General features: G+C 38.6%; 5 protein-coding genes across 22 annotated transcripts; 3 read left to right on the top strand and 2 right to left on the bottom strand.

Annotated features, from left to right (window-relative positions):
* Nucleotides 1-8,824: 8,824 nt before the first annotated feature.
* Nucleotides 8,825-32,300, bottom strand: wdr27 (WD repeat domain 27). 3 transcript variants are annotated; one of them, XM_088385676.1, is made up of 24 exons: nucleotides 31,671-32,292; nucleotides 30,913-31,054; nucleotides 30,580-30,704; nucleotides 30,353-30,466; nucleotides 30,229-30,280; nucleotides 30,083-30,153; nucleotides 29,901-29,988; nucleotides 29,715-29,811; nucleotides 29,525-29,616; nucleotides 29,234-29,298; nucleotides 28,543-28,655; nucleotides 28,075-28,148; nucleotides 26,177-26,246; nucleotides 25,930-25,995; nucleotides 25,749-25,852; nucleotides 25,551-25,640; nucleotides 24,918-25,039; nucleotides 24,580-24,713; nucleotides 24,231-24,328; nucleotides 23,782-23,903; nucleotides 21,676-21,773; nucleotides 18,015-18,117; nucleotides 14,952-15,050; nucleotides 8,825-9,566 (listed from the first exon to the last, which is right to left on the bottom strand). In XM_088385676.1, the coding sequence occupies exons 1-24, from the start codon at nucleotides 31,806-31,808 to the stop codon at nucleotides 9,453-9,455; spliced, it is 2,391 nt and encodes a 796-aa protein (XP_088241802.1). In that variant the 5' UTR covers nucleotides 31,809-32,292; the 3' UTR covers nucleotides 8,825-9,452. The 3 variants fall into 3 exon arrangements, with proteins under 3 accessions (XP_088241802.1, XP_088241803.1, XP_088241804.1); XM_088385677.1 differs by lacking the exons at nucleotides 8,825-9,566; nucleotides 14,952-15,050; nucleotides 18,015-18,117; nucleotides 21,676-21,773 and adding an exon at nucleotides 22,133-22,507 and having other exon boundaries at nucleotides 31,671-32,300; XM_088385678.1 differs by lacking the exons at nucleotides 8,825-9,566; nucleotides 14,952-15,050; nucleotides 18,015-18,117; nucleotides 21,676-21,773 and adding an exon at nucleotides 22,133-22,447 and having other exon boundaries at nucleotides 31,671-32,298.
* Nucleotides 32,301-32,732: 432 nt separating this feature from the next.
* psme4a (proteasome activator subunit 4a) lies at nucleotides 32,733-51,547 on the top strand. The gene is made up of 47 exons (XM_088384950.1): nucleotides 32,733-33,335; nucleotides 34,221-34,361; nucleotides 34,434-34,550; nucleotides 37,320-37,364; nucleotides 38,373-38,522; nucleotides 38,884-38,947; nucleotides 39,035-39,109; nucleotides 39,408-39,530; nucleotides 39,616-39,708; nucleotides 40,485-40,750; nucleotides 40,893-41,079; nucleotides 41,212-41,301; nucleotides 41,389-41,453; nucleotides 41,761-41,911; nucleotides 41,987-42,085; nucleotides 42,254-42,323; nucleotides 42,407-42,474; nucleotides 42,546-42,761; nucleotides 43,315-43,472; nucleotides 43,567-43,662; nucleotides 43,849-43,904; nucleotides 44,011-44,067; nucleotides 44,144-44,199; nucleotides 44,440-44,538; nucleotides 44,641-44,703; nucleotides 44,771-44,866; nucleotides 44,977-45,108; nucleotides 45,211-45,420; nucleotides 45,536-45,672; nucleotides 45,763-45,816; nucleotides 45,887-46,016; nucleotides 46,102-46,183; nucleotides 46,284-46,440; nucleotides 46,532-46,601; nucleotides 46,696-46,821; nucleotides 46,896-47,048; nucleotides 47,146-47,250; nucleotides 47,330-47,421; nucleotides 47,502-47,633; nucleotides 47,907-48,115; nucleotides 48,188-48,273; nucleotides 48,354-48,482; nucleotides 49,050-49,205; nucleotides 49,833-49,995; nucleotides 50,100-50,233; nucleotides 50,300-50,440; nucleotides 50,610-51,547. Exons 1-46 carry the CDS (start codon nucleotides 33,139-33,141, stop codon nucleotides 50,432-50,434), a joined length of 5,490 nt encoding a protein of 1,829 aa, XP_088241076.1. The 5' UTR covers nucleotides 32,733-33,138; the 3' UTR covers nucleotides 50,435-50,440; nucleotides 50,610-51,547.
* Nucleotides 51,548-51,908: 361 nt separating this feature from the next.
* Nucleotides 51,909-54,839, top strand: gpr75 (G protein-coupled receptor 75). Its single transcript, XM_088384951.1, has 2 exons — nucleotides 51,909-52,206; nucleotides 52,372-54,839. The coding sequence occupies exon 2, from the start codon at nucleotides 52,449-52,451 to the stop codon at nucleotides 54,084-54,086; it is 1,638 nt and encodes a 545-aa protein (XP_088241077.1). The 5' UTR covers nucleotides 51,909-52,206; nucleotides 52,372-52,448; the 3' UTR covers nucleotides 54,087-54,839.
* A 425-nt stretch (nucleotides 54,840-55,264) lies between these two features.
* Nucleotides 55,265-59,896, bottom strand: erlec1 (endoplasmic reticulum lectin 1). Of its 6 annotated transcripts, none has more exons than XM_088385607.1 (15): nucleotides 59,625-59,896; nucleotides 58,531-58,767; nucleotides 58,342-58,446; nucleotides 58,152-58,232; nucleotides 57,963-58,040; nucleotides 57,806-57,869; nucleotides 57,472-57,518; nucleotides 57,172-57,395; nucleotides 56,941-57,082; nucleotides 56,688-56,807; nucleotides 56,558-56,617; nucleotides 56,350-56,474; nucleotides 56,189-56,266; nucleotides 56,029-56,104; nucleotides 55,265-55,824 (listed from the first exon to the last, which is right to left on the bottom strand). In XM_088385607.1, the coding sequence occupies exons 2-15, from the start codon at nucleotides 58,669-58,671 to the stop codon at nucleotides 55,753-55,755; spliced, it is 1,413 nt and encodes a 470-aa protein (XP_088241733.1). In that variant the 5' UTR covers nucleotides 58,672-58,767; nucleotides 59,625-59,896; the 3' UTR covers nucleotides 55,265-55,752. The 6 variants fall into 6 exon arrangements, with proteins under 6 accessions (XP_088241733.1, XP_088241732.1, XP_088241734.1 ...); XM_088385606.1 differs by lacking the exon at nucleotides 59,625-59,896 and adding an exon at nucleotides 58,865-59,192; XM_088385608.1 differs by lacking the exon at nucleotides 59,625-59,896 and adding an exon at nucleotides 58,869-59,192.
* Nucleotides 59,897-87,097: 27,201 nt separating this feature from the next.
* Nucleotides 87,098-268,228, top strand: LOC148393348 (neurexin-1a-like). Of its 11 annotated transcripts, none has more exons than XM_088384603.1 (24): nucleotides 87,098-87,171; nucleotides 113,767-113,969; nucleotides 124,403-125,642; nucleotides 133,992-134,009; nucleotides 135,199-135,228; nucleotides 136,107-136,154; nucleotides 174,273-174,574; nucleotides 176,866-177,027; nucleotides 179,877-180,318; nucleotides 184,993-185,376; nucleotides 191,514-191,717; nucleotides 193,231-193,257; nucleotides 197,015-197,137; nucleotides 197,385-197,766; nucleotides 198,947-199,137; nucleotides 199,391-199,564; nucleotides 201,734-201,853; nucleotides 219,776-219,957; nucleotides 244,490-244,661; nucleotides 249,504-249,593; nucleotides 250,738-251,057; nucleotides 260,065-260,143; nucleotides 260,215-260,286; nucleotides 266,553-266,675. In XM_088384603.1, the coding sequence occupies exons 3-23, from the start codon at nucleotides 124,931-124,933 to the stop codon at nucleotides 260,241-260,243; spliced, it is 4,191 nt and encodes a 1,396-aa protein (XP_088240729.1). In that variant the 5' UTR covers nucleotides 87,098-87,171; nucleotides 113,767-113,969; nucleotides 124,403-124,930; the 3' UTR covers nucleotides 260,244-260,286; nucleotides 266,553-266,675. The 11 variants fall into 11 exon arrangements, with proteins under 11 accessions (XP_088240729.1, XP_088240730.1, XP_088240724.1 ...); XM_088384604.1 differs by having other exon boundaries at nucleotides 260,215-260,249; nucleotides 266,553-266,661; XM_088384598.1 differs by lacking the exon at nucleotides 260,215-260,286 and having other exon boundaries at nucleotides 266,553-268,228.
* Nucleotides 268,229-288,358: the final 20,130 nt, after the last annotated feature.

Genomic DNA, 288,358 nt, shown 5'->3' with positions numbered 1-288,358 from the left:
AGCCAAAGTTACATAATTACCTTCCGATCGCATCATGTGCTTTACGCACACGCGTGCGCGCTACCCACGCACAGAAATGGGCACGCCGGCACGTGATGCCTTCCCCATGCCCATCCGCCCCATGGCATCCACTCCCCCATTCATTTGAACTCACTTTTACGAGGAAAAAGTGTTTCACTATTTGTCTAGCTGCACTTTCTGATCAGTGTCTCACTCTGTTTGATTAGAATCTAGAGTTATTTATTGTGATGTGAGTCTAATAGGGCTGACTTGGGGCAAGAAGTGGGGTGATTGATATTTTAAGAATTTAAAGCATTAAAAAACAGGGACAGTCAAAGTACGTCAACCAGTACTGTAATGCCAAAGTACGTAAACCTGCGAGGAGTAACAACGATGACGGAACAGATTCCGAGAAACAAGATATTCCCCATTCATGGCTTATTTGATCAAATTGACATATTCCCCATTCGTGGCTTATTTAATCAAACACAGTGATCCCTCGCTACGTCGCGTTTCATTTATCGCGGCTTCACTACATCGCAGATATTGCTCCAAATGTTCGTTTACATTCGTTTAGAAGTCAGTTTTCGCGTGTTAGCACGATCACGAATTAGTATCTTTCCGCTAACTCGTTAACCTACCCAGTACTTTTTGTTGGTGACCGTACTTCGCGGATTTCACTTATCACGGGTGGTTTTTGGAACCAATTATCCGGGATAAACGAGCGATTACTATAGTTTGATGTCGTCAACTACTTGCTGTTTCACTGCAAATGAATATTCTCCAGGCTTACATTGAATATTGGAGAAGAATAGAAGAACATGGCGTCTTTGATGAGAGTGCACTTGAAGATGTTCCAATTCCAAAGCTATTGGAAGCCTATAAATCCCCCCCAAAAGAATTCTTGCTATTTCTGCAATGTGAGACTTGACAAAAGAAAAAAATCTAATACAATAGCTACTTTGGATGTTTCCACTTTGCTTGCAAGAAGCATGTAGCGTCTGGAGATCGTCAAGGTTTTGCCAAGGCTTCCCTCTGTGGTGTCAGAGAAATAAAAGCTGATATTGCATCTCATTCTTGGAGTCCTGCAGAGGGGCTACAAGGAATGGACATGGATCTACGCAACGGGTTAAATCTCAAGAGCATCAAACGCCACTGCCAATTTACATTCCATTTCAGGAACAAAAGAAAGTACGGACAGTTTCTTATTTGTCTTTAAAGCAATAGTGAATAATTAGATGTAGAACGGGTATGCATGATGAAAAACGTCCCACAACAAAGGGTGGGAAAGCTTCAAAAAGGGATTGGAAGAAGAAAAAGTGGCGTCACAACTGTCAATTATACTCTTAAGGCCTGAAATCTTAGAAGCATTTCAGTAAAGTATAAATGCATCATAAGCGGAACGGCGGGTTAGTTGTTGGCACGTCTGCCTCATAGTTCTGAGGTCAGTTCGAATCTTGCTTTCGTGGATTTTCTCATGTACCCGGGCTTCCTCTTACACATACATGGTAGGTTAATTGAAGGTTCCAAATTTTCCATTTCAATCCAGGCTTTACAACAGAAATAATTGTCCCTTGCCAAACCTAAAGATATGAGTAAAAACAACTCGTTTTGGAGCAAATAAATTGCTTCTTTTGTTGTGTGCTAACAAACACTATGGCCATAAATGTTAAAAATTTATATTTAAAAGTTGTCCTTACTTAAAGGACTTTTTTAACCGCTAAAAACACTTTTTTTTTTTTTTCCGTGTACATGATGGATTGCTAATCAGTCAATCCCAAGCCACATAGACAGATTTTAATAATTGCAAAGAAGAACCAGGGTATCATTAGCACTATAGTTCCATTGAAAAGATCATAAAAATGGATAGTTAATCTTAAACAAAATAATACTTCATATAACACTTTTAAACTGTTTCCATATGATTTCATTTCGCAAATGTTGACTGTGAATCACCAAGATCAACGGGCACTCGCTCTAGAGATGCAAACTGGTGTCACTTAAGGCTGATAAACAACTGCAGATTCCATTTGTCTTCTCCAAACTGTGACCTCACCGTTGAGGTTTTTAAGTATTTTTAACATTAAAAAAACACAAACACAGAACATTCGGGTACGACTTGAGAACACGCGTCTGGCTTCTGAGAACTTTGAAATACTGCAAGCAGGTGAGACACACACACACGTGTGACGAGAAAGTCGAAAATATAATCGTTTGGGGAATGATGAGAATCATTTATTTCATGAGGATTTACTTCAAACAGACTTTAGGCGAAGATCCTGCCAAAAAAGTGAGCAATACCAATGAACCACATTTGGCTTCAAGAACTGGCATTATAAAATATTCTTGCACAATCTCCCAAATGGATTTTCGGTTCTTTGTGCATTTGAAGTCAAATGTTAAATATGTAAACATGAGGAAAAGCAGTCGTCAACGTAAAGACTTTAGTCACGGAAGCTCAGAGTAACTGCTCGTGAGGTCATGTGTCAAAAAAACGTTTTCACAATTAGCCTGTAATGAGTGGCATACTCTTAACATTTAGGGGTCTTGGTTATTTTATTATTTGTTATCTTTTCCTTTTCTTGCATGTGCAAACCATGGGTGTAACAGAACACAGTGAGGGTGTGGTTGTACTGTTTTAAAAGTGACAAAATATTGGATCATTTCTGTCCAAATAGTGATGATTCATTTCACTGTCTAATATGCTTTTTTGTTTCTTGCCTCACTTTAAACACTTGGTTTTTTTTTCAGATAACGCTGGTCAGGATTTATTCTCCTCCCATGATCCCCGCCTTTGACCTGATGACACAGTTTATTGTTCAGACATGGGAACCGCACTAGCCTGACAACCAATCAAAGCCTCAGAGACTAAGAAAGTACACAATCAGCAAAATCGTAACAAGACTTTGAGCGCAAACTGTTCCAGATTTCAAGACAAGCCACTGAATGTGTTTATCTTCTGGCTCGATTCAAAACAAATTACATATGGACCAAACATCTTGGCTCTCTGAAAAAAACAACACTTGAATGTTCATCCTACAACTGACTGACAAAATAAGCTTCAATTTACCAAATTTAGAAAGTTGTTATAACATTACAACATTCGCATTTATACCAATGTATAACGACGAGTCCACATTTAACCAAACACGCACTTTTCGGGAAAGTAGGCTGCTGTACCATTTGGTGTTTGGATTCAAACACAGAACCTCATGGCAATGATACACTCCAATGAGAAACTTCATTGAGAAATCTATACTGCAATGTCTTTCCCACCCTCTAATCCATATTGCAAATGCAGGATGCGTATTGTTGTCATAGTAACCTTGCAGCACTGTCCCTAATACGGTTACGGTCCATGTAAAATGGGGGGGGGTCAATGCATAATTTTCTAATTTCAGGTTTACATACAGTATATGTGGGAGAACAACCACCATTTCACTTCTTCTATTCACCCCCACCCCAATTGCATTTTCATTTGTGAGATGCAATCATCCCATAATGACTTCCAGACTTCACATTTCCCTGCTTCCCTACTGTAAGGCAGAGCAGTCAGATAAAAGTTTATAAGAGCTTACCAACTTGGAGAAGTTTGGTGTCATTCTACACGTGAAATCTGGAAAAGAACTTTCATCAACAATTATTATTATGTGTGGACAAGACGAGGCTGTACCTTGATGTGTGTATTATGTGAGAGAGAAGAAAGTAAGAGTGATCTACTTATGCGGCAGAGGAGGTGGATGAAGAGGAGGAGGAGCTTTGGCCTTGGGTCCCTGGGCACAGGAGGTGCTGCAGCCTCGCTCAGATCCTTCATAATATCGTCATACTCTATGTGGTCACGGTGCATGGAGGTGAATAATAAAGCTGTGTGTTCACTTACAATCCTTAAACTGACTACCTTGGTTACAGCATTACAACTGTATTCAACTGCATTACAACTTAAAGCAACAATGTCTTCTTTATTGACCTTAAAAATCCAACCTATCACCATTTGGATGAAACATGGTCACACGTAATGAAATATTAATACATTATTTCACACAAGAGCTTCGATTAATATTTACAATGAACATACATTGTTATATTATTGAGAAAATTGTGTTTTTTGCAAATGTAGGGATTTACTCTGACTTGTGTACATATGCAGCTCGACTTCAGTTTCCACTCTTTTTTTTTTTTATTTTATGGACCCTGTGATTGACTAGCGACCAGTCTAGGGTGTAGATGAAATAGGCTGTAGCTCTCTGACACTAAAAAGGATAAGGTGTCCAAAGAATAATTGAATGGCTGCAAAATAGTTTTTCCATCAACCGCAAATGTGTGGAGGTTCCTGTGTAATCTTTTGGAATACAAAAAGTCTAGCCTAACCCCACTGTTCGGGCCAAAGAATCCAAAAATCATAAGAGTTGATAATATTAATCAATATTGACAGAATGATGTCAAATTAGTTAATCCATTATCCACAGATTTGACTTTTTTTCCATTGCAGTTTTAATCACTCATCTCCTACACCAAGGTTCATTTAAGTTCACTTAGGACAAATCATAGATCGAATACAGAATGTTCTAAGTGAAGAATTTCCTGCTTATTATTAACTCCAGGTTTTGTAGTTGGCTTCTGTGGATTCACTGAACCTTTTAAACATTCAAGGTAAATGAGCGTGTGAGTCACATTTGTCATTTGGAGAAATGAGCACAGTGGGAGCTGAAGAAGATTTTCCTTACTTGGAGCTAATTTGAGGGGATTTAAAAGCTGGCGCCAAAAAGAAATAGAGCATCAAGCTGAACTTGTCAAGCAGGTGATAGTAACCACGCGACCGGAAAAGAGAAGTTCAAGGACAGAATATGAGACTGAGAAATGCTACTCAATAAGATTCAATTACACCTTCACTTCGAGGTGGTCCGCCAATTAAATCAGAAGATATTTTGTGTCCCAATTCTGGAGATGCGACCGTCGGAACCTGGAATCCGGACCAAGTGCGTCATCAAGTTGTTAAAAAGTCGTCCCATTTTGCAGACTGATGGAAGAGCTTCTTCTTTCTCGAGCCAAAGTATCTTAACACGTTTTTTTTTTCCCTTCCCAAAAAGTAAATATGTCAGTATTTTAAAGACGCAATCAAATACCAAAGGATAGAACTAATCAAAAACGTAACCTTTTATTAATAGGCTTCGCCGCCTGATGCTAACCATCATCAACTATGGCTGTCAAGGTTTCCCGGTAACAGTAGTTGTAAACACACATGCAATTAATCCTTCCAAATACATGCTGAGGAAGCGTTTGGCAAGAACGGGAAGGAATAACTAATAGTCGTACGAGCAAACGTTCATGGAACACATGATTGGAATGAGAGTTGGAAAAGGAGAAATTTTAAATTTGACTGTGTTGAATATTTAATTATTCAAATATGATTGAAGGGGAAAAAAATAATCAACTTGGAGTTTGCGTGGGTTTTCACTCACATTCCAGTAAGATAGTAATTATAAAAAAATTAATCTTAAGGCTCAATTTTTTGAGACCTCAGTTCATTCAGTGAAGCTTTGAACAACCAATTAATTTAGTGTTTTGGTTTTTTCTTTGGCTTTTTGTAAGACTCATTTAAAAAAAAAAAAGGCCTGGGTTTCAATAGGGCTGTTAGGAGATGAATGTGAGAAGACAAGTTACACAAAGCAGGAAGATTCACATCCACAACCATCATTCCATTCATCACATGCTATTAAAGTTAGGAAAGACTATTTTAGTTTTAGGGGTTAACTTGCTTTTTACAATTAAGAATACAATTTACCTTCTCATTCATTAGTGACAATAAGATGGCCGGGGTCACGTAAATTCATCGGGGTGGCACACCAAATCTAAATTGTGACTAACTGGGTGGATTGGATTTGGAATCTGTTTTTTTTTTTCTTTTTACACAGTGGTGACAATTAGACATCTCCCTTTGCTGGTTTGGACTATTATGTCATATCAAATTGCTGAAAGATAGTATCATGCTATTTGACAGCGGTTAGTATGATCAGAAACAAATTGTGGGTGCAGTCACAAGCCAGTAAAGTCTCGTAAAATAACACAAGAGTAGATGAGATAGCTTGGATGGACCCACTCTCAATTTTAAAATGGACCTTTTGAACAAGAGACTCCCAAGAAACGTGACAAGCTTTGTTGTGGGACAATGTGACACATCCCAACCGAATAAACATGTAATCAAAGTTGATACTTGTTAAATTTGTTCATGAATTTATACGACAATTGGAAAGCTTTGTGTGAGAACAGAATGAGTCACAGTTGTATGACACCGTCTGCAAATATTCCCCCACCCTTCATTTTGACTTCAACTCAAACACTTAAAGAGAATAATCTGAGTTTGAATGGGGACAATGCTACACTCATTTTGTATTCATGGTATGGAAGGGCAGCAGAACTTCTCAAGTCAAATTACCATATTTTCCGCACTATAAGGCGCACCTAAAAAAACTTCAATTTCCCCCCAAGCCGACAGTGCGCTTTATAATCCGGTGCGCCTTATATATGGACCAATCTGGATTCATGGACGAGGACAAATTTATTAAAGTAAGCTTTATGTGTTTATTTTGTGTGTTGTGTGATATTAAGGTTTGAGCAACGTTGAGTTATTGATATATTGTTATTGTTTTCACGTTTGAGCAACGTTAAGTTATTTATTCTATGCCCTTTATAATCCAGTGCGCCTTATATATGGACAAAGTTTTAAAATGGGCCATTCATGGAAGGTGCGCTTTATAATCCGGTGCGCCTTATAGTGTGGAAAATACGGTCACTGTTCCTATGGTCTTACAAACTTATAATTTGACAAATCATTACATGTGATGAACTTATCTTTAGACTTGGCAGAGGATTCAAATATTCAACATTGTATGTTCAATTTTTATGAAGATACCAATTTAACACACCGTATTTGTATTGTTTCCTAAGAAAAACACAAATTTGAATTTCAGAGTTCAACATTGGAGGTGCAAGGTCCTAATCAGAGTGGTAGCAAACAAACCAAAAGCATCACCGCACAGGATTTATTGCGTCTCAAAATGTGACCGCCCTGTTGTCTTTATCTGTCATACATTAAATCTGTGTCCCATTACTTGGAAAACTGGAGTCAAACAAGAATTTTTCTCATTTCATTGAAAACATTGCAGGAGATCGCACTTTAGACCAGATGTTAGAATGTTAGGGTGTGGCGGAAGGATAAACACATGCTGTTTTTTGATGACATCAATGGCGAAAGTGCACCCATGATGACATCACACGGACAAAGAATTCTCTTGTGCGTTGTAATGTAAATATCCCGCACAAGCTCACTGAGTCGCCATCCTACAACTTTAATTCATACAGTAAAAATAGAGTAGGCCTACAATCGCATACACTGACGCACATTCCAACACAATGAAATGGAGAAAAGACCTGGCCACATAAATGGAGACAATTTATGAGTGTTTGTCCCGGCAGAAAGCTGCTGCTGTATGCAGGAACAGTAAAGCTCACTATGACAGGGCAAAGTCAACTTTGCCAGTTCATCTTGTGGCATACACACACGCGCGGAATACGCACGCACGCACACACGGTATTAGACAAAACCAAGCGACCTAGTCACCCAATAAATCTTATGCGTCTTCAGATCTACTCTCTTATTTTGGTTACTTACTCAAATAGCACAACATCTGCATGCATTGCTATTAATTATGCACATACTGCTCGACGGGAGCACTTCTCTCAAAGCGAGACAAGTGAATGACTTATCACTGTGTTTAGCCTCAAGATCAGATAAAGAGCCAAATAAAATAGAGTATGTCTAATTTATAGACAGTCGATGAGGGTTGCATGATTTTTGGTTGAGAGCCTGATTGTCTCTTTGGTAACTATAAATAGCTTATAACTGGGGTTTAGCGTAGTAAGACACCACTTAATCCTACTTGAAATAAAATTATATAATCAATAAACTGTCATTAAAATGAATATTAATTATGAGTGTTGGGTTTTCTTTTTGTGGTTGTTAAAAGTAGAGCATGGTCACAGACATTTTTGAAAGGGCTCATTGATTGGCATTCAAAAGTCAAGTAGCAACACATTACGTGGCATTTGTTATTCCATGTTGGACGTTTCTTAAATTCAACTTTACTCTTACTTTGGAATAAAACAATAACCCAAGTTTTGGGAAATTGGGTTTATAAGCCCCCTGAATAGACGATGAAGCAATTGACGATGTCATAATCTAGTTATCTGTCTACTTGTGTTTTGTTTTTCGAGTTGCTTGGGTGAATGTGGGTGGGAGGAGTCTTCTGCGTACACCTGTATTTAATAATAGTCAGCTTCTTGGCGCAGAAGATGCAGAAAACACCAGGCTATTGTTTATTTGCTACCAACGCCTGTTCTCGGAACCTTTCATAGTTTATCCCCATTGACGTTAGTTGAACTATTTGTTCTTGTTTCCCTCGTTCATTCTTAACTTTTGTAGTTAAGAACATTTTTCCCAAGGCATTAGTTTTTAATCTTCTCAATTTAAGATTTTATTTGTTGTTTAGTGGTGTTTTCCTATCACTGTGGGTCTATTCAGTTACTTTTGCCTTTGTACTGTTCATGATGAAATAAGTCACTGTTGGGTCTGTTTGTTTGCTTCTCAGGATTACATTCTGTGTTCAATAAAATTGTGACTGGTTTAAGGTCTGACAAAATGTCTTGACAGATTTCATCTGTTTACATGGTATAAAACAATAATCAATGCAAATTTAAAACAAAAAAAGTTTGAATGACAATTGTTATAAGTCATTGCAAGAACTGTAAAATGTTTGAGGCAAAAAAGTAATAATGGGCAGGCAATGTTTTATTTATATCCATCAGAAACCATGGCAACACGCTAACTTACATTGTGAACCCTTGCAGGCAGGTGTGACATTTTGGTTTGGCCTGAGAGAAAAAAAGTTCGAGCCCAATGCGACAAGCAGTAGTAGCAGCATCTGTGGGCCTGGCAGCCTCACAGGTTGCACCCAGTTGACGTCATGGACCTCGTGTGCTAAGTGGTGATCACAGCCAGCCATGCACTACTACATCTGTTCTACATCATTTTGATCCTTGACCTGCCCCAATGCTCATTGTGGGTAAATGGATGAGAGCAACTTGATGGGATTGTCTTTGGCTAATAGAGCTATAATTATGTCTAATTGGAGAAATATTATAGCAAGACATTGTAGTTAAATAAGGCTGGTGAGAACCTCAAATCGTCAGTCAAACTGAGGATTTACAAAAATACAAATTGGGGCAATTTTGGTGGATATTTTTGATCAACCTGACCACTCCACAAGATCTATCTTTTTATAGGCTATGCACTGTACAAGGCACCACATTAAAATGACCGTAACAATACATCATAATGCTTGAAATAAATATTAAACAGGTTGGTCTTCAATGGCCTTTGCAGAAGCATCTTGTGTTTACAAGGACATTCTGGAGATGTTATGTGCAGCAGAGCTGGTGTCATGAGACAGACAGAGCCCGCCGCTGGGATCAAACAGGCTTATCTTCCCATCCAGAGTCCCGGTCAGCAGCTACAGAACAAAACACCAGAATATATCATTCCATTGATTTCTAGCAATAGCAGTTTGCATAGTATATGGCATATGAGACAACGACACACCCTTGGATAGTTTTGACTGTGACCATTTGAATCATACAATTTTCAGTCCCTTAAAGCACAAACTACTGCAACATACCACTGTAAAACAGCCATTTTGTATTCACAATCGTAGTGAAAATGGCTGGGAAATTAATGGCCATTAATTATAACGCTTTAGATAGGAAAAAAAAATTGGGTGGGGCATCATTTTTCATTTGCTTATTGACTAGATTTAGAGTACATTGGAATAAGATATTAGTTGAAAATTTGACATTTTCCTAGAAGCTTGCACACGTGTAAACAGGCACACCATACGCACGCACGCACATGTTTATGCAATCACTGCAATATTTCTTAGGAATAGGAAGCATTACCTCATTTCTAACAGTCGGCTCTCATCTCAGCACTGAGTGAAAGCAGCACTTTAACATTACTGTTATAATACATACAGTCTATAGAATTTACTTATACAAGCCAGTAGGGAATAAAAGCAAATGGTCTGTACTTATGTAATATTTCAAAAAGGAATACCTTGATATGAGTGTTTATTACTATTGTAGCACACTGATTAAAATTCCTGGAAATTTGCCTTTCACAAAATAATCATTGTAGACAATCATGATATTTATTTTCTAATTCTCACCACAATATTTCATCATAATACAGCATAGCGATATTTGTGGGGCCATTATGAATACCAATATCGCTGCCTAATATTATTCATCCAATTAAGGATTAAAGTCTCCAGTTAGCTAGACATCAATATCTGCTGTGGAGGATCTTTTTAAAACATACGAACAGCAGGAATGTGCGTGTGAGGGGGGAACTACAGTATCTGCCAATTAGTGATATGAAACACATTTAGCTCAACAACAGACCACCATATTTCTCATGCACGGCCAAATACTTTTTGATGCACACAAATCTTCAGTGAGCAAAGCAGATGCTTTCGCCAGCAGCAGTCTGAGGAGGATTCGAAACATTTGACCCTACTGTAATTCGCTGCTAACCACACAACCATGTTGTCGTCCAGTTTCTGAACAGCAAGGACATGCAGTCATGTCCACAAGTATTGGGACACTATTCTCATCTTTTTAAACACCACCACATTGGATTTATAAAACAAAACACCAATATTGCTATACCTGCCACCGTTCAGCTTTAATTGAAGACTATTTACATTTAAATCAGGTGATTTTTTTTTCAGGAATTGAAAGTAAAGAGATGAATAAACAATTCCAAATTTAACTTTTTATTCCGTTCTAATAACAGTCTGTGGTGCTCTGTCAGGCCTTGACTGCTACTGTATTGAGTCCCCACTTCTTTTGGAGTCATTTTCTTTTCAGTTTTGTCTTCAACGATTAATTCGACCATTACAAAAACGAAATCCACTTATTTGTCTTAATAAGTCTTTGGTTGCTTTCTCTGTATGCTTTAGGTCATTGTCCGACAGCACTGTGAAGCATCTGATAAGTTCTGAAGCATCTGGCTAAATATGAGCAAATTATACTGTATTGCGCAAAACACTTTCATTCATGCTGACCTATGCACACTTATTTTTCAGACTTCTCAGAGCCTTCTTTTGACAATAAACTCCAGTTCATTTACCTTAATCCTGAATCTCTTCTATGGCTTGTGGTTTCGAGTTTAAAGGGTCAACGAGCAACTATATTACTGAGAACAGCAATAGGCCTGACATACGACTCATTGCATTGAAGCACACATTACGGTGTTGAGATAATTTTTCTAATGTACACTCTCAGCAAGAGTCTGTAATCCGACGCATTCCACCTAAGCGACCTCTAACCTTTGTTCACTGAGGATAACTCAAGCGAAGCTGATGATGACTGGCTTTGGAGGGTCACGGAACAAAGATTTTTTTTTTAGCACTGGTATAATGTAAATGCAGGGATCATGCCCTCGGCTGCGGGACTTCCCTGGATTTTGAATTTTGAAAAAAAAAAAAAAAAAACCCAGCAAGGTCAGAAATACTTATGCAATAGGTTAAGCCAGATTCATAAATTCTCAAAATGATAGAATCTTATGAAATTTGCTTTTCCCATATGAATGTTTTACAAGACACTGTCTTTTATATTGTCAAGACATACATGCATCTGGGAAGTCGCAACGTTTTTAATAGTTATGCTGAAGTCTCCCTCCAAGTCATAAATCAAAGTGAAAAGTTGCATGACGTGTCATCTATATTACACAATCGAAGTTATTGTTGGGTAAGCTTCCTGGATACCACAAAAAAAAAACCTACATGCGCATAGTTCAAAGTAGGAAATAAAATGTGGGTTTAATTTTCTGATGAGTGCGATCCAAATATTGCCAAACGTGTCAGCAAATAGTGTTAAATGCTGTCAGTGTGAATCAAACAAAATATCCATCAAGGGGGTCTTCGAATGAACAGCATGCAATGTTGACCCTCACAAATGATTTAAATGCTCACATTGAGACCACAGACTATGACCAAAATAACAGAATGTTCTGTACAGACGGAAAGCAACATGCACATGAGAGATGGAAGACGGCGCCATAAGTCAGCTATGAGACATGCACTACATCACAGAAAGACATAAGAGCAACTATACATCCGACCACATATACTTACATAGGTTACGCAAAACCAGTCGTTGAATGTCTGTATTTTAATGGCAAATTATTGGAAAACAAAGTATAATGATTGTATTTGATCAACACATACTACTAAGAGTAGAGCACTTTTAGGCTATATTCATAAAGTAGGTCAAATCAGATTCTTTTGCCCTTATCTGATTTTTTTTTTTATGTCAACAGTACAATTTTTTTTCCCAAGCACAACCCAAGCCTCTTTTGTATACGGATATAAATCGGATATGTATCCAACGTGACTAAAACTCAGGTTGCCCTCATCCAACTAATAAGTACCTTAAATCACATAGTTTATGTACTTAGAGAGATTCATGGCTTCCTGTTTAATTCAGTTCTATCTCTATGAACACATGCCTGCATCTCTCAGAGGAGTTCTGTCTCGGCTCCGTCTGAGTCTCACTCGGATGTGACATTCTGAAGCAGGCGGCATTTGTGTTTGCTGTCTGACCATCCAATGGAGTGCTTCTTAAGGGCAGGAAAATAATAAAAAAAAAAAATAGGGACAAAGTAAAGAGGAAGTGTTCCAAATGCCAATTCACCACAAATGAAAAAAAATACAATGAAAAAAGCTGACTGGGACGCCAGCTGCATTTTTTTTCCAGGCTGGAAAGAGCAACGATGATACATGTGGACCCTTGGAGACAAGAGCCAATGGGATGATTCACTTGGTCTTCCAAGTTGGGGGAGGCTGACAGAACAGCTGCGAGTGTCAGGAAGCGGCCACAGCTCTACAGTTTTTCAGCTAAAACTACGTACAAATATTAACTGAATAAGCCAAAACATTCTCATTTAATCAAAAATTCAATCAACACTTTTAGTATGGCTGTTGTGTTGATGCATCGAACAACTACCATCAATCCTGGACTATTGAGCGCTCTTGAACATAAGCATCACCCACGAAATTAAAAATAAGTGAAAAAAAGCATATTTACTGTGTATATAGTCCGAATTTGCTTATAAGCTGCAGTGTGTGAAAAATTTAGCAACATATGTCCAGGCTTGTATTATTTGTTGGCTGTATCGAATATCTGACTTGTAAATGTAACCAGTGCATCATCTAGTCTAGTTCTGGGAACTTTCGTGAATATTACAATCCATGTATGAGACATGTCTACTGAAGTCTGCCAATGCATAAAAAACACATTTCATTATGTAGCCCTCATTTTTTTTACATTATGTAGCTGATATAAAAACAGATTACCACATTGGCTCTTTATGTGCATTTATCTCACACTCCGATGTGTTAACCTTTTTATTTAACCAATTTTTTTCCTTCTTTGTATCTGGGAATGGATGAAAAAAGCTCTTTTGCTTCCAATAAGGAGGCAGCAAATTATGAAATGAAGTGTCATTTGACAAGTGCGTTAGCATGATTGAAAGCTTGGAGCTCGGACTGGCTCGGGCTTGTCCGGAATCATCCCTTAGTAATGCCGCTGGAGGCCTAGAATGTCTGCGATTTTTTTTTATAATGCTCTGAGCTCTACTGCTCTGTTCACATTCATTATTATCATTATTATTATTTGACAGTCCAAACATAGCATCTTGCGACAAAAGAAGTTTTCTGCTTCATCTATTCCATACAGTGGTATTTTGAAGTCATGTTAATTCATATCGCCACAGATTTTCACGCATGCATTTTTGAGATTTTATTCATGAATATATTCATATTTAATCATGCACTGGAAAAGACAAACCATTTAATGTGTATTCTAAAGCACTAATCCATTGGAAAAAAGAAATCACAATCCATACCAAGTCTTTACTGTCAAAGTAAAAAATTTGGGACACTGCACAAAGATGAATAAAACCAGACGGTAATGATTTGCACACTTTTCTAACCTATGATATAGATTTCTAATATGATGATGTTTTCCATCTCTGGTGTGGAACATTGTGAGAGGAGCTATCAAATTAGAAAACACAGCTACGTATCACAGTAACCTAAATTAAGCACAGACTCCCTGATCCTCTTTCCCTCTTTTGACCCAGTAACCTGTTTCTCAGCGCTGGCTGTTGATTTGCCTCGGGCTAGCTAGAACATTTTTTCTTAGCTTTATATGATACTGAAGCAGGTAAATTCCATACGAGGGAGTGAGTGCAGGCGCAGCATTATAACTGCTTATATAGTAAACCGCGCTCATGCAAAAAAAAAAAAAAAAAAACGGGAAAAAAGACATACAAAAGAAGCTTAAATAATTAACATAACATTTAATTTACAGTTGTATGACACCTGAAGTACTGCAGTTAAATTGTAAAGGACAAGTGAACAGGGTCAACCTGCGGTAATGAACCACAGACTTTGATGGTCTTTTGAGTATTAGGGTGGAAAACACGAGTGGTAAATGAGTGGAAAATACGCATTGCATTATCTGTCTGGGCCTTGCGGTGGAGAATTCTCGTAGCAATAAATATAGACATCTGGCCTCGAGATATGGCAACAAAAAAAAAGCAAGATGAGAACAGGTTGGGCATATAAACAATTTGACTTGATGGTAAAATATTGCGCAAGTTCCTCTGCAATAAATCTTATTCATGCTATTTCTGTAGTGATCTTTACATACTTTGCAGTTTGACACTATGGTTGCCACTAGAAGAATAATGCAATTGTGCTAGTGATGGCCTCAAATATATTATGCTGTATGAGCCACAGGGTTATTTAAATCTAAATCACCTTATCTCTTACCTGTGGAGTAGCAGGGTTAAAGGTCACACTTAGCACCGTCTCAGAGTGTCTCTGAAGCTTGTGAAGGTAGCTGCTGCTTCTTATGTCATAAACATAAGCCTGAAATGAAGATGATGGACTAAATGAACACACAAGACATACTATTGATCAAAGAATATAAAAATAATATCACAGATAGTATGTGGAAGAGAATATGAATTTGTATCAGAACTTGGACTACCAACCTGGCTGGCCCAGCAAATGCTTATGATTCAAAACAAACTGTATTATCACTCAGTATTTTTTAAACAGTAGCCGAAATTGCGTGGTAATATCAGTAAAGCTGATTTAGACACGGATGTTATGAGGTTCATTTCTTTCTATCTGTCATGATTTCACGTATGAATTCTGTGAAAGAATATAAAAGACTGGTTCTCAAATCTGTTATGAAAAAAAAAAAGTATAATAGAATAAGAATATTTTGGCTAAATATTGAAATACTCATATTTAAAGTCAAATCAGTTCAATCATCATCATCATCGGTTTAAAGTCGGTTTTCCAGGGGTCGCTTGGTTGGACTGGGTTCTTGATATGGCTTTCTTCCACCGGGAACGGTCCATGGCCATCTCGTGGTTGATGCCGAGTGCCTTCATGTCGGCTGACACGGTCGCCTGCCAGGTCTTTTTAGGTCGGCCACTGGGTCTTGTTCCCTCTACATTATAAGACATAACTTTCTTCACCCAGTCGTTCTCGTCCTTCCTCACTACATGTCCGAACCATCGCAGTCTGCCTCTCCTCACCACATCCACTATGGCCTCCACTCCCATCTTCTTTCTCAGCGCTGCACTGGTCTTTTCCTCCCTCATTGACACACCACACATCCATCTGCTCATCCTCATTTCTGCTCTGTTTAGTTTGTCTTCGTGTTCTGTTTTCAGGGCCCATGTCTCACTTCCGTACGTCATACTACTTCTGACGCAGGCTGAGTACACTTGGCCTCTCATCTTCAGGGAGGGGGCCTTAGATGTTAAGAAGGGCATGAGTTCCCTGAATTTCTTCCACCTGCTTCTCACCCTTGTGGTCACTGCTAGGTCCACCCCCCCCATCAGCGTTAAGCATGTCTCCAAGGTAGCAGAAGCTGTCCACCATCTCGTACATCTCCCCATCTACTATGAGCCCCTCTTGCTCAGCTGGGTCTGCTTGGGCGACTTCTCCCCTGCACCGCTTGCATTTGAAGGTCTCACTTGCAGCTCGTAGGCTGCCTTTTACTCCACTGCATCTCCGGTGTACCCATCTCTGACAACCCTTGCACCGGATAGAGTTAGCTTGCACTCCCTTCCCGCAAACTCCACATGGCCATGCTCCTGAATGCGATACCACTCCCAGGCCAGTACCACCGACCATGACCTTTGACTTTGCCGTTCAATGCATATTGATTAATTCATGTCTATATTATGGTCAGACACTGGTTTAGTGAGTTTGCATCCTTGGGGAAGAATTATATTTCTAGAGAGTCCTGGTATTAGGTAAGAGATGAAAATACCACAATCTTTCCTTATTGTTGCGGTGTGACTTCAGAGTACAAATTGCCTCAAAGGTTAAGGACAGCTCGTTCGGAACTCTTATATTGAAAATGTGATGATGACTCTCAGAGATGTCAACGTGCGTTATCAGTTACACAATTTTTCCTCTCTGGCTGCAATCAAGCTTCAAGAGGCATTTGTTTGCTTCAGTGCCACAAGCAGATAAAAACAGATGTGGAGATAGATGTTCGTTACCAGACGACGACTCATCAGATTCCTGCAGCTGTTTTACATTGGGATTCTCCGAAAAAGGCTCAAGGAAAACTGTCCATGGGTAGAGTGTTTCCTCTCCAAGGCATTTGATGTGTGTGGTGTCTAACAGGGCATTACTTGGCTGGGGGGACATTTTGTCAATTCCATGTAACATAAAACCTCAGATGTCTCCATTTACAAGACATATAGTATAGCAGCAATTCGGCTTTGTTATTTATATTATTTGGATTTTTTTGTTTCCTATTTTTTTCCCCCATTGCCTGTGCCGCTTATCCTCACTAGGATCGCTGACTTTGGACGAGAGACAGAGTACATTGTGAACTGGTCACCAGCCTGACTTACAAATTGTTATTACTGTGGGTGTTTGGAAAAAACGTAAATGTATGAATTCTGCTTAGCTTTGTTTTAGTATAAGTATGCACTTTGAGATTTTTTTTTCTTAATTTCACGCTCTATATATTATATTCCTAGCAGCACTGCACACTTGGCCACAGTATTCTCATCTTTGTATTGTCCAAATAAATGTTAATAAGTGCATATTTCCTTCCACTGCTTTTTACTCATACAAACAGTGAAAGAAGAAACAGGACATTTTCCAAGACACTTTGAAGGCAAATAAAATTCACTGTCTGGAAAAGCAATTTAAAAACACTATTTCAAAATGATGTTGAGTTGGACTTTGGAAAAAGGTCTGAGTTGAATTAAAAGTGTCTGAGTTAAAGTGCAAAAAAAGAAAGGAATCCTTGCTGTTAAAATGACCCCTGAACACGTGAAACAGTACAATCTTGTGATTTTTCTCAGGCAATCAGTGAAAAATTAAAATACGAAAAACTGAAAAAAAAAATGAAATAGAACTATACAAATAAAATGGACAAAAATAAAAGCAACTTTTATAACATTTTGAAATTTGGGTTTTTAGTTTCCAAGTATTTTAATGATCACACATGTAAAGTTTGAATGTTTTTCTCGCTATGCAATCCTGAATTCATATTAACTATCGCAAATAATAAAAATGTCCTATATACATCCACATAACTCAAATTTCGTTTGACTTGATACAGTACATTAACCATGATTCAGATCTAATTATGCATTAAATTATATGTTGTCAAATTCATAACCACACACTGATGTAAATCAACTTGTTGATCCAGAAGCTGCAGTGACTTCATTCAGTGGAACTCTTGTGGTTTTGGATTTTTTTTTCACTTTGTTAGCTTATTTTCACGCACAATTCATTTGTCACTTTGAAGGGCGCACGGAAAACTTCATGTAACAACAAACTTACACATTTGTCCTCTGAGCCGCACGCTATGAATCGACCACACGGCGAAATGGCGGAAGAGCATGAATGGCAGCGGTTCACATGATTATCGTAACGGCGTACACACCTGCAAAGATGCAGACAAAGGTTAGAAATATCCAGAATCAAATACAAAATATACTAAATGTTTGCCTGAGAATATTATTCTTGCTTCCTGTCGAGTAAAATAACAAAAATGTGAAAAAATGTGAAATTTTACAAATAGAGCTTTGCTTTGCTAATTTTTATTTTCTACTTATTTCACATCCAACATTAATTGTCCAATATATCAAAACAGATATTTTACGAAGTGTAATGTGTTCTTTTACGCTTTTCATGGCTGTCATTTAAAAAAAGATATTTACAATACACTGTTCTTTGTGCACTACACTAGTCTAATGAATGACGAAGTATTCCCACGTCATGACAGTGCACAACAGAAATCTGCCCCTGGCCCATATTTTCTTTACATTTTACAAAAATCTGAATCGGTGGTGAAGAATTTGGCCCAGGCTAACATAAAACACAGGAAAGAGGAGGTAGTAGATGACAAATGGCTGCTTCTCGCCTCATGCTGGGCTCTCCGTTTGCTTTGCAACAGCATGAAATGTCTTTACAATGCCACTGACAGCTAGCTGAGCAAAGGTCTTGCTATATGAGCTGAAATGTTGGCAGATCCAAGCCTTAACCTGATGTGGTGAGAACATGCCTTTCACGTTCCTGTTGTAGTAATCGAACTGAGTTAGTTGAAAGTAGGTCAAAGACATAGGCTACCGTATTTCCAGTTTGAAAGTGAAGGGGGGGGGGTTGGGGGTTGGGTAATAATAACACAATAATAATGCATACTCTCAGAATCATAGTGCTGATTTTGTCCTGTCCTTGTGGTTGTTTCAAAGATATGTCATGTTTGCATCTCGGAGGTCATAGGTTACAATGTCACTTTGCCAGGAACGACTTATGAAGAACTCAATTGATACCAGCATCGAGCTGCTCCAAGATAATTAACTACTACTGATTGACTAGGATTACATTTCAATCAACAGATAATGGGAACAAAAATAATAAATAAAATAATAACATGGAATGACTTCAAAGTTGTTGGCTCACTGCCACCAAATAATTACTATTACCACTGATTGACTAGGATTACATTTCAATCAACAGATAATGGGAAGCAAAATGATAAATAAAATAATAATGTGGAATGACTTCGAAGTCGTTGGCTCACTGCCACCAAATAATTACTATTAAAAATGAAGCTCTAACTCCATGACACACTAAGAATAAGCATTAATCTGAAGATAACTACAAAATATAAAAGTCAACATTGCATTTTAATCATTTGAAATATCAATTAAAATGGCCTCACCTATAGATGTAGGGATGGATGGATGGATGCAGAGATGCTCAACAGCCAGTTCAATATAATTGTATTTGCTTAATACTTATATATATATAAATAAATAAGCCCATTTATAAACGTATAATGTGGAACCATTTGACGGCTGCCAAAAAAAGAGGTTAACTGAAAAACCATCACTTCAGGGATCTCCCAAGGAACATCAATAGCACCGTCAACTCTGCTGGAATGTGGTCAAGCCCAGTTAGAGAAAGGTATTTCCCAGCACTACGACCCGGTTAAAAACAGTAAATAGGGAAAACAGACATTTAAAGATAAAAATGAGAAGTACAGTGACATATTATAGCGGTGACAACATGTCAAGTAATTGGCAGCTAGTAAAACCTGATGATATAGGAAAAACAGGAGGAGAGCAGAACTATTGGGAGTAAAAAAAATCTAAATTCTGAATCAATCTCGTCTTTGACCTCATTGAATAGCTTTCCCATTTGGTAAGAGACCATTGCTAATCTTTATTCTTCACATATCGAATGTCAAATGTGGCGCAGCTCTTTTAATATCGTCCAATATTAATGATATTATTACAAAGTAATATTGGACTACTAAATGGAAAGCATGTGGAGATGTGGTGAAAGTTCTAACACAAGCTGCCAACACAACACTGACAATAAGCAGTGTAACCAGTTCAAGTGTAAACACTGCTTTGGTTTTCTAGGTCAGAATCAGAGACCGACCGAGGCTATACCGAGGCTAGGGAGTGCTGTAGCCCCATCAGAAATCTGTGTCGCACCAGATAAGGCCCTCCAGCACTGTATTCGATATCTTATAGTAAAGTATATGTATTTATTATTTTTCTCATCCCCCTCTACATATCAGTCAAGTCCCTTTTTAGAACCTGGAGGAAAAAATTCCTGGAGCTGTGCCTGGTCAGAATGTGGATTGAATATTTTGCCTGAAGAAGATAACACACACACACGCACGCACACACTCAGCATTGTGCGTGTAGTAACTGTTCAGTATTTGAACGATGACTAAAAGACTCTGATCCTTTTTGAAGAGTGACCCTGAGGGTTCTTTCATGCACCTGAGTATTCAGTGTCAGACTGTGCTGAACACTTGATTTAAGATGGCTTTTAACAACATTCACACAAACCCTGGCCTGCGCAACTATTAGATAATTATTGTAGTGATTAATAACTGAAAACATGTTATTCCTAACTGATCCTGCGAATAGCGAATTACCCCCCCACCCTAAAAAAAAAAAAACATGTCAAAAACACCGAAGCAGACTGCTGAAACTTGGGTTAGAAATTGGGCTAGAATTGTTAAATGAATTATTCAGTAGTGGTGAACCATAATTTTCTGAGAAAACGTGTGGTTGGAAAATAATCTTGAGAGATAATCTTATGTGTAGTGAGATCAGATGGTACAAAGTCAAGATCTATTGTAATAGAGAAAGGAAGCGCATAACACAATAAGAATTTAAGGGATTTTGTGCTAAACAACTGTGTTATCTTAAGAAAACAACATATTGATGCAAATGGGGGAAATGGCTCAATTTGCTATTGGGAGAAGAAAGATTGGACTTTGTTTCGTGGTCTAATGGTTGCAGTTTTGGCCTTGTTACATAGTGATGGGTGCAACCTATAAGTGCAACTGCATACTATGGCAAACATAAAACACTGCATAGCTCCATTAGGAATAAATCATCTGAATGCATGACGTCTTTCTTTTTTAGGAAATTCTGCTGAACATTCAGATATAAACTAAAACTGGGGTGTGTCTTACTATGCTGCAAGAAAAACAGTATTTTCTAAAAAATGTGGGTCACTGCAGCGCTTTAAACTCGAGCCACGTGAGTTCATCAGATAGAACATAAAATTAACTCGAGTAGAAAAAGGGCTCCACTTGTGCTAAATCTTGATGGAACTTTATTTGATGAGTGTATTATGCCAGCCAGATATTAAAAAACAGAAATTGGGAGGCAAGCCCACATGCTCATCAGATAGCAAAAGGATTTTAACTCAGTTTGGGACAAAATGGACACAAAGGTTACACAGGAATTCCTTTAGCAAGGCCAAAACAAATATTTTTTATGATCCGCTTTCTACGAACAATATATCCTCTAAGATGACGACTATTATGGCTTCATATGTTTAGACATGATAAATAATAAGTTGGGGAAACTTTGAGAAAGCATGTTTAGTTGGAATAAAGAAATTGGAGGTAAAGTATTTTTGTAGTTTTCTATGGTTTTTGTTTTGAGTTAAAAAATAGTCCACTAACCTAAGTGTGCGAAGGTCCCACATCTTCAAGCCATCCGTGATTGCACTCGTGACGAAGAGGTTATACGATTCTGGTGCCTGTGTGCTGAACATTGAGCCCTGTGAAATATACACAAATGGACGAAAATGCTTCGTCGGGACACGCATGACTCAAATAGTTTGCAACTTAGCTTCTCAGAAAATCAAGTGCATGGAAAATACTTTTGCAATATAGCCTGTATAAGCAAACGGCTTCCAAATATTTCATTCCACCTCGCACAACAGTGTGCGGCGAGGTAGAATTAAAGCCAATGGTAGTGAAGCTGGAATGTGAGATGTTTTCTTTTCAACAATTTATTTTCCATCCTTGATCCACCACAGTGAGATAGCACTCGGTTATATATACAGTTTCCACAGCACACATATGCCAATTCCACATGACATCTCTACCAACCTATCAGATGATGCATAAAAGTGTGTCTGAAATAGGGAGTTTTTATTTGGATTTCCATTAAGAGTGTGAGAATGGGAGTCTGAGAGGGCATTTCCAGTTCAGTTTTCCGAGAAGTCCACCGCTGTGATGAGTTCCAGGTGAGTTTGTACTGAAGAGGCGATGGAAACTTCAATTGGGAAACGTTGCTTCCCATGCTGCAGTTCTCCAGATTTGTCATATTTGAGACGGGATAGCAAGGTAAAACTATGTGTCCAGGCTGAGGCAATCCCTGTGATCCTTCCTGGTATTATCCCGCCTGTGCTCTGCGGGCCCTCGGGCACCCATTGACGCACTATCTCAGCTGAAACAACACAGTCAACATTGATGGCGCACAATAGCTGGTGTGACAGTAGAGAGGCACCTGTGAGGGCGAGCCATGAAGTGAGTTGACGCAATCAAGTGTGATCCATGCCATCCCACCTAATCCAGGCTACCAAACTCACATAGAACAACGTACCCAAGTGAGGGGACGTTAAGCATGGGTCACTAGTTATGGGAAAATTCAAATTTGTTTTATGAACAAGTTGTTTTTTTATTAACTCCTCATGATGGCGCACTTTGTTCAACATTAGGCTAGAAATATAAAGCCTTGCCAACCTCTTTATTTGACCCAACAGTGCCTTTGAGAGGAGTCAAAAAATACAATAATTAGTTCATGAAGTTTGAAGCTTCATTTTCACAAAGCGAAGCTTTATTTTCACCTAGTGACTCACTAGGTACACGGGCTCACAAGTTCACAAGTTTTGGTCAAGATCTTGATCAGTATATTAAATGTCACATTTTCACTTGACAATGCAGAGGACTCATTGTTATGCTTAAGACGCTTGCTCCAATGAGTGTAAATCCTCATCAGACATTGCCAGTTGAAATCCATCAATGGTATTTATAGTTTTCATTCTGAGTGATTCACAATTGTATTCTTCAGAGCACAAAAATGGCTATGGATGCAGGCCCAAGCTGTCTACTTGTTAGACAACAGCAAATTGGCCCCATGCTGGTCCAAGACAGTGATGTGGGAGTAAGGATGCAGAAACCAAAAATTGAACCATGGAACAGTTTCGTTCCAAGGCTATCATTGTGTGGAATCTCCTCCTGTCTTCCCATATGGCACTTATAATCCCAATAAACCAGGGATTCAAACGCAGATAGATGGATGATAATGACCATGAGCTTTTAGCCACTGACTTACCTCATTCACACCACAAGCTAACACGTTTGCTACTTCACAGATAATGTGCTCCTTATGTAACCAGCCTGACGCTCATGGATGTCTTACGCAACATCATAACATCTGCCAAATAGTCGATCCTTCTCGATGAAGATGGAACTCGCTCTACCCATTGATGCCAAATCAAATAAATTTTCCTTTGTGGGGGTCTGAGCTACACGCTGGCTTTGCTTTGTCTTTTTCCAATAACAAAGCCAATTATCAACATTGCTATATGCATTTTTTTTTTCTTCAAATACAGATGAGAACACTGCGTGCTAAACATTGTATTAACAGTTGGATGACTTTTGGAGAATTTAAATGGGGTACATATTAAACAGTGGAAACAGTGGGATATAAATTAGATATGGGGGATTAGATGGAACCATAACTTTCAAATAGGAATTGCAACATTTTGAAATGAGTACCTTGTTTTGTGTTATACAGTGGACGGCTCTGCTGTGAGCATCAGGCACCTCTGCGGCGACTATGCCTTTGTTCATGTCAAACACTTGAATGGAACGATTGGAAGTACATGCCAGAACAATGTCTGAGCCAGGAAAGTTATGGGAACTATATGGTGGAGTCAAAACAAGTATGGAATTAGATTGAATTTGAGGGGAAAAGGTCTATAAGATTTAAAAAAACAGTAAGCGTTATCTGTATTTTACTTTGCCTGTACAGACATTCCTGAAAAATGAAAAACAAAATAATCCCAATTAAAACCAGCAGTGGTAGCTACAGAGGCAACTATTTACATGGCTCAGATTCAAGGGGCCAGCTAACAAGATGAGCGGCTTGATTCAATTTGTCCATCAAAACATGTTATAGTCTGCACTTCCTGTTATAAGAATAAAAAAGAGAAATGAAAGGATACATGCGAAGAAATCATTGATAGCAGACAAGTCTGTAATATCAGCACCTGCGGATGTTGAAAAGCAGCTTGACAATTTGACAAAACTCCGCTGTTGATATCTGAAATTAAAAACAAAAACAAATGAATACACATCAAAGTTGGGGTATTATTCATTTGTTGTTGTTGCTGTCATTACAGCTCGAATAATTAATAATCAACTCAAAAGTTCCCGTATAATAATGCTATAAATCGATGTAGCACAATCCATTCATTGATATAATAGAACAAAAAAAAAAAATCATGATCGGCATCGTTCATTTTTGTGCAATATTGGGAGAAAATTATCGATGCCCACCAAAACCCACATTACCTTTTGATGTCATCATGCGTGACATCCACATGATACAAATACAGGTGCAGTGAGTCTCCCAATGCAAGTAGCAAAAACTTGTCCAGGTAATAAAACTGGGCAGCTTTGATATGTTTAGAGGACATATTTTTCCTCTGAAAGAAAAAAATAGACATGAGATATTCACAATCTCAAAATATTCACAGAGTTCTAAAAAAGGGTTGTTTTAATTACATCATTTGACTATTCATTCTGTTTGCATTACATTTGAATAGAAAGTGAGTGGTCAAGTCTACATAAAGGTGACATTTGAGAGGAATGACACAACTACCAGTGTAGGATGGGAATGCAACATTTACCATGATAACGGCAGGCTCCGGGACGTCATGAGTCCAAAGTCGCAGAGTCTGGTCATGTGATGCACTTAACCAGTACTGCCTGTTGAGGCTCCAGCTCACACTGCTCACTGGCTTGTCGTGCCCTGCAAACAAAGAGAGCCTTTCATAATCGCCTGGGAACACAGTGTGTATTTGCAACATTTACTTTTATGGAACTCTTCTGAGAAGTGGACAGAGTGAGAATTACAGCATCCCTTTGTCACCTGACAGTGGTCATTGTATCTGTGCTGCCCCCTTTTGGTGCGTTTGATATAGGACAGATTGTGCCTAAATCCCACTTAATAGCTTTAGCATTAAACATCTGCAGTAAAAAAATCTTCACCTATACGTTTGACAGTTATAGTTGAGGCAGTAAATATCAGTGCAGTGTTTCATCTCATGCCAAAGATCCATTTCAAAGTTATTTACAGTAGCCCAAATAAGGCTCGACTCTTGATTTGTTTCGTAACAAATCAAATTCTTCAGTCTCTTTTTTCTCATAAAATGATTGCAACTGAGAGAATAGGGATACACTGAACTACAAAGGAATGTGTGCACTGTTTTCAAATCAAGTTAGCAAACTACTAAAAACTAAAAAGGACCCTGCCCACATACCTGTATAGACAGCTGGATTGCCAGAAAGGGACGACTTGTACATAAACACAGAGTTGTCACCTAGGCCACACAGGATTTGCTTTCCATCGCCTTGGAGAAATGAAATACTCATTATCAACATGTATATTTTACATTTAACAATTGTTATAAAAGCGGTGTACATTATTGAAATTTTAGATAACAGAATTTGATACTCACCTGAGTACTGCAGGCAATACACTGGCTTGCTTGAAATACTTAAATTGACACGAAGAACCGTAGGTGCGGCAGTGTCTTCTGGGTAATCTTTGAGGAATAAACCTCTGATTGAAAATGAATATGATTTCAAACAAATCCAAGAAGAACTGTAATTTCAATTGGGATAATAAATCACACTTACTTCTTATTAGTCTTCACTGAGGACTTACTTTTCGGAGCAGTTGTTTTGGGTGAAAAAAGAAGCTTTCTGTAACAGAAGGAGAAATGTTGTTGCTCTAATGGTAGTAGTAGTGGAAGGACATGCCACAAAATTTGAGGTGGGATTTGCCGTTGTGAACCACTAACAAATGTTTCCAATTCAAAGCGGTGCAGTTCAATTTAAACTAAGAAGAATATATATCTTTTTTATATAATATCTATGATGCTACCTTGGAGAGCTTGTGTATCCAGATGATTTCACCTTTGAGTGAAAGACAAGCGGCTGTTCCTTTAAACCACCTGGAGAAAAAACACCCCAAACAAACATTGTGAAGTATATTAGACAAATGCGTCTGTGTTCATTTGTCGTGTATGAGACACACGCACACAGTTATATAGAGTTACTATAGAGTCTACAAGACCACCATTAGCCACAACAACAGTCTTTAAATTTACAAGGCTTATATGGAGGACTGGAAACAAAAATAAATAAATCCATCAGTGTTATTTCAAAGACAGTTCTTTCCTGGAAAACGCACTCAGTTGCCCCAACAATCATCTGTGGGACTAAAAGTCACGAGTCATTAAGCTCTTTGAACCCACATAAGTACATTAAATTGTGGGATTTTTTTTAAGAAGTGACAATGATTGGTTTAACAGTGACTCTGTCTATCTCAGGATACATTTTCTTAGACAAAGCCCAGGAGGAAAATTACATGGTAAAAGAAGTCCAACAAAAATACACAGATAATAATTCAGGCTTCTAAAAAATTTGAAAATACTACATCTATATGTCTTAAGTGTCCAATGTTTAGCAAAACTAATAGGCGTAACAGAGACTGAAAGTTGGGGATCACGGTATATACAATAGAGTACAAATTCAATTATGAAACTTATTATATGATGAATGCATGAGCCATTAACTGGGGTAATTTCTTTAGCATGTATGATAGCATCTGTCTGTCTTTTTTTTTTGCAGTATGAAGCAACAGAGTCATCTGTCCCCATTTCTCAATGAGGGAAAGGAAATAACATCATAAACTAATTAAACAATTATGACATTTAATATAGAATGACATTGTCACTAGCAGTAGGAAGAATAAAATGGAATTTGAGCTGTTCCTCCAGAAAACCATCTTTTTGAAACAAAATGGTTAACATCATAACTGTGAAATGAGTTGTCACATCCTTTCTCACTCAGCTCTTTAAAAAGAACTCCTGTAGACATGTTCCAGACTTACAATGGAATAATGTTTTCTTTTCCAAGAGCCTGAGAGGTTTATGGTTTAACATGTTTAAATTCTGCACATAGTGTACACTTAATAACACAGCTTGATTATGGCCGAATTAGTCAGTAAATGCTTGTGGCTTTGGGTCTGACATAGCAGTGGTGCAGTACATCTCGACGACATCACCACCGTGTGGCTCAGCAGCTTTCCTCAATACAACTGTGGGGAGTCGGGATAATGTTGCCCTTTTCCACCGCTACCTCTCCGTGAGAGCAACATGAAAACCGCAGCAAACCACTGACCTCCCTTGAGAAGAGAAGTAAGCTGCTGCCAGAGCCTAATTATACACCCGGGTCACAAATAGGCTTATTTGACCACGGAACCCATGACTGCACAAAGCAACCCCATTTGGATAATTAACACCCACATATTGCCTGCGATGTGTTTGTGTCTGCGATTAGATTTCTAGTACCTGTTAAAATGCTGAACGCGCTCAAATTGAAGGGAGTTAAATAAGTAATTACCAGTCCCGGGCTGTGTGAAGGAAATAATGATTTCCATTCTCTCACATTTAATGTGGACGTTTTGTCAAATAGACTTCCAACAATTCTTTTCTTTTAAAGCAGAAATGCTTCTGTGTTTTGTTTTTCCTCAGGGATTTTCCTATAGATTTGTGAAATATAATTCAGTTTTAGTGTAAGTATACATTCAGAGTGGAAAATATTTTGTCAGAAGCTTATGAGTTTAACATCATGGACAGGATAGCATCAATTATCCATTCTTATTAATGTTCAGGTCTAATCAATTGGGAGTGTAACAATAACATCAAGATTGTCATAAATTGTTTCTTTAACAACATGCAATCATTTTGTAACTGCAAGATGGCAACACATCCTGACCTTTTTTCTTCAAATGATTGGGCTCCTTCTTCTTCAACTCAGCATTGAGAGGTGACTCCAGCAGTGGGGGGGAACTGGAAACAAGAGAGGGGTGAGTCGGAGAAAAAGAGTAACTGGAATTGAATGCTCATAAACGTTTCCATTGCTGGATTATTAGTCGCTCTAACGTTGTTGACTCATCAAAAATCAAATCCCGCAGCCGCAATCAAGGCTGCAGCTTGCCCATTATAATTTTCCACTGCGTCAAAATTTCAGGGGTTAAACACAGATCGTTCCATTTTCAACTCTTTAACACTATACTTTGCCTCAATAAACAACCATTAACACTCACATTCACAACCTACGTTTAGATTTTAAATTGGACTGAATGAGTGTGAAGAGTTGTTTGTCTCACTCTCCCTCTGTATATATTTTATACGTATATTATATGAAACGTAAAATGACTTGCGTGTTAAATTTCAAGATTACCTTGGAAATATTGAAAAGCCTTGACTTCCCGCCTGGATTCTTTTTACGTCACCCAAACAGAACTCCAACAGGGCCACACATGGAGTAAACAAAGAGCTCACTAAAAACAGCATCTGTGTGGCAAGAATTCAACAATTGTCAAGGTAATGGTTTTCATCTGCTGTATATGTAGAATGTGAAATTTGTTTGAGGACTTCAGACATCATTACATACTATATGGCAAAGAGTCCAACAGCGGGTTGTAAACATAACGCTCTTCTTGCAAAGTTGCCAAAATGCCATTTTTAAGTGGAATGGCCATTAACACATTAAAATGTATCAGAAAAAAATGGATGAAAACATCCCTTATTCCATTTACCAGCGATAGACTTTAAGTAGTAAAGCAAAAAAGCACATACTTAATGTTTATAGTAGATGTGCGCAGTGTGTAGTCGACACAATTACCCTAATAATGACCTAGGAAAGGTTTTGACAATAGGACAGTGTGGATATAACAAATATGAACCACCTGAAGTAGAGAGAAATCCAACACAAGCTTTACATGCAAACGCCACACAGGAAAGCGTAAATTGTAGCTCTAGTACTCCACATCTAATCTAATTTTAATTTGCCCTGTCACCGAGGAAAGCAAAGTTCAAAGGTTATTAATCAAGATGAGGAAAAATGTCTAGTTTCTTTGAGGTATACTCACAGAGTTGTTATGTTTGTCAGAGAAGACCCAAGACCCAGCCATCGAGATGCTCAAATTGGGGTAATCTAGAATCAGTTGAAATGCAATTGGCCAATAGCATCACAGTCATACTAAAGGGGATATTTTTGCAATTGTTTGATGTATAATTGTTGACGGTTACCACGATGCATCAAAAGCAACAATTTTTGCCCTATTTTTAACACCATGTTTTCTACAAAATACAGAGTTATCGTTTTTTTTTGCCCATTGGGCTTTTTAGGCAGCACAACAGGAGCAACATGAGTACCATACCTCTGAAATGTAAAACAGTTACTAGCTCTGATGTAGCCAGGTTGACTACATACAGACCATCAGTGCTTCCAACACATAACCAGCTCCCGTCCCTAGAAAGGTAAGCAAACTATAACGCAACTTACAAAAGTGCATCTAGTTATTTGAGAGAACAACTTAGCATAGTTGGTTCGATAATTGTTCCACTTACGTTTTCTCTGCATCTGTGTTGCCATTACATGAGCCAAAAGAAACAATTTTGAGGACAGGTACTAAAATTTCTACTTCTGATGACTTTTCCCCAACACCTAAAAGAAGTCATGAGAAGCAATATTAAAGTAAATTAGCTCATCAAAGTACAAATGCAAGAACCCGTACTCCATGTCTCGGTTGTCACCTGCTTGATGTCGTTGGTCATTTTTGTGAAGGTCTATTTTGGTCACGAGCTGACAAGAAAAGTCAGCCTGCAGAGAAAAGCACCAAACCTACAGCAAACAGAAAATAATTGCTTGACCACAGCAAGGATTTTTTTTTTCTTTTAGTAAAGGTCATTTTGCTGCTAAGACTGAATGTAGCAACCTGTCCATTTGTGGAGCCGGTGATTATGTGTCCATTTTCCTTCATGAAGAACACACTGAGCAGAGGAGAAGCTAAAAAATAGAGTTTTGGTAAATGTATTAAACTATTAAAAATAATCAGATCTGTTTTATTCTTAGATGTCACACCTGACAGGACAAAAGACTGGTAGAAAACTGATTCGGTTTGTAGATCCCATACCTGCAAGATAGTTATGTACAGTTCTTTTCCAATATGTTTAATAATACATCAATCAGAATGCTAACTCAGTACCTTAAATGTACGGTCCTCTGATGTGGTGACAAGAATGTTTTCATCCCACGAGCAAAACTCTGCTGACGTTACAGGCCCCAAATGGCCAGTTAACGTTGAGATTGTTTCCTGTTTCTGATGAGAAAAACAATCATAATGGCTTACCATCTGTATCTACAGTGTATTAGCATTTGCATCTCCGGGTCAGAGTTCAAATATTAAAAATGCATTTGAAGTTATCAGAATACCTGTGAGCTGAAAACATATGCAGTGGCTCCAGAGCATGCAGCCACTCTTTCATCAGACGAACAGAAGGAAATATGGACCACTTCACCTGGTAGGCTTCCAATAATTGTCCCGGCTGCAATTTGACCTTTGGTAAAAATTCAGTGAATTAAAGAAGACCATTATGCAAACTCAATGAGAAAAACAATACGTGAGCTGTTAAATGAAATACCTTTCTGGAAGTATTGTTCAGAGTTTAAGATTATTATTGTTATAAAAGCACATTAATTCATTTCACTTGTCACTTAATGCCCGGTTTGTGCAGATTTGCACGAAGCAACTTTCTCTTTCCGTACCTTGGCTCACTCTTCTCTGGCACACTTCTACATTCCAGACGATTATATAATCAGCAGATGCAGAACAGAAAAGGACAGGTGAGTTCTTTTTCCCAAAAGTCATAGAGGTGATTTCACCATGATGGCCAGTGAGCAGCAAGGCCTGTATAGATGCAATAAACATTAGCGATCTTCATGCCAGTGTCTTTACTGTACCATCCTTCCATTTTTCCCCCCTTTGTGCAACATCCCGTCTTCAAAATGCCATTTCATCCCCCTCTCCTTATGGAAAGGACCAGCCTGCAGAACATGGCCGAGCAGTAGTAAATAGAAAGCTAAAAATAAGTTGTGATAAAGGCAGCTCAATGATCTGCCAAACAGTTGTGTGGTTTTGCGTTGCAGTTTTGGTTCCCAACCAAATGTCCAAAAACGTGCATGTTAAGTTTCAATTTATTTGGGGCAAAAATACAGACGATCACTTCTGACATACAAAACTGACAGATTGCTCACACTATTCCACTTGTGTTATGGCAGTAATGAACAAGAGTGTGACAACTAGCAAGCAAATAAATTACAAAGCCATTTCCCAATGTAAATAAAAACATCGCTTTCAGCATCATGTTTCCAAGGTTTCACAAAAAACAAGAACATACAAATAAACTCACATTAATAAAAATATTACTTAATACTTGCACAATTGTCAAGATGCTATCCGAAGATATGAATTATATTCCATTCTGGACATAGAACCTTACTAAAATAAACATTGGATGACTAACCTTTTGCTCCACGTCCACATTACTGTAAATGAGAATGTCCTTGCTATTCAGAGGGATACCAGTGTAATCGCAACTACAAGCCAGCCGCTGGTACGATACAAGTCTGTCACAAGTCAATTTGAACCTTTCAACTATCATTTTCCTTCTCCACGGAAAACCACAAACCCACCTGATCCTTAACCTATTAGCAAAACATGATAGCAATTCAAACAATAGCCACTAAGTATCTAGCATTCGTTACTCCACGTTTTCTTAAAAGAACACATTTGATTAAACTTAATGAGTAATTTAAACATTACAAGTGATAGTGCGGGCAAACGTTTGCGGTTGCTAGGAGATCTGTGGGTACGCTTAGCAAAAGATTGTCTATTAAACACGATTTTGTTATCCTTCACTATGACGAAGGCAGCGCTGAATCTCGTTTCAGAGTGGGACGTCTGTAATGATGAAAGAGTATTTGTACTACCACCTATAGCCACCAGATGACAGGCAATTACATATTTGTGATTGCAAACCACTCAATTGTGATCAAGGTACATACAAATTGCGAAATAAAAGAATTAGAAATCAAAGAACGAGGTTGTAATGATACTCAGATAATTTGTACGATATTCACAGTAAATAACTAGAGCCACAGTAAACAACGGCAGCCCTTATGCTGGTTTTTAATATGATACTTATGATGATAGAGCTTTTTAGGTGGTGTATTGCTGTGGTATAAAAGGAAATTTAAAAAAAATATTGATTTCAATTGCCCAAAACGACAGAGGTGACGTTGGAATTACAAAACCAGACAAACGTTTCTTTACAGTACATTTTGAATTAACACAGTTAAAATGGAGAAAGAAAATAAAGAAAGCCCATTTAATCCCACAAAGCGCAATCGAAATGCTGCGACATTAGAGTTGAGAATACGCGTTGCTTTTCAAAAAATATTTCAAGTCAGCTCAAGGATGAACGCCTAAAAATACAAATCTGCCTGGTGAAATCTTGGGAAATGTAGTCTTTATGATGGTAACCGGATATGACGACAGAAATGCGTCGGTCGGCTGGGTGTCGTCTGCCCTTGTGCTGCACCGTAGTTGGATGAATCAGTCGACGTTGAACAGTCTTTGGGAAAGAACTGAGCCTTTGTAATAGAACGCTAACTTTAGCTAGGCTGCTAGCTGCTTGTCATATTTAACGATTCCGTTTTCCGAAGAGAATTATTCGAGTGCCAACGCTTTATTCCCCGGCCTTAACATATTAAGATCGGTTCATGCTAGCGTTTCTTTGAATAGAGGCGATCTTAACTTGGGATAAATGGCTCCTGAGCCTGTCATCAACTTGTGACTCTTATTTAGTCACATCGTGGTCCAACAACTGGACAAGCTAGCGCAGAAATCGTTTTATTTATTTATTGATGTCTTATAGCTACCACAACAACTAAGTAATATCCATTTAAACTTGTCGTTTTGTATTTGATAATATGAACGAGGCACAGCTGGATGGATTGGGATTTCTTCCTCAAAAGGACATCGTATATAACAAACTTCTGCCTTATGCGGATAGGCTCGATGAAGAATCTAATGATATTTTGAGTAAAATTAAGGGGAATTTGGCCCGGGCTGTTCAGTTCAGAGAAATATGGCCCGGTGTGCTCTTTTGGACGAGGAAACTTTCCACGTGAGTATTTAAAAAAAATGATGATCTCTGATTATCTTTTTCCCCAATAGTGAGACCAAGATGTGAGCTAGAAACAGTTGCTAACCTTGTCCCCCCTCAATACGTCAACAAGTTCAGTTACGAAAGTTATGCTAATACCTTGAGGTTCTTAGAATACAGATTCGCCTGATATTGTGTAACAAGTATCGGGAAAGAAAAGTTTTGAAATGAGTGGATGCGTAGTTATGTGTCAATATGATCGTTTTGGTTTGTGTTTGCTCCAGCTGCATAATTTATCCGATTTTATATGAAATTATTTATTGGAGCATTGAAGAATTTCATTGATTTTAATTTTTGTGCCAAAAGTTGGAAAATTACAGAACCTACAACTCAAGAAATCGAAATATATTATTGTTTATTATCTATGTGCGTTATTAACACGACACTAATATTAATTGTGATGTCGGGTCTCCACTTTTTCAACATGTGTTATTTGTTTACTTAGTAATGAATCACATTATACTGGCATCTTTCAACATGACATTGGATTATTTAGAGTGCTGTTTCAATTGGTACTTTGTTGCTGGGCTGATTAATCCGTTTCTGTCCCCATGTTGGCACATTGCTCTAGCCCAGAGTGAGGCACTACCGGCTCAGAGAGATGGAAAGTTCACAATGGGGTTTGACCCAGATTCTGCTCGCTGTTATTAAGGCATACAAGTGGTGACACAACCATTTCAAAACAGTCAATTTCACAGCTCCGCAGGCATTTTATGGGACTCAAAGTCACATTTATGAAACAAGCGATTCAAAAAAATAGATGAATGGGCTATCTGTGCAATGTGTCATGACTTGTTTTTGTTACACTGAAAATCATAATAATATAATGTTTGTTATCCAATGTAGGTATTTACGACTATATGGCCGGAAGTTCAGCAAAGAAGACCACGTGCTATTTATTAAATTGCTCTATGAGCTAGTTACCATCCCTCGCCTAGAGATCAGCATGATGCAAGGCCTGGCGCGTCTCCTCATCAACCTGCTCAAGTAAGAGTTACATGGTCTGAAGAAGCAAACCTGTTTACACATGAGCCTGACTCTGTGTCTTGTCCTTCTAAGGAAAAAGGAGCTTCTCTCAAGGGAGGACCTGGAATTGCCTTGGAGACCTCTGTATGAACTGCATTACAGGATTCTATTCTCCAAGACGGAGCATCTGGGACTCAATTGGTTTCCCAAGTAGGCTTTTGTTACTGCTTATGCTGTGACGTGAACTAAAACACATTGCCAACTGACTTCACCTTTATTTGACACATTTCAGGATCTCCATTTGCTTTTGCAGATACCACTTATGGCTATAGCTCACCTGCCAACTATTGCCTGACTGATAGTATAACCTCAAAACTTGAACACTCAATTTTTTTGGACTAAGCTATTTTCTACTGAACACTGCAGCTTGGACTGAAATGCATATGCAAAAAAAGTAAACAGTTGTCTACCGTTCACTAAACCGGTGTCAATAGATTCACTGATGCTGGTTTGACCTCTCATGTTTTTGTCATACTTAGGCTGGTTAGTTTGAGCAAATACTTTGGGCGCTTCCAAATTGAATGACCTTTGTTTGGGGTGTTCATGTTTGGAGGTAGTGACGCCATTGTACTGTATGTGCTTTCTCTCTGTACGTCTGCCTACATTCCCCAAAACTGTCTTGCTATGTAGCCTTTTCCAAGTCACACCATACTGCTATGCACAATTCTTATTTCTAAACTCACTTGTGTTCTGATCCAGCTTGATTTGTAAAAGTTGGCATGCGCAAAAACGAGCACAAACTTGATTGGGTCTGGAAAATTATCAGTATTGTTGCGTGCTCAGGACAGTTATGTGCAAATAGATTAAGTGAATTGAGAGGGGGGCCACTGGGGAGAATTTGTAAACTTTTTGGGATTGCCAGAAACAAACAATGTTTCAACATCATCTACTGAGCGATGCAATTTTATAGCTTCTGATCGATCTAAGCTTTCGACTAAATTTAAGGGCTGACTTGGAGCCAATCACAAGTAGTCATCATGCCATATTGCCAGTGATAAGAAGTAATTTAAACTGTACATTTTTTACTGTCATGTCATTTCACCATACTGTTTCAATTGGGGCTGCCCTCTTCCAGAGCAGTTTGTGTTGTTGTGCTGTGACCTATCCCAAGTTTTAAATGCAGTGTTACGCAGAATGTGCAGATACGTCCAGTGCACATGCATTTGGGGCAAGTGAAACAAACAAAATGTGGCTTTTTTGGGGTAGTTAGCTTCCCTCAAAGGACGTATTGTCAAACTTATTTCACTCATACAGAGCTCTTCCAAAAGTTCCACGATGAAAACCATTAAAGTTACCCTAAGTGCAAAACCCTCTTAAATATTTAATAATCCAGATGCATGAGTGAGCACACACCTCAGTGCCCACTTTTTGGAATCTTCATAAAAGATCCCAATTGTTCAAGGCCATGCACAGTAATTCGACCAACAGCATGTGCAATCTGTTGAAATCAAACCAGACGTTTAAGTCATTATATTACATTATATTTGATTGCTTTTACAATGACATGCACATCTCACGCAACGTTTGGGAGGCATTACAATGTCTCTCATCCATTGTGTTCTTAACGCAAGGTGCTCTTGTATAGTGCTGAGGGAACGTTGTGTGTTTCTGACGCTTTGCAAGCATATCTGTTATCACCGCCGATGTGAACTAGCTGCTTTGGCTGACAAGCCAGCTCACCTTTTTCAAACTGACACGCATTCAAAATGCACGAATATACGAGTCATATACAGTATTCATATTCTGCGTGATTGACTCTTTGCCTGGTGCTGAGTGTGTTCTTTGTCCCCTTTTCACATTCAGTTCTCCAAGGCCCCGTTCATCCGCTAAACTCATTATGATAAAATTGGTTCAGAGGTGGTAAGGACAACATCGTTCCTCTTTTGTGTTTTACTTTTGAATTCAACCCCCCACCCCCACATTGCATGTGTCAACTGGACAGACCATGTGTAACTTGGTATCAGAAGATAAATCAATGTTAACATTTCAATCATACGCATTCGAATACTGTCACACCGCAGCTAACATGGTTTCCCCTTCCACCATTCTCATTGAGATCATTCTTAAAATTCCTCTTCCTTCCAAAACCTGTAATGACGGCTTATCCTACTGGCATATGGACAGCATTGTCATACTAGTAAAAGGCAACACTGCTCAGTAGTTCAACTGGAATTAGAGAAACTTGAACTCCTGTCGCGTTTCTTCCCGACCTGGAATGCGTCCGGGGAAACGTGAAGGTTCATTCCTAACCTATTAGGGAATCGGGTTCTCCTTCCTCTAGGGCCACTAAATATTCCCCTTATTACTGGCTCATGATTGGCTGATTTAAGACACATATCTATTTATTTTGTTAGCTTAAAGTGCTATACATTTAGGGAAGACTACTACCGTACAAGTGTGAAAGCTCTAAAAAAATCATTGAGCGATCGAAATTGAGATGTGTTGTGCAGTTGGTGATTGGGTTTGGCAGGCCATTTCCAACAAGGCATGGCTTCAGCGCGCATGTGAGCACAGTTGTAGGATTGTGGGCGAGGCCACTCCAAAGCTCTGGTTATATTGGTCTAGAGCTTACAACACTCTTATATGACTCAGTATTCTTGTTTTTACATTGAATGCCAACGTTATCATGCCAGGAATGTGTAAAGTTATTCATACAAATACTAATGCAAATACAGTACCACATCTTATAAACAAGTGATATGATTTGTGTGTGTGGTTATTATTATTATTATTTTTTTAGATGATTACAGCCACAATAGCATTCTCATAGTGTTAATAAATATTCAAACCTATGCAAGGCTTCTGTATGCATGGGGTCCGATTCAAACGGCATTGCTGTGAAGGAATTCTTTTTACATATATCATTCTGCAACTTAGACATAATCATGATACCATTTTTTGTGTTTTTATTTGTTACAGCTCCGTAGAAGGTGTGCTGAAGACACTAGTGAGAAACTGCAGGCCGTAAGTATACCTTGATATCCCCATGCAGTCAATATATTAAAAAAAAAGACGATGCAGCAATGGTAAAATCCAAAGGTTTCTAAATCCAAACAATTTTAGATAACTGTTTTTATGAATGTGGCATTTGTATCTTGATAGGAGGCCTTTTTGTAATTTACAGATGTCATATGCTTACACTACTACAGTTTCAAAATGTGAAAGAAAGGTAATGAACATAAATCATTAAATCACTTTAGGGATTTTAATGAAATGGAAACTGCTAGAAAGGGTCTTGAAGCTGATAGAACAATTGTGCTAGCTGGATCAACAGTGGTGAAAAGGCTTCCTTAATGCCCTGGCATATTGCAAAAGACAAGCAGTATGATCCCGGTGTCCATAAATAAGTTGCTCCTTGACTTTGTGCACCACAGTTATATGTGCACCCAACTTAGGCAAGCAGTAGGATGTCCCTCACTTCGCACTTAGTCAGATAATCCTATTATCTCATCTAATTCCATCTTGTGTGAGAGTTGCCTGTCACTGGGACGTGAGTGTAATTTGTGGTCAGATGGTACAGCAGTAGGAGGCAGGGCCAAGTGGCCTTTGGCGGCACGTAGCTGTGTTTGCCGTTCCCCAAAGGAGGCTAGTGGCCTGACATAACCTGCCGAGTTTACACGCGTTTAATGAACCATAGCAAAACCCCCGGTGGGATTATGGGTCCATTAGAACCACTGGATTGATGCTAACAGCCAGAATGTGCCAGGTGTGTGATTTATCATCTCCTCACTCATAGATTTTAGTGCTGCAGGTTCTGGGGTCAGTTATTGCAATCGTTTGCCAATACAGTACGTGTTCCAAACATGCTGGTTTGTAAAAAAAAAAAAAATATTTAATCTCCAATTATGTTTCTCTAATACAGTGGTATGTAAGAGAATGTTTTTTTCCTCCAGATGAGGCTAAAATGCTTTTTTTTTTTTTTTTTATTATACAAAATGACATCTATATGTGACTCTCTGTTCTTTTATACAGTTATTTCCCAGAGTCAGCAACCCAGGAGATGCTGGATGAGTGGAGACCACTATTTTGTCCGTTTGATGTCACCATGCAGAGAGCAGTCTGCTACTTTGAACTCTTTCTACCCACAACTCTACCACCGGAGCTGCATCATAAGGGTTTTAAGTAAGTGTGCCTTAAATTGACACACATAACTTGCTTTCTCCATTGAGTTTGTAAGGTCAGTGAGTTTCCACCAGGCTCAGTGTTTTTTTTTTTTAGCACATAAAAACCAATTTGCGTCACAACTGACCGCTTTTATTCATGTGGGAACATTTGATATGCAGAGTAGTGTTGCCCGATGAGGCGTTTGTTTGAGAAAAAAAAAAAAGCAAACCTGCTGCAATCAGACATACTAACTGTATATTTTGTAAACTGCAAATGTTCAGTAATATCAATCTTACCTTCCCAATACTATAATTGCCAAGTATTCAAATGTTTTTCACCACATTCATTTTTTGTATGTACCAAATTGATTTTCTTACAGGTTGTGGTTTGAAGAGTTGATCAACTTGTGGGTATCGGTTCAGAATCTTCCAAGTTGGGAATTGGTGAGCACTGTAGATGTTTGTTTTTATGGCCCGTAACAACAATGTCTGATTTTGTCTTGCTTTTGTGTAAATGCACTCTTTTTGTAGAATCTGGTGAATCTCTTTGCTCGTTTGGCCAAAGACAACATCGGATACATTGACTGGGATCCTTATATTCCGAAGGTACGTGTTTTGCATGTTTAGGGGTTTATGAATGTGTTCTCTCGTGCATCATGACGACTGTGTTTGTGACTCAAGGTGTGTGTTTCACACCCACCGCTGCTTGTGGGAAACAAACTATCAAGTTTCTTTGTTGGTCCAGTTTGTCATAGATTTCAAGTAACGAGTTATGTTCCAAGTGATTGACTCTTCTCTGAAAAACACAAAAAATAAGCAAAGTTTACTTTCACTAAATCACAAGCAAATCGTTTTGTATGTATATAGTTGTTAATAAGTCAGCTTTACTCTTTCCACTTTTTAGATATTCACAAGAGTCCTGAGGAGCTTCAATCTTCCCGTGGGGACCAGCCAGATGATGTTCCCGCGATATTTGACCAATGCCTATGATATCGGCCATGTGGCGGTATGGATAGCATGTCTCCTGGTTAGTCCTTACTCCATTGATAGTGGTAACCTCAATCAAAATATCCAGAAGAAAAGACTGTGTCATCACTTACTGTCAATTTCAGGGTGGACCAAGTAAACAAGCTCAAGCCCAACTCACTGGCCTTTTCAACAGCATCACATCTTTCTTTCACCCATCAAATCATGGCCGCTGGTTGGTGAGTGCCTTTTTTTCATTTTTACTCATCCTTAAAGACTTTTTCAAAATATATGCGCGCTATTATTCCACATCATCTGGAAAGTCAGTAAATTATAGTTTTGTTTCAGAGACACTGTGCACTCGAGGTGTGTATCACCAACTTCCAGTCTTTGATGGACATGTTGATATTTTTGGCTATCATTCTTTCCAACTTGTGTCAGCAATATGAACTGCGTCAGACTGAAGGGCTAACACACTCGTCATTGCCTCTTTGAATCCCATTGGCTGTCTAGCATTGCGTGTCTAGTGCAGAAATAACAAGAAAACATGTGAGTGAGATTGCTGCAATAATATTAAATGTCCGCATGAGCAGGCGCACATACCATTCTGTTTGAGGAAGCCCCTCTTGCCGTCATGACACGTCACAAGCGGCGACGTGCTACTTTTATTTTTAGAGAAGGGGTGAGTTGTGTGGCACAGTGGGCCAGTGTGGAAGGATGTCGCAATAAGGTTCTTAGGTTCAAACTTGGCCCTTGGCTTTCACATGCACAATTATACTGATTGTTTTTTCATTTCAATGTTTTTATGTAATTTCAGCAATTTTTTCTTTTGTCGTCACTCCAAATTTTATGTGATATTAGAAATATGACAGAAAGTCTTCTGATATGAACTTTTATCACCTACTCATGCAGTAGTCGTACACATTTATGTACTGAATGAGAAGTGATCAAAGTGACCTCACATTTACAATTAGGTTCAACCTCCAGATAACCTGTACCATGTGTCTGTGTTCAGATGAAGCTCATGAAGTTGCTGCAGCGTCTTCCTGCCATTGTTGTTAGCCGGCTGCATGCAGAGCGCTACAGAAAGCCGTCGTGGCTAACACCCGTCCCTGACACGCACAAGCTCACTGAGGACGATATCACGCATTTTGTGGAGAGTATGATGCAGCCAGTTCTGCTGGCCATGTTCAGCAAAACAGGCAGTCTTGATGCCGCTCGGGCTCTGCAGAACCTCGCTCTGATGAGGCCTGAGTTGGTCATTCCTCCCGTTCTTGAGAGGTGAGTTTACAAATATTTTTTTCCAACTAAATGGGTGCATTTTCTAGCGTCTGTCAGATTGCTGCCAGTTTTCCACATTGATCCAGAAACAGGCACACTCTTTGGAATTAACATAAAAGGCTAATTGTTGTCTTTTCTGTAGAACATACCCCGCACTGGAAACTCTAACAGAGCCTCACCAGCTGACAGCCACCCTAAGTTGCATGATCGGTGTAGCACGGAGTTTAGTGTCTGGTGGGAAGTACCTTCCTGAGGGGCCTACTCACATGTTGCCCCTACTCATGAGGTCCTTGCCTGGAGTTGATCCAAATGACTTCAGCAAGTGCATGGTGGGATTCTTTCCTTCGCATTTTTTAATCATTTCTGATATTGTTATAAATGAATAAATGTTGACATATCGTTCCTTCATACATGATATTGTTATAAATGAATAAATGTTCATATATTGCTCCTTCATACAGATCACCTTCCAGTTTATTGCAACATTTGTGACTCTTGTGCCTTTGGTGGACTGTTCGTCTGCTCTACATGAAAGAACAGACCTGACAGAGGTGAATTACTGCTCACTCCGTTTTGTCAGTTTGAGTAATAGAGCATAAGTACTCGTATTGATTTGTTTTGAACTTTGCCTAACTAAGGTGGAAAGGGAAATGTGCTCAGCTTCTGCCGAATTTGAAGACTTTGTTCTTCAATTTATGGACAGGTACGCTAAAGAATGATGTTGAATGAATGTTTGAATTGTGATAGTGGCTAATAATGTTTGCTGACTAACATTGCTACATAAATATAAATATTGATCTAACATCAATTTATTTGTAAACCAATGTGCATTTTGCCTGATTACATTTTGGATTGAAGGAAGATCTTCTCTGTTGCTTTTTAGTTTGAAGTTACATGACTGCAAATGGAGTAAAGTGCAATATTTACATGTACACTATTTTGCTTCTCCGAGCAAGCTGCTTTGTTCCACCATTCTAAAAAGGTATTTGCATATTTGATCATATCTGCAGGTGCTTTGCTTTGATTGACAGCAGCACACTAGAACAAACGCGTGAGGAAACAGAAACTGAGAAAATGACCCACTTGGAGAGTTTGGTAGAGCTGGGCTTGTCTTCTACTTTCAGCACTATCCTCACTCAGTGCTCTCTGGACATCTTCATGGTACAAACAGGAGAAAATTTAGATGTCTGGAAACAAAGCTGTCACTCAATTACGATCATGTCTGCTATTGTACAGGTGGCTCTGGAAAAGGTTTTCAACTTTGCAACTACCAACATTTTTGAGACTCGTGTAGCTGGAAGGATGGTGGCGGACATGTGCCGGGCTGCTGCCAAGGTAACGCACAAATAATTAACAATAACAGTATGGTTTTCATAATCCTGTTAGCTTTATTATGACTGATATCCCCCCAAATAATCTATTAATTGATTGATCTCCCAATGCATGAGTTAAGTAGTTATGTTGTAGCTTGCTGCTGAATCCACACTTTTTTTTTTCTTTCAGTGTCACCCTGCAGAGTCTCTTAAAATGTTTGTGCCTCACTGCTGTAGTCAAATACAACAAATTGCTGCCAGTAAGTGCACCGCTGGCCCAATGAAGGAGTTCCTCGCAAGGTTTTATACTTGACTGATGTACACTTTGATTTCATTAAAACAGATGAGGAAGTGTTACATGAAGAGGAACTTGACAAGGAGTTTTTATGGAATCTTCAGCTTCTGTCTGAGGTGAACTAAGCTCCTTTTTTTTTTGCCGCCCTTCGCCATCATTGGCTCTTTTCTCCTTGTGCCCTCGACAGGTTACTCGAGTAGATGGTCAGAAGCTCCTGGCCTATTCCTCTGACTTGGTCCAGATTTTGCAGTTGACACTTCACCTCAAGTGTAAGCAGGGATACGTCCTAGCGTGCAACTTGCTGCATCACATCCTTCGCTCCACGGCCCTCATCTATCCGACGGAGTACTGCAGTGTGCCAAGTGGCTTCTGCCAACCAATCAAAGACTACCTACCCATCAAGGTGGTGACTCGTTGCTTAAAGCAGTTAAAGTTTTATATATATTTACGTACGCACGCACGCACGCACACAGACACGTGCGTGGAGATAGGCAATAGACAGAGCTATACATATGTATATATAGAGAAGCAAAAATGGTTTTCTGCAGTTTGAGCCCAATTGGATTTGTTGTGTTCCCCTCACCATGTAAAAGGCTCTGCTTTGATTCTTGTTGGACGGGTATTCAGTAGAAAGACGAAAGTCTCTCTTGCGGTTTTGACTCTTGTTGCCAGGGGCACTGCAGGTCTGAATGAGTGTTTTATGGCTGAGTCAGTCTTAAGTAAATCCAGTTTCTTTGAAATGCACTGCCCCACTCTTGTGTAAAGATAGCCTTATAAAATGCTAAATATGGGTATACCTGAAACATTGACTATGTTGACACATTGTTTTCTCCCAGTTTATTTGATTTGATCTTGTTGTTCACTATGACACATAAACTGTAATCAAAGGTGATGAAAATGTATCTTTTGTTGAAAACTTTTTGGAAACTTCTGTTGTTTTAAATTGGCCCATGCAGGATTGGGGTCGTCCAGGTGACTTGTGGAACTTGAACATCCGGTGGCATGTGCCCAATGCTGAAGAGACCACCTTTACCTTTTATTTACTGGACCTGATCCTTAAGCCAGAACTGAAGAGGCTTCAAAGTTTTGCAGAGGGACAGCAAGAAATGAGCAGGTAATGCCAGGTATACTGTGGAACAATTTTGGAATCAAAGTGCAACAGTGAAGTTAAGATTTCCTTCTTTCTTTTTGTTCTCTTCTCTGTACAGGGATGATGTCCTACAGAGTCTCACTATTCTTCAGCACTGCCTCTTGGGGGCTGGTGGTCTTATGCCTCCTTTGAAGGGAGAACCTATACCTGAATTGTGAGGAGTTTTTTTGTTGTTGTTGGAAAACATTTGGCATTGGTGTTTATTATGAAGTCATGATCTTGATGATTGCATTACATTTTCTTTGGGGGTTTCATCTTGTTGTAATTGTAGTTTTGTCATTGTTTTGCTTTCAGCTCATTTTGATACTTAAATGCTTCATAACCATGCTTTTTGAAACAGGGTCCATAGTATGGTGAATCTAGATGAAACCACTCTGTATACTGGAACGAAGTATGGTATGTGCAAAACTTTTATTTCAGATAGTATATCTTAAATGAGAAATAGTTTCAGATAAAAGTCAGTATCTCCTACAATGTAATTTCATTTGATTTTGTTTTGCAGATGAGTCCAAAGAGAACTACAGAGTATCAATTTGTGATGTGATGAGACAGTTGCTTCGTAAGTATTAAGCCCACACTATGTCACTATTTCTTAGTCTTATTTGTTAACGTTGTTTTAACTCCCCCCCCCCCAGATTATATACTGGAACACTCTGAGGATGACACAAAGTCACTCTTCTCCATCATAAAGGTACATAGACCAGCAATCATGTTGTTTAAACATTGCAAACATTTTGACAAATATTTGGGTGTCATAATTGGGCTCAACTTGTTGCACATCACCTGATTCCAAATCAAATAAGTGTAAATAATGTGATTTGTAGATAAAAAGGAGAGTATTAGGAATCATATGCAAGCATTTTGAATGAATTTGTCACATTTAAGTAACATTTTATCCAACACAAGATCGTTGTTGTCTCGATTCTTTCAGATTATCAGTGATTTGCTGCACTTTAAAGGTTCCCACAAGCATGAGTTTGACTCTCGCTGGAAGAGCTTCAACCTTGTGAAAAAATCAATGGAAAACAGGGTGAGACGCTTAAATTGTAATGACATCTGATTTGTACGGTTTAAATCCATGAAAATAAGGAACTCACTGTAAAACAATTTAAACTTTGTATTTTTTTTGCAGCTTAATGGCAGAAAACAGCATATTAGAGCTCTGCTCATAGACAGAGTCATGCTCCAGCATGAGGTAAGTTGGTCACATTTGCAAGTCATGTCATCGTGGTGGTGCATTTTATAACTTTGTGGATTATCAGATGCGCAAGCTGACGGTTGAAGGGTGCCAGTACAGGAGCATTCACCAAGAGTTAATGAGGGACCTCTTGCGGCTGTCCACAAGCACCTACAGCCAAGTGAGCACACTGCAAAGTCATTGTTTTATTTTCATTTGTCTGATTCACCATACTCTTGTCTAATGTTTTATATTATACTTTAGATCTGAAATATTTTGTTTACTTTGCAGGTACGTAGTAAAGCCCAAAGTGCATTGTTCACTGCACTTGGCACATACAATTTCTGCTGTAGAGATGTGATCCCCCATGTCCTTGAGTTTCTCAACCCCGACAACAGTAGCGTCACACAGCAGCAATTCAAAGTATGACATTCCTAAACTATTATGTTTCCCTATCATGTCTATTTTTGATTTGTATCAGAGTAGGTGTTAGATGCTGCCACATAATTGCCACTGCCTTTCCAGGGTGCCTTGTATTGTCTCCTCGGAAATCACAGTGGCGTGTGCCTGGCCAATTTGCATGACTGGGAGTGCATTGCCCTGACATGGCCTGCTATTGTTCGATCTGGCCTCAGTTCGGCCATGTCTTTGGAGAAGCCCTCCATAGTGCGGCTTTTTGACGACCTTGCTGACAAAATCCACAGACAGTATGAGACCATCGGCATCGACTTCTCTGTAAGAGTTACTCAATAAAAATCTGAATATATGTTTGATTTTGGTGTACAGAACAGAACCCGGCAAATAAAATTGAAGATATTTACTTTGACTATTGTTCCCTTTCATCATTCAGATTCCTGAAGAGATCTGTGGTGTGGCTAAACAACTTATGGTCACTGGAAATCCCCTTCCTAAAGAGCCTGTTCCTTCAGAAGAAGAAACATTAAGAGGTGTTAGGAAACAGGAAGACAAGAATTTGGAGTCTGGCGAGTAAGTTGCTTCTAATGATATATCTGCTATTTCTTTTGTATTATATTTTTGGGTGGTAGTATTAATTTGATCTATTTCTACTTGTTTTAGGAAGTACCAGCAACTCATTGGTGATTTATTGAGTTGCCTTGACAACAGAAACTTGTAGGTTACTTTGATATTCCCCACATTCCAGTTCAGTGTTCAATCTTTATTTAATTTTTGAACGTTACAGGCCTTGGAAATTTGAACATATCGCTATTGGCTTCTTGTCATTGCTCTTGAGAGATGACCACCAACTCCCGCCAGCAGCTGTTTTGTTCTTCGTCAAAACCCTCAACCACGACTCCCTCTACGTCCGCAAGGTAAGTGGGCCTTGTTCACGTCTCACGACCGCGCACGAATTATGGCCAGGCATTAATGAATGCATCTCTTTATTTCCTCCAATAGGTGGCGATATCAGCCGTGGCAGGCATCATGAAACAAATAAAACGGCCTCATAAAAAAGTCCCAGTCAGCCCATCTGAGCTTTGTAAGCAGCACTAAGTTTTGCCCATTCATATTGTTTGATTTTCCTAACTTATTTTTTTAAATCAAACACATTGGAAAATATTTTTTGGTGTTTGTAAAAGGCACACTAGATGAGATGAGTGGTGGTATAGTGGCCGGTGACCGCCCAGACAACAAGTGGCTGCAGTATAATAGCAAGAGCCTGCCAAGGACTCAGCAGGACTGGGATCTCTGTGTCTTTGTAGAAAAGACTCATTGGGGTTACTACAGTTGGCCAAGGTTCATTTTTAAAACTTTTCCTTCATTTTGTATTCTTCGTGGGGCTGGTTATGTTGTATTTAGTTTTATTTTTGGTCACATTATTTTCTAGGAAACTGATGATGTATGCTCCTGAGAAAGAGCAGCCCAAACAGAACCGAACAAGAGAAGAAATGACAGAGGTTTGTGTAGATCAATAAATATAATTAGTATATATTTATTTTATTAACCCTATTTTATTCATCTTTATCAAATGTTTTCTATTTTTTTTTCCAGCCGGAGCAGATCATCTACGACCATTTCTCAGACCCAGTATTTATCAATCAGTTCATTGAGTTTCTCTCTCTCGAGGATCGAAAGGGCAAAGACAAATTTAGTACGCGCAGATTCTGTTTGTTCAAGGTGAGCTCAATTGTTTGGCGCTTTCAGTTTTAAGAAAGAGATGATGAAACCCACTTTGTCCTTTTTTTTTCCAGGGTTTGTTCCGCAATTTTGGTGATACCTTCCTGCCTCTGCTGCAGCCTCACATGGAGCGCTTGGTAGCAGACACCCATGAGAGTAAGCAGCGTTGTGTTGCAGAGATCATATCTGGCCTAATCAGAGGATGCAAACACTGGAGTTACTCCAAGGTGCAGTTTCACTCAGGATCCATACTTTTCTGTCTCTTGAACTTCTGCTGCACAACATTGTTTGGATTGAACTTTAATTGAAATGCTAAATTTGTAGGTTGAAAGCCTTTGGGAAGTGTTGTGTCCACTCATTCGTACAGCCTTGTCCAACATCACTGTCGAAACATATGCAGACTGGGGCACCTGCATCGCAACAGCCTGCGTAAGAAATCCTACTCTGTGTTTATTACAACTTTTTTTAAATAAATCTGTAATTCATGTCTGATCTTTCCCATCGACAGGAGAGTAGAGACCCTCGCAAACTTCACTGGCTGTTTGAGATGCTCATGGAGTCTCCAGTCAATGGGGAGGGCGGCTCATTTGTTGATGCTTGGTCAGTAAAGAGATTGCCTACTCAAAACAAAATACAGATTTTTTTTTTTAATGTAGTAATGTATTTTACCTCCACTCCAGTCGACTCTACGTACTGCAGGGAGGCCTCGCTCAGCAGGAGTGGCGTGTGCCAGAGCTCCTCCACAGATTGTTGCAGTACCTGGAGCCCAAACTGACTCAGGTTTACAAGAATGTACGGGAGCGGATTGGAAGGTGAGCATGGATAGTTTATCATACCCTCTCTGTTATTTAATTTTTCACTTTATCAACGTATCAAATTATTGGCATAACCAGTGGCTGTCATCTTTTCTTCTCTGTTTTTTAATATATATTTCATGTCATTTTTTTAACCTGAAATAGTTATTTTGAAAGTAAGAATAAATATAATATTCTTGAAAGATTAAAAAAAACAAAATAAAACAATAACTTGGATTTGACCTTCGAAATGGTGCATTAACCGTACATTTTCTCTTCACTTCCCTTCAGCGTGCTGACCTACATCTTCATGATAGATGTCAACCTGCCTTACACTCAGCCAACCACCTCACCTCGCATCTCGGACTTCACCGATAGAATTTTGTTACAGTTAAAGCCACTCACCGAGGGTGATGAGGAGATCCAGAACCATGTGGTTGAGGAGAATGAAGTGGGGGAGCAGGATGAGAGAACACAAGCGATCAAACTCCTCAAAACAGGTGTGTGAAAGATTAGTGACCCATGTAAAACAATTTACATCGCTAACCTCCTCCCCATTCACTTGTTTGTAGTGTTAAAGTGGCTAATTGCAAGTGCCGGCCGCTCCTACTCTACTGCTGTCCCGGACCATCTGCGCTTGTTGCCTCTACTCTTCAAGGTCGCTTCTTCACTTATATGCTATATCCACCTAAATGAGCTCTGACTGACCAATTCTGACATTTCTGTGTGCGGTTTCAGATTGCTCCAGTTGAGAATGATGACAGTTATGATGAGCTGAAGAGGGATGCAAAGACCTGCTTGTCTCTCATGTCCCAGGGGCTTCTTTACACAGAGCAGATCCCCATGGTGCTCAATGCCCTGCAAGAGGTAACTAGATTTTCCTAATTTATTATTTTATTTTCCTAATATGCAAAATTTGTTTGAGGAATACTAGTGGTGGTATATTCATTGTACTATAGAAATTTTCATTTTTAAGAGGACACATTTATTTGTTCGGATTATTACAATGTAGCTGTTTGGTAGAAAATTTTATGTCCAAATGTGCTCAATTCATATTTTTCTGTCGTATCTTGATTTATTTTCCTGGGGATTCACGCTATGGTGCTGGTAGTATTTTGGAAATTCATTTGATTCGTTTTTCCCACCACCAGTACAAAGCTGTGCCTGAGTGGAAACACGGCTAAAGAAAACGACCTGGATAGTGAATGAAATGAAAAGTAGACAATAGACACAGCAATAGCTATAACTGAGGAATAATAGCCAGTACCATATTTAAAAGCATGGTATTAGATAACACCTATGAATACAGCTGTCGTCATTATATATCTATGTAGTATGTGTATAATAACAACCGCTAAATTGTGCTCTTTGTTCCACTAGTGCGACAAAAGCTCAGCCTATTATTGACGTGATGACGCCGTCGTGTGTTCACAGATTGCAGGCAGCAGCTCCTGGCACGCACGCTACACAGTGCTGACGTACCTCCAGATCATGGCCTTTTACAACCTCTTCACCTTCATGAGTGACCAGAAAGCAGTGAATGACGTACGGGCACTGGTTATAAGACTGCTGGAGGATGAGCAGCTGGAGGTAAAAAAAACCCCAAAACACTCATTCACACTACTTCAAGTAAAACAAAAAATGGTTCATGCTAGTCCGCCGTCATAAGACTGTCAGTCAGGACATTACATTAAATACACGCTTGTTTGTGTTGGTGGCCTCTTGTCATCTTTCAGCTCCACAGTAGTGATTCAGCAATCACCTCCTATCTCTCCACTCGCATCCCCCCGCATCCCCCCCTCTGTTCCTCTAACTGTTGCTATGGAAACCACAGGCTGCAGTAATCTGTTGCTATGGAGATAACTTTCAGATTGAAAGAGGAAGAGAGGAATAGAGTAGAGACAAAGAGTGGGGGGGTAGCTGGAAGTCATTTTTGTTAGTCTCCTGCATTATATGATATGATGGCTTTGTAGATTAGTCTGTCCAAATTGGTGATCAATAGTAATTGCATGTTTTTTTAATTGATCTTCATCACCGATTTAAGATTTACAAATATCATGAGTCCGATATGTTTACACTTAAGCGAAAAGCAAAAAGGTTGAGCGTGTCATTGGCCACTAACTGTTATTCATTGTATTTTTCTAAGTAAGCATCCATCTTGTTTCAAATTTAATTACATGGTGTAAGTGTACCAAAATATATCTACTTCCTCTCCAGGTGAGAGAAATGGCTGCCACCACACTCAGTGGCTTCCTCCAGTGCAATTTCTTGCACATGGATGCCCCCATGCAAGCTCACTTTGAGGCCCTGTGCAAAACCTGCCTGCCTAAAAAGAGAAAGAGGGGTGTCGAATCAATAGTGGACACTATACCCTCTGGAGGTGAGTCATGAATGTTTCTTGGGAGTGCCCCTCTCCTCACCCAAAACGTAAACCATGTCGATTTGAAATACAAATAAATTTGAGTTCCGAGCTTGTTTTCGCAGACCTGGTGCGGCGCCATGCTGGTGTTCTTGGGCTGAGCGCTTGCATTCTCTCCAGCCCTTATGATGTGCCCACCTGGATGCCCCAGCTATTAATGGACCTCAGTGCCCACCTCAATGATACCCAACCCATTGAAGTATGTCCTGTATGTCAATTTATTAAATGAACTGTAATGTTGCAACCTGGATGTGTTTGCCTCCAGATGACTGTGAAGAAAACCCTGTCTAACTTTCGGAGGACGCATCATGACAACTGGCAGGAGCATAAGCAGCAATTCACAGATGACCAGTTGTTGGTGCTTACTGACCTACTGGTGTCCCCTTGCTACTATGCCTAAAAGCTGGTAAAGCATTTTTGGGAAGCCCAATCAAAGCAAGATTCTATGTATTTTCAGACACTTAGATTAATATTTGTACAGGGATTTTCGGGAGACGAGTGACAATAATTTCACCCGTTTCTTTTGTATAATTCACATTTGTGTTTTTTTTTTCTCTTTTGTTTGGATTCCCCAGCCTGCATGGAGGAGGTGGCTGCAGTCCCAAGACATCCAGAAGTGGCACACAAAACTATTTGAAATGTTGTGTAATATCTATGTAGCTCATTTACATTTCTTCTATACTTAATATTTAAGGATCAATCATGGCAGGGATGAATGACCTGCAGTGTGTAACATTTCTGTACAGTTTTTTTTGGTTTTGTTTTGTTTGTTTTAGTTGTTTGATTGCGTTTGTGCACGCTTAAAAAGGTGTGGAGTGTCGGACACATTTCTCAGGATTACATCCCAAGAATCAACTCTGAGCCAACACGATGTCCGGGCGTAGGACATGTTGTTTTATCATTTCCCTCAATTGAAGCGTGTGTTTGGAAGTGTTTGTTGTGACCTGCAGAAAGTTGTCTACGGAACTCTTTGGATTAGGCTGTCACACAAGTTTGCTAAGAAAGTTAGGCATTGTGTGTTTGTGTGTACATCATGCTTCAGCAAATATGCACAGACATATTTATTTATTTATAAGTTCTTGAAGTGCTGCATTTATTATTTTCCCTAGCAAGTGTTTCTGCAGATTAAGTAGGTAGGCTTTATTATTTTTTATTTATATAATTTTGGGGGCAAGCACTAGAGCCTATTTTCATCAACTGGTACTCTTGCAAAGAAAAGGGAGAGAGTGCACTCCCCAATGCGGTGCTTTGTTTTGTGAAGACCTGAGCGATTCCAGGTTCTCCAGTGCATCACGCCATCCACTACACCAATCCATAATTTCAATTAATCATTTCCCCTGTTCTAGAACTTGCAGAAATATTTTGCTCATCATGTTTTCATTAGACGACTTGAAGAGTCCAAACATTGAAGCATTTAGTACCTCACCTTTGTATAGTGTAGTGCCAAAATTGCAATGACCCTATTGTATGATATTATGTATGAATAAATTGTTTATAAAACGGGTTAGCACAACTGTGTCATCTGCAGAATTTGCTTCAGACTTTAAATTGGCCAGAGGTGCGAAAGTAAGTAGGTATATTTTCTATACTCGTAGCTATTATGAGCTTTTCTAGAGCAGGTGATAAGTAAAATGTTTAGTATCGCTAATATTCCAAGATATGGTAGAGGTAGTGGGTTCCTACGGTCCAAAGACAACTAAAATATTATCATTATACATTAATATATTTATAAATTAATACAAGTAAAATTCAGCACGAATTTATTTTTCAATGCACTAGTAACTAGTGCATTGAAAAATAAATTATAGTGACTAGTTGAATGCAGCGCCTCAATTGCTCTGTTCGCATGCGTCGCTGTGACTTCATGCTCGTTTTTTTTTTTTTTTTTTTTTTAACCAGCTCACGTCCGGTAGTTCCTGGGTAAAAAGAACGGATACATCGCCAAGAGGAGGAATCCACCCGCGACAAATGCACAATAAACAAAGAGGCCTGTGCTCGCACACCTCAAATTGCAACGAGGAAGACGAGATGATGCGTTTATTGTCCGCTTCTCTAAAAGGCGTTTAAATGGAATTTTATATTTCGAAGCTCACGTACCAGAGAGCTGCTTGAAAACAAACGAATATGGGCTTTGTTAAATAATGATGGTCTGCGAAGGCTTGACGAATAACGGTAAGATTTATACATATTTTCGCTGTCTGGATAAAGTGACACGCTATGTGCACAAAAAAAAAAAGACTGCTGTGTGTGCATGCACATCGTCATTTTGGTGTACGTATTACTAATCAGCATAAAATATGATTTTCATGGCACAAACAATTGTTTTTTTAATTTCAGGTGGCAACAATGGTGACACGCGCGTCCTCCTTTTCAGAGGATAATGTTTGCTTTTTCATCGCTGGGTGGCTAATAATATGATGAACAGCACGGAGGCGCCATCAGAGCTGGCGGATTTGCACAAGCAAGTGAACTTCAATGGCACACAGGCGTCACACACCCCCCCTATTTGGGCAGTCGTCCACACGGCCACCTTGACCTTTTGCTCTCTCCTCCTCATCTTCATCTTCTGCCTGGGCTCCTATGGAAACCTTGTGGTGTTCCTGTCCTTCTTCGACCCGGCCTTCCGCAAGTTCCGTACCAACTTCGATTTCATGATCCTCAACTTGTCCTTCTGTGATTTGTTTATTTGCTGTGTGACGGCTCCCATGTTCGCGTTAGTGCTTTACCTGGATGCTGGTGGCGTGGATGGCGTGTCCAAGAGCTTCTGCTTCGTCTTCCACCTGACCAGCTCGGGCTTTATCATCATGTCGCTGGAGACGGTGGCGGTCATCGCCCTGCACCGGCTGCGCATGGTCCTGGGCCAGCAGCCCAACCGTACCGCCTCGTTCCCCTGCACCCTGGCGCTCACAGCCCTGTTGTGGACATCCAGCTTCACCATGGCGGCCCTGCTCACCATGCGGGTGTATCCACGCAGGGACGGTCCCTGCTTGCCCCACTTTGGTCTTGGAGGGGGTCAGGCCGGGTTGGTTCTGTATGCGTACCTTGCTGACTTTGCCTTTTGCGTGGCTGTTGTGTCTGTGTCTTATCTGATGATTGCCCAGACCTTGAGGAAAAACGCTCAAGTGAGGAAGTGTCCCATTATCACCGTTGCGGCCACATGCACTCCACCCCTGCCACCTCTGCCAGCCACAGGCTTTGAGGCGGTGCAGTGTAGTGCCCAAGGCCCCTTGTACCGTAATCAGATGTATAACAAGTTACAAAACGTTCAGACGCACTCTTATGCTACCAGGACCAAGCAACCAGTGGTCCCAGGGGCGGCCCAAGGAGCCACGTGTTGCCAGCTGGTCTCCACAGTCAACCTGGCCACAGCCAAGGACTCCAAAGCGGTTGTCACCTGTGTCGTTATCGTGTTCTCAGTACTACTGTGCTGTCTGCCAATGGCGATCTCCTTAGCGCAGGACGTTCTCACGCCAGAAAGCAGCTTCGCACATTACCAGTTTGAACTGTGCGGCTTTGTCCTCATCTTCCTCAAGTCGGGCATCAATCCCTTCGTGTATTCGCGTAACAGTGCCGGTCTACGGCGCCGTGTGCTCTGCTGCATGCACTGGGCCGCGCTTGGACTGCTGTGCTGCAAACACAAAACTCGCTTGCACGCCATGGGAAAGGGCAGCCTTGAAGTCAACCGGAATAAATCTTCACACCATGAGACCAACTCAGCGTACGTGCTCTCGCCCAAGGCACAGAGGAGGCTGGTGGACCAGGCGTGCGGGCCAAGTCAGTCCAGAGAGTGCGCCGCTAGTCCCAGGGGTGCACGGAGGCCTCGCCCCGCCAGCACCTCCACGCCCATCAACACGCGCATCGAGCCCTACTACAGTATATACAACAGCAGTCCCTCTGCCGGACCTAGCTCGCCCACCAGCCTCCAGCCTGCCGGGTCGCAGACGTTCGCCTTTGCCAAGTCATACGTAGCCATGCACTACCACACTCACCAGGACACCCTGCAGGACTTTGAGAGTACCTCTGTGCAACAGATTCCTGTCCCTTCTGTCTGAACCCATCTTGGATCAGTGTTATGTTCTGCAGTCAGAGTGCGCAAGGCTACAGTTGCAGGTCGGGGTCAAAGGTCAAACTGTCCCAAATTGTCAAAACTCCCAAATCTACAGAGCCAATTTGTGAGCTACGTACTTATTTCCAAAAATATGTCTGAATTTTGCTTATGGCAATGTGCCCACTGCATGCACCAGTAATTGACAACCTTAAGTGGACAGCTTGGTGTGGAAGGGCCATCTCTGAGGTAAAATGCAACACTTTTACTTTCATTATGGGGGCTCATTTTTTTTTTACTTCATACTCTGGGCTGATTGGGTGGAGGAGATAAGGCAGCCCACTGTTGAGCATTGCAAATGTGATCACTCCTACATCTGCTCCTACCAACAATATACTTTTTTTTAAATTGTATATCTAACAGAAACATTCATATTTGATTTGACTTTTTTCATTAATGTTATGAACCCCATAGGTCTGTGTCAACCCTGTGATTGACAGGTGGTCAGTCCAGATTCCTCACAAACGTATTTGATGAGTGGCATAGGAAATGGATGTTAAAAGACAGACTTATAATCGAAAGGTTTTTCCACTAATTATGACTTTTTGACTTCTTAGTAATGTTTCTATAAATCGACCTGCTCTGTTGCACATGCATGTGCTGCTACAACCTGGGACAGGTGACTGGCCCACTTAGTTTTCGAGGTTTAATATGTGAACACATGCACACTTTTTAACCCAATAAATGTTTGGCAAATGCTGTGCGTCTCTACTCTTTGATTTAAAACAATGTCATTGAATTTTTGTAAATAAGTATACTTATCTACAAAAATTCAATTACATTACAGTTAAACTAGTTTAACTACACTTTTTGTTGAATAACGAGCGTTTAATTTGTAATACAAAAAAATAGGGGCGTTAAAGAAGATTAAGCATTGTTTAGTATTTTTATAAATAACAACGTGCTGTCACGGTTCAAATTTGCATTACAAACCATTTCAGAAGACTTTTTCCATTCGCAGTATTAAAGCTGCAACAACAGCACCCCCTTGTGGTTCAGGTGTTACTGGATCACCGCAGAGATATAGTAAGATGAATTAGTATTAAGTAACTTTGTTCAATCCAAGCAATCCTAGAGTTGTGCATCTTAACAAAATACTCCTTGAACAAAATTCAGAATACTTCATAAAGTTAAAAACAAGTTTTAATCGATTGTATTAGCGACTTGAAAACACCCACCTTCTGCATAAGTTACACTCACCCTTTGTAACATTTATAAAGCACACCTCCTCACTATTGCAAAGTTTTTTAAGACTACAAGTGCAAAGTATCCGGCAACCATTTGCAATCCTTCCCACACAGTGAATCATGATCTTGTACATTATAAAATCATTCTGGTAGAGATATGTAATATGGAGAGTAAATCCGCATCGTCCTTGAGCAATTTATTTAAGCTACTTCCCAGTTGGGTGAGGCAGTGCTGTGGTTTGTTCCACCGCTCAGCCACCGCTCAGATCATGACATCTGGATTGTTTCTGGAGCTCCTCGGCAACCTCAAGTCCAGCTTCAAAATCACCACAGTTTGAACCTTTGTTGGTCTTAAGCGTTGCATTATGACCATTTGTACACTTGGCTCTTCTTTACTACTTGGCCTTCTCCTCCTCTTTGGACCGTTTAGCTGTAAATGGACAGAAGCCCGTGTTCATCTGCCGAGTCAAGAATACTGCATATGACTGAAGATTCAACCTGAGACAAGAAAATGAATTCAATGTGGCAAAGACAAACCATCAAACTGTTCAAACCATATCATATTGTCTGACAAATGTCCACTAGCTTAATGGCAGCATGCTAAGTAATGTTTGTTAAGTGAAAGTTCATAGAATATTTAAAAAAAAAAAATCTCTTGGCTGTCTGCACAAAAGCAATTAACTGTTTAACGAGCACAATTACCCCGAGGACGTATTGGCAAGTCTGAGGTTCCAGCATATAGACGGTGACTGCATGGGGAGACTCGGACTCTTTGCATCTGATGTAAGAACCAGAAGACGGAGTCAGTAAAGAAAAACCTGGTTCTAAGTCAACTCAGATAACTGTAACACTCTTCACATACTTTAATTTGACAATAACTTGACGGGGCTTTCCTGTCAGATCGCACACATCGCCATGGCCGTAGAAATGGGAGACCAGCCTGCAGAGAGGCATTAAAAAAAAAAAAAGTCAACATGGTCAAAAGGGCTTGATTTTGATTGAGGAGCAGTGTCGACTGCATACTTGACTTTCGGCATTCCACTGTCTTTTAGCTGGTAAGATCGAGCCACGTTCTTCTTGGACCACTCAATGTGTTCCTTGGCATTCCAGCTACCAACAACCACAATGTTCTTGGCTTGCTCTTTGTCCTGAAACCCCAGAGCAACAGGAACTCAATGCATGAACGATTTACATGCTTCCCCAACAGACACACAAGTAAAAGTAGTCTCACCTCATGGTACTGATGAACGTGTTTTCCATAGCAGAATTCATATTTCCACCATCCGACCCCCTGAAAAACACATCACCTTGACATCAGCGTCGTGACTGAATGGCCTCTGGCTCAACTGATGATGCCTCACCCCATGTAAACAGTAGGAGCCGCTAAGGAACTCCCTGACCAGCTGCTCGTCTGTCAGGCGCGATATGTGAGTGGGTTTGTGTGTGAAGGCTTTCTCTCTTGTTGGTGGCGCCACCGCCTCCTGTTATTAAGTAGAACAAATATAAGACTTTTACTTAAGTTTAACTTCTACACTGTCTTTTACACTGTGTTTCTTCCTATTAAGATACCTTTGCCCTTTCAGGCACTGTATACAAGACTGTCGGCTCACTGACCTCTCTGTGCTCTGCAGTGGTGCTGAAAGGAGGCTTAAGCTGCGCCTCCTGCTCCTTGTTCAGCTGGGCAAGACGCTGAGGCCGCAGCGGCGAGCCAGCCAGCGCCTGGCACAAGATGGCGTTAACCGGAGACGACTTAAACCTGCATGTCACATAAAAAGAGGAGTTGGTATGTTTAATCTGCTTTACCTGTGGTTTAAGAGCATGAATACCATTTTTAAGAGTTTCTACCTGTATTTAGGGTGCGCACAGAGCAAAGGGGTCAGCACCACCACCTCATACTCGCATGAGGTGACCTCAGCGATGGACAGAATCTCATGTTTGGCCTCCGGGTGACACACGTACAGCACGGACGTGGAGCGCGGCTTGTTCTCTTTCAGCACACAGGGTGTCCCGTTTCCCATTTCCAGTGAGTAATATGGAGTCAGCTGACCTTCGATGTTCTTAGACTGCACCTTCATGAGAACATAAACGATATATGTCACATTTATAGCGGCAAATATAGTGCGCTGTTCAATTTGTGAAGCTTACTTCTGTTTCGGGTGCTGACTGAGCCATGTCTGTCTCTTCTACTTTGGCTGACATAAGAAATGCATTGCATTATATTATCAGATTAAAAAAAAAAAAGATGCATTGATTAATAAGAATACACAGATAGTTCAGACTATTACCAAGGTTTAAACATTGGTGAGAGAGAGGTGAGTTACCCATCAGAAAAAGTAAAAATAGCACAAGTGAAATTTGATTAAGATACAGAATTTTGTCCGGTTGTATTTTCAAATTGCAGTAAATGCTAATGATCCAGGTTTTTTTTTTTCAATATACACATTTTCAAAGATTGTTGGAGGATGAAAATACAACATACCCATTTCTTTTCCTTTTCTCTTCCCTGATAAATTTCCCAAGAAGTACTCCTGAACATTTACTTTCTGTGGATACACACATTATGAGGATTATGATCAGTGTACTATCAAAACAGTGGTAGCTTTTAATTTCATCGAGGTTCTTCTCAGAACACCAACCTGTCCCATCTCCTTCTCTTCATGATACTGCCTGACATGTTTTCCGTGACATACTTCATACGTCCAGTAGGATTCGATCTGCCAGCCAATGAAGAAAAGTCTTTTAGTTACACTCCACCAAACAGCAGTAGTACACACTATGCGTGTGTAATCAGATGCAAGCAAAAGTGAGACGATCGGCAAGCTTACTCTGTATGAGCAGCTGCTTCGTTTGAACAGAGGCTCCAGAAGTTCAGATGGACTTGGCCCGCTGTATTCCTTCTCATCGTCCTGAAATTTAAAAACAAAAACCAAAAATGAGGTCACAAGAATATTAATGATCCTAACCGGGCAACACTCCACACAGGCAACCTAAACTGGGCTGAGGCTGTGCCATTACCTCTTCTCCAGAGGTCACCGAAGGTAGGAGGCATTTGTACTTCTCCTTCTCTATCGTGGTCATGATGACAAAGTTGTCTTCCTTGTAAAGTGCCCCCGACGTGGGCTGATGTACACAGACATTGATCTCTGGTTGAGCACATTTTTTAAGTTAACAGCGCTTTAAGAAGCGAAAGCAAATGATGCATACCGGTGTGATTTCAGCCCCGGGCCATGTGATTTTAAAAGGAATTTCATCGGTGAAGAAGGGCTGATCGTCACCGTGTGCGAAAGCGCTGAGGCACAGCTCCAGAAGCCCACCGATCATCACCAACACAAGCCTGGCCATCATCTCCGTCTCCGGCCACTGAGCGCCAATCAGGCGCTCCTTATGTACAACTTCCGCGTGTTCCTCACTTAGACTCCAACCTGCGAGATGAATTCAGAACTGGCCCCAAAAGATCCGGGTTGATATCCGTTTGGTAATGAATTAGATCATTTGTGATGTCAACACGCCAGCAAAACACAGGAAGTGAGCGCTTTACTTGCCACGTCCTTTTCCGGGTGTTTATTTCGTGATCAAATAACAACAGCGACACCCGCTGGTAGTATTCGGCCAAGACATTCACCCAGTGTGTCGCCTGATCACTTTATCAAAAATATATAGATAAATATCTGAAATTGGAGTATGGGCAATAACATTAGCCAAACTGACGCGTTGATAAAACGATACTCCTTTCAAAACTTTAATGCTGATGTTTGTTTGACGCGTTATAAAGGTGTTATTTCAACAATATTTGTTATTGTTAGTGAGATTTGTAGAATTAAATAAATAAATAAATAAATAAATAAACAAATAAATAAATAAATAAATAAATACATAAATAAATAAATATACATGACCTCATCTGCCTTGACATATGTATTTAGTTGTATTTAGTTGATAGTACTTTAGTTGTCTTACTCACTAGCAATAATAATACTCTATAAGGCAGTTATCATTGCATGGGAATCTCAAAGTGCAAAGTAATAGTAATTATTGTCTTAATTGAACATCATTTAGGGCGCATACGTACAGTTTTTTTTTTTTTTGAAGAGTTGGAAGTCTCCACAATATAATTTCGTTTCACCTGGTGGTGGAGCTGTTGATGTGGGAATGGATCGTGATAACACTGACTGCGATACAAAGAAAGAGGACTGGGAGGGGGAATTTTGGACTATAAGAGAAGATTCAAGCAAGACAAACGTCCCATAAGATCTTTCTTCCTCTAACACACCCACGTTTCCCTCATACCTCTGACTCACCTCTGTCGGCAGTGTCGATACTACGTATTGATTGATGTCTGCATGCAACTTTCATGGATGAATCGACGGCAAGATACTAGATGAATTCAGCTCGTTCCCATGGAAACTATTATATTATTGAAATAAGATATATCAGGGTCACATTTGACAATTAAGTATTGATGCACCAATAGACTCCGTAAACTACAGAATTTTGAAAGCGCCTTATGAACTGAAACATGAAGGCCTCGTTCCCCAAGGCGCAAGCCTTGGAAACTCGTTTATTTATTATATATATTTTATAATAACATGATTTATTACGTAATTGGCGGAAGGCGATTGCGCGGCGACGTCATTCTACGTGCGTGCGCTACGGCCGTTCTCACTATTGACGTTGAGTTCACGAAAATTAAAGAAATAAACAATATGTAATAAACAGTTTTGGTGTATTATTTAAACATCACAAACTATATAATACAACATCTCACTGGCGTCATGGTCCATCAACATGCCGAGCTAATATTGCCAAAACCGCTAAGTGCGTGTTTTGCGCTTATTATTATTATTTTTTTACCTTCAAGAGAATCAGTAAGGACGTTGTACGGTCGCACGCCACGCTCGTTGTTTTTCTACCCACAGAGAATGTTTTGTTGAGTTTTTGCCCCAAATTTCTTAAGTTTATAATTTGAGCAATTTCTTTTTAGGAGAACCAGCGAGGATGTCACAGTCGCACATTGTGCTCGTTTTTGCTCTATGCAACAAATTTGGGATAAAATATTTTTCTCCATGAATGTACGCAAATCCCTTTACAATATCGGATTGGAAACGTGCCATCAGTGTCATCCTGTGTGATTCCATACAACAGCCTGAACTAAATATTCTCAATGACGCCCTTCATGCATACCCCACTCTATGTATAATTGATACAATTGTCATTCCGCCAAGTGTATTACAGTAACATAAATCTGAGAGGAAAGGAGAGAAATGCATCTTGACACTTGATGTTCTGCAACAAGATTAAGAGATCTTGACCCGTCACCTAAAAATACACACCAACTGTGTCAGATGACGGATCAATATTGTCACTTTTTGTATGCTTTCTTAATGACATTTGGTATTGACCCATGTGCAGCTTCTCTGCATGTCGGGGTTTGTATTCTAATGTTTCCCTTGGCAAATATGACACTATTTAAATGTCATATTGATCATTCTTGATGGATCTGTCGATGTAGAATGCAGAAGCTAGAAAAGCTCCATATAAAAGAAGCCAATTTATGATTTATTGCAGAACTACAGCCTATCTGCTATTTCTCATTTTATGGCAACAATGTAAAAAGGTAAAACATTTTAGTTTGCAGTAAATAACTGAGTTTGTCGACAATCATTTTCATCATAGAAGTGCTATGGCTCTCTGCAGGGCATCCAAAAAGTCTTCCCAACATGTTTTTATGTCATAGCTTCATTCCAAAACACAATACATTTTCAGATTTACCTTGTGAACTACAAACGTCATACACTATTGTGGCTCATATTGAGTTAAAGTCCAACTTTATTGACACTGGCTAATTTTATTCAAAGAGAAGAAGCTTTATTTGTAAGCGTGGCTTCACCAATTAAACGCGTGTACTGCATGTACAATGAAGACTGGGTCAATGATGTAATGATGTCAAAACGGAATGCTACTATAGAGACAAGTCTGTATCAAAGAAACAGAACAGGCTTTTGGATCTTAAGAAAGATGAATGTTAAGCATGCCAGTAGTTTTCTAAGTCCCTACAGAGAAGATAATGAGAGAATATTGATGCATGCCCAAATCTGGATGGGCTCCACATATTAGCAGCTCGTACTTGCTGTAATAATATGAACAAAGAGATTAGAAGTGAAAGGCTCTGGATGCTGTGGGGCTGTCCTTGTGGAACTCGTGTACCTGCCTTATTATTTGCTGCTTTATAATGTCAAAAAGACTCTTATAGACATTTTTGTGAGTTAGTGGGGACTTTTGCACAAGACAGGAATTTGTGGTGTTGATGATGTTAAATTTAAATCTTCCACAGTACAGATCTGCTAAGGTAAACACCCAGATGTGCTGTTAGGAAGAACTAATTTGATCAGCATAGCTCTCCAATCTGCAGTAGAGCACCTGGCGTCTGGTCTCAAACCACTGCTGCAGCGTGCTAATGATATGGAGATGGCTCAAAGCAGCCCCACAACAGCTGACAGGATTGGTTCCTCAGATACGAGTCAACACACACACACACATGAAACCTTTGCTGGGATTTTCACACTGTCCTTTTAACAGCACAGCCTTGATGCCGGTCCGATGCATTTTGCTCCTCATATATTAAATTCAAGGAAGAAAAAAAAAATCACGTGGTGTATTATCATGTGAGCAAATGCGATTTGCACTGGCAGGAATCTTGAGATAGGGAAAACTACTTGGGAATACTTTGGGGTATTTTCCAAATTGGAAACAATTTCAAGTGATATTTCCTCATACATATTTATTTGCACAGCTACCTGAGAGACAGGATATTGCAATAAATGAATAAAAAATAAAAACAAGAACTAAGTCAGTCCGCTAAGGACTACCATTCAGGTAAATCAATAGAGAAACTGAAATTAATTGAACACATTTTTTACATTTTAGTTTATGGTAGGAATGTTGGTATGATGTCAGAGTAACATTGCTATGGAAACATGACTTTTGTATTAAAATTAAGCCTGTCTCATGCTAGATTTAAGTTCCACTGACTATTTGTACAGTTGTGTTACATGTGACAATATACTTACTATTTTAATAATGTTTATGTCTTTAGACTTGGTGAAGCAGCATGTGACTTATTGCCCAAGGTCATCAAAACAATGTCTTGACCTACTACTTTTGGAATGTTGGAGGAAGTTGAAGAAAACCCATGCAAGCAAATCTCGCATGCCAGAGATGAGATTGGATCCGACAACTCAGAAACTCAAGCAAACATGCTAACCAACACGTCTACCATGCTGCCCATCTTCTGGCATTGTATAACATGGCCACTGTGAACTTTTTGGCAAACAAAGTGTGGTTTTTACGCAGTGATGTAAAAGACAAGCAGGAAGTGTATTGGCAGCTTGGCATCACGTTGCCTCTTTTCCAAATGGCACAAGGAGTCTGACCTTTTGGTTATTTGGGCACTGTCAGCAGATGACCTTTGTGTACACGGGTCAGTGCGTTCACAGTTAGCACCTTTAGACAAGGTGCAAGGCAACGTACTTGTCAATCTGAAAATCGTGAGCAAAATAGAAACTAAAATGATCTGGGATAACTTGGCAAAAAATACATCATGTCAGGTCAATAAATAACGGGATGGTAAAACAAAACATATCATGCATACCACATATTGCTCTTTTCAATTCCCACTCCAACTTAAATGACGTCAAAAGCAGAATGCCAGTGAGCATGTCCAATTAAAAATTCAAGTTCTGCAAAACAGCTATGGTTCATGAAAACACTCATCAGAGGAACGACAGAGAGTTCATTTCAGTGAATATCAAAAGCATAGAAATTCGTTTCAAGGTCTGACACAAAATTGTGTCCTGGAATATATTGTGTTCCACCAGAGGTTACACTAGATGTAAAAGTATTTCAGCACGTCTTCACATATTTACGTTTTGGAACTCTGTATCATCAGTGATGGATGGTTAAACTTGTTTCAAGGTATGACCTGAGGTACCATGTGGCTTTCCCGCTGAGTCAAGGTGATTCCTATTGCCACCTGGACATTATCACAGAATGGCCCGCATATGCCACTTGGTTCTGTAGGAATTGCACGCCTTCATTACTGTGTTTTGTCTTTTGAATTACTTTTGCTATTCTATTCTCAAACTATCAGCTGTTTAGAGCCAAAGGGTGACACAAGGCAAAAAAAAAAAAAAAAATCCCTCCTTTTTGCCACTATTTAAACTTGCCCAAATTAATGATGCATCTGCAGTTTTGACCCGAGCTTCGCTCACAGCAGACTGTTTGGCCTCTTGCCCTCAGCGCTGCCGGGATGCTGACGTATGCTGCCAAACTACTGTGCTAATTTCATCGGGCACTTCATCCTCCCTCAGTGTCTCACTTTAGTTAGTTGCCTGTGTTTTTACTTGGAAACCGGTACTCGTTATTCTTCCACTTCTTATCTTGAGGGGGAAAAAAATAATAGTAGTTCAGAGAGCTTATTGAAGGGAAGCACAAAGTTAATTGTCAATTCTTCTATAAAGTGTCTCAGGGCAGGTAATTATCTTGGAGATTAGCCTCACTGTTAGAACACCCAATTGTCGCTCTTCAAGGTTCTGCATTTGGCCCTCAAACAAAGACAACAATTACTTTCCAATAGTCCTTACATCAGTTTGCTACTGGTAACCAAGATGTATAACGTGAATTCATGCTGTGTTCAAATCTACATATCTATTGGATTTATGATTTTTTTTGGAAATATTTACTGTAATTAAGATGATCATTGCATTAGCACAGGTTTGTGATACATATTATTACATTAATTGCTTTTTTGAGACTGTGTGTTCCCATTCATGAACAAACTCGGGTGAAGTAGGAACAGAACTGTCACCGAGTGGAGATTTTGTCATTTTTTTTCCCCAAATCCCCCATATAAGGTGGTTCATTTGATATTTCTATTATTATGGCCTCAAAATTAAAGTAATTTTGGCTTTACACAACAATGCCATCAATTAATCATACAATACCTCTTGAAATGTGATGCCCATTGGGATTGTTGTCGTTTGTAATTTCTGGTTTTGGCATTGAGTTTATAATATGCATTTTCAAAGAAAATTTTGTATTTTTTTCTCGAGTTTTCATGTTGCAAATTTTGGGCTTGGTTGCACTTGCACATATGGTGGATGATCATTTAGCGTGAGGAGGCTTAACAAATCTCTCATTGTTATGCCAAGAAGGGCTCAAACGCCGAGGCGTGACGAGAAAAGGGCCGCACGCAGTGACAAGAAAAGGGCCGTACGCTGCACGCAGTGACTAATTATCATCTGACTGTGGAGTTCCTCGTCTTTAGGCTCAATATTTTCATTTTACAGCCCGCAGTTTACTGTTTTGGTTCACTAGTCTCATCAACTTCATTCATAATTGAGCTAGAGGAGCTTGGATGAAGCCCATGTACACAACTCAGCAAGCAAGCTTGGCATTTGGAAGTTCCAAAGAGCTAAAAGCAGCTCTCACCAGGGATAATAAAAAATCTTAGTGTTACTACATTGCTTATTTTCTCAAACAAATGATTGTCTTGAGAAAACAGGAATCATTATCCTCTTCCTTCTGTTTTACCTCCTGTAACATATCGTGCTATGATAGTACTTGACCATCTTTAAATGACGTTTCTGATACTTCCTCCTTGACCCATTTTGAACCCGTGACCTCAGTCATGTTCGTAAATAGCTGCAATGGCAAACTGCTCCTCCCCTCCTTCTGTTGTTGTTTTTTTCCCATATTCTTGGATGCATTCTGCGATTCTTATGTTGTCCTGCAGGGCTAGCACAACACCACAAGAGGCTTGGCTCTATATCCAGTCCCTGTTCTAGAAAAGAGAACCATGACTGCGGGAGGCACACCCTCTAACCTGCCCGTACCCCTGGCAACCAAAACGGAGCAGCTGGTACTGTCAGCCGCTCTGACAGATGACCTGCTGCGTAGATACTTTTAGCTCGTGATTCACTTATCGTGAGACGTGCACAAATACGTATACAGTAATGTATTGAAACTCAGTTTCTTGTCACATTCTCTACATTTGCTCATCAAATTAAGACTGGTTGATTCTTTTAATAATGTTCTACACACAGTTGCAGGTTAATCAATGTAAACTACCTAAGCCGGACTTGATTTTAATGAATATTTTTTAAATGACTAATTATTTTGCCTTGTGGATGTGATGTGTTTATTTTTTTTGTATGTACATAGGAATTTATCTGGCTAACAGCAAGTAGATACATTTCATTCACAAAACTGAGGCAAAAATAACTGAACTAAAATAGAGTTACTTTTATGTAGAAGTGGATTTTTATTCATTTCACATTCAGATTTCCTCCATCAAGACTGAGTCTTAAACAGGAAACACCTGGACGGAGGAGTGAGTGGATCACAGCTGCTTCCTTCAAGGCTGCCAACAGTATTCTCAACTTCAGCCGCTTTAAGCCAAGTGGCACCCAGCCCTGTTCTTCTCAGCAAATGAACACATTTTTATAAATGAAAGAAACCCAAATTGCATTTGTGGCAGTGAACACTCTAACTGAATACTCTGTTAACTGAGAGCAATGAATGCACGTGGACTGTCTGAGGCTGTGCACTCAAAAGATTGTAATTTATCAAAATCGATGTCCTTTGGACAGATGCAACAAAAGTGAAGGATTTTAGCAAACGTTAGCTCTGTGTTTAAAAACCTAAAAAAAAATGAAACAACTGGAACAAAACGTACATCATCGAACAGTTAATTTACTGTGATATTTTTGTTTTGTGTTTTTAAATGTAAAATATTCTTAATGTCTTGCCTCAATACATATTGTGAAACTACATTATTTGAGGGCACACATATGCCAAAGACACTTGACTTTTGGGGCTCTAATTAAATTGACAGCGACTGTTTACACCCCCAACACCATTACCAGCTCAAATTAGTTACGCTCACTTGCCTGTGTCTACGAGCTTAAAAACACCAAGTCCAACCCGCTTCCACGTAGATTAACACAGTTGCACATTAGTAAAAAAAGCCCTCGGTGTCAACTGGGGCTGATGCACAAGCCTCGTGCGAGTATTCCGAATGTTGAGTGAGAATACCTTTAAAAATGTATTTTTTTGTAAAATGAATTTAATCTAAAGGCCCCACCAAAGAAACACGAAGACCTCCAAGAGCCGATTGACTTTATTCTGTGGAATACACACAGAAAGAAGTTACCTACTTTGAAAAGCGCAAAAATGGGAAACGGTTACCTTGAAAAACCGAAGCCAAGACTGGATAAGAGAATTATTAAACACAGTCAGGGATGGTTCTTTGAGCTTGCCAACACCCTGAGGAACATTTCTGAAGTGCTAATTTGATCACAGTTGTGCAGAACCCAAGTGAATGTCAGCAACATGAAAGCAACTGTAGGGGGAAAAGAAAGATAGCGCACCAAGGCTTGGGCATACAGTTTATCAATGTGGACGTACTTCTCTGTGTATCTACTACATGTGGAGGCACTTGTCTTTTAGGGCGTAGTGGTTTGACAATGTGCTCAGTGCAAATAAAAAAAAAAATTACACACTTAGCCCGACTCAAATATCAGATAATAAAGTTCATGTTGAATTATTGGCTTTAAAAATACAAAAACATACAAGCAAATGTGATATGCATAAACACATATTCTTTCAATGCAAATGACGCAATAAGTATACCAACAATGGTATATCAAATCCAAACCACGAGTCTATCAGTTGAGAAAAAGCAACAGACGGACGAAAAAAAGCTGAATGTCGGAAGAAATAATAAAAAGAAGGAACTTTGGAAATAAATGAGATATACCAGTGAAAAAATCACTGCTAAGAAACACACATCTTCTCATGGTGCTCCTTTCTGACATTAAAGGAAGAATAAATAATAAATCATATTTGCGAGGTTGTGTAAATTCTAGGAACATGGCTGCATTTGCCCTCAATGCTCCCTCTCTGTTGACAGTTGCTCTCCACTTTGCTAGTACAAAAAAAAATAATTTTGTGAGGAAACTCACGATCGTCTGTGGACATAAGCTTGTCAAGTGTGCTTCTTAACCACTCAATACAAGCTTACACATGCCCATTTTTTTCATCCTCTTGTGGAGTTTCCTGATTTAAAAAAAAAAACATATTAACATGTTCAAAATCTTTATGTGCACCCTTCTTAGGATACCTAGGTAATCGAAAATTTCAGACTCTGACACATCACTCAAATATTCATGATGCCTATCTCACAGTAATGTGCTTTGAACTCTATCCAAATTAATTTAGGGCAAAAAAAGAATAAAACATTTTGATGACAAGACAGTTGTGAGTGAAAATGCCACTTCACAAGGAAAAACAAATTCTACTGAATTAAATTCGCCACCCCTGTTGTTTGTTTATACAAATAAATGCATTGAGGTTGGACCTCATAGGCTCCAAGTCCATTTATTTCCCAATCGTCCTGAATCCAACAACACAGCCAGGGTGAAGAAAAATAAATACACTTTAGGAGTCCTATTAATATATTCAGTATTGACAGAATGTCAGGCTTCTAAATAAGTTACCATCATTAGAAATATAGGCCAAGACTTTAAAGTACTTTATTGGTTTACAAACAAAACAGACATCACATTATGTGTTTGTTAGGCAAAGATGAATAACTGGAACAGAATCTGACTAATATTGGTCAAAACATTCTGTAATTTGAGATTCATTTATCCTTCACAGGGCATGCAACCAACAACATGAGTTGGATAGTAAAATTCTAAGTAACAATTTCTGATGTGAAATGAAGAACGTTACATTGAGTGGAGCAGCAAACAGCTACAGATGCTTTGAATCTGTAAAAAGATGTTTACTAGTTCTTGCTGCAGGGCTGTTGCTGTGTAAAGAATATTGAATGACAATTTACATTTCTGGAGTTTAATCACCTTAAGCAGATTGAGTGATCTTATTTGATGTAGTTACAGTTCTGCTTAAAAAGCACGGTCACGAACAGCTTTAACAAGGTTCTGTCTCACCTATTTTTGGCCTGTTATGACTTTATGAGTAAAGTTAAGTAAAGCGCGTCTTTACACATGAATAAGCCAATGCTCTTCAGGCCTCTTTATTTTCCCCATGTTTCTCTTCCAATTGGCCAACTTCTGGAACCAGTGGCAGGAGCCAGCACACCACTTGGTCTTCTGTTAACATCACAAAAATGCAGCTGTGAAGGCCGTTTAATATACTTGACGGGAGTGAAAAGAGCATCCTCCTCACTGGTGCCTTTTTGAGTTGGCAGGTTGGATCCAGCCGAGTTGAAAGCCTAACAGATTTAATTGATGGAGACCCTCTAGAATCAATGAGGCTTGCAAAGCAGGGCAGCCCCTCTCTTTACAAAGCAGCAGGCCATCAGCAGGGGAGGCGGTCGAGGTCTGCGTGTGATGTTCATGCGTGACTGTGGAATGTCAAAGAAATGGTGTGTGTCTGCCCGGGTAGCACGCCACATAAACTTACAAGACACACCATCTAAAATGCTTATTTGTTACTGCATTAAGAAAACACCAGAAAAATGTACAGAAATATGTTAATGTGAGGTTATTATTCCTTGATAAATACAATAATTACCTTTTTGTGTTTTTGGCATGATGAGAAAGTGTGCTTGAGCAGGGCAGATCTGAAAACCAATCGAATGGATTGTTTGGACTTTATGGTTACCTACCTATTAATTTACCAACCAACCATTCAAACCAAACCAAACCAAACCAAACCAAACCAAACCAAACCAAACCAAACCAAATAACCCTATCCATGTCTCGTGCTGATAAAAAAAGAAATCAGATCCATCTCCTTCATTTCCATTCATTTGCTCATTTTTCAATCTGAATCACATTTCCATAAACCTGTAATGTCTGAAACCTTCCATGACCCCCGAGTGGGTAAACAAATATACAGTACCAAGCCTCTGGATTGCCAGAGGGGCTGCTCAGGTTGAGTTTAATGTATAAAGATGGGAAATGTGGACAGCATGTAGGATGAGACGTTCCTGTGCTGTACACAGCACATAAATAAGGGAGCAGCACAAAGCTATCCCCCAGGAGTGCTGTCAGTTGGCATTTTAACATGCAGGAGACTAATGAGAAACAGTGCGGCATCACGCACCTTATGCAACATGCAACACAAATGGATGAGATTTTTTTTTTTTAATTTTTACCGGATTACGTGATGATGAGGGTCTTCATGATGATTTCAACATGTTTGTAGATTGAGCAAAGCAATACAGAGGTGCATTCTTCACTAAGGCCAGCTCTATATCATGTGAAAATATGCAACCAGCACAACAACAAAAAAATCACATGCTCTGAATACATTTGCAATACAATCAGACATGTCCTTTGTTTACTCGTCAAATTATATTAGTTAACCCAAGAAACAGATTGCAGTGACAAAAGGAATCTGTGACATAAGGTACTGCATATGACTTTTTTTTTTTTTAACTCAGCACCCTTAATTGAGGTTCTGACAGAATAATACATACAAATATGACCACATAAGTACAGAGGTATTGTTACCACACAGTGTACTGAGAAAATTACGCTGATGCTGTTATGTAAAGGTCAAGCTGTCACATATTGTTGCGACAATATTTTAGTATCCAACTACACCCAGCAATATTAAAAATAGAGATTTGGCTTTTTTTGTAGATGTCACGGATGCAAGTGACCTATGTAGTGACCCCAGACTGACTCTGAGTATGTCTAATGCATCCACAATGATGAGGAATGTTTGCTCAGATCAGTAGCAGACAGCAGTGGCAGCAGACGCCCACTTAATAGGACTTTGTGGTGCCCGTCAAAGTGGTTTCCTGCAGTCTGCCAACTTGTACCAGTAAGTAAATGACACAGCAATTAGGATGGCACATGATTAAATAGAATGTCCCTCACCCTCAGTGATGAATTTAACTTATTCAAATGAGATATAAGCCATATTCAAATGAGATGCTCAACAAGAAGCCAAACACTAACTAAAGCCATTCTTACCTTGGCGTTCCCAACGGTAAAGAGGCGAATGACTAAAAAAAAAATTGGCATGTGTTTTGATCCTAGTAGTATTTTGGCTTCCAAAAGAATGTCAAAGACACAAGATACCTTGGAACTATTGTGAAAGCAAAAATGCAATTCATCATACATTTTGTAGGCAGCTCAGCTGCAGTTTAGCATAAAAAGTGGCAGACGGAGACCGTTTTCTTTGACAAGCTCTGATAACCTCAAACCCACAATGGGGAAAACCATTTGTTTCTAATGGTGGGAAAAATAAAAAAAACACTTGCGCTGTCCATGAATTTAGATGCCCAGGCATTCATAAAAGTTAACCAAATAGGTATGCAAAGGAAAATTTGGTTGGACACTTATAAAGTGCTAACCTTTATGTGTTTGAAAGCGTGGTTGCACACACAAAGATGGAGCCAGTGGCAAAGACCAGCCTGTGCAGATGGAGTGCTACGGCAGTGTGAGCTGCAGTGAGGGAGCACCAAGGCTACATGTGCGCTCGTGCGTAATAAAGACGTGTCAGAATAAATTATAAGTCACATCTGATCATGGGCCTCTGACACTAATGTAGTTTTACTAATTACAGATTTCCTTTCCAGCACGTTGGAGGCTTTGCAGGGTACACCAGACAGCCATTTGAATCTTACATCCATTTTGATGATCGATATCAGCTGTGATCATATGGACGAACCAGGAAAAGCTTTTTCAACCAGCTTTCCTGAATGTACGCACGTGCGTCTCCATATTCATTCAACACAATTTGCAAGGATGTGGAATCAACTACAATTATGTATGTGACCAGGTAAGATAACCGTAAACTTGTTTTTGTTTGTTTAAACCTTTTTCATTTCTGCTACTACTACCACAGTTTTTTTCCTGCAGTGTAGGATGATGCCCTTTGGCACCATGTTGCCTCTCAAAGGGTGGTCTTAGCAAAAATCTGCTTTAGGAAAGAAGACTAATGTTTCTCAGTGGAAATGTCATTATGTGTGTGGTGTGCTCTCTTGGTCATCTCGGGTACACAAAACACTGAAAGGACAGAACACACACCCTTGTGAAAGGTATGTTATCTAAAATTGCCTGTGTGTGAGAAAAGTCATAACTCAGTGTCTTTGAATGGATTGTGTTCAAACTTAGAGCCTCCACACTACAGGACCCAAGATATCAAATCACTGCCCTATGACAGAAAGGCGAGCAGAAATAGAATACAATATGATATTTATATATTCATACCCTGGGCTTAAACCCACACTGAAAGAATGTGCTCACCGTGCCAGAACAGAACTACATAAACCTGCCCTCAGTGCAGTGATCGGCGGTGTATTTTTTTTTTTAACCACGCTTTCTCATTTTAAATTCAATATAGATGTGCCATCAAGTAAGACAATTGTGAAATTCCATCACCTCAGTACCCCATTTTGATTTGACCAAGAGAAACATCAAGATTTGAATATCTTACAAGATACACTCACCCTGTTTATGCCGTGCAAACATACACTCTTCAACTGTATTTCAAACCGGAGTTTGAATCACCTCAACTCAACTATTTCAGTTCATTACTCATTCATTTATTCATGCAGGGAAATTTTCTTTGTCATGTATCAGGTCATTGAGTTTATTTTTAAGAATAAACCCAAACGATAGAAATCTAACCAATTGCAGAATACCATGGACAAAAAAAAGGACATTTCTTTATACTGTAGAAATGTCCCAAGCCACAAAAATCTGTATAAAATTACCAACTGAAACCAAGCAAGGTGTATTTTGTGAATAGACAAATAAGATGTTAAGACGTCAATAGACGCAAAGCAAAAATGAACAAAATATTTTGTGCTTCGGTAATAATTAGCAGTGCATAGGTATACTCCGAGCAGGTCTAACCAATATCAATAACCACTCAAATACAGGATTCCTTTATAATAATAATAATAATAATAATAATAATAATAATAATAATAATAATACATTTTATTTATAAGGCGCCTTTCAAGGCACTCAAGGTCGCCGTACAAATATAAAATCGAATACACAATTTGTACAGGAATCTCTAATACCAATGTCCTGATTTTGTACTTCAAGAGATTATGATGCAATATATTTTGTAACGTTTGTCCAACACTGTGATGGCAGTCCAATTCATTTTACACTTGGAATGTGAACCTTGCAGTATGATGATATCTTGGAAAATGATAAATCACAAAAGTCCAACATGTTAATCCAACACTGATGAAATAATCATGGCTTTTTCTGATCAGTAGTCAGAGTGTACCATCTCGCAAACGAAGATGTGACACCTGTCACTAGCGATGCTAGACCTGATGTCTTATGCGGGCAGCCGAACCGCTATGTTCCAGGGGTCTTTGATCAGTCCGCATACCCAGCAAGTCGGATGAGCGGACGCCAAGGCAGAACAGCCTTTGAAGACTTCAATCAAATGTTACTGATAAGATTATTATGTTTCTGCTCTTTGACTTCAAGGCCCTAATCAATTGTGACAGAGACTGGCCTGCTGCAGCACGGGCTGGCAATGAGGTGAAGCAATTTTAAATAGCTCATGGTAGGGACATCCACAGAATTATTACATCTTCTCATCTTGGTGGCAAAAATGGGGCAACTTGTGATAGTAGCCGTCAGCGTTCTCAGAGTCAGCAGGCAAAAAGAGCAAAACGTCAACACATAATATCTGAGTTAATCTACAATGAGAAGAATTGGTATCTACAATCTATGAGATCACGTGGAGACTGGAATGTATAGCAGAAGATTTAGAGTTGGATATCTATTACCCAATCCTGCGTAGTATTTTTTTTTTAATCTTACCCAGTAGAAACAACCAGCTGTATAGCATTTTAAGTAGAGCTGCATATCTGCTTACAATTCTGACGACATCATGCACCCACAGAGTGATATCACGATCAATCAGTGTCACGTGTTGTGCCTATAATGTGCAATGACTGATAAGTGAGGCTGTCAAATAATCACAGAAACAGTGACTGAAAAGCAAGAAGAAATAGTTGGGAGTAAGAATACTTGCTGGCATAAATGTTATCATGTTGTGAAAAAGTGTAGCCTGAAAAGGCAGATAAAAATAGGCATCACCCTAATAGTACTCGAGAAGCATTTCCACTCACCGTCATACTTATGGACCATTAGAGTCTTTGTTTAATACACATGTAAATTTTTTCAATATTTGTAGAGTGGAAGGAAGCTTGAAAAGAGGATCAGACAAACTCTGTTTCCTTCTTGTCCGTGATAGAATTTTATTAAAAGCATGAGTGAGTCAAAGAATTATCTCCATCTTTGAGGAAATTTCTTTCGGGCTATACTAAAGGATTTAGGAGGACGTCTTTATACAGTGATGCTGAATTATGTCTAAATAATGTGTGTGCTGTGAGTGTATGGTATTAAAATGTCACTCAAATGTGCTCAAAGTCAGCTTCCTAGTATTCAATTTCTGCCGCACTAAATTAACGTCAATCAACTGCTTGCCATTTTTTTGTCACCTGTTGCTTTCTCCTCCAAGCTTTGACATTTATTTCTCCCGATATGTGTCCTTCAAGAGAATGAGAACCGTCTGCGGAAAATATACCTTAAATAAATCATGAACTCCTGGTAATAAAAATGCCAGACAAGAGTTGGAAACCTTGCCCAATTTCCGACCTGCTGAGAGACAATGCTACTCCAGTCAAAGTTGTATCCAGAATGTAATGACTATTATTCTTAAAAATAAAATTTAACAAGAATTTGATTCATATATTGGGAAAATAATTTTATTTGGAGAATTTTGTCTTAACACAAGTAGCAAAAAATCCATAAAGGGTTGTGATAAGACATACACATATTCAACTTTTTTTTTTACAAAAAAATTCTACACATTTTCACTGCAGGCATAGCCAGTTGATTAAAATGCTTGCAAGATTATGACGTTCCAAGGCTTTTCTTTTTTTCTAAAAATTCTCCAATAAATTTATTGGAATCACTATTTTTCATCTCTTGCATCTCTTTTGCTGTGTCATAGCCAGAAGGTAATTCAGCCCATTCAAAAATATTGAAAGTCATTTGAACTTAAAATGTCTCTCGAATAAAGCATTTTACCTGCATTATGATTCTGACATCCCAGTGGTTTATGAGTCAAGAATATTAATCACGGGGAAGACTGAAAAAATTAAGAACCAGTTTTGCCACTAATCTTCTCAATCGCAGCCCTAAAATCCAATGGATTAGGCCCAGCTCATCTGAGCTCACGATTATAGTGGATAGTGGAGGCCATTGGGGCATGAACTATTACTTATCACCTTGATTTCATTTCTAACTCTCAGGGAAAGCTCACTTTGCCAGGGAAATGAATAAATCAATGCTTAAATAAAAATAAGAAATGGTAGAAACGGACAAAAAAACATCATAGCATGGCAATACATGAGCAGCAGGAATGAGAAAACAGCCTTCTGAGGTAGAGCAGAAGTTGACCAAACCACTGATCATCAGTCACGAGCCGGTTAATGGAAAAAGAAAAGACCAATAAAGCAAGGAATCAGTGGCAGTTGAAAAAGGGATTTAAGCCTGGTCTAATCAATTTTACTCACTAATGCTGCAATATCGAACAGGGCCAGTCGCCACCTTGCTTCAGTTACAACTAAAAGAAATACACATAAAAACTAAATACAAACAACTATATATACTTAAGATGTTCATCTGTCTTCAACATAGTCTAATGTAGTTATAATAATCATGGATTATTTATTCAAAGAAGTGCTGACGAACACAGATTTAGACACATTTGAGAACAATAATGGAGAAAAACAGGCCATACCCTGTACGTCGAAAAAAAGTGCTAGATCTTTGAGTTTGGTTCATGACAAATAGAAGCATAAGCAAAAGTGTTGCGTTTATATATTTGTTCATTATATTTCAGGCCTGTTTCTCTCCCTTTGTGTCTTACTGCTCCTGGAGGCAATGACCTTTGCTGTAATATTTCCATAGACATGCTGTTAATAGACAGCACTGACCTATAAGTGTGGTAACGGCTGACATCAAAAATTACATAACAACCACCATCACTGACCGTGAGCATGACAGAAAAACAACAGCAACTTTTTGTTCCTTTAACATATTTTTGTTCCAGGATAGTTGTTTATTTATATAAAGTGGATAAGGAGTAATTAGATGAGGTCATTCCAGTTAAGCATGGGAAAAGATACAGTGTTGGCCAATGGTTACACAAAAAATATATTTTCGCAGAGAAAAAAAACCCAAGAAAAAAAGTGATTTGCACATAACCTCCATAAATCTTGAAATTTTTTTTCCCCCCAGTACTCTTTCTCTTAGATTCCTAAAACTTGCATAACAAGCACCATCACTGACCGTGAGTAGGACAGAAAAACAACAGCAGCTTTTTGTTCCTTTAACATATTTTTGTTCCAGGATAGTTGTTTATTTATATAAAGTGGATAAGGAGTAATTAGATGAGGTCATTCCAGTTAAGCTTGGGAAGAAATACAGTGTTGGCCAATAGTTACGCAACACATATATTTTCGCAGAAAAAAAAGCAAGAAAAAAAGCGATTTGCACATAACCTCCATAGTTCTTGAAATGTTTTTTTTTCCCCAGTACTCTTTCTCTGAGATTCCTAAAACTTTCATAACAACCACCATCATTGACCATATGCATGACAGGAAAAAACAACTTTTTGCTCTTTTAACACATTTTTGTTCCAGGGCAGTTGTTTACTTATATAAAGTGGATAAGGGTTAGGGTCATTCCAGTTAAGCTTGGGAGGGAATTCAGTGTTGGCCGATAGCTACACAAAAACTATATTTCGCTGAGAAAAAAAAAAACAAGAAAAAATGTGATTTGCACATAACCTCCATAGTTCTTGCAATGTTTTTTTTTTCAGTACTCTTTCTCTATGATTCCTCAGACATGCATCTTAGGTTCATTGAAGACGCTCAGTTGTCAATAAGTGTGAATATAGTAAGTGTGAATCATTGTTTGTCTATATATATGTATGCCCCGTGATTGTCTGGCGACCAGTCCAGGGTGTACCAACACAAGCAGTATAGTAAGATGGCGATCTTGAGCTAGAAAGGAACCTGTCAATAAAAAAAAACCAAAGTTTTTTTGTTACTATCGTTTTTTTAAATAAAGTATATTTTCATGTATTCAATTAACTGGATTAATCAAAAGTTGCCACACACACACAGTGATTAATGGTTAATCAATATTTGCACCAACTGTTAATAAGGCACATTAACTGTAATCTCACATTGGTTTGGATGAAAGAGCAGCTTAAATTGCAGTTAGAGCATTTTCCACAATAATTCTGAACTGCTATTGTGCACCTTTAAAATTAATACTTGTTATATTCTTGTATATGTTGTTGTTATACAACTGCATCTGTTGGGATACGTCGTAAAATTTTGGCCATGAGGTGAAAAGATTAGTTTGGTTATAGGTTTGAATTTTTTATTTTGGCAAATGCACATTTGTTACAGTTCCATTTTACATTTGCTATAACTTGTCGAAAAGGGAAGCAGGTTGAAGCAATTTGCTTATCTAGTCCCGTTCCGACTTGAACCAGGGTTTCAATGTCTGACACACAATCTACAATGCTATAGTTTTATCTATGCTGATAATGTTAAACATGAGCATAAAAAAAAGAGAAAGAGTCACGCTTTTGGTGAAATGAAATGAATGAAAATTCTTAATGTATCCTCCATTAATGAAAAGTTAGTTATTGTTGAGTTCCAAAAGGTCTTCAACATCATTTCTATGAGGATGCATGATTTCCATTAGGCATGAAAGCCTGATTGCCAAAAAACATGGAAACTTAATGGTCCTCTACTCATTATTATGCACTGTCACTTCAGCCAACATGCTGCTGAATATCAAGAAGGTCCAGATGTGACCTAAATACTCAAAAGATAGCAAAGGAAATTTCTCAATGTCACACACCAAGGTTACTAAAATCTAAATCCCATTAAGCTCTAGGATGAGCTTAATTAAAACAAAATGAAAGTGGATTAATCAGATCACTGGAAATAGGAATTGGAAACTATTAGTTTCAAATGGTTAATTTTTGTGTATTTTTCTCCAAATTGCCTCAATACTAAAAATTAAAAAGTAACTTTTTCCCCAAATATGCATGATCTTAATTTTATCCAGACAGATAAGCGGTTCAGATATTGGATGGATCTTTAATCATGATAGCTTACCAAATTGGAACAATAAAAGTCAAACACAATCTCTCCTGGGATGCTAGCTGACCTACACTTTGTTTGGTTCGATTGAAGATTTGGAAAGATAACAATTTTCTGTGTAATGATAATAAAGATTCTAGATTTGAATATCATTGTATAGAGCAGATGTTTTAGCATTCCTACCTCACAGTTGAGAAGTTCTGGGTTAAAATTTTGCCTTTTCACTATGTCTAATCTTTTAACAATCTTACAACCCATCTCGTCCTATCATTCTACACACTTGACACACTCCACCAATTCCAACCTGCTTGCATCTATTTCTTCACTTCCTCCCCACACTCACCATTGCTCTGGACCAACCTCAAGTATTTAAAGTCCTCCATCCTTGCTATCTCATCCCCCTGTAGCATCATTCTCCGAAGCGTTCTCATTCATGCAGAGCTTCATTGCTCCTCTTTCCTGTGCATGCCTCCACCTTTGTAAATGTTCCTTCACCTTCTTCCTGCTGTCACTGTAGATCACAATATCATCTGCAAACATCATGGGCCATGGGATTTCCAGTCTAACCACATCTGTCAACCTATCCATCACCATTGCAAATAGGATGTTGCTCAGAGCTGATCTCTGATGCAGTCGGCCTTTACTCTAAAATGCTCCGTAAGACCCACAGTTTGTCTCTCCACTGTTTGGATCTCTGATACATGTTTTGTACTAATCTGACATACTTCTCTACCACTACAGACTCTCCTATACAGTGCAACAGTTCCTCTATGCTTACCAAGCCATGGTTTCTCTTGCAATACAAAGATATACAGTAAGTCACTTTTTCTGGCCTTGTCTTGACTTGACTCCAAAGTTCTACAGCCACCTTCTCTGGGTAATTGCATACTTGACAGGAATGCCAGCAGGAACAAGGATTTTTCTTTTTTCATCCTCTTCAGTGACTTCCTCCTCCCCCATTAATAATTGCTATTTCCTGGTCCACAATAGCAACTTCTCTTCCCTTTCTCTTATTCATTCATCAGTTCCTCAAAGTATTCTTTCCATATTCTCCATCACACTGCTGACACCAATCACACTACATCTCCATCCTTCTAATCCGATGCCTGGTGAACCTGCAGAAATCCTTCTCTATTTCTTTCTATATCCAAGTGATGCCATATGCATTATATAGCAAGTTTTTGTATTATTTTAAAGGCATATCTTTGTAAGCAACGTGATGCTGTATTTCGAAAGTACTTTTTCGACAAACAAATGTGAAATATTATTCGCGTTGTCCTTCCTACTCTGTGCCACTGCATAGTCCACTTGGGTGAGAATATATTGGGGATAATGCAGACCATGAGAGAAGCCGTTAGGTCTTCGGGCCAATGGTCCATGAGCTCTTTAATGAGGACTTTTCCCTCTGCAGCTCAAAGGGCCATCTGGCTAACAGCAGCTGCTCGCTATGGCTGCTGATAGCATGTGGCACTCCTAGCTCAGGGCAATTGTAAGTGTAGCACTACTTTATGGTTGCTATATGATTCAACTCTCCCAGGATATGCAATGTAGTTACATTAGGAAGTCTCAGCCCAATTCACCCAACTTTCTTCCTCTTCATCCCACACGGAAACTGTTTTGTTCCTCATGTTTTCATTATATACTATTGCTCGTTTTAAATGGGGGTGGAAATAATCAAATTACACAGAAGAAGTTCCATGGTTGGCTGTTATGAGATTTTCTCCCACTCGTTTTGCTTAAAACATGCAGCATATGGTCATCAGGTTTTTGATATATTTTCCAGTATGTTGTAACGGTTGTTAATGTTTCTTCCTGAACAACGGCACTCGAACAATAGACACGATATAAAGATGCTATCATGGAGCTATGACATTAAACCATGAGGTAAAGTGCAAATGTATGACATCATCGCAGCAAGAAAAAAAAGAAACAAGATACAGATGTTTAATATAGTGCATTCTATATTTTTAATTGTGTGATTTGTCTTAATATTGAAACCTCTACAGTTCAGTTTTATAATTTACCATTCTATCCACTGGACATAATAGAAGTAGAAAAAAAAATAGTTCTGGGGTCAAACTTGTCATCATAAAACATTTAAGGGGACACTGTAGAGTCAGTTTTTTATCGATATATCGAAATACGATTTTAGACTTAAGTACAAGTTGGTAAAGAAGTTAACAAGCTAAAAAGGAATCCTCAAAAATGTGTGTTGCAGATGCATCTTGCACATCTCACTTCTTATGTTTTGCATTTTGAATCATTTCATTTGTTTTTTGAAGTAATACATAAAAAACAATTAATTTAATACAATTTGAAACTTTAATAATGACACTTGGATACAGAAGTGGTGCAGCTTGCATTGTTGACTGTTTATTTGGACTCGTGATTTTGTTTTATGTGTTGTTTTTACTCATGTACTCAACTTGAGTCTACTTTATAGAGCACAAACAACCACAGATGCATACAAAGTGCTGCTGTACATAAAGAAAACAAATCAGACATAAAAATACAAATAGAGATAAAACAATGCATTCATAACATAAAAACAGCAAACTTAATAAAACACTAAAACGCTGCCGAGTCGATGGATATACGACACTTTGTATCAGCTGCGGTTTCTATTTCGAATAAATAAAGTGGAGTTGAGATGTGTTCAAAGTCATCAGAGCAAAACACAGAATCAATTCCAGGCACCATTCATCACTGTTATGATTGGAATGCCAATGATTGCGTGCAAAAACGTCACACATTAGGGTTACCTAACGTTTGTATCCTTCAAAACTTTTGACATCCTTTAGAACATTGACCTAAAATGAACTGTAGCGCTTCGTGAATGTCGCAATATATTCTTAAGCAGGGCAGTCTACTCTACTGTATAATAGGAGAATGTCAAGACAAAAAGAGCAAAGTGCCCCAGTTCCTTTCAACTCTGAAATAGCAAGATATGAAATGAAAAGCCCTGCATCAATATACTATAATTATGGCCGATAGACACGTTTCTCTTGCAACTCGGCGTTCCATACTTCTCTCAATTGCAATCAAACACTCAAAGGAGAGTGCGACATACTCACACAGACTTTGTGTGTTTAACGGGGCAAAACCACACAAATTCCATTTCAGGACAAGCAATCTTCACATTTTTTTTCATCATTTTTATTTCTCTATTATGGTAGAGAGGAAGTAGTGCGTAAAAAGTCTCCTCTTTTCACGCCTTTATAAAAACTAGACACCAGAGTGTGCTGAAGTTGAGACTTGATCAACTTTTGCCTGAGTGTGAAATGGAGCAGAGCTAAGCATCTGGAAAGAGCAAAGAATGGTTCCCTGAAGGTGGATCAGCAGAACCACTGGAAAGTTAAGCCAGTTTGCCCTTCGCCTCTCCGGCATCGTAACTGTGATTAATGTCCGCCATTTCAATAAGTGTTTGTTTACACACAAGAAGACACCAAAGCGACTGGACGCATCTTTTTTTAAAGACTATTTATTCATCTGGATATCTATACCTTTAACTTTCAGACACTTAATGTAGTATAACCTCAAAGTTTTCAACTCCATTCAGCAATGGAGAATTGATTAAGAACAATTATTTATTTAACTCAATGGTTTACCTGGGAAATCCAGTTGAAGACATTGATGTGGTACTCAGTGTCATCTATAAATGAACAATGATGTCAAGAGGTTCAATGTTTCACATAGCTTTGATTTCTCATGAATGGGAATGATAACAAGGCCTTCTTTCATCCTGAACTCCCTTAAATGTGACCCACGAACAAGATGGCTATCATTTTTTTGGATGCAATCATTCTTTTTAGATTTTAAAGACAGCAAATTTAGTCATTGTTCTTCATTGCTATTTAATGCTAGTTGGAATAGAGGAAAGCATTTGCTTCAAATATTGCTGCAGTCCCAAAGGGGATTTGTTTTCTTAAGCTTCCACATGTACAGCACATCAATTTTATTTCCTTCAAGATACTTTGGGTCGCTTTGGATTGTGGTAAGGCTGTCATTATAATGCAAGCACTTTAGAAACAAATATAATTTAGACACATTTGCATCGCTTGTCGTTTGTCGTGTATTCTTAACCCTCTTCATGCCACATACAGGGAAAATAACATTTGAGTTAAATGTTTTGTCATTTCTGAGCACTTATGACTTCTAGTGGCCAATTTGTATGAAAACACGTTTTTTTTTTCTGCAGCTAAGGAGTTAGTATTGCGAAACCAACAAAATATATTTTCTACATATACAATTTACTTTTGCATCAAATCTTCAAACAATTAGTTACAATAGTTACAATTACAATTTGAAAGTCTGCCATAGCTTCAAATCCCATTTTCAGGCAAGAAGAGCGTACTTCTGTCAGAATAGTTTGTTCTGTGGATGGCAAACCATGTGAATAAAAAAAAGAGGCAGCGTATTGAGGGTGAACTTTGCAAACAGTTGAAAGTAGGTCTGGTGTGAGACAAGTGTCTGGCAGCAGTAGTCAAGAACAGAATTGCCGCCTTAGAAACTGGGGGAAATGCCTGCAGATGATGAGATTGTGAGGTCACAGCACAAGTGCATTTAAGTGTTAATTATTCATTTTTCTTCTGACATGAATTTTAACTGCTAGTCTTTGTGATTAAGACAAAATATCTCCATTAGAATATCCTTTGGGAGTTGGCATCCTTTAAGCGCTTTAAAGAATTGTGAATAATGATGATGCTTTCATAAAAACAATCCCTAAAGGACTAGAGGATCTTGTCTATTTTTACCCTTGCCTGTTTCTCTCAGATGAGCTGTTGTGTTCTTAAGCGGAGGCCATTTGAGTCCAGAAAGAGCCAACAACAACAATGAGCAGCTGTGAGAAATAAACAGCCATAAAATATGTTACAACCTCCCGGAGCTATAATTGCCTGATGTTCAAGTTAATGTACATTATGCGCTCTTTATGAGGTGCTGGTGTATAGACAGGAGCTGATGGTTATTTACATCGACCGTTCTTTCACACGGCTCGTCTCGAAACATCCTGGATGACTCTCAATAAACGAGACTCAATCAAGGACAAAACATCATTATTCATATTCACTTGTTTATTTCATCTTCTTTTCATGGCAATGGTGCTCCAGTCATTGTGCTCCAGTTAGCAATGAACATGTGCTAACCGGACACACCAAGTAGTTTGTTTCAATAATCCATCTGGATACGAGCCGGAATGTTTATTTTGTTTAAAATTGCACCATCCTATTCGTCACATCTATTCACCAGCAGATGCCTGAAGACAGCATTAATTTGACAAGTGACATTATAGGAAAAGCCTTCTTTGCTATTCCTTTGATGAAGAAATTGTGACCTGCTCTGATAAAACTGTCTCGATAGAATAATCCATATTAATCCATTTAACGTATCTCGTTCGTTGGTGCCACATCAGTCATGTCAAAAGATGCTGATTGGTCGGTTCTGTTTTAAGATGAAAGTGATATTCACATAATAACTGTACTTGTCACATACTAGCGGCAGATGGATTAGTATTCCATCCAAGATATGACATTAAGTGTGATCAGGAAAAACTATTTGAAAAATTCTTATTCTCTGCGTTGGTGCCTCTGCTAAATTCTCAGCTGTGAGGCTCTGTATGGAATCTGCAATTTTCTTTACGTCTGTGTCATTTATCACATTATTCTAAACAGTAAGCGTATAGTTCCTTTATTTTCTGTTATGTAGTCCAACTAAAGCCATAAAGAGCAAGTTAAGCCAGCTTCAAGCCAAATTCCAAACTGGCAGACTCACATTTGAGTTTTGGCCAGTTTCAAGTGTCATTGGACCTCGTTACTCATGCAGTGTACTGGGAGGAACGGGAGGCAGTTGGCTGCTCCCGACAGGTCGTACAACCATCAGACAAATTTCTGGCACGTCAGAAATGTGGTTGTCCTCAACGCTAATTTATCAGAGTTTACGAGTTTTCCCTTTTCGCATCTGCGAAAAGTCGATAAACAGCCAGCTAGAAAAGAAATATGAACTTGCCTTGTGTGCTTAGTATGTATCCGTCTATCAATCCATCTTCTATACCAGTGGTCCTCAACCTGTTTTTTTTTTTTTACACAGATGGGGGGGGGGGGGTCCTATAAGTATGAAAAAAATGCATATGAACTGCCTACATTTGAGGAAGGCTTTACCAGATTTAGATGGAGGAATTGTAATATGCCTAAGAATACTTTCATGTGTCCTGTGTTTTCTTTCTGAATTCAGTTGCATGGCCCAAGGCATTACAATTGCACCTGGTAGTTTTTAACGATTGATGGAGAGGGTCATGGGTAGAAGGAAACACTGGTGTTTCTAGCTGATATTGTGCTCTCTCAAATATTAGAGGGGTAAGAAACCAGGCTTAAATATGTCATCCAGCAGCCGAGAGAGAATGGCCTGAAACTCTCACCGACCAAATGCAATTTCTTTCAAAGCTCAGTGCGGTATCTAGGTCACATTGTTTGAGCAGAGAAGTAGAGACTGACCTTGAAAAGATCAGTGCTCTCCCTACCTGGCCTCGACTCCAAACCTTTGGTGAGATTAAGTCCTTCTTAGGCTTTGCAGTGTCTTAACACCACTTTGTTTGAGACCTTTTCAAAAATAGTCAAACCCTTGAAAGATGTCATCAGAGGCCACCCAAGAAGGTCTGGCACTTCAATGAGTGATGGACGCCTGAATGCCAAGAGGAATTTGATGAGATGATTGAACGACTCATGTCGTCTGCGGATCCAAAATGTCCATGAACTACAGATCTTGGTTCTAGCTTTAAGCTATATGATTTCTCCGTTGCGCTGTCCCAAACAAAGCGAGGTAGATTCCAAAGCACTGAAGACCACTAATTATTGCTGAGCAATGAGGTGACGCCTTGTTGATGAGCCTTGAATGTGTAATTCTTGCCCAAAAGGATTTCAGTTGAGGCTGAACTGTGCTGAATTCCATTTGAACATTTCTGCTGCTTTTAGAACTTGGTCACATTTCCATAACTTTTATTTTCCATGCCTGTGCTTGGGTTTGCACTGACCCTGCACATCCTCTGGGATATTTGATTATGCGGCTGCTGAATGCAAAAACACCTTCTTTTTTGATTGAGCTCCCGCACAGAACGAGATTGGAGGTGATATTGGCAGTTTCAATGTCCGGTTTGCAGGAAGTTGTTGATGACCTCGACATCTATTCAGGAGATTCAGACGGATGCTGATGGCTTTGTGGATGCAACGACTGCTGGATAGAAGTCTCAAATATTTCAGTCATGACATGAATACATGCAGTGGTCTAGGGTGAAAAATTGTCTAAATACAGAACATTGTCATGTAGAGTGTGTGTCCTCGTTTGAAGGTCAAGCGGCATGCACAGCATACAGGGATGTGTCTTTGTGTGATGGAAAGAACCCAGCACATGCAAGACACATGATGGTAACCTCATTTTGATTTTCTGTTTTGTTCCTGGAGTCATTGTCAGGAACTTGTGACAAGGAGGACAAACATATTCAGAATATTTTAATCTAATAACTGTAACTCTGTGATTGTTTCATTTGTTTGTAGACAGGTTTTTGTTTATTTGCCTTGTATGCTTTTCAAAGTGTAGTCCTTTATAAGGCAAGCATTCATATTTGGTAACTTAATGTAAGTCAAAATGAACATGACACTCCTATTTATATAAGGAAGCAGAATTAAATTTCATAAATATGCAAAAATAATACTAATGGACATTTATATCTTGGTAAGATGAAGAATTAATATTGGGTTGAAGGGCCTTAGCCAGGCCTGATTTTATTTTTTGGTATACAATGCAAGTGTACTTGGTGATTCCACTGATTCCATAGCAGAGTGTCTAAGTACTTCTGCAGTACTTTTTAATTAAAAACTAAAGCATCTATTGATAAAAACAAACTAACTAGAAATTGATGTCGATGCTGACATCAAGGGGTTACGGTAGACACCTAAGTAAGGTTACCTACGTACTTGATAGTTCCTTCACACCATCTGAAAAGCTGCAATTATATTAGTCGAAAAAAACATATTTTCATGTGCACACCTGTCTTTGTTTCCTTTACTATGCCTGAATACCAATTAGTGGATTTTTGAAAGTCATTGAAGCACCAAGCACTTCCTTTCAACTCGTCTCGTCGCAGTGAGAGCTTTCCTGTGTAAGTCATGGGTTAGTAACGTTGTCGAGTATCTTTGAGTGCCATCAAATAAGTTATTTATTAAAAAACAAAAAAAATAGCTGGAGTGGTAGACTTGTCATATGTGCTCATTGAAATCATGCAAGCTGTCTCTGTTGTTTTTTTTTTTAATTGTTAATTCATGTTTGCACAGTTTGGCTCTGTATTGTAGTAGTTGTATGCCTCATGCTACATTTATTTTCTAGTATTTCTCTATTTCATCATTTCAGCTTGCATCACTGGCATCCTTTTTACCCTGAAAATGAAGTGAAACAACACCTGGTCTTAAAACAGAGCTGTCAGTCAGTTTGATACTTGTGAGTCTCTTAAAAACAGAGTTCATGAACTTGCGTGGCCCTTCAGGTCCCGCGGTGACAGTTTGTTCCAGAAGTGCACGACTAAAAGGTTTGGGGAGGCAGCTTTAAGCTTTTATGGTCAGCCGAGTCTGGATGAGCCCGCCTGAGGATCTTGGAGTGGTGTGAAATCTAAGGACATAAAGATTGAATCCCTGTTTTTATGACTGAACATAAAGTTAAAAACAAGCTTTCCATCTTGGCACCTGATTAACAATCATCCAGTGCCATTGTCTATTTGTAAACATTCATCCAACAAATCACACGTGACTATTGTTTTTGGTAAAACTTGATGTGGTGTGTTATTTTTACCTTGTCTTTTTATTCATATCAATATTTATATGAGATACTCTTATTATATTTGACAAATACACAAACATATTGCATAGGAGACATATACTGTATACAATTTGAGACTCAATTAAAGACAATTAGGACATTTTGTAATCTTCTGGATCTATGTCAGTCCCAAAGTATTGCTCATGCGTTTAAATTCTTATGCTATTAATCAGGCTATGCAGATAATGAATTATGACTTTATCAAATTACAGTTGTCTCTCTTTCACAGGTCTCCTGTATTTTCCATGATATAGCATTTTAAATTGACCTGAGTGAATAGTAAATGAACTCCATCCATCTTTATGACACTGCTCCGTACTACTTTCCTCCATATTCTTTTCTGGATGACCTTGCCATGTAAAGTTTTTCAACTGTTGTAAGTGAATTCATTTAATCACTTTATAATAAATCTAAAAAATATGATGATGCAATGTGAAGTGTCTAAACGTTTTGAAAGGAGATTTGGAATTGTATATCTTTAAACTTTCCATACATACTCATTTGCAAAATAAAGCAAACCTGAAAATGGATTAATATGCTTTAATAATCCTCACACTCATTTCCATGAAGTTGCATTTGGAACTTTGTTGGTATTCCTTTGCTCTATGCAGTACTTTTCCAGTACCTGGGCCAGGTGGATGGGCGGAGCCTCCAGCACACACCTGTTTAGCAGCCCAATTAGCTGGCTATTTAAGTGCTGTGGACCCTTGCTGCTGCTTTTTGCAAGTTGTCCTCATGAAGCCTGTGCCTGGTGTTTCTCAGTTATCCAAATTCTTGTAAGTAATTCTGTTTCTCTGCTTTTGCATGCAGTTAAATGTAATTTTTACTTTCTTGTGGAGTTAGGATTTATTTTTTAATTGTGTAGTTCTTTTTAACACATTTGAGGTTGAGTAATGTTTGCATTTTGCAATTGTTAGGTTTATTTTTGCATAAGTGTTTTGCTTTAATTAGGTTTTGGTTCATATTATTTTGTTAGTTCATGTCCTCTATTCTGTTATTGCATCAGCAGAGTGCTGGTATATCTCCTAAAGGGATGGTAAACCCTTGGAGTTGCTGAGGTTCAATTGGGAGTGCAATTATTTTCTAATAAACAGCTACAGTATGTATATGTATATACCACATACATATTCATGCTGTTGATAAGAAATATCCCCTTTTGAGCAGCTTGCAAATTATGAGTTATCTGCTAATTTCTAAAATGCCTTAAAGTGTTTTTGCTTATCCAGAAAATAAGAGTTTTCCACCAGCGATGCTTGTCCCGAAGGGCCCAAAAAAATCGCATTTCCCCCTCGATAATTGCTAAACTTGTCTTAGTTGAGTTTATCAGCTGCACAAATGCGGTCACGAGAAGGCATTTATTTTTTAAACATTTTTTTCCCTAAATTACTTTTTAAATGGGTTACATTGTTTGTAAAATCCAACACTAGTTGGGGAAATAAGCAGAGAGACAGAGTAAATATCAGGAAATTTGATTTAGATCTCACCAAATATTAGTAACCGCCAGTTCCGTATATTTATACATTTTTGGAAGCAATATTCATCTAGAGTCTTTCTTTACAGCACTTGTTCTCAAAGGAGTCCCAAAGAAGCTGAATAACTTGAACTTGAACTTGAACTTACTGCTGTCCGCGATAAACACTAAAACGCATTCCTAAACCAAAACCGTCCTCCATATTGCTCAGATGTTTTAAAGCATATTCAGCATCTGTTTTAATATTTGACATGGCACACAATGTATTCAAACCTACTTATTGCGTGCACGACATCATCCAGCCATGAATTAATTAAGGCGCTCTGCTCTGATAAGTGCCAGCCACGAAGAGAGTGTGCTTTGTTTCATCCTACTGCAGTGTGTACAGTTGTTAAATGAGCACTGAAGGGAATTTCACTCTTGGCAATGGCCTTCGCCCTCTCACTGGCTCTGGAATGCTGCTACACTTCACAAAATAAGCATACTTGAGTGTGAATTTGACCTTTGTTGTGTATGCATCAATAACGAACATGGTTTAACAAAATGGCAAAACTTTTTAGTAATGATTTCTATTATGCAGCTAGAAACAGTCTATAAAAAGATTGAAAAGAAATCCTCATATTTTAATGGAATTAGCAAAAATTTAGTTATCTTTTTTGAAAGCACACTTGTTTTTAATTCCTTGATAAAAATGTTTTTGTTTTTCAATTTAGTTTTTTGCTATTTCACTCTTTGTTAGCCATAATCACATTCCTTGGCACACGTAAATGCAAAATCCATAACTGTTCTTCACATATGATTGATCATAGCAGCCTCACTTTTCCAGCCAGCATTGTCTTGTGCACTGTGTTGGCATAAACATGATCTTATGTTTACTGGCACTGCTGTTTAACAATGGTGTTCATTGTATAGGCTTATTCACCGTGTAATTAATCATTCTTTTGTATAACAGGTGAGAACTTGTATTGTTTTTGTTTTTTGTAGAATGTGGAGGCATCTATTTTGTCAGATGGATCTGGCAGGCATACGAGACATGACCATTGGCACATTTATATTTTGCAAATTAAGAAGACCAGATTGGCCAGCAGCCAGTCTATGGCATGCGACTTTACTTTCTTTTTCCTTTGTCACCCTCAAAACACAAAAATCCACATTTTATCACCACAAACCTCTTTAGCCCTAACACTCAAATAATGATTTTCTAAGGGTGTATGTGAATTTGCTTGCATATTTAATAAAGGGAAGAGGTGAGGGTTTGTTACTTGGAGAGAAACTATTTTCAATCTTTGTCCTTGAGAATAAACTTGCCCGGTTTCACAATGATTCACTTTATCAACGTAGTGGCAGGCTGCCCCGCCTGGAGTCTGAAGGCGGCAACACCAGCAATGCTTTTCATTGCGTCAGGTGAAAGCAGACTTCACCTTCTTCTTGAAGGCCACAAGAGCACCAGAGAGATGTGCTCTTGCCCAAATGTGTACTTTCCTAGTCTTACTTAGCACTTCATCGATTCTCCTCAAAGGTGAGACATCAAGATGCTGATTAGACATCCTCTAATTTTTGCAGATTTTTTTTAAATCAAAGTTGAAAGTCAGGCAGTTAAAGTACAAAGACTAACTATTCTTTTGTAATTTGAATTTGTCATTTTTTTATTTATGGGTACAATAAAACAGTGAACTGCATGAATTTCAGTTTTTCCAAAAAGTTGGAAAAACTAGGATGTTCCAAAACTTCAGCCTGTTTGCGTGCATAAATATATTTAATAAACAAGCAGCTAGTCATTAAACTCATCATATCATTTTGTCTGTCCAGTGTAATGTATAAATTGTTTGAGGAGCACGCACTCGCAGAACCAGGTTTAAGAAGAGTGCAATGCGGCCTTTAAATCAGGTCACAGTGCCTTTGGAGTAGATGGGGCTCTGCTAGCCTTTATCCCATAACAAGCACATTTCAAAGATAAGTGAGCTCAGCATGGACATCCATGTGGTCACCCTTCATGTCCCCCTCGTGATGGTTAGGAAAAAAAAGTCTTCGATCAAGGCAGCTGCCTCCACCCCTTAACCTTGTGGTCAAATGGACACTGGCAGGCTTCTCCATGTCCAAAGGCTCCAGTTTGAAGACTGACCCAATTATAGAGCAGTGAAGCTGCAAAGATGGATAGCAGCTCCGCCTGAGATCAAATTGTTCTTGTTGAGCCTGATTGCAGCCAGGTTGGAGTGTGGAACATCAAGCAAACGATTTCTCCATGAAAACAGTGAATCCTTTACATAAAGGCAACTCCCTCAAGATAGGACCGAGCTGTTATTACAGTAAAATAATCCTAGCAATGTGCTTGCAATCAGTAAATGTCACATTGAATCTCAAATACCATCTAAAGACCAAAGAGGCTTCAGAGAGAACCAATTTGACATTCACCTGATGTTTGTTTTGCTGTTGCTCTCTGCTGCTTTCATACTTGTGTGTACATGCAGAAGAGCATCTGAGATCTGTTGTCAACCAATCTAAATGTTTGTGTTTCTGCACGCCAATGGGCCTCATTTACTAACGTACATTCCATAATCAGAATAAATCTGCCAACATGCAGGTGAAAGAAATGCAAAATAATCAAATTAACTCTTCTAAATTTTAATGTAAAACAATAAACAAAATACCCTTAAACTGTGGCGTATAGATTCAGATAATTGGAGTACCACCCCACCACCACCATCCCTCCCCCTTCACCTACACCATGCACAGTCCTTCACTCACTAACGGCATAAATAATCGGAAAAATCACAAGTGGTTCAACAAGTGACTCATTTCCAACACTTGAGCAAGCCAAGCGGCAAAACTAACGTGCACACCGGCTCCGCATTAAACGCTAATCAAGCTGTTTGCTCCCAGCTAAGAGCACTGCTCAGAGTGAGCCACATTCCTGGCACACTGTATTCTGTTAGAATATGCTAATAAGAGTGACAAACATTTTGTACCCTTGTAGGAGAAATTCTCACCTGCGAAATAATGAAGCTTTGTATTCCAATACATTATTCATCCATTAATCAGCACATTTCCATCTCTTTAGCTGAGAGTGTAAAGGTCACTGAGCTAGTTTGAGACAAAAGGATCATCTATATTTTGTCTGGCGCGATATTGTCACTTAGATTTTTAGAACAGCTTGCAGCTAGTTCGCAATATTGTTGCAGAAAAGCTATTTTGGAATAAAGAGTGCATGTTTTAAAAATATATATGAGCTGTGGTAAAGTGAGGGAATGAGGTCAAACCTTTGGCCCTCTTAAAGATGTCTCAAAAGCAGCAGTCATCAGTCCATTCCCCCCACTGCTCATGCTTATTTGAAATTTTGTGTGGAATTGTCATATTTTCTAGAGAGATTCATGTTACATCATACCCTGCATGATATTGGCAAAAAAAATGAATCTGTTTGCACCGTCAGTGGGTCTTAGCGAGCAGCGTGTCTCCTATACTAAAAGCTGAGCTTTTGTAAATGATGTGCAGCCAAGCAGGGTTATTTCCTCATACTGTATTTTATGTGCTCACACTTCAGCTTTGGCGAGAACATGACAGCTGAACCAATCAATTGGTAGCAATGTCTTCCATCTGTTCATTGTCTATACCGCTTTCTTTAATTGTTCATGAACCAGTATGTAGTAAGTAGTTACATTTAACACATCATGCTAAAACATTGATTGATTGATTTTTAAGATGTTCCCTTACCTTTATTTTCTTGCATCCATGAACAAAAAAAAAAAAAGAAAAAAAGAGGGTTGACTATAATGTTATCTTCATTTAGGACTCCTCAGAGAATCCAAGTACCGTATTTTCCGGACTATGAGGCGCACCGGACTATAAGGCGCACCTTCAATGAATGGCCTATTTTAAAACTTGGTCCTTATATAAGGCGCCCCCGACTATAAGGCGCACCATTAATGCATCATGTCAGATTTTTAATCCAAATCAAATCATTCTCCATTATCTTTTTTTATTTCAACTTCAGATGATGCAACAAATCACTTTATAATCACAAAATAATGATCCATAGTCTTTTTGATTCATGATTCATAGTCTTCAGTGGGCCACTTATGATTGATTTCATGACACAATGCTTCGGGCCAGTTTAAATTTAGGAATTTGGTCCATAAATAAGGCGCACCGGACTATAAGGTGCACTGTCGGCTTTTGAGAAAATTTTAGGTTTTTAGGTGAGCCTTATAGTCCGGAAAATACGGTAGGTCTTTTCAAACCAAACACATGCCCTCTTTCTATAGACAAAACAATTATACCAGTCTTGACTGTCAAACTCAAGTAGCAGCAGCAAAGAGGCCATGGCTATGACACAGCAGCTTGCTGCTGCCACTGCACACTTGTGGTACTTTTCTTGCTTGGATGATCAATGTCAAATGATCTGTAATGGAGCGCCCTGCACTTGAACAGTGGGAATAACATGGAATACAGGGCAGTCTCCAGAATTGAAGGATGGCATCAGACTTTGAATTCAGTCATATCTTATTTGCAAATGTTACCTTCTTAAAGCTGGAAAAACGCATCAAGTTTAATTTTGAACTTAATCTACAAAAGTCGAACAGGGGGCATGCAAGAAATGATGCCCTCTTACTCAAGACAAAGAGAAAGATTAGAAGTAATTAGCTTCCCCCTTCATCATTCACAATGTTTACAATGAGAAGGCCTCCACCAAAGCCCCAAGGGTGACACATGGGGAGAGGACGATGCAGATGCGCAAGGTCTGTGGGAACAATTAACCCCAATTCTCCGTAACACCATTATAATGCATTTAATCAGGGAAGTGATGGGTTGTAATTGTACTTACAGAAGCTACAGGAAGTACAAAAGTGCGATGAGGTGAAGAATTCGTTCTTGTGTACTACTTTTATTTCTCAGTCCCTTTACATTGCAGACTTCTGTCAATCAATCCAGTAGGGGGCAGGACTAGTGCTTTTCTATCTGGGTGAAAGGTTACATTTTGCCTTTTTTTTTTGTACTGTTCAATCCAGAGCATTATCTCATACCATATCCCTTCTGGCTGTCACCATGAATAATCACACTGCTTATCAAATATGAGATCTATCAGTTTTATTTTGGAGCAAGGCAAAGCAATAAAAATTCCGCTTTTTAATATGTGCATGCAATGAGGCTCGTTCGGGTGTTTTTGGCACTGTATATGTACATCTCAAGGACACTTGTCATCGCTGATTTATGATACAAACTTACACGCACGACTGTGTGAGTCAATTGTAATCATGTACAAAGCACATCTTTACCTATGTGCTATTGCCTTGCCACTGTCCTTTCATGCAGAGAACTGAACACTCTGACCTTTCATTTGCTCTGCTGTTGCCAGCCAACAAAGCCCTGCTAGCCTCCAAGGCCAACTTTCAACGTAGATAAGGCAGACCAATTAAAATGCAGGCAAATATCTGCTTTGACTGCCCTAGTGTTTCATCATCATCACATAATATGAAAAACTGATCACAGTACAGTGTAATTTGTCAAACTCAAGCCAGTTGTAGTGCAGTTGCTGTCCTAACTAATTTCATTGGAGTTTGTCCAAAACTTATTTTTCATCTGAGAACATTTTGTGTTAAGACAAATGACCAGTATCTCAAAAAAGTTTTAATTAGTCAAGAAGACAGAATATAGCCATTATGGATAAGAAGGAAAGTCAAAATTTGATTTGATATACACACAAGAACGATTATAACTGAAATGTGTAAGTAAATTTGAAATATGTTTTATGTGTGCAATATATGTTGTTGCTACCAATCTCCATTTGACCTCAACAGTCTTGTTGCTATCCCAAAATTAAACTAAGATCATCTGGTTGCATGTCATTTTGTGTAAGCGTAGAGAAAACATAAAGGCTATTTGTGTGCACGGGGTGAATTGACCCTTGAAATTCATTTATTCATGCATTTGTGAGCGAGAGGCTCATGTTTTCCAGTTACAAACCTCTCCAGTGTCATTCCTCGATTTCTGGCTCTTGGGGCTGTAATACGACTTTGAGCACACACCGGTTTTAACACTGGAGCTGGGCCAAATGAGCAAGGGCTGAACTAATAGCTGCCCTAGGTCTATTTCCATGTACAGTAGCCTCTCAAGGTCAAGCAGAAAGTGGCTGCTTATCTCCTCCTCGAGCATGACTGACTCCCTCCATTAATCAAGCAGTGTTAGTTACAGGGGCCCGGCTCAAGTCAAGGTTTGCGTTTGCATACAAACATATGCACATATATTTTAGCTCTTGAGACTTCAAGGTCTGCATATAGCGTTAGGTGAGTATTTAAAAGAAAAGATGTTGTGGCAATGCACAACAACCAGAAGGGCGCTTCAGCTTTAGAAATTCTCGATAACCTTAATGGCATCTAGCTTAAAGCTCACAATGACAAAACTATATAAAAAATCATAAGACAAATTGAGCATGGAGGAGAAGAATAAACAAGCATTTAGTTGGTGGCACAGTTACATTTTGGTGCATTTCAGAATAAAAACGGGGATGGTGAAATATCCCTGTGCCATTTGCTCTCAATTGAACCCTTAAAATTTCACGGTCTTCCTGTATCTTTTTTAGCTAGGGCAAAATGATCACTATCATAATTTGCCAGGGTTCGAGGTATGGCCAGATCTTTTTATTTTGTACAATTTAAATTTCATTGTACAGAGGATTGTTTGCGGGGTAAGGACCGGCCTACAAATGACAACAATTAGCATATAAAACAATTAAATATAATAACTAGTAATATTTATATTGATCAGTGTCTTTTTATGTTTGTCATGGATTGTTTTATTTAATGACTTCCTTGTCCTAGAATATGTGACGGCAGTCTAGGCCATCTAGTGTATGATAAATCAGCAGGATTTAGTATCCCCTGCTGTTGTGCGCTCTCACTGTAAAGTAGCAGTGAAGGTTTGCTGCTAGTATGGTGCACTGGAGCCTTGTGCAAACTCCTTTGATCGCATCTTCACAATGGCTGTCTTGTGATACTACTTTAAGCTGGCAGTGCAAATCTTGGGCTTGTGTCTGGATACAGAGAAAGAGGATGAGGTTTGAATCAGCATGGATTAGTGCAATGGCTGACTACAACGAAGGGGCATTCACTTGGACAGGGAATGTGATTCTGAATTATATATGTGACTTAGAGCTGCATGTGTGCTGCAGCTCTCGTGCACTGAAATATATGAAAAGCGGTGCACAGTGTAGAAATGAGACATTTTGTTTGGGAGGGAAGCCCAACTGACTGACCTTGGGTGTCCTTCAGGGATGTCATGGCCTTTCCTTAATGGAGTGGAGATGTCCCTGTAAAAGCTTTGCTCCACAGAGGGACAGATGGCTCATGCAGAGCAGTCACTGTTTCGTTGGTGATGCTCACTAAAGTGATGCCTTACACAAGGAAAACTTCGAGCTACACAAATCCATACATCAATCAACTACTGACTCATAATTTATCTCCAAAATACCCACAGTGTTGAGCATTTGTCATGTACACACATTAAGGAATAAACAGACTGTCAGCAAAGTGCACAATTGATTAGAAAAAAATAGTGAACATGTAGACATAGCTGGTTAAATTATTTTTTTGTGACTATCACAGGACAAAGTTCAATGTCAATTTTTTGGGGGGGGTTAGTCACTGTAATTGCGTTACTTTTGTGGTATGTTACTCCCAATGCTGCTTTCTCTTTAAAGTTTTGACCCTTTGTCCAATCATGCGTGGCCTTTTAGCTGCCTCTGAGAACAAAAAGCTGTGCATCAGGGCACATCCTCAGTTGAGAGGAAGAGACCAGCTAATCTGCTCTAACACACTCTTGAAGTGCCCATGATGGACTTAATGTCTTTTTGTTTACAACGCTTATGCACATTCAGGAAGCGAGAGTGCATGTAGCTTGAGATAGGATAGCGAGACTTCCTCTTTTCCACTTTCTAGGAAGGAGTCTGGTCAGGACCGGGATTTCCTTACCTCACTGAGCATGTATTCTCCCGTTGGTTTTCGGATTGGTTCTCTCGTTACATAACACCATTTTGCATGGGCTGACTGGCGTTCTAGTCGGTGTTTGAACAATCTTTGGGTAATCTCACATGTCAATCAGGCAGACGTATTCCACAGTCTCCGTACTGCCACGTATCAGTTTATAGCCTACAGTAGCTCTGAGGATTGAAACATTCAAACAGTAAACACGGCTCATAAATAAAAGCAGCTCACATATACACACACCAAATTTGTACCAACCCTTGCCATTTGTTTTATGCATGCTGTTCAAGGTTTGAAATTCAACAATATTGCAATATGCGATGATGGCAAATTTTAATCATCCATGCCACTAGGACAACGGTTTAACAATCAACCTTAGCCATCTGTTGGGAGTTATTGTCTGTTGCATAATGACCTCCCGTTTCTTGTGCACATTTTATTATTGTTTTGTTTGGTTTAGTTTCGTTTGGTCCCTCCCTTGCGTGATAATGGTCTTGGCTCTATTGTTGAGTTCAGCAAATAAGATCCCTGCTTGTCCTTGTTACTCAGCTCGCGCTTTTCATTCATTCAGTGCTCTCGGAACACTTTGGGTTCATCCTGTTGTGTTGTTGTCCTTGATTAATACCTTGCTCCTTTACTTTGGCCTTACTGTCTTTGTTTAGTTTGTTTTGTAACAGATTTCGTAATAAATTACAGTAAAAAAAAAAAAACCCAAACTTTTCAGAACATGTGGGCACTTCAAGGTTCAGTAAAACCTTCAAATTAGAAGACTATATATATATATATATATATATATATTTATTTATTTTTGCTCCATAGTTGTTGTAAAAATGTCACACTGTAGTAAACTTGTTAACACTTGAATACTTTATGATTATACGCTTCTTCAAACCATGCATGTACAATTGAGATTTTATTATGGTGACCTTACATTTTAATAGAAATAACACATTATATGAAAACATTTATTTTTAAAGGTCCTCATGTTGCACCAACATCAGCTCACCATATATATTGTATGCTCGCACTTATTAATCATAGTCATCAGAGTCCTGGAGGCTGGTGAAGGTCGAACTGCTGGTAACTTGCATTTATTCTCACCTCTTTTGTATTGATCTGTGTTTTACACTTCTCTTTGGCTCAGTTCATTAAATTATCCTGCATTTAGCCAGCGATGCCTTCCAGTCATTTTCTAAGTGGAGACTTGCGCAAAATTGTACCTATATGCTTTGCATTTGATTTAGTAGGACCAAACGAGAGTTACTCATGATTAAATTCACAGCGGGCAGTACTGCAATGCAATTTGTTTGTGAGTTCAGATGAAGAATCTCCAGGCAAATGTTTTGATATAAATGGCATCTAATTACACAAGCAATTGAATAAGTTACCCGTTGAACACAAATCAGAGCAATGCACTGAACCCTAGAGCTTGTGCTGAATGCTATTTACCACATTATGCATTAATGTAACGGTGCATTAAGAATCAATATATAATGTATTTTGCATTTCCTTCCTATATGCACGGTACCATATTTTAAAGAGAGATGGCATTTTGGAATGAAGCCACAGTTAGTTAAGCATTAGAACCGCAAATAGAATTTAGTATTTTGCCAAGCAAGGGCAATTATACTAAGTGTTTGTGTAATTTCTTTGTGTTTCCAATGAAGAAGTTAATTCCATTGTTCAGCAAGAATGTTTTCTTTGCGTGAAAGCACTTTTTAACACTTTCCTTGGGCTTGCCTTTTTGAACCTGCTGTAATTAGCAATACATAAATCAAAAAAACTCCCCGGCGACGTGAAACCTGATCACTGCATCGTTTAAATTCCCACTTTGTATCTTAAGCGACGATGTTTTTCCATGCACATATAAAGGCCAATAGCCTTTTTTGTTCGTGTTAATCTACTTTGTAGCGTACGTTTCAGTGCCCAGCAGCTGGAAATTTCCTGAGTTGCCGCCACTGCCGTGCAGGGAGGACATTTCTTTGTAGCAGCTGCCAGGGTAATTAGTTCCTCGATGAATTATGCAACAGCAAAAGTGTCAAGTAGTCTTAAAATCAGGCAGGTAGAGAGAAAGAGGATAGAAGAGAGCTGTCACACAAAGCTCATAAAACCTTGAAATACAGCAAACAATCCTGAAAAGCCTTGAATGGACCAACAGAGCAAGACAACATTAAATAGCCGTGTGTACCTTACAACCGACTTGCATGTGAGGATAGACAAATATATTTCTCCTTTTAAGATGTTCACAGTTAACCTTCAACACCTCAAAAGTGGCAAAAGTGTGATGAGAACCATAGAGCTGGCAATTCCTTAACAAGCAAGTGATACTTTTCCACACTGTAAGACAGGGCAGTTTATAGTACAGATTTATAATACAAACTTCTTGTTTATGGTGTTATTTGCCTTGTGTTTTATTTCAAAAATATTAAGAGTGACAGTTCCTCCAACGCTGCTTCTCTCAAGTGGATCTGATTCAATTTTTGGTTGCAACTGATACTGTTTGCACAGATAATTTGATATCACTTCAATGGCCACACAGGCGGTAAACCAGCTGGAAGTCCTGCTATAATCTTGTTATCGTCATCTAGACTGCCCTCACAAGGAAAACAACAGGATATCTCAACCTCTGGTTTGCCACAGCAGACTGTTGTTTGATTCCTGTGAGCATCTGCTGTCATTCGCAGCATGTAAATGTTTTTACAGACTCGCTTGGAAAGATGACAATTGTGAAACCCGAATGAAACCATGCCAACTCGTTCAACTCAATAATATATATTTTTTAACTTGTACAGGATCTGCAAAGTATTGAGACACACAAAAAGCAAAGCAATTTAGACTAATAAAAGTCACCAATAATAAAATGCAATGTTTTGGCTTACAAGCCTCAGTCTTTGGAGAGCGACCCTGATCATCGGTTTTAGATTATTTAATTTATATTTGAGTCGTAAATTTACTTGTTTGAATTCCAGTTGTATTGCATGAATCACTAAAGCATAATATCCCACAGAGTGGGGTCATGTCTTGTCTAAAGTAAGTGAAGGCTCTCCAAAACATGCTGCATTGTCACAGTGTGACTGTCAGTCCCCTTCAACGGGTACATGCTGGAAACTACTGCAGTGTGAAGGTCCACTGAGGAGATACTTCAACATTACTGCACTTCCCCTTTACATAACTATCTTTCCTGTCTTTTGGAAATGTCTCAACCAGTAAAACACACAAAAAAATGGTGGCTGTAAAATAGATTGACAGTTTTAATCAGAACTGAACAAGAATTATTATTGTATTTGCTTGAAATAATTAATATTTTCTGTCTTCTCCTCATCATAGCCAGAGACAGTTTCTTCTTTGTCAACCTAGCGCTATGTATCTAACTGGATTGATTCTAGATGCATTTGAGTTAAATATTAATGCAAGTTTCCAGCACACGGGTTTCCACAGAGTCAAGACAATAAGAAGCATGTAAACATGTTCCGGGAGCAAAGCATATAAAAACACATTACTTTGCGTATCAGAGTTTATATTTACACCATTTTAATATACATATGTCAGAGTGATGTGTGTTGTATGCGTTCTGCTTGAAATTAGTACGAAAACATTAAATATAAATAAACCTTTAATATCGTATCATTCATATTTTTATCTAAAAAAAGAGTGGGACCAAACTCCCCTTCCTTCGTTCCCACTGGATTACACTATAAGGTTAACAACATTCTAGTTCAAGATAAGTATATTCATGATTTCATTTCCATGCACGCTGCCAATTTGAACACATGAAATATTTACAAAATATATTCATCTAGCACATGGAAATGCCATTTGCATTACATACTGAACATCTCAATTGTTTGTCATACTTAATAGACAAATGTGAAACACTTACTTTTGCTTGTACAGCAAAATGGTATAAAAGTAGTTATTTTCACTGCGATATCAGCTTCTATGTGGTCAGTTGGAAGTCAGCCCAAATGTCAACCAATTTCAAGATAAATAATATATCATTTACTGCCAGCTTCACTAAGGTACATAGTCACATGTTCGAATATTGATCGTGATATACTGTACATGTATGATATAGTACATATCTCGTTAAAACCGTATCAGTCTTCTCGATCATCTTTAGAAAAAATATCCTTAAACGTTTGACTCCAAAGTCAAAATGGTTACTTTTAATTTGGTTTAAAGCTGTTGGGTCCTAAACATATTCAGCATTAAGCACACTTGAGAGAGTTGGCGGAATACTGAGATACACTTTGACCCAAAATGTATGCAATAGTTAAATGGACGGCTTTAACGGAAAAGGCATTTGAATTTTCCCATGGCTGAACTTGGGGGTAACAACATTTCCAATGCTCTATCATGTTTATTTTTGCCTTTTTAAATCGCATTTCTATTTCAGGACGGAGCTTCTGGTAACGAATTCGAACATAGGACTTAAATGCTTGTTCATGGCCATACTTCTACATTTTTATTAAAAGTCATAATCCATGTGAAACTGTGCGCAGCAAAGTTGTCAGGTCGAAACTACGACCATAACTTGAAGGGAAATTTAAACACCCTACTTATTTTGTTTTATTAACATACTATTTTCACGGCAGACAAAATAATTTACAAAGTGACTACCTTCAGCTCAACTTTATTTTGTCATTAAAGATTTTTAAAATCATTCAGGAACTTCACTCTTGTAATTGTTTAGTATTTTGGCTGTTTCTCTTTTGCTGCCAATGTCATCCATTTGTTGAATAAGCCTCACGGCGATTGACCTTAAAGTCACAAATACACAATAATAAGTTCCTTTAAAAACCTATTGGAAAAAGCCTCTGATGTAACCAGCTGCTGGGACTGAATGAAATAAAACCCAGGCCAAGAAAATATGTGGCAAAGCAGAGAGATTCAAGGTTTCAGCCTGACAGCGACAATATTTAAACTTTCATGGCCATTGTGTATTGGCGAGTTTGCTGAATGTAGTGCTGCCAAAAAACACCAACATCATTTACTGCAGTAGCATGGCTCAGGTAATGTATCTCAGGTCAGGGTGATATGGTCGATACCTCCACAGCCTCACCGTGCTAACCCCGCCCCACCGTTGAGATATGGCCTGACATTTTGGAATGGATCATTTTCTTGAGGTATATCCCCACACAGGAAAATTTGATGCATTTAAGCGGAAGTAATGCTGTTGATACTCTCGTTTGTCATTTTAGTTTCATGCAGTCTTTATCATTCTATGTCAACATTGAATATTTTAATAATATTGCAACTTATATTTCTGAATAGGCGAATTGTAGATATCAGTATTGCTGAAAAAAATTCCAGCGGTGAGAAAGGAAATCGTCTTCAGCAAAAGCAGCAAACAGCAGCAGACAATAGCTGATAGAAAAGCTTTAAAGGCTGCATTGTGATGGAATGATCACGACTAGGAACAGAGCTTGAAAAAACAATGTGGATAATCAAACAAATGACATATCTTTGAATGTTTTTCTTTTTTTCTTAAAGACCAAACCATTCTTAGGAATTGCAGATTATAAAAATGGATGCTTAGATATGCATGCATGTTGCATGTGCACAATAACATCTCATCCACATCGTGTTATATTTACATTCTATCCTCTGTTTGCTAAGCTGATTCGATTCATCTCCACAGTTCCTTGCTTTGAACATGGGTAAACCTTGGCTGCTCTCTTCCTCGAAACTCTCATTTAGCAATCGTGCAAAAAAAGATTACCTTCTCATTTAGTCTTTGTTGGACAGACTTCCAATGGTTCACACAGAGATCTCATTCGGAGAGAGAAATGAGATCCAGAAAAGGCCTGAATTGCAGTGTTCATCTAAGCTTGAGCATAATGATGCAAACTGGAGCTATACCAATCGGGTACATGGTAGGAGTGATGTTGTTCTCTGTAGTGTAAATTCTTTAACTACAGGTTAAAAGGTCTCAGGTCTCTGTTTTTTCATCTCTATGGTTAAGGTCTTTTTTAAAATCACTTCCTCCCTATAATCTTTCTCTGTATGTTCTGTTAGTCATTATCTCGGCACACATTCTTCGCACCATTAATTGCGTTCAGGGGTGAAGGGATCTGGATCTATCTTGCAGTAGACGAAAGGCAAACTACACCTCGTTAATTAATTACCTTGCACGTATGTACAGAGGCAGACAACCATTCACACTCGCATTCGCACAACTAAATGGGACAAAAACTGTCGATGCCTGCACTGAAGCAATGTAAAACACTGCTGCTTCAGTGACTAGTGCCAATACTGTGTTTTGTATTTACAGTGGAACCTTAAAGGGATTAGCACAATTCACTTCTGGAAAGAAAGCCATTCCAAACTGTTTAGTTAGGAATGCACTGACACTTTCTTCCATTGTTTGAAACCTTACCATTGCTTTACTCCTTGTCATTTATCATACTTTTCTTGATTTAACAGTTTTGATCTATCACAAGTGAGGTGTGTGTGAGTGTATATGTGTTTACATTATCACAAAGCATTTTTTTTCCCCAAATCTGAAGCATTTTTACCCATATTGTGTACTTCTGCACGTGAAACATGTCAAGAAAAATACTGTAAACAATTCCAAACCAAAGCTTCATAAGATTTCAACCTCTACTCAATAGCGCGTATGCATATGCCTTTGCCAGTGTGGTGCCACTAATCCAAGTGATCCATCCATTGGTGCAGCTGAATATACTGTAAAGCCAGAGGTCAAAGTGGCGTTACACTTTTTCACCTTTCTCATCAGACAAGGGATTTTCCATCATCAGCTGAGAGCCATTAAGGCTGCTCTTGCTTAATGGACTTGTCAGGGATCCATAGGCAGACTGAAGATAAATGGTAAATACTAAAAGTGATGATGCTTTGCTGTGTGAGAACTGGGAGGGGGAGGGTGTCTAGGAGATTGTCCTTAGACCACATTGGGTCCCCGGCCTTGTCAAATAGTGGATTCTATTCTCTACTCGAACAAATTACTTCCACATCAAAACGCCCAGCAAAACAAGTGAATGGCATATGCTGCACACTGCTCACTGAAGTAGTGTCAGTATTCATGCGATACGTGGAAATGTCTTTGACAAACTCGTGTTCTTAATTTAAAATAAAGATACATGCCTGCATGCGCACACTTAAACAGATGCACCCACTTGCGTATATAAGCTCAAGCTTAAGTATGCAAGTGATGTAATATAACGTCACTAACCACATACATCTCTGTCTAACAAATGAAATGATATGTTTCTGTAAATGGGAAAAACTGTTGGAATATGCAAAGGGCGGCAGTGAAATGGAATATCCTGGTAATTGAAAATATAAGTTATAGTCTTCTTGCCTCCTTTGGGAGCTCAGGTTGTTTTAATCAAAGGGATCTCATTTTGGGAGAAGGGGACAGTTCCAATCTAACAGATAAATTGGTTACTTCAACAACCTGCCAAGTTGATACTACCAATGGGCGGACACATGACATTCTATGTAAATAAAAAAGATATTTCTCCAACGTCATATTCTTCATACTTCATTCTGACATGCAGAAGGGTAGACCGAAGTTGCGAGATTAATATACCATAGTCTCACAGACTATCACATATATAAATGTACTATACTGAGAAAATAGCAAAGGTGGGGATTTTTTTCAAAAGTCATGTGGTTTATCACCTTAATGTGTCGTTTTAGAGAAATGGATTCGGTAATTCATTAGTGTCAGCATCATACCTTTGGATGATATTTTGATAAATGGCATTAAATTATCTAGTGTTTTATACATCATTTATCAAATCTGCCTTACATCGACATAATGGCACAGCATTACAAAGAATGTGAATTTTTTAGCAGCAAGCTAATTTTAGGATTTCTACTTGGGAATACAAACAATACAGTTCAATAAAATATTGTTCTAGTCTTTCCGATGTGTGAAAAGCAAAACTCACAAAATTCAGCAGCAAGATTGAAATATCTCTGAAATCTTTATTCCAGTTTGTGATGTTCAATCGACTAATTCATCATCAGCTTACGTTACAAACCACTGATTGAATCTAACCCAATATAACAAAATGGCTTTTTTTCCCCTCCATCATACTGAGGAGACAATACTACCCTCCATATTTACATAGTTGGAAATCAGTCAGTTTAAATCATTGTAAAAGCTATGATTACTTTTCTATCGGCTTGATAAAACTAATCAGTCTAGTCTGATGAAAGATGACAGTCATTTACTTCAGTTTCTATTATGTGTTCTGTGGAGCAATTCAACTTCAGGATGGAAATAAGATTTATAATATAAACCCCATCAAGCTGCCCGTTATTAACGTGCCTAAATTGACCATTATGTTGAGTGGCTTGATTTGTAGTTCAGCAACGCCAAGCTTGTTAGCTGACATAATTTGAGAGTTGCTTCAAGCTGGTAGAACCATAACGGACCTACTTTATTTAGTAGAAATCAATACGTAACTCCAAAATGGTTTCTGAGACAGCCATCCCTCCATTCTTTGTATGATTGGGGTCAAGGGTCAGCTGGGGCATATACCGGCTGAATCTGGGCAAGAGTCAATCGCAGAGCATAGGAAATATCACCTTTCACAATTAGAGAGAGAGGGCCGGGAGAATACGCAAAGTACACCTTATCTTTGTGACATAAAGTAGCCATATATTTTTTGTCTGCATCTCACCGGGTCTTTCCGGGGTAAGAGATTTTTCTGTTATCTGATCAGCCTTCATCATGTCTTTGCAACCTCGGATCCTGATCTCATCTGCAAGCATTAGCTAAATAACACGTAATTTTGCACTGCTGAATGTCACAAATCACACTAAAAAAAGTGCAACTCGGACAAAAATCTATCTTTGAACATAAAGAGAAATTAGAACTTTTGAAGACAACTTTCTCAAAATTTTTGTTTTTCGGACAATGCGTGCGATGCTGACTTTATTTAAAAAATCCAATAGTTTGTGAACTGACCAAGTATATAGTTTTAGGCCTATTATGAGATGAGCATGGAGTGCTGATGCATCAACATAAAGTCTTTAAATAAAAAAAACATGAGCAAATTTAAAAAGGTAAAATTATTTTAAAAATAATAATCCATTTGCCTATTTGATCCAATGAGGTGTACGATGAGTAATTATTACATAAATATTTCAAAACATCCAACTGGCAATATATTTACAAGTGGTAAAGCATATGGGATATGTGAAAAATGATTATTTTAATGTCTCCCAAATGCCTCAGTATCCATTTCCAGAGGCAACAAACTAATTTGTATCCATCTTTTCCACATTAAGTGATGCACCATGATAATAAAGCTGTCAGTTGTGCAACAAATAGCAGGGCCTAACTCGTTTAGGTGAGCAAGCACCGTCATATTAATCATTATTACAGCAGACGTGGAATGAGAGAGCTGAACAACGTAGCGGGCGGCGGCATCCTAATGACTCGATTAAAAATGCCATCGCAGGACAAAGCTTACACAACTGTCATATCAAGTGAACCCAACACTTTAAGTATGTTGTCACGTTTGCATAATAGCTATTCTTTCCGTTCACATTAATCTGTTCAATGAATTGAACAATCCCCAAATGTATTCAGAGCTGCCAATTGTTACGGATTGTCCATATTTTGTTAGGGAAATCACTGAACGCTAATTTGTCACCCCTGCAATACTGATTATGGATATACTCAAACATCCTGGGTCTTATCATTGTGCAATGCATGCTTGATGTAATATGCCAATCGCAGACGTGCCGGGAGTGAATACGCAATTCATTATAACAAGAATCATCTTTTATTGACATTAAATAATTTGAAGCCAGGTTTGATTTCTAACCCGTTTCTGTAATATAGTCCTTCAGATGCATATTTTCCTGTGTGATCTAGTTGACTCTTGTAATAAATCGAGATACTGTATCATCAAAGCCTGTTTGGATGGGATTCAAAGGGAAATGCAGACAATCTGCACCCCCTCCCTCTAACCCCAGGGAAGCAAAGTCATATGGGAGGGAATTTCGGCAGTGTCTTTGAAGCCCAAATAAATTAGGCTCTCTTGCTCATTTGGGAAATGCAAAAAAAAAAAAAAAAGAGTGGATACCTGCAGATTGATCATTTGGCAGCAAGGATATGTGCCAAATCACTGTAGAAGCCTCTTGATCCAATAGCTCATTTTAACATTCAAAGATGAGAGGTTAGATTATTAAGTGAGTGCTGAGTGTACAGTAGTGTCAACACTGGAGAAAGAAGTCATGTCAAGCCTTCTTCTAGTGTGTAGATGTGGCTGAAGTGTAGTCTGTTCTCAATCCAAAGATGGACACTTTTAAGCATTCACATTTACATCTGTACTTAATTACGACTGCTCTCGCACTAGCATGCTTCAGACTTGTTTTAATCAAACACAATTTTCTGTTCCGTCTTGCTGCGGTTATCAAACTTGAAGTCGTGTGGTCTGAAAAAACCTTCCGTAGATTTCCAGCAGAACGGTGCCTAGTATGGATGTTGGGAAAAGTGTGCAAACATCAAAGTTTTAGTTTTATTTTCATCTGATACGTTTTAGAAGAGCACCCATGTTGCTTGGACTAAACACATTTTTGGGGGGCATGTGATGCTTTTTTTCTTGCCTTGGCATTTGCTGTCTTGTTGCATTTATTTTTAGAACAATGGCTCGTGCTAAATGTCTCAACTCAAATTTAGATTTGGAATTTGCTTGTGAAGATGATCTTCTCACAAAGAGGTGTTACCAAAGAAAATCCGATAGTTTTCTGGTTCAATGAGCCATTGTACAAACATTGGTCATCACAAATCCAATGATTTGAACTATCTGGAAGAAGAAGAAACCACAGATGAGATGTAAGTTTTATGGATTGATGACATAAAAACAGCTTTTACCAATGTGATGAAAAAGCTAAATTGTTGTAGAGGGGGAAAAAACAGGATCTGCTCATGATTGGAAATATAAAAACTTATATGTGAAACCGGGTGTAATGTATCATACTTGTTTCTACTCCTCCATCATGCAATGAGCAAATCCGATTGTTTTCACAGTCAACAGAAAAACGAAAGGAACTGTTCTCGTGTTCCAATACCTTTGGATGTCAAGCAAAATAGCTTTTAGAAAACAATTCATTTGTCACTTTTGAAGATCTCATATTATTTAAATACATGCATCTCTATGATGTGATAAATAGTACTACTCTTTTCCCTGAAGCTTGAATAAGCGCTGTATTTCCCTCAACCTCCTATTTTGATTTTTCTTTTCCAGTGCGCCTAATTATCACTTTCACGTCATACCCAATAAGGCCAGTTATACACTTCCTAATCATCATCCATGTGACATTTGGTTTAATTACTTCTAAATGAACCTTCTCTATTTCTGGCAATGCTGTCTCTGATGACAGGTTTACCACTCCGCACTTATGTCTCCTGTTCAAATGCTGTGAAGTAACTTGAGAACAATTGGGAATTGGCTGTTAATTTTGACTTACAAAAAAAAAAATAGATCGTATCTGTTGAGACTGCATATAGATTTACTGTACCAACTCCCATTAAAGTTTACTTTTTACCTGGTAGTGTCCACAGTATGAGCCGATAAAAGATGTGCAGTTCAGGCCTTTGGTTAAACCTGACAAAAAAAACCACATTGTTTTATTGAACGTGTGCAATGCCAACAGCACATGACCAAACTGAAAATGGTTCTTCTTAATTAGGGTTAATTTCTCCAACTTACCCTTGCTACAGGGAACCCACAGGGCTTTCTCCCACACTAAAATACACCTACTACTCTTGAACTGTAGTCTCTATTTTAATAGGACAGCGCTTCCACAACCTGATAACGCTCATCCTTGGGTAGTTTCAAGGAAAAGTTAGGAAACATAATTAATTGGGGTTCTGACCTCATTTTCATTATCAGATATGCCCAAGAGAGGAAACAAAAACATTTAAATACAGTCAATGAAAGGCTACGCACCTCCACTGTCAACCCAGAATGAACATGTTACGGCTCTAGTAATAAGACCACATTACTGGTGGGAAAAACTCAAGCATGCACAGAAAGAGCATACAGATGTACTTCAAAAAATTAAAATATTATTCCCTTTTCCATATCATCCCATACTCAGTTATTGTACAATATCCAAATTGCTATTTAGAGAATAGTAATGTGTATACTATTTGACAAAATTTTGATATAACAAAAAATAGTTATCTGCTAGTGGTTCTTGCATATAGAAACATATTTCTTCTTATATTGTATATTGTATTCTTGTAACGTTTCACAAATTGAACAGTGCACTTTAATATGAGTGAATAAAGCTGTTGCCGGTCCTTGAGTGTCTCTTGAAATGGTTTTGTCAACAATTGTCAAATTACATGTGGCTGTGTCATATTTTCCAATGTGGGATATCATGTTGACAATAGTCATGATCCACTTATGTATGTCTATCTCAGGAAAATGCTTTTCCGAGGTTTTATTTAACAAAGAATAGAATTTCACCTTGACAAGTGCCTCTTCGAACATTCACCCAAGTATTGATCGAATGTAGTTATATCAAATGAACTGTCAGATAATCTTAACGGCCTGCCACACAGACATATTTTATAACACAAGAGCTCGTTTCTAATAGTGCAGATAGTCTACACATTTATAAAAGGAGAGGACAGGAAAGATGCAAGCGCAAGTCTCTGACTGATAGCTTCTGGTTATGAGGAGAGAGGAACATCAGTTACGTGGGGACTAAGTGACACGTACGCAATGCGGGCACAACTCAACGCCGAGTCTTAATCAGGATAGTTTTTCTGTCGTCATATGTGAATAATACAAACTCTGTACTTGCACATTCTGCCAATATATGTATGCTTGTTGTAGTCTTTGTAAATAATTTCATGATAAACCCTCCCCCCCAAAACTTTGCTCTTTGGCATAAAAACTCTTAATGCCGTTACGGTTATTTTTTTTAATAAGAAACAGAACAATATTATTCGCCATGACAATTTATGAGAGCTTTGTAAAGACAGTCTGATATTTTTCTTTGAAGAATTTGACTTCAGTGTGAATGTAATGTCAATAGGACACCTACACAACCAATAATAAATATATATATATATATGTATATATATATATATATATATATATATATTGCAAATGGAGAGAATAATAACTTGAAGTGTGATGGCCTGAAGAGTATAAAAGGCTCAATACTGCAATAGACCCATGAAGCATAACAGATACACTGGCTAGGAGCTACAAATTTGGTTTTTTCAATGGAGTCAATGTTCCTCTTACCTAATATAATTTTTTTCTTCAGTATTTTAAATGGGACATTTATATTTACTGTGATATCTTCTCAAAGCCAGCATCTTCCCAACAGCTATAGTACATAGCTGTGCGGCTGTGAGCTTGAATTGGGCTGTCAAGACCGACTTGAAGGAGCAGCGCTGGGCCTGGAGCCGTAATTATCAGACTGGCAGCTGCTGATAAGTGCCACCAGACAAAACCATGAAACATTTCCTCGCTCTGCTCACTTTCATTCCTTTTTCACATCTCCCTCTCTTTACACCTTCGTTAGCACTCCAGCATTGGTCTGATTCAGCCTGATCACACCAAAAGGCGTTTGTCTTTTCACATTGCTCAGTCTCCGCTGACTTGTGTGTCATTTCACATGGAAATCTCGAAGGCTTACGTATATAGCTGCAGTATTATTTTCCTCCTGAGAAATTTGAGTACATACAATAAGCTACACTTCTTTGTGCGTAGCTGATAATATAATTCCTGGTACTGTACTCAGTATATCATAATCACTAAGCTGTGTCGATGTTAACCAGGATTAGGAGCCCACATATTCTCTTGATCCTTCCCAACAGCAACTCGTGTTTTTAAACATAAATTATATGAACTGCTCATGTTTTATTTTCTTTTGATCAGGCATACAAAGGCTGGATATGTTTTTTTTTCCCCCCCAGTTTGATTCATGAAAAGATAGATGGAAGTACTTTGATAGCTGTACAACACATACACGCTCTTTCAAATGAAACCGCATCAATAATGGTTTGATGTATTCAATTAAGTATTCATTTGAAGGTGAAATCAGCTTTAAATCATCTATAAATTTTCTGTACTGTTTATCCTCATTAGAGCCATGATTGTTCTACTGAGCTGAGCCCCGTCCGCATCTGACTTTAATATTCAAGTCTATCGTTATTTTTCTATCTGGTTCATGTATATCGTTGTGTCACGGCTGTTAGTTTCAACTGTTGATTTTAGCGAGGCGTCCGTCCACCTAGTTGTCAATAAATATGATTGGCGATTAATAATCCTTAAGTGACTGTATAGCAGAGTGGTAAATTAAAACACGCAGATTAGTCTGCTGGACCGAAGTGTTTGAATCCCGAGCCTCAGAGCAATGTAGACATATATGAATCTAACATTCAGAGTTCACAGGCACAAGATATTAGAGGCAGAACATGCACTCGCCCCTTCATATCTGCAGTTATACCTTCTGGCTTACTAATAGATTCCCCAGTGAGTTCCTGGAGACATCAAATAGATTTTATCAAGACTTGTCTACGTGAGATAAATCATCCGTTATTGGTTTTACACCACTGCAATGAGTTTTGTCAGACTGCTATATGCAAAGCCACAACGCATTTTGCTTTAAATGTCTTTATACACTCATCAAATTTATTAAATTAGTTTTGAGATTGCACTTGCATGCCTCATAAACTCGGAGGTCGATCATTGAGACCAATCACAAAAGAAGACATACAAGGATATAGGGTATTTGAGGACAAATAACTATTCACACTCTCATTCACTCTACAACTCAGAGGTGTCAAATTAATCTATGCAAACTATCTTGGAAAATCTATGCAAACATGGAAAGAACATGTGCACTCCACACAAATACGGCCAAGCCCAAAATTCTAAGCACCATCTTCTGAATTGTGAAGCAGACATACTAAACACTAGGGCTATATTTTGCCAACCTAGTAGTAATATGTATTATGTCTCAGTGGCCTTTTATCTTAAATGCACATATTATAGCCATAAATGTCCAGAAACAGAAAAGATGCATCCCAACAGAAAAGGTCCTGCTACTGATTAGGCGCAATAAAAAACAAAATCCAAATGATTTCAATTAGAGACATTTCAGAGGCTAAACAATGAAGTGTAACCCTCCAATTTGGAATAACTCCCTCGCTGCATATAAGGACTTGTAGTTTAATTTGAATATCTCAGAATTATACCATTGTTGCATTTGGAGTGTTTATGAGTCAGTGACTCGTGTTCTAACAAGCATCAAGTGAAGGGAAATGAATTTATGGGTGTCAAAATGATTTGTAATGCGACTGAATCAGAATGACTCAGAAGCCAGAAGTAGCTAATCCACCCCCCCCCCCTTTTTTTTTTTATTTAAATGATGAATTCAGCTCTACTCTAATTCTATTTTCATGACTGAGTCATTCTATGACTGACACATTTTATGAGGGCTGGAAGTAAACGTAGTTATCTGTTGTTTTTACTTAATTGGTTTGCTTTAATTTATATTTTCCCAACCTTTATCTCTTTGTTTCCCAGCGTACCTCAGTATAAAATTAATACATTTCAACTAATGATAGGTCAAAATAATTAAATACATCTAGACAACATCTACCGTATTTATCTGACAAAGTGCTCACATAGATAGACAGCATAGACAAAAGAATTGTGAGACCTGGATTACACCTGCAGGAACTGAAGATGAAAAACGATTTGACTTGATTCATTGAGACTGTGTCTGTAGGAATTTGCGTCCATTCATCTAGAAAGCATTTGTGGCATTGCCAAAGAGAGCACCCGATTAACTCTTTACTGCGACAATAATAGGAATGTACCTGTATGCTATCATCCTAAGTAAAAATGCACAATCATTTAGAGATTGCTGTGTATGGGTTTGATATAAAATAATTAAAAATAAAGTAAACCACAACTCGTTTTCCGATGCTAGTAGAATCATCATTAATTTAAACCAAACTTGACAAATGTGAACACCTTGGTCTGCTTAAGGCTTAGAAACTAACATCATTTTCTGATGCTCACAATTCAAGACTTGAAATGGCCAAAAAGGCAAATGATATTTAAATATTATAGCGAACTGGCCATCAATTTAGTCTGCTTTTCTTTCTTGCGTTTATCGACGCAACATAAAAACAATTCTCCGTGCATCAGACGAGTCCTCGTCTCGTCCTTTCCTCTCCTGCTCACTTTCACCAAGGCCTAATTACGCGATGGACAGAGAAATCGATACAGAAGAGAGTGAAAGTCCCCAGCAGGCAGCTTGAGGACCCTTTTACCTCTCTTCAGTCGACCCCTCTTATACTTACACTTGCCCAACAGTAAGTCATCTTGAGTTTTTCCAGACATTAGACCCGGGCTTGCCTATTCCCACAGCTTACTCCACGCCTCATCAACAGAGGAAATGCATTTTTGCTTTGCGTCCAGACATAGACAGTTTCTTGGCAGGCAAAAAGTTGAACATGATGAAATCTCTGTGTATGGTTAAACATGAGCATTCTGACAGAAAATGTTTTTTTGTTGTATTGGACAACATGCTGGTTTTTGCTTTGGTGTCAAAAACAAGATCCTGAATATGTCAAACATAAGTTTCCATTGCCAAGCATTGGTAGAGTATTTTATTTTTCAGTCCGATGCAGTGTTTTTACCAAATCAATTGGTAATTTATGCAAGGTCTCATTGTGAACCTACAATATTAAACTAAAAATTAGTCAGCAGAGGTTTTTAATTCATGAAGCATCTTGTTCTTATCCAGGACTCCTCAGACTAGACGTGTAAATATTTTGACCAAACAGTCAACAGATTAAATGTTTTTTTCTGAATGATTCGTTACAAAATCACTACAAACTATCTGGCCCTGAAAACCCACTCTTGCTGTGCCCACCTGTATAACTCAGTCAGTCCTTTAAAAATGATGGTACAAAATTCAGGGTTTCGAGACGTTTCAGCTTGGGTTCCTCTTGGAGGGTACCATCAATCTGTGTCTGTGGCTGACTTACTTACTAAACCCTCAAATCCCTCGAGTGGCTTGACTGCAGGTGCGTTTAACTGTCAAACATCTCCAATGAGACGAGACTTAATTCCGCAGGCATGGCAGTGTTGATCTCTGCCTGTAAGTGGTTTCATCTTCCTTTAAACCCAAGTTCCTATGAAAGCATTAGAGTCTTTCAAGAAAGCATGTCTTAGCTTTAATTCCTGGAACCCAATTTACAGTAAGATTGAATGTAACTGTGCAAGGAAACTTTGTCAGTACTCTTCTCTTGTCTTTATTCCTACAAGTATGCACATGATTTTATTACAAAATGAGTCGGTCATTTAGCTAGATTGGAAATTTGTTTGGGTGCCATCCCTGTCTCCTTTCTTTTGTCCTACATACCGAAATGATTATTTCTCAATGGGTCTGCACAATAATAGGAATTCTGGTTTCCTACCTAACAGGTGAAAGTAGATCAAGTGGGTAAGCCCCAGTTCACCATTCTGCGAAGCCAACCGTACCACTGAGAAAGTAACTTTCATTATATAGCTGTGACAAATATCTGACCTTTTCTCGGCATTTCCTGCTCTTGTTCCTGGCAGTCATTTGATGAAAATAAGATTAAGAGTCCGGTGAAGCATTCTTTCTCACCAGCATCATACGACCCAGGGGATTTGGATGTCGCAATTTCAAATCTTCTCAACTGACCCGACTTGTCATTCATTAACTTGCAAATGCATGCCTAAATTATTTTCTCGATTCTAACAATGCATTTGATTCAGTGAAAGGTGTAACTCCCCCGTGGCTGTCAAACATCATGACAATGCTGTTAACACTTTCATATTGAGTTTTAACATTCGCTGAATATATTTCTGGCTTGAGCAAAGGGAATCTTTGCTTATAATGACCACTCTTTTCATTTGGCTTCCTCGCAGGACCATTCTTGTTCAGGCCACATCTTGAAGGGTGAACATGGTTCTAGCAGCGCTACAGGATGAGACAGGAGCACAAAGCCGGCGCTAATTAAAGGAAGCTGAGTTGAGCGGCCTTGTCTCACTCTCATTGACCTTTCTCAAAACACTGGCATTTTTGTCAGTCAAATCCTGGCAGATTCTACTGAGAACAGGCGTACCAAAAGGTAAACAAACACGGCCTCATTAGATTGCACCAGACACTTTTCTATCATTCAGGTAATCTTGTGATATTCAACCATTGCACACAGGCTTCCTCATGTGAGATCCAAGATTAAGAAAGGTTAATTGTGGTATAACTGCGGCCAATAAATAGCTAATCAAGTTTAATTCAGAGATACACCATTAATATACTATATCATTCTATGATCTTCATAAATGAAGACCCAATGCGCAAGACATATTATACTGTGGTGTAGAATCTCAGTAAAGGCCTGGAAAAGGCTTCCATGACTCATGTTTGGAAAACCCAGTATAATTCGTATTTATAGTTATATCTCTACTGGTTGTGTCTTTGGATAGAGAATGGTATACATTATTCGGAATGTTTGTCCAGGGTCAAAGAAATGTAACAGAACAATCTCAGCAACTTTGCAGACAGTCTGCACAGTGGGTGTCGACTGAGTTTATTTTCAACTTTTAAAAGCCAAATGCAAAACACATCAATAAAATGACTCAACATTGGATACATTATTCACTTGAATTTGTGTACTTTAGTGTTCGGGGCCGTACTGGGAGAAATGGTGTTTTATTATTATCGTTGCTGTTGTTCTTAATCATGCAGTCCAAGCATCTTAGAGAATGGATTACCAAAAAGGCTTTCGCCTCAAGTGTTTCCTTTAGCACTTGAGCCTTGACAAAATTCTGACCACAACCGTCCGCCGTTTAAGATTAGCCACTGAACAGATAACTCCCACTGTCAAAACGCAGAAGTGTCAGAGAGAGATTGAGTCATTCTCTACAAGCTCAAGAAGCAAAAAGCCTCCAGCAGACGCTCACTTTTCAACTTGGCCTCCTGGTCAATGCATGATTCAGTGCATATATTTTTATTAATATAACATAGAAATCTCTTCACCTGTATTCACCACAACTCTATTTTATCTGTAAAGCAATTTTAAAAACAAATTAGCAGAAAGAAAAAGATGGATGAAGAAAATTAATATATAATATTATATGATACATAATATTTGTTCAATAATGTCCATTATTTCCAAAAGAGAAGCCCCTGAAATTGGACTAGTCGGAACAACCTCAAAGGATATTGCTCATACGTTGCATTCTGTAAGTGCTGAAATAGTTTAAGTGAGCTTTTAGACAAATCTGACATATCTTTGTGTATTTTATGTCCAGTTGACAGTAACTCAATAATTCCGGGATCTCATTAAGAGTCTGCAATGCAGCCGCTGGAACATGTCAGCAGCACATCTGCAGTGAGAGCCTCTTTCGTCTGGAGTGCAGCACAATCCACAGCGGCACCAGACGTTATTGTTCATGCAGCACCTTACTCCGGTGCCCAGTGCTTCACCATTCTTATTCAGAAAGAGGCCTTCTCCCAGCTAACGCACCTCCCATCTTTTTGCTTTGCCACTGACACGCACACCCTCTACACACACACACACACACAAGGACGCATGCACACACAAACTCGATCTCTCTTTCTCACAAAGGGAAGAAATCAATAAAACCGAGGATCAATAGGACTCCTCCACTGCCAAGCCCATCGTCTCCTTTTTAAAGATGATGCTGTTCGATAGTGAAATAGCTGCAGTCTGACATCAATAGTTCCCACCAATTGGCAAAATACTTTATTAGCCCACCTCCACTGACTCTGCTAAACCTATTTTTTTTAATCGTTTTCATGATGTGGTTGGGAAGTATTAATACTAAAATCAGTTCAACAATGATTTTTCCATTTCTACAAGTCAATTTACTTTTGTCATTGTATTAAAAGAACCTCACCCTAAAGCCCAATGATAAAGCGCTGTGATAAAAATCTACTGTGGTAACCTTTAAAAGTTTTGAGAAAACATTGATTCTCCATTTTACCTTGAAATAGATTAAGCATTTTTAATGTAATTAATATACTCAATGCACATTAAAAGGAATAGCGAGTAGTAAATAAAAAAAAGATGAATCTGCTCATTTACAACACAAATTATGTTGAAAACTGGATGAAACGTTATCAGAATTATAAATGGTAAAATAAAAACACTTTAAACCTTAAAGTATTTCGGTGAGCCACCGTATCTATTTACTTTCTGCCTTTTTCCCATAAAGTGCCCACTACCACTACTATCTCCTATGACAAGTGTAAAGATATAGATAGCAAGTGATTGATGCCACCTTTATCACAGCCGCTCTTTTATCTCACCTAATTTCATCAATCCATCCAGCAAATATGCCTACCTACTACCTGATGTGCTACTCTTAGACAATGCTGACATTTCTTCACTCAAGCTTCTTGTTGGGTTAGTGTTAGGTGTTTTATGTTTCCCACAAGACTTGCTGAATTTTCAAGCATTAATCACTCTTGTGTTTGCCTCTAATTTTGATATATTGACATGTATAGTTTTATATTAATCTCAAGGTGTTGGCCTTGTCTTTCATTGTAGCCTTGTATGTAATTGTCTTTATATGCATAGGAAAAAAGGGCCGTATTCTTCACTTTAACCTTGTGGTACCATTACTGTGTGCATGTTGAACTGAGCTGCAGTTCTTCTAATTGTCCAAATGAGCCTAACACTGTAGTCGGAGGGGGGATGTGCAAACCCGAGTAGCATTTTTATTCTTACACTCAGGATTGACTGAGGTTTCATGTCTTAGCTTTTTTCAGCTTATAGTTACACATGTTTCATTCCTTCATTTGGTGAAATGTGCACATTTTGTTCTCCAGAAATACTGTATATTAGAAATGATCATGTTGGTGGGATATAACTTGAAATTTACATTAAGGGAGCCAAAACTGGTTAACGAGTGAAATATTGGCAAATTCTTAACACGTTATACAATATAAAGATTAGTTTGAATTTGTTGTCTCAGAACACACATTTCCAATAATTACAAGAGGATCTGAAATCACAGGGTAAGATTTCTTACCTAAAAATCTTAAATGTTTTTCTCTGTATCCACAATAAACTGTTTCCAATTGACTTGGCATTTGGTTCCCTGTGCATTATAAGCACTTCAAACAGTGTTGAGAGGTTCCAGCCATTTTAAGTCTGGTTGGCGAGGACAAATTTCTCATGGGACCAAGTCGGTAGCACGTCTGGCTCACAGTTCTCAAGTTCTCAGCTCCGGGCTACCCATGAGGAATTTGCATGTTCTTCCCTCCAGCTTCTATGTTCCAAAAACATGTATGTGAGGTTTAGTTAAGACTCAAAATGACTCATTAGTGTGACTGTGGGTGGAAATAATTGTTTGCATATCCCATATGTATATCAAAAACAAAATAGTTATGAGACCCTAAAAATAATATTTTTAAAATAGAAAAAAAAAACCTGCACTGATTGATCTAGCCAATTACGAACTACAATGGTGTCCTTCACAGATACTCTCCAAACTTGACCAACAACTGCATAATGCATCCTTTGCGGTCATATTTTAGGACTTGCATGTCTATCTTTTCGCACCTCATAATGCGACACCTTAACTCTTTTGTACTATTCTTATTTTGGCTCTTTGTCAGCCATATCCACGGTTGATTCCTTCCGGAATGTGTCTCTGAAAATCCAGATGAGGTGCCAATTGTTCCTATTGTTATTCTTGTGCTGCTAGATCTGCTCATCACATGAACGAGCACCTTTCAGTCTGCTACTCAGAGGACATGCATTATTACTTTCAGAGAATATCTCGGTTAGAATAATGTAAAGTTTAATATTTCAATAGCAAGGACGGTCTGTATTTAAGTCTTGATTTTTTTTTTAGATGGTGTCACAGAATTAAAGGAAGAATAAAATTATGTTCCCAACCTCGTTCACTAAGAGCCAGATTTATTAAAATCTGGATATAGTGTAAAAGTAGCATTTTGCTGATGTAAACATATATTGCTTTATCACTGAGTGAAACAGTACAAGAGAGTAAAAGCATAGCCATGAATTGGAAGACCTTTAGATTGAAATATTAATGCATAGGTTCAGAGTGCTGCAGTTTAATGCTACAGAAGCATGCGAGTCAAGTAAAGTACTATATGATACATTTTGACCACGTTCTGTACGTGGATTGTCCCCTCTTGTATCTGGTGTAGCCAGTGAACTGACAGTTTAACAATTTGACAGGCTACCTTTTCAAAACGATTGTTTTCAACACCGACCAAATGAAAATCAGGAAAAAAAAAAGGTGCGTACTTGGCGTGGATACAGACAAGCCACACGTTTTCATATTGCCCGGAATGCATGTACTTATGCCATTAGTTTGACGATGGAGTGTTTGGATGGGTGCATTGAGATTGTGGCTTTGCTTTTGCTGGTCTTCTGTTACGAGGCTTACAAAGACCTTCATACCATTAAGTCCCCAGCAGCACTCATAGTTGAATTTTTACATCAAACATTAATGATGTAAGATGGAATACGAGCGCCAATGAAGCTTTGGCTGTGTGCATTTATAGTCTAATAAATGTTTTCCCAGACTTGAAAAGTATGTCTTTAGAGAAATCATATCAAGCCCCTGCCCAATGTTAACTATTCCACACCTCTTGCTCCGCCTTCTCATCCTCATTTCGCTGAGCAACTCCAGATTTTCCACTGAGTGAAAATAAATTAATGACTTCTTATCTAATTGAGGATGCAGCAGAGAAGCACAAAAATTAGAATAAGTAATGACAAGGCAAATGAATCGGTAACCATACATTTTGTGGATTAGGAACACCGTTCCATGTTATTACATTTATATCAATTTTGACAAATGTAAAGCAGGTTCCAGGAATTTTTGTTGGCATACATTGAGCTTGTTTCTGATCCTGCACTTCTAAATCACAGGATGGACTAGTTTTGTCCCATATGAAACAACCTGAGAAGACGCACGTGTAAATAACACCCAAGGTTTCTCAGCTCATTTCATTTGATTGATTGGCGCCCCACACTTGAAAGGATAGGAACCTTGGAGGGAGTGACAAGCCTTTTCTGCGTAATGCATTGTGGTCATCTTACAACTTCAGATTTGTGATTACTCCCTGGAAAAGCTACCATCCTCTGCCGTTGGAGCAGTTAATGAAGTGTGTTCCCGGGCTCCGGTTGCCACTTTGACGAAAAGTGCAAAATGGGAGCGATCCTCCTCCCGCTGGCCCAGGAAAAGACTGCAGAGGGAGATGCCTGAGTTGAAAAGGATTTTTCTTCCTGTCAAGAGCAGTCATGTGGAAGCTAGCAACCTTCACCTTGCAGCTGTTTAACACTTTTAATTGTGGCTGCTTGGTGTGCTCACAAGGGAAGGGAGTTGTCTTGAAATTCTATCACGTTTAATCTTTCCAGCAAATTATCGATGCTATATATGTCCAGGGTTACACTTTATAACTTTGTAGCATTCTTGGTTTCAAGTTAACGCCGGATTTAGTGTTGGAATTCATTCCTTTGCAAAAGGGAAATGGCATTTCCATGTTGATTCATCTATCTTTACAGTTGGACTATATATTTGAAGAGTTTATTTTTGAGATTGGGGTTTTTATTTGCTTGTCTTGGAAGTGCACACACACTGTTGAGCTCATACACCTAATGTCAACAATCCATGGGAATGCTTTATCATGTTTACATATCGTCGCCTTCCTACAATAATACAATTTTTTTCTTTCCATTTTTTTTCTGAAAACAAAAAAAACACAACCTTCTGCGATATATTTCTGTCTTTCTGTTTGTCCCTCTTTGCAACCATCCATCTTTCCATCCATCTAAATACAAAGCTTGTGTATCAATATCATAAATAAACAATGACACATATATCTTTCTCTGTGTGCGTGCATGTGTGTGTGTCTGTTTGTGCAAACGCTTTTCAATTTGGATTGCATTGAGCCTGTATTCACCTAAAATGCTTTCAATGACAATAGTGAATGAAAGCAGCTCCCTTTAAATGTTGGGATTACTATTTGTGACCAGCAGGTGTGTCATGGCTCTATTTTATCAGGCCATTTCACACTAGCTTGCATTCAATGAATATAATTCCATTTTATCATACATTTTAAAGATAGCGCTCAACTTTTATAACTCATATCTCCACATTTGAGCATTGCCAAGTTTAGTAGTTTTTGTAAGACTCCAGATTCAGTTAGGTGTAGAATTCATTTAGATGAAATCCACTCTATGGGGATGAGAGATTTGCTATATAACGACCTTGAAGAGGTCACAGACCCCAAAAAAGTACACTGCGCAACAATGTTTCAATATTGTGCTTTTATTGTAACTGTTGAGATTGCACCCCGACTAATAAAACTAAAAATGTACAGTATAGTGTTTTCAAATCACAGATAACTGTATATAAAAGCCCCCTTAAAAAAAAAAAGGTCAAGTGTTCCTGTGTTCTTGCTTTGAATGTATTATTGATAAGAAATTGTGCAATGACTCCACACACAGTACCACCCAAAAAATATATATATTGAAGGTATACTGCTGCTTGCAACTTTGTTTACGTTAGCTACATGCTAGATATTATAGATACTAAGTGTAGAATAGGGCAAGTGAAGACTTGAGAAACTAGCTTTTTTTTGTCTTTCCCAAATAAAGGAGAATGGTGTTTTGATGATCACTTGTGATCTACTGACCCAGTTGTTTCAGGAGAATTGCTTTTTGGAGGAAAAAAAAAACATTTAAAGTGTGGAATTCATGGTCATCATATTGGAAATTATATCATAAAGTGAGGTGTAAAAAAAATTGTGAATGGGAAATCAATTGATCCAATAATCCCTGGATCAAATGTCAATAAGGAGAGTGGCAATCTGCTCTGGGTTGTTTGCTCGAGCTTTAAAATCGCACTTTTAATCAGATTTTTGGCACGTTAATAGTTTTCTCATGCATCATCTGTACAAGGTCATTATATAAGAGTCAATACAATCACTAAGCTCGTTTTAGCTGGACATGCAAGCGGCTCTTTGCAGCCCACACTCGTATGATTCATTAATTCCTCGGAAATTAAATTCAGACTTGTGATGTCCTTTTCCCTGTCTTTTAATCTAATAAACCAAATGACACACATTTCTAAATTCAATCATCTTTAATCTGAGGGGGATACAGATGCTTTCAAGAGGAACTGAAAAAATGATTTCTATCACTGGAAAAAATAACTTTGGGGAAAAAAAGAAAGATTTACGTTAGAATGATAAATCATTACATCAAGGGGGAGGTGTGGGTTGATCAAGTATCATGGCAATTTGCGATATATAAATGTACCATTGATCACTATGCTACTACACCAATAAGAGGTTATTTAATTGATGCCTTTTATTGATATTGATCAGTTAACGACAACAATTTACTTAAATTCAATGGTGACACATGCACTCACGCACACACACACAGGCGCACACACACAGTAAGGCATGATGGAAATGAAATGGTCATGTATGGATGACAAAATGCGCCGAGCTGCTCAATTATTGGCTGAGAAAACTTTGCGTAGAGGTGTTCTGAGCAGTCTGCCACTTTCGAGCCTGTATTGGTTCCTGCCATTTCTTAGTATATTCAATGTGATAGTCTTTCACTCACAAGGTAGTGATTCACTCGCTTGGCTTCCGTTCAGGGCTGTGGGAACTGCTGAGTGTGAATGGTTGTCTGCCTCTATATGTGTCCTGAGATTGACTGGTGACCAGTACGGGGTTCTTTTGCCTGAAGTCAGCAAGGATATGTAAAAGCTCCTCAAGAGAAATATTTGTTATACTAGGCAATGTCCTTTTATGGCATTTTAAACTCCATATCACCTTGACCTATTCTATAATATATACAATATAGACATCTACGTAATATAGCTACTGCGATGTTTGTATGTCTGTTCATCCAATCCATACATCTCGACGTCTTATTTATCCATCTCTGTATCAAGTGTATCTATATATACACATATATCTATATGTGTCTATCAAGTGTTTATTTATCCACCAATCAGGTCACACAGTCGGTCTGCCCGTCCGTCCGCCCAACCCACCCATTCATCCCTCCAACTATTGATGCATTTATCTATCTATCTATCTATCTATCTATCTATCTATCTATCTATCTATCTATCTATCTATCTATCTATCTATCTATCTATCTATCTATCTATCTATCTATCTATCTATCTATCTATCTATCTATCTATCTATCTATCTATCTATCTATCTATCTATCTATCTATCTATCTATCTATCTATCTATCTATCTATCTATCTATCTATCTATCTATCTATCTATCTATCTATCTATCTATCTATCTATCTATCTATCTATCTATCTATCTATCTATCTATCTATCTATCTATCTATCTATCTATCTATCTATCTATCTATCTATCTATCTATCTATCTATCTATCTCGGGGGCTACTGGTGTAGAAAGTGTCGAAACGTGCGAAATTGTGTCCTTGGAAAAGGGATGTTTGCACAGTAATTAATCACTGCAGTTTTTGAAAGAAGTTAGTATCTCAGTGGTCTTGTTTGTGTTTGTGTGGACGCCGAGCCGCTGTCCAAGGTGCTGCATCCAGCCCCTCCCCTGCACGGGGGAGTCACGTGGATCGCTGTGTCTGTGGCGGCTCGCAGTCCGTGAACAAGCTCAACCGAGAAAGCACACTGCACCTCTTTCCACCTCCACCAAAACTGGATTCTCACTCCTTTGCTCTTCACCCGAAATCACGTTGATCTTTTTCATTCTTGTTGATGTTTTTTTTTTTTTTTAAAGAAATTTCTCGTTTTCTTTACGTGTTTGCTTTTGTAAGCTGCGGACACCGTGGAAGGAAGCACGTTGAAGGTAAATGATACCTTATAACTGGACTTAAGTGTGGAAGTGACCCGTCTCCTCGCGCGTTTTTTTTTTCCCCCCCCCTTCTCAGCACACGGTGGGATGTTTTTGGCCAACGTGTTTTTGAGGTGTCTCTGTCCCCCTTGCTCCTTTTGCGCTAACTATATTTAGGGTCCGGTCCAAGTGTACGGAGCGCACAGGAAGAAAGGTGATAATAGCATTTAATTCTCCTTTAGTCTCCACGCCCTCCAGACTTGCGTAAAAATTCTAATAAATATATTTAAATGCATTGTAGTCTGCTGCAGTGTGTAAAGGTATGAGATGTGTCAACGATGCAGAGTACACTGTCGCTTTTCTTTTTTTAGGGGGGGGGGGGGGCACGCGCTTGACGATCATGAATTAACTCTTATTAGTTAACACAATTTTCAACAACACTGCGCCTTTTATTTACTGTGAATGTGGGTGCACCTAAAAGACACTTGAGATAACGCCAAGTCCTTTCATCATACAAGTAGCAAATTGAGGCAGATGCACGCATTTTCTTACACAAATCGCCTTTGTGAGCAAATAGTGCACTTTTTTCTTCGGGTGTAATTTTTTTCTTCTCTTAAATACGAAAGTTAATGTAAAAGTAACATTTCTGAGTGTATTAAAAACTCTGATAGTCTACAACAGAGATGATGTACGTTTTCTTATGTCCTTGTGCGCAGCATTTGCCTTTTGTAAAGACCCTAATGAGCCATGTCTGTGTGTGAAGTACATGTCCGCTAGTGTGAATGATGAGTAAGGGTTCCACGGAATCCGAATGACAAAGAAAGCCTTGCATCGAGTTTGCTTGATACATCACAGCATAGTATAGGAATCTTTTAATAACATGTACAAATGCCCCCTAGCGGCAGTGGACTGTTTGGGGATGATATAGGGGAGGGCTGATGAGATGCTTACTAAGTGCCGGGTGGCGATAGTGTGACATTGTTCCTGCCTCATTGATTTTCTGTCTTGCATATGGTTTTCTTGCAAAAAAGTCTCAACATTTTCGAGTCACAAAAAGTAATTGCTGGTCGAGATAAACAGTTGATTCTTTAAGACTGAATCCCCTGGGTGGTGGCAATGCTGCTGATGCTGCTATCAGGCAATATGAATATGCAATAATTAAACAGTGGAACGTCAAAGGTCCAATTTGTTTGTGATTCCAAACAGTTGATCCCATAGGAAATATCAACACATCTCATATACGTATATCTCTTGTCATTTTAAAATGATGCTTAACCGAAGTCTGGTCGCTCATGTATTGTAGGGGACCAACACAAAGAATGGAATCTGCTCAAGGCTCAAACTATCACAATCATAAAAGCTTTATTAACAACACAGGCAATATTGTCCGTGATAGTTTATGACTTTGTCATGCAAGTATAAAAATGAGTGAACCATTGTATAAGAAAAAGTGACGTGGGGGAAGCGTTTTAGGCCAGCCGACTTCACATATTGTGATTTGTAAAATTTTTGACGGTCATGCAAAAATGAAAAATGAAGTTTTCGTACAATGACTTTTGGTGCATTTGAATGTAGGAATTACATTTTGATAGGTTTCTCATATTGACAACTTATTCTTTCTCCAAATGTAACATATGTAAACATGCAAGCAAATGTTGGAATGGTGCTGCTGTATTGACATTTTGTTTCTTTTGCAGAGAACTTGCTTGGACGGACAGACTGGCTCTTTTGATGAACTCATCAGCCAGTGTTTCTCCATATGGCTCATTTTCACTTTGTTAGGGAAGATGCGGGGTGAAAAGCCCACAGCAAGCCTAGCAGTTACCAGCCAAAACCATGTTGGCATGAACGTGAAGATTAAGGCTGCAGTCTCAACTCGTGTGAAACCGTGCATTCTCTAACTGGCATCAGGAGGAGCTCTTCCATGACCACAAACAATTTTGTCTTTGAAGCACTGTTAGTTTATTGTCCAGCGCCATGGCAGAGAGGACCTTGAAACAGACCAGATTATTTTGGCACACACAGCCCAGGCAGTGTTAATATTTCTGACCCAAGTCACAAGTGCCAACATTTTTAGCCCGTTAAAACTCAAATATTTGTCTATCGTACAATGAGACCTTTCATTGTCTGCCTCTTTTCTGTCACGGTCAGCTCAGTAAATGCATTGCTTAATCTAAACATCCTGTAAATACATTTAGACATCCACATAGATTAGTGTTCTCACAATGGCTTTACAAAAGCATAACAGTGCCCACTTGATTTGGGTCGGGCTGCTCATTTGTGGCTATGTAGAAGTTGGCACTTGTCTGGAGTTTACAGGTGCACAGGGACAGTGGGCTCGCTTCCCAGTGTGGAACGCGTGCTGCGAAAGTGAAATGAGTTTCAACATGAAAACAAAGAGCTCCCACGGGCTGCTGGTTTACTTTGACGACGAGGGATTTTGTGACTTTTTGGAACTCCTCTTACTGAACGGGAAACTCAGCCTTCGTTTTTCCATCTTCTGTGCCGAGCCTGCCTCGATGATATCCGACACTGCGGTCAATGACAGCCAATGGCACGCCGTCACCGTACGAAGAAACTTCAAGAACACAACTCTGATGGTGGACAATGAGATCAAGTGGGTGGAGGTCAAGTCCAAAAGACGGGATATGACCGTTTTCAGCCACTTGTTTGTCGGTGGCATCCCGCCAGAGTTGCGATCGGTGGCGTTGCGACTCACGTCGGCTGCCATCAGGGATCAGCCGCCTTTCGCCGGTAGGATAACGGACATAAAGGTCAACAACACAGCATCTGTCATGGTGGACAGTGAAGGGGTCGTGAAGGACCTGTGCGGCGCAGCTAACATGTGCCTAAATGGTGGAGTGTGCAGTTTAATCGACAACAAACCAACCTGCGACTGTTCTCAAACTGGATTCCAAGGAACGGACTGCAGTGAAGGTAAGACATCTGCATCCACTTTGACGGAACAAAATGTCTTCTGTATAAAAAGAAAAAAAAAGCCCCATTCATAACACACTGATTTTGGGGAAAAAATATAAAATTTCCAACCACATTAACATACTTTCATAGGTAAACGATCCCTTCCTCTATTTAGTGAAGGCCATTTGTGCCATTGATCTGCTGTTGTTTGGAATGAGTGGATCACCTACTAGGTCTCATTAGGGAAAACATGCTGGTGCTCTCCATCCCCAAAGGTCTTCTTCCATTCCTATCTGCAGGTCTGCCGGGATCGGTTGACCTATGAAATGAACCCTCCAGTGGCTTGCCTCAGATGCAAAAACCACAAGTCTGATGCATTAGTAGTATTAAGTAGTCTTATTTAACGAAAATATCATATAAGAAGATGCATAGACTCACAAAATGATGGCGCAAGACTGTCATAATGTTGTCAATGCTATGTCCTACAATAACACACGTAAAATCCAAATATGTACCGCAAGTAATGGAGTGTGTGGGTTAAGTTGTCAATCACAGTTATTTTTGAATGCAAATATTAAAAAAAAACTAACTTTAATTCAAAAAATATTGCATGGCTTAATTCAAATTAACGTCACAGAGCATTGTAATGCCATATACTAATTGAATTCAGAATTAAGTTGTTTTTTCCATCCAGCTGACTTGTTCTTCATGATGATGAAATGTGAGATGATGCAATAATGTAGCATGATGTTATGGCATTGCTCGTCAAATCCAACCCAGCCATAATTAATGTTTGGTTGTTACTTCCTTTAGGCCCGTTTGAGCATGTACTATTATTGTTAATAATAAGCTCATTAGGTCAGCTTCGATTGACCTGCAACTGCAGCCTAAGTTCCTCTCACTGGACCGCCAATAGTTAGTGAGGCATATACAACTAATTAAAATGTCGTCCATGTCGTCTGCACGTTTGCGTTCCTCCTGGAATCGCATTTAAATTCATGGTGCCGTAGTTCATCAACTCGCTTCGACGTACAGAGTGGAGCTGCGTCTCTGTTTCGAATTACTCGACTTCAGTAATACTATATTTTTCCAACAGAATTTCACAGCCTGCATGTTCATGTCATTGATTATTTATATTTGTATTTTTCTGGTAATAGTTAACACTCGAGAGTGATTTGGGACATAAGGATGCGTTTACATATATTGTGGGGTTGGGATCTAAAACTTTACTTGCAATTAAGTTTAAGTGCTGTACATGGAGTCATACAACAACAAACACAGTGAAAACAATACATTGATAATGAAGACAGTAAAACATAGTAAAACCAAAATCTGAGTGAAAAGCCAAAGATGGGCAGTGAGTGGGCTTGCCTAAAGTGTAAAAATGCGCAAAGCAACTTGGTATCTGGGTTATTACTGTGGTTTTACACTCAAACAAGGAGCCGATAAAATACAGTATTTCCTTTTTTGTCTCCTTTGATAGGTTGGCAAGTACTCAAGAGACCCAGTTGTTTGGAAACATAATTAACTACAATTAACCACGTTCACAACGTTAATATCTGCTTGCTTTATCCCGAACCAACTGCTGGAAAGAAAGGCAATAAATGGATGCCCGTTCAAATTCCCAGCACTCATCTAAAATTGAGACGAGGACTGGTGTTGAACCAATTTTTTTTTAACAATAGAGGCTTGCGATTATGTCAATCAGAATTAGACTCAACAGCCAAATTGAACGAAAAGATATTATTGCTGGGCAGATCAGAGTGGTAAACAAAAGTTGTCCTCCATCCATATTTCATCTTAGCTAATGCAAGCACACTGATTCAACCTTAAAATACCTTGAAATTTAGATATTACCTGTCCATTAAATCATTTCAAAGCTGCTCTATTACTTTGATCAGATGAAAGGATTAACGGCTACACGACAACAACTGTCATCTCTCCCCTGCTCAATCACAAGCGCGGACATTGCATGACTACGCCCGCACAAATCCCTTTGATCGGTTAGAACAATTATTTAAATGCATTGTTTCATAGCTATCGCTTAGTCCCACAGAATCTGTGCTCCCGTTTCTCATTAGAGAAATAACATAGATGCATTGCCATATTTTCATCCTGATCAGATGAAATGATGTTGTGCATTTCATTGCACATTAGCTCAACATAAATCAGCCCTGGTTTAAAAAAAAAAAAAAGGACTCAACTAAGAAGATGCAGTGCTTTATTTGGTCCATTATCTGATTCATAGGCAGGATTTGACTTATGCTGGAGCCGGTGGAGGCTGCCTTGAACAGTAAAAGCGTACATATGTGTGCAGTGACCAGGTCATATTTCACAGTCTCAACCAACCTTTACTTCCAATAAAGGAAATGTCATCAATCAACATGTGCACTGGGGCTGCAGATCGAGCTATATATTTTCACAATAGTCACTCGGTGCACTACCTTGCCTCATGAGCTCAACTGTCTGTCTGTGGATGTTATTGCAGTGCTCCAAGGCTACATTGTGCATTTTTTTGTGCTGCTGTTCCCTCTGTTTTGCCAATAGAGGAGGGAGAAAATTAGTATGATTGTTGAATTTGTAACATTTAGAATTATAAATTGGATTTATCAATAACATCAATGGATTTTCATGTTGGTTGGGTGTTCGTTGACATGTTAGTAAAGCATTGCTAATGCCAGTCACAATTACATATACTATGTAATTGTAATTATGTAATTGAATACATTGGAGCCTACTTACATATTTGCCAGTCAAAAATATTTCCTCCACATTGGCATTCCCATGCTTTTGTAAATAACACGAGAGGCTGTCATATTATTTCCGTAACTGACCCAGCTCTCAAAATCCTGCCGAAACACAAGAAAAACATGCTTGGTGATCCAAACTTTCCAGTGGAAAACTAATCGGTTTCACTTGATGGAAATGTAGCTATTAATAGTAATCTAACCTAGTCCCAGAAGTGCTACTAAACCTGTCAAGTGACCCCGGCACCAGAGAGGTGCCCTCTCCACTGTGTGGGTGTGCCATATATTACAGTAGTGACTCATGCAATCCTTCACATTTAGCATTGCAAATGGAAGCGCTCTGCACCTTACAGGAAGTTTCATCTGAATGAGTGCTTCCTACGACCTGCGTCGATCACTGCACAAGCACAATCCATATCTGGGAAAGTGTCATTTTCTAGAAGCCAAAGTGCGGCTCCACTCGGACAATAGCAGATTAATCGTGCGTTACTGCCTCTGAGTCTAAAGACAGATATTCGGATCAAAAGATTAGAGGTATTTCCTGCGGGATTTCTGCCTAGTTTAAATACAACTGCTAGTGATTGTCTCCTGTAGGCGAACCATTAAGTAGTAGCTTCTGCTTGTTGCAGCCAAGAAGTGTACACTATTTTCCCTCAAGACCACATTAGTCAATTAAATTGTCATTGACAAACACCACCACAATATGTGGAATTCCATATATGCTGTTTAAAATTGGACTCACAAAACACAAGCATAACTGCAAGTCGCAAACACGGACACTAAAACGTGAATCATCGTTTAGTCCATACTTCTCCCTGAAGTTGAATTTTTTTGCGGTTTTCAAATTGTAAGAGTAGGAGACGCAATCCCCACTAGTTATATAATTTGGCTTTTGTCACACTTCTGAGTGTTTTTGCATTTTAGCTCATCTTGCATTGTATTAGAGCTTGTTAGGTGTTAATCAGTCATTTGATTTTAACAATGCTAAACTTTTAACCGTTTTCTCATTTTTTTTGCCTCTCCACGTCTATCTTTGAATTAAAAATGGAAGAATACATTTTAATGTTAACAGCGAATCTATTATTTAATCCTCTGTACTTTGTGTGTGTGTATGCGTGTGTGTGGTTTTAAACATTATTTTGGCAGAGGAGCTACACTTGAGATTGGATTTGTCACACATTGGCAATAAAAAAGTACATATTTGTTTTCTTTAAGATACTTCTAAGCACATTTCGAGAAGAAAGACTTTTGGTGATTGGTGGTGCAAATCACTTTTTAAAATTACATGATCTGTTATATAACATCTGACAGGTTTGAGCATTGATATCTTAAGTCTCCCACCAATCAAGTGTAATACCATTATTGCATCACAGGAGTGTCCTCACCTGTAACACTATGCTAGATTTGGTCAATCCTGGGATTAGGGTTATAAGAACTAGAGTATACACTATGTTGATAATCCTGTCGGATGATTCCAAACCACAAGATGTGAAAGAATGACAAGGTCCTTCAGCACATCTGCTCTGTGAAATCCCCCTCTGTTTGGTCTGCCTCTTTGAAAAGATCACCATTGGACTATATTGTCAGTACGGCACGCCATCTGCTCAGAGCATACAGGCGTAGCTGAATGATACATTTATATGAGTGGTGCTTAGCAATCACGCCACCCCCATCGCCACCAAAATTACGTTGCGCCACCTGCGCCACAACTTGAACTTCCTTTGAGCTGGTCTAAAGTCAAATCTAAACGGTTTGATGCTCACACTTTGTCATGTAAATGAATGAAATGAAATCACATTGAACAAAATCATGTTACACAAACCTGAATCACAACTTAGAGCTGATTTCATCTACGTAGTTTAAAGTCTAGTCTAATTGACCGAATTGTCAGAAGTCTTAGGGGCGTGTGAAAGAAAAAAACCATTGGTCTGCCAAATTCCCAAACACAGTAAATTAGTATTGCATGGGTTCCATGGGTTGACTTTGTTCCCTTGTGCTATTTTCCATTCTTACATGCCGATGACATATGTCTGATTGGTATTTCGTAATAATTCCAACAAGAGTGACGAGTCCTTGTCTCAGCTGGGTTCATGCAAATACTATATTATATCTATCCATCATTCCTAATCTTCTCCGTTCTTGTTTATGTAAGACCATGCAATGAATGCATTGTGAGTTAAAAACACCCTGCTGCCTTTTTGGCTTTGGCATGACGTTCAAAGCAATAAATTCTGCATGCCAACAATTACTTTTTGCAAGGAAATCATTTTCTAATTTAATTTTCAGGAATTACTTAATTATCAACTTAGTTTAGTTTACATCTACCCACCTCAACGCAGAGATACACCACATGCCACACAGGAGTTGCACAAAAATAATTCTGTATCATACAGAATGTATTGACGTGATGTAATGAGACAAAATTAACAGTCAATATGTGTCCATTTGCTTCAAGTCTGTATGTGATTATTAACTGAATATTACCACAACCAAAGTTATTTCTAAGCAATTGATGTTTCAGTTTTTCAGTTTAGGTTTTGTTCGAGCTGACCTACTTTCCAAAAAAATATTACCATGACAAAACTGCTTCGCTTTGAGGCTATTTAGAAATTAAATTATTGTTTGGATAGGCGGATTATAATAATAATAATCAGCATGATTTAACATAATCCCATGAAGTTATTTGGTGAATTTTATCATTTCCTAATTGGGAATTATAGCAACAAAAGTATGCATAGCGAGGCGCAATGCTGTTCGTCTTGCCACTGCATGAAAATGAAGATGTGCTTGTTTCTACGCTGAGCGCATGGGCACCTGTTTACAAAAACAAGGACCTTTATCTTCAAATCTGATTTCCATTCACGGCCTTTTGTACAAATAATAGTTCTTATATCTCAGAGAGAGGTTTTGTAGGTTGTTACTTAGCTGTCATGTTTCGGCGGAAATCTTTTGCCGTCATTAGAGTGTCACAATATAGAGTGTGACTCGACGTGACCCTCTGTTGAAGGCAAAAGAATTCAACTGGTAAATAACAACCTCTCAAAGAAAACTGCCTGAGATAAATGAACTTGGAAAAATTCAAAGTATGAGACAGAATGAATTTCGTTCACATAGGGACAAAAAAAATCTTTGCTATTCTTTGCAGTTAAGTCATAATGCATGCTCATTTCAAAGCACAAAAGATAATTTGTTTTGCATTATTGTATTAGGAAAATGATTTTAGTGATCCTACGTATTACTGTGGTTTAAGATGCCATGCAAACTTAAACACAAAGGCAGTACGGTCTTAATTCTTACAAAATTCAAACAAATATTCACCTCGGGACACAGCAGATTAAAAATAATAATAATAATAATGTTAATAATGATTTTAGAGATACGAGGAATCCGATCGACTATAAGATGTTGCTAAAACCAAACAGAACAAGCAAACAATTTACATAATTTGTAACCTTCCTCAATGTGTTTTCTGTCATTACGTGCCAGATGTTTCTTTCGGCAAAGCGGTGCCTTGACTTTCTAATATAATTATTGCACACACATGATGAGTTTCTGTTGGAAAATGATCAGTGTCACAAGATGCAGATTGTATGTGATAGACAGCAGAGTTCATTTTGGTGTAGTTCTACCAGCACAATAGCACTAGGATCACTTTGACAAGGGGATTAAATGGATTTATGTTTCTGGATTAGAATGTAACCAGCTGGGTACATTTGTGAAAGAAAGTGTATGGCGTCGGTGTGTGTGCAACTACAGAGGGAAAAGAGAGAGCGGAAGAGGGAGAGAGACAGTATAAGGGGTCTTATTTTAATGGCCTAGTATGGCAGGTGATACTGCTGTTCAATTTAAGCTTCTTTTCTGTGGGATGCAGCTCAATTACACCCAAATCGTGTTATCTAGACATCACAAATTAGATTTTAATAACAGATCTTTTTATTTATCATTGAAACATGATGATAGGATTAAAGTTGTTCGCTTTGACGACACTGATAAAGTGAAAAATTGGTAATATTGTGAAACAGTTAAAATTTCATGATAATAATAAACTAAATGTCTTTTATTTCGAATAAAGTCACATAATTCAGGCAAAAACGCAGGGAAGTTTTCATGCAAAAGGGTATAATTATAAAATGAGTTGTAATAACCCACACAACTCCTATTATATTCACAGTGTGAAGCAATACTGTAAGGTCCAGCCTTTCAAATATAGAGAAGCCATCAATGTTACTAATATCTTTGTCAGTCTTTACATCATCATATTTATTTGCTTTACAAGTATCATTGTCATTCTTTTGCTTGGATGCTTTTCAGCAAGTCATCTTCAAGCTTTGTGAACAAAGTATTTATTCTGAAGACCACTCAGTTGAATGAAATGAATGAAATGAAATCAATCACTCTACAAAGTTGCATGTGAAAGTAAAGTTAAGAAAATGTATGCAGTAATATATTTTAATTTCACTGTAGCATAGAGAAACTGAAAGAGTTGGGTGCTCTATTGTTTTGCAATTTGTTCACAAAGCTGTGATGTAAATGTTTTTGTGCATGTTGTCTGAGCGGGAACCAGTGACGATGGTAAGTTTTTGGCTCAAATGATCGTTTGAATTGGGGCAACAAAACATTTTAAAGAGGTAGGAATTTGATTTTTGTGGTTTAAATTGGTCTTTTCTGCATTTTCCCCATAGTTTATAACCCGACCTGATTTCCTATTACTTAATGTTAACTACATGTTGCATGCATATTTAGAATTTTAGTGTTTCATAGGAAAAATAAACACATATAAAGAGTATACATTAAAAACAAAACTTTTTGTATGGCATTTAGGTCAAGAATCAACACTGGAGAAAACTTAATGACTGACTGTTTTGCTTTTTTTTATAGGCAGTCTATGGGCCTTAAACATCTCATTTTGCATGCAATCCAGCAACACACAAAAAAAAATAGTTAAGCATGCATGTATCTTATTCATTTCTTAGACTCCTTGATGAGTGTGTCACATGTTTGTACCCCCTCACCTTCGCACGCCACTCACACAAAATAGAATTCAAGCTTTTTTGTTTTCAAAGAACTGCCACTGTACAATGCTTTTGATAGCAAATCACCCGAATCCTGCTTGCTCTGACAGTTTATCACAAATATATTTACCGAGGATCTTCCTTTCTTGCAATCGTTATCCTAGAGTAGCTTTTTATTCCTCCCATAATATATCTAATGCTTTGAATTAAATAGTATTTGAAGTCATTCGTGCTTAAATAAATGAATTAAAAATGCCCTACATAACACAATGAGTAAGTCTCAAGATGTGCTTTACAGCCCCAAAGCATTATGCCTCATAGCCTTTTTTATAAAGTGGTTTAACAGTGTTGTTGGGTGTTTTATCAGCCTCTAAAATGTTCAAGACAACGTAATATTTTTAAATCAAATGAAGTGTTCAACCTTGCCGTGTATTCCAGTGTGTAAATAAGGACAAACAAGTGTTGCAAAATAAGAAATGGGGTTCTATTGGGTCACTTGCATGTGATTTTTCAATGCCTTGCATGCTAACATGCAACGGCCGGTCCTAGTCTGCATGCTGCTTAATGAATGTCTTCCTTTCTTTCTCTTTGCTTGTCCGTGCTTCCAGAAGATAAATATTCTGAAGGTGGGTATTATCGAGGCGTTCAGCTTTTGCCAAAGCGAGTGTGCAAATGTGAATACACTTGGCTGATGGATCCTCGCATAAATGTTATCAAATGTTTTGGTGCAGGTAACTGCTTTATTAATGTTGTTGAAATGGTAAGTAGAGGATCAGGTTATGATCTGCCGCCCCACTATTAAGGTTTGTTTAGCTGTGCCTTAGAGAAAATATCTCGGTAAGAGGAAAAAAAAAATCAATTGGTTGAACTTCAAAATCAAAAGTCATTTTAATGTCGTGTGCTATGTAGTTGCAAAACATTTTCCAAAAGTTTGGTTAAAAACTACGGTGGTGGATTTCTAGTTTGTATTTGTTGCAGTAGAGGCCCTTGATTGAAGTGAGTTCATAACTTATGTCTGTCATATTCTTTTAACATACACAACTACTTGACACCCCAATGTGCTAATATCTATGTGATGGTGTCTTTGCCATCCAAAAAATTGACAGGGGTCATTCCGCTTGTTTGCGTCAATGTTTATTTTTCAGGAATCAGAACACATTGAAATGGGTCCTGTCTATCTTACCTTCATACAATTTACTCTGTATTTCACAATCAAAATATTTTATTTGGTTTTGAATGATAGATTTATTTGACATGTATCATAATATAAAATATGTCAACCAAGCACCTTTAATTTTAGGCTAAATGATATCCAAATATAGAATAATTTATTCAATATTAAAATGTATCAATATAATATTATAAATAAGTACACACATGTCCATGCAATGGTGTCTACTTTACATAGCAGGCACCGCTTGTGTGACTGGATTGAGTCAATGTATTCTATTCTTCACTTTAATTGGCACATTTAAATGAATTTTTTTTGGATGACTCAATTGAAGTCATGGTGGGGGACTTCTTCACTGGATGCAAATCTGTGCATTTTAAATCAGGAATACGATGAAACATGAATGAAGATGTCTGAATGAGTAAGTAGCCGATGACGCATTCCAGCTGTGAATGCTCATCAGGCTTGACCCTGTGTGTGCGCACCATCCTATTCCTCTCCCTCCAACTTTTCCTTATCCCATCCCTTCCAGTAACACAGACATCTACTGTGAAAAGAGATGCCTTTGTGTCTGTTGTTATTTTGACACAACTTCCCATGATCCCTTGTTCTCTGCTGACTGTGCTCTTGTTTTCCTTTTTAAGGTCTGGCACACCTGATGATGGGCGACCAAGGTATGAGCTCTCTTCCTTTTCTCCTGCCTTCCCTCCATTGTCCCCAATGCTGTCATTATCTTCTGAAATGTGTGTGTTGAGGCCAGCACAAAACGTGACACTTTTAAAGTGGCGCTCGTTGGAGATAATTCTCAAGGGTATATGAGCCCTTTTACGAGCTGAATTGTCTTTTCGACTCCGCTGTCTGGTTCGGCCATTTCTTTCCATTCTGTTTCAGTGTTTACTGTAAATTCCGTAACTTTACTGAGTTAAGAAAAGTTCTGAATTGAATGCATGTGTTGTAATCACTGCAGCGTAGTGTCATTGTAACTCCTGCTTATCACTCAACCATAGTTAAGGCAACCATCAGTGTTCCCAGTTTTGGTTCCATTTGTCGCCATTTCATCTCTGTTTGCACAAACAGAAGCATCAAATCTCTCAGTCTTCATTTCCTTAACCAACATTGCACTTATTGGTGTTTCCTCCTCTCCTTTTGTTCTCCTTTTTTGTGTGATGGGAACTTGCTTTCATTCTGGACCATCTCATCAAAACTCATAGGTAAACCTAAAGGTACTTCCCCACTCTGTTTTTAATTCATTACCCAATGGCATTTACATACCCAATATCATAGTTGAGGTTAGCGGCACTTTTAAATAGCTGTCTTCAAGGTAGGTGCATCTTTTGCTTCACGCATTCAATCCGTCGCCTGCTTGCTGCATGGAAAGATGACAACAGGCAGAAGCACATAGGGTTGCTGTCCATGGTTCAAGTAATGGGTTTGGGGTTGCGTGAGGCGTGATCATAGTGTTGTGGGCCTCCCATCCTGGCTGTGATCCTCACCTCTTCTCCCTGTGGGGTAAGTGGACGTCTGATCTTTGCCGTTTGACTCTTCTCCTCAGGGCAGAGAGGGGAAACTTGGCTTCTCAGGTCGCTACTCAGCATTCAAGGTAAATCCCTATTCAATTTTTTTGTTCTTAAACCAAGCACAATATAGCAATTGATGGTTTAATGATTAGGCATTAGACATACTCAAGAAGAAGATGCATAGACTATTCGTGTTGCTTTGACATGCTATTGTTCTGTTTGGCTTTTGCTTGCTGTGGCTTATTATTCTTGCAAACAACACATTTTTTTTCTAATAGTTTGACTTGTGTAATGTTACATACTGTACACATCTTGCATAGCTGCATCTGGGCAGGTAAGCGTCCACCTCTCACTCTAGTCTTTGCTTACATCTATGATTGTGTAAACTTGCAAACACACGCACACACGCACACTTACATTTTTCACAAATTAACATTTTCTATGTTCCAAGGTAAGTGCCATTCCTGTATTTGATCTAATGTCTGTTCACGGCTATGTACGTCAGTGTGTTGCCTCCAGAAGCTGCTCATTATTTTATAGTGAAGGTTTATCCAGATGCACAATAATGCCGCATGATGACTTGGAATCCAAAAATAGCAGTACAATGGAACCTCTAATGTCAGACACAATCTATTTGGGGATGCTGGTATTTCAGAATTTGCTGTTTGAAATATTGCACATGAAGTTAAATTAATTCAAACTGTTCCCTCTTCAACATCTCTTAACTGCACCGGCAAAGTTCTGAGGAAATGTTAGCAATCAACAAGTAGAATCTGAAGTTAGGCACTCATTAATACGCTGAAACAATAAAATACACTTAAATTTGATGCTGACTTCCAAAAACGTCCTACCAGATATTTTGTTTTATCCAAGTTAATCATGAATTTAATGATTATTTGCTAATCATTAAATTGGTGTAGGCAACCCGAATCCGATGCAGTAGGACAGTTGCAGTAAAAGGAAGTTTTGAGTTTTCTGTGTTTATCTACTTATACTTTTTCCTTGGTTCTGCAGCCAACACAGTGATAAGTAACATTGAAACAAGTCATTTTGTATCAAATATTCATGCTGAACTGCTTATGAACTCAACCGTGTGTGTGACTTTTTACATCTGAGTTTTACTCTCACCGATGATGATGGATGATGCCAGTCATGTGATCAATTAAGTGCAATAAGCTGTCAAATGGCCATCGAATGTATTGATACTGCAGCACCAGAATCCCAGTTTACACTTAATTTAGTTTAGGAAGGTGTCCGTGGAATGTATTTATGCATCAAACAAAAAAACACCTTTGGAATTGACAGCAGGGAAGCTGCAGGAAGAAGACGGTGCTAATGCAGCACAAACTTGACATGCGCAGCACTTTGCCTCTAATACAGGCTTTGGTTAGTTGCCCCCCTGTGATGCAAACCTACGCAGTCCAGTTATGCAATGTGCAGTCCCACACCTTTACACTATATCCTCATTTGGGTATTAAAACCAGGAAGAGCGACGCTGGATAAGGATATCGAGCGTGAAAATTGGATGCACAATATAAGTATAAATATACACCAGACATGGTTGATTTTTAATGTCCACCTGTGGTCTATTAAACACTTAGTGGGTTTATCCTCTGTTTGGGTTTGCTCCTTTGAGAATGGACTAGGTTATGTGTGCTTTATCTGGTGCACTAACAGGATGCTTAAAACCTTTTCTTTCTGCACACCAAACCACGGAAAACAGAAGGGGAATGATATCTGTGCTTGTACAAATCCCTGGTATTTATTTCCCGCCATCACAATGAACAGCCATGTCCAGTTTAAGCTCAACGACAGGCTGTACACACAAGCTTGCAGGTATAACTGGGCTCTCTATAAATTAGTATACTTTTTAAGCAAATTATTTTCCCCCGTGAGCTGCTATGAAGTAGGACAACAGATTAATTTCTTAATATGTGTTTACACATGACAAATCAAATGGATTTTTAATGCTTAAATCCCAGCTTGTGCACAAAAACCAGAGTGCATTAAATCCTCATTCAGCAATTAGCTAAATTCTGTTGGTTGAACATATGGGGACTTTCATTTTACAGTTTAATCTTCTAGATTATCATGAACTGGTAAAGAAATTGCTATCAAATAGTTCTTGTTATATTTGTTTCTTGTGGGTTCAAAAATTTTGGAGTGAGTTATAATTGGTTTGTGATGTAATCGAAGTCATACAAGGACATACCCAGGAGCTGATTAATTTACACTGCGATAAGATGTTTTTTATTATCTCTCTAAAGGAGTTCATGTTTTGGTTACTGTTAATATTGTGAGAATGACTATGCAAAAAGTTGCTTTAGCAAACGGAACTTCCAAATTCATCCATTTTACTTTCTGCAAAACTGCAAGATTGCAATATATGTGAATTTGTCAGTATACAAAATAAACCAAGATATCCTTAAAAGAATGTATGAGCCCGTCAGACATGTAGAAAGTGTGTGTGCTCTTTATGTAGTTGATCCAATTTATGCTTGATTGGCCTCAACTTGTTTAATTAAGTGACATTCCAGTCTCACTTTTTGTCTTTGGAATTTATTGTTGGTTAACTGCAGCTTCACAATTAAAAAGATTGCACTACGAGACTGTGCCCAGCAGAGGCTTTTTTTTTTTTTTCAGTCCCACCTACTGTGTAGTCTAAAAGAACAACGCATCCAACGTCAGCTAGGACAAGTTGAACTCAAAGGGCAAAAATAGTATGATTATTTATGTTTCATGTCCCATTAAACACTTCATGGATAATAATTTCACAAATGCATCATTAAGCTTCCAGTGGTAAATCAAAACAAATTTCCTCACAGTGTCATGTGCCATTAATAAAAAAAGAAATGGCCACAACATAAAAAAAATATCCAGATTGTTGTCCATACCCAGTCATAATGGCTCTAACAAAGTGTAGCATTTGGGCCACAAGAAGCTGTTTTCAACACCATGGAGCATCACGTATGACGTTTGTGGACGTGTCGGCTATCTCTTTTTGACAGGTATCAGAACACATTGAATCAACAACAGATGTTGCCTTTGTAGCTTCACATAAAACCAGGGAGACTGACAGCGAAATTCTTTCAGCTCCATTGACCATTTCAAAGGGTTACGCTTTCTCTTTTGTAGTAGTAGGTATTAAGCAAATATGTGTGTCTTCTTTATAAATAAATAATATTTTGAGATATTGTATCATTTAAATAAATACCAGCCTCCCTGACAGTGTTGATCCGTTGACATGACATTTAATAACACCTGAGACTAAGTGGCCGTCATGAATTTCATGAAAAATGAATTTTTAGTTGCGATGTGCACTGTGAACTAACGCATATTCTTCATGCATAATGATCATTTCCTTTTTGAATTTTTTTACCAAAGGCCCATTGTTATGCTTCAGATCAACGAAGGCTTTCACATGAAGGATTACTCATGTTCCCTTGTTACATATATGCAAAAAGGATTTGACATACATACTAGTGGAGGGGAAAAAAAACTATTGCTTATTTAATGACAGCCCAGAGGTGATTTTACAGAATATTAAGTATTATAGTTTTTTTTTCTCTAGCTTGACAATCTAGATGCATGTTAGCACCAATATAGCACAACAAAGATGTTATAATTACAGCAACACAAGATTGGAATAGGTTCGAAGGGCTCAAACAGATATTTAGTGCATCTTATTTTTTTTCCCAAGAAAATGTTAAATTCCAACAACCTTATAAAAGTTCAACCAAAAAAAAAATACATTCCTTGTAAATTTAGTCCTCATTATGGCAACAATCCTTCATGGCCCTCCTTCATTGGCGCTATTCACTCCACTGTAGACTGCTTTGCATTTTCTTTTATCACAAAAACAGAGTTTCCATAGTGATACATATAATAAAAAAATGACAGATATAGAATTATTTCAGTCCAATGAAATAGTGAAAGATAAATGCCGACTAAAAAGGGGGGGGATCGATGTCGACAAGGCTCATCTGGCTCCCGAGCAGAATGGCAGATCTACTTAAGATCAATAGTGTCGGTCGATGCCTCTCAGACTATGGTAAGCAAAAACTGTATTTTTCGGCTTGCTAGTAGGAGAGGATGAATATCAGGATGAGGAAGGCCACTTCCCATTCCACGAAAAGTCCTGTACCTCTACTCAAATTGCTAAAAAGTATTGCGTGCACATTGGTTGTAGTTAGTGCATTCCGGCAATTTTGTGAAATGATTCAGTGCTTTCAACTGCTCTGATGATTTACTGTCAGTGTGTCCACAATAGATATGTTTATACTGGTGCTTTGTTGGCTTTGATTTGTGGGCCTTAGCTCACTTCAAAAAGCCACTATCTGTAACAGTGCATTATCTTCTTCTGTTATATATCTGTCATATCTTGGCCTGTTGACAAGTTGAAGACTTATATTATACAAACAACTGGATTTGGTAGAAAAATAGATAAGTGGTTTGATTTAAAAGTTGACAGAGCTTGCCCAGTTTACTTAGATTATTGTGGTCATTTGTGATTATGATGATGTATGTAGATTCACACCCAAGCAGGAACACAGTAGTATTGTTTCAAAGTCTTTTTTTTCTTCTAAGCACGTAATCAAAATTTCATTACATCATTCTTGTCACATGTCACATGATTATTTAGAAACAGTCATGTAATATGTTCCTGTGAATGATATAACCCCGGGGCATGCCATGGGCTTCAGCAGACTGAAAAAACAGGTGACACGTCGTCATGACATGCTGTTTGACATACGATTCTCTAGATGCAATCAGAGTCTTATGAAAGATCATTCATATTAGCGTGGCTGTCTGGGCAACTGTGACATATGTGCCAACATGTGCACAACATTGTTTTAGTATCCATTTATTTACAACAGGGAAGCTGAATCTACCCACTGTGGCAGCTCAAGCATCATAGAATTGTCCAGATTATCATTCAGAGCTATATGCCACCAATTAATGTAAGCAATTAATTAAAGACGTATTAGAAATATAGGTTGACTCATTGTGACCAGGCAAACCTGAAAGTGACTTCATTTTCAATGATGCATGCTGAGGAAGTGGCAGGGCTCCCTATGGGAAATTGAATAGTCCATTTCGAATGGAGTGTGCCCTGGAAAATCCATGGGGGTCAGTGGCAATTTGTCTCGGGAGGTGTGCACCGAGAGTCATTACACTCAAGACCGACATATCCTAAGGGATAAAAACACGATTTAGAAAGGAGGCCTTGTATCACCTATTGTATGCATACACATGTTATATGTACATCTCTTGCTGTTTTGACTTTATTTTGCATATAGTTGGGAACATTTAAGGACACAGCAGATAAAGATAGATTTCTTGTTTTTTGTTGTGCTGTATGAGGGCAGAACCATTTTATAGAAACACAAAAAAATCAAATACAGTTGAATTATTTTTTTATTGGATTATATGTGCCCTGCGACTGGCTGGTGACCAGTTCAGGGTGTAGTCTGCCTTTCGCCTGATGTCAGTTGGGATAGGCTCCAGCACCCCCCACGACCCTGAACAGGAAAAGCAGTGTTGAAAATGGAATGGATTAATTATGCCTGGAATATTTTGAATCTCTATTTAATACAGAACCTTTAGACTTGGCTCATTTCTATGCATTTATTTCTATGCTCACCTTGAGGACTGTCTTTTTTTTTTTATATATATGGCAAGGAATTGTGTTGCTTATTATTTAATTCACATGCTATGGTCATTAAATTCTCCCAGGCTTTGTACACAATATCCAGATTGGTGTAAAGTCCCATCATACAGATTTATTTTGGTATATTTATGTACATGTCATCTTGAGGTGGCAAGAACATGGTCTGATATGTTCAGTCTGAATTGTTGCTTCCTATTTGACTTGAATGTGACATTGAGGTCTTGCATGTAGAAGCACCATTTGTCTGCCTATTTCCAGTGCTGCCAAAAGAATGTTTTTCACTCAGACTGCAAGAAATTCATCTGCCTGTGCTATTCATCTAGCCTCCCATCTCATTTCCTGCCTTTCTCCCCTCCCTTCCTCTCTTATTCCTGGATTCACATCACCTGTGCATTGCCCCCACATCCTTTGAGACTGAGCCAAGGAAAGACAGTGGGAGATTACATGACCCCACTTGGTCCACTGCTGTTGTATCAATGAGTTTTCCCGAGCAGAGTCTTGTTTCGCTTTCTGGATGAGATTCACTGCGGTGCTACAAAACATGAAAATGCCAGCAAGACTGCTGCTTTGCATTGTTGTCAAAGGAGGTTCGACTCTTTCAATACCGATTTCGGTCTGCTGCACAAAGTGGCCTAGTAATATCAGTTATAAGAGCTCAGGCGTGAAAACAAAACAAAAACCCAAGTATGAACAATTGTATCAAAATTACTATAAGCGGAAGATAGTCTTTTTTTAATAGCAGTAGGACAATAAGACTTTCAATTTGCTTTGCTTTTCTAAAATGTATGTATAAATCAGCAATGAAAGAAAGCAACATAAAACAATTGCATCCATAAGTTGATGGGGAAAAATCAAGATCTTTTGGCAGTATTGGTAGCATAAATATAATTTTAACATGTTAAGTTTGTATATTAGAGTCATGTTGATCTACAATAAGCACTTTCGCCATTGCAGTATTTGTCAGTCTGAAGTGAGACTTGCTGATGATTTACTTTTGATTACTGGTTGCCAAAGCAAACTCTCTCCAGATGATTTAATCAAATAATATTTTAGATGTTTGAGAACATAGGCCTGTGTCGGAAGCCGTTCAGGTATTAAACAATAGAAGCTCCTTTTGTATCCATTGCTTAATAAGCTTGCTAACTCCTGTGGGGGACCAACGTTGTGAACTGTAAATATATTTCTTTCAAATGACACTGCTGAGGCTATAACTCGCTGTTCCCTGCACTCTGGCGAAGGTCACTGGGGAGCTGTCAAAACATTCATGTTACTGTCAAAGCGTAGTGAGGCTTCCAGGAATTAAAGTAGCCCAGTGACCCGCTGCAGTCTCTGTTTTATCTCTTCATTTTACATTATAGTCATGAATCACATATTTCATTAAGATTTGTCATTTTGATTTCAAATTTTGGCTTTTATTACCATTATGGATTAACTCATTCTACTGTCGGCAAACCAAGAGTCATTACTGAATTGCCAATACTTCAACAGTTTAATCATTGACTGGCTCTTTTTATGCGAGTTTTGCATCATTAGATGTGAATGCAGTGTTTCGTTTTAGCAATGATTTGTACCTTGGTAAATGAAACACAAATACCCAGTGGTCAGAAAAAGTCCAAATCAACATATGCAGCTGTCCAACTTCTTTTAAATGAATACAGTCAAATGCAAAGAATTCAATTTTCTTTAGTCAACTTTACTTATTCCAACATGTATCAGATGTAAAATTAGCAATTAATACAAATGGAACAATCATTCAAGAAAAAATGAATAGATAAACAGAGGGGCAAATTAAATACAAAGCTACTTTTCCATCATGCGTTGGGCGTGAGCTATTTATAAGACAGTTTGTGTACTTCAAAATCTCCAAGGAATGGAAATATACGTATACAAAATAAATAAACACCGAGATTGTTGTTGATTCCTAAATACTACATTATTGTCAGAGCAGTGAAATTCATAAAAACAATTTGGGGCATATTTAAGGAAATATGAAGCAACTTGAATTTTGCTGTTAAAATGTAACTTCGAGTGTCGGTGACTAAAATAGTGGCACAGATAAGAGGCGAGCATGCCTTGCACATCATTAAAGTGTGAAATATAACAACACGCCCCTGAGCTGCCTGCTGGTCCCCTAGAGAGACAACAGCCAGACAAGACTCTGCGCAATTATGGCTAAGAGAGCCTTTGACCAACCTAGCTTCCATTTCATCATTTTAATTTAAATTTGATCAGTTGTAAACAAAATAAAAATAAAAAAAAGTGCAGTATATCACATGAAGCATCTGCCGATTATAATGTATTGAATCTTCTGAATGCGTTTGGTTATTAAGTTATAGCTTACCCAGTCGGGTAACCACCTGAACCCTCATTGGTTAAATCTGCCCACGCAAATACAGCGAATACAGCACAAAATGTCGGCTGTGAAAAATGGCTGTGATATCAACAGATCGAATCAAATGATGTGTTTCATTTGTTACGCGTCCTTCCATTACACACTATACGTATGGTATATAACTCCTATGTGCTACTGTATGCAGCTTCACAATGAATAGGGAATGAAAAATATACCTTCCAGCAAGGGTGGAGGGTTGGTGGATCAGAATGTAGTGTTGACATAGATATTTTCCAATCTTTATAATATCCCCCCAATACAGATCCCTGGGAGTATGGGGGGATGAGTGCACAAAGTCTCCTAACGTTGTGTTTTTCAGACTGCTGACAAGCTGTTCTCTGGCTATTAAATCCATTTCTCACTGTCAGTGGAGGTAGAGCTGCTTCAATTTGAATGAGAAGATACCGTAGATACTTGTGGTGCCACAATGGAACCTATACATACGCAGTTAAGGATGTAGAGTCTCTAGTATGCATTGGCTCACAAGTTGTATATTGAAAATATGTGGACTTACAATACTCATGATTTGATATATTATAGATTGTGGAAACTTATGAAAGTTAATCAAATTAAAAAGGAATTATTTCACAATTAAATACTAAAATTCATGGTCGAAAACAAAAATGAAGAAACATGCGTTATGAACAGAAAAAAAAATCCTCGAATGGATCAGTTTCTGCACTTTATTATAAATAGTTAATCCTCTCATTGATTGTTTAATGTTGACTAGGTATGTTGTTTGTGTTTAGGTTCAGCCATAAAGTTAATAACACCCAAATTGTTATGTGCACCCGTGCTTAGTATTTACCACACTCAAGCACAACCAGCCATCACCATTATTCGACCAAGGAGATACATTTATTTAAATGTATTTATTTTTACAGCAGGGCTGCTCATTTATCCCTTAAATCAATTTGAACTTACCACATACAGTGCTATGTGCTTTAATACAGTGGGTTGTGTAATCATTGTGTGTTCTGAAATTAGAGTGTTAGGTTCTCACCAAAGAGAAGATGAAAGTGAACTTTTCGTATCTGCAAATCCCCTTAGCTGACTCTTTTCAGAGCGTCTTTATTGTTGCTGTAGTAAGGCCTGACTTGACAAGAGCTCTTTTAATGAAGCTGATTAAAAAGAGATATACTGTTGAGCTTGTAACCGGTGGTGGGCCGAGTAGTCGCAAATTGTACTCAATTAAGAGTACTGTTAGAATGATATGACTAAAAAAAGTACTTCACTGAACGATTACTTGGGTAAGAGAACGTATTCAGTGGAAAACTACTAAAGTACCAAGCAAAAGAGCGAGTAACTTCTGATTTGCTTATGTATTTATTTATTTGCTATGCTATTTAGCATGCTCGAAAGATAAAGATATCTCAAACACTAATCATCCTCTCAAATTATAAATTATTTGTATGGATATTTTTTTTAGGAGAAGCAGCAATATGGATGAGAATGACCTATGCCCTGTCCGAATAAGCTAGGCCTGACACACTCAATGCTCAATCATTATTCTTGCTCTCTGCCCATGTGTGGCAGCAGTTAAGTTTATTAATTCTCTTCCATTGTTTCTGGTTTCAACCCGTACGAGTTGAATCATTGAGAGTACCCAAGAGTCACCAGTTGCCCATTTCTGCCTTTGACTGTAGCCAGAGGACAAAAGACCCAGCAAAAGAGTTTGCGTATAGAAGTGATTGTTATGAACTTTATCTCGATTCTTATTTGAGAAACAAATGGCCCTGTCATCAAGAGCACACCGTCTATAATTCTTTGTCCTTCCCCCTCTCAAATAGTTATTCTGCCTATGTCCACCTTGGCGCCTAAAGATAAATAAGGGGAATTAATTTGTGTCAGGATGACAAGAAAGCACTGCTCTGTTTGGCAGGCAAAATTGAGCAAGGTGGTGTTATTAATCACGGGACGTGTAGAGTGCATAGACCACAGTGGTTTGGAAGGAGAACGGGGCATAGGGAACTTAGACTTTAGAAAAGAGACAATAAAATCACAGTGCCACTATAGCCACATTATTCCTACGCCTCATGAATCTTTGCATGAATTATTGGAGTGACTTCCGGTTTGAACTGGGTTCGGGTGACAGTCATAGGTGACAGTTATGACAGTTATAGCCTTGAACAATGTGTGAACCCATCAGTTTTTTTCATTTTGTTTTCTGGAACAAATACTGAAAAAAAACGAGTCATTTTATTTTTGTTTCTGTTTTGAAAAAAGAAAAGAATGAATGGTACACATATAATTTTACCTTTTCAGCACTCTGGTATACAAAGACAAATTATCTCAATAGATAAGAGTGATAATTCATACATTACTACTAAAAATGTGCATCGTGGTGTAACATTTGGGTCAGTTGCTGTGAGCATTGTTGATTCACGATGTACGTAATTAAAAGAGTGGATTCATTCCTGTTGAGTAAAAACAGCAGTAAAAGTGCTGCAATAAAATCTACCATCATAAAAACAGTTGGCACCCTCCAGCTACTTATACTTCCCTACTGAGGATAAAGCCATGTTATAAATATCAGTGAAAATTGTGCAACATATTGAAAATGATTTAACAAGGGCACATTTTTCCACAGTGCTATTTTGTATAGATAATTCCCAGTTTTGTTTACAACAACACTTGGTAATTATTGTACTCGCAAGATTAGTCTTTTTTTATGTTAATTTTACGTATTTCCTCATTAGTATCTAAGGATTTTACAGTTCAGCTAACCTAAATACATGCATTTCTTTATTCTTTTCATTTTTTTTCTTCTTTCTCTTTCTAGTCTAACCCGAATCATTTGGCTAATACCTCCCATTGGAATATCATGACTTTATAAATCTACAGATGTAATTTCACAGGTGAACAAATCTATATTTATATACGTATATACTATTAGGCTACATATGCCAAGGAGGCATTCAGGAAAAAAAACATTCAACACTTTCATTGAGTCTGAATATGCTGGTTTGCAAAGTATTAAATATTTTAAGCAGAATAAAAATAAAGGTAATAAATCAAATCAATACAAATAAATATCGTGTCAGTGCTACACTTGGCCTCAAATTGCCATGTCGTATAGCTAGTTGAGTTCATGCTCTCCATGTCGAGTCAAACACAATACATGGTAGATATTTTAAGGATCGCTGGGGTCGCATAAAGATCGATCAAAGACTCGACTAGTACTGCTGCGACCCCCTCCCAGAAACCCACAAGGCACCATTTGCTGCAGTTGCTTGGCAACATGATGTTCTGTAATTAGTCCTGCAATGTAGCGCCTGGAGTCTGGAGATGGACAGTCTTCAGTGGCGGGTCAGTCCACACTAGAAACTCAACCACACCCACACAAGATGGGTCCACTCAAGTGAATTGATATTATAGCGCAAAGCACATTGTCAGCAAGTGAGCACAGGAAGCAACTTCCCCTAATGGCTGTAAAAACTAATTTCCTCGGACTGACTAAAAGGGGAAAGAAATATTGCTACTTAAATTTAATTTTCAAATTTGAGGCATAACAAATTAAAGTACATTGCGTTAAGTACACAAAGGGCCCGCCCATAGTCGCGTATAAGCATAAGCACTGTGACTAATGTCATCGGTTTTAATTTGAAAATTTTTCATAAAGCATGATATTTTATTAGCATAATGTACTTGTGTTTTCTGTGTATGGTGCAAGCGGTGAACGTTTGCTGATGTGGGAAAAAACCCTGCAAATCTAATGAAGCCACTGGGAGGCATTAGTATTAAAATGTACATATTTTACCACGCTAAATCTTGCTTAAAGTGTCAAACATGACAAATGAGCAAACGCGAAAGCTAAAGGACACTTTTGGCAGACTAAGGGAGAACGACCCACACTGCAGTGTCTTGAGAAAGCAAATGGGGACTTAAATAAAGACAAATTGCCGTGGCCATATTGTGGTGAGATTGCATTCTCTGATGGAGGAAAAGAAAAACGGCTCTTTCTCTTGAGAGAACATGTTTAAATAAATCATTCCTATGGCGCGTGAGTGCAACTGAAAGGAAAGAGAAGTTGCGTCGTAAGGCGTGTAGATGTCTTTGCAAAGGTTCAATTTGGTAAAAATTAGACAAAGGAAGTGAGAGATTAACTCGGTAAATGATTCTTTTCATACATGAGATTGTAGCAAAACGTAATATGTTGGGCTACTAATTAAAGCTCATGATTTTTGAATGCTAAACATCTTTTCAATGCGATGACTCACTTATTTAGTAGAACTTTAACTTTGCACATTTAATATCAGAACAGATAGATGTTGTTTAGATAGACAAATACAGCAGATAGAATGAAAATTAGTGAAATGTTTATTCTTAACCTGGCTCCGTGGGCTTTTTTGCTTGTGAGTCATGTCGAGTAATCAATATCGATGACTAATAAAGCCTTGACATGGTATCAGGAGGTCAAGCCTGCTTCAATAAATTATAGGACAGACATACACCATCTTGAGATAAAGCTTTCATAAAAACACCCATAGCCCATATGCCATTTTAAAACAAGAATAATTCACAGTTAATCATGAAACAGTGGGAGTAGAGCACCGGACAATCGCACAACCTGCCGTGTGTCTTCAAATAGTGAGTTCTGCGAGTTTTGGTTTTGCCATTACTGACTGTCAGTTGTCTTCAAATAGACAATTCTGCAAGTGTTGCTTTATTGGACCTTTCATTTGTTCACATTACAACTAATGTGAAACTGCAAGTCAACCTGTACCACAAAACATGTGCTCATTTGAATATAATATTAATTGGATTTGAGAGTCTGCACATCTTGAAACACATTACAATACTAAGATATTGCGGCCTGAACAATAAGCCGTTTAGTGACCTCCGGCTATATGTCAGTAGCAGATTTATAGATTTACATTGTTTACAGCGCTGATTTACGACAATATCCAGCAGAGTGTGACACACTGTGACCGACATCGCTTGTAAAGTGTTGCTGGCTCCCACTGGGGAGTTGTGACATTTCCCAATGCTTTTTTAATGCGCTCTTTTTTGTCACGCTTGTTATTTTAGTACTTTTAGCCACACCATGCTCATGTCCATCACTCTAGTTTCTCTTACCAAATACCCAGCAGCATTCTTGTCCTGGCATGTTCCCGTATTGGCAGTCCACCGGTGAGCAATGACAGTGGGTTCTCAATAGAGAATAGATTCATGAAAGCTTAATAAAGAGTGACCCTGGGAGCCAAATCTACCAGTACATCGTGTAATTTTAGTCTGATCATGTTCTCAAGATTCTAGTTGAATTTCTTTACTTTTTAGTTATTATTCACATCATGCATGGTTTCATAGATTACTAATGTATACTATGTAAAGGTCAACATTGTTTTGATTTATCATCGTGTGTAACATGCGATTGATTGACGCTCGGTTGTTTATTGATAATAAGGCAAAATCTTTACAATTAATGCAATGAAGCTTCCGTTTTGTTTTTAATTGCTTGAGACTTCTAAGTCTCTTTGATTTTCCCTCTAATGACTGACTCCGGGACACTGAGGGGAAAAACAAGGTTCCAGCTTTGTAAGCTAAATAGGAGAAGAAGTATTCTGCTCCAGAGAGCATCCTGATTGGTTGCACTGTTTGTTTCCTGTTATCCCGCTTGTCTTCCCCCTCATCCTCCAAACACCACCCCTCCTTCCCTGGTGATTTGCCTGGGGTAACAAAGGCACCAGTGTGGATTTCATCTTGAGTTGATCCTCTGAGGAGCCGGGTCTAATGAGCAACATAGTGAATCAACTGGGATCTTGCCGCGTATACCTAGAGACTGTAGAAATCCTTCCCATGTACACCATGAGCCACGGGCTGTGTTACATATAGAATCATTTTTTACCGCTACATTACGGCATCATTAAAACTGGCGTAACATTTTCGAGCCTCTTGCTGAAAGTCACATTTCACTACATGGCCAATTTTGATGGGAAGTTGGTAAAACACATTTTCTGTGTTAGTGAGTCTATTTAAAAGTGCACAAACTTTGACAATTTAGCTAGTTTCCCTGCAAAGTTGAGTTTTCTGGACATATTTAACATGAAAGAAAAGAGGAGTCTTGGCCAGACATGATTTTTTTTAAATGACATTTTCATTCTGAGTTTAAAGACAATTGAAACCTTGTTACCTTATTCGGACATTTTGTCTTACGTAATCCTGTCACCTATGGCGACTAAAGTGAAACAGCAAGGAGTGATGCACTTGTCCGTTCTATGTACAAACTTTATTTCTAGTACAGAGTGGGGAATCAATCATGACGTTAAAATTTGCATAGTGCTTCTGGAGTGGAATTAAATTGACGTGATTGTATTGTCTTGTATGTTATCTTTGGAAGTGACATAGAGGGAAAAGAAATAAACATCAGATAGTAAGAGGACAGTATCTTTCCCAGTAAGGAATCTCCCACCATGTGATTGCAAGAAGTTGAACCCCATGACCAGATAAAGGCTCTTATTTTCATTATTTTTCCCAAGTGGACATTTTTCTGCACTCCTGCTGTTGGCTGATATGAAATTCTGGCATAGTGGTTTTCTGGGACACCATTCACAGGATACCAATATCTATTTCATGGTTGTGATTTGTTTATATATTTATTCAAAAACACACCGCATCCAGATCAGTGACTGCTGTGATTCATGTCATGTTTGATCTCTATTTTGGAGTAGTTCTTGAGCTGCTGTGGGGCGCCATCCCCAGAGTGGTTGTTCGATAATATCTTGGTATTGTTAGAGGCCAAGATAAATGCCTGTGCACTCTGACTCTCCTGGCGAGCACAGGTACACAAAAAACAGAACACTATCTCTGTGCCAACTCGAGCAGTAAATGGAAAAGAACTTTAGTGAAGCCTTTTAGCTTGCATCCTGGGGAGTCCCACAGCTGGTGACATTTCTAAATGGACAAACAGGGCAGTCAGACAGGGCAAAGATATTTGTCCTACAGAGACACCTCGATACCATTTTATCATCTTTTATTTACTTAAATATTTCTTTGTGCAAGAGAACACTGTTGTGTTTTTGTATTTCCGCACACATTTTAGACCAGGGTTTCCTATACAGACAATATTATCATGTGTTTTGTTATTACACGCTCAACAGACCATTAACTTTTGATCATTTAATAAGTTTTGACTTGTAACAAGTGCACGTATGCTTAGACTTTTGGAATATTTATGGTGCACTTCCTCTATCCGTCTACCCTATTTCAGGGAAAAATATCTCTACGATTATGGGAAGTGAACCAGCAAAGTAGCAACCTCTTTATGAATAATGAATCTACTTAATGGCTTGATGTATTGCCATATGTGTGCTTGATGGTTGGAAATGTAAAGTAATGGAAACAGACAAGATATATTTTACCTGAAATATTACATTAAGAGAAAACAAACATTATGTTAATGATTGAAAATAAGAAAATAGTATAATTTAATAACTAAATCCATTGGTACAGTATAGAAGTTCCCAATCATTTTATATCTAATAACATGACCCAAAAAAAAATTCTGCTATTCTGTTTTTTCTCAGATTTTTGTTCAAATTTTAAATATCGTTTTGCTGACTCACTAGCACAAAATAGGATTTCCATCTTGGCTTTATGGTGGTTGGCGTGCAAAGCAGCATTGCATGCATGGCTGCCCCACAGACTCTTAGCCCCTGATTGATTCGAGATGTTGACAGACAGTAGTGTTTGATTCTGGCCCTGTTATCTGTAATGTAGCTGAAGCTCTCAATGGGCTGACAAGATTAGAATGCATTACTGTCAGAGAGCAGGGTGCCCTGGGGCTCCACTGTGCTTGTTGAGTGTTAATGACTCAGACTGGGTCCTGCCAGTGCAAGCCATGTGCTGACAATCCATCTACAGTTATTTGAATGCCAATCAACCCAGTCTTTTGCCCATATCAACATAATACGATCTGATTTAACTTTGATAAATCGGTCTGCCGGAGCAAGCATATTGCTGGTATTACTTGTTGTATTTGCAAACTCCTATATGGGACTGGTTGGTTGTCTGTGATCACTTGCAGAAAGGGCATCACAGAGTTTGTCACTGCCATGCTTTGTATTAAGCAGGATATGGTATTGCGCAATATGTCTCGACCTAAATGTACTGTAGACCCAACAACGATGGGAATAATAGCTTGACAGGTGACCTGAAGTTTTCTTTTATTTCCTTTTTGCTTTGTGAACGACCATCGTGAAAATAAAACTGACAGAATGACAGAATCAGTCATTAACCTTCATATTTAGAAATGTTCTCCATATAGGTAAGGGAAGATTAGTTAGTAAAAAAATAAATTAAAAAAATCACAAACGTAATTGTATTGACGGATGAACATAGTTCTTAGTTTGCCGGCACATTCAACTAAGCTAATTATCTTTAATCAAACTGCTGTATTTGGCCTCTGTGAATTTTACAGCACCATATCAATATGCTCTGTCAATTTCAACGGTTCAAATTCCATTATCGTATTCCAAATGCCTTAAAAGTTCAAGTTCTTTCCAACAGGAAGTTGAAAAAAAGATTGTAGCGAATATAGCCCAAAAAAACAACAAGTTTGTCCTTAACAGATGTTCCCCCCCCTAAATCAGTAGCAGGTACTGTATGTGTTTCCTTGCTGCTATATTTCATTGAGCCGGAACTCAATTGGGGATTGGGAAATGAGGAATCGGATCATTAACACCCAGGTCTTTAATAAGCACCCGTGGGAGAATTAATATCCACTTAATGCACTCTACCGGAGGTTGCTCATCTCATCGCTGAAGCGATTGCTCACATGAAGCCAAAAATGATACGTCCATGATCTTCTTTGCTATCCTCTCAAGCGTGTCCTTCTCATGTTCCCAATGACTGACTGTTTCTCCAGTGCATTTACAAGCATCCCGTGCAGACTTAAGGCATTTTAAAAGCTCCCTACTGTCAACCTCCTGTGTATGAGAAATCCAATATGCTGTACTTTGCTTAGAGGTCTGTATTGACTTCCCTCTTTACGCGCAAAGCTTTTTTTTCCTGGCTTTTGTGCAGCTTAGCGAGGCAGTATGTGCATGGTGCCATTATCACACCAATTGAATGTGTTTATTTCCGGAGAAGGAAATAAAGAAAATCGAGACAATTCCTATCTCTTTACTTTATTATAAATACAATGTACCAGTAATCTTCTCTGATGACAGAGACTATTAGTTATATTTGTTAAAAATAAATGGAAACATTTTTTGAAGAAGAAAAAAAAAATTGTTTATCTCCACTTATTTACAGCTTTTACAAATTGAATTACGTTTTCTGATTTTTCTGAATTCCGACTGAATTCATGACTGAGACTATCAATGTAATATATCGCTGTTTACATAAAAAAAAATACAAATGCTTAATATCCTTCTCACTTCTATGTATAGCAGCTTTTGCAATTTGTACATTTCATGTTGAATAGTTTTTAGAACTGACTGAATCATATTCTCCTTCAAAAGTTCACAATAGTTTTATATGTAAATCTCAGTCAAGTTTTTTGGTACATTAGATCAATTCTTTTTATTTAAAGATAACAGAGAACACGCTCCTATGGTGTTTTGCGGGGACTTGGAGAATTTGGCCCGATAGAGAGATTACAACCAGCACATTTATCAGATAGTTACAGCAGTTGCTTGAAGAACAGGAGACATGAGCGTAATGACTTCACTTTTATCAATTATTTCATCTAAATCACCTGAGCTGCCGAGCGCTCTCCTCTGATGCAAGATCGAACCTTCTCCTCATTTCACTCCCGAGAGACTAAATAAGCGAAAGGCGAATGACAAGATTTATTGCACAGCTGAAATTACCGACAGACCCCTGTTTAGAGAATGAATAACCCATTGGTTCTTGCCAGAGCCATTGCCTCATAAAAAGACTTAATTTATTTGGCAGATCTGCAGTTCAGATCAAAATGTTTGCCAGAATTGTATTGCACTGCTGGCTATCATTTGTGTAACCTTCATGACCATGTAGATTAGTGGTCAGTCGCCAGGCAATCCAGTTTCAGGTCTTTGGTGAATGAGTTTAATTCATGGTGCATAAAAAAAAGACACTTTGAAATGTATTCTGAAGCTGACTGAATAAAAATTATGTCCACCGCATTTGTTGAACAGATTTTGGTTAATTTTAGTGCCGGGGTAAGTTTAGTCAAACTTGTAAGATCTTTTCTACAAAAATAGGGCCTGGAGATTTGTTTACTTTAGTAATGTTAAAAAGAAACCATTTTAAAATACCCCCAAAATGTTCAACCCGTAACAATGCGCTATATTTTTGTTGTTGATATTCAGAGCCACAACAGGGAAAAATTTCATTCAATTATGTTCCTGTCTTTCTTTTATAGTCTGATTTGCGTCTCAGTGAATTGATGAGGTATTGCTATGAGAATAAAAAATATACACAAAAGATACCAACCTGTCAGTGTGACACTAACAAGTGTTGAAAAGCAAACAAGCATGTAAGAGATGAAGGTGACATAAGCCCAGAGGGGTAGAAGCAGGTGTTTATACAAAAGATGAGACAATTTTTTTTAACCCTCTGGAGATGTGTGAGCTAAAAGTGCTACACGTATTTGCTATTTGATAGTATACTGTACGTCCCAGTAAAATGTTACGAGTTATACAGTTGATTTTTTTTTTTTTTGCTGAACTGACTTTTGACAGCGGAAATAGCCTTTTTCACATGTACATCCCCAAACATAGCATGACAGGCAGTGCCAGCCTGCAATGTGATAATGAACTTTATTACACTGGGGACTGTTTGCACATCTCTTGAAGCAGAACATCATACTGAGCAAACAGCAGCAGCCTCGTGTTTAGGCACCGCAGTATGCAGGTGGCACGGCACAGAAAAAACAAAATGACTGAAGACTTGAGAGACTGAAGAGCTGAGCCGTTGGATTGTTTGTTTACACCAAAAAGGCATATTCTCTTAGAATACAAATTGGTTTAATTTTTTTTTTCGAGTCCACTAATAAAAAAAGATATTGCTTCTGTTGTTAATCTATTTAGCAATACAGTTGACATTTTTACTAGCATTTTTGAGCATTACATGTTTCTTAGTTTTTGCTCGTATTCATGCTTTCCCCAACAAAAATACTTCTCCGACCAAGCAGTCAGGTCCTTCCACCGTCATGCCGAGGTTGATGACTCACATTACTTTGCACAAGTTGGCAGGACGTTTACTCCTCTCAGCTGCCTGAGGAGCCATGTCAGAGTGATGTCTCAGTCACCTAGAGACTCCTTCACATTGTGATTTGAGCAGCCAACCACCCACACCAATGACAGAGGTCTTGGTCATAGAACGGGTACGCACATGTTGTTTGAGTAGTACGCACAAATGATCCTTAGTAGTGAAGGTGATGTGGCAGTCACAGTAGCTTTGTCATCGTGTTTGTGCCCCTGGCAATGTTTCCTGATGTTAAGCTGCTCATTAAGCGCAAACCTGTTCCCCTTGAACACAGCATGCTCACAGACATATTTTTAATTAGTTTATGTAGCCTTCCTTGTGACTCAAGGATGGAGCTGCCCTCCTTTACTACTTCTTACTTGCATTAACTCCACTGAGGCAGAAAGAACCTGGCAGGCTTTTAAATGACAGGTGAGGCTACAAAGGTGCCTCTGGAATTTAGACCGTTTTGACTGAAGTTATCCTTCTATAGTTCAGAAAGACAAAGAGAACATTTCATGAGGCGCACAGACGAGGTTTGTCTTGGCCCACACATTTGCATAATCATGGATTCATTTCCTCCCACATATATTTATTGTCTCTTCAAGCCATTTTCCTGCATTGTAATAAACAAATTGTATGTGTTAATTTAATGAGTTCACTGTTGAGGTTGCTCTTTAAATCCTCACTTGCTTTTTTGCAAATTTTTGGGGTGGCTCAAATCCACTTTGAATTATTTTTCACCGATTCAATCCTAATACTGCCATCTCCAACAATTTACGTAATAATAAACAAAAATCAAATCAAATATATTCTGGTGGCTGGTTTTAGGGTTTACACAGAACAAAAAAGAAAGCAATGAAGCTTAACATAGAAATAGCTAACACTAAATTAAGGAATGTAACTATAATTTTCTCTTCGCGTTAATTCATTTACTGTAATAGCTTTAATTTAACACGCCAAGTGTCCAAAGCTTCTAGCGACTCGTGTTCTCTGCATGGTGCATGTGGCAGACATTCGGGGTCAAACCAGTCAGAAGTGTGCTTCGGGTGAGTATGCATGATTACGCCTCCTATTGCTTGGCCCACCGCTACAGACACGCTGAGGCAGCACTTTCTCCCACAGACGAAAGGGTTTGAAGATATTTAAAGTGCAAATCAGCTCCCTATCACATCTGGCAAGACTTCATCTGTCCATCACTGTACAAACAATCAAGCTCACATTTTATTTATTGCAGACGTGGTTTCTCTGACATTTGCAGAGGATTAGATGTGTATACTGTAGATATAGTCACATTTTTAACTTTCAATGGCTGTTCTTTGGAATTTGGTATTACTGAACAACAGGTAATTTGCAGGATTCTAAATGCGCTCTATTTTTATTCAACAGAGACATATAAAAGGGGTACTAAGCAACCTGATTTAAAAGATGTGTTTCTAGAATTTAGACTGGAAATTTACTAAGGCTCAGTAAAATTCTGTTATTGACCATTAATCAATTTATTATATCATTATATCAAATAGTCTTAAACGATTTTCAATCTGAACTCATGTTTCCATGCTAGAGTGAATGATTTTCCTAGAATTGTAATATAGTGAGAGTCAGTGTGGATGTAGCCCATCTGAATCCGCTAAATCACAATCTCGTTAAGGCCAAATCAACATTGATGTCAAGATGGTGAACAGTTCGCCGCTGTGTGCGGTGACCCTCTTGATACAAATTTTATTCAAACCTATTGCTGTGCATGCATTTTATGTCAGTGGTGTTGAATTATAGAAAATGTGGAAATTGTTTAGGACGTCGTGGCATGCGATGTGTACTTGTATTAGATGGCCACTGTTTGCAAGATGTTTTAAGGTTCAATTTCACTTTTACCCTGTCAGCAGCCTTTCAATATCACAGTTGTTTGTTGAGCTAGGAAAAGAATCCTCTGCCTTGTTTGACATGAGGCATATTTTCTCAGAAAGCCATAAAAAATATATCTTGTCCTCTCTGATGTCAGAACCTAGTTGGACATGGATGTAACCTGAATTTGAAGCCTGCGTTTTGTTTGCTATGGTCTCTTTGTCTTATTTATCTCATCTTGGTTTTATATCTGCTGGCCTGACCCATCTAGCCCCCCCAATCTTGACCGGGTGGGTGTGGTCATGCTGGTCGCTACAGGCTATAGTGAATGCTGACTTAAGAGACAGATTGAGGCTACCGCAGGTAACCTTGGAACTTGTGGTAAAGACTAGGGGCTATAGACTTCCTGCACAATTTTATTAGTCCCGTCGAGTAAGGCCATTTCATTTCATAGCGGAGCTGGACTTTCTTTTTTCAGCCTTTTTACAGTCTTCTTCAATGCTATTTTGTTTGGGTCTTTGTTTCAAAGTAGTGTTTTAACCTCTGGTGTTAATCAAAGTTATTACCACTGTCACGTCAGGAAACCTGTCACTCACTATTGTATCAAAATATCCCATGTCAATAATACTAATTGTAAAACTAACTAATTATCCGCCTCAGCAGTCATTTAGTCATAATGACTTTCTACAGGTGCACTTTAGGTGGCAATCTAATGACATGGTTTGGTAAACAAACTGTAGGGGAGACTAGAAAATAACCGCACACAGCAATAACCACATGACTCTCAGCAGGACCCAAACCAAATGTAGAACTTGTGTATGTGGTTTCTTTTTCTTATTTTTATTTATTTATTTTTTAAATAAATCTAGCAATACTGCATGATGGGGTGCAAATCTTTCAAGTTACTTTATGCTTGTTATTTCTTCTGCTCTTTTAGTATATACAGCGTCCAGTAACAAGACAAAAATTAACCTAACATTAAATGTCTTTTCCGGAGATCTTTTGACAACCACTAAAGGTTAACACTGTTGTTGCTTTTATTGTTGTTTTTTTTTGTGTGTGTGTGTTTGTAATATACTATCTTTCAATTTTAGACAGATGGTACGAGAAGATTTTATGTATTCTTCTTTAAATCTTTGTCCCCATGCATAAATATTTCTGATGTCCATAACTAAAAGCACAGCACATAACACTCTATAAAAAAAAAGTCGCCCGAGTTCATCATCTAAGGAGAGAGTGAAATATTCATTAGCCCAGTCTCTGGCTTTGCATGTTTGATATGCCTAAAAGGTATTTACAGCTGCCAGGTAGGTGAGCAACTTAACTGCCCCATTTTTCTCTTGATGTCCTTAAAATATATATCCACGAAGCCAAAATAAAAGAGCAGTGTGTTATGACATATTCACATTAAAGAGTGACTTTTTTCACTGACATGTTTTGAAAATAACCATGGTCATCAATCCTAGGGGTGAAACATGCTCTAATACAACATTTAAGTTGAAAGTCCTCTTGGTGTTAAAACAACTGGTTAGTTTGATTGTTGGTATGTTCCTCATGTCATTCACTGTGAAAGAAATGACAAGAACAACAGTTATTTCACTGCTGCTAGTCTTTTGATGATGTGCCATCTTCTGATGCCCTGTGGCACTATGTTGCCTCATACAGGTCATTCAAGAAATGCACGAGACCTCCTCTCCTTTTGTGATGAGAATATTGATCACTGATGGAGACATTATTAAGTGTGCTGTGTGCTGTGTCCATCAGGTTGAGTACATCACACACCGTATGAGCAGTACGAACACACGGTGCTTCCAATTGCCAAATGTTGAGTCTCGCACATTGTGTACCAGGCTTTCAGATCTTTAAGATTCCAAATTAATTCTGCCCAGTCTGCAAACCTGCCAATAGGTTTTAGTTGTGTAACTGTTATTTTTTGGTCCCCATCTCGAATAGTCTTTTTTTTAAATCCAGTTTTAGTTAATTTTCATTGTGATACATTTGAGGTGTCATATCAAATCAACTACTAATTGATTGACAGCTTAAAAAGAAATTTGAGCAAGGTTTTTGAGCCATTGTTTAACTTAAATTTGTCCCAATTCTCAGCTTCTCAAAAGTAATTAATTTCCGATATCTGGAGTCTATTAAAGCAGTCTTTTATTTTTTTATTAAAATGACTTTGTCTAGAAAACAGTGACCCAAATCAGTAAATGAATCGATTTTAAAAAGGTTCACCATCAAGCCCTCTTATCAGATATTGCTTATTTGTTGCTTAGTCATTGTTTATAATCAATACCAAATAAACATTAATTGATAAAGTGGAATTGGGAAAATATTTTTGTAATACGCTTTGATAAACAAAAAATATAAGGTATAAATATATAGAAAAGTCCATTTTCCTTGTGGTAAATAGTTGTATAAATAATCATAATACAAAAAAGAAAAGGTGAAGATGCTGAAAGTAATTGCTGCCCCCATACATTTTGTCACTACTTCGCATCTGTGTCGTGCCTACACTTGATGTTTATAGAATAATTTCATGTTTGCCTAGCTCTGTAAAGCAGCCTTTTACTGACACATATTTTTTTTTTCTGTTTTTTGTGCTACTTTTCTGCTCGCATTTATTGAGCCCATTTGGGAACTAGCCTGCTCTTCTGCATTTTTATCATAACAGACTGCTTGAACTAACCAACAATCATAAATTTAGAGGGGAAATGGGCAATTCATTGGGCCGTGTCTCTGGACCCTGCTGAGTTCTCCCCCTTTCAAGCCGGTGACAATACATTGAAGTGTTGTTCCCTTTGTGCAGAAATGAATCAAGGTAATGGGGTCTCGTAGATCCAGGCTGTCGGCTCGTTGGCCGTATTTATGTCTTTAGTGCCATTAGACATTGGTTTGGTGTCACTGTCTGCTGACAGAGTGCCACCCTGATTTCACAGGAGGACAGCTCGTATCCTCTCAAAAAACAACTCTCAGAGACAACACAGAGACTCGGGGAGTTTCCGCAAATTACGCATAATCTCTAGCTTTGTGTCCCTTGGCACTCTGAATTGCTTCAAGCTGTTTATTTTGTTTTGTCTCGGTAGGCATTGTTGTAAATGAGGGCACATGTCAGTGGGAATTGGCTCTCTAATAGTGTAGTGCTGATAGCTGCTGGTGTGGGTCATTTGGATGTGAAGTCATGTCCTTCATCATGCCTGAGTGCAAAGCCATCATTGTGGCTTCAGATGTGTGCTCAGGCTTCCTGAGGTGAGATTTTTTGTCTGTCATTGTCTTTAAAATCCATTTCCTCAGTTTGGACTTTGACAGATGGACTTTAAGTTCTCTGGAAACAGCGATGCTATTGATTGTCGTATTGTATGGCTCAAAATTGGGACGCCGATGCACAGTAGTGAATTAAACCAATAAAGTTGGCGTCATTGCCAATCCACTTTTCATTTTCCTCACCACTCGGGTCAATATACCTCTGAGGTATTGACTGCAAAAGACAGTAGGTGACAAGCTGCATTGGTGTTATTCCATTTCTATGTCGTTTCTCTTTGTCAGTGGCATTTTGAGAAGAAATCAATATGTATCAAATACGATTAGTCTTTCTGGTTAGCTAGCCTCAACATCTATTTCCATGTCATCTAAATCTCCTGTTCCATTTTTCTTTAGTTCTACTTCAAATTCACTCCTCAATAGCAGAAGCTGTTTTTCCGTTACACAGTTTTCATATTGGCCCTCTTGCAGGATACAACTGTAAGAAATCAATGCAAAAGGGAGCAGTGATGGGTCATTATTTCAAACTCACAGCGCCTTTAATAACTCAGGATTGTGAAATAATCTCTTCCTCAAGGGAAAGTAAAGAGAATAGTGTGGCCACGATGGGCCAAGCAGTGGAGAAAATCTCAGATTGGTCCCAGTGGTTTAGTTTGATATGGCTCTACAATGACCATGCTGCTAAACCTGAGCTTGTGTACAATAACAGTCTTTCATTTGAACTCCACTGTTGTCAAAGCATATCTTTTTTTATTAGGTGTCTTTTGGCTGCTCTTGTAAACACAGGTCTTGCTCAGTAATAACAATGATCTTACGTTATGTGTAAACAGCATATTTTCTGATGCTCGTTGTTCCAGTGACCTGTGTGTTGGACTGTAACAATTGCATTCATCAAAAATTGGTGACTGTGACTGTCTGCGTGATACATGTTATTACTGTTTTCACACACTAGTGTAATCTTGTGATTCAAATCTAGTTTTATTTTAAATATTATTTTAACAGAGTACACTTTATAATTCGGATTTGTGTGTGTGTGTGTGTCTGTCTGCGTCTGTGCAAGGGAGTGTATGTGTCTCATAGGCGAGAGAGGACCATATGTTTTTCAAAAAAATCTTAAATGGCTAAAGTTGTGCAGTGCTTCTATGCACTTGAGGTGTTTAACCTCACACATTCGCTGTCTTACTAATGACAGCATGCCACATTGACAGCCTTAATGAGCAGACCTGCATGTTCGTGGCCATTGTATAATGAAATGTGCTTAAGGCAGAACAGACCATTGAGGCTTGGCAGAACACGGAGGCATATGGCGGACACAGCCGTCATTTTCATAGCAGGTGGCTGGACGTTGCAGATAGGTAAAAAGCCCCGGCACCTTGGGCTATGGTCCTGATGGAGAGTACTGAAGAACGCCACAGCAGAAAGTGGCACACCGAGCAGCTTTCTTTCATTTCTCCCAGATTTCCTCCAGAAATTGCACTTGTGCATCACTGAGCATTTGTGTCAGGTATCATAAAGAAGATCAGGTCACATCAGATGGTCAGTGTCTGGTCAACTTTTATATTTTGCTTTTAAAAAAAAAAAAAAAAAAACGGATCGGCTACATTGTGAAGTGTGTCAGCGTGTGATTCAACTTGCTAGGAAAATAAGATTACTAAAAGAGCTTTACACACTCGGATCGTTTCCAAGAGGTAAATTATTCTTTTGCTAAATTTACTATTACTGTTCTATGAAATCAACGAGTGCAACAAAACATCTGTGGTGGAACCGGGTTTGATGTGTCTTGTGAGACTTTTTTTTTTTTTTTATCTTTGTTTTTTTGTCTTTTTAGTTATGCCCACACAAAAGAATATTCACTAAGGTGAAGTGGGGGATCAGGATGACGAAAATAAAAACCTCGAAATGCATTATGAATGGACTGATGTGCATATTCGCAGTCCGCATATAGTCTGCGGGCTCATACGAAAGTATGATTTGATTTGAAGATTGCTGAAGGTACAATTAACCTCTATCTGATACAACATCTGCATTCCTGCTTTATGTTCAATTAAACAAGCCCAGATTTTCCACAATTCATCAGTAAATTTGTATTTATACTTTTTCTGACATTTTTGTTTTTGTTGCCATCAGACTTTTCAGCATGGGGAACATTGCTTTACAGGACATTATTGTTTTAGCACAAAGGGGTTCATACTAGCCAAGGCATTGTTGTATTGCAGATATATTTTCTTGAATGGTTCCCCACTCAATAGTTTACAACATGTGTGATGTGTGTAAACTGCTGCTTTAATTGCTAAAACTATAAACAAATACATAATCCCTCGGTCTAGCCTGTTTCTAAATCCCCCACACACAGAGCAAATTGAGAAATGAGAGGCCGTCTTTTTTGGACCAAAAAGCTGAAAGCATTTGCATACATTACAAAAGCATGCGAGAGAAGAAACAATGAAACACACTCATGGTATTATCCGTTCTTTATTTTATTGAGTGTTGAGCTCACTGTTGCCCTGGATACAATTTTCCGCCGTTACAATTCTCGGTGTGCTGAAGCAATGGTTTGACACGTATACCACAAATATATTCAACTGTTTTTAATTATGGTCACCAATCTCTGCCATGTTTTTTTTTTTTTTTTTTAGAATATTGCTAATACCCTTCATTGCATTTGAATTATGAATTTTCATTAGTAAACATAACCTATTTCTTTTACTGTTGGCAATCAATACAAATTTGAATAAATCCTGATCATATGTACTCGGCTTTGGCAAAGTTTCCGTTTGCCTTTACCTGATCTCAAAACACATTTGTTTTGGATGAGTCATCCTGATGGATGTGCCCCTCCACTGATCAATTTGTAGGAGTGACAAGATTGGCAGGGACCGGAGAAAAGAGCTGAAACTCGATACTGCTCAGCGTATTCCTCCGCTGTGATGACTGCGCTTGCCAATCAAGTTCATTTATTCTTGTGGCACGACTGTTGCAGCTCACAGCAGAATGCAAAACAGAGTAGTCCATGCAAGTGCAAGCTACACAGCATATCTATTTGTCACCACTTTGAAAGATAAGGCGTATAATGCAAGATCATCTTATTTTCTTCTATCCTTCCTTCCTTGATGGTTTCACTTGTGATACAAGCTGATCTTTATCATGCTCCTATAGCCTTGACTCCTGTCACCTTAACTGGCTACGGTCTCCTACATCACTCCACCACTGTGACAGCAGACTGACACTTGGACAAGCCATTATGAAATGACCTTGGTCAAGTGTCAGTAGGGCCATAGCAATGCTGAAACAGTAACACCATGAAGTGAGCAATTTTTCCCTCCACCGGTAGCGTCTTTGCTGACAAGGTGAGGAAGGTGTCCTGGTATGAGCTCTTGAGGAAGTGGTATTAAACAACCCGGGTTAAAAAAAAAAAAAAAAAAAAAGTCAGTTTAATTATAGCAACACACTGAGGCTGTTAAGCAAAACTGAGCAATGGATTAACAAAAGCACAGTTGCTCCTCACTTTGCATTCCCTTGCAGGGCAGTTTAATTTGTCTACATGTGTATTTATTCTCATAGCTGAGTGGATTTCATTAAAGACTTCAGAGAGCTATTTGTTCTGAGACTGAGCTGATTCTCTGACACCTGTAAAATAAAAAACCTCTGCCTCAGCCATAATTATTTTGGGGACAATATTGTGAGGCGTTTTAGGCTTTTTTGAAGTAGCGAGGTGACACAAACATTGCGACTTTTGTTGTAATCAGGTGTTCCATTCATAGTGGTTTTTCATCTCCAGATGATTTTGCCTTGCTGCAAACACTTGCACTTCTGGGTCTACGCTGAGGATGACATCATCGTGTGATTGTTGTTGTGAGTCTCTGTATGAGCCACACAAAAGGGAACGCATTGTTTTCTGCTTCTCCACAGTGCAGGGGTGATTGTGGATTCGGAAGTGCATGATATGAAGAAATTAAATGTACACAGTATTTTACAGGGGCAATCCCTTAGTGTGTGTAATCACAGAACATCACATGACCTCCAAAAAGTAAAGAGCCTGTGTTGATTGGAGAATATGGTTAGGAGTGGAAACATTATTTCTTTTAGGTGCAGTGAGCCACATTAAGCAAATTGAACCAAAAATAAACGTTACAATAGAAAGAGAGAGAACGAGAGAAAGAAAAATCACTCTGATGTCGGTGACCTTGCAGCAACTCAGTGAGGTGATGCTGGGATTCTGTCAGGCTTCACTATCCTCCAGCCATTTGTTCACTGGAGCACAGTTTTAAACATGCAATGATGATGCTCAACGTGCTGTGCAAACCTCAGTCGAGTGACCACTATAAATCTGACAACAGAATGCATTCTAAAAACAAAAGAAGAGAGGGTGGAAAAAAAGGCTGCGGACAGCAACCCACTGCAGGCTTCTTTGTTCACTTTTTTGCTGTCTGAGTGGTAGAGCTGACATGCTGGGAAGATAGTGTTTGGATTCAGGATACATTTATCTCAAGTTCAGCTCACTGCACCCTGAAAGAACTGGTCCTGACAGACAGGCCACTTCCCCAGTGTCAGAGTATGAAAGGCATGACTGAACAATCTGAAGTCATTATGATGACTTTTGGAAAGTGATAGAAAAAAGGCACTACTGGGAAACAGCTTGCTCATTTGATACAATGTAAAATCCATTTGAAAATCATGCATTGATGGTTAAATGGATGTCTCAACCAAAGATCAAAACTAATTTGTCAGAAAGGACACTGCCAAATCATAAAATAATGTAAGATGCCATTACCAGCATCTGTCTATAACAGAAAAAACAGATGCAACTATGCAGATGAAGAGGTGTCTTTGCACATGTCAGCTTCCCATCAAGAATTCATGCTGTGTCTGATATATAGAGTACATCTGTGCTGAGGAGCCGCAAAGACAAGTGCGACTCTGTACAGAACTCATCCCGAGATACACTAGCAAAGTAATTAGCACATGAATTATTTCTGTGCAATGACACGCCTCGGTGCCTTTTGACTTTGCTCTTGTCTGAGAGATGTCTCCCATGTCTGAGGCCCAAATTAGACATCTGACAAACGTCAGTCCTTTACAGTCAGATGCCACTTTAGCCTCCCCCTTAATCAAAATGAGATGGTGAGACACTATTGCGATGCAAACATTAGCTTTGTTTGCAAACCTGCTTGACAAGGTTAGACCTTAATCAAGCAGCTTGTTAAGATGCTTAGCTGAGATTTATCAATGTGGGGCTCATTAAAAGGGAAAAGCAGCATCAAACTTTACTACACACCTGCCCGTGCAAGTCATTGGTTTTGAAAATAACCACTAAACCGTGATCATCTTTCTGCAACAAATTAATGCTGATGGTTTTTGGTGTGTCTGACTGGAGTAAACAAGTTATTTTAATAGTCCACTGAAGTTAAGTAAACAAATACATTATTAGGAGGTGGGGGGGCTTCTCTTTTGATGAGGATTTTGATGATGCAAAACCGCCCAACCCCACCCCAACATCACCAATCTCCCCTGGGTTTACATTATTATCCCCTGGATTTACTAAATCAAAAAGGATTGGGCTTTGCAGATTAGTATTCAACACATTACTCTCCCTCTTCACTGTAATGGGCTGAGAGCAAATGAGAGCCTTGCAGCAAGAAGTGGGCCACTGAGTTTGTGTATTCATACAGCTTGCCTAGTCACGGTAAGATTTCACAGCCGGTGAGTAATTGTTTGTCGTTTTTTTTTCTTTGATGATCATTTATATATAGAAGTGTTTGACATATTCGACCAGTACCACCAACATAATGACCAATGACTTAAAGTGGCTCAACTTTGATGTGATCAGCAAGGTGAGCTATGAGTGTACTGGCAATCCACAACAGACAAAATGTTGAACCCTGTTATGTCAATGTTAAGCCCACAATTGAGGAGATTTTAATTTAGTATATTTTTTAAAATCACTTCACGGTCAAACAGCAAAATTGTTTCTTTTTTGGTTCATGGTAAAAAAAGAAACATTCAGCTTCCTGCTTATTGATTACCACCATTCATTTTTAGGGGATCATTTAGTCTTGCCAAACAGTTGTAATTCATGCCATAGACAAAGACTGTATAGAAATGTACATATTGCAGCTACCTCACTGAGTGCTAATTTGTCTCACACCGTCAAACTGGATTGACCTAAATGTGGAGAGATTGGTGAAGATCTTTCATGTGCTGCAAGGAAATATATGAACTATTTTACAGCCACACGACATCTCTCTTGGGAGCAATACTGAACTATTACTTTTGATTGTATTTGGCCATTATAATTTTGCCAATACAGTTCATCAACTATTTGGCTCATATCCTTTTTCTCATAGGTCACATAATCCTGTGAATTCCCGCTGTGTGAAGGCAGCCTCCAAACCAAGACATATTTCCTATTTAACTATATAGCCTCAAAATAACTACTCTGATAGTTTGCTGCTTTGCTTACTCAGACAAATTGTTGAGAATGCAGTTGGATGTTGTCAAAGGGGAAAGTTTCTGCCATTTCATTTTTAGTGATTGCCATGCCTTTATTTGTTGTTACATATATGGTAAATTAATCATGCAATAAAAAAAATCTTCAAAATAGACACAGATTAAATATCTAATATTAATATTTCTATATATAAAGACATAGGACTGAGAAAGCAGTTGCATGTTGTCAGAAGAGAAGGCCTTTTCTGCTAGCTGGTTTTCAATGATTGACATGCTTGAAGTAGTATTTAATAATAAAAATTAAAATAGACAAAGATAGAACATTAAATATTTCATGATATACTATCATCTCTAATTATTTACATTCAAAGCTGTCAAAATATTCCAGTTTGCACTATACCATCCTCCTTCCCGCCTTTCACGCAATGCCCAAATTATTTGAAGAATAAGGTCAAATTATTTGGGTTATTATTTGTGGTTTCTCAAACTATTATAATTTTTCTGTAACAACTAACATATTTACAAAAATGACCAAATGATGTCCAGTTAATAAGTGATAATCCACGACTGCTAAAACCAAGTCATGTTATTGTTATTGGTTTTTGAGATTGTGGTTGCAGCAGTTGTTTTGAAACGTACACTGTGGCCCGCTGTGATATAATTTTATGGCTCCCAAATTTCCTGAGGAGGCAACTTGCTTTTTACCTTCCTCACACTGTCCACCTTCAAAGTGTCTGTGGTGTATTGTGTTTGATTGAATACCCTTTTCCCTGCCAGTCCCATTAAGTCCTCAAGGTGCCACTTTTGTTAAATCCACTCCACAAAATGTTCTCCCCAGTAGGGAGTAGCACAAAGAGATTTATTTTAATAGCTGCCAGCTATAAATGGTGGTATGTTTTCATCTCGCATACGCATACACACTATTTGATCTTGAGTATCTCCTCCAGTTTTCGACAAGCGGTTTTCTCCGCTTCTCTTGCAAACCCTCCGGGGAAGCTCATTCAACCTTTTTGGAACAATATCTTAAGCTCAGGCACTCGCGCATATATTTAATTTCCTTACATAATTATGTGATTTCTGATATGGATAATTTGTATGAATAGCGAGTCCAAAGAACAAAGTTTGGTTCGGATAATTGTGCTTCAAGATCCATCAAATGTCCTCCTTGAGTAAGGTGAATAACTGGATAAAAGTTTTTTTTTTTTTTTTAAATACTGATAGATAAATCAAAATTTAGGGTCCCTACACTCTACATAAGACAGTGTTGGCCCAAACGTGGACTATAATTGCTCACATATGTAGTGACCACAATACTTGGATGATTTAGAAATGGCTAATGAGGCATGTGCATCTGGCTTGGATTTTGGAGGACATCCTCAGCCTGAAATTACTGCTGCCAGATGCTTAACATGGTGTGATGGTGAGGATGATGGTGTTGGCAGCAGCTGTGTGGAAATGGAAATTCAATGTGTTGATTTGTCTCCACAGCTGCAGCAGACTCAAATGTATATGACCAAGACAAGTAAACTATGTGAACCGACAGAACATTTGCCAGGATGACATTTGTGATGATGTGTGTCATCACCCTGTGGGTGTTTTTTTTATTCCGTCCCAAAATACTTCAGTTGACCGTCATGTTGTTCGTTTGAGTGTTTATCAATGTTAATTATTATGCACATGTAAATAGAAGTTAAGGATTATTTAGTAAAAGTTGAAAATAATTTCATAATGATATTCATAAAGGATGCAGGTGTGTTATGTGACAAATGTGCTGGCAGAGATTTGCTGCATAAATTAGAGCTGTTTTGTTAATTTTTGCGCTTCCTTTTTATTAGCAGCGCTAGTAAAGTTTCATGGAGCCATACTGTTTTTTTTTTCTTTTTACAATTTGGCCAAATCCCAAACAGCTTACTCAAAGGACTAGGCAAATCACAAAGATTTAGTTGGTTGTATCATTTCATTGATGGGTGAGCAAGCACTCCAGAGACCACGCTATTAGTAGAAAAGCGATGAAAAGAATCAATGTTTCACAATATGTCCCCTTGGACGGTAGTAATTCTGAAATTCATTCATTCAGCTCGTTTTGTTGCAATCGACAAAGATATATTTTGAATTGATGTCAGTGGGATGAACATTACATGGATCAATTTTTGTAGCAGTTGACTTTATTCAAGTGACGCAAGTTAGTGTTACCAACTATTAAAATATGGAAATCGTACATACAGGTATCTCTGTATGTCGAGCAGTTTATAGTAAAATGTCATGAAGGATTGAAATGTGAAGTACTTGGTTGGTCATATTGAAGTAGGGGATCCAAAAGGATCCCGTCGGGGGTTTTGTCGAACCACAGAGATGCCAACCACAGGAACTAATGAGAAATTGTGATGCAATGATGCCGCAGGCTCCACCACACTGCGGCCACACTACTGCTCACTCTGATGACAGGTTTTGTTGGGTGGTTTTCAGAGCAGGAAATGTGGACCTGCCACCCTTGGAATTCTTGGTTGGCGTAGCCTTGAGTTTTGATGGAGCTGAAGGGATGCGCACTGTGGCTTTTTGGGGAAGTGGAGCAGGCCAACACTTTGCTGAATGGCAACAGCTGCAGTGCACACTACGTTGCCAGATCAATTATTTACTGTTAGGGTAATGTGATTGGGGCACGGCTGTAGTCTTGGAGTACTGTTTGATCTTGAATTCTGTGTCTTTTATACCTTTTAGGTTTCTGGTGGCCATAAATGTTGCTTTAAACGTAACATACATCTTTCTGCATGACTCATTGTAAAATCGAATTAGGCGTATTTAGTGGTGCTTTGAGATAAAAGTTGAATATGCTCTGTGACAATGACGGAACCTCAAAACAATTGTATCACAAATCATCTTTCCCCTTTGAAGTAAATGGAAAGACCATTAGTCTGTTCCGGACTCTCCTTAAAAACAAAACATTTTTTTGTTGTTTTCTTGAGGAAAATTGCACTCTATAATAAATACCTAATTGATGCCTGCCTCCTTTAATGACACACTGAATGAATATGTCAGAAGTGTTCCTTCAATCTGACTTCTCGACTCTCTCTCCCGCTCCCTCTTTTTGAGCCTAGCAAGACATCCATCATACTGTGCAACTAAATGACAGTGTGTCTAACAGCACTTGGAATGTGTAATCTCGCAGCCATCCACGCATGCTGACTCTTTGAGTCAAATAGCCGCATACATCTTACAGAGAGGGCAGGGAAAACACATCCATCTTCCTGTTATTGTCACTAAAGAAGTGAAATAATTCTCCCAGTTATTCTTAATGAAGTAAATTACATTATGTATGGTACGTAGGGTAGGGCCGCTCATAGCTGTTTTCACATAAAGCATATTGAAAGACAGCTTGATATTGGGTCGTTCGAATGATGTGGTGATAATGTAATAAATATGTTTTTGAAGAATGCTTCACGAAAGTCCTCTCTGTCATAGCCTAAGAGGCTTAGAGTGGTCTCATGACGCTAACTTGCTAGAATTTAAAAAGACTCATGTCTGTATGCTTTTAATAGGCTGCCAGAGAAAATAGATTGAATGGAAATGAACTGAAATTCAATGTCAGTCACTTGCCAGGCGATGAAACCACTCGCTCGTCATTTGATGGTTTAAAACATATTTACGGCTGAGCTGGTCCTTTTAAAGTGTTTCGGTAGATGCGGTGTATGTGAGGCATCTCGTGTAAGCTGTGAACTTCTTGTGAACCTGATGAAAAGTCTTCCAACTGGTGCTTGTCACTGAAAACCGCATTTCTAGTTTTACAAGGGATTGGGATGATTTATTACAAAGATGAAGTTGGCTATAGTCCAAGTCAATATTCGGCCTGGGGAATAAAAGACATTTATACAGAAATTATTATTCCATCTCTATAAACTATAGTTATTTTTTTTCAGTCTATTCTGATCATGGTGCCTAAGTATATCTCTATATCAAAAACTTTGACACGACCAGAGCAATATTTATTAAATAAAATAGGTTGCAATTATCTGCAATTAAATGTAAAATAGCCAGATTGACAGACTATTAGAAACATTACATCAAGATGACGTGTCCATCTATACCACTACTTACTTTGGCCACGAGAAAGTAGATGTACTTTACCTACTGGTGTGCATGTATTGGAGCTATCAAATAATGGTACATTTTAGTCACCATTATAACATATCATATTCATTGCATCAAACAAAATAAGTGTGAAGACAAACTCAAGGCCTTTACACAAGAGTTTCTTTTCTAATCCCCTGCCAAGTCTGTTTTGGAGTGGTTGTGCTATGATTTGATGTTGACGGGCAGTGTGCTCCCCTGGGTCCACGCTAATTTAAAAACAGCCATAGAGCAGCAGATGCCAGATTAGTGTCAGACCAAAGTGACTGATGAGGAGTCTCCTGGCCACACTGATGTACACATAGTATGGCAAAGTCCTGCCCTGCTTTACAATATGTACTTGGCTTCTATACTGTCAGTTTTGTTTAGCGATTGTTGAAAGGATAATTTATATATACACCTATATTTATGACAGTATTTCAATACTGTAATTTGTGTGTCTTCAACAGAATAATTTAACTTTGTGGCACTGATTTGATTTAAACAACTTTATTACTGGCATCACCACGGCCAATTTGCTCTGCACCACAAATACTGTAAAGTAATGAGAGAAACGGAGGAAAAACAAAGGAGAAACAATTTAATATATTACTATATATTTGGCCTGCTTGAAGAGTGCTGGATTTATAGATGATAAAATGAAAGGTGTCATAAAGTATACTTCACCTTTATCAAAGTCAAAGTCTGCTTTATTGTCAATTTCTTCACATGTCGAGACATACAAAGAGATTGAAATTGTGTTTCCTACTATCTCATGGTAACAAGATATATTACACCCAATTGGTAAATTAGTTGGTGTTAAATATCTGTCGAAACAAAACCCTCCCAAAATTTCAAGTCTATGTATTCATGGCCTCGCTTGGGAGCACATTTTCACACTGTTCTAGTCTTTTTTTGTCCTCTCTTGTCTGGAAGAAGACTAAAGGCGCTAGCTTTTATCCCCGTTCCCATTCAGTGTCGTGACTCAAGGGCAAGAAGGTGCCAGCAGCTTGCGGAGCTTTGATTGACTCGAGACCACAGGACACACCCAAAGACGCCGAAGAACACAGCGACAGAACAACAGCCTTCAACTAGCTGTTTTTTTCCCCCTGCAGAAATGTGACAGTTTTGTGACACATCAACAGTCAAGTGTTAACAGTGAAGGTTGCATTTCCTTTTTTTGAAAAATCTGCCTAAAAGTGGAGCCAGGAAATTTAGTAGAAGTCAGCCTCAGGTATATGTAAGAGGGATAATTGTCACAAATGTCAAATAATACTTCACACACATCTTTCACCTTGTAAAGTATGTGGATTAGGCATCATAAAAGAAGACACTGATTTGACATGATCCTATTTTAGGATGCAGGATGTTTGTGGGGAGCGGTAAGTCCAGCTGGGTGTTGTAAAACTGCTGCCACTGGCAATTCTTGTTTATGCTATTTTTTCTTACCTATTGCAATAAACTCAGACTTTAAAGTTCAGTTTGTTTCAACATGTTTATCCTCGATTTCCTACTTTTTGACATGTTCAGTTTAGCGTTTTCACTGGCAGCTCTGATAAACCAAATCCAGCTCTGGGTAGGTAATGCAGCCTATTAGAATGTGGATTAGGGATTTTTGACTTAATTTTGAGTTTTGAAGTCTAATGACGTTCTGTACGATTGTGACGGATTTCAGAGTCACTGAATATAATTTACCATGCTAAGTGCTTACTAATGTTTGTTTTCAACTGTTGGGATGAGTCCCAATTTGTTATAAATTCGTCAGCATGTCCTTTGCACATCCACACATACACAAATAACGTAATCCATGCTCGACGTTCACAATTCATTCCTCATTATTTAGAGGAATTAACAGTGAAGTGCTGGTTTGGCGATGTATAATAAAAGTCAGAGATGAGAATGACCCACAACCTTATTTGTTCTGTGATCCTGATCTTGTGCTGGTGAAAAGAAGTAGAGGTCTCTCATTCCCACTGATAGGGTTCACAGACATTGAGGGCGACAAAAAAAAAAAAAAAAAAGAGAACTCCAGTCAACCTCAATTACGGCCTCATGTAGTTCTCCCAGAGGTGCCGTATAGGGCTTTTAAGGGGGAATCAATGAGGTGACAAATTGTTGTGGACAGCAACCCCTTTTTATTTGTTACGCTGTTGTAGCATGCCTGAACGCTGCTCGCCCATTTATATTGCTGTGGCTTATTTTCTGCTAGTGGTTTTAATAGCTTGTTATCTGTCTAAACTAGTTTTTAAATGCTTTGTAACGGCTATACAAATGCACCCCATCTTTGAGATGATCAGGACATTTTCTTTGTCTCTGCATAGTTATTCTAATTTTTGTTTTTTTTTCAAGTGGTTGTAAAGTTTATTATAGGTTGCATGATTCTTGATTTGTAGACATGTCCCATAAGAAGCTAACAGCTATTTATTTGACGGTCTGGTCTCTATTACAAAATGTGAAGAGAATTTACAATTACAATTTATATTTTCGTGTATAGTTATCACATGACAAAATATGGAAAAGTTTTAGTACTTTTTAGATGCACTGGACTGTATGAATCCGAATGCAATTCTGGTTGTATTACTTTTTTCCCGAGAATATCCTTTCTTGTCTTTCTTTTCCTTCCGTGGTCTGCTATTATGTGTTTAGATGGCATGCACTGTGTACTCTCAATCATGTTCATGGCGTTGAGTCTTCACAACCTTACATAGTCATAGTAAAGTATTGCAATGTTTAGACGGCAGCCATGTGCCAACCTCTCAGTTTTTAATGATTGCAAGGCAAAGTACTTCCAGTTCGCCGAATAAGAATGACCCTTTCATTTTACCACAATGCTCTCTTCTGGGAATGGGACCTACAATTGCACCTTCCTCCCTTTTTGCAGGCAGCATGGATGAGTGAGTAGAGTGAGTGTCTTGTAACAAAGGGATTGTTGCTTTGACTCCTTTAGATCACTTAAGACCTGTCAGTGCCCTTGAGGAAAATGCTGAACCCTCAGTTGCACCTTTATGTTGTGTCATCTCTAAAACTTACTAAGGGCGGGTAATGATGGACCAAATGAAATAAAGACTACACATTCATAAGTACTCTTCTATGACGTATTTATTAAATGTCATGTGTTGAGTCACAAAATGCAGTACCACATTCACCTAATGGTCCTGGGCTGCGGTAGGTATTTGTCCAATTTCCGTGTGTTTATTATTAATCAGACTACTTTGAGATGTTTCTTTCCTCATTTTTTCCCCTCTGACAGTGTCCCAACAGCCACGAGGGCACGTTATTAATTCAACACATTTTCTCTCTCGGTCTCTGCAGGGAAAGAAGAATATGTTGCAACCTTCAAAGGATCTGAGTTCTTCTGTTACGACTTGTCCTTGAACCCGATTCAAAGCAGCAGCGATGAAATCACATTGTCATTCAAAACCCTCCAGAGGAATGGACTGATGCTGCACACCGGCAAATCAGCCGACTACGTCAACCTGGCGCTGAAAAACGGGGCCGTATCTCTCGTCATTAATTTGGGGTCTGGAGCCTTTGAAGCTCTGGTGGAGCCAGTCAATGGGAAATTTAATGACAATGATTGGCATGATGTCAAAGTAACCAGGAATCTACGTCAGGTAACAGTACAGAGGATGAACAAGATACCTAACTGAATTACAACATGCACTTAAATCATTACCATCATACTGTTCTGTATTGTATTATTTTCCCAGACCCTGTAATTGCTAAATCAAAGCTGGAGATAGAAAACAGAAACACAAATGAGCGGGGACAGCTTGATGTGAATGAAGACTAAGATTCAATTTGAATTTGAAAGAGAAGAGACTGAATTTGCTTTTGACTTTCCATAATCGCGTTAGATGTTCAAGTTTTGAATGAAACTAACTACAAAAATATGACCTCGTGGTTATTATTATTAATCATACATTTCTATTTAATGACGTGATGGGTGAGAAAGTGCTCGGTTTCACAGATGCTAAACGTATTGCTTAAGCAGGTACAACAGTTGTGATCCTTCTCATGTATTTCGGACAATTTATTAGTCCTGCGTACAGTGATGGATGCAGTCAGAAAAATGCAATAGGATAAACTTTACACCCAGTGGCTGATGTGCATACTGCCATGAAAGCCATTCATCTGTTAGTCACATAATCAGAATAATGTATAGTGCCCTGTGTGCCATTGCAAGTCCAACACATTTGCAAAGTTAAAAAACAAAAAAACAAAAAACACTAGCAACCTCTTCCTTGATTCAAGTCAATTCAGGGATTCTCTGGGGGGGGAAAAAACACACTGAGGTTCCTTAAGCTGTCACGGGTCTTCTTGCTTTCTTCAATTGCAGTCAAGTGGTCCTAAATTTAATCCAATCAATCACAGAGGAGGTCCAGTTGTGTGTGTGTGTGTGTGTGTGTGTGTGTGTGTGTGTGTGTGTGAGTGAGTGGAAGTCTGAGACACTGGACTCAATTAAATCTAAAGACAAAAACACATTTGACCAAAAATAACGTATGACATTGGGCAAAAGGGCTTTAGGCTAACCCTAACCATTTAATGTCCAGCAGTCATACCTTTTTATCTTTATATGGATAAGAATATTACTTATTCCATTTCTGTGGTCTCTCCCAGACCATGATAACACAACGCCATGTGGAACTTCATTGGCTGAGTTCTTACACCTCTGAAAATTGTATTTTTTTTATTAGGTCTGCTTTTTTCTTGTTAAACTTATTTTGGCCTATTTCCTATCTGTTACTACTAACATGCTTTCAAAGCAAACTAACATCATCCATGGAATGTGTCATTCTACTAACCAGTATGGTCTTTGCCGTTTTAACAATGTACTAACACTATTGACCATCATATATGATTTGAGTAACAATCGTTATTCTGTTCACAGTTTTTAATTTCCTTTCTCCCCCCTTTTCCACAAAGCACTCAGGCATTGGACACGCTATGGTAAACAAACTACATTGTTCGGTAGATATCATAGTAATTGTTTTTTAGTTTGGGTTTGCCGTGTTTCTTTTTTCCTTAGACGTCATTTAAAAAAAAAAAAAGGGAAATTTGCGGTTCGTACGTTTTGGCTTATTTTGCAGTTATATTTTTTTAATCATCATTTGTATCCTCTTTAATTGATTTATTTTTTACATGTTTCCGCCCAATTTTGTCCGAGATACCCATTTATTAGCATCATTTTGATTACTTTAAATGTTAGAGACCCTTTGCTGTCTGGCTGGCCTTTCTTTGGCTCCTGATTCATTTGGCACGGCATGATTTTTGACTAAGTGTTGCGTCACACAAGCCATTTGTAGAGCTGTGGTTGTCTTCTCTGGTGCTTTCCCATGCCGTCTTGTGGTTTGGCAGTGTCCATAAGTCTCTGCATGCATCTGATGCACTCGCAAGCATAAAAACCTCCGTAACCCAATCCATTTTGGAACATTTTCTTTTTGTATGTAAATGATCAAAAAGAAAAGAGTGACATGCATGTTTGTTTTTGTCTTTGGCTATTCTTCAAATAATGAGATTCAGCATGTAGTTCATCACTAACATCTGACTTCTTTTTAGAACTGCTAGGCATACTAATAGTTCAACTGGCCCAGTTAACATTCTACTAACACCATTTTTGTGTCTGCCAAATAGTTTTACGTTGCATTCGGGGCAATACTAACACTGTATCCTGGACTGTTCACTAACTCTCTAAAACATCACTTCTTTTGGGGGCATGGTGTCCTCCAACTAATCATTTGGACAAAATAACAACAAAACAAGAAAAAAGACATGAACAACAGACATGAAAATGGGTTTCTGGAAAAGACGTAGAGGAAAATAAGTCTCTGATGGGAAGAAGGAAAGTTAGTTGTATTGTAACATAGGCTGAGTAGAGTGTTTCCTTTCACTGTGCTTTGTCTAGGTAACAATATCTGTCGATGGCATCTTGACAACTACGGGATATACGCAAGAAGACTATACCATGCTTGGCTCCGATGACTTTTTCTACGTTGGCGGGAGTCCTAGCACAGCGGACCTGCCTGGATCGCCAGTTAGCAACAACTTCATGGGCTGCCTCAAGGAGGTAAATAGCACTTAAGTGGGCAATTTCAAACTAGCGGGGAGTCAGAATGTCACTTACAGACTCAACAAACCGTCCTTCCATAGTGTGAGAGCTTTTTGGTGTTCTCGCATGCACACACACACGAGCTTTATTTTGCCTCCGCAACCCAAAGCTGAGGAGGTTTCTCAATGTCCTACACTGCCTAAAAAGTGAAGGGCTCCAATAAAAAGGTTCAGTACACTTTGGTGCTGTACTGCTGTTTTTGGGACACATGCTCTTGTTAAAAATGTCCATCCATCCATTTTTTATATAATTTGTCCTCATCAGGGCTGAAGCAGAGCTCGAGCCTATCCCCGCTGACTGAAGGTGAGAGGTGGGGTACCTTGCACGGGTCGCCAGCCAATCGCAGTAACTAAAAATAATTCAAAAAGTAAAGACTAAAGATGTAAAATTTAACAACCCCAAAGTAAAAAAAAAAAAAAACACAATATACCCCATTCTATAACAACCATATGAATTGAGATTGGCCCATTTGAATTTGACTCTTTTTTTGTCACAATGATATATTTTATTAAAAGTAATTTAATTAGCTGGTCGACTGATCAAAAGGGAGTTTGAATTGTTATTTTCCAAAAGGTTGATTATATGACATTTACGTTTATCTGCTTTGATATATTTTATATGATTTTTGAGAGAGTTTGTGAACTAATGCATCTCTTTAGGACTTCAGGGATACATAAAAGTTCCTACCTAGAAAAGCTTTAGTAAAATGATCAATCCATATATCCTTTTTATTGTCATATATTGCACTTATATGCAACAGAAAACCTTAGAAAAAGGAAATATGATACAATAGTGAATTAGGAAAGTATAGAAGCTGCCTCCGCTACAGATGGTCGGTTTTGCCACTTTGATTTTGATTGCCGGGAACATGATGATTGCTAGACGTCTTGTTTGATATGTGCAATGGTTTAATTTATTTTTATAATAACAGTCATATTGGATTCAAGTCGCATCTCATTTTACAGTTGGATACACTAGCCACGACTCAGAAATAAACACAGTTATCCATGCATATTTAAGTACGGTGTATTCATGTGCTAGAATTGACATCAACAAGGACACCATGTTTTCCACAGCTGTAACTGCTATGTGGTTTGACAAATTGCATACATATACAGGTACGTGACTAAAGAAGTCTTCTTTTGAAAACGGGGTGCATGTTATTTATCTACCGTTAATAACACTAGCGTTGGCATTCTATGTGACTAGTATTTGTTTCACTACACTTAATCAAAATAAGGAAGTCAGGTTCACCTATCCAAAGATATTCTAATTCTTAAATGAGGCCTATTCAGAATAACCGCAGTTATCTTTCATTGAAAAAATCCTTGCCTAAAATTTGTTTGTAAATGTCTCATTATGCAATTTTAACATTATTAAACTATACAAAGCAACCATGTCATTACTGTAACTCTTACTCGAGCTACGCTGTCATTATGCAGATTGGATAATAATGTTGTTATTGCTGTCTCTAATTTGTTTAAGCCCCATTATACCAGCACGTTTCGTTCTGCAAAGTGGTCCTTGCAGTGCCCCCTCTTAACACTGCAGTTACCATTTTTCCTAGCAGAGATCTTGTCGTCACTCAATTGCTGATTTTCATTATGGCCATGTGTTAGCACCTGTCACCTTACTTGTTATAAACTGATACACACCTCGTATGAAGTGAAGAATAACAGTGTATAATAATAGCAGTAGCTGTTTGTTTACATATGTGAAGTGCAGGTCATACACACTACTATCACAAAGTGAGTTACTGAAAAGGACATTTGGCTTTCATCTGAACTTAATTTGACCTTTTACAAGCTTTTTAATGCTCATGCCCAACTGGTCATTGTTTAAGTACTTTTTGAACTACTTGATGTTATATGACAAAGAGCTGAATTGCAAAATTAATGACGGCTGTTTGATCCATGACCAATAAATTGCCAAAAATCCAGTTTTCCCCCTTTCTGTGACTTTGTCTAGTAAGGGCCAAAATGCAGATAACACTGTAACAATCTAGGCTGAGGGGAGTCTTTATAAAGCAAGTCAATATATTTGTTCATTAATGGATCAAGGACCTGTTGTGAATTTTGATATTCAGCTCATTGTTTTGCAACATCAAGTTACATCAAGTACTGAAACCAGCTGGATGTGACCATTAAAAAGCCAGGTCAAATTAGGTTCAGGCAAAAGTTGAATGTCCTTTTTCAATACATAAGTGCTGGACTGTTCTTGTCTGAGAAATTCTAAGACAACCAGAGTTGTGATGGATTCGGTACCCTGAGAAAACAAGGCCCTGGATGAATGAGAATATTTTCGGGCAATCCTTCCAGGAGTGAATGACGCTGTGGCAGAGAAGTTTGAAAGAATGTCTGAGACTCCCAGGGGATTACTTTAAAAGAGAACACTTGTAGTTTGAATTTGAAACATACTGTAACGATTCTGGAACTTCTCTGACGGGCAAAATAATCAGCTGGACTGCTCAACTTTACATAACATCAATTAAAGCCTGTTAACGGGATTCCGTAACCATTTAAACAGCGCATACTGCTGCATACTTCTCAATAAGAGTCCATGTTGGCAACATGACATCCATTTTTTGAAGAGGAAAATAAACACAAAATAATGCCTCAAAGCATTCCAGTCCGCTGTGCCAATGAACTGAATTTGCCATATTGCTATTTCTTTCCAACTAAATCCCTCTTAAAGTCAGTTACACTTGCCTGTAAACTGTAAACCTTCAGCATGATTACTAAAATGAGCCTAAATTAAAAAAATATATGCATGTGCCTAATCATTTTGTTTTTGCTATGTCTCATTAGGTTGTGTATAAAAACAATGATGTAAGACTTGAGCTATCAAAGCTAGCCAAGCAGGGAGATCCCAAGATGAAGATACATGGTACTGTGGCGTTCAAGTGTGAGAATGTGGCCACTTTGGACCCGATTACCTTTGAGACACCAGAGTCTTTCATCGTCCTCAACAAGTGGAATGCGAAGAAGACAGGCTCCATCTCATTTGACTTCCGTACCACAGAGCCAAACGGACTCCTCCTCTTCAGCCATGGGAAGCCAAAGCAGCAGCAGAAGGATTCCAAAAATCCCCAGATCCTCAAAGTGGACTTCTTTGCCATTGAGATGCTGGATGGCCACCTGTATCTGCTGCTGGACATGGGCTCAGGGACTACAAAGACCAAGGCAGTAAACAAGAAGGTCAATGATGGCGAGTGGTACCACGTGGACTTCCAACGAGACGGCAGATCTGGTAAGTCAATTGTGGAACCTTTAATAAGGCGATTCGTATGATTTCCGAAATAGCATGTACAATAAAACCATTTGTAAAGAACCAAAGCAAGGTAGGAAAAAAAACAGCCATGAAATCTGCCTTTTTCTTTCATAAAATAAAGTGAAATAGAATAAAATATAATGATGCTCAAAGAAAATTGCAGTATTAGTTAGTCATAAAATTTGAAGTCACAATACCCTTTTCATTCTGCATTGTGAATGTTTGCATTGGGAATCCATCCATCCATCCATCCATCCATCCATCCATCCATCCATCCATCCATCCATCCATCCATCCATCCATCCATCCATCCATCCATCCATCCATCCATCCATCCATCCATCCATCCATCCATCCACCCATCCACCCATCCACCCATCCACCCATCCACCCATCCATCCATCCATCCATACACCGAACCTCTTCTTCAGATATGTTAAATGTTTTTCTGGGACTGGTTTGAGCAGACCGTGTTTGTCTGTTGTCAAACAATCAATCCCTACTTTGATTTGCTTTTCACTTTACTTCAAAAAGGTCTTTGAACAAATCCCATACATACATCAGACTTTCAGTCTCGTTTACCTCAATTTATTTTTGACCGACGTTTCCCTCAAACTCACATTTGCTGTTTTAGTCCCTTTTGATGTGGTTATCTAGGCAGCACTTTATTAGTATGTGCTATTAGCTAAGCTCTTACAAAGTCAGAATGTAAATTGGATGTACTCGTTGACATTTTCTGGTCCCCAACTCAAATGCTGGAATTTAGAATTCATTAAAACCTAAAGCAACACTGGAACTCCAATGTACATAACTTTGGGTTACACATTCTTCATTACTGCACAGCACTGAAGTCAGTGTTTTCAAATAAAATATTGTGGCTATTAATGGTGGGTCAAACAAAAAAACGTTTCCGTCTTAAATGATGCTCATTATCTGACTTGTCCACACGTACATTTTGTTGAGCTTTTCCTAGTCACTGTTCTGTCTACCCTGTTGAAGTTTCCATGGAAACAGGAGGTAGTCTCTCCCAGGACCAAGACAGTTGCTACACAGTGCTGTGCCGAGATGTGCACTAATGACATTTAAGAATAATTTATCTTGTTTTCATTAAAATTATAGCATCAATTCTTCCGTGCTATATAAAAGGGATACAACAATATCAAAGTGGGACGACTCGGAACGTTTAACATTAAACCTCAAAGTATCCATGTTTTTAAAAGACACATTTCTAACTTACCGGGGTTAGTTCCTCTTGCAAGTACAAAACCTTCCTGCATCTTGAGATTTGTTTGAACCGCAAAATACCGAAAAATACTGTTTGATAAACTGCTGAGTGCACAACACTTCAAGTGGAAGTCATTACATTCTGTAAACGTTTTCATGCATTCAGAAGTAACACCGGCGACCTGGAGGTTGCACTCACATAAGATTCGCATACCTTTCATGATACATAAGTTAAAAAAAAAAAATCGAGTATAACACTTTACAATTGTGAAATAACTTTTACTTTTTTCTTCAATTAAATCAATGATGGTGCTGGTATCATGTCAGCATATGTCAGAACCACCAAAGTCAAATGCTGCAAAGCGAACAATGTTGCTGAAAGCGTAATTCCAAAGCTGCCAACTAAGATTGGTATGAAAACATTACTTGTGTAAATTGTTGAAGATTGATAACTCACCATGGAATAAATGAAAGCAAATAAATTGGAGTCAAAGCAACCTGACAACAAGAAAATCAGCCTCTGCAATTTTACCTCACTTTAATTAGCCGAGAAAGAAACGCTGAAATACTATTACCAATGTTCAGTTCACAATAAAATGTAACGTTTGATTAAATGAAAGCATTTTCTTACATAATTCATTAAATCATTCACAAATTGCGCGGGCGGAATAAACATGAAACATATGGTGCAATTTTCTCCATGCCAAGTGTTCTATTAATACTCAAGATTGACTCAAAACTAAAGTGCACCACAAGAGCCAAACGAAATTATCTGCAGCCGGGACTTGTATGAGTCACACTTGAGCTGCAATCTTTGACAATAGTGGATCATGATATCTTCTGTATTCAGGCTCTTCCTACAGGAAGCAGATCTGTGAATGGACTCCTGCTCTCTGACAGCATCTTCTAACCTCAATACATTACAGATGCTAAGTGACACTCTTTTAAGTGAGGGCTTCTGTGCTTGAGAGTAGTGTCGGTCACTTGATATATGGGCATTGCTCTGTTGTGGACCCCACTTCCTGCCACCGTGTGCACGGCAAAGCCACACACACTCGCGAAGAATATGACCGTGCACATCCACACTCACAGAGGCAACACATCTCCGGAGCTCTCTCCCAACAGAGAATCCAATCACATAGAGAGATTTGGCCGTATCGTCCTAACTGGATTGTAGTAATCCCCGGTTTAACACATTTTGGGGATGTGTGAGTGGGGTTAGGAGGTATCATGCCAAGTTGTGCCTGGCTGCTGATGGAGGAAGTATAAGAGCCTGACTTTCTAGTTTAATAATAAGTGTTGGGTCAACGCTTTAGAAACCTTAATGGGGAGCTTCATCATTATTATTGACTGAGTTCTGTGTGCATTGTTTGATCAAGTGGCTTAGTTTATCCAACTTCATTGTTTTGCTTTCCTTCATCTGCTTTCTTACATCATTGTGCTCTCCTCCTCCATGCCCTTTACAGAGACATCTTTATCTCCATGTTCCCATCTTGTACTGGATCCATCTCCTCCTTTTTTATGTTCTGCAGCAATCACACATGTACATCCCTAAACCCTTTTGGTGATGAATGGTGTTCCAAACATAGTCCTAAAATGCATATAAGGATCCTCATGCTACTTGTCTGGTGATGGCACACATCCCAACGGGATTCTTTAGTGCCTTCCGACAACGTAGCTAGACTGTGTTTACACACTTCCTTTACAGGACTATGTCAAGAAAGCAAAGCACTGAACCAGATGCTTACATCCTCCTGACTTCCACTTGTATTAATTTAGACAGCCTTCCCCTGGACACAAAACACCCTTGTTTGATTATTCATACAATAATTGCATTCACTTGTAGATGTCATGGATTGTAAAGAAGTCGTTAGATGATGGTGTGTATGTAAGAAACAAAGAACGTGGATAGTTGACTGAAGAATGGTTTGCTTTGCCATGGGAATTTCACAAAAGTGAAGGGTGGCCACTCCCATCACTAACCACACCGAATGAAGAAAAAGTTTCTTCACTTATGAGTTTGATGTAGTGTGCTCATTAGCTTTAATCTGAAGGGAGTTGTTCTGGCTGTATAACGGGCGGCCCTTGCCAAGTGTGCAAGACTTAGAAGTCACAACAGATGTGGCTAGAAAGTGCAGGGGCAGTTGGTGGTGGCAGGGAAGCGTTAGAACAGATGTCTGGGGCCAGAACCTTGAAAACGGGATACAACATGCTGCTTGGACCAGGTTAATATTCTGCTTCTGGTCCTCCAGTGTTCTCTCGGTCATTGTGTACAAAACGTGATGTCTCATTGTTGACTACGATCATCGCATGATCAAAATAGATTTACTACTAGCCGCAATCTAACTGTTTCCTGACTACATATTTATCATACATACAATATGATGCTATATTCACATCCATGAATGATAATTGCAGGTGTAATAAAATGTGAAAGGCCCCATTTAATATTTACTATGTCCATAAAATGCCATACAGCCCTGATGAAAACTAATGTGGGCTTCAGGGCTTCCAACCCAACACACACTGAGAAGAAAAGTAACTTAAAAGCTCTGCTCCCATTTCACAACAAACAGTAAAGTGATTTGCCCTGAGGCAATAAACTATTAGCCCCTCATATCTTCCGTTGCAAGCATTTGTCACTCAAAATGCAAATGATCATTTTCTGGCAATATTCTTTTGGAGCATCCTTAGCCTACTTCTCTGCTGCTTTCTCCTGGCAGAAACTTGCTGTATAGATCACTCCATATGAAAAGTGAGGGCCACGGTTATTAATTAACGATCCACAATGGCACCTAGATTAAGAGTAACAGATCTGTGTACAAATTAATCACTTGATACAATTTCCACACTAAGGCTTTCCTTTCTAAAACTTTACAGTCCAGTCATGTCCGCTGTTGTTTACCGTTCTCCAGATCGAGGATTAAACCTGAATGAGAGCAATAAATCATGTTGGCGAAACACACAAACTCTTGTTGCGGGTTTATGTTGGAGAGGCAAACAGGAGGAGAGACTGAGTGAAAAACGCTGCTGACCGTTAATCAAGTTCAAAAAGATGGTTACAATTTTTTTTTTACGAGCGGCTGAAATGATTGAAGGGGCGCCAAATTTTTATTCACCTCTGCGCTCTCTCGCACTCCTTTTTTTTATGACTGCTCCTTTAAGATAAATGAGATGTATTATGAGGAATCCAGGGAAAATGGAGAGGAGGATGCGAGGGATCCGGGATTAAGCAGCTAATAGACTAGCTTCCTCGTGATTAATGCGTCTTATCAACATTCATCAGTCTTTCTAAATGAAGAAAGCCCTGACCCTGTCTCAATAGATAACACCAATTAGGATAACTTCTCCATTGGACCTCTGGATCTTTAACTGAGTTTTCTGGATTTCACACTTTATTGAAAAATATCCTTCTGTCTCTGTTTTAAGGTACCATCTCTATCAATACTCTCAGAACTGCCTATACAGCCCCTGGAGAAAGTGAAATTCTGGACCTGGATGATAACCTGTACCTTGGGGGCCTACCAGAGAACAAAATGGGCCTGGTGTTCCCCACTGAGGTGTGGACTGCTCTGCTTAACTATGGTTACGTCGGCTGCATTCGAGATCTATTTATTGATGGGCAAAGTAAAGATGTGCGGCGCCTGGCTGAAATTCAGAAGGCTGCAGGAGTCAAGCCCTCATGCTCGAAGGAGCACCCCAAGCAATGTTTGAGCAATCCTTGCCAAAACAACGGCATCTGCAGAGAAGGCTGGAACAGATATGTATGCGACTGCTCTGGAACTGGATACTTGGGTCGCTCCTGTGAAAGAGGTAAGACGTCCTTCTAGCTCTGATTGGAATGTTGTCAGCACTGCACAATGACCCAAATCTTTTTCCCTGTAAGGGTTCCAAGTTATTTTTTTTCGGAGATGCCAGCATTTTTTCTCATTTCCAAACTATGGTTCACCCACCAGCATAATGGGAATTCAAATAATTAATCAAAGAGTCAAAATGGTGCCAACTGTGAAGCCCTTTGAGACTGCTTGTGATTTAGGGCTAAACAAATAAACTTGACTTGACTTGACTAACTGCCAAACATTCCTGATTGTGAAAGATATTTGAAAATACTTCTAGTACTAGCACTAGGTGGTTTTGTTAAAAAAAAAAGTTTTGTATAGGGGACCCACTGAGATCCATGTCCAAAGGGAAAAATCAACTCACAGAGCAGAAGTTGAACTAAACTTCCCAACATACTTTTTCCACTCTATAAAGCTATAGATTGGGAATTGCACGCCTTTAAGGGGTCATTTTTTTCTGTTGTTGTCAGAGGGAAGCCTGGTGCTGTTTTCTTTTTAAAATCCCTGATGCTGACTTTAAAACATGGACAAAAACAGATTTATTTGAAGGAAAAAAAATCATTTTAACATGGCAGCCAGAAAGAGTGAAGGTTTGTAAAGTGTTGAGTGGAGGACTGTGTTGAATGGCAGGTAGCTGATGCACTGCTGAGACATACTGGCGGTCATATCTAACATGCACAATAGCCTGCAAATTGGCTGTCTTCTGCTAACCTTTTAACTCATCAAACCACTCGGCTGTGGCCAGAACTGGTGCAGAATACTCATCATGTTTCCTCCGGAGAAGATGAATATGAGGAGTGAAATCCTAAGGCTCGGAGTCTTGGCTTAACCATGCAACTCTATCTATTGGCTATATTGCATTAAAACTTTACCCAAGCAGTACGACTGCTTCGACTGGCAATGCATTAAGTTTGGGTTTTGTTATGGATCTATAGTTTTGATAGATTTTCCTGAATTAGAAAGATGCTGTATGTGTTTGGGTTTCACAGAGTGCAAAGCTCAGCAAGGTTGTGGTAGTGCGTTTCTGCCTACATCAGCTTGTTGGCCTTTGACCAGCAGATTAGTCTTAGTCTGACCTGCTTGATCAAAATCTGTCTCGGTCAAAACATCACCTTGTCAGATGGCCTAATCATTCTGTTTTGCAAAAATCAGAAAGGCTGTGATATAACATTTTGGTTTATCTGTGCGAACAGATTGCAATTAAAATGAGTAGTGTTACAGTTTTGAATACATTTTTAAATGCATGTATTGCAAAATTATATTCTGCTACGAGACAGTTTTTCAATTCAACAAATTGTTTTTTAGTCCTACATGAATCACGCATATCTTTCTTCTGTAGATGAATTAATATCAATAAATAGCATTGCGAAAGAGGCTAATTAACGATAGAAACACGCAACAATAATGCTGTACAGTTTTCCTCTACATGCACAACACAATGCATATTAATGAACAAATTAAAATATGCATAATCAAGGCAAATGTTGAAAAGAGGTGAAGCATGTGACAACGTTATCATGGTGCAATGCACTTCAGGTTTCCTCATTGCAAACCATTCTGCATCATTATCATAGATTGCATGACAACATGGTTGTACTGACACTTCCAGGTCAATGACAGAGTGCCCTGATCTAGCATTTTTTTTTTTTTTTTTAGCTTTTGCTTTATAAAGTCTCATTACCTATAGATAATCTATTTTAAACCTGTTTTTATTTTTATCCTTGTTCTCATTCTTGCAGCATTCCATTTGTAAAGCACGATTAAGTGGTGCTATTGAATTGTGGCTACTTTGGAGAGGGGCACTCATTCCCTCGCTCCTCTCATACCTATTTGCTTTGGGAATCAAACCAGTCAACCTACAGCCACAGGCAGCCCTGTTAACCACTCGATCTTCTACGAACCACTTATGTTAACTACAGTAGCAAAACAATCTCGCTGAATCACAATGGTACTTTAAGATGAAAATTGCAGTAAGTGGTAATAGCTTGACTCAAATAGAAGAAAACAAGAATATTAAATTATTTGATGCTATGGCAACACAATATACATAAGTGTTTTTTGCGCAAACATTTTTGAGCTCTTTTGAATACGCCATTTGAGCTTTGCTCTGCTGAGCACTGCTTTCCTTTGCCTTTCCCCCTCACACGTGTGCTCCAGTTTTGACTCATCAGATGACGGACAGGAATAGAGTATTGTATTTTACATTACTGTACATCTGAAGGCTATTGTGATTATCTGGAACGTGATTTTGGCGGTTAAGAACGGCAATATCCGCTTTGACGTTAATGGAAAAGTCAAGCAAATGGAAACGAAAGCACTGCATCTTCACAGCCATTAATTCATTGTCACACGTATTCCTTTTCTTCTCACATTCAAGTGTCTTACTGTGTTTTGGCCGATATCCTCATCTCTCATGTTCTGGCCATGTCTGCTAAGATACTGCCATTAGTGTGCCAGTGAGTGAGAACAGTGGAAGTGCCCTGGCCCGCTGCCAGCTGTTTTGATGGCTCCAGATTGCCATGATGCTGGTCGGATGCAGCAGGCACCAGTAGGAAGAGGAGCTGTCAAAAGAATTACCATAGCTCTCACTTATCTGAGCGTGGTGTACCCCCCGGTGGCAAAGTACAGCAATTACACATGGTGTAGGAGGACAACTATGACAACCCAGATTGCAAGAGTAGGGGGTTGGGCTTCTAAAGTGAGGCATGAAGCTATTTGCCCTATTTTGGGAGATTTTAATTAAGCAGAAAAAGCTATTCTGTCCATGCATCCCAAATGTCTAGCCCTCCATTGTTGATCCAGTTGCTAATTAGCTCAAATATTCATGTAAGGCCAAGCAGGCTAACAGATGGCTTATTGCAGGACATGCACAAATTCCCTAATGAGATATGGCATTCTGCATTGCTGACTGCAGCAAACAACTGTATTAAATGCAGGTTTTTTGATCAATATAATGTTCTGAACACATATAGACTTATTTGCGGTTAAATGCATATAGTAGCATGTCACACCGTATAAATTACCTCATGACTTGAATTTATTCATTTGGATTACAGTATTATTTCATTTACTTAATTTTTAAATTATTAAAATAAGTGTAACTCTCTCTAAAGAGTCCATAACTGATTTTCCACCGTAAAATACGTAGCTGGCGTGTATATATTTCTGATAACACAGGATTAAAGTTACAGATTCTTCTCAAGGGACCAAATAATCCATGACGACAGTGCAGCAACCTAGTTTATGCGACAAACTAGGTTGCTGCACTGTGACCATGCAGAGACAAATTTGTGTCAACAACTGTAAAAAAATAATAATGACTCTGGAGAAAATCTGCAGGAATCCTTAACTTTTAACTGAATTAGCTTTGTACATATTTCATCATTAGAATTCAGTTGATTTGATTGTGCATGTTCCAGGAATGCTGTGTTAAAGAGGACAGTGTCTTTGAATTATTTATGATATCCTGTTATTTCCTCCCATTTATCCTGAACATATATTTTCCCAAAGCCTTTGGCAGTTGTTCCCCAGCAAAATGTAAATTGGATTGGACCTGGTGCCCAGTACCTTGGCATGCACATCACAATCCTGTGACGTGCAGTTGACAGCTCCCCTTCCTGCAGAGCCTCTTCTCCTGAGGGGAAAACGGAAGGAAAAAACTGTGTAGTGTCTCTCATTCCTTCCCCTTGTTACTATCAAAGCCTAATTTGTCACATCACACAGATGCAAACACATGCTGACTCTTCTGAAAAGCACACACGTCAGTGTTGTTTTGTGTTTTACATGAAGGGAAATTAATGCTTGGTTTGGTTTGGTAGCTTCCATCTGTCCTGTGACAGTCTCATGTTGGGCACTCTGACAGCCTCATTCTGCTCAATTTAGTTACATGGAAGGGCCTCGGAAAACAACTGCACTTGGGTTTTTGAGTGGTGTTCACTTTGGTTGAGGCTGTGCTTCCCACACATTTTATTCCACAGATATATTTGGACTTCACCCATATATGCAGCTTGAATGGTTGAAAGGTGACGTAATGGTTGAAGTAATTAAAAACACCAATTTCATGGTTCGGATCACAGATTGTTTTCAGTTTGATAGCAGACTCTTGTGGTAATTACACATAGTAAATTAAAAAGGGAAACGAGGCTAGCCTGTATTAAAGCTATTGGTCCAAATAGTTTTTGATTGTAGATGTTCTTGAATGAGTTGTTGTCTTACTGCTGTATTAATATACAATAAGATGAGACAAATGAAAATATGTACAGTAGTGATAAGAAAATTGAGTTTCAAATTTGCTTCATGAAGCAGTTGTCACATTTTTTGACTCCTCAAGAGGGCATTTTCTGAAGACTTTTATTTAAACCAAAAGTGCTATGACTCACAACCATCACTCGTGTACACTAGTTTGTTCATTGATCAGCAGCATTCAATATAGAAATTCATCTTATTTTCACAGAAATAGCATAAACTGGAGAAAGGATGAGAGTGGGATTGAAGAGAATAAATCAAATAAAGTGAGCCAGCATGTACTTATGTCTAAAGAGTAGCAAAGAACAATAAATATCCTCTGGGAATAAACATCTTCCAAGTATTAGGAGTTTGAATTCAGTATTTCCTATTTTCCGACAGTTTTCAAATGCTACTCGATGCTGTGTCAGCCTGGTAGGAAGCAGTGTGGTTCGTTTGTCACACCCCTGTCACCTAAAGGGTACCCCTAGAGGGGCGTAGAGAAATTGGATTTGGGTGAGAAATGTGACTGAGCCACTCCGGAAGGGCTGGATGTGACATGTGACTGCGAAGTGGTGATGAGGTGGTGAGTGGGACAGTGATACCCTATAACCCCCAAACTCTCCATTCCCCCCCTTCGAACTATCTGTCTCGGTACTGCAAGAGCAATAATGGCTTTGTTATTGGGTTGCGGTTTAGTTACATTCTCGGAAATGCTGTTACAAACTCCTGCCAGCGTTTAACAATCTCCCTGGCATTTCTCCAGACAGCTGCCTAATGCTTTGAGTAAATGCAGCGGCAGCGGGCAGATGCTCAATATGTAAAGTCAACGGACAAACACACATCATGTTGATCTTAATATTTTTTGCCTCAGTCAATGTCCCCATGTAGTACGTCGTTGTGACACACAAAACGTGGATACAAAGCTCCAGTCACTTTATATTGATTATTTCCTGTCATATGTGAGTGAAAGAAATTCAATCCTATCTAAGCTTGCCTCCCTATTCCATAATGGTGAGCTTTCACCTGCAGAGGCGGCCTGGTTAGAATCGAAATACCTTTTCAAACTTACCGTCTGTTTGGATACCATTTTGGAGACAATGAGTAATCCTGAGCAATGTGTCTCTATTATACTGCACTGTGAGTCACAAATGTCTTTCTAGGCACAGCAGCAATTTGCTTACGGCTGAGTGGCACATGTTGAAGACCACGTTCTTTTTCATGTTTCACATCTTTCTTGTTCTTGTGGCTTTGGTACCTCTGCAAGGCGCTATGCAAGTATACAGAGGTGGCATTGCTTTCATCAAGATGTCACGGCAACACTTGTTAATACGGCACAATTTCCTAGAGCATGCAGTAATTTCCAAGATCTGTACAATGGCACACAAAGGTGTGCGATGGGAAATAATCCGCTTTCACTTATTTATTTATTTTTTACCAGCAGGTATTGTACGTTTGTTCATCTGTCTATGTTAGCAAAATGATATTGACAAGTATGCTGGTCAATGACAGTGGCTAGAAAATAAATGGTCGAGATGGTAGAAGACACGGTTCAAAAAACAGCTTCCTGAGAGATTATCGACGTGGTGATCAACTATACGGGCCCACATCATTATATTTGCTTTGTGGTGTGCTGTGAGATGTTTCCAATGTATAGTGTGGCTCTTGACTCAAAACAGGTTGGAAAATTGCCCTTGGGTAAAAGCTGGAAAAGGCTGCAGAGAGTACATGAACATTAGAAAATAATCGCACTGAAATCTGATTGGATTGTGAAATGTTTGTATAATAGCCCCTTCGGCAGGACTGACAAACCGGATTTGCAATAAAACTGCCATGTTTTGTTTCACTGATCCTTTTTTTTCCCCCCTCTTTTTAATCTATTTGCAGAGGCGACGGTGCTCAGCTACGACGGCAGCAAGTTCATGAAGGTCCAGCTGCCAGTGGTGATGCACACGGAAGCCGAAGATGTTTCTATGCGCTTCCGATCCCAGCGAGCTTATGGCATCCTAATCGCCACCACCTCTCGGGACTCGGCCGACACACTGCGTCTGGAGCTGGAGAGCGGCCGCGTCCGGCTGACTGTCAATTTAGGTAGCGACCCAAGCGTGTATCCTCTGCAGTACCAAAGTCATGCGTCAAATTGAGCTAAATTATGCCTGACAACTCTTTCAAATGCACTGCCCTACCACCACATGCGCTGTACTTCACACACATTATTATACACATTCATATTCTTGAATAGAAGGAGATGGTGTGAAGCTTTCAATGGCAAGAGTCTGCGGCTCTCTGCTTACTGCCACTTGAGCTCACAGTTGCCTTTGCCCAGCAAGGAAATGCTCACCACCCATTCCATCTATTTATTCCTCAATGGTGTGTTTGTCCAACACCCGTTTTAGTGCCGTTGCCACACTATTTTTGTTGGCGGTATATTTAATTGATGGATGGATGGATGGATGGATGGATGGATGGATGGATGGATGGATGGATGGATGGATGGATGGATGGATGGATGGATGGATGGATGGATGGATGGATGGATGGATGGATGGATGGATGGATGATCAGTGCTAATTAATGCTTGTTACTGACAAAACCGGAATGCCAAAACAAAAACAGGCCATGCCCCCGTTTTTCCTGTCAAAGGGATAACATAATCGGCACGTATCAACTATTGGAAGGCCGACTTTTCGGACCCTCTTTAAAACCGGAGCATTTCCTGTAGGGGCAGGCAAGTGTTGGTCTCTGGCTGTTTGCTCCCACTTTTCTGCTGCGGTTGACAACACACGACAGGCAGGGCCAGAAAAGAAGGCAGGGAGGGGGTTTTCCAACTGGGTCACCTATCGCAGAGCACAACATGAGCTGAGCTTTTGCAACCAGGGAGGTAAAAAGGAAAAGTAAGATAAAGCCTGTATGCCCGCGGCTTACTGTAAGTCAGTCATGAAAGTTGACAACTAGAACTGCTGTGGTAGAATTAAGACCACAATCCAGCAAGCTGAAAAAGGAACGACAAAAAGTCTGCTTCCTTCTTTTTGTACTCTTTTGTCTTTTACAGCTTGAGAACACCGATACACTAGACGTTAGTGTTACCTTGAAGTAAACGTAGACTGGTTCTATTCAGTATTCGTTACATTGAGGTAGAAATCCAATGTTATAGTTATTTTATTAACTACCGTAATTAACTACTGTATTTTATGATCAGTAGAAATTTTAGCCTCCAGTATATTTTTGGGGATAATCATGTTTTGTAGCCAAGGATAAACACAGCTGTCTCGCTGGCCCTGTCTGACTCTGACCAAAATCTCATGCTCTCATGATGTATAGTAGTAGATTTAAATAATCAACTTCAAACACAAACAATCATACGTATTCCTATTCAATCTAAATAGCTCCTGTTATCATTTGTTTTATATAATGCTATAATTGTGCTCCTCTGTCACAACTACTACAGCACTTTTGTGCTCAGCTGGAGGCCATGGTGAGAGCATCAGAGGACGGTCAGCGTCCGTGTGTATGTCCCCAGAGAGGTGGACTGTATACTTTACTGATGTCTGCAGCTGCATTGTTGAAAGATGAATTTATCTCTCATCTATTCTTCCCCATCTAGATTGTGTCAGGATAAACTGTACCTCCAGTAAGTTACTGCTCACATTCATTTTCTTCTTTAGCTCTTCTATTACTGTATTTCTCTCGGCATTCATGTGCTCCAGTATGGCAAGAAGCCTAATACTATTTATTTTCTGCAGCCATTACAGATGGCATTCAAAATTCCCAAGATAAGATGTTTCTGACTTGCATCTTGCATTGCAGTTCTTATTCAAACTTGAAGTTCACAAGAACGGTAAAAAGGGTGAGGTGGTAATTGGAGAGCCATGCATATTTTCTAGTGGTATTTAACACAAACAAAAACTCACAAATACTTCAATTGTATTACACATGCATGAGGTCATTGTCACTTTTTTTTTTCTTTTCCTGTGACTCCAGCATGAGTAGCTGCTTGTAAATTGATGACACCATTAATGTCACATACACAGGCAATACAGAGTGTGGTTTTATTATTCTCATTAACTTGCCTCACAGAGCAGGAAGGAATGTTTGAAGAGGATGGTGCAAGAATAGATCATTTTCTTTGTGTGTGCATCTGGGAGTGTGCGTTTTCAACATCGAAGTAACATTGCAATATTTTAAGAGGTAAATATCCCTGACATTTATTATGCAGGGACTGCAATGAATAAATGATTACAGATTCCGATCCATGACCTCACTTCCTGTTAAATAATTCTAAGAGCTATACATACTGTCAGTATCATAGATAATAATGAATGAAATAAAATCTTAGCCAGTTCCAACAAATACTATACAGGGGTTTAATAATGCTTTAATTCAGTTGTCCGTGTTGAGAAGGTCATGATGAGGAGGTAGGCCTTCCACAATTCGCGTAACATCACGTGAAGTGACCTCTAGACTTGCTCTGTGAGCCAGCCACTCTTAACACCTCTCTAAATGCTAAATAGCATTGTTCATGCCTCCTGGATGCGTCCCTTGTTTGCGTATGCAAATGAAAAGCTCACAGCTCTAATTCTTCGTGTCAACGCTTTAAAAGGTCATTCTTGGTTTATGATGATATTGTGAAGGCGTAATGCGTGCACACGGAACTTGGGTAATTCTTTTGTAGCTACATTTGGACTTGTAGTGTTTTTTTTCTTGTAAATACAAAACTAAATTATTGATGGATTATATAGCTTTGTAATGCACAGCACAATTAAAAACAAAAGGCAATATATATTTTTCATAATGGCTATTCCAGAAGAAATAAATGTTTAAAAACTAAGTAGAGGAAGTATGCAAATAAAAATTAAAGAGCCACACCAAATTGGATCTCAGGACAAAGGAAATTGAAGTTTAGGGCGATAACTGTTAATTAAGTTCATGTTGAATTCATTCCTTTTCTACATTTATTATATTACGTTATTTCCGTCCTCTTCCTTCCCCCACTTGTTAATTAATGCGCAGTGTCAGGCGCTGCGGTTCTGGTCAGCTTGGTGGTTGAGAGAAATTCAGAAGCAACTCAAAGAACACATCACTGTCAATTAGGGGCTGAGGCTCCCTTGGGCTGCCGGGAGCTGTCTGAAGAAAACACTGCCACTTGGATTTACGTAAACACTCGTAACATCTACCAAGCCATAACAAACTGAAACACATAAGCTTAAATATTCTGGCTGCAGATGTGTTCCTGGTTCTGCTTTCCCAACATTGCAGGGCTAGAGGTTATTATGCGTTTTTATTGGCTAATGTATAATCTCTTGAAGTATGCCAAAGTACCTCTGGTAGATTCACTGATCTTTGCTGCAATATATAGATATTCACAATATAGGTCAAACGTAAAAAAAAATGCAAACGTTCTTTTTGAATATGAATTCAATTGGGGTAATTGAATGGACTGATTGGCCCTGTTTGGCAACCTTTCTGTGATGGAAGGTTTTCACAATGCATTTGAACATTTATCAGACAAGTAGGTCGCCTGGTGTGGCCTACTAAGCTTTCTTTGGCACCACTGCAGACTTTGATGTTTGCTTTTGACAGTAATCCAGCGGTTGCTGATCGGTCAAGCCTCTTTCCTCCACCTGAGCGAGTTGCGATGTTGGGCCGAGCAGCACCAGCCTCTGGCTTGTCATTTTGCCAACCCAAATTGATTGACTGAATAATCACATGTTCTCTTGCTGTCCTTGTGCCAAACTTCTCTGCTGTTCCTTTTGGGCACAGAAGTCAACGAGGCGGCAAGGGATCACTGTGGGTCCATCACTGCAGACAGATCACCATAAGTGAGGATTCTTGGCGGATGGGAGCCACACACACTGGCCTTTAATTGGCCTTTAATGTCAGTCTCACAACCACACAGCAGTGGAAGCAGTGGGGAAATGCCTCTTGTAAATGGCCTCTTGGCCCGCCTCCTTTTTGGTCTGCCCTTGGAGAGCAACAAGGGCAGAAAAATGGAAGGCAACGATCAAGTACACTTTCAAGTGCTACTCCATTCCAATTTTTCACTATCATGTCCTTAATCCCTCTCCAGTTCCAATCCTGCCCCCTGTGTTTTGTGCTTACAAAGCAGGACTGGGCCTCTAAGATTGGACATGTCCCAGAACTTTGGCATCCTCACATTTGCATATGTATTGCATCAGGGGTTTAGAACTTGCTGAAAAAGAGAGCATAAATAGCCAGAAAGGAGTTGAAGAGAATGAACCTGGCACCTATCTAAAATAAGCCTCACAGTGGGCAGAGCCTGGAGATTTAATTCTGTCACAATGGGATATTGTCATCCGCGTGTTTGGTTGTGTGGGCACAGCAGGAGAACACTGAAGCGGCATCTATATAAAATCCAAGATCTTCGCAGAGGTTGCTTTTTTTTTTTTTTTTAATCATGTCAGACCAATTCAGGTATTTCTGTGATTTGTGAGTAGTAAATGCAGATAGGCATTTTGCAGGATTTGTATTTTTTCCACAATTTGCAGTTGCTCTAATTTATCAGATTTTAAATTAGATTATGCTTGAGGTGTTTGCCACCTTGAATCTATGTAACCTCTCATTTACAGCCAGCCTGATAGCAGTCACACAATTCATACAATATTATAACGCCATTTTTCAGGATTGGCTGAAGGCATAAATCAGACGACTGCAGTGTGACTTTTACTCATGTCACTTTAATTATCACTCAGTATTAAAGCTCAGCAGGCAATAACATGACTTTCATATGCATTTGGCATGCAACAAACATCCGATACCGATTGCTGTGTTTCAAAAATATGTATTAGTGAGTATATTTATTGAAAATTAAAACACACTCTGTATTTTCTTTTTTTCATAAGCTGCATTTCACAGCAACATTAGTTTTCCTCTACATCATACATTATGCGATCTACTACAATGGTTCTCTTTCAAATTACCGTCTTTAGAGACGCCGAAAAAATAAAGCGTGCACAAAGAAATCCAGTTAGTGAACTGCAAATATTTCATGGTGATCATCTGCTGCCACCTACTGGTGTGATGTAAATTGCTTGAATACGATCTAACAAGCTACTATTTCTTGAATTACCAGTAATTAAAACATGACTTCTCATGACTTCCCTTTTTGAAAATGGGACTTTCTCGAGCATTCTGGTGTATTTCTATTTTCTTCCATCAGAACAGCAAAGTGCAAGTCAGAATAATGTGTTTTTATGGACCATTAACAATGTCAACCTTTGTTTTGTGTCTTTGCTGAAAAAAGAACTCATCCACTCTGTCCCTCTTTTCTTTTTCTATTACCTTCTTTACTATTTCTCTGAGGTTTTCTATGGTGCATGCCTACGTTGCACATGTGTATGTTTGTTAACCATTTTCGGACTGTCCCGCAGGCAAAGGTCCGGAGACTATTTTTGCGGGTCAGAATCTGAACGATAATGAGTGGCACACAGTGCGTGTCTTCAGAAGGGGAAAGAATTTGACACTGACCGTAGATGATCTGACACCAGTGGAAGGTACTTCTTAATTAGCATCCCTGTAGGAGAAAAAAAACTTTTGATTCATCCTTGTTTTTTTTCTGCAGCTAAACATACAGATAAATATATACTGACAAAAATATAAGACAATCCCAAGAATAGCTTGCTTGCAATTCTAGCTCACATTTTCATGCACATTTTAAGGAAGTTGTGCTGCTTTTGCTAGAAGTGTCCCTCTCCCCCACCAACAATACCATCTCTGCTTTGCCCACTTGTGCGATCAAAGGTCAAATGGCCGGTGACCACACCCAACTGGAGTTCCACAACATTGAGACAGGAATCGTGACGGAGAAGCGCTTCATGTCCATGGTGCCGTCCAATTTCATCGGTCACCTCCAAAGTCTGTCCTTCAATGGCATGGCCTACATAGACCTGTGTAAAAATGGTGACATCGACTACTGCGAGCTCAACGCCATGATCGGATTCAAGAATATCATCGCTGATCCTGTCACCTTCAAATCGCGCTCCAGCTACGTGACACTCACTGCTCTGCAGGCTTATTACTCCATGCACCTTTTCTTTCAGTTTAAAACCACCTCTTCTGATGGTCTCATCCTCTATAACAGCGGGGATGGGAATGACTTCATTGTGGTGGAACTGGTCAAAGGGTATGTTTGGACTTTATAAAGTTCACTCTCGGTTTGAGCTGATGTCCTCAGAGATGTTTTTATTTCACAATGCATCAATGAGTTGTGGTCTATAACCATGATGAGCTGTTTCTAATATTTTAGTTAGCTACTAAACGTTTCTTCAATACGTGGAAATGATAGTGAATAGTAATAATATATCAAAGGAAGGCAGCATTTTTTGATAGAATAAAATAGCACCTTCCGTGCACCTTTTCATTTTCACGTTATAAAAACAACAATAGTACATTCTTTCAAAACTTTAATTCCACCATGAACAATTTGAACATAACACGTTCCCACGTATTCCCAAGTGTCTTTTAAAAAAAATGTAGATGGGCTTGCATATGTTTCTTTATAAAATAAGGTTTCTGCCTTTCCATCCTACCCAATAGCACAAATGTATGAAGATGGGAAATTCTGAAATGTATTTTTGTAGCAACCACCCATGCAATTTTGACCACTTTTTTTCTGTCCCTTTTATTGTAAGTCATTGTGTCACCATCTTAAAATACCTGCAAATATGAAAAACTAAATATTTACAACTCTGCTGTCTGTACAGAAAAATGAATAATGGTTCTTATCGTGAAACTGTTCATACCTCACAACAGTTTCTCAAGTGAATAAAATTCTTGACATTTGTAATATCACTAAAGGACTTCAAATTCCGTTCTTATCGCCTTTGTGCCAGAATTGAGAGCTTTTGGCTATTAGTATGCGTTTTAATCTTCACAAAGGCACACAAGGACCCAACATAAAAAGGAATCAAGTACACAAGAGTGCATTCCTTGATGCTCAAATGGGTTGACCTCCTTTCAAGTACGACCTGGAGTTATGCAGTACAGTACTGCTTACGGGAACATTAAAAAGTCATACATTTTAATTAAATTGAGCATGCAAACTGCCTTCAAAACGCAAAATTAATGACTGGTTTGTTCATTACAGCACAGAGCCTCTGGTAATTCTGCAGACTGTCAATAATTTAGTTATTTTTATGCAGGTACACGAACTAATGCTTCATAAATTATTTTAGAAAAAAAAATGCAGTCCATAAACAGATTTGGTCCAATATTTAGAGACTAACAGGTGGCAACACTTTATTGTGCTGTTTTATTGTTCATTGTAATTTTTCCACTCATGTTTTTACATTGTCTGATTATAGATACCTGCACTATGTGTCAGACCTGGGAAATGGTGCCCATTTGATTAAAGGAAACTCCAACAAGCCTCTCAATGACAACAACTGGCACAGTGTCATCATCTCCAGAGATGCCAACAATCTTCACACAGTCAAGATTGATACTAAGATTACCACCCAGACCACCACAGGGGCCAAAAACCTGGACTTGAAGGGTATACAATCTACTGAACATCATGTTAACATATCATCACATGTGCATTATCTGATCATAGAACTGAAGTTACTGAAGATTGAAATGCATGTATGAAATTTGCAAGTATAAAAAATAATCCGAATTTTTTATTTGCTTTCTCAATTTATAGTTCTACCATAAAATGAGTTGAAGTGTGTTAGACCTTTTTATAGAGCAATAACGTTTTTGTCCACTAAGAGTCAGTATTGTATTTCTCTCCTCTTATCATTCAGGTAACCTTTATGTTGGTGGGGTGACAAAGGAGATGTACAAGGAACTGCCCAAACTGGTGCATGCCAAGGAGGGCTTTCAAGGTTGTTTGGCGTCAGTGGATCTGAATGGGCGTCTTCCTGATCTAATGTCAGATGCCTTGGACTGTGTGGGACATATTGAAAGGGGATGTGAAGGTGAGGTTTGAGTAAGATTATGTTTTGAGCTTCTTGGTTATATATTTGTCATGCCAGCAAATCTATAGTACTGAGTAAAACTAATAATAATTTATAATATTTCTGACATCTGATTGAACACATTTTGTCCCAAGTAAAAGCCATATAATTTTTTCAATGATTTCAGCTATCTGAAGTCAGTTATTAAATCTGTACTTTTAGCCCTGGTCATCAGTCAGGATTTGCAAATTTACAAGGATTTTACTTATTTATTTAACTTATTTATTTTTCAATTTCAATATCTGCAAGATGCACAACGTAGTTTGGGTCATGTTTTTACAATATAAACCTCTTTTTTTTCCGTCACAATGTGACTTATTGTTATTTAAACTGAAGTCAAAGTTTAATGGTAAGTCGTATGGATTTTATTAATTTATTGGTGTGAAGACTGAGAAAATATCCTCCAATCTTCTGCCAAAAAGCAAGTCAAATATGAGATTTGGGTGGATTTTATGGGATGCAGCATTTATTTACATTCCGTACATGTGCATTGCTTCTGCTTTACTGGCCTTTTCCCATGCTTAGACACAGTCCAATTCATGGCTCCCTCTCTAGAAAATCAAAACACACCCACTTTTAAAACTCCCACGTACATAAAGCTGGATAATTCATAATTTTTCTCTATCCCCCCCATTCCTCGTGGGATGTATTTCCATATTATAAAATCATCCATGCTATGGTATTTGTCAATTGACATAACACAAATTTGTAATTGCTTCTGATTGTTATCATTTGGCCACTGAGACACCCCCACTGGCAACACATGCCATGAAGGTCGCATGACATAAACTGTTCAAGCTTTCTGATCACGCGATGAGATATCGCCGTGCACAGTTGTTCATTTCATTTGATCATAATCTACTTATTCCCTCAGCCATATTTGTACTGTTACCCCTATTTCCAATTTCATCTCTATTTTGTTTTGCACCGTGCACACTTACCGGATCTGAGAGTTTGCCAGAAGCAATCATTGTGAATTATGTATGAAACCTTTGTTGCGTGCATGATTAGCATGAGTAGCACATCCAAAGATAATACGCTATTGGATTTACTTTTCAGCAGCAGTCACCTAGTTTAATTTCACAATTCATCCACTCTTCTTGATTGAGTTTACGAGTTGTGATCTTTTTTTTTTTTTTTAATGTGGTTCACATGTAATTAAATTCATCACCGTGCGCGGTTGTGTCAAACTCGCTTTTCTTTTTGAGTCAGTGGTTGCACTCAATGAACACTGTTTGTAGATGTGTGATTGGCTGTGCATAAACCTTGATATCCTCATGACATCTCTGATGTCATTTAGGCTTACCCAACTTCCTCCGATAGTGCATCTCTACCTCTTCTGGTCAATACAAACACTCACTTCAATCATCTTTGCACACACTCTTTCCACCTGACCTCCTTCTGTTTACTAACAGCTGCTATACTTTGCCTCTTCGTCTTCTACTCCGACAAAAGTTGCATTGATGAAAGCTGATTTGCAAGGTAGATGCAGAAAATGGGTCTGCTTAATACAGCATGTGATATATTTCCCTTCTCTGCATTGGCAATGCTTGCCCACCACTTCAATCACACATTCCACATCTCCCTGAGTGAGATGACTGCCACCTTTCCCATTCACCTTCCCACCCTACATCTTTAGTTCCAATGGAATACAAGGATCGTCACCTGGTCATTTCTTTAATTTTAATTTATTGTACTAATTTGAAACTCTGCTGTTGTTGCTAAATCCTACAAAGAGAACAAACTTAAACACCGGCAGGCGTGCATGGAAGGAATTCACAAACAAGATCCTTTTTGTAAATTGATTGCCCTCACTTTTGATTTACACGAGCATATTACAGCGCCTGGAAAAAAAATATTAGACAATCACCCTGGGTTTGTACCACAGCAGCCATAAATTAAAAGCAATGTGTTTTCTTTTGTTTTTTTGATTTTTTTTCTAGTGATGTATACCCCTTACTAGCGGATATTTTTAAATATACAGATTATGATCTTAGTGTGGTGTCACAGGAAATTTGTTTTTGTATGTTTCACTTCTGCTGGACAATAGTAGAGAATGTTAGTGATATTTTCTTGAGTGAAATGACAGGTAGTGGGCTCACTGTGTGTTGTACTTCTCTTAATGCTCAGGCCCCAGCACGACATGCCAGGAAGATTCCTGTGCCAACCAAGGTGTGTGTCTTCAACAATGGGAGGGCTTCAGCTGTGACTGCAGCATGACGACATTCGGTGGACCGCTGTGTAATGACGGTAGGAGTTTAGAAATTATTATTATTTTTTTTTCTGCACACATGCTTTTGCAGTTCCAGGGAGAATTTTGCTGCATTTCTGCTTCTTGAATATAATGTTGTAATGCATTGACAAGACTGGTTTGGACTAAAAGGCTGTGCCTGCTGTGCCTTGTAACTGTAACCAGACACATTGTTCCTGCAGACCTAATAAAACAATAGCCCAGCTCAATATCACGGCCCTTGGGATACAATATCCAGGGCACACATACTTTCCTAGAACTGTGGCAAACTTGAGTCGATGGAATAAAGATTCGAGTCAGCTTCTCTTTGCCCAGGAAAATCTGAGAGTGAGAAATGGAGTTGAAGTCTTATCTGTGTTGATGGATTGTTATGGGGGTGAAATGGGCAGGAGAGAAGAAAAATGAGGAAGTGTTATGGTAAAATGTATATCTTTATATATATTTTTTTACTTTGGTGTAGAATAGCAGGCAATTTAGAACACTGAATGGGTTCAGCAAAATTACATACGGAGTTTATTGAATTATACAAAATTTAGCTTTAGTACCTTGCCTCCTGCCTCTATATAATTCATTAGCATGCTATGGAAGTGCTACCTTGTGTTGTACCAGCAAAAGCTAATAAGCCTACTCAAGCTGTGCGATTAATTAAGCTATTGGGAAGGCTCCAAGATGGCAGCATGTATTTACAACACCTATTAAAATTAATAGCCACTCTGCAATTCATCATATACAGCTTTTTGCCTTTGTGGATAATTGAAGTTCCTCGTGTAGTATCAGCATTCGTTTAGGAGAAATGGGGACAAAAATTTACTTGGGCTGAGAGATTTTGATCAGACTTTGTTGAGTAGAAAAATATATTGTCATATTGAATTCCTGCAGTTCCTAGCGTGACACGGGTATCCTTTGATATCATGATTTCTGTTTGAGGTTTGAAATTGTTTATTAATCAGTAGTGAATTACAAAAAAAAAAAAAACATTAAGGTGATCTTCCAAAAAAAGGGCATAATGGTCAAGAACTGGTTTGCCACTTGACATTTTCTGTTGTTGTTCTTTTCATTCCTTACCACTTTAAAAGGAGCCTGGGAGTGTGTGTGTGTGTGTGTGTGTGTGCGTGTGTTTGTGTGTGCGTGCGTGCGCATCATTATCATGGTACATGACTAAATATTCAGTCTAGACCTCCTCAGGGAGTTAGCCTGCAGTGGTCAAGAGTCTGAAGGTAATATTGAACGACAAGCAGAATGGTGTTTGCTATTGAGCTTAAGTGGGTCGAGAAAAGGCGACCGAGTCAAGTCCGCCTGAGCTTCACGCAACTTTTGCCTCGCTCGGTTGCTCATTCACCCCTTCCTGTATTCCAAGCTATTAGTGCCATGTCAATATTGTAACCACAATGGAGGTAGTGCAGTCATATCGCCATTGTATCTGCCCAAAGGCCAAAGACAGGGCTTACTCCCGAGACTCCTAATGTGTCTGACCCAGTGCATACTCAGTCGCAAGTATCTTAATATCTTGAGAATAGCCTGTCTGGGTCCTTGGATGGTTTCTACTTTCTGACATTGTCCAGGGTCAGACATATCTGTAATCCATGCAAAGTGAAAATACCTTACATGATTTTAAGTGCATATTCACCAGCAGGCATTCACTTCTGAATTATTAATGGAATGAAATATTAGTATTCAATATTAGGGTGTGAAGCCTCCAGTGCCTCAGTGCAGTTGTTATATAGTTAACAAAATCTATTGAAGTAATTATAACTCAAATTGAATAAAAAAAAAAAAGGTCAAACTGAAACTAATTTAATTTACATTTTCCATTTAGAAAAATTAATAAAAGTAATTGTAATTATAGCAAAAATGTCATTTTTAAAATTGTCATTTTATTTCTGGTTTAGAAAGTCATAATGTTAGCTGGTGTTAAGGATAAACTAGGGCACTTGGAAGACTTAGATAAAGACAAGCAACTGCTTACCCTGGCATGCAGGCAATGAAGCAGTCAATAGAATGCAATGGATGGATTAAGCCACTTTGTTTGTTTCAAGGGGATAACCAGGGCAGCTCTGTCGCCATGGGGGGTTACGGGCACTTGAATCTGCTGTCACAACAAAGTAAGATTCTATTTACCCTGTATGTGGCCCCATTTTATTGTATACAGCAGAAAATATTTGGGCTCAGTGTGTATTGAAAGCTTGGCCTAGTTTTTAGCAAACAAGGCAACATAAAAGAGGTACTATTGGTTATTCACTTTTGCAGCTATAACCTCATTTCGTAGTCCCACGCCTGCAAGAAACTGCCAAACAACATTCTTCATTAGATTTTAGCTATTGAAGGTATTGTAATTTCATATCAATATAATGAATCTTGTCGAGCCTTTGTATTGGTTTCATTAACTCTATTACCCTCACGTCACACCTAAACTCCAAATAAGTTGTCACTAGACAGTGCAATTATTTTCAATTATTTCCTCATGCTGATGGAGATCCTCGATCCAAATGGGTTTCTGTGTCAGATGGGTGACTCAAACTATTGGCATAGATACCAGACATAGCTTCTTTCTTCTGCTTTAAGTTTTCCCTCAGGTTTGAGCGGACACATTACCGAGTTTTAGCTGACCTAGTAAATGCTTGGAAAGAGTGCTTTTGAATAATGGTAAAGCACAGCATGTTGAATTAAGTGTGTATAATGAATCTGTTCTTTTGTGGTGTCATAATTGCAGTCTCACTGGGCTTTGCTTGGATTACTCTTTGATGGCTGACGTGTTCTTTTCCCGAACTCAGGGTTGTTCGCTGGTGACTTACTTGATCATTAAATGTGCGGTTGTTTGTCCACAACCAAGGACTAATTAAGATGTTGACAGAGAATGTGTTGAACTGTGCAGCTGGGTGTTACACATTTTATTTCACACTTGTGTCAATTAAAATTTTCACAAAAGAGTTCAGGAGTGCACTTGGTATCGCTGTAGCAAAAACGGAATCATTCTGTCGTTGTGTTACATGGAAAGTGTGTTAGGTGGAAGCCGTTTGTAAACCAGCCAGTGTTTCATATCGCATGAAAAGTTGCCTTCAGGATGTGATGGATGGATGGACGGATGGATGGATGGACGGACGGACAGACAGTCTAGTGTCGGCTTAACACCTCCAAAGCTAATGAAACAAGCTTTTCACTCTACAGCAAAAGAGCCATCTATCCCTCATGGCTCATGGACCTCCATGCACTTAGGAATTCTACTGAAGCCATCCCTCTCTTTCCCCCTTATAGAAAAGTCAATTCAACCTTCAAGAGTCTCCTTGACTTCCTGTAGTCACTTGTGTTTTCTATTCATGGAGGACAGACTTCATGAGTTTCACGTGTCTCTATCAGTAGCAAGCAGCGTGCCTGCACATGTGATCACTCACTATCTTGGCAAAATTCATTTCCACCTATTCTACTGTCTTGATGAAGTGATTTAAGCAAGAGCCTGGCTTAATAAGGTTTTCACAATACTCTCCGACAAAACATTTGGTGCATTGGCTGCAGCCTGGCAGAACATTTATGGTTGGATGCTTCTTGCTCTGTGGAGTTGAACAGGGGTGGGGGTGAGCAGGCGGGGGGGCTGTTAACCTTGCTTAAAGCTGTGATTTCCAACCAATGTGTCACAGCCTATTAGTGTGCTGTAAGAGATCATCATGTGAGCTGCCTGAAAGTAGTCAATTTCACCTAATTGGTCCAAAAATGATTCATATTACATATACAATAATGTATCGTTGTTCAGATATCCATGCCAGTCACAACATATGATAACAGACATTACAATGAAATGTTCTTCCAGAAGATGGCAGAAGGTACATAATGAATGTTGCTGTGGATTTTTTTCTCATAACAATTATTAAACAAAACTGGATGGACAGTAAGCCTATACTGTTCAGTATACAGTGCATACAGTATTGCATACATTTAAATGATTCGTCCTGGTTGGATTCTACCCTACAGAATACATAATAAACACTCCACTTATCCCAGATGTGTTATTTTGCTGCCTTCTAATCATAGATACAGCATTTTTCACTTTGCTCTACCATACATTATATTTAAGGTCATCTATTCATAAGAGCACCTCATCTGTGTCCTCAGCAGAAAATACACTTTTTCAACATCTCCTGACCTTTAGTTTCAAGATAAAGGCACAGCAGCTGTTTTTGTTTTTTTATTCACAAGTGTCACACTGTAGTGCAGTTAACCGCCACATTCTGCATTCCTCCATTTCATATCCGTCAACAGAGCTAAGTGCCATGTATAGTTCCCCCACTACTTGTGAATTGTGAATTGTATATGTGGCAAGTGCCGTAGCTATGAAGTTCAATAGAATTGAAATTGAAGAGGATGAGACGTGGAGAAAAGTGCAGAACTAATATTGGCTGTATAAATCATATCTCTGAAGAAGTTTCTTTTATAGAATACTCGTCGACATGAGCGCTTCTCTTCACTATCATTAGTGGAGAACGACATTGCTCCCCAAATATTTACAGTTGTCTGTAAGCCGGTTTGCAGTTTATATGGGTATATTTTAATTCGAGACAAAGCTAAGTATGTTTCTTTTTTATTCAGAAAGTAACATTTTCAAGTACAGAGTTCGTTCATGTTTCTAGTTAATACACTTCTTTCCAAAAGTGGGAGGTGGACTGTCCTTGACCTAGTTAAGATGGTGAACCCCACGAAGAGAAGTGATGGACTTGGCTTTCAGAAGAGACAGATAGACAGAGACGGACAGACCGCAATGCCTCGGCAGCCCACTGCATCTTGGGAACTGTCAGACAAGATAGAGGGAAAGCCTCCAGAAAGCTGACGACCTACGACCCCTATCTCTCTCACTGACAGTCAGGATTTAGTTTATGCATTTGCGGGCACATCTCCTCTGCATATACACACACAGTCTTAGCAACAAACAGGAGCAAGCGGGACGTAGCGATGCAGGCATCCAACTATAACCTCGATTTGCATTTATGTGCAAGGTTGTTTTAATGTTATTCGCTAAGTACAGGCTGAGTGTGTATTTAAATGGATTTAGAAAATGATTAATGCTTTTGCATCACAGGAGGAAATTGGCCTAGAATATTTTTGTCAGCGTCGATATTTGACAAGGAAAGGATTTGGATCATCTTAAGAACTATCGGGTCAAATCTTCCATGAGTATCTTGTATGCTGTCATGTAATGGCTCAAATATTCCATCTTGCTATTCTCAGATAATGTATTGAGGAGTCCAAATGGTACCCTATTTAATTCCTTAGATTAGGTTTTCCCGGGACATCCAACTGTCCGCTAAATGATACACCTAGGTACCTCCGTCAACTTAATGAACCTAATTATATGAATGTCAAGTTTATAATTATCAAAAGACCATTTTAAATTAAGATAACTTTGAATTTGTGTTTCGCTATGAAAACAAAGTCATTCATTTAAACCTCTGTGTATTGCGATTTGCTTTTAGAACTGTAAATATGCATTATGTCCTATTAGAGAACTTTTTTTTTTTCAGGTTCATTTAGCAGGGCTCACCTCATGCATAATAAACACAGCCGTCTTCAATGCCATGCTTTGTTTTATAAAAGCCGTTTGCTGACATTTTGCTTGTTGTGAACAGGTATGCTTTGCAATAGATTATATTTGAAGGTCAGATAATGAGCCAGTTTGTTCCCTATTCACGACGGTTGTCATGAACCTGCTGGTAACTATAAGCGAGTGCAGCTAATAAACATGTGGATTGAAACCGGACAAGGTGAAGGCCTTGTGACATTTTTAAGACAACATTCTTTTTGAGATAGAGTTGTACTGCCTTCCACAACCAACAGAAACAGATACCGTATTTTCTGCACTATAAGGCGCACCTTCAATGAATGGCCCATTTTAAAACTTTGTCCATATATAATGCGCACCGGATTATAATACATAGAATAAATAACTCAACGTTGCTCAAACGTTAATGCAATCACAATATAGTAACACTCAAAATTGTGAAAACAATAACAATATATCAATAACTCAACGTTGCTCAAGCGTTAATATCACACAACACACAAAATAAACACATAAAGCTTACTTTAATAAATTAGTCCTCATCCACGAATCCATATTGGTCCATATATAAAGCGCACTGGATTATAAGGCGCACTGTTGGCTTTTCAGAAAATTGGAGGTTTTTAGGTGCGCCTTATAGTGTGGAAAATACGGTACTCGTGGCAAAATGCCTTTTCTTAAGTGGACTCGTGTTCACTCTTGTCCAGATATTTCTAGTGTCACATATGGTTTTGTGCCTAACACAAACAAATTACTGCATCACAAAGCAGGTCCACCTAGTAAATGTATGGCTTGGCGTTCACGCTTGAGCTACCCTGAGTCAGCAGTACGAGGAATCATATAAAAATGAAGCTACACCCGCTTCAAAGAACTTATGCTCCATTACCCCTGGTTACTATCAAAGAGGGAGGTTGTTTGTCAGCATTAGCGCTTTTGTTTGTACACGCTGTGTGTGTTCTTATGTTTTTATGTGATTATCAGTTCCAAGTTGTAGTCTTGGATTTTGCTTTTCTGCATGAAATAACATGCAATGTTTAATTTTTTATTTTGTTCTATAATTAAAGCACCCAATTAAGAAAAATGAGAATAAGGTGCTTTTGAAGAGCCTCTTATCACCCTGTACAAACACAACCTTCATGCAATTTACTTAGTCACCACTTGGGGGCACAAATGAACAAGCAACTAACGATGAATCTGATTATTAGAGCATTACCACTGAGATGATGTCATTACTTTTACATGCTCAACACAGCATTTCTACTAATTATTCTGTATAAACTAAACATTATGCTCTACTGGGTGCACAGTTTTTGTGTGTATGTGGGTTCTATTTTGTAACTGTTAGTATATTAATTGTTTGTCCTTGGCGAGCAGCCATTTTTCTTACATAGTTATGCAGATTGCAAATTATAATTACCTAAAAATGAGCATTCCTTTTTGTGAGAACAAAAGGCTTCTGAATGACTGCAGCTTGTTATTGAAAGTGAGATATTGAGAATCTGTATAGTTACAAACACAAGATCTTGCCCACCTGCCATCAAGAAAATGTGCAATGTTTGTAGGATATCATCCATCTAGCCATCTATTTCTTTTCTTTTTTAAAATCCCTTTTACTTTTCAGTGGGGAGCATATTGCGCAGTGGCAGAGACATTAGCAAGTGTGAGTCTTGTCCGCTTCCAATCTGAACTTTAAACACTTAAGCAACCTTCCCAGCTGAAGCAGATAGGGTTTGTCAGCGGGGCTTTAATGTCCACATGTTCTCTCTGTTCCTGCAGCACACACTGTGCACCACGGCTGCCATCTGCAGACTCTCTCTTGTGACTAATGGTCCTTTATTAACAGGCAGAGCAGACCTCAGCACAGTATAAAGTGTGTTGTATACAATTGTACGTATATTGTGTATGAGTTGCCTCTGTGTGTTGAAGAATAAATTGAGCCTCCAGAGAGCAGTTAACTCTAAAGCCTCATCAGTTACTGAAAATTAGCAAGAATTCAATTGAATCATTTTGTGGCAGTTTTCTTGTTGATGATAACATCAAGTTTCCTCTCAAAATCAAGAGTGCAGTATCGAGCATAATTAGAGAGTTGATGAAAACAGGATTTAGCTGTTTTTTTTTTTCTATTTTGATCCATGTTGGTGATAATGTTGAAGAGAGGCAGAGTGATTGTGGAAAAAAAGAATCAGAGCTTGGGGACACAGCTCCAATTCCTGCAATGATCTTCAGCTCCAGTGATTCGCTCTGTGGATGCTGCCCATTTGCATAGCCACTCTCGCCTTTTGCTTCCTGGCTGGCTGCTGAGCCACCCCCCACTACCCCACCCCTCCCTTCAGTCCTCCTCCTCCTCTGCTCCTTCCCTTCCTCTCTGCCCGAATCCTCCTGCGCACATCTTCTGGAACAACGCTGTTGATGCTGCCTGCGAGTGAGCGTGTGTTTCCTGCCCAAGGCTTTTTTGTTCCCCAGGTGCTACTGTTTCATTGAGAACTCACATCTCTGGATGAAGAGCGACTGTGCTACCTGACTAACACACAGGTGCACTAAAAGCGCGCAGCAGCAGTCGGACACATGCAAAAGAGACTCGGATTTAACTATGGTTCTATTCCTCTGGAAAACCTTTGAGAGAATAGGAAGCCAAAGAATGAAGAGACTTTGGGTTATGCTTTTCTGAAGCCTTCCACTTTTTTTCTGTGCTTTTCAAGCTGGCACTTGGATCTTTTGGAATACAGAGAGTTAGTGGAAAGATGTTACTAGTTTCATGAGAAAAAAAGAAGAGGATTTTCATCACTTTTGAGGTTACATTAATTCCTTCCTTTTGCTTTAGATTATGTTTTATGATAGTACTTTTTGTCTTTTCGCGCTGATACGGATTCCCTAACGCGACGCACACCAGCAAGAAGCATTTTTCCCGTGTGGATCTGTGTGTCAATCGCGTTACACTGCGATTTTGTGCGGTGAGAACTATGGGCTCTAAAGATAACTGAAGTTCCATTTGTAACCTAAAGCCTCATCGAGCCACTCAGGAAAGATGCTGGTGGGATGGAGGACTCCCCTGGTACCCCGGGAAGAGCCCCTTCACCACAATTGGGCTTCCCTTGCCCACCTGGTCTTATGGATCACTGCTTTGGCTTTGGACTCTGTGGCAGGGTCAGAACCAGGTGCAGTGGACAGTCTCAACCAAGTTCAACTCTCCCAAGGGAACAAACATCAACATATTGTGCCTATTGCTATCCATAGAGCCCCTGCATCCCTTAGGGGCGGGCACAGTGAGTATTTTCTCCATTTTTGTATAGTGATACTTTAAATCCCATCTGTTTATAACATGCATCCCTATTTAATTTTAGCATTATTTCTGACAATACAATATGTGTTTATACATGCATCGTCAAGTTTTGCTCTATCCCTTCTTTGTCTGCCTCAGCAAAGTGCCCCATGTGTCTCTATGACTGAGATTATCCGTATCCCTTTCTCCAGATGCTCCACTGTGTCCAGATTAGACAGGATTAGAACATTGAGGCGCTCCATGTTGCCCAAGGGTGTTTGGGACAGACAAATATGTTGCCTGCAAAGTGTTAAGCCTCTTCTATAGGCCCATCTTGAGTGCAGATACTTTAATATTCTCATGGGGCCATTTTCATATGACACTGAGAGACCACGATACTTCAGCAGTACATGTCAAGGCATTAATTGACAGATGATGTAATGCATTCGTGGACCCATTTTTTTATGATGCCAAGTGGTCCTCAATGGTTTTACAGCGCAGACAATTTTCAAGTACGACAATTTCCTGCCGCAGCATAGTGAATACAATTCAACCTCCCAAAAAGTTTGAAAGTTTGCTTGCGTCCTGCAATTTTTTGTCGAATAGTGATGGATGCGGTTCATCTAAGACTCTAAAAAGGACAAGCAGTGGACAGATGGGTGGAAGCCTGGTACCAGTGCACTGTGGATGTTTCGGTGATGTTGCTCTAATGCTGGTTTCTCGATAAGGAAATAATCTGCGACCGATAAGAGTCACACAAGCGATGGAATTTTGAGAGTGTGTTATCGTACCATATGTGGAGCCCCTCGGAAATGTTCAGTTTAAGGTGTTTGCTGGCCATAATTGACCGTGTGGTAGACAACGTGTCGGTCTCCTGAGGGTGTATTTCATGACCTAATGTTCAAGAATCTCCTCTGAGCCATTATTAAGAGCCTATTAAGAAACAGAGTGAGGAGAAGCTCTCTCGGTAATGTGATTACATTTTAGGCCGAGCGCCATGCGAAAGGGTACATAAAAACAAAATGGAAGTCATGTTAATCAACATGGTACCTGGCTCTAGGATAAAGCCTGCTGTTGTCTTTGCTGTGATGCAAATTACTTGAGTTTCATGGGGCTTGTCTTCTCTCAGGGGTGTCTTTTTACTGCTGCAATTAACTAGTAAGTTATTTTGTCGGCTTTCTGAATTCCAGTGTAGCCCTCAATGATTTAGATTTTTCTTTATAGGCAAATATATACTCTCAGCATGCACTTTGTGTAACAAGATACAATTACATTATATGTAATGGATGTAACAATTTTGTTTAATGAAAGAAAATACATGGTCATGAGTTATGGTATTGAAGCGTTCGATTATAAATTGATTCCTTCGTATTATTCATTTACAGAATATGATGGTGATAGTTGAAGCGACCAATCTTATTTACATCTCCAAATGTCTCACCAATCATCACTTCATCAGATTAGAACAGAATCAAGAGTCAGTCACATAAAGAACAATTAACATAGTTATACAGAAATAAATTAACAAAACTCACAATAAAAATGATAAATTAAGAGTCTTTGAGAGCGAAGGAGTCAACAAAACCTCAGATTGATAAATCAATGAACATATTCCTTCCAATTGGCATATTAAAGACACTTGAGTCCATTTTAAATGTTACAACTAACATTCAGTTGAATTAGAGACATTTCTCATCACTATTTTGCAGAACAACAAATGAATGAAGACTTGAGAAGTTTGAGCCCTGGGACAAGGGAAATTTCTTCTGAGATGGAAGAAGAGAGAAGGGAGGCTCTGTGATGTTGCTGTCCTTGTCAGTATCTTGTGGGCTTGTATCATATAATTACTCCCATGTCTCTGAGTTGATGCAATCGTGTTACGATGACAGTATCCCTGCTCCTTTTTTAAGCAGCAATGGTGATAGTGGTGCTGATATAGATCTGAGTACATGTTACTGTAATCTAAAGAGAGCCTAGGTGGTTATTGACCCATGGATAAGAGACTGAAGACCACACTTGTAGTTTTTGCCTATGGTGGACATCATTTCCATTTAACCGACAGTGTGGCGTGTGCCTCCACTCATCTTTCCTACCCTTCACCCCACCCTCCTCTCATCTTCATTTTTCCTGCCTAAACCACCTTCAACTCCCTTGTTGGTGTGCAGAGCCCATCCAAGCAGACTGAGTGGGCAGTGTTTTGCGCCCGCAGTGGTCTGTGTGGTTCCAGCGGTGACCACACTGTAGATGGCATGGAGGGAAATGAGACCTGACTGCGCGTGTGGTGAGCAGGGAAGGTTCAGATGAGTAATGTGTCCATCCGGCTTTCGGATTAGAGATTTGCAAGATGAGAGCATGAAAGAGCGTGAAGAATAGACTATTGGTACTCAAGGGGGAGATGTTTCCCCCTGACATGCCTGGGTTCTGTCTGAGCTTGAGTCAGAGAGTTCTCTCCCCAAGTTATTGTGAATCATCAGGATCTAATTTGTTTACACCTCTGGCTCATGTCTTTAAAGGTAAAGCAATCCTAAATCCAAAAGTATTTCTCGGTTAGCAAATTGTGGTACTTTTAGTATTGTTAAATACATTTGAATACAGAAATTGAACATATATATTGAATGGTCGTAGTGCCTCTCTTGTCAACAAGAAAACTCAATTTTGCCCGAGTTTTATTTCTTGCAATTCTACTCGTTCATTAGAAAGCTCACCATTTTTTTGTTTAAACAGTTAAACAGCATAAGTACAACAGCCCTAACTTGTGTTATATTAAATACTATGAATGACGAGATGTGTTAAAGAGGAACAGTGTCACAAGCTAATCCAAACTATGAAGCAAGAAAAGCATGAAAAAAAAAAAGGATTTTCAAATCTTTACTGTCATGGCACTGCAAACACATGCACTTTCACCTCCCACACAGTAGATACGTATACACTAACCGACTGAAAAAATGGAGAAAAAAAAATCAACACATGTAGGCAGCAAATTGGAACTGAGTACAGTAATAGTCTCAAATTCAGATGACAGCATAAGAAATGATTATGGCTGCCCTTTGCACAAATGGTGGGCCTTGGGATGAGGATTTCTATGACTCGCATTTCTTCTGCAGTTTACAATTGCTCACCTGCAGTCGAGTGACTGGGCCCTAATCCACTCTAATAGGATTGTGTGGGATTTAAGCAACCTCATTGCTCCTTCCATCTCTTCGAGCCTCCAGTCTGCTGGGAATGACTGATAAAAATAAAAAAATGCTTGCTGAACACCAAGGTGCATGCTAATATTAGCATACACGAAGCAACACAGAGTCGGAATACGATGCAAACCCACACACATTTGTTGCTTTCTATCTATTTGTTGTCAGATGCCTGGTATGTTTGTGTTGTAAATATTGGGAAGGCACAGGATGCATGCGTTTAAAAATATCCATAAATATAAACAGTACATTTTTACTGTCTGATAATAAATGTGGACGGACAAGAAAACACAAATATAATAAAAACATTCTGCAAATTAGCACCAGGATCATAAAACTCAATCATGCTCTACATATGTGTAAATGTAAAAATATTTTTCTAATCTGAAACCTGTGCAATGATTGATAACATGATAATAAAACAACACACTACCACAAAGCTCACAAATGTCATTTTACAAAGAATTCAGCAGCATTCATCGTTCAATAACTATTTAATGACTAGCTGTTAAAAAGTCAAAGTGGACACATACCACCACAGCACGAGCAAACGTAAAGAAATACATATAATGTGAAAAGAATTGAAGCTTTCTTACTGTCTCTTAACTACTTCTTGTGTATTATTAGCTGAAGTTATGCAGCTAATTAAATGATATCTCCCCACTCTTTGAGGCTGAGGAGTAATAAGCAAAGCTGATGTCAAATCCTGCAATTAAGGCCAAAGCATACTCGCTATCTCTTGGGCCACATGGCTCACAAATGGAATAAACATTTAAAATGAAGCTGTGCCAAAGAAGCATGACATAAAAATTGTGCATTAATCAAGAGGTGTCTCTTGGAAGAGCCTTACGCAAATGCCTTAAACAGACAATTTACCATACGTCCAGTTATGATTGTGATGAACATGTTTCTGAGGCATTGTTTACACTCTATTTTTGAGTTTTTATGTATGCATGCTGCCTCAAGCTAGTGTCTAATACTTTTTCAAATAATGGAAAAATGTTTTAGGTCCTTTAATTGTGTGTGAAATATCCGGGCTGCGGAGATGTTATATATTTTCTCATAGAAAATAATTATAGGATAGGACGAAGGTATTACAACTGTACTGGCTCTTGATGCATTATTTCTTTAAAACGTGGTTGCTCCTTGTGATCTTAAAGCATGGTCTTTGTGTGGGTTGTATTCATGCCGACGCCGGTTGGAATGCACATGGCGCACAAGCAACGAGACAAGTCTCATATCAGAGCCTTGGCCTTGGATTCTGATTTCTGCCTCACTTCCATTGTGTAATTATCCCTTACACTTGTTTCCACTAACGAGAACTGCAGACATGCTTGCTCCCTATAAAGAAGATAGCTGAAATGTTTAGAGTCTGGGATCGCACACAGGCTCACTGAACTCAAATAATGATGACACTAATGTCTCATGGCACACGATTCTCCATAGAGGCTTTTTTTTTTTTATATTAAGCAGAAAATCACACGCTTTGTTTTCTCTCCGTCTATTTTTTGATGTGCGCAAATTAAACACTGGATGCAGAAACATCCAATCAACGTTTACTGGCAAACGAGAACGCTAATATGAGCTGAGTGAAAGGGTGCATTGTGTATTAGCTGCAAACCAGGCAAGGTGATGATGAGAGAGTAAATTAGAAGCTGTCGATACTGTGGGACACCTCTATGAGCGCCAAGGAGGTTGGCCGAGATGCCAGATATGCAGCTGGTCGAAGCAACAAAGGGCCCGTTGGGCGTAGTGCTCCGTTAGGACACTGGGTCTTGTCAGCTCAGACTGGATGGGCCATTCTGCTCCACAAGGCAGGGGCTCATGTTTCACTTTGGGCTTAGGGGAAGTGAGCATGGCAGCGGAGGGGGCAGAATGCTTCAAGGGACACTGGTCGACTGAGCACTCATGGCACAATGTTAGCAGCCTAGGGGCTACTGATTTATCCTCGGCCTTGAATTGATGGGCCCTTACCATGAAGAGCATGACGAGCTGGTCAGTATGGCTACCCTGAGGCCAGTTTCTGTGAGGTTTAAGCTTATCTCAGCACAGCAGTGTACACATAAATGACAGGGATGTACCGCAACTGTATTGTACAGAATGTTTCACAGTATTAGACTTGGGGGTTGACAGGCAAGAAATTAATTGTTTGTAAATTTGTTGATGGTGTAGATTTGGTTGTTCAAGTAAAATGGTGTACTTCACACAAAAAAAAATCAATCATCTTCTCACTGGTATCTACTAGGAATTGAGCGCATTCAGAGAGAGATTAAATAAATCACGATGTTCACAATTGAGATCTTCAAGAAAATTAGAGGTTCTAGATTGACCTGATTGGTTTGCTCCTCTATTTAATTACTCTCATAAAGATGAGTCAAGACAGCATAACATTCAATCTGACACTTCACAAAAACCACTGTACTCTACTTTCTAATTGGCTTGTTTTTAATCACAGGACCTTCATTAGTTTCTTTCTCTCTTTGCTTTGGATGTGCTCACTTCACTCTTATTGTGCCTTGAGCTTTCTCTCCTTTATTACGTTTGTTGCTCTGTAATTCTGGAGCTGGCATCTTAGAGACTTTAATACCAATCAAAGGCACCAAGCAGCAATGCCCCGCGTTTTGTTTCCACTTAATTTAATTACATCAATTTAGTCCAGCCGAGAGTAAGACGGGGAGAGAGGAGAGGAATCCGTATCGGCTTACGAAGACAGGTTTGGCACTGTCCGAAATGCTACATGGGGGATTGCCTTGATGAAAGAGGGCTTAAGACTCGTAAGTCAATGGATACAGTGACAAACAATACTGTGGAACTGTGCCAATAAAATGTTTGCAAAGACCTAGCAGGATGACTTTTCAGTATATGGACTATTTTAAGTCATTTTTTAAAGTCAAACACAAAGGAACATCTCAGCCCCTGTACATTAAAATGTCGGAAGGAGTTTTAGGGTCTCTCTGTATAGAAAACAAATGGCTGCCATGAGAAAGCTCAATTGTTTAAGTAAAGCACAGTGGGCAATGAATTAAGTACCGTCCAGTAATTTCCTAGATAAGCGCAGTTAGAAGGGGATGTTTGCGCCGCGGTGGGAGGGAACGCAGCCAACTTGTTTGCCATTAAATGGGACTGGCTCTCATTATCGTCTTTGAATTCAGCACAGACAGAGGCGCATGCTCTATATGACATGGAAATGCAGGAGATCAATTCACACACAGTACATTTAAATGGAATTCCAAGACGTTCATTTTCCAATTACGTTAATTATGGAATGGGTACTTGCAAAATGGCTTCTAGCCCCGATCGGGCGTACATGTGGCTATGCGTGTCATAATGACGTGTGGCATAAAGCGGCACACCTGAAGTACATGGAGAGCCACCAAATAAAGTGTAGCTCACGACAATGGACTCATGTTTGCCATTAAGTTGATACATGGAGGTCAAAGGACAGTTAAATAGCCATGAGGCAAGACTTTAGTGCTCATTGTATTTGCCATCTTGTCAACTGACCTATAAGATGATTTAATTGTTGATACAGGGGTGAGGTAAACTGCAGGATGTGGGTCTGCATGTGATAATTTTTTTCTGATGTCGGTAAATGCTCAGAAACATTGATTGTAAAGCCTCAGGAACATTGATTGTGGAGAGCTACTTCACCGGCATCGAGAGAGTTTGAATGGGGAATAGTGTCCTCATAAATCCCTTTAACGATTTCTCAAGTATCGGGAATAGTAATCCAATACAAATCATTACGGCACTTTTAATTGTCCCCCCCCCCCCCCCATGATGTGAAGCAAACAAAAACCTTTTTTCTTTCTTTTAATGGTATACATAACATATAGGTTATAAATGTTAATCAATTCTTTTCTGTCACACAAAATTGGTGCAGTGATGTGGCGGCTGTTACGCTAATTAAACTCATTTCCATTCTAAAGACATTGTCTATTTGATGCCAACCCTCTTCATACTATTATGTACTGGGCTGATAGGAGGTCCTATTTTTATATTGTATTTAGATTTATGGAAATGGTCAGTACTTAACCGAAAAACACACACACACGTCAGGTAATCTATATTTACACGCCAGACATTACGGGAAGCCCTGGTAGTGATCAGAGTTGTGTGAGGTGCTGATGGAAAGCAGATCTATAACGCTTTGTCTCCTTTTCATATTACCATCACATCTATGTAATTATGATTGGATTCTTCCTTAGTTTCTCGGAATAAGTAGTAATATGAGGCTCCTTGTGCTAGTGGTGTTAGAGGTCAGCAGAAAGACATCCTGTGTGGGTGCGATCTCAGCCAATCATACCAAGCCATATTCTTTAGCCAGTGGACTCGAGGAGCCGTCACTAGCAATTCACAATTACCTCTGAAGCACTCTTCTCATTCATAAAATAAGCGTACATTCTTTTTGGGATGTCTTGAGTGGAGAAGATGCAATTGCGGGTTTCCAATGCAACAAAAAAATATTAATTCACAGATCTTGCAGATTGGTCCCTTGAAACACTTGTCAGCAGCAAGGTTTACTCGGCGCAGTCCTTTAAAATGCGCGATGGTGTCGTGTCTTACTCGGGGATCATCCAGTTAAAGTGAGTGTCACATCATATAGGGAGACGGAGAGGGAACACGCTTGCTTGAGGGGGATCTTACATCGTTAGGAGGAGCTTAATTGTAATAATCTGAAACAGGGAGCAAGTGTTTGGTAGCTCTGAGGAAAACACTCAGACACTGCTAGCATGAAATTGCACTGTTAAGAGGCCAATATCAGTCACGTAGTTGTGGAACGAGAGCAATACAGCCTCTAGACTTCATGGAAAAAAGTCGGCCTTACAAATATATTACACAATGTATTTTCATTTGTAGAAGACCTCAAAACACTAAATCCATGCGGACAACATGGCTACTAGGTCTTATTTAATTCTGCTTTTATATGCACTCCAAAAAAATATATACAATAAATCCTGCCACAGATCTGTTGGTGTAACATTTGTTAATCACTCTATTGATAATTAATTGCGAATTAGTTTTAGCTCACACATGATTGTGTATTAACCATAATGAAGAAATGAGACTGAAATTGTTTTGTAGAAAACATATGCCTAAAGCCACAATCTGAGTAAAAAACATTTAACGAAAATGGTGTCTAAAGGCTTGAGTACTCTATTTCACATTTCATTATTTTTAAAGCTGAGCTGTCAAGTAAACGTGTATGCTTGTAAAATAAATCTTTAAAATGCTGACAACAAAAAACTGGCAGTGCATTTTTTTTTAGTTTATTTGTGTGCATGTGATCATAACCTTCTTTAATCCCTCGTGAAGGAATAAATATAAGACTCCCTCTACCAAGCAAAACTGACATGCATGTTATGCTGACAAGCATCAATATTACTCTAATGTTTCCATTCATGCACAGACTCCCACTTTTAAGTGACCACTTCCTTCATCATTTGGGAAAGTATCACGCCCATCTATTAGTGGCATCATGCCGCAGAGGTCTATCTCACTGAATAGCAAGGTAATTATAATGACTCTACTATCTTCCAGGTCGTGTTCATGGTCTCCTAAAGACAACAATGTAATTCACGGAGACAGGAAATAGCTGGTGCAGAGGTCACCGAAAGCCATAATTGGACCGGTCAGTCAATAATGCCGCAGCCTTTGAGGCCACTAATGAAGCACAAGAGACATGGCCTTGCATGCCAGTTACTTGAGCAACAGGGACATGACTGCACACTCAGTAGCATTCAGATGAATCCCCCCCCCCTGCAGAGCACTAAAGCAGAGTTAGCGCACAGTATTATGAGGAAAGCCACAGATGTCCAACCCTTAAAAGAAAATGAAGGCTTCTTAAAGTATTCCCAATATTATAGGGATGAGTATGCGTTCACTATATTAACATGCTGTGTTTGTGATTGTCTTGTTTTTTCCCCAGCTGGAACAACTTACATATTTGGACGTGATGGTGGTATCATCACATACACATGGCCGCCAAATGACCGGCCCAGCACAAGGGCAGACCGGCTTGCAATTGGCTTCAGCACTCACCTGAAAGATGCTGTTCTGGTGAGGGTGGATAGCTCCTCTGGTCTTGGAGACTTCTTGAAACTGCACATCGTAAGTGGAAAAACATACTCACTCAACAACAAGCAGCTTTTTTTTTTTTTTATTTCATAAGAAAAGGTCCCTGCTAGCCAAAGCTAGTATTCTTTTTCAAATGTTATTGGCTTTCACGGGTATTATGGAAAATGATTAAGGATGGTTCATTTAAAAACATAAGCGACACACTGGAAACTCCGATACATAAATGTGCAATTGGTTTTGTATTAGTCAAGGTATCCACACATTAACATATACACAAAGTCAGTGTGTACTGACATGAGCAGGCCTGCCCTGAGGAAATGGAACGTCTGTGTCTGTCTCACTCATGTGGAAGTGCATTATGGGCATTATGCGCAGCAAGCCTAAGATATTTTTAACGCACAGCTTTTCATCTGAGTGCAACTAGCCAGTTTAAAAGTAGATAACCTGTTATGTACACACCGTTAATTTCCAAATGTCATGCCGACACTCTAACAAGACACTAAAAAGAATTGGTACAGCGTCGAGAAAGATGAGTCAGATGGGCTAATGCTGTGATTCTGTATTTGTTTTTGTTTTTTTGAGTGGGGGGGTAGACTTTTGCTTGCTTGTTATATGTGTCACAAACCTTTGCAGTTAATTTAAATATTGAGTGCAGGTGACACGACATTGCACCCACAATAGAAAACTGTACCAGCGTCCAAAAAAAGACCTTAGACTGATGAGCGGACATTTTTTAAAGTAAAACCCACAGTAGTATAGGTCATAAGTAAATAATAATATATTCATGATTTTCTGTATTTTTACTGTGTAAAAAGTAAAGACATGCAGACACCAAAGGGAAGTCTTGGTTTGTTCAACTCAGAAAAGAAAAGCTCCTGCGGCTTACAGCAAATTCATCCCTTGCCTTGTTGTTGCAACATTCAATTGACAGGGAGAAATTGTTGATAAGGCATGTTCAACTGGCGGGGGCAGTGGCTTGTGAGAATCATTTCCCCTCTCGCATCAGCAGTCATTCCAGTTGCTTCCTCGTAATTATTTATTCATTAATGCACAGTAATTTGGCGGGCTTTGAGACTGTTGCATTTTGTCAGAGAAAATGAGAAAAGTAACTTTTGGAAATGCACAACAGAGACATGAAGTGAGTGAATCCAAAGTTCATGTATTTCAATGATCTAGTTCAGATCATAAATTAAAGAAAAAAAGTAACTACTGTACGTGTTTTATTGAGTATGACGAAAACCCTATCTGGAGCTGGCGTTCATTAGAATGCATTCTTTCCAACCAACATAGTCAAGAATGATTCCCCTTGGGTACCCCTGCCCCCTCACTCCCCTTATTTCCTCACGTTACCTCGACTGCTCTTTGAAGGAGGAGTGTCTTATCTTTTGCTCGATGAGATGGGATTAGACCAGATTTTCTGTATTTACACTCTCTCACACCCCTTTCCCCCAGGCCCCCCTCACGTACCTAATCGCAGACTCCCATTTCATGATGACAGCAAAATCATCAGGCCTTGAAGGACAAAATCTCAGTTTGCACTTTTTCAAAGAAGGAACATTCTGTGTAATACTTGGAAACTGTGATTTAAATGCAGCTCGATAGATTTGTGATCTCTCTCCCTGCTGCCGATTCTTCATTGCAGATAAAGATGATGACAGTGAAATCAGTGAACCATCAAATGTATAGCGATTACTCTCCCCTAGCTTATGTAGCACATACGGAAGGAAGACTTCATTTCTAATCAGGTTTCAGCATTTTCGTCCATTATAGAAACAATTTATGCTCCATAGTGCTGCACTAAATTCATTAGACTGCTCCAACAAGTTTGTGACCGTATTGTGCGGTCTGTACATGATTTAAAAAAAAAAAAAAAAAAAGCCCTCACATGTAGTAGATGGTTAAATGATAAATCTCAGCAGTGACATTATGCATTCAGGGTGTACTGGATATTGACTATAATCACTACGCCTATCATTACTTGTTTTGTGAATGCAATTAAGATTATTTCCCTTGATGCAGATCTATTTTAATTGAAGAATACAGCCACGTAAGTCTACATGGTTAAAATAGCTCCAGCACTTAGTGATTGTCCCATGTGAATTTTGGTGAACCTAAAGTTTAGCTTTGACTTTAAAACAAATCCTTGGAGACTTTGTAGACCTTGGTCCAAACCTGGACCTTGACGTCTTTCTTAATACACCCGAACCAGTTTTTATATTAGACAATCAATAGTAATTGTTATTAACGTTAATCTTTGATTATTAAAGACCGATGTGCATTCCAAATCCCACATGACACATCTTGGTCAGTTAAATTGTTTATTCAGAGGGGCTTTGCAGGTGAAGTGAGTGGGTGTATGCGAGGCGAGGCTGGCTAATAGAGGAGAAAAACTCGAGTCCAAGGAGAGAGTTCAAGGTAGATAAGGAACGCTGAGCTTTGGGGAGAAAAAAAATGGTAAGTCTATTGACGCCAAACTGCTTACAATTTGTTGGTCAAGGTGTTTAGTTGAAATCAACAAATGTGGGTTGTTGTTGTTTTTTTATTGGGCACATGGCAAAGTACTTTTTCAAATTGTATTGGCTTTGACAGTCGGTTGGTAACACAGTGCAGTTTAAGCACTGGTTGACAAAATAATTCCGAGTTGCAACCCCTGCTGTGATTTTCTGCATCTCAGCTTGAAGACATTTTTCTAGATTTTTTGGGGAATATACTTAAATGCCCAGCGATAACTTATCATGACTTGCTTAGACAATGGATGACCTTTTATGTGCACTTTTCTAGCTCTGCACATTCTCCCGCTCCCTGAAATCTGTCATTTACGCACCCTTATGCCATTTTCACATTGTGAGTGGAGCAAACCTAATGCATGGACATTCCCTTTCAGATTTATCCCTACCTGCATGTTTGTCTCCATTTTCCCATGGAATTAAACACATTTCTTCTTTCATACTCCAGCATGTTGTGAAGGTGAAACATTGTATTGCACATTTTTATTCAGTTAACAGCCCGGCGTTGCCCCAGTGACAGCTGACTAGGGCTAACAGAGCGGGACACACATGGATCATAATTCTCGCCTCCATTCACTAAATCCCCAACAGCTGTAATGTGTAAGGATAAGTAGTAAGCTCGGTATATTTCCTTGAGAGTTCTCTTAAGGAAGGTTTAAATTCCTAACTTTTTTTCATATTTTTTTGGGCCAAACAACAACCGTTGACTCCATTCTAAAACCATCTGTCTATTTTTAGGAAATCATTCAGTCTGTAAAGTGGTGTCTGCTCAGAGTTTGTATTTTGCTGTCAATGAGCAGCGATGTTGAGCACTCCTGGAGCTTCTCCTCATTCTCATGCAAGGTCCCTGGAGGTCCACTGAGCTTGTTTTGTGCCAGTTCTAAAATCTCTATGTGGGGGGGGGTTGGGGACTATTCCAAGTACTGCCTTCGATTTCTCTCTTCTAATTGCCTACACAACTTTAAAAAAAAAAAACAAGCAATGAAGGCACTCAGGCTAAGACAATGTACTGTGAAGTTAATGTATTCCATAGATGAGAGGATCTCTGAGAAATAATGACTTCTCTGCTGGAGCATTGCTCCCCTTGCTTCTCTTTAGCTGTCTTCCATAAAGGGGATTTTCTCCCTCTTGTGGATCACAATTTTACTGTAATTTCAACTCTCACTCCGTATCCTATTAATCAGGGAAAACAGCTTGAGGGCAACACATAACCATGACAAATGTATAAGAAGCTCAATGTGTAAGTTTCTGAACACAGTATGCAGAATTTTGTGCCGAATGATGAGCCTATGATGACACCAGATTCAAATTTGATGCTGAGGTGAGATTGTTACCTGGGAGAGGAGCTGTGGGCCCGTAGAGACAAACCGTGTCACGCTATCCCCCATGCACCTATTAGATACACCTGCAAAGGGAGTAGATCTTATTCCTTCTTAGGGTTAATGCCTCAGAGCCAGTAATTACCTCCCATGCTCTTTGCAGACTTGCATGCGATAGCCGCGGGATTTATGGTATGCACTGTCCTTGCGCTATTTGTTTGCTCAAGGCACATCACTCAGCCATTCTTCTTCTACTGCACTTCCCATCACCATCCCACGCTAAATCATTTTAATGTGTTCCTTATTGCCACCGTTGCCACCTCATGGTTTGCTCGCTTGTCTTGGCCATTTTCTATGGCTACAGTAGCTTAGTATAGAGACATTGCCCTCATATTCCATTTATGTTTTGCAACAACAACATTAAAATTGAATTGTTGTTATCATCACAAGTCTATTCAATGATAATAGGCGGGCATGAATATTACTTCTCAAGTCTCAGAATTGTTTCCATTTTCTACAATATGGCCCCTATTTTCCTAGACAGACATTTGGCTTTAAAATGGTGCATGTTCATTTTCGTGCTGATCGAGACATTAAGTCTTGTTTACAATGTTTGTGAATTTGAGAGAATGTGCTACCCCTCCATGAGGTGTTTGAGAGAATTTGATCGTAGGCTCACAGCACATCTAACAATATGGTGAGAGAAATTAGACTTGGTTTTAGACTATTTAAAAGCAGGTCTAAATTTTCATGCAATGGTGTTATGCAATTTTGGTAGATTTGATCAAAGATTCTGAGCTAACCGAACTTGTTCAGTGGGTGTCATCAACAGCTTGGGGCAATCACTACATAGATTTTTTTTTTTTCCTCAATTTTGGAGAGTTGTTATATGTTCAAGGGTTAATTTAATTTACTCGTGTCTGGGTCTGAGTTGCAGCTGAATTTTCATAATTTACAAGTCCAGTGCATTCAGTCAGTTCTTTTCACTTGCAATGCCGTTTCTCCCGGTTGTCTCTGTGGGTTAAAGATTTTGTGGGATGTCGATGCAGGGGCTTTCTTTGATCCATCTTCTGTTTCCCCTCTCCTTCATTTAACAAGAGGAAATCAGAAAATTCAATACAGTCAATTGGCAATGCACGTATAAAAGCATTTCAAGATGCAACCAGATGCTTTTTCACTTTGATCCCTAATTTCTCCTCATTTCACAGTTAACAGTTTCAGCAGAATTTCTGTGTGCTGGTCATTATCGTTTGGAGAGAAGGACTTTTATGAGACTATGCTAATGCCACCGTAATAGTGGGTTTAAAGCTGACCATGTTGAAGAGACAGCAGTGAAAGGAACGGATGGGGGAGCTTCACTGACCTCATTTAGTCCCTCTGCGATGATTAGTGTTAATATTATCTGCCATTTTTAAATTTAGCCTCACTTTTTGTCCAGTTTGAATCATGCTTGTTAGTTTCTAGCATTTTTAGTCAATCTCATCACATTTTTTGTTTTGCCCCACTTTATTTTATTTCAAGAAAACAATTTCATCCATTTAGTTTTAGTGAATAAAAGCTGATCGAGTTTTAGTCAGGACAAACATTTTCCCCTTTTACATTTTTTTTTGTCAGAAAATATTGAAGATTTTCATGTTCATATACATCTTTAATGTTTGAAAATGTAGGTCAACGTTGCTTTGATTTATGTCTGGTGCATTATTTTATTTTATCTAGATGAACTGCTTTAGTTTGTTTTACGTTCATATTTCATGTAGCGGTAGGAGTGAGCGATCTTGGTAAAAGCCTGAATGTGAGACTGAATCGCATCCCATCCCTTTAGTCACAGTCAAAGCAGCCACTCACCCTGGATGATGTTACCTGACCTCAAAGAATCAAATCTCATCATCTCCATATTGCGAGGGGGCAGCGTTAGAATTGCGATTACTCATCTTTCAATTCCAATCATTTCTCAATTTGTTCATTCTCTTTGCCACGACAAGGCCAAGTGGTCCATGACAAAGGATGACTGTGTGTGCGCGACAGGGAGAGAGAGTTATGTGTGTTTCTGAATGCAGAACAATGATGTGCCTTCTATTTTATTAGTGTTACAAATCACAGTAGGTGTCCAACGTCGTTCCCAAAGCTGAGCATCAATACGTTACGGGCTTGGCAATATTGCCACGGTTAACATGAAGGAAATTCGATTTCATCGTCTTCCCTTATTAGACCGTTAGCCTGTTCGTCGTTCGCTCATGTATGGGTTGCGAGGTTAACAACATTGACATTCTGTTTATTTTTTTACAAATTGAAGAATGAATTTGATTTGTATCGACACAGCCAACATCACGATTCAAATGCATTTCTCTAAATTTAGCTAGAGATTGATTGTATGATGCATTGCCATGATTACTATGCATATGTTTTCTTTAATGGAGATTGAAGCACCACAGCATGAATTGGACATAGCGGTTGACTTTTGACACAGCTGCCCCCATCCTCGGGCTGAGCTAAATTTAGCCTCCATTCATTTTGCTCCATTGCAGCAGACCAGCCTGAACAACAGTAGTAAGTCGGATTCAACTTATTGAAGGCTTAACTGGGCTGCTCTGGAACAAAAATGATTTTAAGAATATAGCAATAATAAAAACAAAGCATAGTTTTAAAAAAATGTGAATATTGCAATTTATTTTTGTAACCTTTTGTTGCTCCTTTAGATGAAATATCTCCTTTTCAAAAAGGGGTTCTAAATACAGATGAGTGCTTGGAAAGTGAATGAATGAGTTAGTGCATCATTACTTCAGTACCAGTGTTGGTTTACAAAATGTATGGTATTCTGAATGTTCTACCTGCTGGTTAGTGGAAAATGATGGAAAAGTTGCACCCTGGTGATTCAGGACACTGTCTGCACTATGTACTTAGCAGAGCATTTGTGCTGTGAAATGATTACTGAGTCACTGGCTGTCACTTACATATCTCAAGTCTGAAATGCTGAAGTTTAGTGCTGGTTGATTCCCACACAAAGGAAGTACATTTATAAGGGCAGTAGATGTTTTTCGGGTTATATAATTTTACAATTGATAATTTAAAGACAAGGACAAGACAGCTTTATTTATAAAGCATATTTTCATCTCCCTGTCCTTCACATAGTTATAAAACAACGTTTAAAGGCAAAATACAACATTTGAAGGCAAACAAGAAATAATAATACTTTTAGATGTTTAAAAGAAAAGAAAGAAAAAATATCAAATAAAACTGCAAGAATGTCTTTCAGGCTGGAGTAAAAAGCCAATGTAAAGTCTTTCGGACTAATAAAATGTTCTGATCCCTTTGTTCTGGTGTTAGAACCCAAGCTGCAGCGATCTGAATCCTGCATACCACAGAACACCTCATAGTGCCATGATGAAAGTACAACAAAATGCTGTCTTTATCCTCTTAAATCCTTCAGATGAGAAGTGAAAGGAGCAGCCATGGATCTGTGACCTTTTTAAAGTCTGTTTGTCAACTATGCATTGTGCTACGTGTCCCTGGACACACCAAAAATGCTGAAGTTATCTTTAATGTTGCAGTAAATGTTTCAGCATATAATACGTATTAATCTTTATGACTTCATTTGCTGCCTCATGTTACTTTGTTTGAAAGATCTTTTAGAGTGTTTGTCCAACAAGGGCAAAGTAAACACCTTGACAACGGTAATTAAAAGAGCAAGTGGGCCTAATTCATTTTACTGTCATCATCTCCTCCCTTCACTTGGCCTATTAAATCAGTTATGCTTGAAGTAGTTGCCTCTGCTTAACTCTTTAATTTACCAGCATAGTTTGCGAAATAGTCTTGTGTCTTATGAGAGAGGCTATAAAAGATGTAGAAAATTGTTGTGGGAATACCACAGCCTCAGCTGAATCTCCCTTGAAGTTGACACTAAAAGAAGTCACATTTTAAAACTCGCCTAACGATTGAAGCTTTATTCTGTCTGATCAGAAATACAAGTTATGCAAATAGTGCATCCAAAATATATTTTGATATTTTCACACTCTCCGCTAATTTGTATCATATCCCCCAGTGCCTAATCTCCCAACTACAAATCATTTCTGTGTCCATTACAGTATGGAAATGTATCTTTTGGGCGCCAGCTCTTCACATTATGCTTATTAGTCAATAGCAACACAAACCCACACAGCCAGTTAGTCAGTCATTTAGACTGTTTGCGTTTTAATCTATAAGCATTCAGTCCATAAACTCGCAAACTTTGTCAACCAAGTCATTTTAGTGTCATTACCATTACATGCAATTTTAATAGCTCCTGTAGATTAGAAACAAAGTCATGTCATACACTAAAAGCATTTGACTCCATCAGTCATAAAACAAATGGCAGATCTCTACCTACCCAGGCCGTAATATTTGTGAGCTGTGGATAATTGAGTTAATCATGTATGACATGACAGTGACAATTGGCCTTAAAGAATGCACAGTTGTGTACATTGTGTGACTAAATCACAGCCTCACTAGGAGCTTCCAGGTGAGAGATGAAGACAACTACCCGACTATTCTCTGAGAGTCATATTAGTTTATTATAGAGAACTATTGAGGAATAATCTTTGGGGCCAACTTCTTGATGAAGTCTGACGCCATAAATAAAAAAACATTAATAGACAAAAAAAGGGTGTTGGGAATGAAACAAAATGACAAACTGCCTGGGCTCCATCCTGTTTGCCTTTTATTACCGCTACCTTTCCCTGTGAGATACTAAACTGATAATGATCCAAAGACAATCAAAGAGTTGGAGGCAAATCATAAGTTGAAAGCTGAAGAAAAGATAAAGTGTGAGGACATTGTCAGGACTTAATTTGATAAAATCTTGTGAAGGCACAGAGTGATAAGAAGCAGATAGAATGAAATAAAGTAGAAGAAGCGATTTCCATTCCTGTCGTTATTGATTAACCACATGTTGCCAAGTTCATCCTGTCTGACCATTTGTTGTTCAATAAAAAGTCCAATCTCAATATAATGCATTTTATCTTCTAAGTCAAACACGTTTTTCTCTGGGACACTGGTTGACCGCCTTTTTTTTTTTTTTTTTTACTAATTCAAGAACTATTTTTAGAAATAATAGCAATAGAATTCCTCCAATGGGTGGTAGAGAAAGAAGCAAAAAGTCTTATATACTCATTGAGCTGGTTTAAGTTAAATTCATTTTTTTTAGATAGACATGTACAGATGTTAGTTTGGGTAAATGTAAGGGGATAAGGAAAAAAACATCCTTTAGGAGAAAGATGTTTTATAATTTCCATCGCCAGCTGTTCCCACCGTCACAAGGGTAAAGTTTGGCATCATAGTAGCGCTTGGGCTCCGATCACTCGGCCGTGTTGGCTAAAAGTATAAATCTGAGACCAGACCTTACACAACTACATGCTTTTCTTTGAAGCCATGCTTTATTTGTTCTTTTGATTCCCATAATATAGACACAAACGCCATGGAATGACTTAAATGACTGTGTTTATTGTTACTTTGTTTTGTTATACCATTTAAAGCTGCTCTTATTGGAATGGCCTCAATTACAGGACACCGTTTCCATGAAGCCTAACGGTCCATAAGGCTTTAGAGGAAGCAATATCAGTCCCCATGAAATCCTATTATTTGTGGTGGTTGCATGGAGGGTGATGGGTTCTCATTCCATCCACCAATGTGGGCTGTGAATTTCCAATGGATGCCTCGATCATCATATGGTAGTCTGTGCATGCATGTGCAATGAATGAATGAATGACTGATCGTGTGTGTGTGCGTGCATATTCGTGTGTCGCAGCGTGAGTGTGTGCACGTGTGTGTCAGGGAGCGCGACCTGTTCAATAAACCCATCACAGGCCTCGTAAAGAAAGCTGACATTTGCAGCGAAGGACAAAGGTCAAGGATTCAGGGCTGATGAGATCATGATGGAGGAAAGCGGTTTTGCCCCAAAGCCTTTTGATAAATGGGTAGAAATGTGTCGGGCGCAAATAGAAAAGGAAAAGAAAAATGAAATCTGCCGAATGTAGGCAGTGGAAAATGGTGATCAATCAGAAAAACATACACAAGCTCAGCATTATAAATGTGAAAGCAAATAGCATGAGAAGATCAATTCAGTCGCTTAAAGTCTGAAGCGTGAATGGATCTTAAGTGATCAATTTAAATTGATTCATAATTCATCCATCACTTGTAAGACCAATGTGGACAGCAATCTGATGTGTGTGTATTAGTGAAACACTCAGACTTGGGCTGGAGGCTGTTTTTGTCAACCCACACACACCGGATGGAGGCATCCTCTTGTTATTAAATACAGATAATCAAAAGATTTACACAGCTTCACATAACAAAACATTATCTTGCTCTCTGTGTGTACTCTCAAACTGCAAAACAAGGTGTTGGCGGACAGTTTTAATGATGACCCTACAATGAAGCGGAGGGACAAGCCATTAGAACCCATTTCTTTTTGGACCAAAATTGTTGCCAGTTTGACAGCTTATTCATTTGATCAAACACTACAAAACCCACATTTTCTCTCCCTGGTGGCAAAGTGTTATCCTTTTTTTGTTGTTGTGCGGCGTATCTGGGAATTCTGAGGTGAAGAACAAGACTATGAAAATAAGTGTGCAAGGGACCCTCCTGTGTGCTTCCTTTGTGGGATCTGGATGAGCAGTCACCCGCTCCATCCAGCACAGTGAGAGACTCCTGCTGCAGCTGCTGCTGCTGCTGTTGTTGTGTTGGTCAACATCAGTCCTCCCAAACACCACAACTCACTGGGCGGCAGTAAGATGGTGGCAGACCATAATGGAAGTGTCATCTTTTCAGATAAAAGATGGCGAGGCATTTATGAGAGGGGGAGTAATGGAAGGTGTGTAGTAAAAGATTCATTTCCAATAGGTTCTGAAGCAGGTTTAAGGCAGCCGAATGAAGATGGACGCTGTCATAGACAAACAGAAAAGCCAATATTCACTTTAACACATCAGCACTTTGTCAAAGGCCCGTCAATAAAATGCTTTGTATTCCCACCTCAAATAGGGAAGGCAAGATATCCATCAAAAAGTTTTATTTGGTGAAGTAAATCCCAACGGGGTGTGCATAAAACGCAGGTGTCTGCAAGTTTAAACCAGTGAGAGAGAGCACTGTAGTGGATTTCCTAGTCGGAAACAATTCCTATGAGGTTTAACACGGATATGAATTTAACATCAAGTAACGAGCATTATTGAGACAATTGCTTAAGTGATTGCCTTTTTTTTATTGAAACGTCCACGTTTAATATTCAAAACTGTATTCCAGTAATTTCCTGGCTGCAGTTAATTTTTTCAATTTAACATTACTTTCAGTGTGGATTATTTTAAATTGAAAAAGGCATAACTACTTATTCTGTGACAGAACTTCATTTTAGTTTCCAGCTGGGCCTCATTGAAAATATGAAAATAAAAGATTATACGGCACTTTTTCTATTAATCCAAATAGAAGAAAAGGTATAATTATTTAAAATTCAAATGCAACCTTTAAAATATAAAGTAGATTTCTATTTTATAAACCAGATTTACTCATGATATGGCTGGAAATAGGTGTGGGTATATTGTGTTTATACTGTTTGGGAAACTCCCCCGCATTGTAGTTACGTAATGAATAGAGTAAAATAGTGGGTGGATGTTTTGATGAGGGACAAAATGCTAAGAGTTGTGAGGCGCAACACAATTCGAAATCCAGACATCTACTCCTCCCATTAATCACAGTTTTCATGTTTATTTTTGTCACCATGTCAGAGCACGGGGAGCCTGAAAACAAGCAATGATATCAAGTCCAAATATTTGCCCTACAGCTCCCAGGTGGAAGGACGCTTGACATTTGAAGCAAGCTGGTGAAATTACATTAGTAATACTGACTGAATAAACAAGCATAATTTTGTACAGATTGCCAAATGTTGTCCAATGTATTCTTCCAAAAAGTTTTTTTTTTTTTATTATTATTCGGCTTCATTAATTAGATTTTTACATGTACATCATTTGTTTCCATATGCCTCCAGTGAACAAACACAGTAATGTTGTCTTTTGTCGGGCCAATCTTAGCTTCTTCTTTTTTTTTTTAACTACAATTTGATCCTCACCGTGTCCATTATGGTACTAAACGCAACTCTCAGATGGTGCATCATCTTCTGCTTATTTCAGATTGTCGGCTTCAAAATGCCATTATCCATCACTGACTCCAAAGAGAAGTGACAGTAACAGCTTTTACCTTGCATGTTGATCTCTGTGCTACATATTTATGGAATCTGTTTGACAGCTACGATGCTGTCAAGCAGACTGAGAGGTTTGTCAGAGACAAAGGAAGGCATGAAGGCGTATTACAGAATGTTTTTCTCTATTTTTGCCGTTTGTCTTCTCTTTAAAGAGGCATGCTTACCTCGCTTTTGGTTCATAGATGGCATTTAGTGTTGGTTTTCCCTCACTTTTGCATTTTGATCTGCACAACTGCTCCATACACTTTGATTATTGATTATTATGAAAACCTGATGTGCGAGAGAAAATCAAGGCAGACCTGGAATTAGCGCAAAAATGATCTAGAAGAGCTTAGGTGGATGTTCAATTAAAAAATGCAGTACAAATTTGTTGAGCAGTAAAATAGTTTTCAGTGAAATGAATTTCCCTGCCTCCGCAAATCTGATCAACGGGTTAAAATAAGGCCAGCTTGGACGGAAGGAATCATTTACCATCTGGTTTTACCCTCTGAGCTGAAATGAGGATCAAGAAACAACCTGACACTGAAAGGAAACGATGAAATTCAAATTCCATTACCATGTGACATCATACACAGTGTGCGTGTGCAGACTTGCCTCCAGCATGGCTCTGGAGCGCATGAAGTGCACCACATGCATAATTCGCATACACACAAATACAAGCCCAAATAGACACAAATATAAAGCATCTATTAAGCCATCCCACAAATTAAGGTTTGGTAGAGTTGGCTTAGTTCTGCTTTAATAAGGACCCAAGCCTTCCTGACTATATTACACCTGAGCGGCTCTATTTATTTCAGCTTCTCATCGGACTTCCAAGCCAGAGGCCTGGCATGACCATCACCGTTTAGTATTCATACCGCAACCGCTTCCAGATTCCATGCTCATTTTAGCTCCGTGACCCATCAAGCAGGGCACAACAACTCTTTGGCACATCCACCAATTACTGTACAAACACCTCTGCCTCCTCACAAATTACAATTGCATAAACTGCTCCTGGGGCAACATGCATTGAAATCTATTTATTGTTACTCAATATTGTCATTTGTCATCATGTTGACATATATGGTAATGTACACCACATCTTGACCAAGTGTTCACGGAGTCGGTACAATACAACAGTTTTCTCATTATACTCCCTGATTAAAATCTGCAAAAATGAATTTGCTTCTCGGAAAACATGTCACTGCTAAGATTCGTGTTGAGAAACGCTTCCAGGTTGCCTGATAAATATTATAGTAGTGATAAAATCATTTTAATAGACGGGGGCCGAAGGTTGGATAGCAACTGGTTTGCAAGTTGCACATTTTGTTGGTGTGATAGGTTACATCAAACCACCACATTCTGTACATAGAATAAATCTGTTGCGCATCACCCGGGCCTCCAGCCTTCTCCAGCTTGATGTCCTTCGGGTGATTGCATATGTAGTATATCTTGTTCTTGAACAGCTGGAAGAAAGCATTTCCATTTGCATAAGTCACAACTGTGCTTTCCTCCTGTTGAAGTGCAGCAGCAAGGCGCCACAGCATATGCATATGCACAGCAATGAGAAAGCAGCCATGATTTTTAAATGTTTTTATCTTTCTCATTATGGCCTGGACAGCACATTTATGACAGAGTTGTCTTTGCATGGAATTCTTCTCAGGCGGCACATACTGTAGCAGGAGGAAACTCATAAATCTTTCATGAGGAATAGAACATTGTTTCTCTTGAGGCATTGCTTATTATCATTTATCTGATGCCCGATAATAGCATTTGAGGGGAGCACAGTTTATGATAAGTTAGCAGCAAAAAGAGTCGTCTATATGATGCAAACATATAATCCGATTATTTTTGTTTGTTTATTATGTCATCATATTATATTCCGTAAAAATTGCTGACTGAGTGGATTTGGGTCTGTAGAAGTATTAAGTGTCAGGCTGCAGTTGTAAATAAGAACTTGGTCTTAATTGTTTGACTGGGTAAATAAAGGTTAGACAAAAAAAATACAATAATGCTAACTAAGAATAGTTCACTTTATACAATACAAAAGCTGGAGCAACAAAAACATCTCATTGCTTTTTAGCTTGTACTTTCAAGATACATTCTAGATTCTCAAAATCAACATATCATGTGATGCACAAATATTCATGTTTATTATGCCGTTTGACCATGAATGTATGTAATCATTTCTGCAACTGTTTATGTTATTTGATTTGCTTCTAATGTAAAGATTATGTGACGCTTGTTGTGTTTTCAATTTAATATTCTGGTCCTGTCGACATTTCATGCCGAACAAGAAACTAGATGGATATGACCCCAAAGCGAGGCACGATAGGGAAGCAACACCTTTTAGTAAAAAAGATAAAGACGAGCCTGGAGTGCAAGAAATGCATCAATTCCCTCCATCTAACTGCTTGCTACATCTGATTACGGTTGCGAGTTTGCATTGTGTATATGCATTCATGGGCGTCGTGGGGAAGCGGGTTGAGCAGCGTGCTGCGTAAATAGAAATAGAGAGAAATAGACTGGCAGCAGAAGCAATGATGTATGCTTGGCTGGAGAGGTTAATAAAATTGAAGTTGTGTTATGATGAATAAGAAAGGGCTATAAAATAGAATGTGCATAGTGAATCTCCTTGGCCAGAAGTACTGAACAGCCTGGTGAGCGCACCCATGGGAAGGCTTTTGACAGCCCTCCCCGTCACTCAGCACGCCGCAGCAAAACGAATCTTTCTGAACTGAATTGAAACAAAGGCACAAACCCTCCGTTCATAGAGCTAGAAAATGAGTATTAGAGTGAACCCACCAGTTCAGAAGGATACCCGATGCAACCCTGGGAAAGCCTCAATTCTCTCCTAGTTATAGAAACTCAAAGAAAAGAACCCACATCAAGGCTACCTTCAAAATCATATATGATATTGAGTGCTCTGCACAAAGCCTTTGTAACACCAAGGACCTCATGTGAGGCAAACTCTGTCTAATAAAGAGCCTCTCTGTCTGCAGTTCTTCATATCAACCTTGATTCCGAAGGAAATTTCTATAGGCTCTTGCCGCCCTGTCTGTTTTGCATATACATATTTCTCCTATATGTTCATGTATTTTTTGTAGCTTGACGCCTGTGGCGTAGTATTGGAATGCCATTATGTCTGAGTAGTTTCCTGTTGCTGGAAAGCGAGGCTGGTGAAAGGCAAAAAGAATGGTGCGGTCTTTGTAAGCGCAGGCATGGCAGCTGTTCATTTTTCGCCTGAGTTGCTTTGAGAAAACCCGCTTACCTTGCTGATGATAAATGCCTCCCTACATTTAAAAGCTGACAGCAGCACCACAACCTCAGGCCTTTAACTTCACTCCGTCCATCCTCCTTCTGGTCAGCGGCTTCTTTACAGGCTCATTATGCTAAAAGCTTACTTAGTCATATGTGTGGTTATGATTTAATGCTCATGTTTACTGACAGGTGAGCCCTTCATGACACTGAGATGCCCGGCAGGTTATCACTGAGTCCGGAAAGCAGGAAGCTGTGGTTGAGCAATAGAGTAATAGCTTGTGATGGCCAGGCATTTGGACAACTTTTATCTATCTGCCTTTGTCAGCAAACGGACATTGGACACACCGTAATATCTGATGGTGTGTGGAGTCTGGCCTCGTTCTTTTGTTCCCTTCTGATAGTCTTAATACACTCATTTGTTTTGCTTTCTCTACCTCCAATTGAAGTCCACCAGGTTTGTGTCTTCCACCCATCCCTTCATCGTTTTAGTCCTGTTTGCCGCACCTGCGTCCTCAAATACTCTCTCATTCACACAAATCAATTCCTTCATTCCTTCAGGTACCGGGGTGAGAGATTAATGACAGCAAAGTCATTATCTCATTCTCAATTATCAAAACTGAACTGTCCCCCTTGGCTTTATTTTATCTGTTGGTGCCCAAGAGATGACAGCTAGAATTTTATTGGCTATAGTGTCGGGGAATAAAATGCATCGTGGAGCTTAGGAGTGATGTTAAATGGAGCTGACGTGCATATAAACAAAACATTGTCATGGATCATTTCTAAAAGTATTTTTTTTTCTTCATTGTTATACATGCTTTTTCTTATCCTCAATCTCAGTACTGTACTACCGAATACATTCACCTCTCCATTTTCTTTACAACTTGTCCTCATTAGGATTACAGGTGAACTGAAATGTATCCCAACTGCGGAAGAAAAGAATTGAGACATGTTTTGATTTGTTTATGTATTATAGAAAAGCATACACAGGATTTTTTTTTCTCAAGTAAACTGAAAAATAATGCAACTTGTCATGATAATTTGTCATAGAGTGCTTATCATGAGAAAGGTAATAACTGGAGTCAGTGGAAAAGCTGGACCCATCATATCAGTGCTCTTCCATATGTCCATGTATATATCAAGCACACGTCATTCCCTGCACCTTTGCTCCAGGGTCGTCTGTTTCATAAGATCAATAATAGATGTACATGATGAAAAATAACAACCAAGGGTTGCAATTCATTCATCCGGTTCTCTTTCAGTGTCTTGGTGCATTGAAATGATACCTCTGGCATTGTACTGTAATCGAGACTCTGTCTCAAAAGAGACAACCAAATTTCAAACGTTTGTGTTAGGTAGTTGTTTCAACATATGTAGTAAGTGTGCCACATGTCCTGTCTGTAAAGTCCTCAATAGGAAAAGATTGAAGAGGTTAAGAGGACAAAATGGCATTGAAAAGTGTGGAGAGGGATGTGAGCAGGAGGCAAAAATCACTAGCAGGCAAAGTGAAGAGAGTAATAAATAGGACGTTAAAATCGAAGCAAAGTGAGAGAGAGCAAAAACTGAGGAAAGAGGGAGAGCCTCAGGCTGCAAGGCACCAGCCCAAGTATCGTTGTCAATTAACAGTGCGACCTAGTAAAAATGTTCAGTCTATTTCAGACTATTAATGATGTGCACCATCAGTTTCAACTCACTTGGCCTGACACTAGTCTGCATCATGAGCTTCCCCCGCACAGTTCATTTTTCACCACAAAAGAAGGGTAAAATTCCTCATTGAGATACACTTTTTCATTTAATGATCAGTTGTGTTTAAGTTATAATTTTATTTTCAACCGTACTGCCACAGTTCCCTTAGTTACTTGACTGAATATTTTATCATAAAACAAACGTCATTATTACACAAACTATGTAGACTTGTTGCTGTGGTTTGGGGAAGACTGCAGGATGGAAATGGGCATAGTTTCATTAGACTGGAATATTGCTAGAAAAAAAAAAATACAGCACTGAAGCTTCAATTCTATTGTGATTAAGCCCACAGACCTGCTGTAATAATCAATTTCCTCTCATTAGTGCAAGTGTAATTGGCATCCTGATTATGCACCAATTAAAATGTGTCAATAGCTCGTCTAGTTGACCATTCAATTGCTACAAGGTGCATGGTAATAGGGTCCAGTCAGGAATGATTAACAATGCATGAATGTCAAATAATCAACTCTGTGGTCTGAGCAACATCACTGTGAAAATAAGAGGCCAGACTTATTTTTCTTCTCCAAGCAATACTTCAGCCATTCATTTAAAATGCTGTCATTATTAGACCTTGAAAAATCAACTTCAATATAACACCAATGCCGACATCCCCCAGCAATCTATCCTGCTGTTTTAGACTTGTTCTTTTCACAGAGTTGATTTTTTTCATGCTGTCAAGTTATGAATATAAGAGGAAACGAGAAGCAGAGTCAAAGCTGTAGCAAATGAAAGCGCCTGGTCTGTCACTTAGAGCCTACATGCCGTGTCACCGTTCAAAGTGTTGATGCATGCACTGGCAGGTACTCACTCTAGTACTCCAGTTGTTCCCGAGCATTTGTTCCCTTGTGCCATTCCGATAAGATAACACTCAAATATATTAGAAAAGGTTTAACCCCCAAAATTAAAAAGTTATTCAGTAGTTTTAAATATGTGTGTTGAAGTTTTGGGTTCAAGGGTTACTTTGTTTAAATGGCAGCTCTGCCGAGACGTGTCACCTTGCTCTTCGTGGCCCTAACAAGGATTTTCTTTGACACTGCACTGTCACCCTTGCAGTGCAGAGGCGGGTGACGCATGCATGTATGGTGTGTCAAGGGAAGCTGGCATAGTGTTGATGGCTGTTCGCTTAGCTTGTGATCCAAAAACGTAGCCTTCATTACCAGCAAGGAACTCATACACAACTTGGTTTGTTTGCTTTTTAATTTGGAATATTACTTGTATTTTTTTTAAAAAATGTTGGATGAATATTTTTCCAAGAATGTTTTTTTTTTCCTTTGTCAAATACATGCAGGGTCAGGAGACATCATGTTGTTGGCTATATGTTGTCCAATGTGGTGTTTATATGCAGCGCAGTGTGTATGCAGCCATCAGGCACAAAATGATGGGTCAGGACTCCTCTAAAATAGGACCAGTGGACAGACAATCATCCCTCATTTTTTCAGAGGCGCTGTACACATTTCTAGATGGCTAGAAGCAGACTGTCTAAAAAAGTAAAGGAAATAATTTACTTCACTTTTCTTTATCAACAGTTTGTGAACAATTTGAGTCATGTACATGGAGAAATTACCTTTATTTATGTATTATTTTTGGTATATGAACCGTTTTGCGTGGATGAGCAGATGAATCTATATTTTGCTGTATTTTGCCTAGGGCAACCATCATTGGCAACTTGCATTACACATTGAAATCGAAATCCACTTAAGGGGTAAGGCGGAAATCATATCTATGCGCACCCTCCATCATCCACTCAAAAATGATTGATGTCATAGTCCAAAAATAATTTCATTTTCATCAGAAAATACTATCTACATTATTATTTATTGAACAGCACCGTTTCCTAAATCAAGGCAATGAACAGTTTATGTCAGTCATGTCAAATCACATCGAAATGGCCATCAACACATGTTGCGAGGTGGAAGTTCCAACATTCACCCAATCTCAGATGCCAAAAGCAGCCACGTTTTTGTAAGGAATTACATATTTAACTAGTAGAAACAGCAACTGCTATTCATTGTCGAAACAAATTGACAGCAAGCTTTGCTCCTCTACGGTAAAATGCCATCTATTTATTTGCTCTAGATAAATAGATTAAATAGTCCTGTCTTCAGGCAAATTGAGTTTAAAGAATGAATGTGTGCTCCGTTTTAACAGAAAAAATATGGTAAATGGAAGTACATCAACCTTCAATGCTGCATCGAAGTGAAGTAAAAATTTCAGTTACCCAAAATATGCCGTGAAATGCTAAAATATTAGTGTTAGCAGATATTAAATAAACTGATCAGGACTATTGCAAAACCGGAAACCCCTCAGATACAATGCTGATTTCCGACCTGTGTGACAATTACATCCAAACAATCTGAATGGAGACTTGTATTAAGTGCTCGGAAAAGTAAAAAGTACAACCCTCCCCTATGGTAGGCTCCTCTGCCTTCGAGTCATGGCAGGATAAGTGATATGTATAGTATGTCTTGGTGGATGAATGCTTTAAACTTCAAACTAGCTGCATCTCACTATTTATTTAGCTTTGTTATTGAGCACAGGAGATGAACATCGTTTTTCAATACAAGCAACATTTTTTTTTCTTTCAGACAAGATATATATCTTTAATAAGAATGAGAGGGTTAAGGGGAGTGATATTGATTTTGGGTTTCCAATAAAGAAGAAAGATTAAAGAGGATATGTGAGGTGAATTTGCGCAAGGAGCATCAAGTTTTTTTATAATAATTTTAGCCTGACAAAAAACACATTATGCATCAGAATCATTTTGTTGGAGAAGATATATCTCCAAGGGAACTGTAAACGTTTAGAGGTTTAGAGGTTACAAGGTAATTACATGAGACTAATGTTCACAGTGTTATGTTAAATTGTGAGAACGAGATATCATTGTTTTGCATGCAAAAAATATCTTTACAGGAAGTTATATTAGACCGTTTAAATATAAATGGTATGTTATATTCATAACAGTTTCACTTTCTTAATTTCTGTACGATGTAGAGCAAAGTTAAACTTTTTTAAACACGTTATGAAATCCTCAGTGTACATTTTTAACACACTTCAGTTTACATGTGGAATTATTTGGAATAATTATATAATCATAATAAACATAATAACCGGGGAAAATGCTATAGAGTGGCCTTTAAAAAGATGGTGATAATTTCCGAGGTAGAAGATGTAGTACCTTCCCAATTGCTAAAACGCATTAAAAGATGACATTAGGAACATCCATGGTTTGACACCTTTGACAAGATATGTGCCCATGTAACGTAATTACTTGAGGAGTTCAAGCAGTGACCAAATCAAGCCGAACAAAGCTCAGAAGAACAAGATAGAAATACATATTTATGAGCAGAGGTACCTGATTATTACAGGGAATCTCATGCCGAGCACAGTCCTGGAATATCCAAGTAAGTGAATTAGATTCCGAGGGTAGAATTTCTTTCTCTAAGTGAATTTTTCCCCCTCAGTTTTCTTAAAATCAAAGTTGACTTTGATTAACATCATTAACACATTAATATATGTATATACATAATTGTTCTTTTGATGTAGGAATAATAAAAATACCCAACAATTTCCTCGTTAACTCAATCAACTAGTCCCCCTGCATTGTTTACAGTTTGATCTTATTATGGTAGATATGTGAGGCACGCTGGCATGTTCGGGGGGAGGGGAGAAGTCCCGGTGGAGAGAAGAGGACAGAGCTGAAGGTCGACTCACCTCGACTGCTCGCCAGCTGTCACAAGTGGACAGGCAGCAGAATCACCTTAAACCTGAATTGATTTCTTTGAGTGAGACAGAATGAAATTTCAGATATATGTTGACCTCTCTTGATGGAATGTGTCACCGTGACGCTCAAGATGGCGCAAAAGAAAAGGCTTATAGATAGCAAATGTCATTTTAGGAAGAGATGAACGGTTCCTGGCTTTTTTCACCTCCAACTTCTGTTATTGACTCTCTGCCTGGCATAATTGCTTTTTTTTGTTACTGCTTCATAATTGTGTAGTATGTTCTCTCTACATGTCTTAAGTGACATTATGATTTAGATGTATAAATCACAGACGAAAGGTAATAGTACATAAATCTTCTGTTATTCTCTTTGAGTTCTCATTTAAGGAACTGATGCAGCTAGAGAGATAATTTAGTAACTCAGAGATATTTGATGAAGCTCTCCTCCAGAAAAGCCGTTTGATAAAGTCTGCTAGCAATGAAAACAATTTCAAGCCAACTTCACAGATAATTAGGCACTTTAGCCAGTGGGTTTGATTTGGAAATGAGCTGAGCTCACAGCAAAGGCACTCTTTCCTCAGCACGCTGAAGATACCATCGCAAAGAGATGAAGGCTTGATTTTCTTTTTCAGAACATAAACATCTCCATGAGAATCCCTTTTTTGTCGAATTTCACTCAAGTAATACTCAAAGCAATAAAAAAAGATAAACAGTATATACAGTAATAGTAAAAACATTATTATTGTTATTATTATTAATAGTCGTAATAATAATTATTGTTATTATTACTTGGTACATCCCATTTACATTAGCAGTATCTGCTTTGCAAAACTACTTTTTGTTGAAAGTGTTTAACAGTTTTAACAGCTCAACTCTAGCAAATGCTCTCTCTCAAGCACCATTATACTGTTGTTATGTGCACTAATTAGGGCACTTCTAAAACAACAAAATCAGCCTATGACAGATTTAACTTTTGCACAGAGTTATATAGCATGCCTACATTTAAAAATGTTCACTTTCATTGCTGCAGAGGGAGTCCACTTGTCTTTTTCTCAGTGCTTGATTCTCACCCATATGCACAAGGAGAGCTAGTTTTTTTTTTAAATGCAGTTGCGTGTGATGATGCCATATTGAGACTTTATCCTGTGTGCCAACATGATGTCTTAAGCAGATGCTCAATTGAATGAGTGATGAGACAGTACGTGCCCAATCGCCAGGTTTTTCTGACATACTATGGTTGATAAATCACAACATCTCTGTTTCATTTATGAGCCTGAAATGCCTTTTTGATAGATTCCTTCTGTGTTTTAATAATGAGATGTATATAATTTGCTGCGTTCTATTCACATGGCAAGTCTCGATGTGCATAGATATGTTTACACTGTCGGATGAAATATTTTCCCCCTAGGCATCATTACTGAGGTATGGAATAATAATTGCATAGTGTACAGTTCGTGGAGCAGAAATACATGCCTGGAAAAAAGGGGAAGTCATTTTCTTGTGCCTAATTCTTCCATTAGCTTCGTAATTTCATTAACAAAGCTTAAAAGAGAGAAGCAGAAGACTGTCAGGGGTAATTAAAAGATAAGGTGGGGAGAATGGCCTGCATGTCCTTGCTACACGAAGACATTTAGCCTCTGTAGTGAGATCCTAATATTCCCTCAAGTCAACCTGCTCATGAGCACATACATTAGATGCATACAAAGACATACTTAAGGGATGGCAGAGGTTTTCCTCCACCTGCCAGGCAGCGCCTCAGAGGCTCGTACAATGTCAAATGATTGGTTGCAGTCCTGTCGCGTTGGGCTGACGAGCTATAAAATATGTCTAAAGCACAGTCATGGTCATCATAAAGGACTTATAAATGAGCACTGAGGTCTTCTTATTTTGCAGGAATAGGAGAGAAGGACCTACACGGTGGTAATTTACATTTCTGTCTTTGCAGAGTGGGCAGTAAAATGAGCCTGTAAACAGTTCATGGTTTAAATCTTGCTTTGTTTGACCTTATACAACTATAACTTGTGTCTGCAGTAACTTTAATAAAGAGTGAGATGCAGTACTTGTGCTTTTGTTGGCATCAGTGGAAGCAAGAAATGCTACTCAAGCGCTTGGTCCGCAGTGTCTGTTTTGCAGCTTTATTGCTCCTAAAACAACTATGCCCGTGGTTGTATAATGACTGCAGATGGGGACATTTAACGAGCGACTGACACCCCCAATATTACGGCGCCTACTCCTCCCTCCAGCTGCGAGGATAAGAAGCATTAAGAAACAGGGATGAGATTAGAAGAGAATGGTGGATCAACTTCATCAGTTAATTAAACTCTATTGCAGCATGATGAGCAATTAATCAAGACGCCATGAAGAATGTCAGGCAAGGCTGAATATTCTGGGTGTGGTATGTATGCGCCATACAGTCTGCTCCCATGAGGCAGCACAAGTGAGCAGCCCTGAATTTGCAGTATGGCCGTGGTTTATATAAGCAGCTATCAATCAAGCTGACATCAGACCATAAGATATTAAAGCTGCAGGATTGGGATGCTCTCAGAACATGACGGAACTGCATGCTTAAGTCCTACCAGTTTGAAGATTTTTTTTATGCTATGGTATAAATAGGGAGTCTTCCTGATACAGTACATGTACATGTCATGTGTAGGCCTCTCGGGAAGGAGAGGCATCTCCCACTACTCTTAATAATGGATGAACATTGACTTTAATTATATATTATTAGCAAATGTTGAAGGACAATGGCAGTAGGTGAAAAGAACAAAATTTGGAGTCCGTTATCTTTATACAGATGAGTATTTTTGCACTCTTCTGGGAAGACTTTTATGTTCATTTTGTGAGGCTATGGTGCTACCTGTTTAGTTGCTCGCCCTCTTTCATCTTAAAATCTGTTTCAGTGCTGGATAGTTTCTTTTGTCATATGTTTATGCTATGGACATTTTAGTTGGAAACCTTAACAAGGCCACTGGAAGCATTCAAAGTAAATTGGAGGGAGCTATTGAAAGCAGGACTTACTAATTGCGTCGGTCCCTCAAGACTGACAGTTAGTAAGACGTTTACTATTGTGTCCTGGTTTTGGAGGTCTAAGTAGGTTCTCTTATCTCATACTTGTCTTGGACTAAATTTTTAAAATGAGAATATGAGGCAGGATGATGCTTACTGCTCAGCTAGTATCTCGGGGACTCTTCCTGAAGGATTTTAAGTGGAGCAAATCACTCAAACAGACAAATTAACTCATAGGTGAAGTTTTACTACCACATCAATGTCTGACAATCACACTTGTAACACAAGTATGACACAAGGCCTACAGTTTTTGTGATTGATTTTTTTCTCAATTAGACAGCTTAGGCAAACAGGACCTTTGAATGACTGATTTTGATTGTACTTTCAATTCTGTCTTTTTTGAGAAGGTTTGAACCGTCTGAAATTAACCAGAACCTGAAGGTCTTGGAAGGCAGTTGATGATTTAATTTGAGAGTGTTGGCAAGAGACTGAGATGCAAAGCGAGTTGGCTGTGCTGACTGGATAATGACATGCAGAATGCTGCAGTTCTACCATAGGTTTAGCTTCCAACCAGATGCTCATTTCAGTGAATCTCCAAAGAGGAGAGGGGGTCATACACTAGCTTACACACTCATTGAAAATTGATTATGTAGTACATATTGACAACTTGGACCATAAATTGTTAAAGAAACTTCTGCAAGGTGAATTCAAACATTATTTTTGACTTACTGTTGATCTTCACTGTGCACAGTTACTTTATGAGTCACCCTAACTCACCTCTGTTGCATTTTGTGTTCTTGTTGTTCCAGGAAAGAGGAAACATTGCTGTGGTGTTTAATGTTGGAACAGACGACATTAACATAGAAGAGACGACAAAGTTTGTAAACGACGGAAAGTACCACATAGTCAAGTTTACGAGGAGTGGGGGTAATGCCACACTCCAGTTGGATGATCTCCCGGTCATTGAGCGCTACCCCCAAGGTGAGTGATGCACTCTCTCTTGAGAAGCATGAATTTGCTAATTAAGGTTGACTTATAAAAAAGTTGATTATGAACTGCACTTGTCATGATTATGTAATGTTGGTTATTCTCTTTCCAGCAGCTGTGTAGAATAATACCAGTGTTTTCATACATGCTTTAATCACACTGTGCATATTGATGTTTCTTAACATTGATTTTTGTTTTCTTATCAAATACAACCTTTCTCAAAGGCCAGCCACACTGTTGACAGTGTGACTAGTAGAGTATATAGATCAAAATCTGCCTATATTTAGTGTATTAGCAATGCTTAAATTTTAATTGAGAATTTATAGTGCAACAGTAAAATTAAATAAAATGGAATTACATGTCCAGTTTATAGTTGCTAAATCTATTGTGTGTTTTTGCATGAAGTTGACATAATATGAATGGAGTCCTTGGCTAAGGAAGGACCTGGCAACACTGGTACTTTTCTGTGCAATCTCTACATGTCAATAACATGAATATTAAAATGTCACAGTGTTTATTAATTTAACTCTCTGAACGGTAGAGGGCTTTGACAAAAGCTACTGTGGATAAATGAATGTTAAATGCTGTGTTCCAAATTGAAATATGTACAGTACACCCAAAGGGTGTGCTCTCCATGTCCAAATCAAGTTCATGTGTTTGAACGTGGGAGTGAATTAAATGTCTGGGCAGGAGGACAAATGTTTTTTTCAGAATGTTTGCTGACCTTTTTAGCAATGACAGTGGCAATTATCCAAAAGCAAGATGGTCAAATGTGCTCAACCCTTCTTAATCACCTCGGGTAAAACATGGCGAGTGATATTTCTGACATATTGTAGATGGGGGGGAGAAAGCACAGCAGTGTTAATAGTCAATCTTGGCACTGCAAACATTGTTCAGGCAGATCATGAAAGAAAGAAGCTGGTGAAAGCAACTTCATTATTTTCCTGTTTTGTTACTTAAGAGTGGTCTATTTGTCAACCTTATCTTGATACAGGTTGCGTTCAATGTGTAATGACTCAGTTGTCAATCACTGACAATGGTGTTTTCTATGATGCAGTACTGTTATCCATTACCTTGTCTTTTATAGAAAGAGAGTCCCTGAAGTTGAGCACGTCTTGTGGAACTCAGTGTCCAAGTGATTTGAATTTTGAAACACATTTTCTCTGAGGTCATAATGGGGTATAACTTACAAGTGAAAAAAGTGAACAGCTGGTATTAAAAAGAAGAAGAAAAAAACCCACAAACCAAACATGGGGCACTTTCACCCCTGACACTATCAGAGACTAGTCTGACCTTGGTGTTAAAGCAGGCGTATTTTCATGGTGATGGTCTTGTTCAGTGTGTTTGTGAGTTTGGGCATTTATGCCATGCCATGCCACCTGGCGTATCTGCAAATTTGGTTTACCAAAGTAGACTAGTTAAAAGCAGGTCTAACTCATGGCGCAGGTAGTGTAGCGCTATTTTTGACGGAGCCACAAATTCAGTTGTCATGGGATTTTGTTTATGAATGTGATACCTGCATGGGACAACCCCTCTGAATCATTACGTTACGCCCAAGTTACTTGTGTAAAGATGAGCAAAATACCAAACAAATAAAATTACAGCCATGTACAAAAATAGTGCCCTACTACTTGAGACGGCTACTCCTTTTAAAGAACACAAAGACTTAAATTCAAAATAATTCATTCTGAACATACACATTCTAGATTCTGTCTTACACAACCTACGGGGCAATCAAATGTATTGGTTCCATTGTAGTCCAAATTTGTTATCAACTGTAAAGTAATTTCTGTAATTTCAACCCTTAGCCAGAGAAACATGCAATGATCCATTTGCAATAATTCCAAGGTTAGCTATTCCATTAGGGTCATTTAGACTAATTGCATTCAATTACAACTGCTGTACGGTTCCCCTTGTCACCTCCAGCACACAAAGCCATCATTCACTCGGCCCGCCTTTCGTTTGACAAGTATCCATGTATGCCACTAATACACTCAATAATAGTACCCCTTGGCCTTGGCCTCTTACGGATCAACAGTGACTACAATAGAGCAAGGCAGACACAAAAATGATGGTTTGAAAGTCCAACAGACAGAAAGGTGCAGATTGCATCGCAGGGAGCAATCATTTTCGAAAGCAAGGCAATAATTGTTCCACCAAGACTTATACTGCTGTCATCGTAATCTCACTGAAAAGCCTCGTCCTTCATACTTAAGAGGCCCCATTAAAAATCTTTAGCGTAATTATTCTAATCTAAAATTCAAAGCTCACGCACAGATGCATAACTACCCTTCTGTTTGCTGTGGTTCTTCCTTTTATTCTTGCTCTGCTTTTCGCCACACACAAAAGGCTGGGCTGCAACAAAAACAAGAAAAAAGGGCTTCTTCTCCAGAGTATTGGCCATGAAAGTAATACCAACACAATGGTGTTGCCAGGCCCGCAGGGCACCATGCAGCATCCTATTACGGTACCCAATGAGCATGCACTGCACACAAAGATAATAGAGAAGTCCCCGCCTGGCCTTATTCTTTTTACTGTTATCAGTACACAGTGCACTTACATGACTCCCCCTGCATTCACTTCCCCTTCTCTCTGTACCTTTTACCTTCAAGCTGACCACCCCTGCCCCCTCTGTCCATCTCACCCTCTATCCGATTTTTTTTATTTTTCCCACCTTGCAGTGCGGAGTCCGCAGAGTGGATTGATGGTGGGGGTTGGCTTTTTTTCTTCAAAGTCTCATAGCTGTATTTTATTTCCCCATCGCTCTTCTGTTCATGAACCTGCTCAGGCTGCCTCCAGAAAGTTTTAAGTACAGTACAATGGACACCATGGGCAAAGAATTGGAATCAATTAATCAAAAATTATTTTATCTTTTATAAGTGTTCTGATTCCATCGATAGAGGAAATGTCCCAGTATCTGTACTGACAACTTTGTTCCAAAAGACAAAATGAAACGAATCCGACCAAATCAGGTCATTTGGGGCGGCTCAGCTGAATCTCCGCTGTCTGGAAAAGTAGATAAGCTTGGCCATCTCATACTAAACCAAATCACCACTAGGCAATAGTCTCAGGCTCTCTTTGGTGGCCTGCGGATGGCATTGTTCATGTGCCACAGTGGGGATCAATACATTATCATAACGCGATTATATTCTCTTTTAATTGACCCCAATATGAGACTGGCCATGTTTGACACCCATCCAATTTGCTAGAGTGCGGAAAATAAAAAATATTTTTGCTCACAAATAGACACATTTTGAATTATCTGTGTCTGTGTTAGCCGAAAGGCACCTTTCCTTGTTATGTTTTTATTTTATTGTTATTCTTTTTTTAACAATGTGAATTTTCGCTATTCAGAGGTAATGACGGTGTTTTATATTCATAATCACTCTATTGTGATTGTATTATTATTATTATAGGTAAAATACACATTGTGAGTTACTTCATGATTCCAAGCTTCTAACTATTAATATTTTTTTAATTAATATTTAGTGCTAAGCTTTTTATACGATTCCATACAACAGTTTTGTGAGAACACGTTAGTTGGGAAACGATGAGCAAAGCCTGTAAATGTATCGGAGTCACTTCTCACTCTATATGTACTTGTTACACAATATAAAATCAACTCACAAAAAAGGGATCGATTGCTATATTGAAGAATGTATTTCTAAAAAAAATTGAAAAAACATAAAATTGCTATAAACATCCTGTGACAACTTGACACAATCAGCAGCCAAATTCAATGAACTCAAGAAACGAGTTTTAAATCCTTTTCAAAGGTGCTGTGCCTTTGTAGCCATTCAAGCTGATGTAATGAAAAATGTCTCAACATTTCTTTTCTTTTCCTTTTTTTTTGCCACCAAGACCTACTTTCCTTCAGGTCTCTGTGTTCCTGTCTGCTCAGGGGCCATTCACCTCCAAAGCATTGTTAGCTAGCAGATCTTTAATCTGCACAGGGTGAATTAATATAGTTGATGGAACAAACATTGTCAATCTGCAAGAAGAATGAAGCGGACTGAATTCAATCCCTGCAGACAATAGGAGAGGGGAAAGCATTCACTCTTTAGCTCTGGTGAAGTTAGTGGTCCTGACAAAAGGTTGATGCAGAGTTTGTCCTCATTTATGCCGAGTGGCCCTTCAATGTAAAAGTGGCGGTTTCTTTAGGATGCTTCTCCTCCCGTGGCACTTCTTTGACACTTATTTACTGAATAACACTATTCCATCCGCAATAACCCTGCCCATGCAAACATATGACACTCACTTGTCCGTGTAGCTTTTGTCAAATCCATTTTACGAAAGATAACTATGCAGTATAGCTCTATCTTGACTGTTTTATTGTTCCGTATATTACATGTTGTAAATAGACTTTATTTCTTGTCATCGAGGCTATTCATTACAAGATTGATATTTGCAATGTGTTACATTTTCTTTTCAAACCAACAACCAAGGGTGATATAATTTAAATTTAAGTGATGTTTATTTTGAAAATGTATGTACTTAACCAGTAAAAAAGCATTTTAAAATTTTCAGAGTGGAAAGATAAATGTGGTGGATACAAGACTTGACAATGAAACTTGTAATGTGGTTTGTTTTATAACCTAGCTTTATTAATCCAAAGGATGAAACCATTTAATTTCAATTAATGTAGACCTAATTTGTTGGATAAAATAAATTAAATGTTTGTTTAAATAATGGTTCATTAAATATTTGTTATAAATACACCAAACATTTTCAATATAAAACATGTAAATGTGCAGTTGTTTAGCTGTAGAAGTATGAACGTTTGAACCCTTGACCTTACAGATTGTAACCACTGAAATGTCTCTTTAAACTTTAAAGGCAACAATGATAACGAACGCCTGGCGATTGCTAGACAGCGAATCCCATTCCGACTTGGTCGAGTAGTTGACGAATGGCTACTCGACAAAGGTAAAATCACTGATTAAAATTTCAAATAGAATAATTTCATCATAACTAAGTTGTTGCAATATTTTGTAAACACTAAACATAAAATAAAACATGAATAAAATAAATGATTTGAATAGTTAATATAATGTTACTGTAATAATGTATGTATTTGGTAGTCAGCTGTTTTAATACGTGTGTGAATTTATAGTTAAAGGGACTATAAATATGAATTTAAATCAACATTGTTAAAATTTCTATAAATTATAGTAGCATTTTGCTGTAAATTTGCTGTAAACTACTAAACAATAACTATAAATTTACTATTTGTTTTGACTTTATGTGCATTGTTTTTTTTCCATGTTTTTGACAGATGCCTTTTAATGTTTGTGATTAAACTGCTAGAAATTATAAATAGAGAACAATGCGAATTGGCGTCAAAATTCTGGAGTCCCTTTAACATATTGTGTATAGGGCTTTATTTCAATGAACTGTAACATTAAAACAATATGAGTGCATGCTTTGATTTTCCAATGTAATAACCAATTCATATTTTTCACATAAAATGTGAAATGACCCCCTCTTTATGTTTGATTCCTTTATTTTGCTCTAACCAACTTCCATATCACATTGTTCTTATTTGTTTTGTGTTGTTTTTCATGCTTAACCTTCTTTAGTTTATTATTCTTTGATTGCGTTTGCTAAAAGGAGTCTGGATGCCTCCAACTATAAAATGCCGCATTGTCACTTTTTCTATTCATGCTGTGTTCAAATTTCTTACATTTTAAAACTTGAAATAAAAAACCCAATTATAGAAAAAAATCTAAATGCATTATCGATTCTATAAATGCTATACATATATATGCATTTATTAATATATTCATCTTTCATATTGACATATCATAGCTACACTTACCGAATCACGATTTCTTGTTTTTATGAGACTAACCTTTTAGCAAAGTTGCATTTTCTTTTTTCGTATTTTTGTTTTTTCATAAAACAGGCATGTCATCATAGTAACTGCAATAAATTGCCAGGGTTTGCTTCTACAACCCGTAATTTATTGGTCTCATTAGCCACTGGCGAGTGTTATCTTTTTTGGTATTTTTGTTTACTTGAAAAGTCTGCAATCCAACAGATTTGTATATGTAACATTGTTTTCCCACAGGGCGGCAGCTTACTATCTTCAACAGCCAAACTACTATACAGATTGGTGGCTGGGAGCGAGACCGGACTCGATCCTTTCAGGGCCAACTTTCAGGCCTCTACTATAACGGCCTGAAAGTGTTCAACATGGCCGCAGAGGGGGACCCCAACATTAAGATCCAGGGCAGTGCGCGGCTTGTAGGGGAGTCGCCTTCTTCTATAACACCGCAGTCAAGTACCACAGCCAATCGGTCCGAAACGTCCACGACCATTATGGAGCTCACCACCACCACTGCGTCGAGTCGACGGGTCAAACAGACCACACCACGAGAGCCTCAGCAGGTAAGCTAATCATTGTTTTTAAATAATGTTCGAACTGTGAATCAAATTTTATGATACATGCATTGGCCACTGTATGAGGATCTCTATTCCTCTGCTTCTGCTTCCTAAATGCCTTCATTTCCTTCTACCTTTTGCATAAATGATTTAATCACTAGGGGCAGCACCACTGATATGCAATTAAATGCAGCCCAAAATCTGGATTTGTTAATTATTAAACAGAAGTGATTTTGATATAGGTTTCTGAAAGTAGAGAAAGCCACCGCTTAAAAGCACATTTCAATTCATTCCATTATTCTTAATATACTAACCATTCGGTAATATTCCAAATATAGGTTGAAGTTGATACCTTATCGATGTTTCAAATATGTATTTTGGTGCCAAAATGAATCGGTCATCACTGTTAGAATGTTAAATATTCCTTATTCTCTCATTCACCATGCATATGAAGTTGCAGATAAGAGTTGGATTGATCAATAAAACCGAATTAGGACGTTGAGTTGATCCATTTGATTAAAGAGGTGTTCTGTGATGAAGTCAGCAAGATGAATGAGGCATTGAAAAAATGTGCACTGGGAGATGTCATTGTCTGTGGTTTGATTCTACCTGACGACCTTTCCGCTGAGAGCTCCTGCAGAGGGACGTTTCAGTCTCAGGACATTGCTTTGTGTCTGGCTTCTGTTCAAAGAAAAGCATTCAGAGTCCTTACCCTTGAATAGCTCGTGTTTTTAGCATTGTCCTCCTGGTTGAATTCCTCTCTGATGACCATTTCAATTCAGTCATTTTTCATTTTTGAATAAACTTTACATTCAAATTCGCTTTTAGCATGATTGGCCCAAGTGAAACAGGCACGGCATGGCAATATGTTTGATTTAATTTCATTCATTGGATTGTTGCAAATAATTTTCATATTACTTGCCTTGAAATGCTGCATGCAATTACAGCAACTTTTTAGCAGTACTGTCACACAACATTAGTTGTATCTGCACTGTCTACGTGCAGCTCAATATGTTAATAATCTTTTGTTGTGGATGACCTGGTAACAGTAGTTTATCGTTCCAATCCTTTTTATAGTAATCATCCATGCACTACTTCTCTTATCCAGTAGCCATAGTATCTGCCTTCAGGCATTCTTTGATGGTCTTGGTCCAGCATTGGATTATTGTTTGACAAGCTAAGGCTGCAATCTTAGATTTCACACTAATCCTGTATGTGCCGGTATTCAGACCTGAGCTTTATCTGGGGGTTTGAATCACTCCTCAGGCAACTAATCTTACGCAGTGGAGACTCTTCAACAGGAGCTTTACGCGATGAGAACCGCAGATTATTTGGTCTTAATTTTTCTTAAGATCATATCTGTCATTACATTTTTAAACATATTACAGATTCCTGGCCATAATATTGCCGCTTCAAAGGTATTCCAAGAATTGTATGAATATGTATTTATAGTCTCCAGAGCAATATGCCTTTGTACAATCCCATTTTTTTAACCGTGAGGTTGGGGTCAAATGAATTAGAGAACTGAAAGGCAATAACATTGGTGTCAATTCAACATTAAACATCCTTAGAGCTAATGTTAAAAATAGGTCGAACAAAATTATTAACATATTTTTGAAATTATTAACAGGTAGAAATTTCTTTCTACCTGTGTATTGAACAAACTTTGGCTCATATGGAGTACAATCACATCTGACAAATTTGTTGTAGTGATTAAAAAGCTCTAACCAATCCCTTCATCTATTTTCAATACCACTACCTGGGCGAACCAGAACCTATGCTATATGCTTTTTCGTAATCTTGCTTTGGTGGGCCTGAGGCTTGGTCACACCCTTTGCCCACTCCAGGCCAACAGATGGCAAGGGAGCTGCGACAGCCCCTGGCCTGCAGCATTTGCTCCCTATGACAGATCATATCCATCATCTTGATGTCACTAGAGGCAATTATGGAAACTAGCCTTCAATATTATGCCATACACACTGTGAGGCACACGGGTGTCTCACTGATGGCATTGAAAACGCATATCAGCACATGCTGAAGTGTTTTCATGGCGTGATGCAACGTTCAATATGTTCAATTAGTATTAGTAATTGCTGTTTGTTTTGTATTTTTTCCATTATTCTAAAATAATCTCAATCTTTCTATGGTTCCCCCATGGTAGTATATCAGAGGCTAACAGATTGTTCCACTTACACTATTTGAATGGCAAAAATGAAACCTAAGTGATTTGGGGTGTAATGTTTCATAAAAGAGTGATATTGACACTCACCCTTTACAGCATATTTTATTAACCATTTTGTCATCTCACAGAGCATTGGCTCTTATGAGTATGCTCTTGTGAAAAAACGAACATAAGAGAACCCTTGTTATTCATTTATGAATATGAGTTTTGTGCCGACTATTCAATAAGAGGCACTGACGCTTCTTTCATTTAAAAAAATGTATTTTCTGAGAAAAAAAATGTCAGGCCAAAGCTCTTTAAAAGCTTGTGTTTAAAACCTCTGCTGTCACATTCCAATGTGTGGTGCTCAAAGGAGAAATTGATGTTTTACTTAAGCCTTTAATTCAATAAATACCATCTGATCTTCACAAATAAGCATTTAATCCAACATATTGAATAAAACTTAGTAAACAAGAGCTGGAACCTACACAACTATAAGTTGAGCATTATGACTATGTTTACTTGTATGTAATTTGTAATATACCAATTATCATCATTGCAGCATAGTCATTAAATCTATAAGAGCCAAATAGCTCAATGAAATTCATCTTGAATTCATGTGAAGTGACATTAAACATGGGAAAAAGCTCATTATGTCATGACATCATCATCCAAAATAAATTGAGACATCACAGTCTTTCATAAAGCCCTTGTAGGACGTCAATGGTAAATGGAGCAGAGGAATTTGTATGTTGGCAGATCAAAATGAAATTAAAAAAGGAAACATACATAATTTATTTGCCATAGTGCTTCGTCAAAGATTTGTTTTGGATTTCTAACTGGTGCATGTCTGAAAATGCACATCGTCTTGCCTTCATGCGGCTGACTCACAAAATTGCTCATTGTGGTTTTCGGTGCTCATTCAATGGAGAATGACACATCCAGACCTGGAAGGCAGGGATCTGATTATGTGGATGCTCAGTGAGATACACTTGAGACCCAACCTACTGTTGGGGGCAAAGCAGTTTTTTTCTTTCTTTGTGTTTGTTTTGGGAGGAACGGGGGTTGTTTGATTTTTGTTTTTTTTTAACACCACGCATGGGATTTGAGCCTTCAGTAGATTCATCTCAGCCATAGAGAAATCTATATTGGGAAGACAAATTTGTTCCTGTCACCTGATGAGGGACTGGGACTCCATGTCAGGAAACAGCTCAAGTCAAAAAGACAATGATTTGTAGAAGAGTTTCAAATCCCTCTCTCTCTCCCTCTCTCTCTCTCTCCTAAAACACACTTGATCATGATTGGGTTTATCTGCTATTTTTAGTTTTTGACACTGAACTAGATTTCTAAAATGATACACGTTTGTTAACGAGACATTACGGTAAGATATTCCGTTTTAGAACTCTTCACATATCCTATTCTTCACTCCAACTGGGCACTTCTGTGCTCTTGAAGCAGATTACAACCAAGGTGAGCTCGGGATGCACACTGAACTCCAGATTCGATTTCAGATAAGGAAAACAGCGAATGGGGAGGGCGAACACAGCAGTGGAGACATACTATCTGAGACATCTGTTACTGAGAGTAAGGGGGAGAAATGTAATGTGTAATATTGAATATGCTATGCAAACAAGCAAATGATTAAAAATAGTAGGAGGTAGGCTTCATGAATTTGATTTAAAACATTTCTGCATTGAGCGTAATTAGCCAAGAGATGAGCACTAATGATCTGCTTGAGGCTGTAATCAACATGCCAGAGGATCAATTTGCTTAATCTGCGCACTCACCCATATGATGCTATATTAGAAAATGTTCTTCAGGCATTTAATGCAAACATTGCACAATGCGTTTCGACATATACCGATTGGTAAAATTCAATTCAGAAGCTGTTTTGAAAATTCTCCCTTTACATTTCCAACCCATATCTCTGACTGACATGGTAAATAGGACACATGGAAATAGCATCAGTGGTTCCATATCATCTGCAACCATATCTTATCAGTGCCAGCTTTATTCGTTGCTGAAAAATGTACATTTACTCTACATAAGTGTCTCTTTCGACAAAATAGTTAATAAGGGTTCTGAGGAGGTCTTGAGGGAATTCTACAAAACAGAGTAGCAGTGCATTAAAGTAGAAATGATCTGAATCCAAAAAGTTGCCCTTTCACAGTGGTGCTTTTGGGTTTTGATGGGAAGCACGACTCATAGGTCCCTGCAGTCTAAAAGAATAATGCTTGCTTTATTCCATGTCATTTTTTTTTTCATACTATCAGCAATCCAGTCCTGCTTTGAACTCCTTTTTACTACATTTTATGTCACAAAATCAAATGAATTGGAAGTATGTGTCCCTCCGCTGCTGCATGAAATTGGGTGTACTGGGTGTGTGAAGCTTCCTTCCAGCACCTTGTTAGACTGTCTGGGCACAGTGACTTAAACGCCCCAGGAAGATGTATGGCAAGACACGAGCACAATACTACCAAGGGATGAGAGAGGGCCTCAAACTAGATTTTTTTTGTTTTGTTTTGTTTATATCCTACACTGATATTGTGCCTGAAGTCCGGTTGAAGGAACTGCTGATTGGCTTTAAATAAAGCCCTAGTTCCCTAAAGGGACGATCTCTCATAAATTACACGGTGAAACGACATGTTATTACATGGTTCACCTCGAGTTGAATGCTATAGAAGTGATAAGGCATAGAGATTAGTCAGACTTTATTGTTTCTGCTTGATTTTTTTTATCAGTTCACTGGACAGCACAAAGTAGCTGAAGATTTGAGCTTCTTCCTTGAACTGATGCTTACCCTGGCAACTGACGACACAACACAATATTAACATATCACATACGATTCTTCTGTTCAGCCCACAACCCTAAAGTGTGCTTTGACTTTCTGCCCCCTGTGTAACAGATTTCGACACCATTGATCTATAGAAAATGAGGATGATGAAAGTGACTCATTTACCAGAAGGGTTTTCCCTATTGTTACTCATTCTCCCTTGAGCTATCCAATGATTATCAGCCTGTAAACACTCGCCTTCCTTTATTTGGCAAAAGCATTTTTTTGGAGCTTCACTATTTGCTATAAATACTACATTTAATTAACATGACATATCAGCTAGCAACTGCTGTGACAATGCGACTCACGTGATCTTGAATGTGTGGGTCTGTGATGTTGACAGCTTGGCAGCAGGAAGAGTGTGGGCGAAGGCCAGGCTTTTTGCACTGTACTAACCTCACAGTCTGAGAGACTCTCGCCTTCATTATTGCCATGAAATCTATTGAGCATCTGGGACTAAATTATTCATCACCATCGACCCAGTTACAAGCTGCTAAGTTGTCATCAGGCGTTATTATAAGTTGTGATAGCAACGGTGGGCTCTATGGTAATGGCTACTATTTAATTGTTATTATCATTGACTTTCATTTGGTTTATTAGATCTTCCAGCTTTACTGTTCTTTGTCAAAGAAAGTGAAAGAATGAATTTCTTCAACCTCCATCTTAACACGAGAAATTCGATTTTGCTCTGCCACTCTCACTGGTGCACTAATGATGTGTTGCTCCCAACATGAAGCTTGAGATAAGAAATCCCACACCGCCACTCTTGTTAAAACTGAACAAACTTTTGAAACCATGAGAATTAATACCAGGTACCTTTTCTTTGGAGTGAGTTATTTATTTGTTTATTTTTTGGGCGTAGGGAATTGGTGGCTTAAGGTAATAGTACTGTAAAGTACAGTCATATGCAGCTCCAATCCAGCCACATTACCTCAATTAAAAAAAAAACAGAGGAGGTATTCCTCGCGCCGCATTATAGGGAGTTTTAATCTGACTTGGAGCTGCTGCATTTCCCAGACTTCATTATAGTTAGGAAAGGTAATTATGCTTATACTATCCCAAATGGTATTTTAAATTTGCCTTCCAAGTCTTATTAAAATGAAATGCTTGCGTCTTCTTTGGGCCATATGGATATTTTTTTTAAAGGCAATATGTCAGTAAACACATGCCAACTCTGATAGAAATTCACAACTTGTCCTCATGCTTTGTAACATTGCCAAATTACTTAGGGTGATACTAACATACTAAAACCTGCTCTGTTGATGTTTAGTGTGGGTTTGGGGAAAATTCTATATGAGCATGAAATATACTTTGGATTGCTCGGATTGACTTTGAAATAACAGACAGCCTACTTGTTTGTACAGCTTTAGGATTGTGTAAATGAATGTGACTTATGGGATAGAAAGATCAGACAAAGATCAGTTTAGAAGTTTAGACTTTCTAATTAAAATAAAATAGTATCCTCCTTAAGCCTATACATTTTCCAGTTACATACAAATATAGAATCAAAGAGATTGCTCTCTGACAAGACTGGATTAAAAAAAAAAAAAAGTGTTTGCCAAGGGATACACAAAGACAGCAAGGTAAAAGAAAACAAGCATCCTCTGAAGAATACATTAGTAGGACAGCACAAGCATGCATCAGATAAACCCTTCAGATGCCTTTTGTGTCCTCCTGACTTTCAGCCTGTCTCCAAAGAGATTTGTTGTGTGCCAAAGAGTATTCATCAAATTAGACCAGAAAGACAACAACGTGAAAAGCTATCACTCTTCACAGAAACGCGCCAACAGGTTATCACCCTGAAAGTCTCTCTCGGTTTTGAGCACCAGGGCATCGAAACACAAAATACCCTGAAGAACAAGTTTTATTCCGTATGCTATAAGCAAAGGTGAAAGCATTCAGGCAAAGCAAAAAGTGTAGTGTTCTGCAGAATAGTGGAGTGCTGACTAAGCGTTAGAGAGGACATCCAGACCAGGGGTCTACTGAGGCAACTCATTAACGTCAGCGAAATTTATAGATTTGTTAAAGATATAATAAAAAAAAAATAAAAAATCCACACAAACATTAAAAATGCCCACTGTAAATCTAAACTTCAGCAAAAGCATAGAAATGAAATATGGTACATTAGAGAGATGGTTCAAAATGACTTGCCATCTGTGATTGGTGGAGTAAATTATTGGAAAGGGTGGCAGGCAACTGAGCGTTATGGAACAATTAATATTTGTATGATTTATGTTTTCTATTGCTTTTGTCCTCTGTGTTAACATATTATCCAAGTGAAATTTGGGCAACATTGTTTGTAGTGTGAATTTGGAAGTGTTTTTTTTTTTTTTTTCTTTCCTCTTTATGCAGCCATGACACATATCCAAATCTGAATTGTGCAATTTAAGATAAAAAAAAAAAAAAAAAGCTTTGAAAATATAGACACTGCGTTAGGTCAGATTTGATTGCCCAAATTTACGCCACACCTTATAGCCTGTTCAGGGTCACCCTTTAACCTTCCGTAAGTAAAATTGGCATTATGCTCCTTTTGGGAATATCCGACACCTGAATAATCTCACATGACAATGGATTTAGAGGCTGTGAAAATGTTCATGCATTTTGCATGAACCCTAAAAGCAGGCTTCTCTTCTTGTTTTTCTTTTTTTTGGTCTCCCCAGGCTTTCCCAGCACATCCCACTTGAGTGTGCTCTCTGTTGCTAGGAGTAGTGGCAGATAAATGAGCTACTCTCCTGGTTCCACCCGGGCTTTTTTAGCACTTTGCTCCTGGAATAATGATGCTTGCCTGATACATACATTGAGTCTAATTGAGTATAAACTTGTGTTTCAAGTCATGAAATTGATTCAACTACTCATCCAATGCTATTAGTCACTACTTTCCTTGCTGTCAATAGCAATAAATAGAATGTGGTCGTGACAGTGGTGTTACAGCCCTACACCTCCACTAAAGCTTACTGTGTGGTGATTTAACCTACGCGGCGGGTTTCTTCCACTTCTCTTGCACGTAGTAAATCTCAAGGAAAGGTACATGAGGAAGGGAGGTGGAGAGAAGATGACACTGATAAGTTAGGAAGAGGAGCAAAGGAGTATCGATTACATGATCCACCAAATCTGCCAGCGAATGTAACGTGTCAACATCCTACGCCAAGAAAAACAAATCACGAGGCCGAATTGATGGATGTGGCACTTTTAGATCAGTCTGCTACACCATCTGGATAGCAGACACCGTACATCAGAAAATTACATTTACGTCTATGGCCGGGCTTCTCCAACAACTGCTCTCCGTCACATCTCCTTTGATGGATAATTCACAGGGTTTTTCTATGAAGGTGATGCTCGTCTGCACTGCAAATGTCGAAATAATGCTATAGACGCAATTAAATCAGATTACCTGCTTCCAAATGGATGTTAAACTAAATGACATCATCTTTAATTTCCTTAATGTATGTCAATGGTAATCCAACTTGCAAACATATTACAATGCACTGTCAGGCATCAGTGCAAGAATAGCACCAACTGAAGGAAACTAAATCCAGCAGCCTCATGACAGAGATAAAATATTTCACAGCCTTTCTTTTTTTTTTTTTTTTTTACTCTGCCGAGGAGGTTAACTTTCACTTGCTGTCTGTTGGTTTGATGGCAAAACTCAAACAAATTCAAACAACAATCGGTTATGTTTATTGTTCATGCAAACACTGGGAAAAAAAATAAATAAAGATATCTACAGTGGACCCTTGGCTTTGAGGATTTTTCAATATACTAGAATTTCTCAGAACATCTCTGCAGTGGCAAAATGATGAACCATCAGTTGTGTTTTGGGATGACATTTATTCCCCTATTTTTGAAACCAGCAGACACTGAGCTTTGGAACTGACATTTACCCACAAAACTTTGGCCTCTGCTGTTCTACAATAATCCGATTTCATATTCATCGAGTATAAAACCAGTCTGCATGTCTCACGAATTTAACCTGTGGGACTGTCTGCACTCACTGCTCAACTCTGAATCTGTCTTTGCAGACAACTGAGGACATGCTGGTGGCATCAGCAGAGTGTCCAAGCGACGATGAGGACATCGATCCCTGTGAGCCGAGCTCAGGTGGGTTAGGTTAGTCATCTTTTTTTTATTCTATTTCTCTATGACTGTGTCAGTTTGTCTTTGTGCCGCAGTTCACCCACACCATGACACTCAGGAGTAACACACAGTGAGTTCTCCTGAAGTATAACCGCAAAGCTCAAAGGGTTATTATCACTTTCTTGTGACTATTCACCTAGGCTGTTGTTGTTCTCACAAGCTCATTTAAGGTGTGCATGTTGTAAGGATCAGATCAACATGTGGTGGAAATTAATCTGCAAGTTACAATGTGAATGAATTCTTTCCTTTTCTATGCATGATTTTCTTTTTGGAGGTGGGGTGGAGAGCGCTCATATCAGCTACAGTTTATAAAGGAATGCTTATCTAAATAAAAACAACACCAGCATGGATGTAAATCTTTGTTAGCCTCCCAGTAAACACAAACTTAAAAGAAAGCTATATATATTCCACACAGTGGTTTATATCAGCTTGCAATACTTTTTCGCCTCTTACCTTTCTAAGCAAGGAAAGCATTAAAGCTAAACCAATGAATAGAGGGATTTTAAAGGCTTTCTGATGTGATGAGAAAGAGTTGGAAACAATTAAGTCCGGACAACCCACTCTATCTAGACTCTATTGATCGGTGTGAGGTCATCCCACCACCACTAAATTAATCTTTGCATTTTCAGTTTTCTTTTCTATCTTCCCCCAATAATATGCTCTCGTGACACCAACAGCAACTTTGTTTTCATGCAAAATATCAAGACACACAATATCACCTCACTATTCGTGTATGTGAGAACTAACGTTGGGGCCAAGAGCTAATCAGAGAACTTTCTATGACCAAAGGTGAGCATTACATTGTGTTGCTGTCATCGGCAGCAGTTGGTTCAACGTAATCATTGCCCTACTTTATTTCTCTCACCTCCTGAAAACTTAAAAACTCAGCACAATAAGCAAAAGCTTATCACTTGTTAAGCCCTCTGTGATTAGATCACATGGTAGCAAATTGAATCCTTCTCCTCTCTCTGAAACCCACAGAGGAATACTAGCAGGTGTACTATAATGGGAGGCTTATTTAGCTTTATTTGTAAAGTGCGCATCGGCAGGATGGGAGAGAGCAGTGGAAAGAGTAAACCTTTCTATCTTTTGCTCCCTCTGCCACTTCAAAAGACGACCGAGGTTTTTTACTCATGGGATTTAGTCACCTTGCAAGCACACCCTGTGCTTCTTTGCCAGGTGTGAGGCCATTTGGTAAATGCAGACAAAAATGGTGCGGTTCTTATTGTTGGGTAACAAAGAACACACTCTGCATCACATCAGACGAATAACATAAAGTATGTAAATGCTGAGATTTATTCAGCCTTCCATATTTCATAAACTATGCCTTCATGTCCCTTATTCTCAAAGTATTGCCACATATCATTTTGTCTAGAAAACACTCTGCTGCTATATTACAGACTAACTAGAGTTTGTGTTTGATATTTGCTTTAATAGATTCGTTTATGCCCAGTGAACAGTATACTTTTAACTGATAAATCAAAGAACAAATTAATACTCTTAACTGGCTGGGAAATTCATCAAGGGAGGGGGAATTGGGCTCAACATTGTTATAAGAGTAAATTGAGCATTATTTCAGTCATGCGCAATTTTGGTATTTTTCCCAGTACTTTTTCATTGAGGATTATGCCATGCCAGGCTCATCCTGTGTGTTCTGAAAGAAAACAGGATTTCACACTCACTGTCAGGCTGCCTCTTTGCTGATCCCCTATATTTATATTTTCAATTATTTTCCGTTTTTCACCCACTCATCTTTAGAATGTGCTGATGTTGATGCTTATACAATGTGTCCGTTTATAAATCTAAGTAGGGCACAGACGACTTTGCTTATCTGAGGGAAGACGCACAGCCGAAGTTGATAATAAAGATGACGGTAACAGCACGTGGTGCTTACCAACTTCAATTAAACATTTATTTTCACTGAGTTTTATGTATTAGCTGTTTGGTATCTTGGGGTTAGGAAACGTTCCATCAAACCGATGCCGTTATAGGCAGTTCACAAGTAGGCATGGCTCCACTTTTTTCTAAATGGCACTCGTCATTTCTTTTTTTTAATGGCAATTGCTACTTCACACTTTGATAGTACACAGAATGTGTTGCATCAAAAACTTCAGTAACACATCCACATAGTCCATCTGACAAACAATTGAGATGGAACAATATTCAGCTTTTGTCATTATATTATGTAGCACGGCTGTATGGAATTCACGAATGGAAGTGAAGTCTCATGCTCAAGAAAAAAAAATCCCTGCAACCTTTTAATTTAAAAGTAAAAGTAATCAAGTATCCAGTCTTGTGCAATTAATGCCAAATAAATCATCCTCTTGTAGAAGCCCCTCTGAGTGGAGCATCAATTACACCATACCTTTAACCAGGCTAAATGAAACACCTTTAAGTAATTTTCACAAGGACCCCATTTCATGCTCACTCCGCTCTCTGTTCATCATCCAGCATTAGCATGAGCTCAACCACTTCTCATTCACATGCTCTCATTGGGCATATTGCCAGCATGTCACAAGTACACATCTTGAGGATAATTAAGGAGCGATTTAATAAGTAGCTGGGCTCCACTGCAGCTGATAGTGTCCTGTCAGAGGATTGAGCTCAACTATGTGATGCTTTTGACAGCTCGTGATTATGACGAGATATGTGAAGTCAGATGCTGACTAGACAACATTGAAGAGCCGGCCAGCCAAGCCTGGCTGAAGGTGCCCTACTACCAGCTCTAAGATATTTTACAATTTACATCTTATGTACAATTTACAGCTTATGTTTCAGCACCATTAGAGTGAAAGAGTCACAATAGATATATTTCAAATACAAATTAAGAGTTTTCCCCTTCAGTGTGGTGCCTTGCTCAAGGGCTCCTGTGTCCTCAGCTGGACTTGGACCCAGGACCGTCCACAGCTACACAAAATTGTCCCTTCTGACTCATTTTCCAAACTAACTCTCAGAATTACACTCAGATACATCAACTCAGAACCTGATAGTGCATGCAATTGTCCATGTGTTCGCTGCACTCGTTCAGACTATTATCACTCTAACTTTATGGGGGGGGGGGGGGTCAAACTCACAGTGACAGTTCAATAAATTCTAAGTAGTCTTTGTTGCTTCATTACCCCAAGCACGGACCTGAAGCAACCTCTGTGTTTTGCCTCATCCAGTTTTGTCACCCTGCACATTCTAGACAATTACCAAATAAATGAGAGCCATACTGGATACAAATGAGGAAAAATTGTCTTTGTTGAGGACCATTTGTTGTTGTAATTCTAGTTGACAGGAAAAAATGTGACTCCCCAAACAAGTCTAGTGAAAATAAGGGGAGCTTCCAACCAGGTATTTTATTGTAAAAAAATCTGTCTCGGTGAGCATTGTAGCAGAAGTAAGCATTGGACTGAGTCCTTCAACCAGAAAACAGAAAACAAAATGACTGAAATGTTCTTGAGAATAAACCTCACAAGAACTTTGGGTGATCCTCTTAATGCTAGACTATAATTTACAGTTGTGTCTGCAATTAGACTGAAAGGATTTTGTTATTATGGCAGCTTTTTCACAGCATTTAATCCCCTTGCGTTTACTTTGAGTGCTTCACAAGTGCACCCCTGCTATCCTGCAAGGTCATCTTTCTCGAGAGTTTGATTTTACCCCTGGTTGATTTAAAGTAGAGTGTGTTGACCCATCATTCATAAATGGAGTCAATATTAGAATGCTGATGAACAAATAGCCAGCTTTTATTTTTGTCTGAGGATGTCTGGAAGGCCTTGTGTTTGCCACGTTGCTGTGCCCAGCATGAGGGAAAACAAGCCCAAAGTTTATTGCCAAACACGCAGCTTCCAAATTCATCATATCCGTCATTGATCTCATAGTCTTGGAATGAAATCCTCAATGCCTTCAGGTAGTTCGATAGACAACACTGAGAGCAAACGTAATGAGCTGTAATGAATGCTAATCTTTTGGCACAGAATAAAGCTCCCCTCGCTCCACTAAATGCAGTATTAATCATTTAATTACTGGGCTCAATATAGCATTCTTGTTTTAGATATAAAAACGGGATATAGCAGTGAGAGATTGATTTTTCGACGTCCGTATTGTTTGTGTTTACCAGCGTTTTCACATCTGGCCTGTTTACCTGAGAGGCAAATAAAGGCTATTTTTTTTTTCTTAGTAAACCTTTATATGACTTCACCGGTTTCTTTTATATCAAACACATTGTTTTAGGTTCATTACCTGTCAGGTAAGTGGCGAAGTGATTAAAAAAAGGAAAAACAAGATGAACTTAGTACAATTAAACCTTTATATGTGCGGATGTTTAAAGTGACTAATTGGTGTTGTAAGTGTATGGTAAATGTTTGCAATTGTTTTATATTTTATATTGTTATCTCTGAAGGAAAATTCTGTTGACAGAGAAGCAGACCCCAAACAATGGAGAGCCCAAGCAATAAGTAGGGTTGCAAGGGGATGAGTTAGTGCCTTGCTCAAGGGCACCTCAACAGTAGTTAGGGACCAGATTGGCATTTGTTCAACAACAATTTACACGCTCAAAGTATATTTAATTTGGAGTCTGGTCTGCTGAAGAACATACAACAAAGACAAACTAAGAAAAGGCCCAAACAGACAAAGTAGCCCGTCTTTTAACATGAGCACACATTAGCAAATAAGGCTTGATTCCAGATCAAACAGCAGCTTTTGCTCATAAAGGGGGCGCATTCTTCACACCTGTCCCAGAGAATAAGTGCCCATGTAAAGAGCAGAGCTAATCTGTTTCAACGCTCAGTCACACTCTGCACACCAAAGGAAATTTCCTCTTGCCCATGAATGTCTTCTGGCACTAAGATTACATTGTCGACAGCCCAGGGAACTTGTGCCCTCTCCGGTCTTCATCCCACTATTTTATTTTAGTAGTGATGAATGCTCTTCTAAAATAGACATAGCTGTCTATCCTGTGTGTATTAACTAATGCTAGTTTATTTTGAATGCCCAAAGCTGCCGTATTAGAATTTGATTTAGTCTCAAGTGTGTTTTGGCTTTATTATTTATAAACACTGAGTGACTAAGTAGAGTAAGAACATGACTGTATCTTGACATTTTAGGGCTTGTATTTTTTTACTAAATAATTAGAGGTTTCGGATTTTACACTAAAATTGGGTGACAAAAAGGAATTCGCAATTTTGTGACCTTGATTGAATCATGCAGGTCTCCAGTCCAAGTTATTATTATTGAATTGTGTACATCAACAAAAACTACATTCTGAACTGCTAATCCCTCATTTATGGGGTTGTTTTTTTACACCTCAGATTGGCAGAACCACCGTGCTTTCATTTCCAGATTTGGTGTATTTGGATTTCTCCAATGTAACAAAGACAGCTTAAGCAGAACTGATGGCTGCAATAAAAACACACAGTGAGATGTGCCAGGAGGACTGAATGATATCAGGGGGCTGACGTGTTTTCAAAAATATGCCTCATTGAGCTGCAATGTTTCAGAACACAGAGGAGGACAGCCTTTGGAAAAATCTGCTGAGTCTATTGAGGAATTGTTTTTCACTGACAGATTTGTTTTGAGTGAGTCATCACTGTAGCATTTACCAAAGATGTTATTATGAACGTGTGTCTGACCATTCATGACTGTGCTGTAAAATACCTAATGAGCTGTGAGCTTAAATTGTTTTTTCTCGGTCATTAACACATTATTCTTGTCAGCTTTACTGCTAAATTTGGCAAATCTGTACTACACTGTGATCGCATATCCTCCTACTCCTCACCTTCAGTCTGACAATTGTGAACAGTTATATTTAGGGAATATCATCAGAATAATGTCCTGCTCCGATTAGATTGGAAAGGGAAATTGACATACGCATCTGTAAGTATCTTCAGAGAATACATTTCTAAAGGTATTCAGGGATACCTTCAATTCCTCCATGTGGTGGGAAGGTCTAAATCAAATGCCACTCAGAGATGCTGATGACATTCCCTTGTCGTTTAGTAATGAGTAATGCAAGATTTTATGGCTTTGGAAGAATTTAAAGCTTGGTTGGCAAGAGGTTTATCGGAAGGTTTTATGACGTATTTGTGTCTGATTTAAAAGGTTTTGCCTTCCTACGCTACATGAGAACAAATTCATTTTTTAGAAAATAGGCAGAAATCGTAAAACAGTTTTAAATGGCAGTGTATCGTTGAGGATGAGCAGTCAATACTATCAGGAAAATAATAATAAATTGAGATGATAAAATTTTTTTACTTTTTGTATATACTTTTTTCAGTTTCATCATTGTGTGTCGTACCATGAGATGTAAACTGTGAACTTTGGCTTCATATGTGTAGATCGTTGAATGTTCTTTTATATTTGTAGTCATTTTGCCTTGTCTCTATTGCAGCCAATCCCACGGGTGGGGGACCAAAGAGTTTCCCAGACTCCTCTGAGGTCTTCCGCGAGTCCAGCAGCACTACTGGCATGGTGGTGGGCATCGTAGCAGCTGCCGCTCTGTGCATTCTTATCCTGCTATATGCTATGTACAAGTACCGCAATCGAGACGAGGGTTCCTACCACGTGGACGAGAGTCGTAACTACATCAGCAACTCGGCTCAGTCAAACGGTTCTATTGTCAAGGAGAAAGCGGTCAACACTGCAAAGACTTGCAACAAGAACAAGAAGAACAAGGATAAGGAGTACTACGTGTGATTCTCAAAGTGCTGGTCTTAGTCAGACCAACTGGAACATTGTTGGAAAATACAAATCAAGACATTATTGTGTACAGTATGATAACAATATTGGACCTTACTTAGTCATGTTTTTTTTCCCAAGAAGACAAAGCTCTGCAAAGTATTAAGAAGATATAATGAGAAGAATCATTCTCAAGACTGTCTTGGAAAAAAACGTGGATGGACAAATGTCTCCGGCATCCAAGTGGAAGTTAACTGAAAACAACCAAATAACATAATCCATCTGTGACTGCTTTCCAATAGCGGGATGATCCCACTCCTTTGTTGGTGGCCACCACAGGAGCACACATGCACTTTGCAAAGATGGATTATGAACTTCATGGTTTGATTTTAAATTGCCTGTGTTTGTGGTGTTTGGTTTCTTGAGAACATGGCGCCATACATAAATGTTGCAAACATTTTCTTTTTGAAGAATAAGCAAGAAATTGACAGCAAATCCACAGAGGGGGAGGAAAAAAAAAAGGTCATGACAGATGTCCACAGACTCTCCAAAGTGTCTCACTTGAGCAAAACGGACCGGGAACTGAATTGACTGAAACTGCAGTGTCATTTACAAGACTTTTGTTTCCAGAAGAACAAAATGTCCATTGTGCCAGTAAGAAATCTGGAGGCCTTTGTTTCTGCATCATGTGAAATCTAAAGCAAGAAATTTCCTCAGAAGTCTCAGACGTGACCATGTGGGAGCTATGCACGCCGAATGATCCTATTCCACTCCATATGTTTATATACAGTACAACCACATCTAAATGTGCTTTCTGAACTGTGATAATGTGGTGTTTTATAGCCTGTTGTATAGATGATGCCAACCATAACTGCTCCAAAACCATTTTTGGAATAAAAATCAAAAGGACAAAAATAAAAAAGAAAGAAGATGTAAATGTTAAGTGTTGCTAGACATAGAACATTTTATGAAGAAATCTGCATCGTTGGTTTCCAGTCCCCTTCCTGTTTTTACATATTCCTTTATAGTTTTTATACAAACGCCAAGCAGGCCAGGAGTAACCCACCTAAAACTGCACAAAGGAGTTCAAACCAGGCGAGGAATGAGCACAACAGCGTACATACCATATGACTAACTTGAGTGTGCTGCAGAAAAGATTATGATGAAGTGATGAGGGCACCAATGAAGAACAATGAATTACTTTTGGGTTTTCAAGTGGCATTATGAAATTGTCCAATGTGTGCTTGATGCTGATGCAAAGATCTAAAGATTTCCACAAGTCCATTTCAACAGTTCTGTGTTTGTTCCGTCATTCTGTCCATCAGTTCTGCTTTCAAGAGACCTGTATGAGGAAAATGACCTTGAACTATAAATGATGATTATAACTTACTGCCGTCTGCACTTTTATTTCTTCTTGAATGCTTTGGGTTTCAATTATAAAATGCTATTTTATTTTTGGTATAAAAATAAATGAATGGTAAAACTTTTTAGATAAATCAACATATGTTAACGTCATTGATCATTTTTTGTCAACTAATACAGTCACTGGCTAAAATAATGAGTTCCAATACAAAGCCTGTGAAATATGATGAAATATTCAACCTCTACAAAGATTACAATGCTCAGTTTTAATTGACAATTTGATTAAATTTTCACTAGCGCAATCTGTTTGATTCAGCTTTTGCATTTGCTCTGTTTTTGCGAGTGTTTGTTATAAAATAGATAGCGAGTACTACTGTGTACAATTGGCTTTTTATGAGTGAAAGAAAGAAAAAAGCATCCATAAGATAACGATCACTTGTCTGACTAAATTAACACTCAGCTCCAAAGTTGTTCTAAATAAAGTTGAGGCAACATTCTCTCGCTATTGGCTGTCCTGATGTCAAATGTTACTATGACAATGGATCAGACGCATGACTTGAAACTGATGCATGACCTGCCACATTCAGTTTTGTGCTTTAAGCTCTGTACAAACTTCACCTTCTGACAACAAACTTCCTCACCCACATTTAATGGCACACAGTATAAACACACACACGCCGTAGATCGACATCAACTACTACAGTACACAAGGAGGCCTATTGAAGAAAGCAAAATAACACGATTCTGTTAAACGGCAAGGGACATTTATTTATATAGCTCATTTCATGCACAAGGCAACTCGATGTACTTCACGCAAGCAACCTAAAAGCATTTATACAAACAGAACAGTCAAAATTTCCAAAGCAAAACATAGAGAACAAAAACAGCCTATTCAAATCTTAAAGGACATACATTGAAAACATTTAAACGCATAAACAAACAAAATAATTAAATGCATTTAAAATAACAGGAAAAATGTTTAAAAACTAAACATAGACTGCAACAGGTGCTTATCTTGAACCCAAGTTTAATAAGCAAGCATGTATAATGCGAAGCCCCACCTGCCAAAAATTAAAGACAAAAACAGAATCCCACCATTAGGCTGGAAAAAAAAAAAATTCACATATTTCCGTTTAGTTTACTCACAAAAAGATGTTCGTTTCATATCACCTTCCCTTGTGGCCTCCCCTCGCACTTTTCCTATCCTTGCCCACACATTATCATTTTTAGAGAACATGCTCATAACCACCCACATATTGTACTGACAAAACTTTATTATCCCTAACGCCAAGTTTGTTTATCCTTTTCAATTTCCAGCTGGCTCACACATCCATATCTACATAGAAACATCAAAATAGTTTGGGAGATTTTTATTATGATGCTAAATCATAATCAGGTCATTCCTTGGTACACTTTCTTTTGAGAAGGTGTCACACACACGCTAAAATGACCAAAGTGGAACTAAAGGTGATTTCATAATTTATCTCAGAAGCATATGCATATAGAAACCATGAAAGAAACCTCTTTAACCTGTGCCGGCCACTGACACACACAATTAGTGCAAGTCACATTTTAATCATGTAACCCACATTTGATCCCGTATCAAATCATGTGTCAGCAGTTACAGTATAACATCATTTGGGAATAAAGGGCAGCAAATGTAGAGCACAACGTCATTATACGGTTAAAAGTGGTACTTGAATTTTTTTTTTTTTTTTTTGTCGTGCAAAATGTTCCCCCTTAGACCAAAGCAAGCAGCGGTCCAACTATTGGATGGCTCTAAATATTTATCATAATTTTCCTACCAATTGCAGGCTTAAAATAAAATATATTCTCATGAGTATGTGCTTTAACTTGGCCCATTTACTCTATTTTGGCCCACCTTACTCCAACGTTTCGACCACAAATATGACATTCTGGGGATTTTATGGCAACTTGCACTATCCTGAGGTATCAATTATGTGCCACTGCAGTGGCTATAAATTTAATCTTACCACCCACACCAAAAGAAACTTTTTGTTATTGCGCATGTTCAAATATATGGGGGATAACTTTCTCCCTCTGTTTCATTGTCAACACATTCATGATGCCCATATTTCACAAATTAGTTAAATTCTTTGAGCCTAGGGGCTTGTCGCTGCCTTGCTTTACAGTAATTCTACAAGGCAAAGTCTGTTTTGAAATGAGTGTATTTTTATGTTTTTCATTCGAGAGCCTCAATGATATCATTTCGCATGTTGTTTTACTTGATTTGCTCTCAGCGGGCTGATTGTTCACTTGAGTTCTTTTCCAGTAGCCAACATCTCCCACTATAGTATAGTAGCTCCCCTCCTGGGGAGCAAAGAACAGCAGAAATAATGAAATAACAATAGGAGTCTCTCAGATATCTTTCAGCGGGCATCCTCTCTGCCAGTAGAAGAACACTCATGGGGTGGAGAGGTATTTTTAGCAAAAAATATTTATCCCCTCCTGTCGTCCTCCCTCTTCTGCATCCTTGTCCCTGTCTTTTGCATTAATTTCCCCTCCCTCTCTTAGGTCTCCATCTCAGCTGGATATAGCAGACGTCCTTTTCATTCGACACACCAGTGTAATTCGTTCTCTCTATAATCATCCATTTTCCAATTTTCATGCCCTCTCCCCGAACTTGACACACGCATTGTGGATTCTATTTCACAGCAGTACACCGGAGCACACTGGTTTCCATTTCATTTGTTCAGTATTTGTTTAGAAAGCCCATGGTCATCTGCCTGAAAGCAGTAACGCTTAATCGAAGCTTCTCTGGCTGAACCATGTTTAAGAAGGATTTGAATGTGCAATTTTATATCAAGGTTCTGAATCAAAGGAAAATTCTTATTAATACTATAAATTGCTCTCTGTTCGCAAGTACCAACAGTGGAAACTCACATTTAAACATGATCAATTCTGTGACATTGGTTGCTATTAGTATGTCTATACAATTGTCCCCATCATAAAACTTTCAATCTCAAGTTTGTATTGAAAGCAATGATTTACTATTTAGAACTTTTAGAGTAAAGAACGAAAGAACCAACCATTCACCGTTGTATTGTAAATCAAAAAACTGTACTACTCACCCTTTCAAGAAACCTAATCTGTAATGAGAGAACCGAAAGCTATTGATTATGCTATTTGTTATCAACTTCTTGATAAAACCAATTTGATAGTTAATTGATTGTACTGATCATATTATATTGAGATTATATTATTATTATATCATTGTTATAAATGTATTCTCTGACATCACTTCTGTGGTACCTGTGTGCACCCTTATCAAAAAACTCACATTCACATTGTTGATTGATGTAACCCACAATAATGAAGGTCCCAGTTGTGAGATAATATACTGAAAATCAGGTATTGAATATTGCATGTTTACTTTATGATATTCGACCTTTTTTCTTAGTTGATTTAATAACCGTTGCCTTTTTTTAACCAAATGACAGGTCATAAACAGCTTAATTTGAGCACGGGTGAACCATTTAAAGCACAAATTCTGTTTCATTGTTCTGTCAACTTAAACTTGCACAAGTCAGAAATTAAGTGGAGTTTTATGTTCATTTCACTATTTATCTGTCTGATGATTTGCATAATTAACCCCTCTATGACTAGACTGGGTGACAGCACAGGAGGCAGGCAGTCTGTGAGGCTGGTGGTGACTCAACATTAACATTAACCACAAAGATGAAAGAAACAAGAGGTAAATTAATCACGTCAAAAAGGGGGGTGAAATGGGTTGTCTGCTTTCCGCTCTGAGAGAAATCATATTTTTTTTCTAAAGATGCATGATAAACGTGACTAAGAGAGACATTTGAATCAGACCTTGTGTTGGTATTAAATTCCAAAGGGAAGGTTTAGTGTTGGGAGCTCCAGGCCACCCTTTGCAGGGGGCGGAGTCAATGTGGCAAGGGCACCAAACACATTTAGGGTGCATCGGTGCCATTTATCATGTTTGACAAGTGCACCTCTCAGTGCCATTTGGCTTTATTACAGGTACATTTCTCCCCCAGATAATGATGTTTCCCTTCTCTCTTGTCCTCTGAGGCCACGAAAACCTGCAGTGGAAAAATCAAGGTGATTTATTTTTCTCCTGCAAAGTTTGTTTTTTAAAATCATCATTATTAGTATTTAATAAATGAATAATGTGAAGGATCGAATATAAAAACAAACCATTTACAGTATGATAGCACATTCCGAACCCACATATGAGTGACAACAAGCCCATTCTCTCAAACATCAGTCCTCACTTGAAACAGATCAAATGAAAGAATTGCATTGTGATTGTGTCTGTGATGTGTTTGAGGGCATTTTGATCACTGCTTGACGTGACTTCTTGCAGAAGATAGTGTGACCCAAATGACAGAATTGGCTGCGAATAAATATTAACCCTGCAGGAAGGCTTCAATTATCACACCATTCCCAGTTGTCTTGCGTGCGAGTGTCATGCAGCTGGTCATCATCTTTGTTGTGATCAAGATGATGAGTTGCTTGATTGCTTTGTGAAATACTCGGTGTTAGATGAAATTCATTTTCTGCATCTGGGATTCATCATGATGCATGAATCAATATTTCATATCCGGGAATCAATGAATGTGCTTTGTTTTAGTGTGCAGTCAAGCAATAAAGTACCACAATGCAGGCACTCCTCTTTGCTTGTGGTCGACTGATCTGCTAACATTTCTAATAGTAATTTGTCAAGGATAATCAAAGTCAACCGTGACAAAATCCACAACCCTAACCATTAATGTTCTTCCACGAATGCCGTATAGATATATTGACCTTGAATAAATAATTAGACATGGGCGGGTCCTGATACCAGCTCTCATATGGGTCTTATTTTAATAGCGGCACTAGAGGCTGCCAATACCAGCCACTCATACTGAAGACAAAATCTGACATTGTCTTGGTTAAATTTTACAAAATGAAATAAACTATAAAATTAGATCTAAGAAGCTCAATCAATTGCTATTTAGCGTTTTTGTCTGCAAAAAAACATGTGCCAAAGGGACTTAGGATGAAAATGAGTCATATCTAAGGTTCATTTACATTCTTATGAATGTCCCTGTTTATAAATACATCTTTTGAAAGTTAAATCAATAAATGAAATAGCTGAAGCTAACAGAGTTAAGGGGGCTTGTTCATGAATTAAGTGTGTCACTGCACAATATAAGAAGACAGGTGAATCATATTACTGTTACGTATACTTTTTATTATAACCACCAATACAACGGTGTTGTTTCTCTTCATGAATGATTCATTTTGTCCATGTCTTGAAAATAATCAGAGCACAGCCGGTCTGACACTATTCAACACAGACACTTCAATAATAGCAAGGTCTCCCTTTTTATGTAAACGTGGTCATGTTGGCCTCATTTAAACTCACTGAAAATTTATTTTGAACAGCTGCAGTCCAATATACAATGAGATTGATGAGATATGAGATTATTACGATCATTATATTGAGTATTATCATCATTTTATTGAGCATTAGCATTATTAAGACAATATTGGATTGTGCAAGTGTACCAAATGTTGTGGTTAGTGTCTACTCAAAAAGCTGCAGAGGAACTCTTTTTATAACATCACTTGAATTGACCTCACAGCCTCACCTTTGGATGTACTTCATTTAATGAAATACTTGACCTATTATAGGTAACAATACTAGAGCAACAATCAAGTGCTTCTACTGTGGAGTGGTAGGTCATTCTGTTGGCCCTTTGGGAACAATATAGTTGTGTGTGTGTGCATGTGTGTGTGTGTAGGTGTGTTTGTTCATGCGTGTAGATGTCGGCGCTGCTGTGAAATTTTGAAGAAAGCCCTCTGCAGCTCGTAAAATAAAAAGAGGAGATGCAGTAACACAATGAAGTGTAGTCTCAGCGTTTTGGCCAAATAAAAATGGAGAGGGATGTCAACATTGCTGACAAGTGTTTGTTTGGCAGATGCACAAGGGAAAAGTCGAAGAGGGGGGGGAGTACCTCGACAACTTAAAGTACAATGCAGTCAACATAGCAGTTGTCACTCTTGAAATACAATCACATTCTCAAGGGTTGCTAGGTTTAGAAAGAAGACTTGCTTTCTTAATTTTTAGAATAGTTTTAAGCTACTGAATGATTAAAAAGTAGAATAGAGCTTGGTAGTAAAGATTGAACGTTTAGGCAAAAATGGAAAAGCAATTATGGTGCGCTACAGTGCTGTTCGCTGAGGGTAATGACGAGATTGGTCCACGAATACCGAACAAATATAATTGATGCTCACTGAAATGCATTGGGGGGGAAAGATCGATCAATTGTTTCATTATCATCTTTTTTAATACAACACATCCCACATCCTTGAGTGAGCCAGTCCTTTCCAAGGTGAATGGAAATGTTTTACCATGGGAATAAAAAAAAAAACATGAAATACTCAAGGGCATAACTGCAAAGGGCAGAAAGGAGACAGACGTGCCAACAAAATTTGCAACTCTTTTTTATTAAACACAAACTCATAATTTACCAACTCATAATTCAAAGAAATGTGAAACTTCATAATTTAAAACCCTTTTTCGTTCTATAGTTTATTAAATTATCTATATGACAGAGACCACAATTCACTCAGATTGCGCTGAAATTCAAAAGATGATTACACAAGTCTCGATTTTACTTAATGCATAAATGTTAATAAAAAAAAAATCAGGCCTATATAGAAAGTGATTAATTAGTTAAAGCGTCCAACTTGGTGCTGCTCCAGATTAGAACTGTCTGTCCTTGTTGGAGCTCTGCGCTGTAGTGAATGTCATCCAACGCTTCTCTGTCATTGGTTGACCAAATTGAATCAAATATGTGTGTTCTCATTTGTGGCATTTAGAGGAAACATCTCTTGATACCCAATTAAACTAATGTGGCCAGTTGGATGTGACATCATCACTGTTCCTTAAGTCATTAATTTGTTTATCCTCCAAATCGCCTATTCTCACTTTTCAATGATGCAGGTTCCTCAATCAGCCTGATTGCATTGAATAATGAACTACAATTTGTATCCATTGTTCTAATTAAAACCCATGCAACATCATTTATCTTGCTAATTGATAGGATGCCTTAAGTGCAGTAAAATCTTGACCCAAATATGCCTAAATGGGATTTATTTGGAGTTGTGACACATTACATCAGATTTCCCCTGAATTTTCCATCCTTTTTCCAGTTACGACATGCCAGCAAAGTCGACTGTTCAGATTGGTTGATCACACTTGTCAAACACAGAGTAAACAAAATACAACCCTGTGCATTAAAACGAATAGATGAATAAAATTGACACGTACGTATCTTCTCTGGATGACGCAATAACACGCATGTTGCTAACAATGACATTTCGCTCATGCAGCGCAAATATGTTTGAACGGGTTCATGGCCTTTTTATGAACCCTCAATGTAGACATGATGTGGAGAATCCTGCTTCTCTGAGCTCTGGGGATCACATGCTAAGTCCATTTGAGCAATGGAATATGTATTTATCATCTGGTATAATTTAGTGAAGCCGACAGGAGTGTGTGGCCGTGGAGGTGGCAAGGAAGTGACACCTTAAGTAAAATTTTGTGTCTGGGATCTCATCAAATATTCAGGGTTCTACTCTTGTCAGCACAGTTGTAAATAGATAAGCATTATAAAAGCCGCCAAGAATATTCATACTACAGCTAGTCTTTATTGATGATGCTCGAGTTAAAGGTTGTTTGTTTTTCTCAGGAAGAGGTGCTACAGTGTGTGAGTGATGAAAAATAACAGACTGACAAAAATAAAATGCCATCCATATAGCCGTGGATGCAAATAAACAAGTCAAGCTTGAAATAAGAAAAATACTTGTGTCACTAGCTGTCACGTCAGACCAGAATTAACAATTAAGTGGGTGTGACAATGCCTCTCTATGGTTTCTGCTTTTTCTGTTATATGCACATTGAGCTATATTTAATGTTATCTCATACTGCTTATGTAAGGTAAAAATTGTTATGCACGGACTTTAAATCCATGTAAAATGTTTGATTTCAAATGTTATTTTTTTAAGGGATGGAAGAAAGTGTTGTCACCTCCTGTTTTGTTTTACAGAGCTGAATAATGCCGCCCGAAAACGTTTTTCTAGAAACCACAGACTAGTTGTGCCACAAGTCATGCATTCGATTTGATTGTTTTGAGATGTAGGTTACTATTCAAATTCTTCTTTGGTCATCATTGTAGGCCACAGAACTTCTTTTGGGCATGTACTGTGAACTGATCATCATTTTTCTGTGGGGCTTCTTTCAAAAGTTAGGGGAGGGCAAGGAATTGCAACACGTTGTATAAATCAGACTGTTAAATATCTCTTCAGACTCATTAGTCGTGGATTGTGTTACAAACAAACAAAGAGGATTTTTAGTTTTGATCCATCTCTTGACTATGCTATTCAGGCAATAAATTCTCTCTGTTTAAAAAAAATCAAGACAGTAAAATCAATAGATATAATAAACCCAGTGCTTGAATTGCTGTTGTACACCAGCATAACTTTTGATTATAAGTTGCTATTGGTTACGGAAAGCTGCAGTTTGTGATCAATAAAGCACATTTTATGTGATCACACCATTCAATTTTTAATGCGTTCTTATCTTATAGCCAGATTTTGTTTAATGGCTTGAATGAACAGAATGAGTGCAACATCTGTCAGATTCCTCAAACACGATTTTGCATGGCACCCTGAAATATCAAATATGTTTTACTTTCTGATGATTCTGATGTGTTCACTAACCCATAATGCATATCTCAATGTTTTCATCCTTTATAAACACTATTATTATGAGAAAATCTACTCATAAATCACTGGAAGACAGAGGTGGCCTAAAAGCTAATATTTCAGCTTTGGGGTTAGGGATACACTTGTTTGTAATTTCCCATGATGCAGTGTAAGGGCTTTGAGCTGGAAGGTTTGCTCCCTCTCAAATGGTCCACGCAACAGGGGGCACATGTTTACTGACAGCTCCGCAGAGGGCTGCGAACAATCACCTGCTACTGCACACTCCTTTAGAGCCCACGCTGTTACATTAATGCATGGGGCTGTTGCTCATTATTCATCGCTGTTTGACTGCAGGGGGTGGGGCTAGGAGAAGCTGGAGTTGCCACTGAGATGGAGCCACTACAGCAAATAAATACCGGGCTATCTTTTGTAGCATCCCAGGTGGTGGGAAGTCAAAAACACCGTTGAGAGAACTCTGGAGCTTTGTGTCATGCAAAATGTGAATCATTTACATAGCACCAACATCTACATCCATTGATGACTGTGTAATAGTAGCTTTCTTTCATAATTGCCTTATCTTGTGGGGACGTTGGCTGGAATGTAAAACAAGTCATTTGAGACAGCAATTAAAATGCAACATTTATTATGACTCTCAGTCTATAAATCAATAAATACATGACATACTGCTGAAGGCCTTTGAGACACTGAAGGACATTCCTTTGAAATGCAGAGAAGGTCAGTTGTTTGTTTTCGGCTGCCCTAAATGGTAACCTTTTCTTCAGAAACATAACATTTTCAGCCTTGTGTTGCCCAAATAAGCACCATAGAAAATGGCACATAAATTAAGTGATTCTGTCACCATATTGTCTGATCCATCAGAACACCTAACGAGGCGTTAGACTTGCAACGGCTTGAATTTGAAGAACCAGATGTTTTTAGATGAAGCGTCCTGTCTACAAAGATAGAGCCTGTTGTGTCAAGATTGGGAAGACTCATGAAGTACAGTATGTTTCTCATGTTCACTTTTATTTTCAGACAATCATTTTCTTGTATCTGGAATGGTCCCGTAGCGTCATGAAAGCTTAATGATTCTGTCAACAGCTACTGTACCTGCACTTAGTATATTGAATAGCGTTGCCACTCTTGTGCGTACCTAAGCTGAGGCCTTAAGCAGTATGTGCCAACACGGAAGAAAATTTCGCTCCTTTGTAGAGAAATTTAAAATATTTATTACTCTTGACTCTGGGGTAGAAATGCATAAAAACAGTGTAGCACCCGCAATCCGTCAAAAAGTGGTAGATAGAAGAAGGTAGAAATCACAGCTGCGTGGTAGACAGCACATTGTAATGTTCTTTTAAAAAAAAAAAGTCTGCTTAACTTTTAAGAGTATCTGTCAGATGAAATATTTCCTTATTTTTCTGTTTACTACAAATTTGAAATGCACTGCTTTAAGACTAAGTTAGATACTGTTGCTGTATATCTTCACCAGAAATCCAAAAAGTGAAGGTGAATGTTAAGATAAAAGAAGTTAAGCTCTAACAAAAAGCAACAAAACCTTTCAAATGCATGGTGGCACTACACCAAATTTTTGGGACACCACTGGAGTTTTCCTGCTTTGAAACATGAGTCATCTTACCTCCTCAGCCTTCCTGTGTAGATTCTTCTTCTTCTTCTGCACTACTCCCTTTTTTCTTTTTTTTTTTTTCTTAGGAACTCATTGAGGGCTGTCCTTCTCTGGAAGTACTGCAATGTAATATATAGTATAACATGTTCCATCAAACATCACCCCACCCCCCTTTCCTGCCTTGTAAGAATTTCAGACAGCTTTTCATTTCATTGATGCAAGGATTAGTGTTCTGTATGAGAACAGATGAACTAAAGACAAGACATATGATGTAATATGTAAAGTTTGTACAGGAATAACTAAACTGGAGCAAATGAAATAAGAGTAACTTTTTCACGCTAAGATAAAATAAACAAAATTCTCTCAGTTAACGCAACTGTTATACTATTCAGTTTGAAGGAGCGGTTCACCGCAGGGTTTGATTTCTGAGTGAATTTTTGTAAAGTGGATTCAGTTTCCAATAAGAAAAACATTTTTTTATTATGGAAAATGGTCACGTAAATCTGCTTCACAGTTCCACCTGAGGAGGCTCCACTTTGATTTAAAAAAGTGACGGCAAAACACTAATGTATTTATTACTGTTTTGCCCTCCTTGGCTCGTTAAAAGAACGCCAGAGACAAAGGGGTGAGGTCAATTTTTTTTATGCCTTGATTTTGAAGCAACAAGTGGTCAATTTTAAAGATATGAATACCAAATTGTAAGGTAAACACATGTACGCATGTACGCATCAGTGCAGCAAGCACAAGACATAACTTGGCTAGAGTACTTGCATACAACTTTGGCCGTGCTGTTCGTAAAACTGAGGGTGAAATAGCAATGAGGAAGAATTTATTACCACCTCAAACTCCACTGAATTATTGATGAGAATGAAAAAAAAATGACACACAAATGTGAGACAGTTGCAAATTCCATTGCATTGAAACACAAAAGAATTCTCTGTCCGAACAAAATGGTCAATGTTGTGTCTAGCACCAGCCAAACAAAAGCCTCCTTCAAATTAAGCAGCTGAGTAAATCGGTTACACTGAATTCCTGTTCATTGTGATTTACATGTTTGGCTTGTCAAAAATGGACATCCACATGCCGATTCATATTTGTCCCTACATTTTCACACCAAATAATTGTGGATTTTCATAATCCTTCTCATGTGCAAGAAAACGTTGATAGTGGAAATATTCCGTAACATTGACATAGCACCTCTTTGTCAGAACTTTCCATTATTCCTCATTATAAAGACGCAGTATTGATAGAAAGGCTGAACTTACTGGAAGAGACACAAGCTGCTTGTCAATTTACCGCTCATCAGTGGTGGTGCACGCATCTGTCTGCAATGGATGTCCAATTCCTTACTCGATATAGAACACATTGTTTTTATCCTATTCATTCGAAGGTCACACTTGTTTATCTGATTGTTTACTGCTGGGGATAAAGCGCAAAAGAACTGTGTGTGTGGGGGGGGGGACTTTCAGGTTTGGAGGTGATAAGGTAGATGGAGTTGTCCTCCCAGAGTGTATAGCCCATACTCAAGAGGTATTGTTTAGGATAGGATCAATTGCAATCCTCTTTGCCCTCGGCCTTCTTGCTCGACGTTGACAAGAGCTTAGTCTTTCATACAAGACAAGTGCCTTTCGAGAATAAGCCTCTGAGTTGTGCTCGGGTATATTTTGTAAGATGAGGGGATGCAGAAGGGGTATATTTTCAGGCAAACGGTTCAAGTGTGACTTTTCAACTAGCCAACAATCATTCATGTACTGTATGTCTGCAATTTTAATATGCAGCAAAACATCCTACTCCGCCTCCTCGAAGGGGGGGAAAAAATGAATTTTTATTACACAGTCCATCAAAAGATAATATCTTTCAACATATAGCATGACATTTTTTTTAATTGAGGAGATTATTAAATCGCTGAGCTCATACAAACAAGAAAATAATGCACACTATCGCTTGTCAAATTTCTAGGTCAAAGGTGACAAATAAAATACATAAGTGTGATATATTTACATATTTTTACTGTCAAATTGTAACCTCAACAACCATAACAAGAAAACATCAAAACTATTAAGACCTTTAGTGTACATCATTTCTTTAATTAACAAAATATAATCCATGGTTATATACTTGGTGTTGCCTTAGCGTTAAGGTTGGGATAATTCCTCAATTTACTTCGTGAAATGATAAACTACAGTCGATTTTATAATCATATGAACACAATAAATAAGTAACCAATTGTAAACAATGAAGCAATTTTGTCATTGTCACAAAAATATGAGAATTGTTCATGCAGGAGCAACACCTGTATGACTTTATGCAATCCACTACAAAAGCCTAACAATAACTACTGCCTGGCTGAGGCCCATTATGTTCGATTTATGTCAACAGTCTTGCAGGCCGGTGAAAAACTGAGACTTAGCAAAAATGCTGTTTATTCAGGCATTGTTATATTGGGTCACAATATGTTGTACAGGTTTTCATATTACACATGTACATAAATAGTAAGAACAACATAATCATGCTGCTTTTTCAAGGTTATAAATGTAGTGATGCATGATTTTAAATATTTGAACTGTGACAGGATGTATTTGTTACTATAGTGGTGTCAAACTAAATGGTGACCAGAATGGTTTAACACCAAGGGTGTGCAGAAAAAAAATGTATTATTTCAACCGTGCAGAGACAAAATTATCTGGACTATAATTATAGATTGTACGTGTGCTAAAGATTCAGAATTTTTACAAAAAAAAATGAAGAAAAAAATATTTTTTAAATTATTATTATGATTCAACCTTAAGGATTTTTTTAGGGGAGGGCAACACAGTGATTTTTAGTTAGCATGACTGACTCAAGAAGCACCTATAGAAGTAGGATGACTTTAATAAAGTGGTTTCACTGTTCATAGCCAAGCATTCCAAAAGAGCAAAGTCTGATATTCATCGTCTCAACTGAGGCTTTGTGATATTTTGCTGACAGTAGCGTGATGGTGTGGCAGGCAAAACAATGTTATGCAAGCATTGAATGCTAACCCATGCAGAAAACCTATGGGTCAGAAATGCATGAACAAAATGCCAAAGAAAGCTTTTTGCGGAGAAAATGACAGTGAATTTGATCACTCCGAGTAGGCTCATTTCTACAAATGCAAATCAATAACCAGTAGGATATCTCATTAAGTCGTTTTTTCTATAATTCACTTGATTCCGGGCTTTTTTTTTTATAGAAAAGAAACAACACAGTAAAGACAACATCCTTGTTTGTTGTTTTCGTTGTTTTATCGTCACATCTTAGTCAGCCTCGTGATGGATGTGTCAGAACACTCAATGTCACAAATGTATAGGCGGCCTTGGTACAGTCAGGGTTCTTTTTTTAACCTGTCAGTTCACATGTAGTGCCCTGCTGTCTGCAGTTTTTTCTTCACATCATCTTTTTATTTTTTCATTTTTGCCAGAGTATTATAGTTTGTTTTAAGCAAAAAGGTAAATGTGTAATATGTATTAGCTGCAGGCTGCTCTTAGAGGAAGACGCCACCCTGCAGCACTATTTATTGAGTCGACAATTCAGCCTCTCTCCGAAGCGATGTATCTTTTTGCTCAGCTGTCACCTCTCTTATACGTTCCTTTTCAAAGTACACTGAATCGCACTTTATACCTCTCACGGTAACATATTAAAGTGCAAGAATTTTCTTTTAGCACCAAAATCTTTGAGTTACCCAGCTAAGAGGTGCTCTGGGAAATCAGCCTTGGAATGTTACAGAAGCTTTGAGAGACTATAAGAATCTTCAAGGCCAAAGATTTGACAGTGGCATTGTAATAAAATATGAGTTTCAATGAAACCACCACCGAGTATCTAAAATATTCAATTGTTATAGGGTTTATTTGATGTCTCAGAATCATTCAACATTAATTTTTTATGTTAATTTAAATCAAAAATAAAGTAGAGGGTACAGAAGCTTGTTGGCTTGGCCCTCAGCAAGTGTTCCAGTTTCTCACATGGGCCCTGTGCAAAATTGATTGCCCACCCCTGTTCTATATTGTCCAGAGGTATGAATGTTCGTGCAATTGGTTGTTCTTGTATCTGTGTCCAGTAATTGGCTGGCAACCAGTAGAGTTTATAACTCAGCGTAGGTCAGCTGCGATAAGGTCCAGCTTACCCGTGGCCTTAATGAGGACACCACTAGAGAAAATGGATGGAGGAGTCAAAAATATCTCCCCCAAACATTGCCCACTGGTAGAACTCATTGTGTGCATGTGGTGAGGAGTAGCCATCTTTATTTTATTTATTTTTTGGCTTCTTCTTGAAACACAAAAAAGAAGGCTACATTCTAGATGTAGTTTTTTTTTTTTAAACAGTACACAGAAAATATGTAGTAACAGAAGTAACCCGGGCTACACATACGTTTAGCCTGCAGTCTCGGGACAACCAGCTCAGGACGACCAGGAGTGCCGTAAAAACTACTAAATAGCTTTTTTATTAAAACTTAGATGATATAGTAGCAGTTTTATGGGAAGTGTCGGGCACCTTTCCAAAATGTTATTAGACGTAATGCATCAGTGGCATGTGAGTGCAGCACAGTACAGTATTAAACCTTAAGGATATAAAAAGTGATGATGCATAAAGAGGCAAGGTTTTTGCCAATCGTTCTACCTCCACCCACGTTATTTATTTACAATCACAATGACACTCTCAGCACGAGTTGATTGCTGTGCTACAAGATACAGTGATAATGTTGTAATTAGAATGCACCGCCTCTGCTTGACAGTAAATAAATAGATAACACGTACACCAAAACAGTGAGCTTGTCCTTCCTTATATAAAAGTCCGTCTAGGTTCAATGTGTATGTATAAAATGTTATAATGTAAATTAAACATCGCTCGCTTGAAGTTAATTTAATATTGTTTGTTCCACTACCTTTGTTCACTTGGCTGAAATAAAAGCTGGACTTCTGAACTTTAAACATGTCGATGGAAGGAGGGGGGAGAATTAACAACTACTTGATATATAAGTTATATCTTGCAAAGTTGGATCCGGAATGTAATTATCAGACGTCTTTTGGGGGGGGTTATGAATGATTACATGACTGAAAGCATGTGCAGATATCAGAAGATCAAAAGAGAGTCTTTAGTTTGATGAATCCTAAAACTGTCGGTTGTGGATGAGCCAACCAAGAGGGAAAACAGTGAAACTATTGCCAAGGATTCTCAAAGGGCAGCTGATATTTTAGACATTATGAAGTTTTGGTTCAAATGTAATCATTAAAAGTGGAAAATGAATCTGAGGTCAACTGACATTGGATTATTGACTCATCTGTTACTTGTATGTTTTTTTTACAGTGTGACTCAATTAAGAGAAGTCTGTAACAGCCAATAATTCATTCTCCATCCCTCATTAGTCAAATGACTTCCACTCCCACATTCTACTCAGGTGTGTTTATCGGTCAAGGACATGACTTCCTCCCTAAGACACTCTTTTTGATGCATATGACCTAAGATCAGCTCTGCATGAACAGCTGGAGCCAGACTCGAACTTGCAGTCAAGGTCAAAATCTCAGGAATGTGCAACAGAAATGTGCCACTTGAGGTAAAACTTGGAGCTTTACTGTTACATGTGCCCACTTGGCAGACTTTAATGTATTGTACAATTACTGGGTACAAAACTAGGTAATTTGGACCATACTGTTTTTGTCTCCCTTTACAATGGCAATTATGCATGGTGTGTTTACTCAAATGTACCCATTCATCTATACATTCGCTAGATTAGGGCTTTGTAAATGTGGGAAGAATCCAAAGTTACCGGATAAAAGATACACAAGCACAGGGACAACTTCCAAACAACAGATGACAAGTAAAGCATACAAGTAGTATATAATAGGATGTGCTTATATGATGCAATTGCTGCAGTTTTCCAAAGATTAAACGTGATGTGTGGGCTGGTGTCCACCATTTTACTGGCTACTTTGCACGACAGGACACAATGAGGGAAACAAAATACTCCATCTAGAAGGACTCAGTGAAGGAACACTCGCATGTATTAAATATTAATGGGGTGCGGCTTTCCATAACTACCCAAATGTATCCGTGATCAGTCTTTTTTCGAAGCAGAGTGTCGGATGTCTCTGTGGAATCTGAGGAACTTGGTCTGATAGATTTTTATCTGAAAAGTAGTAGGAGAAAAGCAGAAATCAATAATGGAGGTTATTTTCCAGCTACATTTAGAATAGAGGGTGACTGGCAAAAACAAGATCTTGACCACCGGATGAGGTCAAATAAGCAAATAATCTGTCTCCTTTTATTTTGGGGTGTCATCATAACAAGCTAATCCTTTCTGTTTTCCCCCCCTCTGGAGTAATATTAGACAAGATGTTCATTGCAGTTCATTACTTTCTAGATGACTAATGACAAAGCTGACTCATTTTCCTAAAACCCCTGGAAATGTATATGCTGTGTCTTCACTTTTTTAAATGGAAGCAACAAAAAAACATATATATCAAGGGGTAAAGAAATAAGGTGAGACACTAGTCCTTGAATGCATACAATCCATTAAATTCCAATGAAAATTATATAGAATATTCTACCTTCACATAGATAATAATGCTCAGTTTTGATTGACACTGTAAGGAGGGTTAGTTTTTATTTCCCTATAAAGCATAAACACACTGTAAATGTTCACTGAATTTCACTAACCACAGGGGAGTGTTTTTAAAACCCCTGCTAAATTTGTATGGTAAAAATATTGATGTTAAATGAAGTGCAAACGTTTTGATCACTAGTGGCTGAAAGACTGTGTAAATTGGGTCACGGCTGTTTTATTATGCGGAAGAAGTAGTAGGTCGACGTAGGGTGAAAGTAGCACAGTAATGGTTGCTGAGCATTCCCATGGCCCTTGGGGGTGAAGTGAGAAGAAAGCTGATGAGTGTATCCTCTGCCACCTGCTGCGTGCTGTCCAGTGAGTCTTCACACACACACACACACACACACACGTACACACACACTCACACACACACTACCCCCATGAAAAGTGACGTCCAGTGGAGATGACAGGTGCCAGGACCGCACTGCACCAGGATCCGGCAAGACAAGGTAGAGTTTTCTTTTTTTTTTTTTTTTTTTCAAAGTCACCACACCTGTGCATTACTGTGCCACTGTAGTGTAAGTTAAGGTGATTATTTTAAAGCTGACAGGTGATACATCATCCAGCAGTCAGCCTGAGAATTGTGCTTTCAGCAGAATAATGACAGGCCTGATGACAGTCACATCAGAATAATAGCAAGGTGTTAATGTCAGACTATATGCATGGCTAATTAAAGCATGAAGAGTGTCCTTGACAGAAGATGTCAGATTCTTCTGAGAAGAATCTGCTTCCGTGTGACAATTCCCTCAAATTGACATTATTGTTGATCAACAAAACTTGTCTATTTTGTAAAAGGGGAGCCAAGGACGAGTTTATATTTTATTGCAATTGCTCAATAAAATGCATTTAACAATTAAAACGGGCACATGCAGGTGAATGTTGGTTCTCATTTAAATTGAGAATTTGTAGACTTAATCTGTGTTTTTACAGTAGTCATTTGCTTTTGATTACAGTATTTCCAAAAGAACTGTAGACTCCAGCTAATTAATTCACAGTTGGAGTTTGTTTTAATGTGGCATATTTATCTGGTTCCTCGCATATGCATATAAATACCTCAGCTGCTCACACAAAATTGTCACCATGTACATCAAATGGTTCTTTAGATTCCATTGTCTGTTTCTGCTAATCATCTCCTCTATGCACAGCAGGTCCAAAACACATTCTGAAAGTAAGTATTAAGCTTCTCTAAACTTCCTGAAACATGCATGTGTCAATTTTGCCTAATCTACGTTGAATTACTTACAAAGTGAATGTCTCTCAATTTGTATGACAGCAGTGTAATATTTGAGAAATCTTCTCAACAAGTCAGTTGTTTCAATGCTACTTTGCATAAGAGCTTTGGGAAAAAGGATTAACATCAACAAATTACTAAAATTACTCAAATTAGAGCATCATGGACCAAATAATACACAGTGAAAAATTCAGATTCTAGGCCAAGTTTCACTCTCACTACGAGACACCAGAATCTGTCTCCACTCGGACCAGCGGGACTTTGTTTTGCAATTCACTCACATGACTCATTTGCTCATCAACAACTTATGAAAGAAAAATAATGCAAATACATGCCAGGCAAAGCTAGTATGAAGCTTTCAACAAAACAATTTGCATTTGCAGATGCAGCCATTGACTTAACTTGTACTACCCTTTTCCCCACCTCTTTGAATAGACTACAACAGGCATGATTGCACTGTGGCGCTCCACATGCCCACTCGTTCCTCTTCAAACAGACGATCCATAATGTTCACATCTTTTTTTCCTTGCCGTTGCCAGGTCCAAAAAACCCTTTTATGTTTATTCACAGTCTTTTTCAATATCATGGTTTCACTTTGATCTTATTGATTTATCATTGCATCAGGGCACGTTCATCTACAGCTCACTGCATGAGTGCACAGGGTTCATGATTTTTTTTTTCCCCCCCCTCTCTATCATATTACTGTCAAATGTATTGTAACTCCTGTGAAGCTTAAGGATTTGGACCTGGTCCACAGGCTTTAATACACAATTCTTGACTAACCTCCATTGCAAAATTTTGCAGTTGCACTGGCCATCCAACTAACAGTTGTCACTCCCCTACCCATGTTTTTTGTTCAATGACACATTTTCAGCTATGATACATGAAAGATGTGCACCCATGAACAATATCAATGTTATGGAGGTTGGAGGGAGGAGAGTGCGTTAAAAATAGTACGCATTCATTCTCACTGAGCATATTGTTTAGAGGATGTGTTGATGACTCAGCCTGTCTTTAGTTACCATAGAAACTTGGCAATATTCTATCATTATGATGTGTATATACGTATGAACAATATTTATATGTTAATTGTCAGTCATATGGAGAATGGTTGCATGGGAAGTCTAACAAAACAAGAATCTGAAATTTGAATTTTGTTGCCTCGTTTTAAAACGGTCCTTTCTATTTAATTTCAATGAACTTTTGGCATTTAACAAACTTTGTTGCATATTCAGTAAAATCCAATTATGTATTTTGTGGAACCATACAGGTTCAATGAAATCATTGCGTAATCAGTTGTGCTTTATTTGGATCAGTTTAGATTTTGCTTATCACCTTAGATCTCAATCAAGCATTGAAAATTTGTGATTACAGTCATTCATATAATATGAAATTCTGTGTGGATGTTACAAATTTGAAACCCAAGACATAATTTGAATATTGATTATTCAACATTGTGACAACGTGGATCTAGCTGTTATCACAAATGTTTGCAATCCAAAATTCTTTGCAGGTATTGTGAATATTTTCAATGGATTAAGACAATACATGACCTCACAAATCTAGTGTTGATGTTAATGAAGCAAACAAAGATGCGTAATCCATTGCGGGAATTTGCACTGTGTAAATAGCTTAGCCATCAGCATGTTTCCATTCACTCAACAACCCTGGTGTAAAACAAATACACAGACTCTGATGAGTAGTACGTCTGCTTCCTTCCCCCTTCTCAAATCAAGTGTTGGAAAGCCCCGATTGCCTTAATCATCTTCATCTTGCTACTTATAAGCAAACTCAGAAATGCATTTCAATGTCCCCACTGTAGAGATTGTCCAATTACTGACAACCTCCAGGGAAAAACAATACGCAGCATATGAAGGGCAACCAGAGAGGGACCAGTTCCCTTTCTCACTCAGTTTGATGTAAATATTGAGACCACCA

This window comes from Syngnathus floridae, chromosome 9 (genome assembly GCF_059516105.1).
Source record: "Syngnathus floridae isolate MCC-2025c chromosome 9, RoL_Sflo_1.0, whole genome shotgun sequence".
Lineage (NCBI taxonomy): Eukaryota > Metazoa > Chordata > Actinopteri > Syngnathiformes > Syngnathidae > Syngnathus > Syngnathus floridae.
This window is presented reverse-complemented; position numbering and strand designations above follow the sequence as displayed.

What these genes read in the sequence shown, in the direction of transcription:
- gpr75 (XM_088384951.1), top strand. Translation starts at nt 52,449, where the DNA reads ATGATGAACAGCACGGAGGCGCCATCAGAGCTGGCGGATTTGCACAAG.
- psme4a (XM_088384950.1), top strand. Translation starts at nt 33,139, where the DNA reads ATGAACGAGGCACAGCTGGATGGATTGGGATTTCTTCCTCAAAAGGAC. An exon ending in CACTCTTCTCCATCATAAAG is followed by an intron (nt 44,200 to 44,439) that starts GTACATAGACCA and finishes CGATTCTTTCAG; the next exon opens with ATTATCAGTGATTTGCTGCA. An exon ending in CCATCGGCATCGACTTCTCT is followed by an intron (nt 45,421 to 45,535) that starts GTAAGAGTTACT and finishes TTCATCATTCAG; the next exon opens with ATTCCTGAAGAGATCTGTGG.
- wdr27 (XM_088385676.1), bottom strand. Translation starts at nt 31,808, where the DNA reads ATGATAGTTGAAAGGTTCAAATTGACTTGTGACAGACTTGTATCGTAC. An exon ending in ATGTGGACGTGGAGCAAAAG is followed by an intron (nt 31,055 to 31,670) that starts GTTAGTCATCCA and finishes GCATCTATACAG; the next exon opens with GCCTTGCTGCTCACTGGCCA. An exon ending in ACGCATGATGACATCAAAAG is followed by an intron (nt 24,329 to 24,579) that starts GTAATGTGGGTT and finishes TTTTAATTTCAG; the next exon opens with ATATCAACAGCGGAGTTTTG.
- erlec1 (XM_088385607.1), bottom strand. Translation starts at nt 58,671, where the DNA reads ATGATGGCCAGGCTTGTGTTGGTGATGATCGGTGGGCTTCTGGAGCTG. An exon ending in AGTCAGCACCCGAAACAGAA is followed by an intron (nt 57,396 to 57,471) that starts GTAAGCTTCACA and finishes GTTCTCATGAAG; the next exon opens with GTGCAGTCTAAGAACATCGA. An exon ending in CCACTGCAGAGCACAGAGAG is followed by an intron (nt 56,808 to 56,940) that starts GTCAGTGAGCCG and finishes ACTTAATAACAG; the next exon opens with GAGGCGGTGGCGCCACCAAC.
- LOC148393348 (XM_088384596.1), top strand. Translation starts at nt 124,931, where the DNA reads ATGGCTTTACAAAAGCATAACAGTGCCCACTTGATTTGGGTCGGGCTG. An exon ending in CCGGCTGACTGTCAATTTAG is followed by an intron (nt 191,718 to 193,230) that starts GTAGCGACCCAA and finishes TTCCCCATCTAG; the next exon opens with ATTGTGTCAGGATAAACTGT. An exon ending in TGGACCGCTGTGTAATGACG is followed by an intron (nt 201,854 to 219,775) that starts GTAGGAGTTTAG and finishes TTTTTTCCCCAG; the next exon opens with CTGGAACAACTTACATATTT.